The following is a 288358-nucleotide window of genomic DNA, read 5'->3' as shown; positions in this document are numbered from 1 at the left end:
ATATATAAACCTCTTTTAGCAAGCCCAAGGTGCTCACAGGTAGTCTGGCTCCGTAGACAAAAGTTTGAGTCAGCACCTTGAAACAAAAAGTTAGGTGGAAAGAAATACATGAAAGTTCAGCTGTGTAGGGCATATTTAAAGCTATTTAATATTTTTGTATCCCTTTAATAGAACACTTCATAAGAAACAAACATGTAAGGAGACAAATCAGCAAGGAAAGTTGCTACGTCTTGATTTCTTAGAACTAGGTATATAATAAAATGTCCACAAAATTATCAAATTCTCTTGACTACAAGTAATGCTTTTCTTAATCAGAGACTGTGGGTTTTTTCTACCTTGATTTAAAATTGTGATTTCCCAGTATAGATAGCAGTTTTGGTCAGTAAGAACATAACATATTTGGTTCAAATACCACTGCAACTTCTCCTTCTATCACCTATTTACAAAAAAATAGGCAATATTACAGTATATGTACACACATGGAAGGAAACCTTTAGCTTTTTTCGAACTTTGTTAACAACCTGATTTTCCTCAGTACAGTTCTTTTAAACTTATATCCATATAAGAGAGCAAAATGGGACAAACAGGCTTTGCTTGCCTAAAATTGACAAAAGTGAGAGAAAAATGAGGTCTATCACCTTTAACTGGCACAAACTGATTTATGCTGCTGGCACTGAAATCAGAACCAGGTTTACCAGATTTATTTTTAATACCTGTTGGGGAAAAAAAGAAAATTACAAATTGCTCAAAACACACTGCTCTAACTGGGTACCAGCAAAGGAAGATAATACTTCAAGAAGAAAAAAAGTCAAGATCTTCCATAATAAATGGAGGCTTGTGTCTGTACTGATAGCAATTCTTTTAAAAGGTTACCTGTGAAGCTTCCTGAGCAGGTAACTGGCCCACGTTATACCCTTGGGGCACTTCAGCCACTAATTGGTTGATGAGTCATTCTTTGTTTCTCTCCTGGTTTGTTGCTGCAAATGCAGTATATGCCAAAAAGATATATTTGTTGGAATTCCTTGTTGAGAGGACATATGTCAGCATATAGGGAGAGGAACTAGTGAGAAGGCCCTTTTCTTTCAAACAGTGCACTTTAAGGAGAGTGTGCACCAAAATAAACACATACATTTCCTTTTGTGTTTATTCTGAAGTTCTTCTAACAACTTTTATGGAGCCCATTTGAAAAAAAAAAAAAATAACACAGAAAAAACAGAAGGGGGGGGGAAAGGGTTAATGAGGAAAACCTCAGAGATTGAGAAGAATGAAAAAATAAAGAAAAATCTGCTAACTACCATATCCTGGAGGCTACTCATGAGAGGAACTATTTCAGGTGTTCAAAGATAACAGGCTCCAACAATAAGTGAAATGCAAACAGAAGTGAATGACAAAGTCTGTCTCTTTTGTGCTAAGGAAGAACATTTAGAAAGGCAATATAAGCAGCTGACATAAATTGTCACAGCACACTTGACATCAACTAAAATGCAATAGTTTTCCCACATTTATAACCTCATCAATTGCTATAATTTAGGTGCAAAAGTGCTCCACTACACTTGAAGTTTGTCAACCACATTAACATTTTCCCCATAACAGGCCAATGTCAGTGGAAGAGTTGTTGCAATGCAAGATCAATTGGTATCACCTGGATACTTACATCTTCAAATCCAGGAAGATGAGAAATCAAAAAGAATTGCCAAATTCTACTCCTCACCAACCAGCATCAGTCCTGATTTCTGCTCCTCTACACAACGTGGGTAATGTTTTGCATTGGCCATGGCAGGAGTCTGAAGCAGCTCTACTGAAGGCATTAGAAGCTGCTGAGTGGTATTCAGCAAGTCAACAAACATTGCCATCCTTCCCCATCTTGGAAAATGAAGATTCCCATGACCGATCCTCAAGATGAAGTTCTCTTTGAAAAAAAAATTACAATTGCTTGCTATTTTGTAAACAAGTTATTCATGTGTAAAAGCAGGGTGGTAGAGTCCATCACTGCCACATATCCCACATGTGACTAGTAAACAGAGAGGGTACTGTTGCCTTCAGACATTACAGAAGTGGCTTTACGTCTCTCCTCCATTCAACCTTTTCAAAAAGAGAAGCCCTTAAATGATAATGAGACCCCTCACACTCAACTGACAGAAGGAACATTTAGAAACAGCAAATTTTCACAGATTGCAAACGGATCAAAAATCTACTGAGATACCAGCTCTGTCAATGTGGGTTTTCTAAATCACATTAAACCAAAGAGATTTGAAATTTAGTAGTTTTTCAGCACCTTCACTGCCACAATTGGGACGTATACAAATACATGTCATGATGCATTTATGACCAGTTTATTCTGCAAAAACAAAAAACCAACATTATTAACTGTGATTTTGTTATGCACACTTAGATTGATATCTGTGCTTCTTCCTGTTTGGTGACCAACATGATTGACAATGAGCATGAACCTGAGAACACCTGCAATTTATATACCCACTTAAAGAGGCTAAAAATGCTCATGTTATAACCAGTCATATCTTTTCTTCCAATTTCTGCATTAATTTGCCAGACTAACTCCTTACTGACCATAATAACCTTCATATTTAATACCTTTAAAACAGAAAATATTATTGAAATATTTTTCTTTATTTTTGTCATTCCAGTGTCCAAACTTTCAGCATAATTTGGTTTAAAAAAAAAAAAAAATGAATTGTGACTATTTACACCTGCCAAAATGTGGTCATTTTTCATTTTTATGGAAACCCTAAAACCTGACAAAGCAGGAGGTGTTTATAGTATATAGAATACAAAACAAATATACACTGTTTTGCATATGACACTTCTTAACACCTCCCTGGACGTTTTGCCTAAAGTGATTAGGGCTCTGTAGTCAAAAAGCAGTGTAAAAAAAAAGACATCTCCTCCAAAGATACTCAGACATGGGCTGTGTCACAAATGAGTGTTTTAAAATCACTTAAAGAATCACCAGCAAAGTTATTGGCAAAAGCAGATGAAATATAGAAGCGAAAGCATGACAAAGTTGTTGGCAAGGTTCACTCTACTGTGTATAAATGGTTAAAGCATGCAGAGAAAGGAGAATAAAATCTAAAATCAATCAATCTAAACCCAGAGTCAACTCAAAAAACTTCTATGGGGCAGGGGTGCACAGTGAGAAAAGGATAAGGGTAGGAAAAAGTAAGGATAAAAAGGAATAAGGAAGATCCTCTGAGTCACAAAGTTCAGAGCACACTCCCTTGCTAAACTGAGCCCTGGACTTGTCAACAGCCACTAGGTTGGTCAGACAGGATTTTCCCTTGATGAAAGCCAAGCTGGCTGTCCCAAATCATCTCTCTGTCTTCCATGTGCCTCAGCAGAGCTGCCAGGAGCATCTGTTCCATGATCTTCCCAGACACAGAGGTGAGGCTGACAGGTCGATAGTTCCCAGGACCACTTTCTTTGAAAGTTTGATGACAAAATTCTTATTCCACTTGGGTTGTTATTCAGGCAAGAAAAATAAGTTTCCAAGGCTGTTTGTTAAAAAATACGGTTCGTTATCCAGCACTGTTTCCTGGGAACAGACAGTGCTTCCCATGAGCTCAAGAGAAGCTTAGTTCAGGTGCTGTTCATCAAGGCCAGGGCCTAACAAACCTTTCTCAGATCATAGCGTGGCCTGGAGATGGGGATGCACCACCACAGGCTGTAATCCAAATAAAACATCCAGTAAATAAAATGAAACCATTGTATATACAACAGCAAATGTGCCCCCAGAACTTTTTATTCTCTTATATTTAGAAAAGTTACAAATCCCATTTTCCAAGCAGTCTGATTACGGGGAAACATGATTTCCATAATCTTACAGCAGATATGTAATGTGACAGTAGCCATCTAAGAGATATCAGGGCTTGGAATGTTACCACACCTGTGCCTTCATGAAGAATATGTTTAGGAACATCAAGTTAGAAGAACTAAAAGAAAATATATGAATAATAAATGGATCGCTGATCCACCACGCAGCTAAGCCTTTTTGTGAATAACCTCAGAGAAACTTGAGGAAAACTGCAGGCAGCAACATGAGTAACTGTGGAGTGATACCAATGCAGAGTAATATTACACTTGCCTTGAAAACATAATTAAGAGAATAGAACAGAATTAGAAGAATAAAATAAACCGAGGGCACCTAAAGAAGTCAAACAGAAAAGGATTGAGACATGCGAACATTCATTGAACATACCAAAATGCAAGCCTACACCTGGAAAAGATGTACTTATCCTCAACAGATGAGGAGACTTGAAAGCAAACAAGTGGCTAGAGATTGTGATATTCCAGGCAGAGGGAAAGAAGCTGATTTCAAAGAGAATTTTATTTGAGAATTGATATGGGAGTCATTCTCCATGAATGAAAACAGAAAACCTCACTATAGAGCTCCCCTACAACTTCATGGGAAATAATATATTCTAGTCTGGGTGTGTAATTTAACACACATATGAAGGTGTCAAGGGAAATAGTGAGAGTGAAACAAATAGAAGAGAAAGAAAAAAAAGAGGAGGAGTCTCTATCCTACTGCAATAAACTAAAATTTCATTATAGTTTCCAAAGGAAAAGATGGAAGTCAGTAATGATATTCAACCTACTTAGGATGCTGCCATCAGCTATTCTTTAGGAGGAAACTTGGAGATGTAGAATAGCATTGATGTTTGAGAGACATTATAGAACACACTACAGATAGAACCTCATAAATGAAAAAAAATGGAATAAAGCTTGCTGTCCACCATCTAGTTTTATGGGGTCATTTTTGTAATTCATCTAGTGTAGCATGGTGATCCATTTCACTTGAGCATATCTATACAGGGATAAACAATCTGCAATCTCGTGAAGGCTTTTAAACTCTTATTTTTAGCATCAAAGACTTTGGCTCAACATGAGCAGAAAAGCTTTAAAATCCTTGTCCTTTATCCCAGAAGTATTTGCAGCTCTAGAGTTATACTTTATTTAGCCCACCCCATTGATATTAATTTTCAGTGCTGCAGGTTGGAATGTCAGTGTACATTAACACCTGATCTATAAAGGGAATGCTGAGATCTCACTGGAAGTATTAGTCACCATGCCCTGGGAATGCAGGGTGGGTTTGTTTGTGTTCTTGGCTCAAATATCTGAGCTAGACATGTCTCGATTCTTAATAAAACATGCACACACCATCGTATTCATTGTCTAGAAACACTTCAGCATTAGAAACTTTCTCCAACTTATTTAGCTATTACTAGCCTCCATGATATGTTAATTCTTTTTGAGGGGCAAGAGGTCAGACCAGTCTAACATGCCTGGAGCATGTATTCTTCACCTATATGTGAGTAACCTGTTTTCCCTTTCTCTCTCTTTATTTTTTAAGGAAATCCTTTGCTATTTTTGCTTTTAACAGGTAAGAAGGTAGCTCAAGATTTCCACTGTCACTAAGCCCACAGTTCACTTGAGATCTCATAGAGAAATCAGTCTCATCTTGGATTTATTTTTTGGTTTAGGTTCATAATTACTGCATATCACAACAAGGTGATTTCTCAGTCTTACTGATAGTCACCTGGCTACTCCAGAGGGCATTTATAACTATTTGCCTTCTAGATACAGCCCTAGGTATCATTTCATTACACAAACTGCTTTATTCCATCTGCTCTCACCCACCAGCAATATGGAACTCTCAATTATAATACAACCATCAGAGTTACCCACAGTTTCCCCTTTTCATCCCATGTTGCAATTTTACAACTTTACATCCAACTTGCTCAAAAGTTATTTGTCTTTGTTTTACAGTGAAAGCTTTTACTTTTCTTGGGATTTCCACTCCCAGAATACATTTCTTCACAAATTCTGTAGGTCTGCCTACACTGACATCCTTTTTCGTGCCCCCAACCCTTTTTGTGGTGTTGTTTCTTTGAAGCAGTGCTCAAGTGGTGTTGGTTTGTTGAAGCCATGGTCAAGTACCATGTCCTCTACTTCCAAAGAGAGGTTTTATTGAAATGGAAAAAAAAATAATAGAGCTGGTGTTTTCTGTATTGCTGCAACTAGACAAGTGCCACAGTTAACTAGTCACTAACCCTTTAATCATAAAGAGAATTTGTATTTATTTGCTGATGTTTTATATATAGTATTAATTGCATAATAAGTTGTTGTATGCTTACACATGATCATAATGAAAACCAGGAAGAAAAGGAGAAGAAACACGGTGTAATTAAAGCCAAGGGAAAGGAATAATATAACATCAGATGCAGTTTCCATGGAAATAAAAAGCTATGAAACCTTTTCTTTAGTGTTTTCAAACAATTCTCTCTATTTAGACACCTGAACCAGGACTTCAGTTACTATACAATTAAAACAACTAAGCCGATTTTTACCATGAAAACATATTCCATTATGTCATGCAGACTTTCTGACCATGAAATGTATGAAAGTTCTCCAAGTGAAAAGCACCTACCCATTGTATAAGCTCCTGAATATCAGAAAATTTTGGAAAATATCAGGACCTTTCAGGAAAAAAATAAAGAAAATTGAAATTTGCCATAAATGTACTTCTAATATTCTATTTCAAAAAGGTACAAAATTCCAGGTATCCACTATCATCTAAAAGAGGAGATTCATAACAGACCAGGAAAAATGCCTCTGAAACGATAAACTATCATAAGAACACTAGTCCCAACCAGCTTCTTGTTTGATGATATAATCTACATCTGTTGCTTATTGAACATGCATTTTTTTGGGAATGTAAGAAAGGCCCGGGTACTGTTAGAAGAGACTCTGTGTTTCATTAGCTCATTTGATAGGCTGAAGGTTTTATCCATCTCCATGCTCCCCCAAGTGCTAGGAAAAAGTTTTCATAATAGTACTAGAAAACCGCAAACACACATTCTAAATTATTAAATCTCACTTAAATTATTCTATGTCAACATACACAGGAAAATATTTCACTTTCATGTAGTTAGTCTGGAGTGCATTACATATCATTCCTAGAAATTAGCTCTGGATTTCATAGTAAGACTCCTGGTAGCTGCAAGTTTAAATATGCAATTCCCCAGCCACAACAGCACAAACTTAACATTCCCTCCTTTTGCCTTGTTCAAGTAACACTGCAAGTATATACAAATATATATACATATATCCACATAACCCCACCCATTTCATAAACAGTTCAATTTTTATAAATTCAGATGCATACACGCAATTGTCATATAGATAACTTTAAAGCACTGAGCTTCTCTCATTTTACATCTATGTTAGTATTCTGTGTGAAATGATGGAATAGCAGTCTCCCTCTTCAACCAGATTCCAAAGCTTAGGCTCCAACAGGCAAAAGGAAAAGAAAAAGAAACACACACAATATTTACTTTGTGACTGACTTAAAATATTTTGGGGGTTTTTTTTGTTTTGTTTTGTTTTTTTCTTTTAGAATATATGATTCTTTCCATTATCTGACATTCCTGTTTTTTTTTTTAATGCAGATAGTTTTCAGAAATTAAAAAAAAAAGAAAAAATAAAAACCATTATAAAACAGGACTTAGGGAGTATAAAGACTCATAGGCCTCCACATTTGCAGCATTTTGAAAGAAGCACGTACATTTTCAGGTTCAGAGTACAACTTGGAGAGAGCAGTGAAAGAAATCAGTCTTTCATTCATTAATTTGATGTGAGTACCTTACATGAGATTGTTCATGACTACGAGATGTGAGATGCATATTTTCTGTACTAACAGACCACCACAATGGATTTCAGCCTGTATTACAAGCTACAGAGATTTTGTGTGGCAGTCACAATTAATGACTTATAAAACTATAACCAGAAGTCTTAACTTGCATTGCAAAATTTTCCCTGGGTATTTGTCAATCCTTGGTGCTTTAGACATCTACAGCTAAACCTCTGCAGTTTCAAAGCAATTCTAGGTCCTCATCCCTTGGTTCCCAGACCAACACATCCCCCACCAAAAACTCTCTAACATGGTCTCTGCCATACTTGTGAAGAATCTGTTACACAGTATTCAAACTAAAAACTTCATCTCTGTTGATGCCATAGCAGTGCTAAGAATACAACCTACCACAGAATGTCTTATATATCTAAAGTCACAGCAATGCCTTTATCCCTTTTCCAACATGTTGCCTGCACATCTCTCTGTCTCCTGCATAACTCAGCTCAGGGAAACAAGGCAATATATCTGGTCAGTGACAGTCACACACAAACTACAAGCAACTTTGTAATCCTTCAGAAGTATAATGAGACAGACCTGGAAATTCTTGAATAGCAATAGACAATTTACCATTTATCTAGGAGCCATAAATAAAACTGGAAGAAGAAATATATATTAAGGGACACCTGGCTGGACTGTTCAGGAAGAGTTTGGAGCAGCAACATAGATGGAAAGGTGTGGACATGCAACACTAGAAATGCATTTGGAACTGTTCTTGGTGAGCATGTTACACAAAGCCAAGGAAGAAGTATGGGATGCATCATTTACATTCGCGCGCACAAGTTGTAAAATAATTGCTTCTTTATTAAATTGAAGCCTCATGGGAAAGACTTTTCTGCTTCAAATATAATTAATCTCAACAGTCTTTTAAGAGCAAATGAGTGAGCAAAATGAAAAGCAATGTTTCTCACTTGTCAACAGGTTGAAAATCAAAGGGGCCTTGGATATTCTCTGATCAACAGCCTGACAGATAAAACAGAAGTAGAATGTTAATTGGCATTTAATTTGCTTTTGCGGTAAAGAACAAAATGATTGTTTCCATTTAGCTAAAAGATATTGGGGGAGGGAATCCATTATTACAAAAAAGTCTATTCAATTGATGCTGTGTGTGTATTAGGATGTCCAAAATAGGTAAATCCTTATTTCAAGAAGTACTGTGTTTAACCAATTTTGCATTTAGAAAAAATGATTTGTTGACAGTTGCAGAATTTTGTTAACAGTTACAGAATAATCATCAGATTACATATTGCTTTTGTTTGTTTTATTTCCACAAGCACCACGTGCTTGGATCTTTTCCAAGAATGTAACCCATTAAGTGACTAGATATTTTCCTCAACCATCACTGCAGTTTGTGCCTTAAGTGAGGGGAGAATGAGAAGAGCAAAAGGTGCAAGTGGACAATCCATCACAGCAAAACAATTCTCACAAATGAGCAGATTTGACAAGAATGTAAATTTTGAGTCTCTTTTTGAAGGCTAGAGGTACAACACAGAACAGAGCTAAACAACTGGCAAGGTATTAACTTGTGCTAAAGGACGTACAGAGAGTACTGCAGTCTTTGGCACGATTAAAATTCTGTGAGATCTCATATTTTTTTATGATAAGTGATGGAAGAGAATTTTGTAAAACCTCTATTAGATACTGCTGCTTTGAAAATCTTGTGGACTTGGACAGGTTATAATAAAATGGAGATCAGAGACATAAGTCTGTAAAAAAGACACTTGTGACATCCAGAATTAAAGCGAGAAATAGCAACAAGCCTGAGATCCAGCAGGGCTAAAACAAAAGTGTCAAAAGATACAACAAAAAAAATGATAGTTAGAGGAACTGGCACTATCAGATTCCTCCCCCTCCCATTTTATGTTTCATCAGGATTTGGAATAGTCCTCTGAAAACAAACAGTACACAGCACGGTTATAAAACACCTTTTGGAAGCAACTGTTACTTCAGCTACCTTTTTTGAGTAATGCAGTCCCTAAATTTCTGTACTGTAAAAAAACCAAAATCACCAAAGCAATCAACTGCTGAAGCAGTCACTGCAGCAAAAATTCTATGAAAATATAACAATTGTAAGAGTCCTGCAGTATATGCTTTCATTGTAGACTCCATTCCAGGAGTATATAGCACATGCTTCAAGGCAATAACAGACCCAGACCCACAAATATACTTCCAAGATCTTAACTAAAGCTGAGGTTGTCATTAAAAAAAAAAAAAAAAAAAGGCAAATTTTTTTTATGAAAGCATAAACAATTGCAACATTGGTGCTTTATAAAATGATAAACCCCAACAAAACACAATTCTATAGGAAACAGAAAGAAAATAATAGTTACATCTTTCTTCAAAAGAAAGAGAAAATGAATCTTTTCTCTTGAACCATGAAGAGCTAAATGCATGCTCACCACATCCCCATCCATCTCACCAAGATCACGTATCTTCTGTGACACGAGAAACTCACACAAAGGCAGAATTTGCTAAACTGTCTGCACCCCCCTCACCCAGACTTCTTCCTTGCCCACTGCAGGTTCAGCCCTTCTGCTCCCAGCACAAATAGCACAGCCTGGGGTGGAGGTCTCTCCCAGAAGTCAGTTGTTCAGGAGTGAACTGCTCTTTCAATCCCCATTTCACATGTGGTTTCTACGGCACAGCTCAAAGTCAAGTAGAATCTCAGATAGATAACCAAGGCCTACAGAGTTTCCTAAAGTTTTAGCTCTTGGAATACTCTGGCTTTTTTACTGTAGGTCTGCATCTACTGCTGGGTGAAACAGGTGTCTGTCTAATTCCAGCAAGGTCATCTCAAATGATCATGATTACATATGAAAAGAAAAAGAACAGTGATCTTTTAAAATGCTTGTAGAAGTCTGTTTGCAAATTCCCATGTTTTAGCTTATGGTTTACACTGCTTTTTGGGCACCATTCACATACCAAAACCCTCATTTTATTTAGTCTGAAATCCTGTTTCAAAAGAAGGATTATTAATGATCCATAACTAAAAATAATGTTATTATAATAACCTTATTTGTATGACAGATATTAAAGGACCCTAGGAAAGATCTGAGTCCAAAAGAATCCTTATCTGTTGAAAAAGTCATGTAAGCTTGTACACATCACCAGACTCAGAAAAAAATGTAGGATAGATTTTTCTCCTCCTAAATCTATGCGTTGTTAAACTAATTTTGAGTAGGAAGTAGCAAAACTTCAGAAATAACAAGCACATGCTACAACTCATGAAGCTCCTGAATTAATAATACTAAACTGTATTAGAAGGTATACTATTGCTTTTCTTCCTTTGCAAGTGAACATGATTTGGTCCTCTTGTTAAAGGAATTAAAAAAAAAAAAAAGAATAAGGTGATCTATAAAGAGGAAACTTACAGTAAAAAATAAGCATAAAAAATAACCTCTAGCATATTGAATTTATGTTTTCTGATAAAACACAATGATTTTTCTTGAAGGAGATAAAACTGTTTTCTAGGGAAAAGATTCTAATGAACAAAACAATAAGAAGCTCTGATCCTTCTTCACATATTCTCCTCTTAAATACTGAAGAAACCAAATCTTACTTGAGAATTTAGACAGGACATGCAAGAAAAATATTTGTTAGAAGTTATTAGGTACTAAGAAAAATTTCTCAATGGATCAAATGGCTTTATTCAGTACAGATGTAACTGATAAAAGGAAAAAAATCAGGCAACAAAAAAGGATAAAGGGAAACGAGGGGATTCACTGGGAGAAAAAGAACCATTAATATCCTAATTATGTCTTTGTAATGCGGACTTTTGTTAATTCTCTGAAGTCATACAGTCATCAACCTCTGACATTTTGCAAAAGACACCTGTATATTCATAATGAGGATTTGTGACATGAGATACTTCGGTATTTCTTTCCTACATTTCAGGATTTATTTTGAGGATTTCCTTTTAACCTTTTACTTATAAGCAATTCTTGACCCTCCCCCCTTGCACAAAATGACTCTCCCACAATGTCACATTACTGTGTACAGCTTCATTCTCTTCCTTTATTCAGTAAAAAGAAAAAAAAATTAAAAAAAAAAAAAGAACACACTATTTCAAGCAGATCGTTATAAAACATCATTTTTCCAAACAGCCAATGAATTTCCAGACAGAGAGGAGAGACTACATCAGTGAAATGCTCTTCCTCTCCCTGTCTGAGCACTGAGCACAGTTTTGAACACCTTAAGTATCCGAGTAGTCGTGAACAAATGAGATCTCTGTGAATAAAAGCACTTCTATATGATTTCTCAAAATGAGGAAAAACCTGTTGATGACTGTGTGCTGTTTTACAGATGTATATGCAAACACCACAAAAAGGCAACAAATCTGAGAAATAATGTGGAGAGCTTTCACTAAGGTCATGCTGAATAATATGATGTGTGAATTTTTCTGATAGCACATGAGGAGAATTTTAAATGAAGAAATGTCACATACTGTCTGCTGCAGAGAAAAGCACTGTTTATTGCTTCCTCATTAAAATTTTACCAGACAACTAATGCTTTCAACGTTTAAGAAAGTTTAATAAGGATAAGGTTTTAAATAGAGAAAATTCAAAAGGGTGTTTTAAGAGTCACGTGAATATTTTGGGGGTGGGGTAAAAAATCACTATAATTTATATTTAATTTTCTTATATTAATAATTATGTGCTATATCACAATGCAAATGTTATGATGAAAATACTAGCCAGTTGATCTCAAAATCCAGCCCAGTAGTTCTTATGTATTCAGAACAATATATAAATATATACAGAAATGTCTTTTGTGTCAACAGGAAACTAAGCACGTGCTAAAGTGCTCTGCTATGTTACTTGGCATAGTATTTTATTTGAATTGCTTATTCCTATTCTAAATCTAAATAACAAAGGGGAAAAATAACAACCAGAAGTTCAAGAATAATGCAAAGATCCTAACTGATATAAATATGCTCTTACTGCAGTCCTCTAAGTGGGCTAACTTGGACCTTGGATGCAAAAGCTCGGAAGCATCAAGTAGGAGTAGGGAAATGATTTAATGGCAACATCTGGCATTAGTGAGGCTTCTACTGATTCATTTCTCCATGATTCAGAAAGGTTTCTGACAAACTAGGAAGGGTTCAGAAGGAAGTAACAAAAATAGTCTTAAGTCAAGAAAATTATGTGCTGCATAAAATTAAAAGTTAAATCCATATATTTTAGAGCTCAAAAGGTAATGGAATGGTTATAGTATCACAGAAAGATATACATACAGAGAGATTGGGTAGCATTGTAATTTTGTTTTGCCCTCCCCACTGTTGTGAACCAAAGATATGAAGTCAACTGTAGATATATTTAGAATAAAATAAGCTGCAAAATTTTAAACAACAGGACAGCTAAACACAACTGAGACATTTTCTATTACTGAAGGTTCTAATATAATTACTAAAAGAAACATACATTAAAAAAATTCTAAGAATTTCACAATGCTTCTCTTGGTGAAATCTTCACAGCTTGTGAAACAAAGATATCATGCTAAGTCTGAATCTAAAATTGACTGTGAGAAAGGGTCTAAACATCTCTTCATGAATGATTTTACTACTTATTGGATCTCATTGGATTTGAGCAGAGATTGTATAGCATTAGACTGAAGTTCAACTTTACATTCTAAAATTTCAAAGCTAACATTTTTCACTATAAAACAGTTACAATACTTTCAGGTTTTTTTATACTTCCTGTGATACAGTGAATGAGACCTGACTTGGAGACATCTACAGTCTTTAAACATTCTTACATGCATTTATTATCTGCTACTTTACCACTTATATTTCTTTTTATATGACTTCAGAAACACACTTGCTAATTTGATTAAATCACATTTTTCTTTGTGTCTTTGAAATAAACTTAGATAAGAACTACACAGTGCCATACGTACCATTCTCCTTTGCTAAGTATTTCATCTCTGCCAGCATTCATGGCTATTTTGAAAAAATATCACACCAACATCTGCTGCCAAGAGGGGAAAAAATAAAAGCACCAAATAGCCCTTCAGGTTTGAAATCAAGTTGTTATCTTCTGTATGTCTCTCTTCCTGTAATAAATTATGCCTCAGAAATTTCTCTACCATAGTTCTGTTAGTCTTAATATGCCTATGTTAGGAGTGCATTACTCCACTGTAGTTTGCTTGTATAATGATGGTTTTTATTATTGCTGGATCCATTAACTAAAAAAAAATTGAAAATATTAATAATCTCTTACATATCTCTGCTGCCACAGCTTCATCCTGATACATTCATGTGTCATCTGCAACACACTCCAAAAATAAAGGCACAACCAGTCAAAATATTTGCATACTTCCTCATGAAATATTTCACACAAAGACTTAACAGGCACAAGTAAGCCACGATGAGTATGTTCACTTATCTACATGAAAGTACTTTAAGAATTTCCTGGCATGCAGAAATAAGAAAACCAAGCCAGACACCAATCTCTGGAATGCAATGTAACCCATCAGCCTTCCTTTTCCCCTGTCCCTCAGAAAGGATAATCGCAGAGTTCCACATGAAGTGGCACAACCCACATTATCAAATAAGCACATACCTCAACAGGATAGAAAAGTTTGGGGTTCTTTTATTTTGATGGACAATGTCAGTTCACGCAGGTCTTTCCTTCATTCCACTCCCTAGACAGGGAAATGAAAAAAATCTGACATCCATGTTAGCTATTTTAATTTAGATTCACTGCAGGGAACTAATGGGAGAGAGAGGAACCATGTTTCTCTCAGTTGTTTGATATTCCCATCTTCCAGCCATATAAGAAACAATATGTTTCTTGCAAAATGAAAAAAAAAATCCATACAGAAAGATCCATACTATTAACCTACTAAATTAATTTCTCCTGCAAGTAAAGTAGATAGACTGGTACCAGCATGAATATGCAGACTTCTGTTTAAAAAATAAGCCCTTGTTTAATGATGCTTAACTTAGTGGAAAAGTTCAAACAGGAATATTTATTTCCTAATTGCCTTGTTCTGTTAAGTGCTCAGCACTCATTACACAGCAAAAAATTAGAAGCATTCAGGCACCTTTAAGGATCGAGTTCCATCCCAGAATCTAGATATCGGCTAGTGTTACAGATGGAGGGCATAAAGCAAACAAATGAATTCATGTACCATCAGAATTGGTGTACAGAGGTTAAAGAAAAATCGATTACTAACAAGTGATACATATGACAAAGGCAGAGGAAAACAACCAACACAGAAAATTAATCAGCATATAAATTAATCTTCTTACCTAACAACAAATTGGAGTCTGAAGTATTGCTTTCAATATACCAGACTGTCAAAACTTTCTGCTGGAAGAATACTGACGTGGTATAGCAGAATTCCTAAACTCCTGAGGTAGGCAGATACTGAAATAAGAAGAAGGAAAAAATTTTACAATTTCCCCTAATTCTACTTACATAGTTCTACAGGTTTTATTTAGCTCATTAGAGACAGTAACACCTTCGACTGCATCTTGTTTGGCTTGCTCAGAGGGTTAAGACTGAACTTAGCTATAAACTTTATAGCCATTTATGCACCAAATCTATTGCTTCCATAATGCTATAAAAGGAGATTTAAAAGGAGGAGATGCTTGATTACAGAAAGAGGGTGGCAATGTGTATGAATTAATATCATTAATTGCCTGTATTTATTCACTTGCCTTCTGTCTAGAAAGTTCTAGATTTTAGACATTTACTTACACATATTAAAATGCTTCCTCCTCGTAACTCATCCTGCATTCTATGGGTTTAGGAGTCGTAACTTGGAAACAACCTGTTCAGACATTCATTTGGGTGAGAAAAACCCTGTCATTCCCACAGCCAAACACTTGAAGAATGCGATTTTTTTTTCCGTTTCTCTCACTGCCTAATGGACAACTTACTGCACAACCATTTACCTGGCTGCTATGGGAATTACCATGTTGCACCCTACCTTATTTAATCTACTGTTAGTAACAACTGGGGGAGCAGTTCTTTCCTAGGCTCGACCAGATGAACTGTTTTGCAAGCAGGTCATTTCCAAGCTGTGAATTAGGGATCATTCCAAAGACTTGCAGAGATCCAGCACAGTGAATTTAAACAGTGCAGCACAGTACTGGGTTATTGGCAGAGGGTGTGCAGTCATACCATGAGTTCTATGGCAAAACATAGCAAACCCTAAATCAGGTGAAGCACTGATGGAACTGTACAGCAGTGGGACAAAATATGTTCACTTTCCAGCCAACTTCAAATCTCTGTGTCATGCTGGCTACTTTGCAATTGTTTTCACAATTTCCACCTACCTGGGAGAATAGGTCATCTCTATTTCTTAATTTTTATCAGTAAAATAACAATGAATATTTTGCCACCTCATGGATAGAGCTGAAGTACTGAGCTTCCTTGTGGCCCTTGTGGCCTCCCACTACAAAGAGAGACAATATCTATATTCCCTTGCATATCCTTGTCTTCAAATACTTCTACAAATCTCAAATAAATTGGAAAACATCTTCAGGAAGAGTTTTAAATTACTTTAAATCCCTCATAAATTTTATAAAATAATCCATCGTGGAGATTTACAGTGATGTACTTTTATTTGTATTTTATAGGCAGGGAAATGGAAGCAAAACATACTCTATAAAGCTATAAAGTAATTCACCTACAAACTAAATTTATAGGTAATCCTGTTGTGTCAACATCTAAAACAAAATGTCCTCTCGAATGGATAGAGCTTAACAAAGATTATCCATGATTGACTAAAATAAAGTCATGTTGAGTTTTAAAGTTTTAAACCAAACAAAGATAGTTAAAACACAATACAAAGATGCTTGGGTTTGTTTTTTGCTTATGTTTTTCTATCTATGAATGGTTTCTGGGAAAGATTAGCAAATAGAAAGTTTCCATTTCACCCTTTCCATCATGCAAGTGGAAGTTTGAAATTAAAATCTTTCTGAAATTTTTCCAAACACTTCATCTAGAAAAGTCTGTGAATAGGCACTGATAACATGTAGTATCTTACCAGGTAAAGAAAAGAGAAGGATATCTATATATGTGCATTAAACTACATTGAGCACAGCTATTTTCACATCCTTTTGTAATTTCTAATTTGCCTTTTGTTCCTCATTTGAATATGTCCTTCATTTTACTTCTTGTGGAAATTCAGACAGTGACCACTAGTACTCCTTTGTGTCTTTTAAATCAGGATAATTTGAGTTTTCCATTTACAATCACAAGTTCATAAAAGTACTTTGATACAAGTAAGTGGGAGCAAGCATTTAGTTCAGGCACGGTTTTTTTTATTGCTCTTCCATCAGTGATTTCCCACTACTTTTAATTCTTCACCTAAGAAAATTTCTACAGGACACAAAAGTGACAATAATTACATTTTGAACTGCTTTGCGTGAAATAACTGAAAAAAGAGTTACAGCAGCTGGTACTGAACATGTTACACTCTTCCTAGAAGTCTTTATAGCCCTTCTAATTATATAATAATATGAAGATATTTTTATAGGCCAACCTGAGAGGTACCCCAACAATATGTAAAGCACAGTGCTTCCTTCCCAAATTGGGCCTGGGGGAAGGAAGTCTGCGTTGTTTAAAGCTTCATGGGAAATTGTTTCTCAGTGAGAACAGTCAGTATAAAGGGCTTCTCTCTCCTGGTTGACCACTTCACTCTTTTGGCCGATGTGCAGGTGGGACAGATTTACATGGCAATTCTTTTTCAATACCTTTTCCTTCTAATCTAATTCTCTACTGGTACAACAGCAGCAGAGGTGGCACTAGAACGTTGAGGCCAAGACAGAAAGGTGGGGCTTGGTTTATGTACAGTGGTCAGGAGATGAGAAGTGATGGGAAGTCTTCTTTCTCCCCCAAGCTAGCCCAAATATTACACACCATAATAGGTAATAAAACCTATCGGAATAATTTCATGTGATCCAAATCCCGTGCAACCTATGTGACTAGCAGCTCTGAGGAATGCAGTGAAAATGCTATATCCTTAGGGCTTCCCTGGAATGGCTTAACTTTAGAAGCATCAGAGAGTTCCATAAGTCTATTAAGATTTACTAAGATATTTACTCTTCTTTAGCTGTTAAAAGGAAAGATCTCCCTTTGACCTTTCCTTTTATTTGCCTGACATTCTCTTACAATAAAACACCTCTGAGCCATTCAAAAATAAATGCCTACTTAATGTTTTCTGCTGCCAAACCTTATGATTTACTATACTTACTTTACATTTACTGTATATATTTACTATACTTCACTATACTTAACATGTTACTTAAAAATTTCCTCTTTCAAAAGTACCAACATGTAACCTTGGAGATAAAAAGAATAGGCTTTAAGAAACTACGTTTTGCGTAACTCTACAGACATGAAAAAGGCTTCATGAAATCAAATTAGAACATTGGTAAACCTATTTAGTGTTGAACATATTTTCAGATCAATGGATTAGTGCTTTACAGCCCCTGTTTTATTCAAAGAGAAGAAACTGGATGTAACTGTATAAATTCCTTCTTCTTTAGCTATGTTTGTCAGACACGCCTAGCCTTGACAAGCTTAATGTAGAATATAAAAACTATGTGCCAAGTCTGGCCAAAAATTTGTGTAGTGACTTTGGCCACAGAAGTTCATAACAAAATATATATATATGTACAGAGCAAGGCATAGGGGTATTCTTTCTACCAACCTCCCAGCCTCCAACCACTTCGATGGGACTTCACAGATCACATGTGCTTTCTAGGGGTATAAGAAAAATGAGGTTCTGAACAAAAAGTAACTCTCTTTAAAATTAGGATTCTTTCACACTGTCTGTATATCTTGTACAGTTAAATTTTATGAAGATGTCAATCACCAACGTTGTGTTTTGTTACTACATCATGTACTCCTACAGGAACAAATATATTTTTTTTAAATTCCTTTCATATATTATAGATAAAGTTTTTATCAAAGTTTTGTGTTAGTCTTATTCATTCCATCTGATAATATTACCTGGATTAGAGTAATAAAAAAAATAAATAAGCAAAAGAAAGAAATGTGATTTTTTACTTCTTTACGTAAGCTTTTGGCAGATTTTATTGTACAGTATAAATCAACATTTTATATGTTGCCATAGCTCACGGAAAATTTAATTTCGTTTGGAGATTTCTGGAAGGAATCTAACCCTGTTTATAACCATATGGAAAACCTAGAGGATGCTCACTTTAGATTTTGAATTAGTCATTATTCTTACATTTGGCTATTACCATCATTTGTCTGGGTGTGATGACAAAATTGCCAGAAATAGGCAGCCTCACACATGGTACGAGATGTCTCGCTAGGATATATTCCTCCTTCTGAGTCGACAGTTACTATTTGTGGGGTTTTAGATCTTGTTTTTGCCATTCAACGCAAACGTTTAAAAACGTGCTTGTAGGAGTCCTTTAGGACACAGTTCTTCTCTCACAGAAATTAATAGAAAAACTCCTACTGATTTTCAGCCCTGTTACAAGAAGGAACTAACCAAAATAACTCCCTTGCAATTCCCCTTTCTCTTTTTTTCTTTTTTTCCTTTTCTTTTGGCTGTCGGGTACAGAAAAAAAATCTATCAAAGAGCAGACACAGACTTCCTGAATCACTCTTTAAAGTTCATACTCTACATCATTCTCATCTTCCTCCCTTCCACCTCCCCTTCCATCATGAGCATACTAAAGAACCACTTTCATGCCTTGAAATGTTTTCAAATACTGAGTCTGATCATAATTTTCTCTTTGATGTGAAACCCACATCTTTTCCACAGTCGTTCCCCTAACCACCAATTTTTTCTTATCAAATCTCCTTTACATGGAAAGTGGGCTTCCTTTCTCTCAGCCCATCTGAAAACGCTGTTACACATCTGGCAACATCAGCAACGACTTAAGAGACAGAAAGAAAAAAGTACATTCCTGCTCAAAGAAACTTAATTTCAAGGCAGGTTCCTAATTCAAGGCAGGCATGGGCACCAGTTAAATACAACAGGATATAAGAAGAAACACAAAGCATTAATAATTAGTTTGGATTACAGTGTGACTAGACACATTATCCTTCTGGCTCAGAAAGGCCATGAAAGGAGGTTGAAGGTTGACACCTTCGAGAGGGTTCAAATTTGTCTAGACATTTGGAGAAACAGATGGTGAAAACAGAGTCATAGAATGAATTCAGTTGGAAGGGACCCCAGGAGGTCATCTGGTTCAAAGCCCTGCTTGATGCACAACCAGCTTGTTGCATAGTGAATTCTATTGCTGTACAATGAGTTGTACAATAAATACCCAGCTGAAGTTGATGGCATTAGATTCCAGTTCTACTGCAGAGAAATAGAAGCTGTTTCCTCAGGATAAGGCACACTAAGGAAGTAGAGAGCACTATAATTCTGGGGAGATTTCATTTCAAGAAGAGGAATTATTCTTACTACCAGAAAGAGAAAGAAATATTTTTTTGATCCTTGCATTTGCAGAGTTGAAACCATTTTATGATCTGTTAAAATGAGACCTAAACTATTCCTACCTTCATTTGATATAACATTAATTTTCAGAATGGAAAGAGATTTTCTGAATGTTTGATTAAGTTTAGACAGCTCACGTTTACACAAGACCCTTCAATGCAATGGACTTTTACACTGAAATTCTCTTATTTCTTTATCTATATTAAGACAGGCTTTGCCAGGAAAAGGGGGGGAATTTGTATGATAGAGGAGGAAGAGAAGGTAAGGGAGGCAATATTCCTCAAAGTTTAGTCTGTGAATATATTCAATAGTTTAGAGCTAGGCTATGTGTTCTTGTGCACCACCAAGCACTTAACCCAGACTCTGAGGTAATTTATAGCTTTAGTCTTTCCATATCCAGCTAGTAAGTCCTGGCCACCTTACTCCTGGAGAAGAGGAGACTGAGGGATGACCTCACATAGTGTACAACTCCCTCACAAGGAGAAGGGGAAGGCACTGATTTGCTTCCTGATAATCAGTGGCAGGACATGAGGAAATAGCATGAAACTGTGTCAGGAGAAGTTTAGGTTAGTTGTTAGGAAATAGGTTCTTCCCCCAGAGGGTGGTTGGGCACTGGAACAGGCTCCCCAGGGCAGTGGTCACAGCACCAAGCCCGACAGAGTTCAAGAAACATTTGCACAATACTCTAAGGCTCATGGTGTGATTCCTGGGGCTGGCCTTTGCAGGGCCAGGAGCTGGACTTTGATGATCCTTGTGGGTCCCTTCCAACTCAAAATATTCTGTGACTCTCTGATCCTGCCAGTTAGCACAGCCTAATCATCGAGTACACAAAGGTGTAGGCAGACCTGAGAAGAAGCTGAAATAACTTAATCAGACTTACAAAAATTTTCTCCTTTGTGTTTGGGAAACAACTCTGTCTCCTTCAGTAGTGTTACATGACAAATACAGCTATCCTTGTATGCAAGAGAGCCTGAACCTGCTACTTTTGTGTCTTCCCAGTGTGAATCCATGGGGCTGGAATCCAATCCCTGTCCAGAGTGCTGAAATACAGCAGCTGTGGAAATCTTAAAAGTGTGCTTCTACCTTACCACTTGTTTCTGGTTTAAGTATGCAGGGTATAATAATTAACACAAATTTAAATGTCCAATAAAAAGGTGGGATAAAAATCTTAGTTTCACAGGTGAAAGATTTGGGGTAATTTCTATCTCCATTTTCTTCCCTTATGTGGTCTCCCAGCCATTGAAGCTCTTTGTCTTTTCCTTACAGCTGGTTCTGAACACTTTCTGTAATTTCTCTTCAATTTCAACTGTAGAATTACCTTCAAATACATCTCAAGAAATTTGGGATCCACATACCTACTAAACTTTTGTACAAAACTCTTACAGTTTCAGATCTGCACAGAACTAAGAATAAAATTGAATGTACTATGCGAGATGCATAATTCATAAGCTGCCCAGGTGGGGAGGTTCAAGAGTGACAGGCATCTTGCTCTAAAGTAATCCCATTCTGGGTGAACTACCTATCTACAGGAACTGAAGATCCAGATCTTCACTAACAGAACCCAGCATCTTTTGCTCTTCCTGCTTCCAGCTGGAACAAAAAAAGTGCAAGAAACCTTTGTTTCATGAAATGTTTTCAGCTAGCTTAGTACTTTGTGGTTTTCAAGCAGAACTAAAAATTCAGTTCTCAAGATCTGTAACAGAATAATCAAGGCTTTTCTTGCACATTATCTTAGTGTTAGTGATGAGTTACTTAACATAAGTATTAATGTGCTCTGTTATGATGACTAATGTTTTCAGTATATATTGCATTCCTGTGAAAGAATTATTGGTACAAGTACTATCTAAGTAAGATCTATAACAGAAGATTTATCATACAAGAGCCAGTAGAATTTACTGGTATAGCAATTTTAATACTCCATTCCCTCCCCCTGTTGGGTATACATTAACATCAAGAGAAGGGAACTGATTCATCTTTTATGCTCCTCTGTTTCTAACATAATACATTAATGAGAACTTACTAGCTTTTTGTTTTTCCCTCTTAACATTTTGTTAACACTTTCTTGTCACATTTTTTTGATTTGTGCTGACGTATCAAAAGAATATTAAAAAAATATAAAAGCAAACTTAAAAGTCTCTCATCAATTAAACTGTGAATCACAGAATCATTCAGGCTGGAAGGGATCTCTTGAGATCCTCTAGTCCAACTTCCCTGCTTAAGCAAGATCAGCTGCAGCAGCTTTGCCAGGCCTGTGCCTGGTTGGGTTTTGAATATCTCCAGAAATTTCTAGAGCACAAAGCACAAGAGTGCTATACCCATTTACTCATTTTCTTCAAAATTTCATAGACATCAAAGAAGAGAAAAGAAAGAATTTGGCCTTCATCTCTGGCATCTATAGAATACCCTTTCCTGACATTGTGCAAACACTATCTCAATTTTTAAAAAACATAGCATGAATCATTCCAGAGGTTATGTAACTCTTCCTTGAAATCTAAAAGCAACTTTGTGGAGCTTTTCTGATTGTTTTGTGGTTGTTTTGTTCATTTATTAGGGGTTTTTTTGGTGTGCTTTGTTTTTGGGGGGCAGTGGTGGGTAAGGTACAGGCTTGCTTTTGCCAGACTTAGGCTACTTCTTATATAAACAAAACATTTTCAAAACAATCAGAAAGCAAGCACCAACCATTCAGGACTTCTCTTAAGCAGTTCCCACCATAAACGTTTATCTTCTAAGAAACCTTGATAAAAACCTAAATTTTAATTCAACAACAGCTAAGAACATGAGTAAAAGGCATCAGTTTTGCTGGTCCCATCTCTAAAGATTTTCTATACTTGATGAGCTGGAAATTATATCAAAATAAGACCTATGTCATTCCTATTTCCTGTCCTAAAGAAAAATGGCCAAAAAATACATCCTTTTCTACATTTAAGTTTTTCTTTTTGAAATGTTTAACCTGGGACTTTTAGGCTACCACAGAACTTTGAATTTAATCCCATCCAAAAAAAAAAAAAAAGGAAATCTGTATATAAACTCACCGATTACTTGTTGACAGCATTTCCATGTACTCATATGGAAAAAAAAAAAATTGAAAAAAAAAAAGGACTAAAGAAATTGGGTACTGCAGCACCTAAAATATAGTTTGAAAAGTATGCAAGAGAAAGTGACACCAAATGCCTGGTATTAGCTGGATAATGCAATAGGTGATAATGACATTCCTGGCAAAAGGTCAGCTCATCTCAAACATCTGTTAGGAATGAAGGCATTAAAAACAAAGCAGTTTCATATTGTGGGGGTTTGTGAAGACATTTGCTTCTGTTTTGATCTGCCATGGTTTAGACTCCTTGTACTTTATCCTTCAGTTGCTTTGCTTCCTGTTTTTTTCTTTACAGAACTTTAGAGTGTCTAACATGCAAAACCACTGTGACTGGCACTTTTGTGAATGTTGACCAGTTTTCTTTAATTTAAAAGATGTGCTGAATTTGTCTGATTATTGATTAAAAACAAGCCTGGTCTGTGTTTCAAGACTGTAACAATATCCTACCAGAGAATTACATTGTTTCTTATTTTGTGAATATTTTGCACAGTTTAATTCACAATTCCTGTCTTCCTGACCAGTGTTTTCTGTTGCCTTGCTCTCATCTTCCACAGCACCAATTTTCAATTCAGTTCAAGATTCATAATAAATTGGTACCCAGAAGCAATTACCCTACTGTAATGTTTAAGTGGAATATATAAAAGATATTTTTATAGTTTAGGCAATAATTTTAGAAATATTTCAGTAAGAAAACTCATCAGATGAATTCTAGGCTTCAAAAGGCCTAAATTTACCTTTTCCTAAAGATCTCATGAAACTTTTACAAGTTGCTAAATGTCCAGTTCTGAGGGCAGTACAGGGGTTGGAAGTCATCAGAAAACCAGTTTATGGACTGAACCTTAAAATTAATTGACTTCATTGAGGTAAGAAGGCTTTTTCTAAAACACCTCACTCCAGATATTCATTAAAGGCAAAATAAACAAAATTACATGCTTCCAATTCCCCCAGAAAGAGTGCCCTTGGATTCCCATAATCAAGAGAGGGACGGTAACTGCACTTATGCAAATAGTTATCAGTTAAAATATGTTAGCAGTGCTGGAAGTACGAATTGTGGTGCAGAACTCCATCACACACCTTTGGCCTTCTTTTTTTTTTGCTGAAATCTCAATTCAACTATAGGGGCCAAGTCTAGCTCCACACCAACCTGATGTATAGTCTGATCACTGAAATATTCCTGGGCTGCAAGAGCTCCAGCCATGAAAAGTGTCAGTGTGATGGTGGCCAAGAACTCAGGTCTCCTCTGAAATTAATATGATGATTATAAAATTATAACCACTCTTCTTAAATACTTACCCTCTTTCAGAAGCAGACGTTCACTCTTAATCTTTAATGACTACAAGTGGATGGCATGTAGCCATGATTTAAGTATCTCTATAGTCCAGAGAGAACATTCCCTTATCAGTCACACAGAAATCCTTATTCTGTAAGACATTGCAAAATCCAGATTTTTCTCCAAAATCCAGCTTTTTCTTCACTAAATACATAAGGACCATAAGCCCTTAGCTGAGAAAGCTGGCATACACACAATCAATCTGTTAAGGGGAGAGACAAGCCTGGAAAAAATCAGGAAGGCTGAGGTGCCTCATGATGCCACATGATCAGAACAGACATAAATGGGCACCACACACTCCCATATCTTTAGTGCTGTTTGTTTCTCCACCATGGCTTTTCAAGGAGTACCAATAACCTGAAAATGAGCTGGAAACAAAGGTAAGTGGCAGGAATTACCACCCCAACCCATGCCTCCTCCAAGTGATGCTGGGCCTTTAAGACAGCCCAGCATTCACAGAATGTGGGGGACTATCTATCTCGAAATTTTAGTCACATGATCTTCCTACTACCCTTTAATGTAAATTAATTCATCAAAATCAGATGAACAATGCACTTATTGTTAAGCCCCCTGCCCTGCCATTAGGGGTCTTGTCAGTAAGGACAGTGGGAAAATGTTCTTACTTACAATGAAATTAAAGACTTCTTTATACAGTTTTGTCACATTCTAGACTTTCTAATGAAAAAAACTAAAATAATATCCTTTTTAGCAAAATGTAATTTGTGTACAAACCTGATCTAGTGGAACATATCCTTGCCCAAGGCAGAGAGCTTGAAACTAGGTGATCTTTAAGGTTCCTTTCAACTCAAACTATTGTCTGATTCTATGTACAGGGCTTTCAGATCTTCTTAAAGTCATCAGGTCTTAGCTGATAGTCAGTTCCTTACAAGAAATACACTATGGCAAACAAAAGAGGCAAATCTACAGAGCCTGAAGACATTACCAAAATGATGTAAATGAACTGCTGTTTTGAAAAAAAAAAAAAAAAAAAAGACCCTTTAGTAGCAAGAAGAAAAAAAATTTTACAGGTGTAGCTTTCAGTAAGGGTCAGAATAAATTCATTCATTAGAGTTACGGGAGGTAAAATTTTCTTATAAATATTACAGGGCCATTAAAAAGTGTCATCATTTTAAAATGGACTTAAATCATATTCATTAATTATTAAGCATTACTCTAGTTCTTCGCTGACGTTTTTTAATGGAATTAAGTTTCCTCAACTGCAGTAATGTAACATCCCTGCTATCTATTTATAAACAACTTTTCCTTAGGTATAAAAGTGCCTTTGCATGGTGGTGTCAAAGAAGGTTTTCACTTTGTAGCAACACTTTTAATCTTAAATGAAAGTAATCCATTACTTGGTGAATGAAAGAGACAGATCTGAGGATACTTATGAGTTTAATAGCATCCTAGATGTTCATTCACAATACTACCGATAAAACAAAGTCAGATTTATAGCTGCCTTTTTTTTTAAAGGCAGAATACAGTGTCTTTATTTACATTTTAAAAGGCCCAGAAGATCTGAACAAATGATGTCAAAAAAGCAACCTGTTGCTAACTGTTGATCTTCTTTCTTGATTCCTCTAAGCTATTAATATTAAACATTTCCAAGGTCAAGTAGAGTCCAGCTTCATGAATTTATTAAATTTTTACCTTAAATAAAGAACTATACTACCTGTCCATCTTAATCTATCTTATTACTGCAGATTTGTATCCTTACAGAGAACAGTCCATGATATTCCTGTTCTCCCCAAACATGAAAATGCTGGTAATGAAAAAAAAAAAAAAAAGGAATAAAATTAGACTGAAAGGTTTGCCTGTTTAAAAGTCTGCAACAAGGACTATGAGCCAATCTGTGGATAGTTTATACCAGTAGATACTAGATGTTAAATAGAAGTGCCATCTGTCTGAGCAAATTATATGTTCTATATCTCACTATTTCTATGTGTGCAAGAGCAGGAATTGCATCCTCATCTACCCCACTGGTATGTATTCACAGGAGCTCCAATACAGCTTAAAAATGCTAATCTTGGAAAGTGTGGAAAGCCTTCAAAAGGAAATTCCTATCCCAGCATTGCAATTAAAATTGTGTTTGCTTAAAAGGATCTCAAAGTTACTGCATCATACTGCCTAAGGTTCTCCTCAATCCCTGAAATGTTATTACTTTCCAGAAAAATCTACTATTAAAAAAGTTGCCACGATGAAAGGAGATAAAATTTAAAAGAAAGTCTCCAAGATAATGCATTTACCTCAAAACCCTAGCAGAATATATCTGTGGTCCTAGACTGAACAGTTCATTCTTCAGGGAGAATAAATACAGAGCTATTATGTAAGAAAGTACATTAGAACAATTCCTCTGGATTACGTGCATATCTAGAGGCTGAACTCTTTTTTACTCAATACAACACCACAAACAGCAACCTAAAAATGAAAAAAAAAGAAAAAAAAAACAAAACACAGCCACTGCAACACAAGAAGGCGACCACAGCTTCAAAAAAGCTGCCGGAGGTAAAGTCTCAGTTCCTTCAGCTTTATGCCATCTTCAGACAAACAGGTTTTCATTCTGACCTCAACATTTGTGTGCGTCAGCTCTTCCAGTCCTATTTTTGCTTCACTTCTCTCATCTAACAATATCAATGTCCTAGAGAGTTCTGCACTGTTCCCTCAGTGCCTTAGCTTTTTGTGGTGAAGAATTCTCTATATTATGTACAGGTTACATACAGATCTGGAGTGTAACCACGTGTGTTGAATTGCAATTGGTCGAGTTTTTAATTAAATGGCTGCTTTAATATTGTTATTTACACCATTTAAAAATAAAATTCCCATAGGATAAAAGTTTCATTGTCTTTTTGTTGATCGGAACAGCCCATTGCCCTGAGAGCCAAACCAGGCATTATGTACTTTTGTGAGCCTCAACCAGCTACTTTTGGGGTGGGGGTTTTGTAGGTGTTTGACATTACAGTCCAATTTAGGATAACAGCACAAAAGTCTGGCAAGTCTTTAAGCTAAAATAGAATAGTAGTGAAAACTCATGCCCAGACTTACAGTTATTACCAAAACCCCATAGAAGACCAACTTTTTGCCCCAAGAAAAGAAATAGAAGTAGATTGTCTGCTGTCTGCAAAGCAACAAAATCACCCTAGATTCACCATTTATTAATGCAGAAATCTTACTATCAATTACAAGACCCCCTGTCCCTTGTATGTATAGTGGCTGTAGTTTGCCTCCTACTCCCTCAGGTCAGTTCTTGCAGGAGGTGACAGAGCTTCCCAAAGGTCTCCTTCACAAGTACATTCAGTTTGTCTGCTAGAGACCCTAATTCTTCCACTGGTGAATATATACACACACACACTCCCTTTTTAAGTCTTCTACTGCCAAGAAAATATTTCTGCTAGTCAAATAGAAGTATGTTTGGACAACAAAGCCTTAGGCAGAAGGAGGACAGCAATATACTTCAACTTCTTAGCCACCACATTCTTCTCTTAGGCCATTCCTAGCTTTCAGTCTGCAGATTGCTGCAGACTATCAGTGCCCTAAATGGTCTCTACCTGCTTGCAAAATGTTGCAGGTCTGACTCAATCCCATCTTCTTTCAAAGAAGGGAACCGTGTCAATCAAGTTTGACCTGATTCTAGGACGACTCCTGATCATACAGCTTCTGTATGATTACAGATGGCACTTACACTGAAGTCCTGCCATTTGGACTCAGAAACAAATATTTTCCAGTCTGTTACCAGGCCGATGAGAAGACATCAGGAGACACCCTGGAAATAGCCTCCCAACACACATACAGGAAGAGCCCTTTCAGGGTCAAAAAGGGATAGCTTTCCTGCTCTAGAGTAAACACTGATGCTGCAGCTGCACTTTTATGTGTATTTCAGGGAAGAAAATGACCCTTTAAAAATAAGCATTTCTCGCTTTTCCTTTTAATTCTGATTCCCTTTGAAAAAAAAGGTGATGCGGACATTTTCTTTTAAACCAAAGGAAAGATATGAATCTTAATTCATCCTTTTAGCCTTTCAATGCAAGTCATATTGCTTAATAGAAGAATCAAGTTCAAGGCACTGTATTTTAACCCTTTAACTGTCTTTGTCATTAAACTCTTATAAATACCAGTATTTTGTGACATCAACTACCAATAGATTGTGTTGAAGTAAAGAACAAAGTAAACTTTTCTAATAACAATGATTATTGTGATTTTTTTGCTATCTCCGAAAAAAGCATGAAAGATAGAAGCAATTTATACATATATACAAACAAAAAAAAATAGTTTATAACAAATATTTCACTTGACAAAGAACTGAGAGATGTTAAATCGTTTAACTTACCAGTCACTGGGTTATCTTGAACTCTTGTCTGATGAATCATTAGAGCAGTTTGTGTTGAAAGGGACCTAAAAGTTCATAGTGTTCCAACCCCCTGCCATTGGCAGGGACATCTTTCACTAGAGCAGGTTGCTCAGAGCCCAGATCAACCTGGCCTGGAACAATTCCAGGGATGGGGCATCCACAGCTTCTCTGGACAACCTGTTCCAGTGTCTCACCACCCTCACAGCAAAGGATCTCTTCCTAGTGTCTAAACTAACCCTACTCTCTTTTGAGTTTAAAGCCATTTCCCCTCGTTCTGTCACTACACCCCTTGTAAAATATCCATCTCCAGTTCTCTTGTAGCCCTTTAGCTACTGGAAGGTGCTAGAAGTTTCCCCCAGAGCCTTCTCTTCTCCAGGATGAAAAATAAAACCCAGCTCTCTTAGCCTGTCTTTATAGGAGAGGTGCTCCAGCACCCTGAGTATCTTTGTGGCCCTCCTCTGGATTTGCTCCAACAGGTCCCACATGAAATACATTGCAAAAAGTTCATGAAATCTGAAGGAAGAGAACCTTTCCATGGTGTTGGCATCATGAGCAAATGGCACTTCCCAACCCTTGGAGTAAGCAGTACCTATCTTCTGGAACTAGCCCTGCTTGAATGGTCCAAGTACAGCAAAACTGAGCATGGGCCTAAAAACACCCAATACTGAACATTCCCAAAGCTCTTAAACAAAGCAGAATTAAACTCTGCAAAATAAGTTTTAGTATCCTGCCACAATGTTGTTCTTTTTCAAGATAACTCTATTTCTATCTAGCCAGAAGTCAACTTTATTCTTAGTAAACTTTTCTGTAGAAAAGTAAACCAGGCCACTTTCCACATGTCAGTGTAGAATTACACCTGCATGGCAACAGCACATATAAATAAGGGAGTGCAAAACATTATGCTGAAATCTCTGACTAAATTAATCAAGTCACTCTTTTCGACTGGAATAAACTCACAAGTCAAAACATTTTAAGCACCTACTATATAACATTTGATAGGGTAAACATCAGTTCAGTTTCAAGTAAATTTTGGCTATACCAAGGCGTAAGGTCACCAAAAACTCCCAACTTTCTAAGTTAGTAGCTTCTGAAACCTGTTTTTACATCTTATTGAACTTCAATATGAAGCCTTAAGATTGAAAATGTACAGTTTTCAAACATATATTACCACGTATTTTTGCATAGATTCTGAGTTTTGTTCGCAGTGACATCCACCCATGAATCTCATCCTTAGCATTACACAGTTCACAAGTCACAAGTTTTAAACACTACACAAATTTGTCAGAGTCCAATACTCTCTTGACCAGGTGGGTTGGCTTGGGGTGGGATACAGTTAATTTTCTTCATAGTAGCAGCTATGGGTCTATGTTTGGGCTCTGTGCTGCAAAGAGTACTCTTTTAAATATTTCACACAAGAAAGTTATACAGATATAGCCTATATGCTAATATAGAATTTACCCATTTGAAGAAATCTAGTGCTACATGGGTTTTCTGTGTTTCTGCTGGTCTAATTAACTCAGGGAGACATTTACACTCTTTAAATGAACTTTTAGTGGAAGAAGTATTTCAACTACCAGTTGATCCACTCAACTGTTTAACATTGGTTTATCTAAACCAAAGGCCAGTCTCTGGTCCCCTTTCCAGGGAGATAAGTCAGCTTTTTTGCAACAACTGTGGTCAGTCACACCCCTCATTTTGAGTTTCTGAGCTTTACCCTTGCCCATCTCCTCTGAACCTTCTTCCATTTTAGGGGTTTATTGGTCGGTCACATGACTTCAACAAGGTATTGATAAAAATCATTGAAATTGTGCTAAAATTGACAACCCAAAGTGACATCACTGTTTCAATACAACTATGGATAAAGCTATAAAGTTGGTGCAACAAACAAAATATCAGCAATGGAAGAGAAAGGGTAAATTAGAGTTTGATGAAGCAAGTGAAACTTGCCATTCTAAACTGTAGATATTTCCGTTTGTAAGTTGAATGTATGTTTACATGGCCTGTCCCAATAAAAGCAACTGGAAAAGCTCCTGGTGGCTCTATGTTATCTCAACCCAACTGCACTACAAAAGTAGAATATCACAGTACAGAATGAAAACAGAATTAAACATACTTAAGGGATTAAAATCTCATAATCTCTTCCCAACAAGATTAAAAATCCCAATTTATCCATAACCTGTGCATGTTCTAGGTAACATACAAAATGCTAGAATTATTCCTTACCAATTAAATTCTATTTGAAAATTTGCTCAATACAAAATTCACCATGCCATTTGGATAACTGTGAAATTGTCATAATTAAGATAACAATAGGCTTCATGATACATTTTTTTTTTCAGAATTTCCAGTTCAACAGTTTTTCATAATTATTGTGCATTTTTGCTAGGATTACAACACACTGCAACATGAAGTCATTTGTCATAAAATGAACGTAGGGTTTTCTTCACTGATTTTAGCATCATGAAAGGAGCTCAGGTACTTAAATTTTTGCCTTATTTTTGTTTTCCATCCCCCATCTCCACCAGTTTTTGTCATTACATTTCATTTTTAATTGGATATATGAAAATTGTTATAGAACATATGAACATAAAGCCTTTAGAAGCTGATTTTCCATCGTACTTCCAGAAATGAAACACACAGAGGAAATCCTGAGACAGAAGCTACAAACATGCTGGCACTTCTAGAAACATGCATGAAGCAGGTAGGACTGAATTTGAAAGGACACATTTATGAGTCTTTAGGGGTGAACACCATTTCATACCCCTATAATCTATTTTGAAACAAGCAAGTTTGTTTTAAGACAGCATTAATATGTGAATAACAATAGTATCTTGGATTTTCCTCTTAAAAGTCACTTGGAAAAAGCCAAGGTGATTATGCCTTTGCCTGCAGCTACAAATGTTAGTGTGCTGCATCCAGCTCTTAATCCCTCTTTGAGTGCAGACAGATCACAAACACCACACCACGCCTGTGGTACAGTGCTTGCTTCTCTGATTGATGACATCTATTAAGCTATCTGCTGTTCCTCTATTGCCTCTCTACACTTATTCAATTCTTTCTGCTCAATCAGACTGCATATTTAGCTCTTTCAGGACATCAACTATTTTGCTTTTAACTACATCAACTGCCAGACTACAAAGGATGGACTTCTTACTAAATTCATCATTAAAACCATAATACGAGGGAAGGGAACACTCTAAAATGATGCAGGCTTCAAGTGATTAGGATAGTTAAATTCCCTGCTTTTAAGCAATGCTCTGCCTTTAGAAACACAGATCCTAAGAACACAGACTCTCAATTTACAGCTGTTTCTCTATAAATTTAATTAAGGACTGTTGAAGTCAAACTACAAAGAAAAGCAGTGACCTGAGAGAAAACAAAAAAAAATCTGTCCCTATCCTTAGCTCTTCAGCTACAGGCTTGCTGCTTACTCATTGCTAACAGGCCAGAAGTTTTTTCTTTTATAAACTAAATTCTTTAGACACTTGGTCATATTTTTCCAGGAACTCAGCATCACAGTTCACATCTCCTTGTGTTACGCTGACAAACCACAAGAATTGGATGAACTGCTGTGAAAAGGTGACAAAAACTCTTGAAGTGCTGAAGCTTGAGACTTGAAGAACACTTGAGTATGATAAACTTAATAACACAATGAGTAAGAAAAGTTATTCCAAAAGCTTTCCAATGCTCTGGGAGAATTAATATTCCGAGATGTGGAATTTTTTGACACATAATTAAAGTGGAAAATCTTGTATTGGTAATTAAAATTTACAACTTTCTAAAAATTACTGGCTAGTAATTCACTTCCTTCAAAGCTGACTAAAGAAGCCCCAATAGCACATGGTGTTTTCTCTCTAATGATTGTGTGGGTAATTATGCCCTTTTTTTCAGTATTTAGACTATAATGATTTTCATTATTTAGAAGCTACTCAGATGAAGATACTCATGCTTTTGCTATGCATAAATATTGAAGACTGTTTCCTTTATTTCATTCAAACTAGTATATGTTAAAGAAGACTTTTCCTACACTGAAATATGAAGATGTACAGAACCTATTAGTACTTTACTGATTTAATGACCAAGAATTTATTAAAAAAAACAATGATTGTTGGTCATGACTACCTATTTGACACTTGTCCTCTTGCTGTGGGAAGGTAAGAATCCTTTGCTGGGTACGTACCAGACCCTTCTATCTTCATTAACTCTTAAATTTTCATTGCTGCCACAATTAATGCTTTTCTCCACAGCCTAACAGTTACTCAACCCCATTTAAAATGTCAATTAATATTTCAATCCACCACCCACCTGTGGCCAGCATTCAATGCTGAACTTCCTATTTTTCAGACATTTTGAATAATAAACCACTGGAACCTCCTGGTTAGAGGATAAAGGGCATATTTGTGCAGCGTGTCCTGCGCCAGCTCCCCACACCTTGCTGGGGACTTTGGACAACCAAAGTCTTTTTTATATCTTCACATCTAATTAAGAACCTAATTTTCTGTCAGAGTGTGCTTAACTAAATGCCAGGCCTGAAACTACAGGTGGAAGCTCCAGCCAACGAAAATGAGCCTGAATAGAAAATATACCAATTAAATTTCTACTGAAATGAGGGATTACACACCAAGTATTGTAAGTTTTGCTGTGACCTTAAAGAGCACACTGTATATTCCATTATAATTACATCTTGTACCCTATGTGATAACTGTTCTAGTCATGGAGTTTGCAAGCAGCTGCTATATACTGTATTTGATATAATGATTCTTATAGTTTAGGAGTTCCTATAAACTTAAATATTATTGACTGCTGCTGAGATGATTAAAGTTGGTTAAAAAAAAAATCATGTGTTTCAACATTTCTTTTTAAATTCAAAAGTAAAGCAATATGGTGTTTTAATTTATTTTTCATCTTCTATTTGCAAAACTTACCAATTTCAGAAGCCTTAACTTTGGGGTTCTAAACTTTCAACATAAAAAGGAGATATTCCTTTTAGAAAAGAAAGAGTATTAACCAATATCCAACAGCTAGCCTTTGCCACTTAAGTTTTAAGAAAAATGAAACATAATTGTACAAAGAGTCATGGGAGGGGGGGGGGAAGCAAACCACTAACTGTTTAAAAAGTAAGAGAAAGAATAGCAAAGTTTCAAAAATGAGATGTTTCCCAAATATGTTTAGAGAAAGAGAGAAGCAGAGAGAGAGAGAGAGAGAGAGACAGAAATCAAGTCTATTCAGTCTTACACCAATTTCACTCAATGGCCACAGTCATGCTTAATCTTGCTCTGCTGTGTTTTGACACTTTAAATATTGAATTCTTTCCTAAAGAGTGGCATAACTTCAACAGTTGTAGACACAGCATCCAACACACTATTTCACTGCAGAGGACAGCCTGGACTTATTTATCTTTGGTCCTTTTCTAGAACCTGCACTGTAGCAACAAGAGGGAAACACTAGTTGCTTTTCACCCAGTGAAAAGCACCTCCATGCCCATTCACCTTCAGCTGATCTCTCACCAATCACAGCCTCCAGGTAGGATTTTTTTTTTCCTGCAGTTTGATGAGAATTTAGGATTAATTGGCACGTTGCCCTTCAATAGTATAACATAGTCACAGTCTAGAGACCGTTTCTAATGTACAGAACAATAGGGGATATTTACAGGTCTCGTTACGTGATCGCCAAGCAAAAGTTAAGAAAATCCACTGTGTCATAAATAAATCCCAAGGAGAAAAAACATGGAGTAAAACTCTTGAATTTGAGCTACTAAATATTTGTTTCAATTTGGAAACATGTTTGGCCGAAGGCCAAAATTTAAAAGGCTCTTCAGGATTCTCTCTCACTAGAATCAAAAAGAAAAGTCAGCCTCAGAAACTTGCTTAAAATCTCAGTGAAGTAGAACCTCAACTAACCCTTTCTATTACAAGGCATAACTTCTTACCCTCCGACGAAGTGCAGTGATTGTTATAGCAGAGATTTCATTTTAAATACTCTTTTTATGAAGTCTCAGGGGTTTTTCTTCTTTTTTTTTCCCTTCGAGTAGTGAACCACTACTAAACTAAATTGCAGCTTTGCTAGAAAATCACTTCTCCAGCAGCTCAACACTACGTTGAGAAAATCTACACCATACCCTGTACTACAACACAGTTCTAAAAATACACACACACACAAAAAAAAGTCCTATTCACCATAAAATTGTAATCTGCTTACTTATCTCCATTTTGCTGCTGGGTTTTTTTGCAGTAAACTACCATTGTGTGCACACAGAGCAACATCCCAATTTCTGTCTTTCACTGGAGATTTCAACCAGGTGCAAAAAATCAATGATGTTTCATGAAAAACATGTGCATGCTGTAGATCAGCACTGGGACTTGCAGGCTGCTAAAATCCATTGCAACACGGTAATAAAAAGAATCACATGCAAAATTAAACCAATAGTTTCTGTCCTCTTATTATGGTCAATTAATATAAACTCTCCACATAACAGCAAAATTTTATTCTCACTGTCAAGATACATTTTTTTTCAAAGTATTGTTCACAATGCATAGAACAACCGTTAAAATATTTATATTTTTTAAGTGGTAATACTGTCTATGAAATTTTCCAGATATGCATGTATACACACACAGAGTTCTAAAAACATACAAAAACTTCCTTTTCACAAGAAAGCACCACAAACAGATAATAAAAAATCTAAAACTAAATATGTGTTTGAAAAAAGGAATTTAGAGCTTCTGATTTGCATTTAATAAAGACTTTGAAGCAACTCTATTATTAACATTCTTTATCTGATTCCACAAATAAAGGTTCTTTTGTGTTAGCATATTTTGCTAGACTTTAACATGTCAAAGCAGACCAATTTGTGAATTAAGTTCTTGAAACAGATACTTTTCATGTCTAGGAATAGAACAAAATGAAGAACTGAAGTACCCAACTGCAAAAGATCTGTCAACAATTCTTTTATAAAGGCCCATTCTCAAGAGGTTACAATTATCACAGCATGACATTTTTTCAGGAAAATAATTTTACCCTAAATAGCTTTTTGGCTTATTGTTTTGGGGTTGGTTTTTTTCCCCTCTCTTTAAGTGAATAATGACAGTCCCCGAATCTATAAGAGGAAAATTACACATTATTTACCACTCACACTTCTCTCAACAACCTTAAAAGAAAGGACCATACAATAGGTCTAGATTTCATTCATTTCAGCTTCTCTGATATTTGAACTGAAAGTTTCACATTAACACAGCATCAGAAAATCTAATAATAAAATTTAGAGGTAGACTCCAATATCATTCTCTGCTTTGAAGATTTATCTGTGCTTTAGATCACACAAAAAAAATCTGGCTTTAGAGTAACTCTTACAGGCTAATTAAATGAACCTTTTTCTTCCATGCATATACTCCCTTAAAATATGTCAATAATGCAAAACATCCACTGTTTGGGGACGAAACAAATGCTGGTTCACCCTCTTGTTCATGGCTTGACTCAAAATTCTCTCAAGACAAAGGCAAGTCATTTGCATTCTAAATCACCAGGGGGAGCATGGCAAGGTTCTCCTGTTGCATGTTGTGAAAACTATTTTTATGGAACTCTGCAAGGAGCAGAAATAATAATAAGTGATTTTAAGTTGCTTGCTATTTTTGGAAATTGAAACGAACTGACATATTAACCATAGAATCACAAACTATTCTGAGTTGGAAGGGACCCACACGGATCATCAAGTCCAACTGCTGGCCCTGCACAGGACAGCCCTGAGAGTCACACCCTGTGCCTGAGAGTGTCATCCAAATGCTTCTCGAACTCTGTCAGGCTTGGTGCTGTGCCCACTGCCCTGGGGAGCCTGTTCAGTGCCCAACCACCCTCTGGGGAAGAACCTCTTCCTAATATCCAGCATAGACTCCCCCTGACACAACTTCAGGCTATTCCCTCAGATCCTGGTCACCACAGAGAAGAAGGGATACGAAACATATTCCATTTTTCTGAAAGTTCATATTTTTTAATTTTATATTATCCTCAGAGTTCTGTCACATATTCTTTAGAAAAAATAGAGTTTCGAAAGGATGGCACATAACAAATGCTGGAAATACTCTTACTCAGCTACATTTTTCTTCACATTAGAAAGAAAAAAAGAATTCCAAACATTAATTGTTTACATTGCTGAACTGTTGTACTTCCTTTGCAACAACAGTCTTCAGACAATGTGAGGCTGGAACACATGACAGGTTTAAAGAACTACCATTTCTAGTACCTTATTTAACTCAGGCTTTTTTCTCTACACTGCAGGCAACTTAATCCTTCCCATACAAAATTCTCAAGGTCTTTTTAATATGCAACAGCCATGAAGCCATTTCTCCTTGCTATTTTCTCCTGAATCATAAGTGCACTTGGCAAGAACTCAAAGCATACATGGCTGCTGACGCTTCGTACACTGGCAGAGAAGGTGAAGGTTGAATCACTCTAACACTTAGGAATTGATTTGGAATAGCTTTTACAGGTTTGGAAAAAGCTGCTCGCTCTCCCAGCCACAGAAATGTTATACTATACCCTTATAGGCTGAAAGGGATAGAAACACACAATTTACGAAGCCAGCTATTGTACTTCACCGTACACTCCATTCCCTGAGCCTTGGCAACAAAGAAGGGGTTGAGCTGCCTTTGTGGGAGGCTGGTTATTGAATTGTGCACCTGGCATGCACAAGACCTTTCTGTCCTTCATTGATTGCTGTGGGCATCAGGAATGAATGAAGCAGGGGAAGACAGATTGTTCTAATACTTTGTTTCCCAGCAGATAAGCACCAAAGACCGGGCACTCCTTCCTGGCTTCAGATAGACCTTCAGGTATCTTTTGAATTCTGGAAGGAGTTTATTTATACTCAAACCTCCTAAAATAAATACTGCCTCACTTTCAACTGTCTCAGAGTAACAACATCTCCCTCTCGATGTAACAAAGCAGAACGTTCATTGTCTTGCCAAGGGCCATAAACTCCCTCTTGCTTGGGGGCTTTACAAAGATCCCGCTTTAAGTACTATCTTGAATTACTTCCTCCTCCTCCTCCCCTCTTCACAGCTGCCGCAGACCGGTCTGCAGTCCCCTGCTGAGCCCCCACCTCCCTCCTCCTTCCACTGCTCATATCTTTCATCTTTCCCAGGGGCATCTCCTAACACCAAACACCTGGGTCTCTGCCAGCTGGGAGAAGAGCTCTGCCCATCCCGCTCCTTAGGCTCCCAGTCACAGTCCTGAAAGAAACAAGCAGTTGGGAATGCTTCCCATTACCTATGGCAATATTCATCAGCTATATCTAAAGATTAAGCAGCTAAGAAACAAAAACCTCTAGGGATCCATGAACAATTCAGAATACTAAAAAAAAAAAAAAGGCCTTCAGCCACAGAGAAAAGAAGCTCAGCAAGCAAATAGAATTTATAAATGTGTTTTCTCAGACTATAGAAAAAATGGTATTTAACTCAGGGTAACTACTGCAGGGAACTGGTTGGTAGACATGGAGGTTTTTTGGTTTATTCTTGATTTTAAAATGGTCTTCCTTCAGAACATGAACTACAAAAACATGTTATATCTTGGAGAGTTTTCCCCCTTTTTATGTAAAATACATTTTAGAATTGTTTTAAAGAATGGGTTTCAGATTTATTTTCCCCAAGTAACCAGTTTTTTTTTCTCTGACTTCTTTCATCTAGTTGTTTTTTAGTAATTTATCCTCTAAATATAATGTGGAAAAGGAACCCTTTCCAGGCATTGCATTTTTCTTTTCTTTTACAGGTTTGGACATCAAATCCTGGGGAGGATTTCTTTTTTCCCAAACCACATCAGAGTGCTCCGTGTCAGTTTTATTAAGTCATGCCTAGCAACTTTTATCTGACCTAAGCACCAAAGAAGATGTCTCCAGAGCATCTCCTTCCATCACAAGATCCATTTGTGAGGCAAGTCCTCATGTGGCATAATTCTGTAAATTAAAAAAAAAAGGGAGAAACAAGCCTGTATTCCAGAGCTCCCAAGCCAAACTCAATATTTTAACTGACACAATTACTTTTTCCAGCTAGTCAGTTTTTACATCATCATAGGAAAATAGGAGTGTAGTAACAATATTAATTCACTTTTCTTATTTAGATATGGGCTTTTAAACTAAAATGTTGGGCTTTGCTCTTCATGGTTCAGAACTGGGCAGCTGAGTTACAGTTAACAGACAGGTAGTTATAAAAAAAATTTAAAGACAGCCTTATCTACATATGATTCCTTTAGTTCATGTGCCTAACTACGAATGTCTGAAGAAAATCCACTTCTCATACTTAAGCAAAAAAAAAAAAACCACTGTGAGGAGAGATACATGCTATTACTATGGTGAGAACACTTAAACTACTCATACAGTGTCTTTGTAAAGTACCTGTCATCATCCTCTATTAGCACCTCCACGAAAGGGTTGCCACAAATCTACTTTATAACTAGAATCACCGTAATCTTTCTGTAGAGGGTGGTGATTTTCAGCTACAATACAGACTGACTCACTACTCAGAATTGTCTTAAATGTTTCTCATTTTCTTCAAATATTACCTACCTTGGCTGTGAAAACCATATCAAAACATGCTTTTCAACAATTACATTTAAGCACACATCTGTTGAGTTTTACTACCACTATGGTTATGATGATGGTAAAGAATACTTTCTAGAAAAAAAATGTTCTGCAATGACTCACATGGAGTTGCTAATAATATGGAAGTCAAAATGCAGTCAATTGTCCTCTCACAGCCTAATATTTTTTCAATTCATGAAGTCTCACTTTAAAGGCATTTAGCCTTCCTTTCGAATGGAGTTTTTTTTAAATGAAAATTCAAATAAGATAACGTTTTTTCAAGACATAATTTTGAACAAACTGGTCCTGGTACAACACTCCTTTCCAGAGGGCAGGAGAAATCTGGTTGACAAGAATGCTTCCTTGCAATCTAGGATAACGAACACAGAAGAAATTCACTTGTACTCTTTTGTTATGGGCTTTTTCAACTGCTCCTAGCATGTAACATAGCAAAACTAAATTTGTTGAAATGGCCAAGGATCCAAGTAATAGTAATACCTTTACCTGGTTTGTTAATCATGTCTCAATCATCCAACGGCTATTAATTTATTTTTATATTTCTTCAATGTTCATAAGCTCTACAGATTTACACAATAAAAAGAAAAAAGGGCTTGTTGCCACTGTGCTTTCTTCTCTAGCTAGATTTTAGATTATGGCTGTATTGTTGAGCAACTGCCAAATATTTCCTCTGCATCCCCCCAAAAATGAGAAGAAAATTAATAAACAAATAAACGAATAAATAAGTACCGCTTTCCCTCAAAATTATTGCCTAAATTATTTCACTGCATTCCATAAAGATCTTTGTATGCAGCACGTCTTGCACAGCATTAATAAAAGTATAGAGTTGATTTACTCCCTCGTGTTCAGCCTCAGAAAAGAGGTGGAGTGTCTGGGCAGCTCTGTCAGTGGGTCACAGTACTACTTCAGCCCCCCTTTGTTTGACCCAGACTATCGAGCCCAAAAAAATTTTTGAGAGCCTTACTTTGAACAAATGAACTTTCCTTGGAGTCTCCCCTTTTCCTTCTGGTAATCAAAGACATTCTCTGGCATGCCACTGTTGCTTGTTGTTCATAATTTGTATTTTGGAAGTCTTAATTATAATAACGTACACTTGAGATCTAATCAGTTTTCATCAGCACAACACGCAAACATACCTGCTTATATAGTAAATATATCTTATGCAATTACAGAAATTAGAAGCTGTTAATAAATTCCTATAAATGGTAATTGATGCTGTCATAATTTTACCATCTTTCATAAAAATAATCTGCATCAAAAAATATGGAAAAGAATTTAATTTAGACAGGATATGGGAACGATACTGTGAGGGTCTTCAAACTAACTTCTGTTAAACAGAAAAAATACTAATCTTTTAGAAGTATATTGGGCATTCCCCCTCCCTTGTGCTTAAAGCATGAACCTTATTCAAACCTCACAAAAACTTAATCTGTTATCATTTCCAACATTTTAGTTGACTATTCTGCAACAGCACATAAAACGGACTAGGTCAGTGAATAATCCTAACAACAGAAGAATGGAAAGCACCTTTAAGTATTATTATAACATTTGACTAATAATGTTTCCATATGGAAAGTGTCTCTGCACCTAGAAAATATTTGAAGACAAATGCTGTCAGACAGACAGTACTTGAGAAGGGAATTCTGACATCTTCCGTGGTACCCCACAGAAAAGTCATGAAAAACTCATTCCTGAAAACCATTTCAACAGAGCACAAATGTGATACTGGTGCCAGCAGCAAAGAAAGCACAACAAAAACCTGGGTTGCTGAAAGGGCTTTGTGAGCCTGTATAACACCATGGATTTAACAGAGTTGTCTTGAAAAGGTGACGAATACAGAGCCTGTCACCATGCAAACTCTATGACATATGGCCAGTAGATTGTTGGTAAATATTTAATAAAATGAAACATTAGTCCCTGACGTAAAACCTCTACTATACAAAGAGGCAGAGGTACAGCAACAAAGCACGTGCTCTTTTTTGACAATGGTGCTGTGTTTCAGGTTGCTCATATCTACAGACTAAAATTAAAGCTCAGTCTGTTACCACAGTGTAATACAACTCAGCAGAAGAGGCCTCTGTAGATTTTCTTTTTAGTTAAACCTGGCTTCTGTGGTTCAACAGCTTGACAGCAGTATATTGCTTTTGCTGGAACATCTGTCCTTCAAGTCGTTACTATTCCTCCTTTAAAATCTTTACCGTAAAAGCCAGTAGAGTTTGGGTGTGGGGTTTTTTTGGTTTTTGCCTTTGTTAATATCTTATACTTTGTATAAGGTGTAAGATGCACATATAGCACAGGATTGGTGCTCAAAACCAGAAAATTATAAAACATATCCCAATTTGCTAGTCACCACCGCTTATGTGATAGAAGGCTAAATTTTATAGAGGACCAATTAACTTTTTCCTTTTGAGCTGTGATTTAAAATCAGAAATAGTAGTAAAATTAGTTGAAGAGCTTCAGTTCCAGGAGAACTCCAGAAAATTCAGCAGCTCCACTTACAACTGGAATGAATTGCCAGAATGCAAAATGAACACATTTAGATATAGCATGCCAGAATTATGTGCAAAATTGCCAATCCAAATTCTAAAATCACAGATGGTTTTAAAAATCTTTACTTTTATCAATAATGAACATTGAGGTCAGGGGTTTTTTTTTCCAAGTTTTCATATTTTTGCACACTTAGGGTCACACTTATTTAAGCATATTCTAATTTTAGACCCAAGCACTATCAATATAATTTCTTCAGTGAAAACAAAACCCACCAGTGTCATTTCCTGATTTCCACAGCTGAGCTTTTGAGATACCAAATTGCCCGAACAAAAAAACTTAAAAAGTGGTACAAGATAAAAAGATCTACAGTACAAGATCCATTATGAAGACTGACAATTGGCAACATTGTGCATGGAAAGCATAAACAGTGCTTGCCAAATTTCTGTGATGGAATTAATCAGCCATCAGACATATTTGTCTCGGCCCATTTGCTACAACTACATTATTATCCTCTAGAAGCAGTAACTTACTGCTATACAGATCTACTACAGACAAGTCAGCACTTGAATGGATAAATACGTGAATGGATATGCTGGAAAAAATGCCTGTCTCAAAAGCTGTTATCCACTAACATTTTTCTTTTTTTGGACAAATTCACACTTCACTATCAGCATTACAGATTAAACATTTGTGAAATGTTTGAATTCTCCTTGTGCAGCAAAGTAAAGACACAATATTTTTTTTTTCCATTAAAAAAAAAAAGGCAACATCTTTTTAAAAGTAAATTCACTCTGCAGGGCAACAATATTTCTTCAGGACAGTCAAATTCCAAAACTGCAATTATATTTCTTTGTATAACGTTATAATTCTTAAACACTCCACACAGTGCTATCTCATTGTAAGTTATTTCCTGGTCATCTTACTTATTTCAGCATCTCATTACTCATAGTCAAAATTTCAGTGAGACTAAGAACAAATACATATGTAACACTGAAAAAAAAAATCCTGGCATCAGTTCAAATTAGTAATAACATTTTGAACATTTGTTATTTAAGTTTGTTTAATTCTTTCCATCTTTAAATGTGTAACAAGGCAACTCGTCCTATTCATCATCATGAGATCTTCCATTATCCAATCATGTATCAAGAAAACATGAAAAAGTCACATTACAATAGCATCTGTTAATGTGTTTAGAGCTCTGCAGTTGCTCAAGCTGATACTGAATGCAGAGACCACTAGATGGCATAAAGTAATAAATATAATGAGAAAAAACATAATGAACCCCCTGATTTCTTTTATGGCATTTATTGATTTCCTTTATGATAAAAATCATGCACTGAGAGAACTAATTTCTGTTTACTGAAGCACTAACCAAAATTAATACTTTTTTTCTTCTACACACAAACACCTATAAAGGGTTGTGTTGAGGACACAAGCTTAACTAAGGAAGTCAGATAATGTTAATATGAAGGCTATAAATACAACCTCTACCCTTTAAGATTACCTATTCTGCTACAACATTACTACATATTCACACATTAATTCAAATATAACGCAAGACCATAGTTTAGGTTTTTATAAACAGATTTCTTCACCAAAAAAAAAGTGACTTTTTTCTTTTTTTTAATATTCAAAGTGCCTATGACTCACAGTCTGAAGAAAAGAAGACTCAGAGGAGACCTTATAGCTCTCTACAATTACCTGAAAGGAGGCTGTGGTGTGGTGAGGTTCTGCCTCTTCTCCCAGGCAGCCAGCAACAGGACGAGGGGAAACGGCCTCAAGTTTTGCCATGGGAGGTTCAGGTTGGATATTAGGAAAAATTTCTTCACTGAAAGAGTGGTTAGTCATTGGAAAAGGCTCCCCAGGTGGAGTTATAATCCCTGGAAGTTCAGAAAAAGAGTGGACATGACCCTTCACGACATGATTTAGCGGGTATGGTGGTATTTGATCGAAGGTGGACTTGATGATCTCGCAGGCCTTTTCCCACTTTACTGATTCTGTGATTTTTGCTAACGACTTAACAAGTTTGAGACCTGGTCTGTAAAATTTCTCAAGCCCTCATGAACCTCTCCCAGTCACCACAACCATTCAAAACCATCATGGCCTTGCCAGGGCATCAGCCTCCTCCCTCAACACGCAAGTAAATCCCACCAAGTACCACGGGCTTGCGTACATCCACTGTGTTTCAGAAGTCCCTTGATTTGATTGTTTTATACCAAGGTTTAATGGGTTGACCCTGGCTGGAGATGCACACATCAAAGCCACTCCATCACTCCCCTCCACAAGTGGACAGGTGAGAGAAAACCTAACAGAAGATCCATGAGTTGAGACAAGGACCAGGAGAGGTCACTCACTGAATACCATCAGGGTGAAAACACACTCAGCTTGGGGATATTAATTGAATTTATTACTAACAAAATCAGAGCAGAACAATGAGAAGCAAAATAAATCTTAAAAACACCTTCCCCCTACTCCTCCCCTCAAAAGGCACCGGGAGACAGGGAAGAGGGGTTACAGTCAGTTCATCACAGGTTGCTCCTGCCACTGCTCAAGAAGAAGAGTCCTTGCCCTGCTCTCCGTGGGGTCCCTCCCATGGGAGACAGTCTTCTACAAACTTCTCCAACGTGAGTCCACCCCACAGGCAACAGTTCCCCACGAACTTCTCCAGTGTGGATCATTTTTCCATGGGGTGCAGTCCTTCAGGCACAAACTGCTCCAGTGTGGGTCCCCCACAGGGTCACAAGTCCTACCAGGAAACCTGCTCCTGTGGGGGCTCCAGTGTGGGCTCCTCTCTCCCTAGGTCCACAGGTTCCTGCCAGGAGCCTGCTCCAGCACTACTTCCCATGGGTCCAAAGCCTTCTTTCAGGAATCCACCTGCTTCAGCATGGGTCTCCTCCATGGGCTGCAGGTGGCTCTCTGCACCACGGGCTGCAGGGAAACTTCAGCTCCAGTGCCTGGAGCACCTCCTCCCCCTCCTTCTCCACTGCAGAGTTGTTCCTCTCACATAACTCTCATTTTGCTCGTCCTCTGGCCACAATACTTCTGTGTAATAACTTTTTATTCCTTCTTAAATATGTTATCACAGAGGCACTACTATCGTTCCTGGGCTCAGCCTTGGCCAGTGGTGGGTCCATCCTGGAGCCAGCTGGCATTGACTCTGTGGGACTTGAGGAAAGCTTCTGGAAGCTTCTCACAGAAGCCACCCCTGTGGTCCCCTCGCTACCAAAATCTAGCTTTTTAAACTCAAAACACAAGGGTGAATCTTCCTTGCTTAAGACTTTCCTGCTGGTCTCTGGGGCCCTGGGATTTCTGAGGGAAAAACCACAGCAATATAGGCCAAGGAGAGGGAAGCACTGAATACTTCAGCCTTTTCCATGTCCTCTGTTGCCAAGTCTTCTGTCCCATTCCACAGAGGATGCACATTTTCCCTAGTTTTCCTTTCTCTGATAATATATCTAAAGAAGCCCTCCTAGAGAATCTCTCACCGGATTAAATTCCAAGTGAGGTTTGGCTTTCTTAACTCTGTCCCTGCACACTCAGGGGAAGAAGAAAAAGAAAACTAATTATTTATGTAATTAGTTTAAACATTGAGTAATGTGTTGAGTGTTGGTGTTGGGTTTTTTATTTTATTTATTTTGTACTTTCTTATAAAATTGTAACTTTGTTTATTCTGAACGTTATGAACAAATGGTTTTATGTGCATTTAAGCTCATCCAGGCTCAGTCTAACGAGATTTAAGATAACTAAGCAACATCATCCCTCACCTCAGGTCTATAAAGCAAGACCCTTGGGGCATTTTAGCAGTATATATGTTTATACATATATATATATATTTTCATATCCTGGTGCACTCGAAGAACCAAAGATCAGGAAATAAACATGAGAATGTCCTTTGCAGACAGTAGGAAAAAGACTTTTGCATAAAGCAATAATAAGAAGCAGACTATTTCTCCTCAGCAAAGTGTTTCCCAGTAGTTACAAGTTCTTCAGCTTTTCAATTAGACTGTTCCACAACGTGGAGCTTATTTCTAGGTGATGACCAACAGACCCCAACACTAGATGTAGTTACTGGTAGCAGCCAAATTGTTGCATGATTTCAGACATAAAGTAGAATGGTCTCATAAAACATCTTCTATGTCTGTTTCTCTTGCTGTCCTGTCTCTAGCTGTGTAAATGCACGAAGCTTTTGGTACATTTACACAACTCTTGGTCATCTTTCTGTGGTGTTTAATTAGTTCTTTCCACTTCCCTGCAAAGCTATTTCCTGTATGCTTTCCCTGCGTGCTTCCCTGTATGCTGCCTGCGTTCATTCCCTCCCCTGTTTGTATACATTCCCCTTGTGCTTTCACAAGCTTGCTCCTCACTTACCTTGTGTTGAAGTGTTCTTTTAGATACTACTTAAAACGTTTCAGCAAAGAGACACTGAAGATGTGGCAACAACACGATTCTTCCTGTGAGGAATAAGCCAGATTCGGTACCTTCATGTTAGTTGTTCAGACTCAGTTTTTATAAATGCCCCAATTATCATAATAGATTATGGTTTTTAATATCTTCTTGATCTCTACTTACAGAGCTTCAAAATTAATTTAGGCTTGAGAAGTGTCAATCTCTTTGACTAATTAAATTAAAGCCTATTTGAAATTGGACCATTTGGGGCCATTAACTTTTTAATAATAGTTATTACCATTAAAAAATAAGACATGGCTGAGCTGTCATCGTTCTGCCTCTGATGTGCTGTCCTCAAAGATTGTGCCTATCCAAGCAAATTATTATATCATGAAACATGGCTTTTCATAACTGTGTGTCCATAGGCCAGTCCAGTTATGAGCAGCTATGAGGCATCTACTTATGAGACATAAAAATGTTAGTGTGTATAATTTTTGCCTTCTAATATAATTTAAAAAACAAAAGCTGCTTCAAAGCTAATTGAATGCCAAGGAAAAAACAGATGCTACTTTATTTAATTACCTGTTTTAATCTTTACTGAGAAATGCGTTACCTTATTAAAAACTTACTGGAATACTAGATCTTCCCGCCCTGTCTGTAATGATACCCCACAATAGCCTGAAGTTGTTTCAAGGTTTTGTTTCCACTTGATTGTATATTTTAACGCTTCAGCAGCAGGTTCACTTGTTCAGAAAAAAACATGATTTGCATTTCAACATTAAAATTAAAATTCACTCTGATGCAACTAGAATGTCGAGTTTGCAGCACAAGAAGGCTGTAAATAATTTTTAAGTGTTTCTATAAAAGATAGGGTACGTGGGGAACCCAAAACTTAAGTGGTGTCATTTATATGCTATGCCAACTGGAAACATGGGCAACACAAGGATGAGAGAGAGTGAATGTCTTTCTGCATCTCCTTATAAAAATAAGAATCAATACAATGAAAAAGGCCCCTAGAAAAGTCACCTATCCACTGTGCAGTCATGGCCTTTAGTAAATTAGGTCGTAACTGTCAAATAGGCCATAAAATAGAATTCTAATTCTATTCGAAATTCTGAAATCTGTCTAAAATTCCTCAAAGAGAATTGAAGGGTTTTTTAAAAAATTTAATCTGAAAAGACTATTAACAAATGTTCCTAAAGCTCCTGGAAGATGCAGGAGAGCTGTTAGAGAGCTTGCATATTGAGAAGATTGTAAATCCTGGAATCTGAGAAAGCTGAAGACAACATAGTCTACAGGCTTCCTTGAAACTTCATTATCATATGGCAAGTTTTGTGAGGTGTTTCATATAAAGATGGATCAGGCTCAATACTGAATGTACAAAGGTTACCATAAGACTTTTCTATCTTTTTTAATTAAGTGGTAAATCATCCACCCCTTAAGTTACTCTAATAAAACAAAACTAAAATAGCTCTAAGTTCATGTAGATAGTAGAGAAAGTGCAAGAATTAATATTCCAAACGGAAAAAACCCTCCTATATCTTCATGATAAACCTGGATCCTTACACACCACTCAAAATATTCCACTTTACAAAGGCCTGCACTTGCCCTGCCATACCAGCCTTCACACATGTGCTGGTTTGTGTGGGGTGCAGTTCATTTTTTTCACGTTAACTAGCATGGGGCTGTGTTTTGCTTTTGTACTGAAAATGGTGTTGAAGAAGGAATGGGGGATCATTTAGAGTAATGGCATCTGTCTTCCCAAGTCACTCTCACACATGACGGAGCCCTGCTTTCCTTGAGACAGCTGAAGACCCACCAGCCCCTGGGAAGCAGCGAATTAACATCTTGTTTTGCTTTGCATTTGGTTTTTACTTTACCTATTAAACTGTCTTTATCTCAACCCAGGAGTTTTCTCACTTTTACTCGTCTGATTGTCTCCCCCATCCCGCTGGGGGAAGGAGCAGCGTGGGGATTAGTCGCCGGCTGGGCTTAAACCACGACAAGGCAAAATTGTTCCGTTCCATCCCCAGCCACAGGACTGGCAGTAGACACCGAGTCCTTGCTTCTGGGATATGTTTGGAAACCGAAACACAAAACTACAAAGCATGCAGGACCTCCTTATTCTCTCTGCTCTGCATTCTTCCTCTTTAGTCTCTCTACCGTACGAAGCTTGAAGGCTCCGTGTGCTGTGGTTCGTGGGGCTCGGGACATGACAGGATGACTGAGGAGCAAGTAGAAAGACCCAGAAGCTTCTGGGGCTGCTCCTGAAATATGTTTTAAATCTTTTAAGGATAAACAAAAGTTATCACAAAAAGTCTAGACAAGGTGATAATATGGAACCATCCTGAACTCTCCAACTTACTCACCTGCTTTCTGGAATTCTCAAATATAAAATTTCTCTATTCCTGTAATACAATAACTAATACTACTTTCAACAGATTGGCACAAGCCAAAATTTTTGATTTCTCTCAGTTTTGGCTTTGGGATTAAAAATTATTGATAAAAAGTAGAAAAATATCAGAAATCCTCAATAACAATTCCAGGTCACCAAAGAACAGCAGCAAATGGGCAGCAAATAGACCATTATTATGGAATTGTATTCACTTTTCTTGTTGTCAAAGCACATTTGATCAAAATGTTGTTTCTTAAAACCAAAATCTCAAGACATGAAAATATCACGCATCACCAGTCTAGCTTCATTTGATTCATTCCTATCAGCAAATCTATACATCCTGGAACAGCTTTGAGTAAAGACTTTCTCTTCAGGATATTGATATTGAGTCCCACAACCCTACTTATATCTTTCAGGTACATATGCCTTATAAGCACTGCTGAGGTTAAATAAGCCATGTCTGCTCCATTAAATTAATAACAGTAATTTTAGCTTTTTTGCAACTTTCCTAAGCTGGAAACAGAAAGAATAGTGGAGAATTGCTTTACGTTTCATATTTTAAATTTTATAAACCTTTTTCTGCACAAAAACCAGAACATCTGCATATGGCACATTAACACAACTTAATGCTGTACAGTAAACTATTTTGAAAAATCGAAAAATCAACAGACAAACAGAATGTAGCACAGAAAAAATATATGAATATACAACTCCAATATATAATGGATTATAGGACTTTAAAATACATGTCATAGCTATCAGGGTAGTTTGCTTTACATTTTGCTTATTTACGAGGGCTGAAACTTTGTGTTCACAAATTATGAAATCTACTAAAAGAAATAGACTCTTGAAAAACATCTCTTTTTCCACAGTGGGACATACTTGACAGATGTCAGAATGACATAATCAAATTTTAATATGCTGTAGGAACTGATCAATTAAGAGAGCTTGACTTATATATCACAATGCATTACCAAACTGACGCCACAACAAACAGGGTGATTTTTTGGCACTACAACAATTTTCTGGTAGATTTGTTGAACAGCACGAATGTAAGAGCATAAATATTTTTCCTATAAAATAGGCAAAACAGTTATTTGACCTTCTCAGTGATGCTGGCCAAAGGTAAAGCATTACAAAAGACTGCTGGGAAGAAGATTCAGTACAGCTGTTTAGCAGTGCCCATTTATATATCTCACATGTATGAACCACTTTCATACCACTTAGTCAGGGACTAAGTTGAACACCAAGCTACTGCAGAAGTTGAAGACAGTAATGGAGTGCTGAGTCATCTCAAAATCAAAACTCAGAGAATTCAGTCATGTTTATGGCAAAAATTATTCTATTCTGAATACACAACAGATTTCATTTTCAAGGGTATCCTTGTTGAAGTCTCCCTTCCTTTTAGTATCCATCAGCTGTGTTTGAAATATCTCACTGTATAAGTATTTAGTAAGTTCTTGGGATAGAAGACTGCTCCCTAAAATGGGGAATTGTGCTATGGAAACAGAATAGCATTTGTTTACACTTGTTACAAACAATTTTGTTAATCTTGAGCAAACATTGTTCCTAATGTGATCACAGTTTGCCAAACGAAACACTACATCCAGCTTCATTAGGTAAAACCCAGTTTCTTCTTCAGGCAGTACAATGAACAACTTCATTTGTTGCCAGATTACTCCATCTCTAATTTCTTTTGCCAAAGGAAGTTGGAATTGGCATTCAACTGAAGATTCCACAATGAAAGTGGGTTGGCACGATTTTGTTGAGAAATTACTTCTCTTTTACGATGAATTTCCAAGTCAACACAGTGAGTAGTGGCTTGAAACAGATATGTTCCTGGTGTGTTCCTGCCTATAACTGGATACTCCAGGGTATCAGGATACTCCCTGAAATATCCTAGCCACATTGACATGCATGCCTTAAGAACGGAGGGGAATACAGAAAATCTTCTGAGACTTAAATTAAATTCCTTCTACTAAACTGATAGGATTAATTAAAAGCCACAGTCGCCATCAGAACAATACTGTGGTAAGGTCATAAAAGATCCAGTCCATTCCAGTGGAATTAGTGGTACCATAAAAGCGCCTTTGAAAACTGTTACTTTCAAGAAATCTTTTAACTCTAGGGAAACATGTAAAACTTCTGGACTGAGAGGCAATCTTTGGCAAAAATGTTGCATTTTATTCTGACTTTATTTTTCTAATGACACTATTTTTGGCACAAAGAGTTCTTTCTATTGCAGAAGATATATCTCAGACCCTTTGACCTCACCAGAGAGTAACAGAGAAAACAGCCCCCCCCCTTTTTTTTAGGCTTAACAAACTGGAGCATACAGCAAGGAAATGAGTAAGCAGGCAACAAAGGTATGTTTCCAACTTCCTAAAGATACAGCAACTAAATCTACTTCATTAAAAGCTAGTTGTTCCTTTATATTCTTCCTCCCTATCCTGGCCACTGGCAAAGTTGCATTATTATCCTATGAGTCATTCTTTCTTCAAAATATCTCTCTGGGTAGTACTTGTTAATTAAACTTTCTCATCCTCTCTTACTCTCTCTCTCTTACAGTTGTTAGCAATAGTCTTGTATCCTCTTTTCTGAATAGACATCTATATGTAACCTCCCATTATTAGAGTAGTAGGAAGAAACTGACTATCTTTTACTCTGTGTGCCCATTGAACATAAAATTACTAATTATATCAAGCGTGCCTCGTGAGTGCCACTGGTGATTTAAATAGTACATTTTCTTCATCTCTTTAGGACAATGTTATCTATTGTGCAATGCTTCTTTGGTGGCATTTTAGCTAGAGAATTTGAAAGGTTCTCCGGTTTCATAAAGAAAAATGTGGAACATCTGTCCCTTTTCCGTGGATGTGACTCTGCAGTAGTTAAAACAGCCTGCTGTTCAGAAATGCAGAGTAGGAAATAAAATGTCATTTGAATACACGTGGTAATAATAGCCTGGTTGGCAGCGCCCTAGCCAGAACAAATACCCATCAGAAGTATACCTAGCAAAATCATAGGTACTGATTTCTTAATTTCATTTTTATGAAATGATAAAGAAACGTTTTTCACAGAAACTAGGTTTGATTCCCAACCATACAAACAGACATATATATTATATGATGAGTTTGTCCTACAAAATACAGAGAAAACTAACAGAACATGAATGAAATACCTGAGTACAAATGAAAAGATTATAGAGCTGCTATTTATGCTTAGTGAAACAAATTCACAGAGCGGCTCTGTAGACGGCCAAGAAGTTTCAGCTTATGTCTTTATCCATATTCATTTAATGCCTAGTTCTGTACAGAGTAACAGCTCTGGCTTTAAGCATGAGGTAGGACAGCAAAGGCAAAATATGACTGAAGAGTAGCTGATGTATTGGAAGAGCAAGGTAAGCAGGGAGAAAACCAGAGCTGAGTAACACCTAAAGCTCTTCATCTAAAGTCAGACCTTCACCATGGAGGCTACTGCAGAAATGAATAATCAGAAAGAACCAGAAGTCTACAAGGGGTGGAATGGGAAGGTAGAAAAATTCAGCAACTGATTTAACCTAGGCCAAGGAAATCTTGGAGCAAAACCAGGAAAAGAATCTACCTCTCAAAAAAAAAAAAAAAAAAAAAAAAATCAATCCAGACCTCATCTAGAAAGTACCTTTTGTAAGCAGAGACAAACCAACACAGGCTGCTGTGCTCTGGGCTGCCTTAGAGCTGACTCGGTACATCCCCCAAAGTCCCTTCAAGACCTACATTTCAGCAACAAGATAAAGATAAGGAGGATGGGACATTATATGTGTGATTCTTGATCTTTTTATTTCTGTCATGTATGAACATCAAAAACGTTTGTTGGGACTGCAGTTGTCAAATTGTAAGCCAGCATGTGAAAACAGCTGTCTATCCTCAGCACCAACAAACACGAATAGATCTGTCATCACAATTACAGCTCAGAGCTGGACTGTCTTCAAATACCAACAACAGTCTGCACTGCGAGCAATGTCAAATAAGCCTGACTCAACTGGTTTAGGATCCATTTCTGTGGAGAACATAATGACAGCCTTTCTCTTCTATGAAAGGTTGCAAGACTTTCTGTGGAAGGAAGTCTGTTATCTCGCATGTTAAATATTTCGCGACTTGCTAAAAGCAGTCACTCTAGAAATCAAAAAAATTATTTACACATTTAATAAAATAAATATACCATTTATTTATGTGCATATAATTTTAACTTGATTACTCTCTGATAGCCTTATTTCTTTATTACAGCAGTAACTGCCTTCTGATATTTTTTTTACGGATCTCTCACAAGTGTTTACTTAGATACATACAGTGGTTCAAGGGGTTGTAATGAAACACTGATATTTTCATCCCAGAACAGCTATATATTGGCAAGAAGTGACCAAGAGACATCTGAAAGTACCTCTTGATTTAGCAGCTGTTTAGGCAAAGTTGATTTGGGAATCTTATTAAGAATGCAATTCTACAATGTAATTATCACTATCAGCATATCTAGTCAGCAGATTTAAAATGAATATTACATTTCTCTGTATATCATTGACAATATGAAAAAGAAATGAGAGGAAAAGAGGTAGAGACAATCATTTCCCTTGGAACACGGAAGAAGCAAGAACCAAAAATATGACTACTTGAATCAATTCCCAGCCTCTTTTCTGAAACAAACCTGTGTACTGACTTCCCCCAGGAAAGTAGATTGAAGTCTTCAGATGTGCAGATTGCCATTTTGAAATTACAACTTCTAATATTTGCTCTCTAAGGATATAGTTTCTCTCAAGTCAGGATATTGTTACATAGCCAATATACTCTGCTTCCTACCAATGCATTACTTCTACATTTCTGAATTTTTTAATTATCATAATAGTCTACCAGACAATAAAGTACAAAAACATTCCAGTAAAGTAAAACCATTAAGCAACTGGAATTACAGGCCACCAATACCAGTATCCATATAAACCAAACTGGCTGTATAGAGGCAAAGACTTTTGCCTCTCAAAACCTTACAGCCTGAGGGTTTGCACATATTTGACATGAAGTTTTGCTAAATGTGCACTTTCATGGCAAATGGAGGTATTTTTAAAGTGGAAAGTGTACTACTTTTTAATTACTATACTATTATGCTATATTACTATAAAAAAAGTAGCCATAATTATAAAGAAGCAAGCAGGAGAAAAGGAGAAGAATGTAAGAAAGTGAAAGGGAGGGAGACCAATTTAGGAAAAGAATAAACAAAAAGAGGAGTTTAAAGTCCATTGTCACAGGACCAACAAAAATCTTTTAGTTTGATTTGATTTTTATGTAAGTACATGCTCCTGAAAACTTGTAGTATGTTCTGCTGAAATTTTTAATTAGGAAATGCATTGTCATTATATTCGGATTTTTTTTTGTGCACTTAAAATCATCTGAAACATCTCACTGAAGGAATCTGTAAAGTTTTTAAAAGACTGACACTGTGCAGTAACAAACTTTAATTGAAAAGTACTGGCGATGAACTGATAGTTACCAATGGATTAAATGAGGGACTGAAATAAAATCTGATGATGATTCCTCTCCTAGCTCCAGGTTGCAGAGTATAAGTTCAAGCCTAAATTCAATATTATTGTCATTACCCTTTCCATCCCCCTCCTGTGATCCCAGCTGTATATGCATTCTTGGTCCCTGGATACAGGAACAAAAGACAGGTAGAAAGCTGTTGGCCACTTCATTTTGCACGTGTGATACAAGTAGTTTCTCCCTCTGACCCCCAGCTCTCAGGAAAGGATGAGCACAGTTTGGTGTTTATAAATACAGATATAACTGTGCACACACAGACACACACATACAAGTTATGTTGTGTAATGTAACCTAGTAAACATAGTATAAGTTGTTATCTTAAATTCATCTGAGTGTTAAAGATGCAAGTGATCGTAAAGGGAAGATGCAAATTTAAATATGGCTCTTCAGGAGTGGTTTTCATAGTGTATACCTGTCCTGTAGATTCTATCAAGGAATTACCTGGAGCTTCTAACCATCATGAAAACAATGTAATCGTGGTATATAAAAAGCTATAGAAGCAGTGTGAGAACCTGCACATTAGCTGGCAATTGCAATCTTGAAAGAATTAGCTGTCATTAATTGTTACTAATTCTTGCTTAAGCTGCCACCATTCCACTCCACACTAAATAAATAAATAAATAAATAAATAAATAAATCAGTGAGATGACAGGAGTTAATTCACATTTCTAAAGGCCATTTTTTGTTTCTGGTAAATCTGGGATCTCAGAAACATAAATGAAAAATTAACCTCAGTGTGGTTTACACAAGGTTTTTTGTTCTTTTTTTTATTATTATTTTGTCTTTTTTCAAGGGGTCTTCATAATTTACGGATCAGAAACAGAGAATCAATTTGTATCCCTTCAGGATCTACTTCCAACTGATGATGCAAAGATGTTTTTTATAAGCATCTGATGAGTTTGGTTTTTTTTGAAATATTAAGTCTCTGTTTACCTTTAGTGTACTCTAGAACCACACTGATTGAGGGATTAATTTTTAGGCTTGCTTTCCAGAATAAAGAACTTGCATTTCAAAGAGGCATTATTGTACATTATGCTTCCCCATGACTAAGGTTTGCAGAATCTCTTTCAAATTTCACACAGACATATGTGAGGAATGTGCAAGGAACAGAGAATAAAATACACTATCACAGATCTACCAATGATGACCTCAAAGGCAAAAAGTATCATGTTATTTGTAGGCTTGAAGCTGAGGTAAGGGAAGACCTTTGGGATTCAAAAAAAGCTATTATTTGAGATATAATAGGCCACAATCTCCACTTCTGATTATGCAACCCAGCAAGAATAGATAGATATCCTCAAGAAAGAATCCCTGAAACCCACTCATCTTTTATGTCAGCCTGTAGAGAGAAAGGAAGAGAGAGGATATGTTTCAATTCCATTCTGACTAGATGGTGAATAAGTCTGTAACAGTCAGTAACATTTCTTAGATATTCCATTTAATCACACACACAATAATGTAATTAAAGGTGCAAAAACACCCAAAAAATTAAAGGCCTGTCTAAAGAACTGGTGATTCACAAGGAATTGAATACACGAAACTTGGTTTGGGTCTGAGTCATGTGGAGCTCAGTATACGACTGATTTTTGCCAAAGGCAACTGTAATAATGTTGAAAAAGATTAAAATTTTAAATATGATTAAACTCATTAAGAACTTGTTTTGAAGCTTAAGTGGATGTGGCAGTAGAGAATAGGCTGGGATGCAACTGTGAATCATGCCACTTTCACTCCAAACCCTGGAGTTGTGCTCTGTGTGAGGAAAAAGAGCTGAACGGGTCCCAGGGCAGCTTGCCTGGAAAGGGAGGAAGTTCACTGACCCAGAAATGCTGTTTTTGCTGCAGTGCCTGTGCAAGTCCTGTCTCCTGCCAACCGTGTAATAACCCGAGACTCTATCTGGAACTGATAAGGAATGAAACCGGGGAGGAATGGTTGAACAAATTAAACATGAAGCACTTCAGTTTAGAAAGTTGTCAGAAGCTTGTCAATAGTGATTTAAATATGTGGGATGAGCCACATCCTGCAAACGTCATTTTCTCATCACTCTCTATACAGCTTATTTAGATTATACAACAACTTCTAAGAGTTTATATATAGATGTGAGGAATCCCACTTCCAGAAAATAGAAGATAATTAGAAAATGAGAGAAAAGCATCACTTCTTTTTTGTAAGAAACACCATTGTGACTTTCTAATACTTCCCCTGATAGATCTCATGAGCTCTGGTCTTCAACCAAACAATTCTAGTCCTGCTTTTTGGTAGAAAGTTTGTGAGTTTTTCAGAATTATTCTTTTCCCTACTGTTGCTGAAAGAGAAGAAGCTACAAGTTCTCCTCAACTAAAATGGTCTGCACTTGCCTGTAGTATATACAATAACGTCTTTGAGGCTTCCACCTATAAAGCTGGTCACTGTCATTTATCTCCAAAAAAATTTAAAATAAGATATTTATTCATACAATTGACAAAGGAAACCTTTCCTAAACAAAAGTTAGAAAGAACCAGTTACTTTCCTAAGCCAAACACAGTAAAAGAGGTAATATCATAAAAGAACTCTTTTTTCCCCTATAAAGTCCATGGACATGTATTTTAGCAAGAGGTCTTTGGTTTTTGAAGGCATTTGTTTTCTCAGGGAACTGAACAACAGGTTTCTCTGGAACACTTATTATTTTCTCAATAGTTAAGAATGAAGGAAAATATATAAATTAGCAAACTTATCAAATCAACAAAAAGATCAGTTTGATTTAAAAACATCAGTATAATTACTTCTAGAAAGAAAATCAGGAGATATACAGTGGTTCTCACATTTCATACTTCAAACATCTGCAAATTTTTTGTTCTGACCTTTTGAGTCTGACCTTAATAATTATTACTAAGAGGATAGCCTTCATTTTCACTGTCTTAGTGAATCCCTCAACAGGTGAAATCTCCCCTTTCAAAAGCCTAGCCTCAGTTATATGAATCATTTAATTACTGCATATGTTCACGGGGTTGTTATTTTTTTTAAAAATAACCCTAAATTAACGGAGCGACAGTTCCCAACCTATTTATAGGACCAGCATTGAACTAAAACACCAACTTACAACCCGTTTTTCTTTCAAGGCAGTATTAATTTAAATTTTTAGCCCTGAAACTTCTCAAACTCTAAATACTTTATACTTATACATTTTTTAGTTTAAGTAACATTATACCATCCCTAAAAAGTTCTGACTTAACAAAATGTGGTGAAAAAAAGCATGGTAAACAATTAACAGTTTTGTATAACACTAGGGAAAGTTTTTGCATGAAACTGGGTATCCTTTCATTGTTCTCATTGGAAATCAGAGGAACACAGAGCATATCCAGCAATCACATATCCAATTGATTTTAAGTGACAAGACCAGGTGTAAGACAGAATATTATCAGCATTTTAGTCAATTTTTTTCTAGTTCAGTTCATTTCTGTCTGTAGTTAAAGTGTCTCATGAGTTTCAGTTTTTTAGAATGGACTTTCAGTGAAGAAATGAAATATGATTAACTTTAAGCAGGTATTGCTGAATTGAGCCTGCAAATACAAACACAAAGCAAAGATTAGTAGTTCTGTCCAATTCTCTCTAGGACTGTACTTTTGAGGAAGATGTTTAAAATAGTATACTAAATAAACTAAATAACTATTTAGCATCCAATAAATAACATTTTTTTATATAGAATAGGCATCAAAATGGAATGTTGTACAGATGTCAGTTTTTTACTTTCATTCAGTCCTAATATCTTATAATTGACCTGGTGGAAATAAGCATCTTTTAAACTGCTTCATTCAGTTCTAGGTTTCCTAAATATCTTAAAGACAAAAACACACCATCTTGCCAATAGATATTAAAAAAAAAAAAAGGCTCTTTTTTTTTCTTTTCGATGGGATAAATCAATATTAAGATGGAAGATTTTTCCTGAATGACAACATATTATATTAACAACATGCTCATGGAAAATACATGAGTATTTATTGTCCCCTCTGGAATTTTCTCTATTGACAGCAAGTCTTGGAAAGAAAGTATTTTCTTTACCTTTCTAAATCTACCTGCAGCTCTCATATCAAAATTACTTAGGATAAGTGCATCAAAGCAGAGATGGCACAGTCTCTTCTCTCCAAGTGAATCCTCCAGACACTGCGCTAGGCAGATCATCACCTTTTTGAATATTTACTTTCTGTCATTTTCCCTCACAACAAAACAGATCTTCGATTATAGGTCATTAGCAAGGTGCTGGAGAGTGCTGAGAGCCAAGTTCTGGCTGCCTGCTTTCCAGGAGCTGGATATCTGGATCTGAAGTAAAAATTACACTCTACAACTTTCTACCTGAATGAGTGTACCAAAAACCAGACCCAAGGATCACCTGCTGAAGAGAAAGGAAAAGCTGTGATAAGAGCTCAGTTCTTTGATAGAAAATGACTACCATTGTACTGCTTGTACAATTGTACACTGCATAATCCTCCTTGAAGCCCTGACAGAAACGTCACTAAAAGGAAGGAGGTTTCAGAACCACCTCTGTCCTTCATGTTTCCTTTGCTAGTGGAGAAGGTCCCACACTGTGATGCAGCCTGATCTCCTTGTGTTATGATGTAAAATATAGCATTATATAGCTAAAGGTTAGAGGCTGCAGTCTTCAAATGCTTAAATACTTCTCTATTTTGGTTGCTCTTCTGTAAATAATTGTGTCTTTCTTTTACTTTATGTCTCTTCCGATGCCACCTACATAATTTCTCTTCGTATTGGCCAGTACTACATGCTCATAGCAACGCATTTGTAGGCACAGCTGCAATACAGATAATAAAATAACAAATAATAAACAATTATCAGTGAATTAATGATGTTCTGTAATGATGCCAAAGTCCACCTGATCAGGCACAAAGCCTGAATCATCTTCATATTAAATCTAATATTCTCTTGCCCATTGTAAGTGAAGGATTCCTTTTCCTTTCCTGCTCTCCAGTCCAACAGGGAGCTTGGGAAGGGTATGCAGCACACGATACTGTGATAAAAATAAGAAAGTGGAATACATCAATGGAACCAGAAGCAAAAGTAACTCAAGGTGCTGATTCACGTCACAGATGCCAGCAACTCAAAAAGTTGCAGTTCATGAGTTTGTAAAATTAAAAAAAAAAAAAAAAAAAGGCAGTTTTGGCCCCTACCTCATGGTTGCATGACAGTAATTTAGTAATTCTTGATGTGAAAGTTTGTCAGATGCATATTCCAGGCAATACCTCCTCCCCCTCGTTGAATCATACAGGCTGTGTCCTAATCAAATTATATTTTTGAAGTGTTTCCTCACTGAATCCCACAAGATTGTTTCTCATATTTTCCCCCACACATGCTTTTGAAACTAACTATCCTGAGGCTGCCAGCAGAGCCTTCTTTCTTCTCTCTCTTCCCCCTACCCCCCACTTTCCTTTTTTTTGAGGGGGGGAGGAAGAGAGTCATAGTTACATTCGTCATTTTTCAGTCCTTCACAATCTGCCCTGTCAGCTGATAATATCTAAAAATATCAGGAAGATCAATATTTATTTCTGTCATTTCAGGACTATGCCTACTATTTTTTTTTCATAGAAGGAGTCACCATCTATTAACGTCAGGAAAACCCTTGCGTTCAGATCCGTTGTGTCCTGTTAGTTGGACTGTCAGGGACCTTCCCTAATATTAATGAGAAGGCCCATTGATCTCTTCCAGCAAATACAATTGGAAACTCCCCCTTAAAGCCAGGAACAGAAGGTTTGCTGGAGAGCAGCACAGCAGAGACATGGAATCTCTCACCTAAGCTGCTGCCATTTGCTGCCACATAATTACTCAGTGATTAATACAAAAGAACAAAACATGATGTCCTTGGCTGCCCACTGGTTACCCCTGCTTATCACAAGCCAGTTACATCATACCCTGTTTTTTATTTACAATGGACTCACTGTTGTCTTTTGAGTTCTTTCCAGTTGTATTCCAAGAGTTGTTCTCTTGTAATAACCATGTACCACCTGTTTCCTCTCAAACTGGCTTGCAAGAGGACATTTATGTCACCCCTGCCCAATCATTTGCTAAAACAGGCCTCATTGCTGGGCTACAGCCTAGTGCTTTCCAGAACTTTTTCTGATGTTCTAGCAGTATAAAGCAGCTGACAGCAGCTGGTTACCCAGCTCTGCATCCTCAGTACTCCCACAGTTTCTGGTGCAAAAAGACGAGGGGAGACAAGGTCTCAGGAAGAGATGACATGGGAAGGCTGAAATGCAGCTGTAGAGCTAACAGCCTTGTGGGATTCAGTATGGAAACGTGTAATTTGAGTGGAACACACTCACCATGTTGAGCTCAGTGGGGAGAAGCTATTGCCTGGCCTCTGGAGTCATGCAGCAAAGGATACAGGTGACCCACATACAAGTGAAGGCAAAATTGGGATTGCTTTTATTAATACGTGAGCTTAAACTATTTTCCACCAGGTCTCATGTCCTGGGTAAAATCAAAGACAGTCTCCATGGAGTCCTTCCCTAGCACAGCACTGATCACAACCAGTCCCTCAGTAAACATCCCTAGAAACACCTATTACTACAGAGGGCTGGATTGCAGCTGCCACTTCAGCTCGAGCTCGTTCCACCTCAGCTTCCTTCTCCTCACAAATGAGTATTGCCTGGGAAAGACCTACCACACAAATGATAGACCCTTCTGTGGTGAGGAAGCATGAAGCCTTAGCTCTTACAGTCATACTCTTAGCAGTTATGGGATGCCAGAAATGAGCTGAAAAGCATTTATTTCCTAAGCAGAAATGCCAACAAGTTTTCTGAAAACCCTGAGTGTCATAGATCACACGAAAACAATCCCTTTCTATTGGCACAAGCAAACTGTCACTCTGTGACAGTGCAAATGAAGCAAGATAGATATACATTTCAGGAGGACACTGAAGAGGGGCTGGAAGTTTCACTGAAAACTTTGCACAGCTTTTTTAAAAGTAACTGGTAAAGAGTACACAAACTGAAGTAGCCTGGGGATTTAATTGCCACATTTATTTTTTAAAGGATCTCCATCTAAGATGATGTATGAGACACAACACAGTGTCAATCATTATTTCAAGCCAAAGGATCTAGATTTTAACAGGAGTTGGTCGGAGGAAGATGGAAAGCACTTTTGAACACGTTTGAAGCACTTTTTGCAATATATACAAGGCAAAAGGCACATGAAAAATCTGAAGCAAACAGGTACATACATTACCATTCGGAATCTTGACTAAGAGTCAAAACCTGCAGTGGCCTTCTCTTGATGCACTCTGCTTCCTCAGTGCACTTCTCTTTCCTTATGTTCTGTAAGGGTACACTGTGAGTTTAGGCCTGAGCAATGCAATAATACAAGGATAATAAAACCTTCTTCAAGGGATGGGAGAGAGTTGGGGCACAGCCTGATGTTAGACCCCTAGTTTTTTTTGATTAAGAAGTCTTTAGTAGGATGGGTCCTTGTGAGGACAATGCAAGTATCAGAAAGAAGCAAAGTGTGCATGTTTCACATAAGTTTTAAGCTTTGCACCTTCAGAGTTAGGCCCACTGCTAGAGTTCATTTGGAAACTATGCTTTCAAGAAAAGGGCTTATGGGCTTTCTGAGTGTTGAAGTTCAGCTGCTAGAACTGCTAGAGACTCTACTTTCTGATCTAGCAGTTAGTCCAGACCCCAGGTGTGCTGTCCCAATTGCTGGTAAGCAACTAAGTAAACAGGTCAATGAAAATTTATCATATCAAATGTTTGTCTGGACATCATGGATCTTACTTGGGAAAGCTTACTTGTGGGCTGCCATAAAGCCTTGGCAAGAAATTTAGTTATCCAGGGCACTACCTGAATCTATCTGTACAAGACAATAACAGCATTTTTCTCCTCTGGAGTCTTTTAGAGACGGAATCCAAGAGTGATACCAAGGTGTTTCCATGCTAAGAGAGCAGTTACTTAACACTGTGTATATGATAACAATAGATACATATACACTGAACTTTTACACTATTTCAGCAGCCTAAACTGAGCTTAAATTTTCCATTTAATTTATCATATTTTCAGAATCCACAACTGCCCTGGTTCCAGGGGTGTTTCAGTGGGAACACTAAATTGAGGAACACCATTCCTAAACCATGACAACCCTGTATCTCAGTTTGTTGGGCAATAAGAATTACAGTGCACAGCTTCCCAGCCTTCTCTATGGCCTGTCACAGATGTACACTTTATCCTCACACCAGTAATAGTTGTGTATCCTTTGATCTCGTTCAGTTTTTCTACATCTCACCCACAGGACGTGACTACACTAGGCCTAAATCCTACCAGTGGCATCTTTTTTCCAGTCAAACCCAGGGCAGGATGAGTCCTCCCAAGAATTCCAAACAAATTCTCCGTTACCACTACTAATATCAGGAAAACTGCAGACACTCTGGGTCTTTGGTTATCAAACTGAAAATGAAGACAAAGGAAAGTTAGTGAGACCAATCAGTTTGCCAGCTAGATTCCATTAGAACTTGAGCAGCTGAAATAGGGACAGGCAAGGAAGCTGTGTCAGTGATATTGGGCAGATGTTAAAGATGCAGTTGGGCATATCCAGCCTGGATATACAGTCTATGAGAGGATCCAATGGCAGGGACAGAAGCAGAGAAGTACTAAGCAGGTTAGACAGGGATGGAAAACTAGCTGTTTAAATTGCTGTACATTGTCAGGATTAGGAAACATGATCTGGCCCCTCAAAGTTGCACAGTGACTAACAGACGGAGATAATTTGGAGAGATATTGACAATGTGTGTGCAGGTCAACTTGGAGACAAATCTGTGCACACTCTAAAAAAGAAAATAAAAGTAATATTATGATTAAAATAATCTTAGGCCTAATTTAATTAACACATATTAAGTGAGAAAGTCTGTGAAGACCGCATGAGTGTACCCAATAACAGAAATTAATGAGTGGAACATCAACTTGAGCAAGAGAATAGGAAAAAAATCTAAGATAAAGCAAATTGCATCAAATCCTTCTACAGGGGGCATTTTTTCTTCCACTGCTACTGCCCACATCTCTACATCACTAACCACTACGGATGTCATCATTTTTCCTTAACCATGCCACAAGTATAAATGAAATACAATACATATGCCCTACCTAAGCATATATGTCCAGCCAAAGCTCTTATAGAGTACATGGGGAAGAACACGTGAGAAGGTACTACTGTGCAGCTATCAGGACTAAAAACTGCATTTTCACATGCTCAGTCCACTCTACTATGCTGCCTCACTCTGAGTTATTGCATCATTCTATCCACCCTTGAGGCAAGCTATCTCATCAATTTAACATTTGTAATATTTATATCTCATCTAAAAATACCTGTAAACATATGTGTATAAATACTGTATCCAACCTGCCCATCAGCCCCAGTCACCTCCCACCTCCTGCTCACTAATAGCACAGTCCTGCATCACCTCCCACTCAGCCAAGTGATCCTGTGCTAGCTGCTTTCGACATACTCACAGCTATATATACTTGTGAGCACGATAAAACCCTTCTGCAAAGCGAAGACAACATCTCTTTTGCAAGAGTTACAATGCATTTTAGAGTCACTCTGATGCTCCGGGGTTTTTTTTTTTTTACGCTGGTTTTTGTGCTAAATTTGCGCATACATGCGTGTCTGCAACTCATCTAGTTTGAAAAAGCACATACCACTAAGACCAAAAAAAGAAAAGTAAAAAAAAAAAAAATCCCGAACAAAGAAACAAACAAACCCCCCCTAAACAAAACAAACCAAAAACAAAGCCACAAACAAAAACCCCAAACTGGTCACCATTAGGTAGGTAAAAATATTTTTTTCTAACATAATAATTAAATCTTACCAAAAAAAGTGAATGCAATTATGATTTTTTTCCATAAGGGAATATTTCTCAGAGTAACTGTATTCTACAGTCTTAATTACTTGTATTCTATATGTTCTGTGTTAGTGGCTAAATGCAATCATGGTTAGGGATTCCCACTGTTACTATGCCATTTATCCATTCCTAATACAGTGCAGATACATTCCAAATCTATCATAAAATGATTTTCACATAATGCAAATTTTCAGTTTTCTCTTACTTTTCTCGTGAGGCTTTTCCATTGTTTAGTATTTCATCTCACTGCAAAGAGTAGTTCATGATTCAAGCTGATTTTTCTTGCTTAATTTCATCCAACTATTCTAAAATAAGAATTCCCTTATCTCAGTATTTGCCCTTTTCGAGTACATGTTAACAAATATCATAACCTTTTTGCTCAATACTTTTTATTTGGCCAAGTTATACACAGAAATTTCTTTTCATGGTCAGCCAATTGCCTTAATCTCTAACTTGTCTCTAGTGGGTTAAATTAGAGCTTAATGCATTTAGGGTATTGCTTCAATTTAAAGAGTTTGGCATTCCTATTCTTGGGGATTTAAAAGGTGTTCATGCAAATATGAAAAATTTTATAGAACTCTCAGTGCAAATTAGGCTTGAGATCCTTTGACAAGAGTTTGCAAATGCATGTGGGCTACAACACTTCCATGTTACATGGATTTACCTGGTCCAGAATGGTGCTGTTTATAGGAAGTTTAACAAACTCCCTATGATTGATGGAATGGCAACTGCTCACTGTGTGATTGACTTTCACATGAACACTATGATCAAGAGATGGTCCCTCACTCAAGTCTATAATACCATTTTTGTAACCCCACAGCACACAAGGAGTACCCGGAATGTTTCTGGACGGACAACATTCAAACTCTGGAATTAAATTTTCAGAGAATTGGACCTTTATGTATACCTGCTAAGTGGTACTCCGAGGTTTTTTTGGCAGAGGCAGGGAGGAACTTCCTCCTGTGGCCATTCCCCTGCAGCAGTCTTACTGTCAGTTTAGGATGTGATATATACAGTATGTTCTAGACAGGAATGACTCCTTACAAGACAAAAACTCTCTTGGCAAGCAGAAGAAAAATATACCCAAACTTTTAACACTCTATACCTAATAAATTTAAAATATTTAAATATTTTCTGAGAACGAGACTGGGGTTATACCAATATATATTGGTATATCAGTCAGCTATTATGCTCAACTGAACATTGGACAGCTATTTTAAAAGCATCAATTAGTTGTGGTATTATATTACTCATCAAAAACTTGTTTCCAACCAGAGAGTTGTTTCATTGGGATTTTTAGGTGTCAAGTTTCTAAGTATCAGAAATTACCAAGAAAACTAACAAAAGTATATTATGAGTCAAAAAAATACCATAGCTATCTCCATTAAAGAAAAAAAAAATCCATTGAGGTCCTTATTTTAATCTTGTTTCCCTCTTCTCCTTGGAGCTCAGTTAATTAGCTGCCATTTACAGGTGTCCAAGTACAGGCCTGCAGGATACCAGACTTGATAAAACCAAGATATTTTCTGAAGATCTGAGCATGAATCTTAATACAGATTGTCATCTGAAGTGGCACAAAAACAAAGTACACATCCCGATATAGGAGGCAAAAAAATCTAAGAAAGCATTTTAATTACATTTATGCTTTCAGTGAACATAATAATAAGTACAGACAAGCAAGTAGGCAGCAACAAAACTCATGGGGATTATTTGTAAACTACTGTAAAGTTAAACTAATTAATTAAGTGCAATTGATATTCAGATGCATTATCCTCAATAGGATAGAGGCAAGATATATTTAACATGGACATTTGTTTGAACTGTATTTCTACATCAAAGGATCAAGACCTGTGTAAAAAATGAAAAGAAGTAGTTTCTCCAGACAAAAAAATTATTCCTATGAAAATAGCAACTAATGAGCCTTTGTTAATTTTAGGGGGGGAAAAAAAGTTTGTTCAGTTTTAAGCAGAGTGTTTGTTCTAACTTAAACAAATTTCTATATTCTACTGGATATAATTGTGAAAGGCAGATAAGGTAGGTTTCAGAAATTATAGGTGAATACAAAACCAAAGAAGTCATTTTGTTACAGAGGAGATTGACTTTTACCACATTGCAAAACAGGTAATTTTCTGTTTATACCATCTTGCACTTTCTCTTGGTACCACAAAGTTCTCATACATCTCAGAACATTTCCACTGCTTAGAAACAATCATTACTTAGCCAGAAATGATGGCTGCAGTGCTCAGTGATCCTTTCCCTGATGTTATTACAGAATGTTGCAGAACACAGTGTACCAGATGACTATAAGAACTCAATCCTTGAGGTTCATCAACAGTGGAATTTAACATTAACTAATTCCCCTAGCTCAGGTAGAGATCCAAACTCACCACTCTGCTCTGCAAGAAGCAAAGGTATCGTACTGGCACTCAGAAGTCAGCCAGGAAATTAATGGAAGCCTATGGGTACCAACTGACAACAACTCTGCAGTCATTCTCATCTCTCCTTTATGCCTGCTGTTCCAGTTTCCACACTTTTGCATTTCTCAGTTGCCATCCTTTAAAAGATGCATGGAATGCCAAGCTAAATCTTATACACATCAAGAAGTTCTGTCCATAAAGGATAGTGGGAGTTCCATCTGTAAGACTTCGCAAACTACTGTGATAATCATTGCTAATCACCCATGTTTCCAATGTAGTCAATATAAATAATTCCACAAACAACATTTGCAAAGTTCTGGCATGTGGCAAATGTTCGGTAGCTATGTTTAGCACATGCTGGATAATCCAAGTTCTTCATACACACTAAATTAGTAATTTTGACTCACGATAAAAAGGGAAAGGAAAAAAAAAAAAAAGGTTTTTAGAATCTATTTCAACTATAAGAGGAAAGATGTGTGTCATGCAAGAGTGCTAAAAACTTTAGAGGAAGAGGTGCTTCCTTAATATAACAAGTAAGGTACTTTGTCTAGTTTTGTACTAATTGTTACTAAAGCTTTTCTGTCGTTCAGCATGGAGGAATCTTTGGGTAGTGTATCAGTGCTACAGTTGCTCCTACATCATCCTCACTGAAGGTGTAGAAAGGAAACATGTTATTTGATATACAACTGTAAGAATAGCCCCTTGGGGAAAGAGCAGACCTGCTTAATGCTGTTCCTTATGAAGACCTCTCTATTTTTCCCAAACGTCTGTAGCTTTTATTAGCAGAAATTCTGGTATTCACTCCCTTTGGGGAGGAAATGCTCAGTTGTTTCTCCCAGAGAAAGTATCGTGGTTATATTTATGTTCTTTGGAGAAAGTAGAGTGACAGGAAAATGAAATATCTTCCTACTAAAAACTCAGATTTATGTTGCATAAATTTGAATATTTTATCCGCTAATGCTACTACAGTGCCTTATGCTTTCCAGCTATGATGTTTTCTCCTTTTATGCACCACAGCCACTCTTATACATCAGACAAGTGAGGAGAATGTTCACCTGCCATGGATTATGGGAATTGTAATCCAAAGAAAGCTTAGCAGCAAACTTATCTCCTCGAGGTGCCGCAACATGAGACTCATATTAAAATTAGAAGTGCCCACAAATGCTGCGGGTACTCCTTCTCTTTTTTTTTTTTTTTCTCCCCCAAAAAGAAAACTAAAAACTGCAGATGGAAGTCTGAAACTTTCTGTAAAAAGCTAAGTGTCAAGATACAGGTGAATACTAGTCGTGTTATTACCATGATTACTAGCATGGCATTTGGTAAAAGAAGAAACTGAGTCATCGAGGAGAGTATTTGCCCAGGGTCAACCACTGAAGTGGTGACAAAATGGAAAGCAGAGCCAAACAGTCAGAAGCACTGACGAAGGACAGACGGCTGGGGAGAGGAACGGGCTGTACGAGCCACAGCTGTGATCAACTTCGGCAGCTCCGGGACCACGTCACAAACTTTGCCTCTTGAAACAGCCACCTAAACTCTGCTCACTGCCAGCTTTTGTTGCTGTGTTGTGATTTCCCCACACCCCCGCCCCAAGGAATAGCTTTCTTTTGAATGAGGACAAAGCATTACCTCAAAAGGGTCTCTGACTTTATTCCTCTGAAAAGCTTTTGGCTTGATCTTTCCTTTGTCCAGCTTCTAGGCAGCTATTTAGACGAACACAAATGCTTGACAGAGATACAAAACACAGAAGATTAGCATTCCCCATCAGTATACACACACATATTATCACAAGAGTTCTACTAGATGACAAGTAGGCAGAAGCAGCTACGTAATACTACATCAAGATAACTTTTTCTTATGCAGTGTGACAAATGTTCTATAAAAGATTTGCTTTCACGTGCACGTTTATTTGGATACCCTTTTGCTCCTTGTGTCTAACATAAAAAGCGGATTCAATCCAGAGGTATTGAGCCATGGTAGAAATTCCACAGATTCCCCTCTCCTGCAGGATCTCAGAGTGTTAGTAAACATAACAGACAACCAATCAGTCAGGCTACAGTAACACACACGTCTCCAGAAGGCAGTGAGAAAGCCTTAAATAAAACATAGTACCAGCCTTCAGTGGAGTGCATTGAGACAAATGCCAGGGATGTGAAAGGTGTCGCTGGGATTACCAATGACGTGCTAATGGTTGTTCAAGCAATCTCTGTGCCTCCTTCTCTCTGACTCACTGTCTCTCTTTGGAGGCTTCTCTCACGTCATTAAGGGACTGAGGGTTATTCACAGATCACTGACTAAACGCAAGCTTTAGCTTCCCGCCTGCATTCCCCTGGTCGTATGAACAGGACTGAGGTCACTGCCAAGCAGCCTTTGAGCTTTTTATCAATAGATTCAATGAAAAAAACCAAACCAAACAAACAACAAAAACTTGAGTACCTTCTGCTCTCCCGTTTCTATCTCCCACTCCATTCTCCACTTCCTCCCCCCCCCCCCCCCAACTCAGTTCTGTTTTTTCCCGTTTTCCCCAATGGGTTAAAAATTCCCCTGTTCACAGCAAGAACTGTTTTGTGGTTTCCAACTCTTTCCAGAGGCTTCTGACTAATAATGCAAGATTAAGTACGTACATAAAGCTCCTAAGTTTTACACAAGAATCCAGCTTCAGGAGAGTTACTAAAGAAATTTTTGGTTACTACTAGAAACAAATGAGCCACAAGTCAACCCAACCATTTTCTTATACACCTGCTTCTAATTACATTTTACAGTGTGCTGTGGTGCTCTCTCACATGCTTTTAAAGCCATCACTTTGGTAGGAAGTGCTGCAGGCACTGAAGCCCCTTCCAAGTTGCCATTATCACTCGCTGAAGTGCTACACTGTTGGTGGTTTTTTAAACTGGATTCCATGAGTTATTCATCTTTTCATTGTAACTATGAGTTTAAGGCAATATACTCCCAAATGAGACATGCACAAGATACTACTGTTGCATTGCTTTGGCAGTGCCTTCAACCGACCACAGAGAGTGTTTTCCCCTTTCCACGTGGAAATAACCTGTACTGCAAAAAACACATTTATACTAAGGTGACTGCAACAGTACTATGGGACTGTAATGAGTATAATTAGAATCTACACAACAAAGTAGTATAATATTTCTGTGCAGCTTAAAAAATTCAATAAGAAAGGATTATTTTAGACAAGATGACAAAAATGAAGGACTAAGATCCTATGTCTCCAATGAGCACAATAAGCTATTAATCTGGCTTCAGCACACCCAAGCAAATATGTCACAAATGCATTCATAGGACTTTTACACATCATTTTTTCTCACAACATAATGTGTAATTGTCACTATATTGCCTTGTCCCCATCTTACTTATTCTCCTTCTATTCTTTTTATCCAGGTGCCAGTTCTTCATCTGCAATCCTCATCAGATGTTGCAATATTCCAACAGTCAAGTTGGCACCTTTTTGCACTTACAGCCCTCTTAAACAGAAGCAAAGTAGCAGACTTACTTCAACACACTCTGGTATTCCCAGGTTGCTCAGCTAGTTCATCATAAAAGCCTATTTTTCTTCACAGTCGATGTCACAAAACAAGATTATTATCTTCCTCCACAGATAACAATTTCCGTTCTTTTCCAAGAACTTTTGTTTCAGGAGGCAAGTTCATGACATGATAACTGTAAAAAGGGTTGGAATCAGGCTATACAGACTCAAAAATGAGGGAGGGCCTGGAAAATGAGAAGGGTATGATAGTAATAGACTTCATCTGCTTAAGCCTGTTTGTCTGCTAACACTGAAATGTTCCACTGAACATGTCTGCTCCACTGAAACAGAGGAGATAATCCAGAGGTGAGCTGGTCAGCAGAAAAAACACTCAGGACATCAACATGTTAAACCACTAAAGAAAGAATTTCCAGATTGTATTTCTTAGCACCCCAGCACAGCCTATTAAATGTGGCAATGAAGCAGACTGGGAAGGATTCTATTTTTCATCTCCTACAAAGCACTCTGCAGAAGAAAAATACTGTGCCAAGTTCTCAGTTTACATTTTGTGACAGGGTGATGCTCTTAAAAATTAGTTGTACCCTCCACTGAAAGTATAGTTTTCTGCTGTCATGACTAAATCTCCTGAAATAACAAGTCAGTTTATTTTCACACCCTACAGTTCTCTGTGGTAAAGAAATTCCAATATATTTTTGTCTTTCTTCTTCCTATTTTCAACATTTGTGACACTTCTACTTCATAAGATAAACATTTGAAAAGGAAGATGTCTCCACACTACAGAAACACACTTTTACCACGCTGGCTTTTAAAAGCAAAGTTCAGTTCTGAAAAGGGGAAGAAATCACATCATCAAAAAATGATTTTGGATAGTCCTGTACATGAATTATTCATGTTCTATTTTATAGTCCCCTTTATTCTCCAAGAAATATCAAATGATTCAGCAAGCCTATGATTTTCTGTGTTAATCAGATGTCTGACACTATACTCAGGCCTGATGATGGGCCAAAAGAGAAAGAACTTCTTTATGTGAGTTAACTGCAAAAACTCTTGACAAATCCCACTCAGTTGCATGTCTTCTTGTAATAGGATGTTCAAATGCAACACAATTACATTAGTGAAAATGGAAAATTGCATCTAATGATTTATAGCCCAAACACTAAGACATTAAGGAAATTTCCACCAGAACCATCATGTGCAAAATGAACTACAGTTTTCAATTATTTTTGAAAAAAATAGATGGTCTCTCTATTTTATTTCTTTCTTTCAGGTCCATCAGTACATCTATCATAGCCTGTGGTTCATTTCACACATCCTCACTATCTATAGTCAAGGACAAGATTACACATATATGCCTTATAATGACATATTTAAATATCTAACAGTCAGGTTATTTTTTATATCAATTCAGAAAAAAAAAGAAAAAAATCAAGACAACCTTCTGCTTTGTTTGATTATTATTATCTAACCTGCTAAGGGTCCCATTATGTTATGTTTTACAAATCCACCAGAAAGACAGAAAAACACAGCATGTTTGTCCAGAACAACAGAGAAAACTGCAGCATGGCCTATGTAGTTATATAGATCTGTATATTATTTATACAGCCAACAATGAGTCAGAATCTTCCAAGTCCCTCATCTTGTGGGTGACTGTATAATCCCCTTTCTCTCTCGTTTTGATGATTACAAGAGCCCTTATTACCACATCTGCCAGTACTTGGTACAAATTCTTTAGTTCTGTTAGTAACAACATACAGGTAATAGTAGGGCTTAACCACCTAAGGAAAAATTGTTATTCTTTACCAACAGAGGTATCAAATCAGCTATAAACAATATTTTTTCCACAGATTTTTTTTTTCCTGTACCACAAAGGAAGATTTTTGAATAACAAACACAAAAGGAAAACACTCCCAGAATAAGCAAAAAGTTCAAAGTTACAGCTCAACTAATCTAAATCTCACCATGGTCATGGAAAGATGTTCTGCCACAGCCCAGCTCACACCATACTCTTCTGTCTGCTTTCTTTACACTTGATCAAGCAGCAGCCAGCTGAACCCAATCACCATTTTGATAACAGCATGATTTTATATCAGATCAGCTGTAACACAAAGCTGTTACCCTGAGTATGTCTACATAGGAGGGCTAGTAAACCTTCACAATCAGCTTAAAACTCATGGTCTAGGTTTCATGAAAATCAAAATATGTCCTTGAGTAAGCGAGGTTCTTTTCTAATGCTGATGTTTAAATTAACATTTTTATGTGGTATAACTTCTGAGATAGATATGACAGATCATGCAGATTTTGAAATCCCATTGAAAAAAAAAATACCTCCCTTTCATCTGATTTTAAACCATGTTACAATATTTGCAATTTCCTATAACCTATGTGAGGTAAAATAGTAGTATAAGGGCCTAGCTATATTTGAAAAATAGTAAATAACTAACAAGGAATAACAGGTTACTGCAAGAAAAAAAAATGGCCCAGTATGATTATCAGTGAGGGCTTCACGGTTGTTGCAGTATCTGCTGCTTACTGAAAATAACTGCTGGGATTAGACAATGTTTTCACATAAAATTTAAAAAATATTAGGCTATAAAATACAAGAATAAAAAAAGAAATAAAACATTTTACATTATTTTTAATAACACAGGCTAGTCAACTCTCCAAGGCCTCAGAGCAGATTCAGTATTATTTCTTCATTATGGCCTATATGCACCATCAAAACGTGCTTAGGAAAATAAAAAGAATCAAAAAGTCAGTTAACATTGAATTTTGAACTAACCCTACAAATCTGACTAACCTATGATTAGACATACGTGACATATGATAGACACAGAGTGTCTGAACCAAGCAGTTTATACACACACACCCACACACAAGGGGTGGAAGAGAAAGACATGGAATGCAATGTGACAAGAGTAAGCCTTGGTACACTAGACTCAACTGTGCATGCCTCAAGTGTAGCTTTCTTGTTTTGCATCTGAAGCACTGCTCCAGGAAGGAGAAGAGCAGGAAAAAAAAGGCACTCTAAGAATAAAAGCCAACCCATACACACAATAAATATTTTATGTTCATTTTTGACTGTGCCCTTGTTTCCTGTTCAGTGGTTGAGCTGCGCACGGCAGCTACTCCAGGACCATCCTAAATTGTAAACCCTCTACTGCAGGCAGAGCAAAGAGTAGGAGGAACTGAAATACGGTCAAAAGCAGCCCCTTCCTTGCTCAGTTTGCGCAGTTGGTGCAACAGTTGTGTTGCGTTAGTTACAGATTCATCCTTGGCTGGAGGGCACCGCGGGCTTGGCTGACGCTGAGTGATCAGCAAACAAGTGTGCTGTGGAACAAAAGTTTGCATCAGTGGCTGGTGAGCAGGCCTGACAGCGCTAATTGCCTCTCAGTGGCTGGTTACAGATGAAGAAGATGCACAGCGCGGCGTCCTTGAAGCGTCATCAGTTCTGAGAAAAACAAACAAACGATTAAATAAGTGAGTGGTGGCAATCATGAAGAAGAATAATGAAAATTAGCAGAGTGAGTAACATCACGAGAAAGGACACAAAATATTCATACAACATGTATTTTCTTTAATCTTTTAAAGCCCCCACTTCAATACTAGCTATGTTATGTTAATTAATGATACTAGAGCTCACGGCTATGGCATTTCTTGGCATATTGTATGAAACAGATGTCTGAGCCTGAAGACACTGGCTTCTATTTTTCCCCAAAATAGTGAGCTGTTAGCATTCTTTCTGCTGCTAACATATTGAAATCTGCTGCCATTTTCTCTTCTGTTGTCTCAGTATTAAATCACAAAATACATTGTTGGCTGGCTGAGAGGGGGTAGAAAAATATTAATTGAGACGTGAAAAGACTCCCTTTTACAGCAATTCTGCCCCTCAAGGAATGCTATACCAAAGGAGAGGTTGCTAGAAATATTTTCAGCAACTGAGTAGCAAAAAAGGATGGTGTGTGGAAAGCATGTGTAATAGAGTTAGGAATACCCCAGAAGGGATGTTGAGTTCTATGATTTGTTACTTTCTTTTGTTACTCTAAAGCTACTTGGAAATTGAAAGCCTGTTTTCCAAAATGACATATAGTTGGACTTCAGTGATCCTTGTGGGTCACTTCCAGCACAGGGTTTTCTACAATTTTGTGATCTCTCCATCAGATATCACAGAAAGAGCATGAATAACACGTCCCTTTTGTTATTGAAATGATGTTCTTCGAGTATTCAGGGAGGAACTTTTTAGATGTGTCTCCAAATCCACTGTCAGACAAGCAATGATGCAGATCACCACAGCCCAGAGTATGCTATCCTCCTGTATTTTGAATTTCAGTATTATTATTTGTGTTAATAGCACAGAGATGTTTTCATTTTTGGTGAGCAGTCATTTCACAGAGTGAGGGCCTTTTCTGACTGCCACCCTCCCAGTGAGGAGGCTGGGAGTGCACAGGGTCCATACACCTCCAAGGACAAGAGGAGACACAGCCAGGACAGCTGACCCCAGCTGACCCAAGGGATATCCCAGACCATGGGGTCATCCTCAGCCTATAAAGCTGGGGGAAGAAGGAGGAAAGGGCAGACATTCAGTGATGGCATTTGTCTTCTCAAGTTACACGTTATGGAGCCATTTGTTCCTAGGGATGGCTGAACTCCTCCTTGCCCATGGGAAGGGAGGAATTGATTCCTCGGGGCTTTTTGCTTGCCTGTGCAGTTTTGGCTTTACCAAACTGTCTCAATCTGTGAGTTTTCTTACTTTTACCCTTCCATCTCTCTCCCCCATCCCACTGTTGGGGGGAGTGAGTGAGCAGCTGTGTTGGCCTTGGTTGACATCCAGGGTTAAACCACAACAGTTTGTTTCTAAAAGTCTGCAAATTTGACATGGTAACTTCATAACACTAAGCTGTTTAGAACCATGCTGTATTGTTTCAGCTTAGATTTGCCATGCTGATCTTTACAAAGCAGAGAAATATTTGCTAGGAGAAATATTCCCACTTATAGAATATGCCAGGCAATGATTACATGGAAAAACTAAAGCCAGCTTCTCTGTTTTGTAGAACTTTGGCAAAACCGTTCAGTGATACAGCATTCAATCCTGGGAATTTTGAATTATAAAGCTAAAGAAAGATATAATGAACTCAGAGAAGAGTTAGAAAGGAGCTGGCAGAGAAAGAGGAAAAAAAATTTAAAAACTCAAGGAGTTGTTTGGTGAACAATTGAGGGAGTTCTAAAAAAGGTGGGTTATATGTTAAGTTTCTTCAGGTATTTGAGTGGTATAGTTAATGAGCAGGACCATTTAACATTGAAAATTGCATAATTCAAAGTGATTTGGTGGACTTTATAAATCAGAAAAGAGGCAAGAGATTAGAGAAGCAAAAAAATATTTAGTGGTCAAAAACTTGAAGGGCTCTGACTTCAAATGCAAAAACCTGTTTCTAGGTAATGCACAAGGCTGGAATGCAGCAGATCTGGACTCACTTATCAGGTCTGTTATGTATATTATCAGCAAGCCCAGGAGCAGCTCTTTGCTTCAGTTGTGCTTTGCTAAAATGGGGATATTGGTATGGTCACTTTCTCAATCTTTGTTTTATCTATTTAGACTGTAAACCCTCCAGGGGAAAAATTACTTTATGCTATGTGTTCATAGAATACCTTGCACAGTGGGATCCTAATTTCACTTGAGCTCTCCAATTGTTGCCATAATACAAATAATAAATGATAATGTATTAAGACCACCAAAGAACAGCCCTCCAGTTCAATAAATGTAAATCCTCACTGGAGATAGTTAAATCTACTCTGGACTTAGAAATAGAAAATATATTTCAGGGAATAATCCTGTACCAGTAGGGGCACAGCTGACCTATTTTTATCTCCAGCTCCATGAATCACGGAAGTTAAAATGGACGTATTACAGTATCAAATGTCTATTTTGAATGATATAATAGAAGGAGAAATCTTTTGAAGCTCCTTTTCTTTCAGGCACAGCACTCTCCATATTAAGCCCAATGTAAGGTGCTTATCTTTGAGATATGGAATAAAAGCTGTTGACCTTTTAAACATAAAATCTTGGTGAGCTTTGGTATGGCTTGATCTAATTATATTATAATGGATATAAGGTAATCTCTTATGTACGCTGTCTAGACACATCATCTCTTATCAGAAATCTCAGGGAAAAAATTGGACCTATAGCAAAGCAGTGATATAGCAATCTTTGTTGAAAGACCAGGATGCCATGGCTTCACAACAGACAACAAGAGATGCATGACATTGCTAAGCAACGCTATGAGCTAGTGAGGTTTTCTCTGGCTTCATATGGTGTGGTAGTTAAGGAAGTAAGAGCAAGAAAAGAAAGACAAAAAAACAGCCAAATGAACTGAAGAGCGTAATAAAGAAAGCAAAGTGGAAAAGCAGGAAAAGTAAGTGTGAGCTACTCAAGTAATTGTGGCATATCAAAACTGCTGTTCCACGAAAGCCAAAAAATTAGAATTTTGTAATTAAAAAGTAGTAAAAATCAAAATGTTTGCCAATTGATTTCCCCAGCTGAACTTGCATCATCCTATACTCCTTTAAAGTTTGCAATCACATATGGATTGGAACGTGCATCCTAAAGTAAATTATGCTTTAAAGGAAATCACCGTTTGTTAAAGCTCTTCTCTTGCAGGTAGGCTAGAGAATGTATGAAAACTAAACAAGTGGGTTCAAATGTGGTTGACAGAAGGTTTAAGCATTTCAAAGAATAAAACAATCTGATAAATGGTAAAAAGGTTCTCTTTGACAGCTTGACAAGTTATTTGCACTCTAGAAAGCAGAGCTGCTTATTTGTCTCCATCTTTTCTCTCCATGAGATTAATTCTCAGATGATAATAGGTTTGTCTCTATGAGTAGATGCTCCCATGTTTTCTTCTTTTTTAACAGAAGTATCCACTACCACTCATTTAGTCTCCATACAGCCAGTGTTGTTAAAAGTCTTCCAACCAAAAGAACCTCAGCAGATAACTTTTGAAAGTATGACCCGAATTGTTCCTGAATATAATCAAATCCACGCTCACGTGCAAGCAAATCTAGTCTAGAACAAAGGTATCGTAGCAGAAGGCTTTCCATCTAATTATAAAAGGGCATAAACTACTCATCTGATTCTTTTTCCCACTCAGATTATTCTTCAGTTCTTTGTAAGGTCTCTGACTCTTGTGTAACTTTTGTCTTCTGTCAAAGAAAGGATATTTGGTAAAAGATTAATGAGCACTCCCAATCCATCTCTCATTCAACACTGAGGAGGTGTATTGTCACCTTGTCTACACATAACTCTTTTCAGGGAATACCTTCTGACCTTGTTTTTCCTGGAGTGCTTCCCAGACAAACTAAAGCTATCACACAGATGACAACAGGATTGCTATCTCTTAACTCTTCAAGGAGAGTAGGAGAGATCCTTTGCAACACTTGATCATCTGATGCAAAAGCTGATGTTCAGTATTTCTCATGGTGACCTAAAATAGTTAAAAGGACCATCCAAAATAAACTATTTAAGATGTCATTATAACAATGACTAGGTGTCCGTAACCACTGCAGCAGTCAAAACAAAGTCACTTCCTGCTGGTTCTCCAGTTGACAAACATTTTTATGAAAACAAACAACTTAGTTACTGAAAAATTAAAATCACAGATTGGAAAATGATGTATCTATTTGACACAGGAATCTGTATCTCTGTATGCTCTTTGAAATAGAGTAAGTCTGAGTTTCTAGTTTTCAATTGTTTTGTAAACGTGCAGCAAGAACCACATGACATTAACTCCCTCAAAAAAGAGCATGAAGTACAGACTAAAAAAAGCCACAATTTCAATGCCATTAAACTCTTGTTTTCTGTCTGATTCATTAACAGGAGCAAAAGTAATCTTGGAAAACAAGGAGTAATTATAAGCAGACTCTGGGCTGCAAACCTGTAAAATAGCACCACTGATGAAGCTGTCACTTCCTGAATTATTTTTGTGTGAGAAGAACTCTCTTTCTCCACAGTTTTCTAAGAATTTTCAGTCTTTAAATGCCTACGAGTATCTTATTTTGCAGTGTCTGTCAGCCCAGAAGCTGTAAAATTATTCTTTCCATCTTAATGAGAACATGCTTCTTATCTCTATGTTAATGGCTAAAAAATATGTTCTATTAGACTAAGAACTCTCCACTTCCATATCTGACATGATTATTCAGGATTTTAAGCATGATTTATTTAGAGAAGCTTTTACTTTCTGGTTAGAAAGACCCCAGTCCTATCCTTTTTTTTTTTTTTTGCTGTTTTTGTGCCACGCTTTTAAATCTCTCACTAATACTGAGTGACATCAGAGAGTTATCCTTTAATGAAGTCCAGGAATTACACAAGAAACTTGAAATATTTTAGCCGCTTGGTTCAGTCTGGGGAATGAGAGGTGTTTTGTGACCACAAGAGGGAGCTCAGATTGTTCTGTTCCGTGCACAGCAACGTGTGTGGGCACACGGGAGAATTCACTTTAAATCAATTTGCTACAGAAATGAGAAAGGTCATCAGATATATTTTAATAAGCAAGATGGATACAGATGCAAGTTTGAATTCATATCAATCTTAATTAGAGACTTTTTCAATGAAACCAGAATTGTTCCAGGTTTTGTTCAACAACAAAAAATGACACATTTTTCACTGTTTTCTGATAGTAAAAAGATTTAGGATTTATGTTAATACTCTTTTGTGAGTAATTCTCTAGTTTCAATGAGACCATTTATGGGATGGCAGATCTCTACCATGATGAATGATGGCTGCAAAATTCATCCTAGCTCTATACATAATAACAATATACAAATGTTAACATTCCTAGAACAAATCTCACATTTCCCATCAAGACCTACCATGTATAAATTGAAGCAGCAGTAACAGAATTCTTAGAAGTCTTGGAATGCTCTTGAACCTCTTATCATCAAAATGTAATTATTATCAAAAGAGAAATGTGAAGAAAGAAAACGACTTTGGACCAAAACCTGTCCTCCTCCATGGCTGGACTGTTTTCTGAAAACCATATTCTAATCTTTAGGCCTGTTGAATTCTAAATGTCTGGAACTAAGAGATTCTATCAGTTCCCATGTTCTCCAAATTTCATACTTAAAAAATTTTGGGATATTTTCTGGCACTCAGTCTTCCCTTTTCGCCTTCTATTTTCATCTCATTCCTCATAGGCCTACACATCTTGACAAACAATCCCACTCCCTTCTTATTGCTTGAAACAGTCAGGTCTTGCTCGTTTATCCACACACAAACACACTCATAGGCTTGAAGGGCCCTGGAGCTGTTGATGATACAAGGTGGGAATCATAACTGTGAAGCATCAAGACACTGATTCGAGCACAGAATTAAGTAGGGGATGTTTGAATATATATTTATATATATATGTGAATATATATATATATATATACACAGTGAAAGAATTTCATGTATGGCTTGAGATGAAAGCTCAAATGTTTTCTGTGACCTCAAGCACAGCTTGTTCTTCCCTGACAATATTTCCCCATGCAATCTAACCAACTGCATATGTGTCCAGAACAAAAGTGAACATGTGCATCCTTTAGATCAGTGTATTTTGGAGATTTGCCTGTAAGTGCTCCTTCCCATAGCCCATTCAATTATCATTAGAGTTTTCAACCAGGATTATTTATAATGACGAAAAACATCTGAGAAATATCATTTTTGTGCAGACCTGTTTCAATGTCATTTAAACATTTACATATTGGTGTATGCTCTACTTTGAAAAACAGAAAAATAACAAGTCTTCTGTGCTGACAGGCTTAGCCACGAGTTGTTCCAATATCTCACTAAAACATAACAAACTTGTAATTCACAAAACATGTATGTAGATCATTAGTGGTTTAAACTAAGTGATGTTTATTGATTTGGAAAGGTCACTCCTTTCTTCATGTAGCACTTGGAAGGTTCACCCACAACCCATTTTACCCTCCATAACTTCCTTTAAAAAACGTAGACCACCTCCACATTTGTACTATTATCAATACCCAATTAAAAAAAAATTATAAAAGACTTGCAGATCCACGCAGATGGCACTGAACGCATCTTATACATGCACAATGTTTTGCTGCATTGCAAATCTATACATAATATTTGGTTCTATTGTGACATAAGTCACAATAAAATCACCATATTTTTCAGTGTTCTATGCTAATTTACATTTCAATTCTGTTCACGTGCCCTCAGTAAACCGCATAAAATCAGATTTTCCATTATTACAATGTAAAATAGCATTTGTGGCTTAATAAAAGTGACGCACATACTTAAAAAAAACCCCAAAAAAACAAACAAGAAAAAACCCACAAGGAATAAAATAGCAGAAAGTTCTCTGCACTTTCCTCACTGAAAATTAAAACAGCAGTTGAGGAGGAAAAAGAAAAGAGAAAAATTTTATTAAGGGTAATGCTATACACATTTATGTAATAAACATATGTCTGACCTTTCTGCAGTCCCCAAAATTGCCAGCTACTGTGAGCCTTTCCATAAACTGCCTGCCAAATTGACAGAAACACTGGCCACTTTCCTACAGTTCACATCTGTGTTCAGTTTGCACAAAGAAAGGACGTTGAGAATGTTTGACTTGCTCCAGTCTGTAACATTATTTCTGATGAGAAAGCCACTTCATCACAGGAAAGCAGAGAAACTGGTGACCAGTACTCTTGATAAGGAATAATTTGTTAATAATAGATCACTTGAAGACAGAGATTACTTCTCCATATTTAAGTCAGTTAATTCACTTCACGATGTCCAACACAAACTTTTCCACCTCAGTGACATGAGAGAGAAAGCACCATCCCTAGTTTTGTACTGTCCAGAGGCTTGGATCCCAGTCTAAACGTGGGAAACACTTGCAAGGCTTGGTTTCACTATTAATGACCATTTAATGACACCAGCAAACCACGACGTGAGCCAAAAAAAGAAGCAGCCTTTTCTAAGGAAGGGAACAATACTCTGGTGGTCTACATTGGAGCCTGAACTTTGCAATTTGTATATGTGTGAGATCTTCATGACACAATAGGATATTGCAAAATGAATGTATTTTTGTTAGCTCACCAGACCTTTTTATATATCTACCCAGCAGCAAATAGCTCAACTCATCCTCTGAGGCTGCTGTGATATTTTTCATTTCCTCTGGGACACAGCTGCTTAAAACAACCACCACCACAGACTTTTATGCCCTCTCAGTTCTCAACTCAAATTTAACTGCTTGAGCAGTGTGGTGATTCCCTAATCATCAGCACATCTAACATTAAATGTAACCCCATGATCTCATGCAAGTAAAAATACTTGCTAAATTTTGGTAATTGCTGACTCAGAATTAAGAAGTCTTGTATATGGGTATTGCAAAGATGTAAACTGCCTATACATGATTCTAAAACCTCCACAAAACAAAAAGAGTCATGTAAAAGTGTTCAAAACATTAATGTTTTACCTCATGATCTTAACCATTGATATTACTACAAACACTGTATCTACTCTAAAATATCTTTCAAAACTAGCATGATGCTCAAAGATGGACCAACAGTAATACAAATTTACAGCGTAGAGCTGCACTGCAAAGTACTGGCTCATGAATGTTTTGCATAGCAATATGCAACCTGATGTTTCCTGAGGTCAAAATTGTCAATTATATTTAAGATATGAAGAATAAATTAGGGGTCAAAAAGGGCACATGAAGCCTTTACCTCCCCTGCTCTCCAGAGGTGTCTCTCTGTACCGCGTGTGAGTAAAGCCTCCTCTCCCAGATCTCTTTGGCAAAGCTGAGAAATTTGGACTCCTGTTCTTGGGTCTCCTCTGCCACTTGCAGAGGTGGGCACAAACCAAAAGAAAAGTATTTGTGATCCTGGGCATTCCACTTGTGACATCCCAAACAGAACTTCCTATTAAGTGTAGGAAATCACCACTTTCTGAAACGTGCACTTCTTTTTCTATTTACTAAACTGAATAATTTACAAGCACAAATTCCATTTAGACACCACCATCAATGCTAGTGTTTAAATAACAATACCAAAATTGAAGTTGATTGTGAGAATTAGTTTTTTAATTTTTAGCAAAGTGGAAATATATAAGGTGCAACTGCATTAAACATACAAACATGAAATCAAACACAAGTCTATCTTGAGACAAGCCCAGAAAAATGAGAACATGAAAGATTTCTTTCAGTGATAATTCCTAGCATTTTACTCACAAAACGAGAATAGAACTCCTTCTTGTTTTCTTTTGCCCAGCATTACTTTAATGCTGTTTCAGGCTAGCATTTAATTTAGGATAGAGTATATGATATATGAGCACGATCAGGATAACACTAGAAGATATTCAAGCTTTTCTGTGTGTCTTTAATGGAGAAAATATAAGAATCATAGTTAGAATTTACAGTTTGAGGATTTTATGCTCAACATGTGTGCTAGGCAACAAACCTTTTCATAGCAATTTAAATATTCCAAGGTAGGAATAATTTCCATACCTTGTTTATTTTCCATAAGGTTAGCCACTAGTTTACTTTTATTCTGACAATCTTTTTTCTCCTTCCTCTCCATAAAAGGAAAAGCATCAACCAATTATTCTGAAAGAGAAGTGGGAATACCATTTGTGGACTTGCAATTAGGCAGGGGATGGAATTCAATCAAGTTAGTGACAGCAAATTTAATGCACCACACCAAGAAGCCAGACATGAAGAGCTGGCCACACATCTAAAGAAAGGGAAGGGAACTGTCACAGTTATTTTATCAGTTAAGCAAAAACACATATTTTCCAACTTATATTGCTTGAATGGAATGGTTCTGTTCCCACAATGAACCTAATTAACTACCTGGGAAACACGAATCAGCTCACATTTTCTGTGAGCCTCAAATATACTTCAATACTAAACTGTTTGACTGTCAACTTTTTTCCTCTCAGTGGTGTACATCTCTACATATCCTCGTCCTGTTCCAGTGCTGGAGCACAAGTGGTGTGAAAAAATCAAAATAAGTTCACTTCTGGCTCAGTAATTTTAGTCTGTACTTGCGGGAAGTTTGAGGCTTTTTGCTTTGTCTGGTTGGGTTGTCTCTATAAAGAAAAAGCTGCTACCAATTAATAACCAGGACAAAACTTCACAAAAGCAGTTGGGTCAAAGAAAAAATTTTCATTTCATGACAATTATTCTCATCTCCTTCAGCTAAATCTAATATCTTATAGGACACTCCAGACTCAAATATTTGGCACAGAGGGACAAAGAATTGAATTTGACCTACTAGCATTTTCCAGACTCTCTCCTGTCCTTACTTTTGACTCATTGTTCTCCCTATATTACAGTATTCTCATCTAGTTTTCACAAAAACTGTTGCACATAACTGCACCTGAAAGCTGGTCAGCAAGGAATTTAGAAAGCCACAGAGAAGGAGACCAGTGCCAACATCTGTCATAGTTTTTAAAAGGACAGATTGCTATGTTAGGCAGGAAAGTAAATAAATCTCAGGGTAGTATTTGACAAATATTAACCCTGGCAAATTGGACTACTGAAATGTACTTTTTAAGATATCAGTTGTTTCACTGGACACTTGCATTTATTATACGTATATTTTATTATACATAACTTAGTTCATACCTAACCCAAGTAAATAATTAGCAAGATTATGATCAATAAATAAAAATATAAATTAAATTTAAAGTGACTCCTGGCATGTGAACAAGCAATGTAAAAGGCTGGTACAGTAGAAGCACCAGCACTGACTTCTCAAGACAGCCAGCAAACATGCTCTGGGTTTTTTTGCTCTTAGTATGGGACAGGATCTGTCTTTGCATTTGCACACGCTGTAGTCCTCTGAAATGTCTCCTTTAAATATCTGCCATGTCAGCTAAATTGTCTGATGCCACACCCAGCTGAACTTCACATCTCAGATGTTGCCTTGTCTGCCCTTTAAAACGTCTTCTAAGGTATTACACACAGCTGACATCAGCCTGTCTCGTCTGTCGTTCCTGAGTCTGTCTCAAGCCCATGCTGATAAACATTACATTCATTTTTCCTGGCCCTCAGGTGGTTTGTTTTGACCCACTACAAACCACAGAAAGGCTGACAAAAATCTCTTCATTTTCTAATTTCTTTCATTTTACTATGCACACTAGACTACGCAAAATTTGGGTTGCAAACATGTCTGCTCAATGAATTGACTCCTCCTCCTATGATCACCTGAAGGATTTTTTGTAAAGCCTCATTTCATCCCCTTCTGAAAGTGATAACTTGCTTCTTAAATTGGGTAAAATACCCAGCTTCATAAAAACAGCACTCACATTGATTTTCTGCCTCTCACTCATTTCACATTTTGTTTTCAAATTCATGATGTGGGCACATAACCTTCTTCTTAGCCTACATTAAAAATAATCACACATCAGTAAAACCCAATGATGCCATTTTGACAGTAGTTCCTTCTCTTTACTTCAATTTCTTCAAAGACATACAATGAAGCAGCTTCTATTATATAGCAACTGGATTCAGTCTCTTCCACATCATTTCACGTGTTCATAGACATATAGCTGTTTAGAGTCTTTATACTCAGGAAAATCGCTGTAATCAACATGCCAGGGTCAAAAATAAATATGTAGAATTTGAATTAAGATGTGTAACATGGGTACTTTTCCATTGACCAGTGATTTTATCCTTACCTCTTAAATGGGGTCACTCCAGTCACCTGCTCTCCATCCACATTCAGCTTACAGCACGATAGAATCTTAGTTTCAGAAAGACTACTAGTGACCACCTCAGTTCTTCCAAGTTTGTACTGCTTAGGTCAACCAAGAAACTCAGTTCCTCTAGCACAGAAGAGTATTAATTCCAGAAAAGAGCACAGGTCATACAGACAGCAAAAAATAATCACTATGAAGAGGTGTTTTGTTTTTTTTTTTCCCTAAGAAGATCCTTTTTGCCTGATAGGAAAGTCTGTTCTGGGGGAATACAAATGACATTTCCAAAATTCACCTCACTCTACATATTATACCTGCAGATTTGTGCAACATGAATGCTCCAGCTTCTCTACTCCAGGTCTCTGTGACATTGATGACAGCATGAAGCAGTAAGCTCTGGAGTCAACTCTCTGAGCTCAATAGACCTATATAAATATAACACTAAAGTGGCATGGGGATGAGTGACTAAAGGACCAAATCTCATACTCTTACTAAATCAACTTTTATGTTTATTTTAGTCTAGGCATATATGAAATATAGCATATACTGTGCAATTATATATGAGGTTTGATGACAGCTGCCACATATTTAAATGTGATATTAATGTCAGATGAAGATTATGAAACTTGATGTTTTCTCTTGATGGTCTTCATCACCCTGAGCTTCCATCAAACTATTTCACAGTACTCTTTGAAAGCTCTGTAGTATTGTAGGCTGCAACAGGAGAGAGGAATTCATAACTAGCAAAACCTCCCCCTCGCCCACACTTCCTCACAACAATCTCCAGAGCAAGGCCCAGAAAAAACTTTCAGATGCAAATGTTCTCCAACAGGAAATCCAAAAAAAAAAAAAAAATAGTTAGCCATTTGCAGAACAGACTTTTAAATGAGAAAAAAAAAAAAAAAAAAAAAAGAAGAACAATTTAGGAAATGTAAAACAAAGCCTTATAACATTAAAATCTAACATTTACATCACCCATTTAATACCAAGACCTGACACGGTTTTCAGCGGCTCTCTTCTGTTTTTCAGATAGCAGTCATTAAATGAGATCTTATGTTCACAAAAGTTTAGGAAGAGGAAATATGGTGCACATGTATATGTTTGAGAGCAACTACTTTTTATTAAAAAAAAGCCATGGATAGACACTTTTTTTGGCAATTTGGTAAATAAAGAAAATTAGGCAGTTTTCATTAGCATACAACATAAAAACAGGTTCAGCTGGATTGATTAGGAGGAAGCCAATGTTGGCTTTGAAAATGCATCTTAACAAAGATTGTATCTATTTTGGAAGCCTTGTGCATCTTCACAGAACCCAAGACTAGACACTGAGAAGACTGGTGGGTAGACTGAGCTTTAGTGATGGTGCCACAAATCCAAGAACATGCACTCACCAAAACTCACTTTAAAAACCTGAACTCTGAAGAATTAGGGTGAAAACAGAAGGTTAAAACTCTCAACACACTTTCTCTCTGCTTCTCTACCCGCACTTCATAACAAGCTTAAGAAAATGTACACTGGAAAATAAGTATTACCTCAAAGAGAAGGTACTGAATGAAGATTCTGGAGACCTTCAGTCAATTCCCAGGTGTGCCACAAAATTCTCTGTGTCCCTTACTTAGTCACTTCCTCTCCATGGACTTCAGGTAAAAGCATTGATCTATTTTTGGCTCACTAGTTTATATATAAATCGGAAGGACTTCCATTTTCATTTTTTTTGCTTTTTCTCTGGTTCAGAGAACCAAAATTATGGATGGTTCCAATATTTCCCTTTAGGATGTTTTCTCATAATAAAGCATTATGTACAAACACTTACTGGTATTGCTGATTAGTGTTGTCACAGTATAACCCAAGGCCCCAGTTGCCACGAAATCCTGTTATTGTAAGCACTGCACACACTGCAAAATGGTGTTTAACACACTGTAAAACATCAACAAAAAGGCTTTAAATATGTCAAAGGACAACAGAAGTTTTTCATATTAACAACAAGTGCACTCTAAAGACATTACAATGACACGTGTCTTACACACAAGGTGGCACATGCCAGCAAGGGACTGCTCATCTTTATCAAAATTTCTGCTGCTGCTGACTGCTCATCAAAATTTCCTTTGAAAAAGTAATGACCTGACTTTGCTGGGGGTGTTTTAGGAAGTTCTCAAGGCTTTAGTTGTTCTAATCTGGCACTTCACTCCCGCTCATGTTTCACCCACAGGTTTATCGGCCAGAGACCATCCCTGAAACAAGTCACAGTCTTACCACAAGGTATCATGATCTTTGCATATTTGCATCACACTGATGTTTTAGCCTTATCCTAACACACTCATTTTAAATCTGCAATCTCTTCAAGCATAATGATATTCAAGTACATAATTGTTTAGAGGATCAGGTCCCTGGAGTCCTCAATGTATTTCTCATCAACTTGCAAAAGGTTTGGTTTGCTGTTTTGCAAATTATTATATTTTATATGGACTTAAACGTGTAGAGAATTTTTTTGAGAAACCAAGCTTTTTTTGATGAATATTCATTGCTTTTGTAGTGAAAAATATCTCTTACTGGAGAAACTCTCCCTTAGCCAAATTCACTGTATGCTAATTTATTATAAGAGAGTACTTTGCTTCATTTCCTTTATGTATTTACATACATATTGGTCAGAAAGGTCATAGACAAATGAACAATTATCTATTTACAGGATGAATAAGTGACATATGATAAAATTGACTTATTTAGTATGAATTGCCTTAGAAGAAATACTCAAACACATTTAGATGGACTGGAATCTTTAACAACACCAAAGTGGAGAAATGAGTGCTTAGGTAATTATTTTAACAATTATACTCTAGCATAAACATTTTTCAGAAAAAAAATCCATTAACATGTTATTTCATTCTATTTAAGCTTAGTGCAATAGCTACTTAAAGGAGCTAAATGGAAGGTGGCTCAAGGAAGTCATGTTAGGTCCGAGACTAAACTTTGGACAAAAGCTTTTGCAAAAATTATTCTGTATGACTAAATGTGGACTACTATGAGGCTTCTAGGAGATTGCAAACTCTTTTTGTTTGTTGGGGTTGACAGCATTTTCCAGCCAGTTGAAACTGGATGTTGCACAAGAGGTTTGGGTTGCAAGCACCTGTTTAATTCGTTCCGTATAAACCACACACAGTCTTGCATTTCCATTACAAATGTACCTACTATAGGCACTGTATCTAGTACATATTGGTCCCTCACATGGGAATAAGGCTTTATACCCAAGCTCCTCCCTAAAGCAACCCACTTCTTTTGGTCACTTAAGTTTTAGAAATACTTTTGGCATAAACGTTCGTGAGAGGTAGGGAAGTATTTTTGCAGTGCAGTGCATTTCAGCAGGCCTGTTTGCTGAAGTTTCAAAAGGTGTCTGCATTTAAATAGTCTGTAATGTTAGATGCATCAAAAGCATGCATCTGATTGCTGTTGCTTCACAAACAGTCTGTTACAAACCCAGCACAGCAAGCATTGTCTCCAGTCTATTAATCTACCACTTACCACAATATTTTTGTGCAATACCCTGGGGTAGAATTTATAAACATGGGTCTAGCTCCCTCATAATTTTAAGATTTAGCTTTTCAGATACCTGTCAAGAGAGATATTGCTTAGCCAGTGAAGTATACCCATTCTGAAAAACTATGATGTTCCAGTGGGGACTTTTAGCCAAGAGTTCCATTCTTTTTTCTTTTAATTCAAATAGTTCTTATCACTAGACATGCAGGATGCACCCAAATGAGTAGAAACAGAAGCCAGATATGAGAAAAATATATCAGAAATCAGATAAGATTATTTTCTTGATAAGTATTGAATATTTAGTTAGGTCCTTGGTTCCATCTTACTCTCCTGTGTAACCCTAGATGCAGAGCTTGAGTAACTCGTGTAAAATAGAACAATATGTCCCTGTCTCGGCACTTCAGCAGTGTATGCCCTTCACTTCAAAGGAGGAACTGTCTTCTATTCAAAGCCCTCTCCTCCCTGAATTCATCCTGAACTCACAGTCTTAAAGAAAGTATGTCAACAACATTCACTAGGCATATTGCATTACACAGCACCAAAGTGAGGTTCAAAACTCAATCACTGATGCATTTATTTAATGAGCTTTTCTTCAGTGGGTCAGTAATATTCTCCTCATGTCACAGATAGAAAACCAAGATGAAGAAAGGAAATATCATCTCCCTCATAAGGTCACTCCATGTGTCACTGGCAAGCTTGGATACAAACATGGATAGCACTCGCTACTCTACTGCAGGCAGTACTGGTTCTAATCACAAGAATAGCCTTAACCAAACTCACCAAAACTCAGTGCTTCCCCAACACAGAATTCCAGGAAGGAGCACTTACGTCACCAGATAAGAGTGACTAATAATGAAAATACTGAAATTACAAAAATAGGCTCTGTAGTAATAAAGAAAGTCGATATTTTAACATTCATGCATTCTACTTGAGATATTTCTAAAAATAGTCTTACTGTTGTTTCTTTTCTTGACTCATGGGGTGCCAAGATGGAAATATAGATAACTAACTGAAGCTTCAGCTGGGATGGTGCCTTTAATTATTGACGCATGTTTGTTACTTCTCAAAGATCATGGACAAAATTAACCACGACAGGATATATCTTTAACTGTAGATAAAGCACCAACTAATGTGCCACTGGCACATTAAGATTCTTTTATAGCCAGAGGACTCAAACTCAAAATGCTTAAAATTAAGGACTTCACAGTCACAATATTTGTTTGTTTATGGATATTCCTCTTACAGATCAGAATATTCACGATTTCCCAATTCTACCATCGAATGCTTTGCAGAGACCTTTGACTATAAAATTGTGTGGGAGTAAACTGAGGAGTTACTTAAATAGCAATACTAAACTTAACAGCTCAGCAATGTGTGAACATTCTTTAATCTTTATCCAGTAGTCAAATCACGGCCCAGATAATAGCACCACGGGTATATTTTGTATTCATTTAAGGTTTTACACCAGTACTGGAACAAAGCCACTTACAGTGCTCCACCATCAGCGTATTCTTTCTCCCTTAGTCTCAATGTTCACCTGTCCCAGCTCTCTAAATTTCCAGACAGAAATTTCATTAGATGCCAAGGATAAGGCCCCAGGAACCTCCATCTAGTCCACTGTGCTGTTGTAAACAGCAATGCTAAAGAGCTGAGCCACAGAATAATGTATTGAGAAGGAAAGCAAGGGGGAAAAAAACGGAAGAAAGCAAAAACCTTCTTTACTCAGGTTCCTGAGTGCTCACTGTCATGGCGTGCAAACAGTAAAAACAGCTTTTCTCTGAAGTCAAGCCTGCTACTTTATAGTGGCTGTCCATGAACTGTCATTTCACAGCAGGATTCCAGGCACAAAACCACTAAGCATGTGCCACATGGTAAACTATAAACACGTATTTGTGCACAGCACAAACAGGGATTTGGAGCACAGCATCATTGAATGTACTCAGCTGAACACTGATAGGCTACTCTAGAGCCTTCCCCAGGAGAAAATGGTGAAAATTCAAAGTGGTTTCACATTTTTTGTAGTCATAACTCAGCGCTTTTCTGTACTATTCCGTTACATAACAGTTTGCTTTATCAGTATCAGGTTGTCCAGCCTTATGAAAAAGAAAATACATTCCCTTATAGGACAGTGGAAATGCCAATGATTGATTCATATCAAAACCAAAAGACAAGATGTGGGTAAAAAGCACGTGATTTTGTGTTGCGTATACACAAGACTACAGTAGATATAAAAAAATAATAATTAAAAAAAAAAGCTTCATTTGCTAAGAATGTACTACTCCAGCTCTATTTAATGAACTAGAAATGTAAAATTCTTAGCTAAACTGCAGTGCTCTGTTTTACTGCTTCAGACTGGATAATCAATATTTCAAGTGTATACAAGACATGATGTAATACTACAATACAAACATCTTGAATCTTAAATAAGAAATACACATTCATTCTTACATTGTTTGCTTCTATTCCTTCACATGTTTTTCTACACTTTACTGGAATAGTATCAGAACTATGTTCTAGTTTTTTGTACACAAAATATAAGCATTTATGGGACCTAATTCTTTCCGTGGCAACCAACTTTCATGTGAGAGATTAAGGATATATGACTTTAATACAGGTAAAGAGGCAGGGGAAATGTTAGTGGTGTTGAGACAGAGAGAATGGTCTAAATCTGTCTAGCCTCTAATCAAGAATTGTCATGAAATTCTGTAAAATAATGGCTTTGTTAAACCAAGAAATAAAAGTTGCTTTTCTCACGTTCATTGTTCATGTAAGTCAAAGCACGATACATGAAAACAGAAAGTGTTGCCCAGTTTATATAAACAATATAAAGAGACTTGACATCTCACGTGCTTTTGTGTGCTATCATTTTAGTCAGCATTAAAAATCAGCTCCCCCATAAAACCACTTTACAGCAGTGGAAATGACTTTCAGGTGAAGCCCCACGCAGCAAGCACAGCTGCCTCTGTGTGCACAGCCCCCTGGCCAGCACAGGACGCCCACCCACCCCTCATGGACCACACCAAAACCAGGGAAAACTGGGGTATTTCAGCTGCTTCTGAAACCCACACTTGTCCTTTGATCACTTCTCTTTATCCAGGGCTTGGCTGGGTATGGAAGGAGAAGCCAAGTGCAGACCCTCAGCAGTGCCAACCACACTTGAAGCACAAAGGAGCTCCTCCAAAAGAACAGTAATGCTACAGACTAAAATAAACCTGTGGAAAGCTGCTGAATCAGTACCCCAAAGGAGATAGATGTCTAAAATGTGGGTATAAATAGTCAATAAATAGAAAGGCGAATGCTAAACTGTAAAATATTTAGAGAAATTCACTTGGAAAAGAGAAGGCTCCAGATAGACATTCTAGCACCTTCCAGTACCTAAAGGAGTCTACAGGAAAACTGGAGAGGGGCTTTGAACAAGGCATGTAGTGACAGGACAAGGAGGAATGTTTTAAACTGAAAGAAGGCAGGTTTATATTAAATATTAGGAAGAAATTCTTTACTGTGACAGTGATTAGACAGTCTGGTCACAGGTTGCCCACAGAATTTGAGGATGCCCCATCCCTGGAAGTGTTCAAGACCAGGTTGGATGAGGGTCTGAGAAGCCTGGTCTAGCAGGATGTGTCTCTGCCCATGACAGGGTTGTTGGAACAGGATGGTCTTTAAGGTCCCTTCTAAAGCAAACCATTCTGTAATTCTGTAAATTCGATTACCCTTCACACACCTGTCCCGGTGCACGATTGTGGCTCCACGCGGCAATGAGCGTTTCCAAAGGAAAAAATAAAAAGAAAAGGAAAAAAAAAAAAAGGAAGAAGAAAGAAAAATTATAATAAAATAATTTAAAAACCGTGCCTTGAATTTTTCTCACAATGTCACCACCAAAGCACTGTAACAGATCCCCTGTCCAAATCCTCCTCAGCAGCAGTGGCACCGACCTTCGCTGTGTGCAGCCGGTGACAAGGCCACTCCAAGGTGATGCCCAGCAGCCACCCCCCAGCACCCAGCCCTGCTCAAGGACCATCCTGCAGCACCCTGTAGTGGTTTGGTTTAGGCCTCTTCCCGGCAACCAGGTCTAAACTAAGGAAGTACCCGTATCCCAATATTCCATTCTATTCTTTACGTAAGCAGAAATATAAAGAGAAGCGGGGAAGGAAGTTGAATGGGAGATCTCTTCTGGGGGAGTTGGAGAGAGCAGGGCTGGGTTCCTCGTGTGGGAGTGTAGGCCTGTAAGTTTTTGAGAGGCTGTTGCTTCTTCTCGATTCAAGAGGAGAGATCCAGTGGTGTGGCCTCCGCTTTCTTAAGGAAAGTATTAAGATTTTGTTTGCTAGTTCTTTACTGGCTGTGTAAATCTGTTTTTTTCTGGGTTTTTTGGGGTGTTGGGTTCTCTTTCTTATATGTATATAGTTTTTGTAACTGTATATAAATGTAAAGTATATATATATACTGCTTTGGTTCTGTTATTTTGGTCTTTTGGTAATTTTTTCCTCCATTTCCTTCCCTGCGTTCATAAAAAGGGGGGGGGGGGAAGAGAAGCCCTTTGCTGCGATCTTGAGCACTTGGTGGGGGAGCCAAGTCCAAACTACCACACAACCCCAGGTGCTGACTGGTTTTGTCTGGGGTAGGGGCTGCCCTTCTCAACACCCTGCTGAGCTGGGAGTAACTGAGCGGGGTCTGGAGCACAGAGCCTGACACACAGGACAGTCGCCCCACGTGCCCTACAACCATCGTGTTTGGGGCGGAATATTCCCCAGAACTTCAGAAGACAGGCATAAATGAGCAAATGAGAAGAAACTAAAATAATTTCAAAAGTTTGTGGCTCTTTTGTCTTGCGTGTAGCAGCAACAGAAATACAGAGGTCCTGACGCACGCCTGCAAGGGCAGCACCTCGGCAACCAGCCCTCGGGTCAGTACTTGTCACACACAGCAAAAGACCTTCAGCAAGCACTGAAAACCAGAATTTTTTAGGTGGCCGTACACATGTCAAGGACTTCGAAACAGGAACTGGAGGAAGAAAAGAATGTTATTTTAAAAGAGCATATGCATTAAAAAATGAGCAAAAATTTTTAGGTTTTTTTTTTTATTATTATTTTGTCATCAGTGAAGAGCATGATCCTGTAAGACCATGTGGCTGCTGAAGAGAAATGTTATTTTAACCATTATGTGTTTTGTCTTCAGAACCAGAAGCCTAGGATAAGCATCATAAAGCAGGGAAACTGTTTCAAGGGCTAAATGTTGAACTGAACTATTAGACTTTTGCAATTGTCCTTGTTCTTTGCAATGGACTGAAAACCAAACAAGCCCTGACACAAACAGCCCCAGTCTCAGTTGAGTTGCTAACAGTGCCCCATATATTGAACAGTCTTATGAGAAGCTGAGAGAAGTTGAGCTTAATTTATAGCACCTTGGTTTAGTAAAGATTAAGTTTTCAAAACCCTACTCTCAAATTGGACAGTATCAACTGTTATGGAGTGTGAAAGTTGTGCCACAAACCTGTTGCCAAATATTCATTAAATTTCCCCAAGTATACAAATACAATTTTAATTCAAAAGCATTCACTTTCCATAATGCATAAATAAAAGGGGGAGAAAACCTTATAATCATTCCCTTTAAATAAGCGACTAAACTCTACAAGGAAATTACTATTTTCCTTCAGCATTTTCCATCCAACCATAGGCCCTGCTACCAACACATTTCCTTACACAAAAGTCGAAGGGGATAAAGATACAGATAAAACCAGATGAAGAGTTTTCAAACTTTTTAAAAAATGTTGCTCTTCTCATGCCTGAACAAGGTGAAAATAAAAGATATGTTAAAAGAAAGAACCTGTTTAGCATCCTCCCTGACAATATGGGAAAATTATATGTTTCTTCTGGAAGTGGTATTTTAGCACAGTGGGATGTTCTTATGTTGTGACAAGATAATGTGTGTGTAAAGCACTCCTATAATTTAGCTGTCACACAGACACAGCTACTCAAGTGCATGTGTGTCGATGGAGAATTAGCTTTGATCTGTAAAATACATCAGATGGTTTCCATTCCTTATGCTCAATCAATTCAGTTTGGTAAGAAATTAATCTGACCATCTTTCATACAACCATTGTCAGAGTGTTTAATCTCTGGAACTGATGCTGTGACTGCATGGAGCTGTTTACAGGATAAAAAAACTAATGTCAACATGGATAAAAATCACTTTTAATGATTTTTAGCTTAGCACTTCCATTTTAGAGCATCCTGAATATTTAAGGCCATGAGGGTAATACGTTATCCAGCAAATTTTTCTGAGAAGTAAAAAAATAATGCATATTTAATCCTGGATAGACACTAAACTTTGGAACTCAGAAATACATTTTCTGTAGCTTTTGTAACTTCAACATTAGAGATCCAGATGTGAAAACAGAATTCTTTTTTACAACTATGCCTGCCAACACTATATCAACTGACTTAAACTTGCTGTAGTTTAAGCTGTTAAATAGCACAGCTGGTACAAAGTTTTTTTCACTATAATAATTCTTCCAAATACAACCTAGTTGATCAAGGGAAGCCAGCTGATGGAATCTTTTTGGATTTCAGCAAAGCTTTCGATATCGTCTCTCACAGGATCCTTCTGGACAAAATGTCCAGCTCACAGCTGGATAAACACATCAGGGGGTGGGGGAGCAATTGGCTCACAGGTTGAGCACAGAGGGTAACAGTGACTGGGGCAACATCAGACTGGTGACCTGTCACTAGTGGGGTTCTGCAGGGCTCCATCTCAGGCCCTGAGCTCCTCAACATCCTCATAAATGACTTGGGTGCAGACTGGAAGGGACACTGAGCAAGTTTGCACATGACACAGAACTGGGAGGAGCTGTTGACTCCCTGGCAGGCAGAGAGGCCCTCAGAGAGACCTGGACAAATGAGAGGGCTGAGCAATCAGCAACTGTGTGAAGTTCAACAAGGGGAAGTGCTGGATTCTGCACCTGGGATGGATGTATGGACAGACTGGGGAACGAGATGCTGGAGAGCAGTGCTGTGGAAAGGGCCCTGGGGGTCCTGGTCAATGACAAGTTGAACATGAATCACCAGTGCCCTGGCAGCCAGGGGGGCCAACCATGTCAGGGGAGATTTATGCTCGATGTTAGAAGAACGTTCTCCCCCCAGAGGGTGGTTGGGCACTGAACAGGCTCCCCAGGGCAGTGGTCACAGCACCAAGGCTGACAGAGTTCAAGAAACATTTGGACCATACTCTCAGGCACGGGGTGTGACTCTTGGGCTGTCCTATGCAGGGCCAGGAGCCGGACTGGAAGATCCTTGTGGGTCCCTTACAACTCAGTATAGTCTGTGATTCTGTGATTAACTTAAGACTGGACTCTGAGTTTTTCAGTACATGGTTCTTCAGGCAAAAAGAAAGCAAAAGTAACTCCAATTTCCAGGAATCAGATCACAAGAAAGGAAAAAAAAAATATATTCACATTGTAACTAGAATGAAATGCTTTGAAGCTAATGCCTGCTTTGAGGGACTGGGATCTGGGAGCTGTCTCATACATTCCTCATTTACCTCCTGCACATGCTCACCTGAAACCACAAAATATTTCTGAGAAATTCCAGTGTTCTTTATACACTAAGCATGCTTCAGTCTTTAAAGTTTAGCTGCTGTAACAATTCTTCATTCGGCATGTGGGAAAAAAAGGCTAAACCTTAGATCAGAAAAAAAATAGTAGCTTAAATAAGGCCCTTCTCTTCAGCATTCCTCTCTGCTGTATACATCATAGTTCTCTAAAGTCTTACCTCTAGGCACAGACAAGTCCTTAATTAAGAACTAGTGGCAGAGACTGCCTACAGTCATTTAATGCAGCACAAAAAATGGGACCCAGCACGACAAATGAAAATCACGCCCATACTTGTTCTTGAGTTAAGCACATTACAAGTTTGGCTCTTTCAGTTTCTGACCATTTTACTGTTTCTAAAGACTACTTTTATGGAGCGAAAACATCTATTTTGAGGAACGTAGTCTTTACTGCCAGCACTCCATTTCCATAAATAAGTATGCTTTAGTTAGTGAAGGAAAATAAACAAAGAGAACACACAGATAAGCTATTTCAGTATTCAGTGCAACTCAGGCAGTAGGGCAGAGAAAGGTGAAGTGGTGCTAGTATTTGTTAAACCTTGCAACTGATAGAGTAGGAGTGTAGAGAAGAATGAGGGCTGTGATGAACAACTCCGAGATCAGCTCAGTTGGTTGGAGCCTGGGGCTAACAACGGTAAGGGTGTGGGTTTGATCCCTGTAGGGGCCACTCACTTAAGAGCTGGACTTGATGATCCTTGTGGGTCCCTTCTAACTCAGAATATTCTGTGATTCTGTGAACCAGAATCATGTAATTTGGACAGGAGACAGGCAAGAGAACAACCACCCCCTCTCCATCTATCTATATGTGTGTGGCTATTAGTACTGCTAAACACCAGTTACACCTCTGAACATCGAAATAAATCTACTTCCCATATTCACACTACCTTCTAAATTTCTTAGATGTGAAGAGAACACACATTAATTAGGCAGCTACACACACGTTACTTACGTTTGTTGTTTCAATCAGACCAGGGAAGGCAGAGCAGTATTTCACAACATAAGACATTTTTGCAAAGCCACAAGAATCAACAGCTTTGTCACCAACCCTTCACTCAGCAAATCAGCTCTTCTCAAGGCAACTCACTTCTATTTTTCCAGTGATACTTTTTTTTTTTAATGCTTATGAGTGTCCCTTCAAGCACATGTATACTTTCTTCTTCACTGTGCAGTAAGAACACCCTCTTTCCCTGCAGAAAAAAAACAAAATATCACCTCTTTGGCCTCTTTCAAGTACCCCTTCACCACTAAGTCCCACTTTGAAGTCAGTACTGTCGGCTCATGATGATCAGGCAGCTGGCAAAGTGCAGAGCTGTTGATGGCTGTTAGTTGACCGTGGTTCTCTCCTTCCTTGGGGAAAATATCCATTTCACTTTTCTCTTTCCCTTCTCTTTCCCATCCCCTTGCCTTGCAACTGTGAGGGAGGAAATAACAAACCAGAATAAAAATCCTGACCTCCTTTATTCCTCCCCAAATTCCAGAGAAACCATTCCTTCCCTTACTCAAACATTTGAGGGATTTTTGTGGGTTTTGCTGTGTATCTATTTTTTATCATCATCATGCTTCAATGGTCCATCTTCACTGCCTCCTCAAATGATTCTTGTCAGAAATATTGTGATTTTACTATGATCTCATTTAAAATACAGTAGATTGGATTTCATCTTGATCTGTATTCTTGGCTACAATTGTTGGACTGCAAAAGGACAAGTAGTAACAGGTGTACATAGAGCTAAAGTTGAGTAGGATGTGATTTGTTGTGAGAAAGGAAGTACAGAAGTGGAATGCAAGCCTGGTAAAGACAGCATTTATTTTCTTAGTCCTAAACAAAACCAAACAAAACAAACAAACAAACAAAAGTGGGTATGCAGTTTTGGGCCACTTAAAATTGTAGTATTTATGCTTCTACAAGTTTGTTCTATATTCTGTCTTGAAAAACAGAAAATTGCCAAGTCAGAATCTGAGTAGGTAGAAAAACCTCAATAAATCTGTAGACATTCAGAAAGAAACTTGTATACCTTGTTGTAAAAAGAGTTTAATGGCTTTGAGATACACGGCACTGTCCAATAATCAAAGAGAATTAAAGTGCAATTAATTACACAGTTTGAAATTAATATATTAGTTTCTCAATGGTACAATTTCTACCCCTAATAGACTTCAAGCTGGGAAACCGAAATAGAAATTGTAACCACAGCACAACTTGTTCTGTGCACACATAACAGACAGTGGCCATTAACTGCCTTTAATGGTTTGCACACCAACAACTCACTGGAGAAAGGGCTACAAGTATTCAAATAATATACTGCAATGAAGATGAAAACAAGCATTCCCTACTCCCTGATGGAAAGGTAACTGCAGGAACTGAAGAAAAATAATAACTTATAGGGCAAGAAAACCTGGGCTAACTAAAAAAGTACGGAAAACATAGAATAACCTTCAATGCTTATTTAATGAAGGTTCGAAGTGATCATCCACAAAAGGAACCAGCCATTGTGCTACTCCAGAACGTAAATTTTGTTTATTTTTTAAAGTAAAATAACACACACACACACACACAACTGTTTTAGAGTCAGTAGTGAGTAAAGAACTGTGTTGAAATTTCCAAATGTTTCACAGAATCTGAAGGGCAGAGAAATAATGTAGTGTCTCCCTCGAGCTTCCTTAAAGTAACACATACAGACTACACAGAAAAGCTCTGCAGGACAAGGGAAAGTTATGAACTTCTGGCCCCCATTTTGGGACTTTGCAATAGGCAGCCACTTCTGTGTCACCAGGAAGGGACATTCTGTTAGTCATCACTCAATTTATCTGTTACTGTCATAAAACAGGATTCAAAGGGTTTAGGATTTGATGAAAAAACATACCACAAATCTGTTACAGGCAGCAGCGTGGTCTATAAATTTGCTTTACTTATGCATTTTTTCTAAATATAACACACAAACATCATTTTAATATAACTTCTTGAACCTGACACTTGTCTTCACCTCAAGAACAGAATTTTTGTGGACAATAAGGGCACTAGAAATACTAATTCACTGTTTTTGAAAAAGGGTAGACCTGTGTCAAATGAGCCAAAAAAGTGAATCAACTACATCAAAGTATATTTGTACTACTTAAATTTACATAGACAACAATACAGACATCACAATATTGTCGCAATACCACAAATTATATGTAAATGAATGACAACACAGCCATCCATTCCACAAAATTGATATCTGGAAATGCACAGGATAATCTTCAGTAATCTTCTAGGCAAACTATCAAGGAATCAGTTAGGCAGTTTGAAGCTGTTCTTCATTAAACATAATTAATTGCAAATTCTGTGACACTCAAAAGCAACCTTATCTAGTAAAATAAAACTGCTGTGAAATAAACTTCTCTTCAGTGTCTAGTGCTATGCTAGACATACTTATAGTGCCAGCTACCTTAATAACCATAATTTGACCTTAATTCATCACATCATTATAGAATTTTTGCTCTAAAATTAAAAGCTAGAGGTTTCCTTCTGAGAACTACCTTAATAAAATACCTACATATGGTTTTTATCCACTATATATACCACTTACAAACATTGTATCATACACACAGCTTTTACCCATGTCTTTATGTCATATTTCTGTGTAAATAAGCTTTACTTACAGCAGTTATCACTAGAAAAATCAATTATTTGGTTGAAAAAAAAAAAAAAAAGAATAATCATTCAACAAAGCCAAGCTGCTGGAAAACACAAGATGGAGAACCAAGGACTGCCATTCTCCCCACTAAGCCTCTGCTTGGCAGCAGTGCAGGCTGTCCTGTGGGAGCTACTGCTTGGATTTGATTATACAACCAAAGAAAATTGCAACCACCTCAGTTTTAAGATTTATAGATTTAAGACACAGGCCCACCTTGGTATGATCTGCCATTTCTGTGCCTTTGTGTGAGGCAAATGCAGCTTGCTTGCCTCTCCCCTCAGCATGGAGATACAGAATTGGCTCATGGCAGTGTTGCTCTGCTGATCAGAGCAACTCTGGTTGCCCCGTTAGAAAGGGATTTCCCAAATGACCTTTGTGACTGCTTTGGTTTGAGGGCTGACCTATGAAAAGTAAAGTTTTGTAAAGGCCTACTGGCAATTCAACACAAAAGAGTCTCTGTAGGAACACAGTGAGCTCTTGATACACAGCTTCAGCTCCTGCCTATCAGCCGTACATAAAATTCGATCATAAATTAAATACCAGTAGAACCGTTGACACTGGAGTTTGTATTAACACTTTTGTATTAGATTTTTGTATGAGCATGGAGTAAAAAGCTGAAATTACAAAGCATTTTCCAATTTCACAAAAAAAAGTAATTAGAGCATCATTTATCTGTATGTCTGTATGTGTGCATCTAGAGGACTCAGAGCTCTCCAGAAAATAAAAAGAGAGGGAAAAAACCCCACCAAAACAAGCAAACAAACCCCAAGCCATTTTGCCCACAAAACCCTTTCAAATTGACAGCATATTTTACTTATTCTTCAATAGCTCTTTTAAAATAAAAGACTGGCAACTCCCCATTCAGACCCCATATATACAGATCTACTTCTGTCATTTATTTCTACAAAAAGACAGAATAATGTACACAGGTAATGCCTCTTTGTCACACCAAGATAACATCAAGGGAGTGAGAATACTCTTAGAAACACCTGGGAAGGAGAAAAGAGAACTGCAGCCTCACTCACTAGAGCCACAAGGTGGTCATGGTTGCCTCTAAGAAGTTCACATAGCACAGGATTACTCTGTGGTTCTTTGTGATGGAGGAAGGACAAAATTAGACTGACAAATTAATATAGCCACTGTAGTTCTAATAATTTGAATTTACTACAATTATTCTCTTCAAGTTTTAAAATCAGACTGAAAAAAACCAAAAAACAAAAAACATTTAGCTCAATCATGTGCAAATAAGACAGACCTGAAGTCAGAAATACAGATTCCAAAATATCAGTAGAATATTGTTTTAGTAATTTACAGCTGAGGCACTAAGAAAGAATGGCTTTTAAGCAAAACAGATACGGTCAGTGTCCCCCTTACCATGTTAAATTTCAGTGTCTACTGAAGTCAGCAATGCCTTGTCTTTGAATTTCAGTTGGCACCAATAGGTTCTTCACAGCTCCGTGACTTCGTTCCCATATGGCAACTGTTAATTTTTAATAAAACAGTAAGCTGTAACAAAATGAATCACAGCGACAGTGAAATGCAAGAAATAAGTAGCTCCCCACTTCAAATGTACGATGAAAGCAATGAAGTATAAATTTACAACTAATTCTATTACCCTTTTATTCATTGCACCATTTTAAATTACAGAATCACTGCATAGTGAGGTTGGAAGGGACCACAGCGGTCCAACAACCCTGGTCAAGCAGAGGTACTCCTTCCCTGGAGTACCTGGACTTTAAAATGTTCACATTTTGTCAATGTGTTTATGGTGAGTCAGTAAATAGCAGAATTCCCAGCTGGACTCTCGCTTCTGCTCTTCAGCTGGATTTGATCTGACTCTCATGAGCTCAGTCTTGCATCATTCAGAAAAATTTTTCAAGTAACTCTAGCCTCAAAGTTGTTCCTTGAAAAGGTGAAGTTTTTTTCCTCTTTACGCAGAGAATGAGCTCTGTTCTTACCAGCACAGTGTTCAGCTGGATTCCCACCCTCCCCCCTCTCCTTTAAATTGAGGGCCAAGGTCATTTTTACATTATCTCCTACAGACAGATTTTAAACACACCAGCCAGATGTTACTTCCATTTTAAAAATATAGCTGTGGAAAGTGTTTTAAGTCATAACAAAAGAAATCTGAGGGATTTGGAGTTGTTTTGGAGTGACTCGAATGAGGAAGAAAGTGCACGTGATGTCGCAAAGAAGCAGTTCCAATATAACATGGAAAGCACAGACCACTAGAGATCAGCACCCCTGAAAATTCTGTAAAAGTAAATAAAATCTTGGGAATAAAAGAAATATGATGTTCATATATTAGCAATGTTGTTATTAAATTCCAAAACTCCTGTCCAAGCGACTTCAGAAGCAGCACCCACTCTTACTTGCAAGAAAAGTTTTACCACTAGTTGGTAGCAAAACCTATCTCAGTACAGTGAAAACATTTTATTGCTCAGCAATGAGGGCTTGATGTTCACTTAGGAGATCACTACATATTTACAGCTGTCTTGAACTACCTAGGAGATTCTGGGAAGCTAATCACAAATGCCATCTCATTTAACCAACAACTTATATGAGGAATTGAGTAATGTCCTGTAAGAGGGGGTATTGACCTGTAAGAGGGGCAATTTTTTCATTTCTTCCTTCCTATCACTTATCCTCCCTCCCCTTTTAATATAACAATATTTCAGTGCGTACATATATATATAAATTTAATCTTAATATCTTTTCCACAGTAGGAACAGGAAATCTTTGCAACTCTGCACTTTGTAAACAGTGCCAACTCTAAAACACTTGTATTTCCTATTTGACAAAATTGTCCAATCCTAGGAAGATCTGAGAGCATAACACCACTGAAAAAGGGGATTTACATAAAAGATTTCCATAACTAAACTAAATATTATCCGGGCTTGGTTTCTCTCCCCGTGGCCACTGAAAAAGTCTTTCTGCTCTTATAAGCTTAAATTATCTTTCTCTAAAAAAAAAAATAAAAATAAATAAAAAATGGATTGCTTTCAGCTGCCAGTTGGGAGAGATCCCTGATCCATGCCAGCTACTTCATGCCCAGGAAACTATCAGGGAAAACACGGTCTGACCAGGCCAAACAAAAGAGGCCAGGAATACTTTAACAGGAAATAGCATAGGCAGCTGAGTTTGAGTGCTGGGAAATATTCCCTGTTACTGTTGGACAGGATTTACATATTGGCACTGCCTCTTAAACTGTAAACCCCCCACTCTGAGCAATGCTGGATTTACACTAAATTTTTGAGGCCCAGATCAAAGCTTTTGTAAAAGTGACACATGGAATGCTCGCTTCTTTTATTAACATAGCAATAAACTAATAAAGAGGAAAAATATTATTACCTTCTTTTTAAATTGGCTTTTGTCTTGAATGAAAGATCTGAAATAACTCCAGCTGTGCTGTTTGGAGCTTTACATTATTCTTGGAGATGATTTAGCAGAGCAGATTGTTCCACCTCATTCTTCAGTTCCCAGTTCTCTAAAAGGACCAAAACAATTGTGTTTCGTGATGGAACCACTGGGGACTGAATGTCAACTCTACCAGATCCTTCAGTATAGTAGCAGTGTGAGTTCCTTTAACTAAAGAAATGAAAGATATATATATATATATATATATATATACACACACGCACATATATAAATACAACCTGTAAAACCATATCTTAACACCAATGAGAATTTTTTAACACATTGAGCAGGTATGCACCTGTTTGCAAGGCCCACATTGCATGTTCAACATTTGGGATCTCCATTATTCCAGCATATAACCTAACCCAAATTTCACTTATGAAAGCCCTAATAAAAAGTCAGGAGGCTGCTCCTCTGAGTCTGCTGTGCTACCTTTTATCCTTTCCTTATTCCTTTCACTGTAATCCAAATAAAGAGCCATGATTTCATACCTGCCTGCCCCTGGTGGGTTACCACCTGTTTTGCAGCTGGTGGGTCTCTTTCTTTACGTGAAACAGTTTTCAAACCAGCCCTTCCTTCTGGCACTATGAGGCAAATTTTAGTCCCACTAAAACTTAGTGTCCAATTGCTTTCACATAATCACAGCCACAACCCCAAGCACTGCTGTAATGGTTCCAAAATGACAAAAATCTGCGGCAGTTTGAAAACCTGCTTTATTCATCCAAGATTTAATGGTCTGTTTGCTCCTTCCGGAGACTACATATTGTGACATTTTGCTCAGTCTAACAGATGCCACAAACAACTCTTCTTAAAGCTGTGACCCTTATTCTTGTTTGCTGCTTTTGCATAATGTGAAAAGACATATTAACAGTCCGTCCAGTAACTGAGAATTACTGCAAGGGATTTATTATTTACCCAAGTATTTTTTCCACATACATAAATTTCCAACGGATCTCAACCCTTTTGTAATGAAAACTCAGACTTATGCCCTCATATTCCTCTTGATTGTTGTTTGATTTCACTTTTATTTTTATTACTGTCCTCTAACAGCAAATGTATTTTATTTAAGAACCTGAGAAGGAAGTGAGTGTCTTTTCAGGACAAAACAATACGGGCATTTTAGAGATGATTTTATTGGAGAAACTGTTGTTACTATGATTTAACTTTCATTTAAGAATTAACTGGTATGCCAGCAGGCCAAGTTGAGGTATGATGACATATACTGAGACATTAGATTTCAGTGTAGTAAGAAAATCTATATAATACTGGTTTCTTGTTCAGCCAAGTATGGAGGTAATTGATGCATATTTTCATATGTGATTTCTAAATTTTGCTGATAAGATTTCTAAAGTTTGCTGTTAATCTTTTATTCTTTGAAACAAAACTCATTATCACCCTTTGGATTTCCCCACCAAATACATTTTTGCTTAGGATGGCAAATCTTGCTCCTTGCACGAATGCCCTATATTATGATGTGCAAGTTGTAATTGTTAAAAAATGCTTTGTAACAGTTATATATTCTGCCATGTTCATCATATTTCATACTTGTTACAACTTAGGTGCTTTAACAAATGTCTTCAGGGTTTTGTTGCCACGGTGTGCTGATAAACGAAGAGATGCTCACACAATCTGCATAGCTGGTCATCTTCCTCTCTACTGCAACCTGCATGCACCAGGTAGCAATTACACCAGCTGTGGTCATGTTTATGTGACAAGAAACAACAGCCTGGACAGAAGCAGTGAAGTGAAAGAAGCGTTCAATCTGCACTGAGAGAACAGAGCAAACAGCAAAACCCAGCACCAGCGCTTTTCTTGAAGAGTGGGTGCTCTCTATAGTTATGAATTTACCCCTTTTCCCTCTTTTTCTTTCAGTTTCTTTCTTCTGACAGTTCAATTTCTAAAAAGCATTGTTTTGGAGTGCAATCTGTGTGAAAAGTTGCACTGTGCTCAGAGGAATAGATCACTGACCCACAAAAGCCTTTGTACGGTTACCAATCTGCCTTCTGTGCACACTTAGGGATTCTCCAAAGTTATCTAGGCTGAAGAGATCTTATCAAAGTCTTTTGTATTATACCAACTGCAGGAGCTTCAAGGGGAATTTTATGCTAATGATTCTCTTTAATCTCCATATAATTCAGGCCAACTAAAAATAGATCTTTTACAAACAATGAATCATCATGACTTTAAGTGGATGCAGTTCTGCCACAATAAAGTCAAAATCTCTGTTCCAGAGCACCTTTCTTTCCTCTCTTCACGTAACAACCACCCAACAAGCCACCAACAAAAATCAATATTATTGATTTTTCTTCTCCCCTCTTACTTCAGGTGTCAGTACTACAACCAGAGTCAAATAAAGAAACAATTCCAAGTACCATATTAATTTGAGGGATAATTCTGGAAATTAAACAGAATTTACCAATTTTTTTAAAATTAAGAAAATTAGGCATGAGATTGTCAAATCTCACAACAATAGCAATAGCCATGGTCATTTGTATTTTGAAAGAGAAGAAAAAAGTACCTAGTCCCAGAGCAGGCTGTAGACCTACTTTTACTGCTGTTCCATCCTCCTGGAATGTGTGAGAACTCAGAGATACATACAGCAACTAAACAGATTATCTATGATTAATTAGCATCTATGTTACTTTGCAGATCAGATCTGTCTCACAAATTTGCACACAGTGGTATTCTACAAGCAAAGATATCACCCAGTATCTCACTGCCAGGAGACAAATAGCTTTGCAAATGCATCTCTAAGGCAAAGCAGGTGTGTGCAGTAAGGAGCTAGTTTTGTATTTGTCCTTAGCCCATTTTACTCTAAAATACTATCAAGTAAAGGAAGCAGAAACAGTCATGTTGAAATACTAAACAGTAATTCATATGGTAGCTGAAAGAAAAATGACAATACAATTGGTTTCCTAACATAATTCTTGTAGATTCTTTGAATTTTACCAACACCCTTATGGAATTCTCTTAAGACTAGTACATAAGATAAAGGACTGTATGCATTTTTCTTAGACAGAAGGTGGAATAAATGAACAACTAGAGAGCAAAGGCCAACTATTAATATCACAGAGGTTTAAAGCTAAGGGAGATCCAGGTGTTGGCTGATGAAAAGTAAGCATAAAATAAGCTGAAAGATTGTTTCCTGGACTTTTAAAAGCCTTCTTGTGTGAACTTCTCTGACATTTGCTTTTGGATCTCATCACATTTTATTTTATTCTTTTTCAATGGAAGTTAACAGTATGATCCCTGGGTTAAGTTATGTACCTTACTGACAGTGAGGCATATCTCTCAATTTACCCAAATTTCAACCCATGGAACTTCGTGAATCGGATGTGGCAAGGTCCTATAAATGAATGCACATGTCAGTATTGGGTGGCACAAGGAAAACAAATCCCCAGCAGTGCCCCAGCTGCTATGCAATGCCATTAGACCTCTTTTACACAGTGCACAATGAGGAATTACAGACATTTCTAAGACCATTCCATTTTAAAAAGCGTTGTTTAAAATTATTGCAATACATATGCCAACTAAACCAATGGGTACAGATGCAAATCACCAACCAGGAGACAACAGAGCAATTGGATGCCTGTAACTAAGCAGGCAAAGAAACAGATTCTGCAGGACACCTGGAACAGAGAACCCCCCCAGACAGTGGCCTTTGCTGAGCTCTCCATAATCCTTCATAATCAAACTAAAGGAGGACAGGTTTACATTAGATGATAGGAAGAAATTCTCCCCTGTGAGGGTGGTGAGGCCCTGGCACAGGTTGCCCCGAGAAGCTTTGGCTACCCCATCCCTGGAAGTGTTCAAGGCCAGGTTGGATGGGGCCCTGAGCAACCTGGGCTAGTGGGTGGCATCCCTGCCCACGGCAGGGGGGTTGGAACAGGATGATCTTTAAGGTCTATTCCAACTCAAACCTTTCTATGATTCTGTGATTCCTGGTCAGCAGAAGAGCCTGCTAGTCAAAAATAGCCCATTCTCTGATCTGCCATCTTTCCCAGTCCAGAGCACAAAGAGGTCAGCGAGAGTGTCAGCATTTTGCATTAGGATGGGAAGAGTACTTTTTCAGAGATAGTATTTCTCTAGGATTCAGAATTATGCCTGAGCAAAGCTTAAATTTAACATTTTATTATTTATCTCCCAAGTGAATATCTAAATATCTGTCTTGCTGATTTTTTAAAAAAATATGACTAAAAAAATTGCTTTATCCTGTAGAAACGTAGTTCTGAGTTTGCAGATGCTCACAGTTTTGGAGGTGTAACAAATTGGAACTCCACGCTTATTAGGATTCAGATTTTTATCTTTTCTGCAAGAAAACATTGGCTCTTCTTTCTGGGCTAGTAGTAGTAGTAGTAGATCCAGATATACTGAAATCAGTACAGTGCTTTTAGATCTGAAGGAACATTTTCTGTAATATGGTATAAACAGAGATCCACATTTCCAGGTGAGAATGAAGTATGAATGTAACACACACTGATACAGTAATTCACTTTGTGGTCAAAGACCACAGCGATGAAGGTGGAAGAGAATTCAGCCAACAAGGAGACTGTTAAATTCAAAGTTTCCTACCATCAGTGAAAGGAAACGAAAGCATTACAAAGTTAAGCAAAATCAGGACTCTGAGAAAGCCGTAAACACAAACCAAAATAGTGTAGATTTTTGAAAGTACTTAGTATTGCTCAGTGTTGATCCTTGGGTAAGTTACTTGGGTAACTACTACATAATAAGTAAAATAATCCAGCTCCAAACACAAAATATTTGAAAGGTCTTACCTGTCTTTCCTCTTTATAGCTATTTTGGCTTTTATCTTTAATTGCTTCCTCTTTTCACTCCTTCCAGCTTTCCCTTTCTGCCTATAGTAGTCACCTTCTCACTACCAAGCACTACTCTCCCTCTGTGCTAAAATTACCAAACTATTACATTCATCGAAAATTTCACATTAAAGTTTGACTCTACTTTTTGAGTTACCCTAGAAATTACTGAACAGGACATCCAAGGAACTGCAATTACATAATGTGCCCTAGAGGCAATTAATAGACATGAAGCAATCTGGCCTGGAGAAGACCCACTAAAGAATATTTACTGGAGCTTACTAAGCCTTGGCATAGCCTGTTTAGAAAGGCTGCTCTTGCATGAAGTGGTACACAACGTACACATTCAGATCGAGTTTCAACTGCAGGCAAAGAAGAGTGACAGTGAGATCCTTCCATATTTTTGAAGAGGCCCTTAATGAGCGCAAACACATCAGGGGTTTACTCTGCTCAGCAGCAACTGAAATAAGTATTCTATGAATTGTGAAAGAATTTAAGGGCCACCCAGTGCATTATGCCTCCCTGTTTCTGATTTTCTGTGCAATTTCTGAGGATAAAGAAATCCTCAGACAGGTAGAAATTTTGATGATTTGTTATTGTGTAAGAAATCAGAATAACCACTTACAGAGCATGGTCATAGGAATTACTCTTTAGACATCCTTGGCTCAGACTAATTATGATATATTTTAAACCTTCAGGTCTTTTTGTCCAAATGAGCCAGAAATAGTTCATGTCAGGTGGGTTAAGTTACCTGGCATGTGTGGCACATCAAGCATATCAGCATGGGGAACTAGCACAGAAAATTCTGGTGAGCTGCCATTTGACTTTACTTCAGGTTCCTGCATACAAATTGTTATTCCTTGGAGTTTTCTTTCTCAGCATTATAACATACAAATTATTCCCTTGCATTACTTAAGCCTGCTTAAACTTATGCCAGGAAAGTCTTTCCTTAGATTTTGCCAAAAACTTTCCAGATTTGTATACCCCATTATACTCATACCAAGATGTCCACTTTGACTGTCCATGGAACATGACCATAAAGATGAGGGGTTTGTATTTACTGACTACTTTCTAGAAAAATGAACACCATCTTCACCATAGCCCTTTAGTAAATGATGTTCCACGGGATTTTTTCAGTAGCAGACATATCCCAGAAAAATACTAGAAGGCAAAAGCTGTCTGGTTCCTTCTTGCCTTGCGTTCTACTTTTCCTTCATAGCATTTCTTCAGTGCTGTAGAAAATAGGATGCATTTTTCAGATTAAAAGCTGTTTTTCAATTTGTTTTCCATGAATGTTCCATTGTGCAATGTGCTGCATAAAATCTTACTGCCATCCCAGAAGAGAAAGTGTGTGTGGGGAAATCCTACGGTACCTTTGTCTAGAGTTGATTATTTGTAATCGTGAAACCTGCGAATAAACTACCTTAGAAAAAAAGGAAAAAATTGAATCACTTAGGTAAATTACTATTAATGTTTTCATCTAAATTTCATTAAAGAAAATTGTCATATTTGTACATTGCTTGCCTGATGGGCAGGTAATAACAACAACATCCTGACTTTGTTGACATCTTCATTTTTCCGTCGCTGTAACCACTCCACTCTAGATGGTAAGAAATGCTGAAAAGTCAGAAGAAAAAGAATTAGCCTGCACCATAGTGCTTTGATTCATCCCTGCTTTGCCTTATTGTTCTTTGTTGCAGCGTATACTGGATAAAGTTCCTTAAATTGAAGGAACAGCATGTTCCTTTCCCTCCCTCTACAGAGGGACTGTGCTGAAGAAGGGACCATCTTGTGTTCTATCACCAATATGCAGGTCATTTCTAACTTTCTTTGAATCAGCTGAAGTGCCTGTGGGAGTTTCTTTGTCTCTTTAAACAAATGGCCCTAGCACTTAATACTTTGGAAAATATTTACCACTACATTTTTCTATTTATACATTTCTCAGAAAAAAAAAAAAAAAAAAAAAAAAAAGTTACCAAACTCAAACAGGTCTTCCCACTGAAATTTTTGCCAGACATTGTCATTGATTTCATATTTTGTAGAATACCATCTTGCCCAAATAAATCATATAAAATCTGCTATTAAGGCATTTTTTATATGGATGCTGTGAATCAGTCAGTCGATGGGCTGTAAAGAATATACTCAAATGCACATTTCCTAGACCTGACCAGAAATGAGGGATATAATAACTCTGTGATAATACAAGTTGACTCCCTCAGTATAGATGCACCAATTTAAAATAGATCCCTGAAATATCACTTGTGTGCATCCATGTAGCTCATATCTATGTGAAATTATCAAGTTTGGAGTTTTTACTTTTTCCCTCAAAAGCATATTCCTAATTTTTTATTACTGAGGAATAACACATTTTGAAACAATTAGACAGCAATATTTAAAACTGTAGGCTTCAGAAATCTGTAGCATAAAATCAACTTACATAACATGAATAGAGTTTTTAAGCACCTGATGAAATTTTAATAACTCGTTTCTTTTTTGGAAGTGTTCTTACTATGTGCACAAATTAATATTGACAGTTTGATTAAAAATGAGAAATACTTTTTTTCAAAGCATTCTGCTCTTAACAACCCAGGCTCTGGATTATATTCCTTGAGGAGGTGGTCAAAAATCACTTTCTTCCTTCTCTCCCCACCAAAATGGTAATTTCAGCTTGTCCATTATGAGGTTATTTTAATGATACATTTAGTACACCAGTGTGGGGAACAAAGGCACACAACTTACTAGTATTATTTCATATCAAGGTACTACTGCTGAAAGTTTCAGATGGCCCCACTACAATGGGTTCTGTACATCAACCTATCTTTATCTCAGTGGCCTGCTAGAACAATGCTTTTTTTTGGGGGGGGAGGGGAAAAAAAAAAAGCAATCTATTTTTCAAGTAACAGATGGATAAACAGATGGGTGGAAAAGTCCACTGAATAGTGTGTTGGCTGCCTGTCATTGCTGTATGACAGCCAATAAATATCATATGGATTAAACCTGTAAACTAACATGTCCCTATTTAATGAGTTCTTTCAGAATGGTAGATGTTTGCTTGCCAATACCTGTACAAATGAAATGCCACTTTGGATAAGGTAAATTTTTGCAAGGAGAATAAACACCTAAGAATAGTTTGTTCTAAGATTAATGACCAAAAAGCAAACAGGGAAGGGAGCCACATGGTAAAGTGCATTTTTTACAGACTGTCTATGAGGAGGTACCTTTTGCACATCTGGAATGAATTCCTGCAAAGAACTTAATCTTCAGTATGTTTACACTTAGGATAATGTTTTCATACTCCTTACACTTCTTCTTCTGAGAATTTAATTCTTTTTTTTTTTCCAGTGCTTAATTCAGTAGCCACTCATGGACATACCTACCCACACCAGACCAACAGCAGAACATATATTTCATCCTCTTTTGAGAGATTCTCTCTACTTTGGGCAAACATAAAATTAATGAAAATAATACTGACATGACATAAAATTCCATATTTACTGGTACTTAGGCCTTTCAGTGACACATGCATCTTGCATTACAGGTGATGACAATTTGCCTGTCTGACAGTGCCAGCATGGCTGTGAGGAATGGAAGGCTCCTGCTCACTTTAGAATGTTCATCAGCACACAGATCGTTGTGTGTAAGAGTAGTTCCTTTACTTTTCTTCCAGCCTATTGTCTAATATTCACTGAGTAGTTTCTACTGAGACAGAGTAGATAATTTTTTCCTTATTCAACAGACCATCCCTGATTTTACAAACACAGGTAAAACTCTTACAGGTTCAGTTCCACAGGCTGCAAAACGAGATGAAGAGAGATTAAAAGTTTACCCATGGTGCGTTGAAAAATCTGCCTTGAAAAGAAGTTCAGTTCTCCAGAGCAGTGCTCCAATGCTTTCACCCCATGGGAATCTTATTCCTGAATTTTTGAAGAAGATACAAAAGCAAATATTCAGGCACAATAATGACATGTGAATTTAACTATTAACATTGCCTCATTTTTAATAATTTTTCACAGGTAGTAGAAATTGATTTTCTGATTTTCAAAAAGAAAAATCCTTAAAAACAGTATTCCTGAAAAGAAAATGCAGGAATGGTTGATGTCATGAAACATAAAATATTTAGTTGTGCCAAGATGGAAAATAATAGAGAAAGAAAATGCAAAATAATTTCATTATGAAAATATAATCCATAAACTCACTACCAATAGGTGGGGTGAATGTCAGTAAAAATTTCTGAAAATGTAAAGACATTTGGAACACGGTGAGAACAATATTTTGCAACACTATCAGACAAAAAACTATGGATGCACCCAGCAGAATGTTGTATTACAAAAGAAAATTGATGATATTTTAAAAGCAAATAAAAAATGAGTAGAAAAACTCATGAATTGCTCAGTAAAAAGATTTGACCTAAAAAAGAAATGGTGAAGATTCACTTTGAAATTCAAAAATACATTCTACCATACGAAAGTATCCGTATGAAGAGATCTTTGCCTTCATACAACACCTTTTCCCTGAGAAGCCCCAAATCCTGTGAAGAGGTTAACAGCTTCCTCATGAGGGGCAGAGCAGGGGCAAGCATTGATCCCTTCTCTGTGCTGACCAGTGACAGAACTCAAGGGAATGGCTTGAAGTTGTGCCAGGGGAGGTTTAGGGTGGATATTAGAAGAAGGTTCTTACCCCAGAGGGTGGCTGGGCACTGAACAGGCTCCCCAGGGCAGTGGGCACAACACCAAGGCTGACAGAGCTCAAGAAGGTTTTGGATGATCCTCTCAGGCACAGGGTGTGACTCTTGGGGATGGTTCTATGGAGGACCAGGAGCTGGACTTGATGACCCTTGTCAGACCCTTCCAACTCGGATTGTTCTGTGATTCTATGTAAGAAAACACAAAACCCTGAGGTGACATCAGGAGAAAACATATGCCAGGGATTTCTGGTTAGCAAGGGTTGTACTCTGCTATGGGAGCTGGTCCTAAGCAGAGACAGGAGACAGGACAGAACTGGCAACCTGTTGGTGCAGGATCACACACACATATGTGGCTCTGAGTTTTTAGTGTAACACAATCAGGTGGTGCCTTCTTTAAAAGCATCACAGAACCCTGTGAATATCCTTCAAACTCCTTCAGAGCCTTTACAAGGCTCCAGTACAGCCAGCAAGACCACAGCCTTGAGAAGCCCTCAATCCATGCTGACAGTGCTCCAGTGTACTTAGAAACAGGTAACTTCAGTTTTTTAAAAAACAGCTATCATTTTTCCAGCCTCTTTGGGCATATGAGGCACATGTTTGTGCAGACATTACCTGGATTCAGTCTTGCCTGGGGCTGGAGAGTTCCTGAATGGTTGGTTCAATTTTCTTACACACTACAGCAGCCTTTTGAGTGACTGCACACCTCTAGGTCTGATTGAAGGGGTGAATTAAAAGTAGAATATTCTCTTTTAGCGTAATGTAACATGTCCATGCATCTTGCTGTACACTTAGTCATCCCTCTGTGTGTGAATAAGCCCTCCTGCGAAAGAGCTGCTCTACTCTGGGTATATTACTATGATTGACAGAATCTGTCAGAAACCTTAGTGAGATTTTTGCCCTCTTTTCCTTAACTTACACATAGCAGAAAATAATTTTTTTGAAGTAGTAGGAAAGTTAATAAAACCACTAGAAAGATAACTGGCATAAAGAAACACAGGTATTTTATTTTTACCTCTCAAAACTGGAGAGTTTCAAATTTTGCCAAGTGAATCTTTGTCCAACTCTTTCTTTCTTTTTTAAACACAGAAGCCTTACATCCTCGAAATAACTAAATAATTCCATAGAAGTTTAGATTAAATGAGGCTTAGATGTATTTCTGAACTAATTTTTTCTCCTTAGCTGGTGAGTCTCTGGAGTCTTAGGAATGCCTATGTCCCAGTTATTTAAGGCAATTCTAAGTCCCCAAAGTCTGACAGGATCCAAGATTTCAAAATACCATCATGGAGTATGAATTTACTCTCAACACAAAACAACCAAGTGTTTTCAGCCTCCTGGATACATACAGATTTAAAGCTACTTCTGTATTGTTATTTTTGCATCCCAGCAGGGATGGGTTATTCCATGGAACATAAGCCAAAGCAATGCATGAAGTCATTGTTCACACGAAAGTACACACAGAGAGTGAAGATTATTGCTAGACTTTACACACCTTTCTCCTTCTATTCACCTTTTTGACTGATTTGTTCTCAATATCCATGTCACAGGCAAACTTAGCTTTCTCCATCATCCAGAGGATTTTTGTCACTATATACTTGACTACTTCAGTCTTGCCTTTTCAACATTCAGTGCAGTTGGGTGCATTCTGTGTCTTCACCTCCTCACCTTTCAGCCTTATGCAGCTGCCTCCAGAAGATTAGACTGAGATCTCCAGCAACTCCACTGACAGGTGATATTAGATTATTGCACAGGTTGATGCCACCTTCAGCTGAATTGACCCGTGAAATTATTTAACCAGACAGGAGTCCCTCTGAAACTAAGCCTAGAAAATATAGCTAAAGCACAATTCACAGAATCAGAGAACCATAGAACATTCTGAGTTGGAAGGAACTTCAAAGGATCATCAAGTCCAGGTCCTGGCCCTGCACAGGACAGCCCCAAGAGTCACACCATGTCCCTGAGAGTATCATCCAAATGCTTCTTGAACTGTGTCAGGCCTGGTGCTGTGACCACTGCCCTGGGGAGCCTGTTCAGTGCCCAACCACCCTCTGGGGTAAGAACCCTCTTCTAATATCCAACCTAAACCTCCCGTGAGACAGCTTCAGGCCATTCCCTTGAGTTCTGTCACTGGTCAGCACAGAGAAAAGATCAGTGCCTGCCCCTGCTCTGCCCCTCACAAGGAAGTTGTAACTGCAGTGAAATCTCCCCTCAGTCTCCTCCAGGCTGAACACACCAAGTGCCCTCAGCTGCTCCTCACACGGCTTCCCCTCAAGGCCCTTCACCATCCTCATTGCCCTCCTTTGGGCGCTCCCTAATAGCTTAATATCTTCTTTATACTGCAGACACCAAAACTACCACAATAATTGAGGTGAGGCTGGCCCAGGTCAGAGCAGATCAGGACAATCCCCTCCCTTGCCCCGCTGGCGATGCTTTGCCTGATGCCCCCCAGGACACGGTTGGCCCTCCTGGCTGCCAGGGCACTGATGATTCGTATTCAACTTGCCATCAAACAGGACCCTCAGGTCCCTTTCCTGGCACTGCTCTCCAGCATCTCATTCCCCAGTCTGTCCATACATCCAGGGTTCCCCCATCCCAGGTGCAGAATTTGGCACTTCCCCTTGTTGAACTTCACACAGTTGGTGATTACTCAGCCCTCTCATTTGTCCAGGTCTCTCTGAGGGCTTCTCTGCCTGCCAGGGAGTCAACAGCTCCTTCCAATTCTGTCGTCTGCAAACTCGCTCAGTGTCCCTTCCACTTGCATCCAATTCCCCCCAACACTGCCAACAGGGGATCATCTCCAGGGGCTCCACATCCATTGTTACTCCCCAGGTGGATGCTCTTTATATCCATTTATCGACACTGGACTAGTTATGGAAGCAGTCTGGAGGACACCCAGGATGATTTACGTGCCAGTGGCCACACTGCTATCACACACAACTCCAAACTGCCCATATTGTCCAGGAAGGACTCCGGGCCAACTTCTGTGGAGACACAAACAGGCAGGTTACAAAGCAGAAGCTCGATGATGTACAACCTCATCATGTACAGCCTTATCATAGACTGTCAAAAATATAGTCTGCTCATGTGTTTGACCCTGAAACATCAAATGTGAGCTGCTACAGAGATGATCTTGACAGGATACAGGTTTTGTAACCCAGAAACCTGGAATATTTGATTTTTAAGGTCTACTTTAAACACAATAAGTGCTAGCTCTATCAGCTCCTTGCGAAGATACAAGAAGCTCTTACAATTCGAATTATCATAGAAAATCCCTTTAGAAGTGTGTGGTATAATTTTGAAAAACCTTAAAAAAAAGACAGATGAATGAGGTTGTGTGCACACTGTTACTAAAGTTGTGACATTAATGTTGTTTTTAGACACCGAAGCTTTGAGTCTCTTACTGGAGAATTTCTTTGTTAAAGATTCAGCATCTAAAGTGACAGTTACCCCCAATATTGCTGGTTTTCATTCCTTCATCTTTTTTTTCCCCTTCCTTATATTAAGCCATTGAAATTTTCTAGGACAAGAGGAGAAGAACCTTCAGGAAAATACTTTGTAACATATGAGCAGTGTAGGCTATGTGGGCTGATACAAATTTCATATATCTTATTTAAAAGTCTTGGTGATTCATATTAAATTACCTTCTAAATTTATTTGTTGATAGAAGAAAACAAAAACTAACAAAACTCCAGAAAAGGGCCTGCTATTCGAGTACCCAAAAATGATGATAAGAGCATGTGGGGACTTTTAGGGTATTTAATTCTTACTATTTTACTAAACTTTTATGAATAAAATGTTAAAAAAATATGTTCCTTTATTACACTTCAACTTACCGGCTCTAATCAGAAATGATGAAAAAACCACAACCGGAAGGCCTAATGCATAGTGTTTCTGGATTCAGTCAAATTAACTAATGAAGAAAAGGTCCCATATAATTCTAAAACTTATTTTGGGGTTACAAGGGGTTCAACAGAAAATTTGAACTTTGATGAGGTTTTTTTTTCAAGTTGAACCCCTAAAAATTGATTAATCTTTCAATGTATTATTAAAAAGCTGTTTAAACAAAAGAGCCATTTTAAGAATTGAACCTAATATTTCAAGTACGGTGAAATCTGGTCTTCTCCAACATCTCCCCTAATAAGTCCTTTCCAAGACTCCAAGCTGTGATTCAGAAAGAGAAGAATAGTTCAGGGGCAACAGCACAGTGAAGCCCTGAGTCATGCACACTTTGTGGAAAGAGTTGGTGTGTCATTAAGTAATACAGGAGGGAAGAATAATTGATACAAGCCTAGTCAGCCATGGGAGGACAAAGCCTACATCTGTGATGTGTGACTCAACGTGCTCTTCAGCAGCAGCACTACAGACAAACAGCTCTCTGCAGGCCCAAAAGAAGTGGGGTCTTTCGAGAGGAGAACGGGGAACTTTTCTTTGGCAATTTGCTACAGCCCAGAACATCTCACTGCAGTATCAGTCACATGTAAACATGAGTTGTGCACTATAAGAGAGAATTTAAAATACCTAGTGCCTGCTTGTGACTTCTGCTATGGTATACAGACTATAAAAATGGCACTATATGTGCCAAAAATCACCTCACAAAGATAAAAGAAACATATTTTAAGCACCACAGATGAAAAAACTGTAGTTCAGTAATACCATTTTCCATCTCAGTTCTGTCATTTCAGTTGCAGAAGTCCATCTGTTTTCTCTACATCCCTGTTTATACAAGACCCTTTCAAACAATGGCCCCATCACACAGCGGTGCAAACACTGCCATTAACTCATGTTGGTTTTAATTAAGCATTAACATAGATGGGAAATACTCCTTGGCTTTCTGGGAAGAAAATGTGTATGGTAGTTATCAGCATTGTGAGAAGAAAACCCCAACCGAACAGAACTGGGAAAAAGTAGGTGACTACCAACATTTTCCATTTCCAGTTACTCATATATCTAACATAAATACCAACATAATCTAGTGGCCTAAAATAAGAAGTGGTCTTCTTTCAGTTCATCCCCTTGCAGTACAGAATAATTCCTTACATGATAGTTGTCATTTCTTTGTCAAGTCTGATTGGCAAAACCACCTCCACACCTTCTTTGGAAAAATCTGTGTGTTGCCATAAAGTTTGCCACGAAATTCACTTATCTTAACATCTATGTATTCTATTTTTTTTCCCCCCTTCAAACCACGCCAAATTCTCTTCTCTCTTGCTCTTTCCACATCCCAAGTACTTATACTCAATTATCACAATTCTTTGCAAAGGTGGCCTGTGAGCCAGTCACTCAGATGTCACATGGGTACAGATGCAAGGCAATATTCCATAAATGGATTAGCAAGTGCAGTCCATCATTGTTGTTCACATTTAAGGGCTTACAACCTACTGCCATAGGAACTTCCCTCCATCAGCCTGGCTTCTTCCTCTTGAAGGAGAGGCCTTATTTTCTCAAATACCCAAAGGATGGCCATGTTAATTAATGAAGAGAGACTTATTTATGGTGTGTCTATGTATACACATATATATATATGCATACCTAGATATACACCTGCATACACAGACAATTAATTTGGTTAAAACAGTGCAGAAACATAAGCTTTGTGCTCAGGTAAACAGTAAGTATAGACCTCACCCAGAATCCTACAGTGTGAGGCTTTGATGTAAACAAATTCATAGCTCAGGAGACATTTGCCATTGTAGCACTCTTTATATTGTCATAACTACCTCTGTAAAATGGAAGTTTGATATAAAATTCCTGCAGGGCTGCTCTGAATTTTAAAGAAAAATAAAAGAGAGGTGAAAAAAAATGGCCGAAAATTCCTTCACTTATTTTTTTCTGTATCTTCATTTTGGGGTACAGAAAGAAGAGCAGAATTTTCTTCACTTCTACTTAAAATCTGGGGAAAAAAAAAATGCTTGTTTTCAGATACACAAGCAATTCTATTTCCTTCAGCATTTTGACTGAAAATACTCTTCATTTTCCAATGTCCATAATTTTGAAGAGGTGTAATATTCTCAGTAGGAGTAAGGTAGTTTCCAACAAGCTCTGCATTATTTCAGTAACACGAAGAGAAGAGAGGAATAGGATTTACGCAGGGAAAGGGGAGAATTAGAGAAGAAATGCCCTGGCTCTTGGTGAGCAGTAACTGAATGGTACTACCATGTGAAAGCTGATCTGTGTAACATGAGGTGTTTATCCCCTCAGTCTACATCTAAAGACTTCAGCATCAATAAAGACCTTAACAGTGGTAATTAGCACCATTTCAAACAAATTACATGAGTTTGCAACTCATTGCTTAATTGACACTTTACTCAACAGAAGGTATTTAATACTCACATAAACCAGAATTTTATTAGAAATGTGGTGAAAGTTTTATTTTATAGACAAAGTACCATGTTAATAAAGATGGAGTTGAAACTATGCTGCTGCCATGACAATTTTGCAGCAGGAACTATATAAAAGCTTTGTTGTCAGCTCTCTATAAGCATGCCATTTGTAAATAGCTACATAAATATGTAAATCTATCCATATTTCTGATCACTACATATTTATGACATTTACACTTTTTCCCTGGTCAGAAATGACTAAAAACTATGACTTTAATTTAATTAAGAAGACGAATTGCAACAGAAGAGCTTCCTTGTCACCTGGAAGGTGAGGGAATTTAAAAATACTCTAGTTGCTATTTCAGATAGCTTCCCCCCTGTGGAACAACCTGTACCACTTTTAGCAACAGCTCACCTTTCTATAGATTTTTTTCTCGATTTGAGAACTGTACTTCCCTTTTGAAAAGAGGAAGAGCCCCATTACAGTGTACTGGAAATATCTACAGCAGATGGATTGTCATTAATGGGAAGGCCAGAATGTGTTCATATAGGCAGGAGAACCAAACTCTATTTTTAAATACAGACTTAATTCATTTAAAAAAGAATACCTGGAACTTTACTGACTGCTGAAAGAAGTGATAACACTGTTAGTTTTAAGTCTTGGAAAAGTTTAAATAAAGAAAGTAAGATCTAATTAATGAAACTCCAAGATTATAAAAGAAAACAACAATAAATTTCTGCAAGAACATATTAAACCCACTCATGAACTATTCTTCAAGGAAAGGAATCTTTCCCAAAACAGCCACTTAGGTTAAATGGGAGGAAATTATGAAACTGAATCACAAAGCTGTAGGGTTCACGTTCATATTAAAAAGAAAAATAACAGGAACCAATCTCCCACTCTTTGTCTTCTGTGGTTTCTACTGCTTCTTATTTATTCTCTTTTAAAAGCAACTAAGCAGGCAAAATTAAACTTTTCTATTAATGAGTATGTGTTGACTCTTGTGAAAACAACAGTGAGGACTTCCCCACAACTGTTCACATCAGCTATTTTTAATTTATTGCATAGGCTTAAACATCCTTAATGACCAGCTGAAGGATCAATGAAAACATTTATTCTGAAAATATTTTTTAAAAGTTTAAAATTTTGAGCATTTTTAATTCTCAGGTGAGTAAAGTTTGTTAATAAATAAACTTTTTTTATTTTCTAATTTTTTGTTTTCTAATTTGTTCTTTACAAGATCCATTGTTGTGGACTGTGAGAAATACTGTAGCCAGCTGCATACTGGCAGCTACATTAAACCACCCACAGTGTTGGGCTGTACTTGAATACGAGCACCTATAACAAAAATACACTTGGAGATACCAGTACTTAACTTCATTTATTAATTTGTGCAGAGATAGAGAAAAATGAGGACTTTTTCGTAGGTTCTTTTCAAAGACCTATGTTGACCACAGCAAAGGTTTTTAATTGATTCCCTGCAGATAACCAAAATTAGGAACGAAACACCCACCAGAGTTCAGCTTGAGTTTTGCGAGCAGAACTGGTTACTCCCAGTAGAATGTTGCTTTGAGTGTGGCAGAAAACTCAGAACATCCCCTCCCCCAGCAGTTATGTCAGCAAAGGAGCTCAGTGGTGATGGACAAGGAGGAGGAGAGGACGCCTGGGTGAGCAGAGCGGCCTGCAACGCAGAAAAGAGAGGTCATAAAAATAAAACGCGGTAAAATGCATTAAATAACTTGTTAAAATATTAAATAACGTGCTCATTCCTGCATGCAGACACACACATCTCATAAGCTGCTGTTTGAACATCAGAAAGAATCTCCTATGGGCATCCAATTAGATTTTGAATATCTTTTCATATGCATCCTGATGATCTGGAACATTTCCAAAATATTAGGAGTATGATTAAATACATACATATGAAAATGTGAATATTTTTGCAAATAGGATTTTCATCTTATGTTTTCTGCATAATAGGCCTTTCCATGGCCCAGTGGCTGAACAGCTTCTGGCGGGGAGACCTACTCTTCATTTGTTATTGCAACTTGTGCAGCTCATTATAATGATAGAAACCAGCAAAGCTGAGGGCTTTCATCCATCCATAACCCTGTGTATTTCTTTAGGCCAGTGGCTAAATCTTTTACTGAGGCTTTGATAGGTCTTAAGAATCTATACTTTGTCCCTTAGAAACAGCTTCTTAATTAACTTATTTATTTATTGATGAGTGTAGATGAGAGGAAAGAAGCAAGGGTAATAAGAAAAGCACACACTCCCGGTCTATTAACTCTTGCTATTCAGAAATGCTTCAAAACCTGCTTAACTTTCATATTTTCTCTCTCTAGACAGATAAGGCAACATGTTTTACATTCAGTATGGAGGAGAAATAAACATCCTTGCCAGCTACATTTCTGCAGAAATTGAGCCCTAGATCAACAGGTTTGTGTATTTACAGACATCTGTCACAGATGATGAATCCTCCAGAAGATTAAACCCAGAAGAAGTGACAAATAGTTGTTGGAATTCTGATGGAGATGGGCTACATTGCCATTTCCCACGAAAGAGTATAGGCTTCTAATGGTCTTTAAACCTCTTGGACAAAAAATCCCCACAAACTATAGTATTTGCCAAAACTCTACCTGTCAACCTTTTTCTGCATTACTTTAATATTGCTTTACTGGTGTGCTCCACTGCTGCTCACCCTACACTACTTTAAATAATTTTAGAAAGAAGGATAGCTACTGTAATTGCTTCAAAAAGATAATTGCAGACGTTGCAAAGAAAACAGTTAAAGATACAACATGAATTGGCATTTAATGAGTTGGACATGCTTGAAAGTCAGCCAACATGCTGTTAAAGCAGAACATCACTGATAGAAACCCAAGTTGCTACAGAGTCAGGTTAGCATATTCAAGAAAAAGGTAGTGTGACAGACATTTTTCTTTGTCCCAAATGCAACACTGCCACTTGTCAAGCTGACAAATTTTTGTTCAACAAGGTTTAATGGCTCTGCTTTAACTAAACTGCTTTCATTTCCAGGAGAAACATCCATCGGCACAGGTTTCACTAAATCGATTACTAAAACAAATTCACATCAAGAAGTTACAGGTTGTGTGCATTCAAGATATTATTTAATTATTTTAAGTGAAATCACAGCTTTTCATGTCACATTCAGGCATCTCAAACTACATACAACTTACCTCTGCATTTTGCTGAGATAAGGGAAACTCTGCCATTGCCTCCTCTTGCCATGAAAAGCTGTCAGGGCACATAATGGGCTTACAATTTCCTTTTCCTTGGATTTTGGAAAGGAAGCAGTGAATGCAAATAGAGCTAATAATAATAATTAAAGGCAGAAACTGGGTACTAGTCACACATTCTATCATTTCTCAACTTTTCTCCTGATGACACTTTAAAATCTTCGAGCATTTCAAGCTGCTGGATTTAACACTGGGACAGATCCCATACAATTGCTAACTGCCCACCAGTGTAGCATAATTTGGGGACAAAAAGGGAAGCATGACTCAGGCAATTTGAATTATATCTCGACTTTAATCACCGAAAGTGATATTCCCAAAGAACCATCCTTCAAATTAAACACTTCTCCCCATCGCGGAAGATATACCCCTCCAATTTAACCTGCCCAAGAAAAGTCATGTGCATTATTCTTTTTCAGCATGATAAAATGAATCTCCTTACCCAATAATAACCCTCAGCCTTTATCATTACCCAAGGCAACTTTAAATTACACAATCACCGCTTACACCGTGCACCGCTAGAGGTATCCTCCAGCTCTTAATATCACTGAACAGTCCTTGCAGGCTTCTGTCGACAGTCAGACCCAGCCACATCCAAACATCTTGCTGCTTTGTCATGCAGGATTGCTTTAGGGGCAGCATGAGCAGCCAGTAAGCTGTGGACCCCAAATCTCCAGGCCCCTTGAAGCACTGTCAGTCCTGTTCTGGCAAGGTGCCTCCTGTCGCTCAGGAATCTCCTCTGGAAATATGTTGACCTGGCTAAAAAGTCTAAGGAAATTGCTCATTGGGAAAAACTGTGATTACAAAGCTGTATTTATAAACATTTTCATTCATGAGTTTAATTCAAGAATCTATCACCTTACTAGGATATAAAGTGTAAGAAATACTTTTAAGGACTCATTTGTAAAGGTTCACGTTTGAGAGGCTTTTATGCTTCAGAGAGCAAAAATTTGTGTGTTGAAGATGATCTGAGTAGCTGATAAATCACACACAACCAGGAAGCAGCAAAAAGCCTCCTTTTCTTCCACTTCAAACCAGTGTCAGTGCATCTTCATTCCAGTGTCATGACTGGGATTCATAGACACTAAAGATACAAGCCAATTAATACAAATGACTTGGCTCAAATTTGGAAAAGAGTTAGGAGAAGCCCTAAATAATACAGTATGTTCCTAAATTCTACGCATTAATTTAAAAACAAAGAGATCTGATACTCCTGTACTCCTAAGACAGCAACTAGAATTGCCGCTTTTCAGCAGACAGGACTCAACAAAAGATAATTACGCAAAGAGACGAAGAACAAAGAGGATCTCAAACAGACCAGAGGCAGTAACCTGTGCAGGGAACAGGCACCCACATGGCAGCAAGGCAGGCAATTGCACAGGGCCAGTCCCGTAGGCTTTTCCATGCTCCGCTGCGTCTGTGCCTTCTGGAGTGGCAAATGGAGGGCAGGGGAGAAGGGAAAGGACTGAAAAGGTTCAAAAATCAGAAGCAAGGCTCCAAAAATGACATGGTTAACCTGGCAGGGAGGGGGGAGGGCGGGGGTGGAAAAGAAAGAGGAAAACTGAAAGGAGGGAAGCAGAAAGGGGGAAAAGAAAAAGATGGAAAACGGGGAGATTACACTTGACTATCATAAATACTTGTGGAAAAGATAAGGGACTCCAATTTGCATGGTCTTCTGTGCAGCCAGAATTCAACTGGAATTTAATGTTTCAGGAAAGCTGATATTCTTGTGCCCATGGGAAAACCTGGAGCATCATTAATTACAAAAGCAATGAGCGTTGTCAGCGCTGAATCTGATGCAGTGACTTGAACATGGAAATATTTCATAATTTTCACATGCAAAAATAAGGAAAATTACAAGGGTGGAGTTTGCTTAGAGAAAAGAAAACCCAAGTTAAGCACAGTTATTGTTAATTAAATTAAGAGGAACAAAGTGTGAATGCATGCTGAGGAATGCCTGCTACTCTGCAGGCTATAGGAAGGGACTGGGAGTAAGGCCAGTTCAGGTAAGACCCTGTGTAGGAGGGAACATGATAATCTATTCAGTAGCCAATATTAATTCTGTATCCCTAATAAAAATAATTAATTATTTCAAAGGAGAAATTATGGCAGAAGTGATTAGATCTTTATTTCCTCATCAAAGTTAAAAACTAAAAAAAAAAAAAAAAAAAAAAGGGCAAAAAGTGCCACGTTTTCTTAGCTCAGTACTTTATTATTTTTTTTTTTTATATACAGAGAGTGCTCAAATGAAGCAGAATCCTGAAAACTAAGCTATAACTTGAATAGGTCAGGTAAAATATTTGCCAACTATAACTATGGGAGTGGCTAAACTGTGAAAGAGTATTTCCAATATGCTTCTGAATTACTGAACTATTGGGAAATGCGGTATTTATGGCAGGCTGTGCTCCCACTGGGATACAATTAGATCTAATGGTCACTGCAATTAAATTCATTAATTATTTTTTGTCTAAGAGACAAATGTTGACTGCTGCCGAATCCAGGAAAGTTTCACTTAATTTTAAAAGAGCAACAGCCACCTTGCCTGGAGGAAAAAAAGATCAAGTTCAAGCAGCAAATACCCCCCGTGCTCAGCTTGTGATATGTTCTTTTCCAAAAAAACTAGAGATCTATTAATAAAGCATTAAGTCAGTGCTCTAAAAAGTAAGATATTGGAACATTTTAAGGGGAGGCTGAGATTTTAATCTCCGTGTCAGTCATCACAGTATCGGCTGCAGCAGCTCCTGCCCAGGTGTGTGGGGTGCAGCCCAACGCTGCTGTTTACTGAGGATGTGCACACAAAAAATTGGCAGGGTCCTGGTGTGAAGGGTAGCATGACAAATCCCTAATCATGCCTCAATTGCCTTAGTTTTGGAATACTATTAGGTGCAGTACAACTACATGGCAGGGCATTTGCTGGGCTTATTTAATTAATCTGTTGTACCGTTTTATAATTTCACCTCACCTGCTGGTTTTTAATAGCCTAATTAACCGTGATAACTATAGTATGTGTGCTGTTTAGATCTTGAGCCTACATTTTTTAAAACAGTGGAAACTTTTTATTACCTTTAATAGGGGTAGCAACACTAGAGACTAAATACCCTTTCCTCGCAGATATTTTTCTGTTACCCTCCTGCCCTCCCAAACAGAGGCAGTAAAAAAAAAAAAAAAAAAAGATATACGAGCTTCAATTCCAGGGATTTTTATTATTATTTTCCTAACTTTAGTCTTCTGAAACCCACTGCCACCATTATCAAGGCATTTGTGGAATGCAGTGTACTACACAGCGGTGAACCTGCCTCCACATCGAGCACCACTTTAATTCCACATCATCGTGTTTAGTTCCTATTGTACAAGTGCTGGCAGTCAGCCTGGACTGCCCCATACTCAGGGGACCTTGTTCTGCAGAGTGTCAAGCCCTTTCTGCTTCCACAGAGACCCAAGATCAGCCTACTGAACTTACCTCTGCTCTGTCAGTTCTCATTGCCTACCGAGATTTCAATTTTAATCTCTATCAAAACTATGAAAACCAGGACATTTTACAAATAAAGTGCACATATTGTCAAGCACTGGAACAGGCTGCCCAGGAAAAGTGTTTGAATCACCATCCCTGGAGGTATTTAAAGACGTGTAAAGATGTGGCACTTCGGGACATGGTTTAGTGGTGGGCCTGGCAGTGCTGGGTTAGACCTGAAAGGTCTTTTCCAACCTCAGTGATTATACATTTCCATAACAAATCTGGACCCATAAGTAAAGGCTGCAAGATCAGGCTCTCAGACTGTGCATGTATTAACAGGCATGCATGTGTCATTACTCTTGACAATGTAATTTTTGCCCTATATTACAAAACAGTTTTTATGATATCTTCATTTTCAGATACTTATCAGCCAGGACTGTCAATACTCCTTATTTCAGTTCTTTGCAAAGTCTACAAGAGATGTTCTTACATGTGAAACTACTTCTGATTACAAAAAAATAATATATATACATATATATATATATATATATATATATACAATTTACAGGAAAGATGTGGAGAAATGATCTTAAAATAGAGTTCAAATTAAAAAAGAAGCTTTGCTAGCCTGAATTGTTGATGACTAAGTGATTACTAAGCTTCCACACATTGTAGTGTACAAGTTATATCATGATGCTTCAAGATTTTTTTTATAGTTACTAACTTGTGATATAACCTTGTTAATGCTATGTTGCTGTGTTAATGGTATTAGTATAATTACAGCTAATATGAAATTCTAATAACATCATAAATCTAGTAGAAACTTATTCTGAGCTCTAGTAAACGTTCAATGCAAATATAAACCACAGACAGCCTACATTTTCTTTACCAGAATCACATCCACAGACTCAAAGTGATGTGGCACATAAAGAGATGACAGTGGAGTACACTAAAATCTAAGTTTTTACTAAGGTATTCCAGCATGTGTGAGCTTTCAGGTGTGATTTATATATCGTCATTTATTTTCATTCCACTTTCTGTCATATTCCCTAATGTTTAGGCAGATTTTTCCACCAGCAGAGATAATTTTTTTTGTTTAAACGGAGGACAGAAACATGAAGTGTATTTGCCACTGTTGTGTCTGTTAAATTGTATGTGCACTAAAGAATAGCTAGAATTTTTATACATTTATATTTTATTCTAATAATAAATTTTATGTTTGAGAAACCCACTGAGCAAGTTTGTTTCTCTGTCTTTTGAATTAGGTATCTTCACTGAAATATTTTCAGACAAGAGCATGATTTGTCCTTTGTTCTTTTAAAATCCCAGTTAGCCTAATTTAAAACAACCACTGACCTGTAAAACAAATTATTCCCATGTTTTTATTTTGTGTCTTCGTGTTGACAATAAACCTGCTGTTCCTATGATCGTTTGCAGGTGCACTCCAGAGACCAGAGCAGAGGTACTCCCAGGACAGACAGAGGGAGCTGTATCTCCAGTTTTCCTCTTTAAAAAAGACACCTATAAACAAGCTGTCAGGTTTTAAATTTGCAACCATACAAATAAATTTTAAAAACCCTCCAGCTTGTTTTTTCACCATTACAATCAATCAAATTAGGCTTGTAAAAGCAACAGGGAGAATATGATTTGCCTAAAGATCAAGGTACAATGAAAAAGTTTTAGTTTTTATAAATACAGCTATGTTGGTACAGTAAGAGATTCAGGTTAACTGACCACTTGCTCTGTTTTTTAGCTTTGGTTTCCCATGAGCAAATGTTCACCTGTTTTCCTGTCTTAGGGATGTAATGGCAATACTGAAAAACACGACACGTCATCAGTGAAATATGTCAAGCAGAGAAGTATTAAACAGCATTAATTTTAATAAAGTTCTAAGGACAGGTATTACACTTCTCCAAAAAGGAAAAGCCCTTCTCTTTCCTTCACCTGGGATAACGTTACAGAGGAGCCAGAAAGATAAATACAATTCTAACTGCAAAGGAGACAGAGGGAAAAATATACAGAGCTGGACTTAGAAGCATATATACCTTCCCACTATTACCTCTGATTATGCACTAGAAACCACGTTCTCCACCCAGTACACAGACTGAGCTCTCTCACGGCTACTGCTTATCCCCAAACAGGCAAAATTAAACAATGAATGGAAAAAGTAATAGAACACTGCATATATGAATTTTTAAAAAATTGGATGTCAACCTCATAAATTACATTTCTTTCTAAACTGTTCAACTTTACTGCTTATTTCTTGCCTTTTAATTAAACATAATTTTTTCTTCCATCTTCTGCAGAGGCTGGGGAAGGTAAGAAGGTAAAAGAAGTTGCTCTACATTCATTTAAATTGTTTGAAAGATTCACTGTAGCACTGCACTCTTAATTAATCCTCAAAATCCTGCTTTAATTCCAGTATAACTCCAGTGTAAAAAGGCCTCCCCATTTGATTATATTTCTGAAAGACTTATAAATATAATCTCATATTTTTATAACTTCCATATTAGTTTTAAGCAAGTGCTTTATGAAAAAATAAATCTATGGATATAAAGACTGACTCACATACTCTGCTGAATGTTGTTTTTAATCCTGGTATAAATGGTCCTAAACCTATTGAAGGGCTCTTTCTGGAGAAATTTTGAGGCATAAGAAAATCGGGCCTGAACCCCTTCCCTAGTCTTGCTAGAGGTTAAGTAAGATGGGCAGCAACAAATTAACTTATGAGTTCATTACTTCTCTGTTTATTCATATTTGTCTCATTTTTCACCAGTACTTTTGTACAGTGATACTCAAAACAGTGAGTCACAACCGATTATTTAAAACAACTAAGTTATTTTAAAATTTAATCAAATCATCAACAATCTGCGTCTAGGGCTGCTTATTGAAATCATCCCACCCCTGCACATCACCTTTCCCCAGGGCAGAGCTCCTCTCACTGTGCTGTTACACTCTTTAGGAGCATAAACTATCCAATTAAAACCGTGCCTTCTCCAGTACAAAAAAATGACATTAGAGCAATTATATGAATCATTTATCATCACAGAAATGCTGCTCTCGAAAGCAGAACGCAAAACATCTGACACAACACTTGCTACTAGAAGAGCCACTTGCTCCTGCTGTTCCCTGAAGTCAGCATTTTCCCCGTTCGTGCTACGTTAGGAATCCCCTCCTTCCAACTTCCATCCATCAAAACCTCCACACGTCTTTACAAAGACTGATGTTTCAGACTGGGATTTCTTTCAAGTCACGCGGCAATCCCAGCAGCTGTGGCTGTGAAAGACTACTGAGAAAATACTCAACTGTAAAAGTTAAAAACAACAACACAAAAAAACCCAAACCAAAACTGAAGGGATATTAATTCCTTATATTACTTGCACTCTGAAACAATGAAACTGATTATTTTTCTTGAGGAAGCATTAGGGAAGTAATACTTGTTGGTAGGTCCTTGTGGGCTATAAATGCAGATAATTGTGCCTAAACTGTAAAATTATGTTTTAAAAAAGTACTCTATCTTTACCATAAACACTTTATTCACGGGATAACTGGGCCTAGTTTTCAAATAATTATTCCATGCAAATCTCTTTACCAGGCAGGTACTTCTGACAGCATATCAACTTTCTACTTCACACGGATTAACTCATTAAATCCCACTGTCTAGTAATTTCAATAGAAAGTATGTCTAAAATGCATACAAATAGTCCCGTAGCTGGTTTTTATCCTTCTTAAAATTTTCCCACACCCTTCTAAACTAGTAACATGAAAAGATACACTCTTTAGCAACACGCCCTCATGCGCATATTGTTTGGCAACACCACTGTCTCACCATAATTACCACTTGACATTCTCTACAATTATTTCACATATTGGATGTTTCTACTCATCCCATTGTGTATAGCACCATATTATTGCCATATTCCCTGCAAACACGGTCTACAATCTTTTTTTTTTTCTTTCTTGACAGATAATCTTGCATTTGGCTGTATTAAAACATGCATTGCTCAGGTTGAATGGAAGTTTTCAGAAATTACACACAACCTGTACCTTGACAGCATGATTTGGTTAATTTTCTACCAGATACCATCTCTTTCATAAATATAGTTTTCTATTATGGAAAACAAAATGTTTAGTTTTAGTAATATTTCATATATACCACATTGGGAAAATTTAAGATGCACTATGTAGACATGTGTCCTGGTAAGAAGATAAAGACCTAATACCCTTCACATAACATGTCACTTACTAAATCATAGAATCATGGAAGGATTTGGGTTGGAATAGTTCCCAAACTCCTTGACATGGGCAGGGATACCTTCCACTAGACCAGGTTGCTCCAACCCCCATCCAACCTGGCCTTGAACACTTCCAAGGATGGGGCATCCACAGCTTCTCTGGGCAACCTGTTCCAGTGCCTCTGAGTAAAGAATTCCTAACATCTAATTTAAATCTCTGTTCTTTTAGTTTAAAACCGTTCCCCCTTGTCCTATCACTGCATGTCTCTGTAAAAAGTCCCTCTTTTTTTATTAAATGAAATGAAATGTTTAAAGAGAAAAGAATACTTTGACCAAGTACAACCAGAGGTTTTTCTGGGAAATGATAATTTTTTTTTTCTCAGGCAAGCAGAGGTTAAAATTCCATCCTTTCCATAGCTCAGGTTTAAAGCTGAAGGTGAGGAGAAGCTGAGAGGAGAGCAACAGACTCTCCAAAGAGGGAAGCTCAACAAAGGATACGCTGCCATGGCTGTGCAACTCCGAGCTAAAGGCAAACTCCCGAACTGAGGGAGTGCATCTACACAACCTGGTAATACAGCAGTTCAACTACCATAAGCAACTGTGCTTTTGAATTTAGATGTGAGAAGTGTGGGTTTTAAACATTGTTTTAAGCATAAGGAATTTTAATACTTTCAATATAATGTCTGAGATACTAATACTCAACTTCTGCTACAACTGGATGGTCTTTTCCTGGGGCGTGTTCCTGAACAACGCACAGCATGGCACTACAACTCTTCTAAGCCTGTGTTGGAGGCACAATTTTTCAAATCTACAATTGAGATACCTCTCAGTATGAAATCTCAGCTAAAAATAACATTAGCTATTTATATTTAATGTTTGGATGAAAAAATGTCTATTTAGGGTACAGGCTGTTGTCTCAAAGATGACAACAGTAAGTAATATTATTTGAAGTGGAATGTTTTATTAATATTTAATAGCATGTATAATGAAACTAGTGGGAAAATATTGAGATTTCAGAAGAGTATGAAATGCCTATCATCATTTGACTTCTATTTCAGATTAGTGATAGATGTTATCAGCTAAGAATACATTATAGGACTTAGCTTTACCAAGGAATTAAACAATATCCAGCTATTTCAATATATCGTATATTACAGACAGTGAACCTAAATTTCAACTTGTTTGTGTCAATATGACCCAAAAAACTCCTGTGAAGTAATAATTTACACCGATATAAAGAGGATGCTTGATGAAAATCAAGTCCAAAATGATCCAGTCAGTTATCTTTCAGAAGCTGGTGTGTAGTAGTCATTTAGCTGAGTCAGAAATTGCACTTTTTTATTCTACCAACCAAGTTGCAGACTCACCACAAATAAATCCTGGTACCAATCTGATTATTCAAATTAAGACTTTTTCCTGAAGAAGTCAGAGGTCAAAGAATTTGCAACTTATACAATTTTCCATTTATTTTTTTAGCATATAAAATAAGCAAACCAGTGGTCTTATAAGAAAATATAAAAGCTAAATTTAATTCATATTAACTTAATAAAAAAGAAATTATGTTACATGTTCTACTACCTAGTGTAGCACCCAAGTTGAAAGCTGGTGTTAGAGTGGGCCTTGTCTAAAATAATTCAATACTTACCTCAGTAGAACCTCTTAAAAAATGATCAACAGCAAAGAAGAATACTTCATAAGACCACAATACCCCCCTTTTTTTGAAAAGTTAATTATAATTCTATCAGCACCTAAAAGTTGTACTGGATCTATGCACAGAATTTATGGTTACAGGAAGAAATTCAGATGATCAAGTACAAATTTGACTGCTTGACTGAGTGTCCAAGTGCCAACAAGTGGTCTTCTAAGTATCTTTTCTTCCATCAAGATATATTTATTATTTAGAATTCTTAATCATTAAACAATCAGGCTATCTCTCAGAAAAGCCCATTTACAAACTCCTGGATAGAACACGACATCCTGATGTCACTTTATTTCAGAACTAGCCCTTTTCCCATAGGCATTCATGCAACAAGTCAGTTGGGATACAGAGACATATATATCATGAATTCTTAGCTTGCTTTAAACTTGCTCTAGACTGGACCAGACATCTGAATTAGGTGTGTGAAATCCACCCCCATTAAAAATGTGTCTGTCTCAATTAGGTACTGAATTTAGACAGTTAATGTCGGGGTTTTGAATGCAATCTAAAGGGAGTACTACAAATACATCAAACCTGCAATTTTTACAACCTTCACATTTTATGCTCTTTTAAAAAAAGATGTTTATTTTTTTATGATTAGTGAAACCCACTGATACCCATTTGTTTTGCATTTTGATGCTCTATACTACATTCTAATTAAAAAGAACACAAAGGTAAGAAAGAAATGTTTTCTAACAGCCTTCATTTTATTTTTTCAGTTTGATACTACCTGTCCAGTTAGCCTTCTAGAAAAAAAAATTAAAGGAAATTATACAATTATCTAATCCTATATTTTGGTTTAGACTTTAATAGCAGCTCTTAGCTTGGCCGACCTTCCTCTTGGGTTTGTTTGAACATCCTTGGCCTGGGGTGTGAGAACTTTTTTCTGTATAAAAATCCACTTGGAGTTGGATTTTCCGTGGGGAGATTCTTGTGTGTCTTCTTTTTTGGAGGGATTTTTCAGAGCCTCCCTTATCTTCTGCCTTGAGCTAAGATTGTACTTTTCTGTCATGTCTATCCCACGAAGAAAACGTTTGATAATACGATCTTCCAGCGAATGAAAGGAGAGGGCTACAAGGCGACCTCCAGGTTTTAGAAACTTCTCAGCTGTCTTCAGTCCTATAAAGAGTTCGTGGAGCTCATCATTGACAAATATTCGCAGGCCTTGGAAAGTTTTGGTAGCAACGTGTGTGGGTCTCTGAAGCAAATCCTTCCGTGCGTACAGTGCTGATGCTGGAAAAGCACCTGCCACAAATTTTAAAAGGTAGATGTTAGTACCTTATTATTTCTACATCTGGACATCTATGCACTTGATATTAATCCACTCATGCATGATGACTTTAAAGAAAAGCATACTTAAAAACTCTGAGTAGTGAGCTCCCTTGTTTGTAATATACATTACTGTTTTCTACTTAGAATTCACATCTCTGAATGCAAACCCTATTAAAACATGCTGGCTTATGGTTAAGTGTCGAGGTTTTTTCCCTAGAATCTTTTATAGAAATTGCTTCTCCAAATGCATCACAACTTTAAAATACAAAATGATGGCTGAAATCAAGATAAGGGAAAAAAAGAAGACGGGCTAGACAAGTCTCACCTTACAGCTCAGTGTAATCAATGTCAGTTCAGTATTTGTGGTTGTGTTATGCTTTTAAGGAAAAGAAATTAATATACAATGGACACAATTTTAACTGTTGCTTTCTAGATAAGCATGCATATCTTCACAGGCAGAGATAAGTGAAGACAATGTCTACCTGGCAATAACTATCTTTCAATGAATTACTTAAAGCTTAAAAGAGGTATCCTTTCTTGGAAATAATAATTGTTGACCACTACTCTTGTGTTTCTTCAAATGTTCACAAAAATACTTTGAGAACTTTAGCAAATGTTGCAGATACTGCTGCGTTTTCACATGCAGAATGTGTCAAGGTATGGATTTCTCAGATGAAAAATCACCAGATTAAATACTTTTTTATTAGATGCACAAAACTCTGTCTTCCTTTCCCCAAAATTCTTATGAGTTAACCAAGTCTCTGTAGATACTGAAATTTTGATAGAAACTTTAATATATCAATATTTAATATATTTTAGGCTTGAACTTTCATTACATGAGTACAGAGCAAAAAGCTTGAAAAACATGATTTGATGGATCAGAGGGTCTAAAGTGCAAGAATTTTACAAGATCTGCAAAAGCCAAGTAAATTTATAATCTATTATGTAAGTGAGCACAGGAGTCTGGTAGAGATAAATTGAATGAATAATGCTGGTACATAACGGAAAGAATTATTTTTCCAAACAAGAGGGCCCATTAAAGACAAGACAATACAGCTGGTATATATGTATTAAATTTCATGTCAGTGCTAAGCTGACATAGTGAAGCAAGTAAATGCAGTTCATAATCAAGTAATTGATATTCTACATGGTGGAGTAAAAGAAGGGAACATTGTACCTCTGCAACTAGCTGTCTAAATTCACATTTACACAGGTGATTGAAAAAAATTAATAGAGATATCATAATCCAATATGTTGGCACAAAATAATTTATTAGTGGAATTCCTGAGAGTTTTAAAGGCAAGATTTTACTGATGTCAGAAAGCATAAGTGCCTGGTATCACAAACACACAAGTGATCTTAGTGTTCAGCAAAGGGACAGGATAATAATGGGATTTAAAAGTTTGATCATTAACAAAGTTGTTATCATGCTGGCAATGTATCTAAGATATGTTTCTGCACACTTGATTTTCCCAACTACATTCCCAACCCCCTCTGACTTCAACACTAACAGCTCCTAAATTCACTGAAGAGATTCATTGTAGCTGTGGCTGCTTCCTATTCTTATAGTCTGAATCCTTTGAGATAGAAAGTGGCAACAGGATCAACTTCTCCCAACAAACTACTGCATGGGAATTTGTGGCTTTAAACTGTTTCACAAAACAGAGTAAATAGATGTTACCTGTGGGAGATAGGCTTCTCCATCATTTACGAACTCTGGAAAAGTTGCACTAGCTAGTTAATGTGTAATTTCTGTCTTTGAGAACATAACCTTCTATATTTACTATAAATCATAAAAATGAATACATACTCTTCTTGTAGGAGTCACAAAGCCCATTTTGACAAGAGAGCTAAACTCAAAAGAGGACTCAAAATCACAGAAAGTGAGGTGTCCCAAGAAACGCCCTGACACCAAGCTTGCACGAACACGCACAGTATCTGTTTTCGTATTTCTTACAAACCTATAAAGAGATTCTTTGAAAATGGAACCCTTAAAACATCCGTTGACTGCCAGTTGTGTGTGACGAAAACTGTCTCTTAATGCATAACATAAAGGAATGCTGTGCTAAGCAAAATAAACACAACTTTCTTTATAGGGTCAAATAACAGCTACAAACACCAGTAGTACCCTCAGAACTCTCTGAACAACTATTAAATGAAACAACAAGGTTTAAAAGACCACTCCTGTCACGTTCAGTCTACAAAAACAGTTTTAACTGCAACGAAAAAGTATTGTTACCTTTACAAAATATTGGCTACTACCAAGCTAGTGGGTTAGAAAACAAGGTGCGTTTTTTTATTCTGCCTGTATTGATCCTGCCCCTTCCCAACCAATTTACAGCTGTGACTCAAAGAGCATCGGTTTTATACATTCAATTTTGGACTCTTACTATCCAGAGCTGGTGTTCACCTCTCAAAGCAGATCCAGAATTTTTAACCACCATATTTTAGCAGTCTAAGTATTTTCTAAAAATACTGCTGGTTTTCTGGGGATGATCCATTTCTGATATTCTAAGAGTATTTTAGCTTCCAAAAGTATCACAGATAAAAATGGAGCTAATCCACAAGAGTACAGCATGTAATTTAGGTACAAAACTGACAGTGCTTCTTGATTGGGACCCAACTATAAAAACAGAAACCTGGAATGAGATCCTCTGTTTAAACTCCACAGCCAATCTCTCAGGAATTTTAGTAAAATACTGAGAGTTTTACCTCCTATGTCAGTAAAGCATCTTTTACTCATCTGAAAAAAACAAGAATGATACGAAGATCTATGACATCCTTGTCTCTAAACTGGAGAGACACAGATTTGATGGATAGACCACTTGGTGCACATGAAACTGGCTGGATGGTCGCACTGAGAACAGTTGCAGTCAATGTCTCCGTACCCAAGTGGAGACTGGTGATAAGAGGCATCCCTCAGCAGGTCAGTGCAGGGACTGGCACTTTAACATCTGTGGTGGCCACATGGACAGTGGCATTGAGTGGAGCCTCAGCAAGTCTGACAACACCACTGAGCTGTGTGCAGGGGTTGACACGCTGGAGTGAAGGAATGACACCTGGATGGACCTTGACAAGCTTGAGATGGGCCCGTGAGAGCCTCATGAAGTTCAACAAGGCCAAGAGCAAGGCCCTGCCCTTGGGTTGGAGCCAACCCAAGCACAAATGAAGGCTGGGCAGCGAATGGATTGAGAGCAGTCCTGAGGAGAAAGACTTGGACATGTTGGTGGATGAGAAGCTTGACATGACCTGGCAATGTGCACTCACAGCCCAAAAAGTCAAATGTGCCCTGGGCTGCATCCAAAGCACCATGGGCAGCAGGTGGAGGGAGGGAATTCTGCCCCTCTACTCTGCTCTGGTGAGATCCCACCTGGAGCACTGCATCCAGCTCTGGGGACAGGGGCCTGCTGGAGCATGTCCAGAGGAGGCCATGAAGATGCTCGGAGGGCTGAGCATCCTATGAAGACAGACAGAAAGAGTTGGGGTTGTTCAACTTGGAGAAGGCTCCAGGGTGACCTTCCAGCAGCTTTCCAGTACCTAAAGGGGGTTACATGAGAGCTGGAGAGGGACTTTTTACAAGGGCGTGCAGTGACAGGACAAGGGGGAGTGGCTTCAAATTGAAAGAGAGTAGGTTTAGATTAGATATCAAGAAGAAATTCTTCACTGAGAGCATGGTGAAGCACTGGAACAGGTTGCTCAGAGAAGCTGTGGAAGCCCCACTCCCGGAAATGTTAAGGCCAGGCTGGATGGGGCTTTAAGCAACCTGCTGCAGTGAAAGGCGTCCCTGCACACGGCATGGGGGCTGAAACTTGATGACCTTTAAGGTCCCTTCCAACCCAAAGCATTCTATGATTCTATGATCTACTTCAAAGGGTTTTGTAAAAACATAAATGGACACAGCAATGCTGATATCTGGGCAGATTTCCATCAGTCTGATCACAAACACCATTATTTTGCAATTGAAACATTGCATAGATAGACAAAAGAACAACGATACAGAGGCTACCAGCACGACTAGGACACCAACAGGTCTTTGGGAAGTTCTTCCATTTATCTTGCCATGGCTGTTGAGTGCGCTGTCTTCCTGCAATAATCTTCCATGACAATTAACTGTGACATTAATTTATTACTGCGAGTTAATTTATCAGAAACTGAAAAAAAGTAAATTAAACCCCAGATATATTCAGTAAGTATCATACAACCTTACATGCCTCAGTTGGACATGCACAAAGAGCACTGCAGGTCATATTTAACAGTACAGAATATCAATATTCAGGAAATTTGTAAAGAAATGCAGTCACTTTTTGAAGCTTTATGCAAGTAAATCCTCTAAACTAAAAATCAAACTATTTACAAGTTCAAAGATTTACTAGTCTGTGGTCAGAGACTGGGATTAACTAATAAATGTAATCTGTGGTAGTTATTCCTGTCACTCTGGCCTTCATCATTTTAGTAAAGGCAGTGGATTTTGATCTATGATCCACGGGTGAAAAATTTTCCTATCACTCTTACTCCTCTGGTATAGTCAAATAAAAAGCTATTTATGCTTTCTGCTAAGGCATAATATCTCTCACCTAGCCCTCTCCAATTACCAAGACACTAAAAGAAAATCCTTCCTGGTAACTGGCTGTAAAATGTACAAAAACATTCAAAAAAAAAAAATCTGTATGGGAAGTTTGTAAAATGAATTTCATTCATAAAAACATCACGCTTCTGGCTAGATGACTGGCTTGAAATTCCAGTGAGAGAAATTATCATTTTTAGTTTTAGGATGCCTTGATGATACTTACACTTCTAAAAATCTAATAGATTCACATGTTGAAATGTATTGAAATTTTAAAAGCTTGTGAATGAAATTAGCAACATGCTGTGCCTGTCAATATGAACTATTAAAGTCCCCAGAGTGTATGAGAGTGGGAGAGTTTAAAAATTAATTCAGACCCTGCACCTGTTTGCAGGAATTCGTCTGTTGAATTAGCATTGCATTTAATAAGTTTCTGTGACGCAACTAATGTCCTTTTGTCTGGGCTCCCTCAGTACAGTGTTAATTCTCACCCATCTGAAATCCAGGCAATATTACAAATTCCAAACTGATAATTAAAGTCTATAAATGTGAACCAGTCTGAATGAGACTGACTTTAAACATTAAAGTTCTTTTTAAACTTTATAAATTTCTTTAGTATCTCATCGTGAACTCCTTTCAAGCTAAGGTCAAATGATGACATGATCTCAAAATGATCTGTTAATAGATTAGGTATCTAAATAATGCTCAGAAAAATTAATTTTTGGACAAAAGTTAATAGATAACAAAGTACATTGCTCACTGAAAAGAAATCAAAATAGATCATCAGTTGTACACGAAAAGCATATCAAAATTACATTTGAAAAATTTTACTATTTTTAAAGTTTTTCTGCACACGGAGTTAAACCTATTGTTTTCAAATAACTCAATGAGGTACAACGAAAGACCTCAGCAAGCCCTTCATAATCAACTTCCACACATCAATTCGCTGCCCTTCAGTGGAGAACTGCTGCTCTTTAGTATTTACAGAGCGTTCAGCATTGCAGAGAGCTTTGTGGAAATTATAAACAGCCAGCGGAGCTCCACTGTGCTGCAGAAGAGATGCTGTTCACGTGAGTGAACAGAAAACTCCTCCTTTCTCACACGTAAACTGCAGACTCCACAGCTCGCAGAGATCTTATTTAAATGGATCAGAAGCCTTCTGGAGAGCATTTGGAAAAATTAAAAAAAAAAAAAGCCAAATTTTAATTTTTTTTTTTCAGGACCTTATGCACTGGCATAGGGTGTAGACAGAGAGAGAATCTTCAGGCGCTATGTCAAGATATAGAAAGAATTACTTTCTTGAATTGGAACAAAGGAGAGCAAGAAATCACTTGGATACCTGAGTTAGCCCCAAATTGTTGTAGTCAATCTTGACATACAAATCTATTTATATATTTTTCACAGCTATACCTTACAAGTAGAACTCTTGCTAATACAAACTTTAGAAATATCTGATTGCTCTGTGAATGTTGTGCAGCTGATTTGTATGGCTGTTTTGTGGATTTTTTTAACTACATCCTCCACTTTTATCTCCCAATCAATTAGCAACAGCAACACACGTTCTAACCTCTTGGGGGGTGGTAGGAAAGACCAGAAGTCTAGCATTCTATAAAAAGAAATTAAATTTTTCAATTTTGGGTTAGTCCAAATCTAGATTCACTGTGATTCTGGTTATCGGCTGGACCTTAAGACAAAAACTGGGGAGTTCTAGAAAATCTGAAGCCACATGTGAAAGAAATATGCACAATACATAAATATCAGATTCTGACACCACCAGAGAAGAAGACATAAATAGCCAGCTTCACTGGATAGATTTTTTGCTTGTTTTCCGATTCCTATATAGGCAAAAATAATGACCCTGTTCTGGAAGATGATCAGGCTTGCATAGAATCTGCAAAATCTAAAATGCAAGATTTTATTATTCTAATTAATATCTTATTTTTTAAAGGACGTGACATTTAACTAATAGGTCATAAATTTTATTCTGGTTAAGTCCTGAATTAGTCAGGGTTTTTTTGGGCTGTGCCACTGAGAGGTTCCTGTAGCTGTGGTCTCTGGCACTTCAGCTCTTGTTTATGTCAATAATTTCACATAAGCATATATATGGATGATAGATGGAATTAATCAAAATACATTACAGTTATCAAAAATTTTGTTAAGGTATAATCAGTTCAAAATCAGATACAATCACCATTGTTCTCCTTTGCTGGATGAATCAAAGTAAATTTGGAAGAAGTTCTATGCAAACAGGGACCAGTGTAACAACCCTAAAATTACTATAATGACTTGCATGCTCCAAAAAAAGCAGACAAAACATATATATTTATTGTCTTGGCAGATGTGTGCTGGATTCACTGTTTCTGGCATGTACCCTACCTGATGCATACATGACTAATGTATCAGGAAGCTCTTCAAATATAGCAGAGAATTTAAAATGAGAACAAAAAAATCCTTCTCATTGTCACAGAAAGTGACCATTAAGTGATGACTCACATGCACCACATTAAACATGAAGGGATCTTTAATCACTGTCTTTTATACACTAGTTTCAGAAGTTACTGAGTTGCTTGTTTACAATGTATAACACATGACATCTTTAACACAGCGATGTGGTTGCTTCAATCTCAATAGCGGTATGCTGTCTTAATCAACAGTTTTTCAAAAAGCATAAGTTACACATGATAAAGCCTGAAATTATTATTTTGTGAGGTTGATAATGATGATGTTAAAAACGTAAGCTTTATAAAAGACTCGTAGTGTTTTATCTCTTTGATTTTTTTTAAATTATTCGCTCCTCATATTTACTGTATTTACAGTAGGGGCTTCCAACAGCAAGCACTGTCTTCAGGTCCTTTTATCATATCAGCCAAACTTTGGGACTCAGTTGACTGGACATTTTGTTAAAGTGTCCTGACTTCTACAAATCCAAATCTTTTAATTTGTTGGTCATTAAAAGTAAGTGCCTTAAACTTCCAGTTTAAGTAACACTAATTTTTAAGAATACAATAAATTTTTTAGGACTCTTCAGGATACTTATAAAATATTTTACACTGTTCTTAAGCAAATGTTAAATTTGGATTATCATTTTAAAGGTCTATATTGAAAGTCAGCAATTTAGACTTACTTGTGATGAGATCCAGTGATTTTCATTAATTGGTTAAAAAGAAACAAACATCCTGACATTATGCATTAGAGTGTTAATGAGCAGGATTTGTGTCTTACATTTTTCCTTGAAAATTTTCACTTGACAACACAAACGTGAAGGTTCTTGATGCCAGCACTGTTCCTGCCTAACTGCATTTTGTTCAGGTTGTTTACAGTGAGGAGCAAGTAAGATGGAGTGTTTCAATAGTCGCTTCAGGTTGATTTAGTTGACATGCACAAGGTGAAGCAAGCCATGTATTGCTTTGCTTTGTGCTTCTGATCCTTTAAAAAGACAGAAATCACTTGATTTCACTCATAATTGGAAACTGCTTTGGTACCTCCCCTCAAAATATTAAAATGCAGAAATTTAAAGCTAAATGAGGTATGACATATCTGATATTTGAAGGTTTGTCAACAGCCAGGATAAAGAATACCCTAGGCTGCTGTCATTCGGTGGTTCAACTTTGTTGGCAAAATGATAAATCACTTCATGTAAAATCTATTATTAAACTAATTGTCAAACCACAATACAAAAAATGGGAGCTAAAAAAAAAAAAAAAAAGAAAAGAAAAAGAGAAAAAGAGAGCTGACATCAGAGCAGAACAGGCAGGATTAGATCCTGCATGATTTCAAGTACAAATAGATCCCTCTGGGACTCGGGGATTAATATTTTTTTTTTTCCCCTCTCCTCGGCCGCTGCGGAGAATTAATGAGGGTACCTGCAACAATGCTTGCAAGCTGCTGGGTTCTGGTGATGGGGTATATGCTGCGTGCCTGAACGATGGCTGAGGCGATTTTCTTGGCGTGCCTCTCCTCCCCGTACGCTCTGAGGATGGACGCAAGCGCCTGTTGATCCAAAGCGTTCACAACATCGGCGGCAGTGGGCATGTCAGGGTACCTACGCACAAGAGCGGCCAATTAGCCCACTGACGTCAGCCTTCATTGACAAGGGGTGAAGCTTCACAGCGTTGGGACACAAAGTCAAACACACACACACACACACACACGGCACACAAGTGCCTTTGAGGTTTTTCGAATAGGAGGTGGCAACCCTGGGAAAACAGCTTGCACCTTTTAAATCCTTTTTTTCTCGCCGCTCCAAATGGAGTTTGTTCCTTAACTTCAATTAGAACGGCTTTAACTTCTAAGTATTATCATGAGCTATGTTTAATAAGGTGACAAGAATATTTCGGTATCGTGCTAAGATGGAAATGCTGTGTGACCTTTTTCTTCAGCCAGCTTTAGAATATAAACTGGCCTCTTACGGGTTCATTTTAGTCACCTTGCATCATATGTTGTTTTCTAGTTAGAACTGATTTCAAGGGCCTTTTCTTTCACATCTCCTGCTATGAAAACAATTGCTAATCAAAATAATTAAATCTTACTTTTCACTAAAAGGCATAAGAATTCATATCCACATACTGTTCTGACATAATAGAAATGACCTATACACATTACAAGAATTATTGCAATTTAAACAGTATAATCTTAACATCTATATATCGAAATCTCTTTAACTTTGCTATTGAAATAGTTCCAAGGTATTTTATGAACATCATCTATGGGTTTACTAATCAGACAAAACATATAAACCACTTAATAAATTCTCTTCTAAAAAGACACGATTTAGCAGAAAATTTTTCAGGCATTTTTTACTCCCCTGCAGTATCTTACAAAAGATAACAAAACTTAGAGGCAAGTAGTATCATAGCAACAACCATAGTGTAAGGCTTTTGTTATGCCTCAGGTACCCTTTGTTTTTATGCTCTTGTTCAATGTATGTTTTCTCATGATGCATCAGGCTTATATTTAAGCCTGGAGTTCAGATTCTTGAAATCTGAGGACTGAATCCCAGGAGGATCACGGGAGCATTTTGCACAAAACCAGAAAAAGCAAGTATCGTGAAATTTGCTGCGTTAAGACATAACATAAATGTGGTAAGCCAATTCCTTAGAAATTGGGGCTTCCCATTGGCTCTCTGTGAGCAATGAAAAAAGCAAACGGCACTTCTTAAGACTCCAGGTCCATTAAAACACCAAGGAAAAAAACTGTCATTCTCCCAGTATTGCATCATGCAATAACAGCCAGCATCTATACAAGAGAGATCTTGGGTTGCTCATGTAAAAAGCAAAATGCTTCAGAAATACATCGGCTTGTTTGAAAATGATAACCACTGCATAAGCAGAAATTATCATTCCACCACTGATTTTCATGCTCTTGAAAGTACTTAATACCAATCCAAATAGTTTAAACACAGGTGGTTTATTCAGTAATCGTTAATTTGACAATTAAGTAAACCTGATGTGCCTCCCACACAATGTGAAAGGAAGCTTATGATTTTGCTAAGGGAAGCTTACAATAAATCTGTGGGCAGGGAAAACAACATTATACTAGCATGCTAAAAGCAATGTAGCAATCTGATTTAAAATGGCAGATATAATAGATAGGGGTTTGTTTATTTATTTATTTTAGATTGCATTCCTTTTAGAGAGAAGCAACTGGGTCAGATAGTCATTGCACAAAAGAAAGACACTGCCCCTTTCCTGAGGAAGCAACTGAAACTGCTCCAGTGAAGTTTCCACAAACAGTAAGCGTGGCAGGAAAGGGACTGCAGTAAGAAGTTGTGTGCCTGCAGATCAAGTACAGGCTGAGAAACTGTGGAAATAACAGGCCTCTGAAAGGGAGATGTCCCTGTGACTGTATATCATACACTCCAAAAATGTTAAAATTCAATGGCAGAGGTACACAAAAATGTTACTGGTTTAATTACTCATCACGGGAACTTTCCTCTTATTTCAAAGGAGGCAAAGATGATAACCAGGGCTCAGCACTGAGACGGAAAAAAGCTTTTTGGGAAAAGAAAAAAAGTATACTTGTGCAAAATTGGATGTGGTTTGATGATGGGAATTCTTCAGTTTAAAGGGAAATGAAATGCACAGGGGTTGCTGAGCAGACAGTTTTTGAGTTTCAAGAAGAAATATTATCAGGTACCTGTCACTATCCATCCTCATGTCCAAAGGTCCATCCTTCTGCAGGGAAAAACCTCTTTCGGGTGTATCAAACTGCATGGAAGAACAGCCAGCATCCAGGAGAACTCCATCCAGAGTCCCTGGCTCAACCCCAGACGAGAGTAACAAAGCCTCTGACTGGCTAAACTGTCCTAGAAGAGGTTGAATCTGTTTCCTGTAAGAAAGTAACAAAGAAATAGCTTCAAGTTTAATTATAACAACACATCTCTCCCCCTTACATAGCAGGAATTAGATAATAGCACTCAACCTGCCTCAGAAGCAATAGGGCTATTCTCAAAGTAATAGTTCATGTACTTTTCATATGCCAACATTGAAAACTGGTCCAAACCACCCCTCAGTGACTACTGGAGCTGCTTTAACTCTTTACTCCCTTCCTGCTTGATCTCAAAAAAAATGGAAATCTGACTAAAATTTAATTTTTTCAGTATGCAGGAACTCAAAGGACACCTTTCAGCAGGAATGCCCTGACCACCAAGGTACCTGCCCTGCTAAACAAGGCCCTCAGTCAAGTGAGGACAAAGTCCAAAAAAAGGAGGAACAGTTATTGGACCTAGAGAAGCAGATAAGATGGAACAGAACCGCACAACCTTGTGGTTAATATGTACCTACCAGGGAAAACATCCCAAGTTCCTGCCATGGGACAAACACTTTCTTAGTGGTATTTGCCATTTTAAAAATGAATGGGCAAATGAGGTGCACTGGATCATAAGCAGGGAAAAACACTTCAGTGTAGTTTGCATTCAGGCACCTAATCACTGGGGAGAGTTTTACATGCCCTTTTGTGCTTAGTGTTCTTTCTTAGATTTAAAATGGTTCTTGCTTAATATTCCCATAATGAGACAGAAAAGTGGCGTGGCAAGGGAGAAGATGACAAATCTGCTTCCCCACATGTTGCAGTGTCCAACTGCACTGAGGGTGGTTGGGCACTGAACAGGCTCCCCAGGGAAGTGGTCACAGCACCAAGGCTGACAGGGCTCAAGAAGCATTTGGACAATGCTCTCAGGCACATGGGGGGACACTTGGGGCTGTTCTGTGCAGGGTCAGGAGTTGGACTTTGATGATCCTTGTGGGTCCCTTCCAACTCAGGATATTCTGTGATTCTATGATCTCTGAGGTGTCCAATGACTTCTTGAGTGTCTAAACCTGGATTTTTGATTTTTGCTTACATATAAGGTGACTTACAATTATGTATTTTATCTGCCTCTCAAAATCTCAATGGATTTTACAGATTTGAAAAGATTAGCCAATGTGTTGCTGCATTTTTAAGTAGTACCTGCAAAATACAACATATTTCTGTCTCTACCAAGAAGCCACTGCTTCCAGTGGAGAGAAATAGCTCCTTTAAAAAGAAGACATTATAAGCCCAACCATATGGAAGAACGTTCAGCCCCACAATGTTCTCCTCGTTAGAGCAGAACTATTGAACGTAGCACAAAACCCAGGAAACAGTGTGAATGAACAAATTCCATGAGGGATATCATGATCACACACACAATTTTGAATTGATTACTGTCCAGCACATAACTGAATACATCTACTCAGCTTAACAAGAACTGACAGTTCCTGAAAAGCACAATGATCCACTTAACATATTTAAACCAATTTCAGCTACATAGTTATAGTTTTGAGATTGTATTTCCCCTCAATATAATCAGAGGAATTTTCTTGAAAATCTGTAGCACTTTTTCCAGCTGGGCAGTGTTTCTAACTTTATGGCTCATGCAAATGAATGAACTTTAAAATTCCATATGTGGGACATGAAAATAAACGAGACCTAGGATAAAAGGTAAATTGCCATTGTCTGGTTGCCCAGTAGACAGTAATCTATGTCAGCAGCTCTGAACTAGTGCTCTACTGTGTTACCAACATATCTGAAAAATTATTCTGAAAAATATTTATTTATTGTGAGACGTTTTATTACATTTCTTTAAAACGGTCACAAGTATGTGGATAACTAAGATGTTTGGGACAGCTTTTGATCTGTGGCCTGCCAAACCTTTGTGATTAGAAAAACCTAATTAAAAAAGAAGAATATTTGAAGTAAGTTGAAATTTACTCTTCGGTAGAGAGATGCTTCAGCTGGAAAATATTTTGGAGTTTGCAAATGTTTTGGAGATTGAAAGATAATTAGGCTGACATTTTGATTTCATACTTTCAGCTGTGTGAAATTATAGCTTCTGTACATAAGGTGTTTTGTTATACACTGCCTTGTGTGTACCAATAGTGCATATAGGCATCTTGGTGAATATAATTCCTTACTAAAACCAGATGGTTTTTATGAGTTTATAATGACTATATCGCAATGGTCAGGCCAGTTCTCTGAATTCCTGTTTCTCTGTGGAACAGAAGACACAATTTTAAGCATCTTGGCTATCTCATACACTTCAATTAATCAAACCAAGTACACAACTATGAAAGATTTATTACCTTATGAAAGGAAATACAAATACCAACTCTTTTTTACACAGGATAGTAACAATGATGATAATGATGACAAGGACTAATCTATTAGATTATAAGAATGACACATTTATTTAAAGTAAAATATTTTACCAAGCATTCAGAACACATATTAGAACATAATAAAACTCTTTTCTAGCCTACCACTCTTTATGCCTATGTCCGAATAAAAACTGCCTCTTACACACATGATTTCCTCTAAAAATTCCTACTTTAGCCTCAACTTCCTTTTCCCTTCAGGTTTTTATTTACATCATCTGTAAATTTGCTTTACAGAATAACCTCAAATAAATAATAAATGATAAACTGTTAAATAATAAACTACGTTGAAAAAAAAAAATTCTATTTCCTAGAGTCACATGCCTTCTGCTCTACCCAGGTATGCAGAATTCATTCCACCTTCTTTTTCCACTGTTTTCTTTGGGCAAAAGAAGATTTATGTTCTATGACCACACTTACCGAGGGTGAAAATCTGTTATAGAGAGCACTGTAATCATTTTAGGCAATCTTTGAAGGTTACAATCTAACTAAATCCAATTGTCTTGCTTAGGAGAAAATATTTAAACTTAGTACTTGAACAGCACTTCACATATTCAGAATATTTTAGAAACGTAAAACAACTGCGAAGAGCTTTTAGCTTCTCTCTTATAAATGGAGAAACAAAATTTGCAGGGTTTAATATTTAATGACTTGAAGATACCGATGCAGAAGTCTAAGACAATTTTAGAGATTATGGTCTGAGGATGTAAAAAAGCAGAAAATTCCTGTCATGTTAGCTCTCATTTGGGGTGTGTCTGTACGGGGTAATAGCATGGTAATTGTTTGATAAATTCCCAACTGCTACAGACAAGCAATCTCTAACTTCTCAATATATTCAACATGCTCACTCCCTCTTTATTAATCTTGACATTCTACAAGAAAACATTATCTAAGGTTTTAAAAGAACACTGGGAACATGGACAATACAGCCCATTTTATGAAGAACAAAAAGTTATTTCAGCTGCTACATACGTTGTTGGGGCCTTAATACATTTTCTTGCACAGCAACTTCAAAAGCTTGCAGAATCCTTGGAAAATAACACAGTTGGAAAACAAACAGAATGTTGGGTTCAGGGCCCTTTGTTCAGGTCATAACACAGTATTTTATTATATTTTACTATGACACATAGCACAGTAATTCTGCTAGACAGCACTCCATCCACACTTCTCAACTATATGAAAGAGCAGAATGACAAAGAGTTCAAAGTCTCCTAAAGTATTTCAGGCTCTACAGATTTCAGTTAATCTCTGGTTTTTACATCCCTTTATAAAAATATTTATTTTTTATTTTACTAAGTTGAGAGGGATAAACACAGGAAAAAATTAAAGCTGAACATAGCTTCTACAAAACAAACAAAATCTTTTCTCTCATCTAATTTTTCTCCATTGTCACAGAGACTGATGTGACATCAATCATTCCGGTAATTTCACAGAAATGTGTGATTATGCTTGGATGGTGCTTTAGCATTTTTTTATGTTTATATAATAATACTTGCTCTTGATCTTTCACTGTTGCTCCACTTACAAATTCTATGTATGAATACATAGAAAGTCATGATGACGACGTGTCAACAGTGAAAACCACCTCCTACTCAACCAGAATTAATGGTTTCTTTGAGAGAACCAAAAAAAAGTTTTTCAGCTAACTCTTGCCACTGCACATCAAACAAGGAGACCAACCTGGTGCTTTGATTCTCTGCTGAGACTCCATCAGGGGTGCCAAGTAGCACCAGCTGCAAAGAGGATATTGGTGCAGACTGGGTTTGATGTCACTGACTCACCTCACCCGGGTCATTCTGCAGCTGTCAGAGAGCTGCGACTTTCACTCACGGCTGCACTGCTTCAGGCACACCCAGGAGCAAAACACCAAGGACTCTGGTTGTAAATCCCTGGAACTTTCAGCATCCTACCTGGAAACTGTTGTGAGTGTTATCCTGCCTCAGTGTAACACCCATCTCAGAAAACGTACCTGGGTGTTCTGTAAAAAGTTCTGAATTACCTTTGTAAAATGGAAAACTGGCATGGGCTTCGGGCTTGCAAAGGGAAAAAGTAAAATCAAAAACTGTAACGTCTATCAACTTATAAATGAACCCTGTCATTACATTCCTAGATTTATAAAAAAAATTAATGACAGATCTAAAAAAAGCCCAATTCAGTCTAGGCTGGGTTTTGTGCTACGAAACTACAAACTCGAATCTCAGCCAGTGATTAACAAAGACCTGAAAAAAGGAAGAAGAACACGTAAAAAGCAATTTCCATAGAACCAAGTTAATATTTTCAAATTTGAGGGCTATAATAATAATTTTACTCTGTGTGTTGGGATCACAGAAACGTGATTATAGGTATTTTTAAATTGGTAAACATTTACTTACCATGTGTTCCCACTCAAGAGCAGGGAACACTTAAAAGGTATGCATACATTTGAAGGCTCAAATACTTCTCTGCATATAACTTGAAGACATCACAACACAAAAACCCCCAACAAACCCCCCTTTTTGTATTGACCTGTAGAACACTAAACACCTTACACTGTCAGAACTGCTGTCCCAAAAGTGAAAATGCTTGCCTTTCTCTGTCTCCTCCTGTCAACTGTCTACCTCTCTCACACAAACCCTTATGAAACTAGTTACTTCCTGCTTCAGTTGTTCTTCTCTAGCTCCCAGGAAAACTTCCTCTCCTCATTACTCTATAAAACGATGCAATCCTTTACTGCTCACGTGTCATTGACTCCAAACCCCCCAAACTGTTTCTAACAACCTTTCAAGTGTACCTGTGAGATATGTCAGGATGGCTCAAAACAGATTGCTCATTATTTTAATGTTCATTTTTACTTCTGTATGAAATATGCACTCCACTATTCTGTCCACTAACACAATTTCTATGTTAAAAACTGCTGCAGGAACTATAAACACCGTTTCAGCTGAAGGAAAAGATACAATTTTTTAACCAATAGCACAAGTATCACAGATGACTTCCACTGAGCACCTCCAAAATCTTACCGTATTAGACACCTTCCACAGCAGGTATGTTAAATCCCATCAAAAACAAATACGAAAATTTAAGTTTCTAACGAACAACGTTTTCCGCTAAATTACAGATTAAGAATGCAGTTGTTTTCCCTTTGGTGGGAAAACAGAACACTAACAGAGTAAGACTAGCGATCGTTGAGGCAAATTTCAAAATTACACGCCCCACCAAAATTTTGAGCAAATGTATTTTGAAGTTTTGTAAGTCACACAAAGCTTTGCTCCATAGTAAGAGCAACTGATATTATTTTATGCAATTGCGACTAGCCAGAGTTCAAATCCTTGTTATAAAATATGTAATATTGTTAGGCATGCCATCTTTATTACATAATATATGCAGAATATGTGATATGCTGTCATCGTCCAGACGTGCAAAAAACCCAAGTGATCAGAAGGATTTGCTTGTTGTTCATAAGACATAACAGTTCAGAGGGTAAGACACCATCCTCAGAAGAGTCATAGATATTTCTCTGACTTTACCTTGGCCCATCTGTGGATTTCACTTTAAGGTACATGTTAGTTTAGCCTTCACAGCAATAGGACAGCCCAGTCTTACAAGGATCAGCAGGCACAAGCAAGAATAGCTGAATACACGTGTTGTTACCTCAGCACTACCAAACATCCATTGTGACCCTCAGCTTCACTACCACTGATTTTCACTGCCCTGTCAGAACCAGGATGTATGTATTACATACACCAATGAATCTGCCTGTTATTTCACCTCTATTACTTTAACAATTAGTGCAAGAAGTTTTGTTGGACTTGTGGTATTTCCACTGATGGTTTGCACCATCACGGTGAATGTTCAACTCATCATTCAAGTTCTAAGATTATTTTTCACTGTAAGAAAAGATAGCAAAGCAACTTTTCTTAGAGTTCATAAATCTTAATAATTATATGCTTATTCTTCCTCTATTAACACCTTAACAGATATGTTTATCAAAACTGCCCCTCCATTCCCCAACAACCCACATAAAAATTGATACTTTCACTAAAGACATAATGGTATTTCACTGAACTCAAGAGAAGTGTTGCTACTGGCCTTAGAAGGAAGAAAGGTTCTGTCTAAATCAGTTGCCAAAACCCAGGAGATTTCAGAAAGAAATTCTGGATATACACCAGCAAGTCAAAAACTACAAATTGATATCAGGAACACAACAGTTGTGTATAAACATGTTTCAGCCCATGAATATAAGAATACTAAAATCTGTAGCAACAATCATCATAGATTTTTTTTCAACATGAAGGGAAGAAGCAGATCACAACAGTTTTTCCCAGTATTAACACCCAGTCTCAGAGGAATCTGAAATTATATTGAGGGTTGCAAACCGGGGACGAGGCACACAAACAGATTTGTCATGCAATCAGCTTTACTAATCAATTACTGATTGGTTGTGATCAGCTATGTATAACGACCAAAATACCATATATGGAATATTACAGTTTAAAAAGACAAGAACTTGTCTCTCCTGTATATTAAACAAACAGAACAGCATACTTTCTCTAATAACTGCTTTCCCACCCTGCAACATTTTGGTTTCTGCTGTCTGAATATATTTCTACCTTACCTAAATGAGTAATTATTCTTCCTTTGACTAACTATTTCCTTGTTTGAAACAGTAGTTAAATCTTAGAACACTGAGGGTAAATATATCGAGCATCAAGAATTTATTACAAATTAAACAAGGATCTTTTTCTTCCTTTCTGTCATTCTTATCTAAGCTCTGTCATTGAAGAACATGCCTACGTTCTTAATTGACTCCCACCTTAAGCATTAAACTGTCTGCCCATCACTGGCACAGCATCACATCTCCCAGTTACATGCTCCCAATTGTGGGAAGGAGAAATAGGAGAAGCAGAACACAAGAGGAATGCAAATAAGGGCAGAAATTAAGTAGGGGCATCACTCAGCTAAAAATTACAAAAGCCACAAAATTTTGCTCGCTCTTCTGTATCTTTGCTTGTACCAGGTCTTACCCTTTTTGAGACAAGGAAACAAGAACTGTGTATAAAATTAAAAAAGCTTTTAAATTAAAAATGCTTTTAAATGACGGGCTAACACTCATTATTTTGTTCTCTATTTCTTTCCTGGTAGTTTTTAGCATGCTCTTCTAACTACCAGTGAACACCAAGCATTAAGTTTTCAAAGAACAAGCCCACTATTTCATTACTCACTAGTCAGCTCATAGCCTACATAAGTAAACTTAACATCTTTTTTGCCATTTCACTTTATACTTAACTATATGACTTTTCATCTGCTGCTTTGTAAGGTTCTACAGTTCTTCAGAATAAATCTTCATTTTCGCTGTATTAGGTAACATAGCCTAATCAACAACCAGCAGCAATTATGCCAGCAATTTACTGTCTTATTTAGATCATTTATGAATAAATAAGTTGCATGCCCTACTCACATATCCTTGTGGTACTTCACTGGTGAGCTCATTGATTTGAAATGAGATCAGTGGCCCCAAAAACCAGGCAGAAAAACCTACACCAGAAGACTGTTTTGCTTCTACTACCCATTCTTTACACAACTTTACCCTGTTAAATCCCACTTGACACTTCTGTATTTACAAACTGCAAAAATTTGTTTGACATTAAAAAGCACTTATAATCGAAATTAAATCTATATTTGTTTCTCATAACATTGCAATCCATTCCTGGAAAGAAAGTAATGTGCTTAATCCTACTAAAGATTATAACATTTATACACATATTTAAAATGGAGTATTTTACTGGTTCATCAAATCAAAACCTCAAGAAAGTCATGATTTTCAAATACTGCAGATGAAAAGTTAGGCATATCCCTTAAGATAACAGACCTTAGTTACACTGGTAAGCATTAAACTCTGAAAAACTACTAAAGTTCCACAAAGGAATAGAATATTAACAACTGTAAGAATGCTGATGATTTAAAATGCTGTCTTAAAACACAGTTCAGCAGCAATTCACTTTCCCAGCGACCTTGACCTTTTTTCTAGTTTAAAAATTTCAATTTCAGAAAGCAATCATAAAAATAAAGCTAGTTTGTTTAGGAACCATTAACATCTTGCTGCTCTGTAGACACCACCTTGTTAAGCATCCATGTAGAATCATACGGACAATTCTACATTAAATTCTAATTTCGTTACCTCACCTTGTAATAAAATTGGAGAAATTTAAATTAATTTCACCACTGACAATCTTTCCTGACAATCAGTGTTTTCTGTACTGACATTTTTACTTCATACAAGTCATGAGATGCTGCATTCAAATGGACTTCCCTCTGACGCAATGAACATCCAGAAATTATGCAAATTATCTTTTAAGTATAAGAAATAATAATTAATGGTTTTAGTGAAATACTCTAGTTTCAACAATGTATTTTTAAATGCATAGAGACTACATGCACAGTCTAATTATTTGCCACTGCAGATGACAACACAAGGTCTGAAGTTGTATTTGGAGAAGTAAGAGAACATTTAACTGAATAATGTTTGGTCCTGAAAGCATACACTCAGTTTTAAATTACTGCTCTGGTTCTCTCTACTGGGATAATATATACAATTGAGATAAATAAAAAATTAAAAAAAAAAAATCAAACAAACAGAAAACTGCCCCATTTGTGAAACAAGACAACATCCAGAGGTAAAATTATAAAAAGCAGTGAGTTGGCTCCACCAAATATGAAAGTTAACCAAACTGGTACATAATCAACAGTTAAAAAAATATCATATAGAAGAAATAATATGGAAGTGTACAAATGTGACTGGCAGGCTATGAGAACAGAAGCTGTTGCAAAGCTCCCTTTAAACTATGATGAAACATGATCCTTACAAACCCACAAGCAAAAAAATATTTGCAGTCAAGTTTCTAAGCTAGAAGAGGCAATGTCAATCAAGTCAAATTTGTTACATGTCCTCCAGGAAAGGATGACAAAGTTCCTACAAAAAGGACCCAAGAGAAATGGGATGAGTTCAACAGCATCACGTGTGAAATTATGTACTGAAGGTCTGAATAAAAACCTTGCACAAGCTGGATCTCATCATCTGGGAACAACCATGAAGAAAGGGAACATGAACTTTTACTTGACCACAAAATGAACAGTGAACAGTAGCAGGAACACAGCTGTGGAAAGAGAAACAAAACCCTACAATAAATCAGAAGTCCAAACTGGAACAGAAAAGTATGAATGGTAAGATGTTATCCAGAGCATGGTGTGCCATTATGGGAGCCTCATCTAAAAGAGAACAACTCAAAGGGGAACTGGCACAGAGAAGCTCAAATAGGATGAGTAGAAGTGAGAGTTATTATTATGAGATGAGAGCATAAAAAAAAACACCCAGACTTGTTTTGCATACAAAAAAGAAGGCCAGGAATAGATGTTAATATTCTGCAGCAAGTATTTTAAATGCCAAGGAGAGAAAAGAGCTAATAGATATTAATAAACTATTAGTTAATTTTAGTCAACTAAAATTAAATTAGGTAACTACTTTAACTGGAAATTTAAAGAAAGTTTCATATAATGAAAGATTAGACTCTGGAATAGCTTGAACACTGCATATAGAACTCCTAATTACTTTTAAGATAGAGCACAGTGAGGGAGATTAAATTATCCAGTGGCTTGTAATACCATGCAATTGGATTCAGTGATATAGAAGTCTCTCATAGCATGTTTATATTTGAACAGTGATTGTAATTCTCCATTGAAAAGTTCACCCTGAAAATGTTTACATAAACTTATCAAGACATATACACATTACACATTTTACATGTGTATAAACATACTCCAACCTAAGAATAACTTACCCCTTAGGTATAAACTATTCATTTTATTTTTAGAAAACCCTAAACTGAATGCATAAATACAACATTGGCACTGAAAAAGCTTCTTTCTTTTAATTTTTCCCAAAGTGCTTGCTGGGGATTTTTTAACCAAGTATAACTGGTATTGACTAGGAACTGCTATTTTTCTGATAGCAAACTTAAAAAAGACACTGCTCTCAGATAAAATTATTCTTAGATTTTTTTTTTTATTTTTTTTTAAATTCAGAAGATGAGAAAGCAACTCCCAAAACTTTTGCTGCCACAAAAGGATGATTAGGATCCCGAGGTCAACAACTTTTGATCACTACTGAAGGAGAAGTTCAGAGTCTGTGTTTCCACAGAGAGCAATAAAATAGTCTAAAGGCATTAAATTAATGCAATATAAAAGGAGAGTTTTGCAATACACTAAAAAGAAACCCCCAAACAAATCCAACTTACTCCAGTGGTATTTTAAGTATATTTCTATCCATCTAGAAAAAAGGAGAATGAGCATATCTAAAAAGAACATTTTAACCTTTTGCTCCACGGCTTGGAACTTTGTAGGTTGTATTTCTCTATGTTTATGAGCAGTTTTTCATCTGTTTAGCAGCTGATTCCTCAATCAGACAAGTACTTTCTTTTGTATTACCAGCTTTATTAAAGGCTAAGATCTTATAAGTGAAATAATTACAGGTACTTTCCACATCAAGAAGAACCCTTTGAGAGGCCAGAAAATACACAACACGATCTTGACAGCCTTCAGAAAACAAGTACAGTCTACTTAGGCATTTATTGAAACTGAAGTTTCCCAGAACTGGAATTAGGCAAGAGCCCATTTGATCCACAAATCTTCAGACTGTTATGGAGAATGTTTTTTTTTTGAAGTGCCAGGAATCACAGAACCAGACAATAATTTGCAAAAGAGACCTCCAGAGATCTAGTCCTGCCCCCTGCTCAGTGCAGGTCCAATCAGATGGGTTGCTCAAGGCCAGGTCCAGTTGAGCCTTGAACACCTCCAAAGATGTTCCACAAGCTCTCCAGGCAACCTGTTCCAGTACTACCACCCATATGGCAATTTTTTTCCCTACAACATCTAATTGGAATTTCCTGCCTTTTAACTTGTGTCTCAGAAACTCCAAAAGACTCCAGATCTTTGGCAGCCCTTCAGGCAGGTGAAAAGCTTTAGTGCAAATTCTTCGTAAAGTTGGTAAAGGGTTTTAAATTATTAAAGTCTTCAAGAATAGTATAGATCACTGATGCAGTTTTTAATTTTTTTTCCCCCCAGAATTATCAGGACAAACTTGAAATTAAGACATAGCAACTGTGCATATAATCCAATTATAAAACAAGTGTAGTTTGACACACCTCTGAAGATTCATTCTTGGTTAAGTTTTGTCACACAGAAAACTAAACAATTACTCCTTAGTTATTTACATATTTACTACAAGCAGGCTCATTTTCTATATCAGGCTAGTAACATATGACTTCGAGTTTTTAATGCTGGATTCTTGGCAGGATATAAAATAATTGCTCATCGTTACCTGATGACATGAAAAATGTAAGAATCAAGCTGTAAACACAAGCTGGTTTACAGTTCAGTATTTTTGCACATTCTCAAAATTGCTGATTTTTCAGTTATAATATGGCTTCCCTTTGGAAGTGTCAGTAAATGGAATTTCATTGCTCTCCATTTCCTGCAGTACTTTGTTAGTAGAAAAATTCATTATTGAGTAGAATAATCCTCATTGGAAGAAAGTCTAATTTTTGTTACTATACAAATATATTTGTGTTCCCATTCACAAGCTGGACTACTTAAATCATTGCAAATATGAATACCAGCACTCCAAGTGAAAAAAAATAATCTTTTATTTTGAATAAATGTCTCTTTGCCATGGCAAAAACATAGACAATTCATTAAATTCTTCAAAATACACTAGATGGCTCCACTGGTGTTCCTACAGCGTGCTCTGGTAACATTTCAAATCTCCCACAGGAGTTACTAAAGAAACACCTTCCTATTTCATTTCAGCAGGATAATGTCTTACCTAGAGTATACTCTTCCCTAAGGTGGCATACCACAACATTAACTCCATTTGAAAAACTTCTATAAAAGCAACTTAAAAGACACCATGTTTCCAATAACGAAACATCAAATAAAATCAAACAGAATTCAACTGAACCATGCACCAGAACTCATTAACGTCAGGACACGCAAACCTTTGGTTTCGCTCTGCAAAGCACTGCCATGAACCTGGTGCAGTAAATTCCATCCCCACACACCACCTGCAATATCAATGACTTTCCTGTTATATTCACAGTATGGTTATTAGATTTGTTAGAAAGTATATAGCTCAATTTGATTTCTAAAAGTAATCCTCAAGTGATCCCAGAGCTATTGTTCCACCTTACAAAAGAATCTAGAAACTATTGCCCAGAGAACTTCCTCTGTGAGTCTGACTGTTCAGCATTCACACATCTGGGCTGACTTCTCCATGTAAAGCAGTTCTGATATCATAGTCCTTTGGTCCATAAAATGAGTGAGTTATCTGATATACGGAATAACACCTTACAGACAACACCATCTGTTGGAAAGATTATCAGAGAGTTCTGGTTTTTAGATGTGGGGATAAAAGACATGTTCACTTCACTACAGCTGGTTTGCATCATGCTTCTTACAGAGAAGGAGCTGAGCAAAACAATACAGGCAAAGGCTTAAATCATGTCAAAAACATATTGGGGTCTCTTCAAAATATGTTCCTCATCATCTATCTTTATTGCTTGTTTACCTGATACCACCTCTCTGTGGATCACTCTGACAAACACCAAGGTCTGTCCAAAGTGAAGAAAAGAGTAGAAGCACATTGTGCACAAAAGGGTCTGGCATGGCATCTTTATAGATGGATCCACTAGGAAAAAAGGCAAATCTTTTTACAGTATAGTTAGCAAAAGTCTGATAAACAAAATTAAGAGTCAAGTGTTCCATGAGTCACAGAACTAATCAGGTATCACCTGAAGTACTGGGCCAAATTTTACAGCAAGTGCTTTAAAACAAGTAGTCAACAAGCTGAAGGAGATCTAGAGACCAACAAAAAAGTGTTTAGAAAACATGACTCATATGGAAACACTGAAAGTTGTGCTTTGGTTTGTTTTTCTTTCTGGATAAGAAGGCTGGAGGGGATCTGATGGTTATCTCTATAAGAAGTTATTAAAAAGATGTCAGTCTTCAGACATTCTCCATGCCAAGCCAGTGCAAGTCAAGGAATACTTGACTGAAGTGGCAGCAAAGCAGCTCTGAGCTAGACATTAGGAAAAATTCGTTATGTATAAACCACAAGAAATCACCAAGACATATTATTTATGCAATTCCTGTTATTTAAGAAGATTTCTAAGAAAAGGAAAGGAAAACACTGTTTTGGAATTCCAGAAGTATATTAGATTTTGGGTCAGTTTTACGATTTATTGACACTGTTTAAACCTCACATTTCTAACATCCATGATTTATTTTATTTGAATTCCCTTTTGAAAATCATTCAGGGTTGAAGTTGTTTCATTCCTAAGTTTGAGCAGGAAATCTGCAGTTAAATTTAAAGTTGCTAACATCACGTCTCAGAAAAAGTGGCTGATCAAATTTTTTCCTATATCATTCCATTCTTTCTTCTGTCTTATCTCCTGATACTTCCAAGACTGCATCAGGGGTTCTTTATCACGGATTTATTTCTTTGTACTAGAAATACAGGCAGAAGGGCCCCCTTCACACCCTTTTCCCTGCAGTCAACAGTTTCCCAAGTATGACTTCTGAAAGGCAGAGACCGTAATGCCTACTCTTTTCTGTCTGTTCTAAAGTGGTGTTCTGCATTGACTAAGCAGATTTTGGATATACAGAAACCTTTCTTCTTGAGTCTGCAAAAGTCATCTTTGACTCTTCATCCTTCAGTATCAGGAATGCCAAAGTATCTCTCTAATCAACTGAAGTTTATATAAAACATATACATATATATATATACATATATATAAAACCTCCTCAGAAACACTACAAGAAGGATGTAGATAGCTGGTATCCTTGCCCATGGGGAGGGGTTGGAATTAGACAATCTTTAAGGGTCCCTCCCAACCCAAACCATTCTATGAGTTATTATTTGTTTTCTTTTTTTAAAAAAGGTACAACATACAGAACCCATACTTTTTCTTAAAATTGAAAATTTTAGCTCAAAGTTGAACACATGAACATAGATGTTACAAATAAAAAAAAAAAAAAAGGGTAATTTCCAGGAGGCTCTGGACAGCACAGAACTGTCTGAAGGGACCAGCACACACTTAAATGCATTTTCACTAATTGATTTCATGCTGAAGTGGACAGAGAGGTGCAAAGCCATGGTACTTTCCTTGGCAACTGCAAGAGATGCCATATATATACTTTTGCTGTAGAGCAAAAGGTGAAGCAAGACTGAAATGCAGAGCCATGCACAGGTTTGGTATTTTTCCCCTCTATACAAAGGACCAAAATCTGTCTTTCACTCAATACATTCACCTTGAACTAGATAGCCTGATGACACATCCTGAAACTAAAGCTCTTTCTAGGCTACCCCTCATTTTCCCACAAGTTTTAACGAGACTGTTGAATGGCCAACCAATGTTTAATTTCTGTTCTTTGCCATTTTGCCTGGCACATTCCACATTTGCATCTCTTCCATTCATTTCACCTCTGACTCATATTATTCCCCTTTAAAATGCCCTACTCCCTTCAATCATGAATTATTCAAATCACTTGTCCTTTTGGCATTTTTCTGATGCTCCATTTTTCTCAGCATAACTTACATACAACTCTTGTCTTCTAGATTTGCTTTTTACCCTTCGATTGCTATATTTTTCAATTGTCCATGTTTTCATTAATTTCCTGCTCTCTTCCATATTCTTCCTCACTGCTTCTCTACAAAGTAGCAATGCAATCCTACAGGTATTCTTGAGACATAATAATTGCCATGGTCTCTGAACAACGAATAGGTGTTTACCTCAGGAAATATCACTTAAAAAACTTCTCCTATTTCCTAGGGAAAGAAATTCTCATTTACCAATGTACAATCCAAGTAGTTATGAGCCAGGCTTCTTCTCCACTATATTGATAGAGATCAAATTGAATATATTCACGTTCATTACAAACAAATCCCACCTAAGTGATAGGAAATCACTGAAACTTTACAATTCTGCACAAATGAACGTTAACCTCTTTTCAGCTCATTACACTTAACCCACAGTTTTACCAACCAGCAATTGAAGTTAGAGGGCTGAAACACTGACTTGTATGTACAATTCAGTTCTTCCCAAAAAGCTTTCCACTACAGTACCTCACCAACTGGACTTTAAATAATCACATGTGTATCTTGCATGCCTAATTTAATCTAGTTTCTGGTGAAATGGCAAATGTAAAAAAAATACAATCCATCTGAAATTAATTTGTGGATCATCACTGTTATATACTGTTCTTCTCTTACATCCTTTGTTGATTCCTGTGACAATTAGAATATACTGTGTCTGACTTACAGATACTCAGTTTTAAAGGTTTATGCAGTGTATTGAAGGAGATTTATATTCTCAAGGAGATTAATCTAAAAAGCTAGCATTTGTGATAAAGGTACCTGATTTTGGGGGGTAAGGGAATGCTGAGAAAAAAAAAGGAATTAAAACCATGGTGAAATCGTGCAACTACTGCCTGTATTGTAACAACATATGAGTAAGGAAATTACTGGTTTAGGTCTTTCACAAATCCATATTGGCCTTACAAGTAGTTCCTGCAGTGAAAATTTCTTCATTCAAGAAGTTTAGCTCCTGATTAGAAAAACCCTACATATCAGGGATGTCTGCATTGTAGCTATACAGATTTTGGAGACTGTAAGAGCCCAAATAAAAATTCATTTTGAACAATTACTTCAAAACTTTACAAAACATTAATTTCATTTTTTACAGGATGTTCTCCAACAGATCTTTTCCCTGATTCTTGCATGTGAAGTAGCAAGAGAAAGTCTACAATCACTATTCAGATATCCAAAAATGACTGTTCCAAGTATTGCCTAAATATCTGTAAACTACCAGCACTCAAAAAAGGCAGGTAAAATATTTAATTGTAATTTTAAAAATGGATAATGTTTAATTTTAATATTAGACTGTAATTCTTAAATTTGAGATTTAAAATAGCTTTTCATTTTTCAGAAGTAGTCAGCCTTGTATTCACATTCCCAGTTAGGCACCTGTACAGAAGGAACTAACTAACAGATAGCTTCAAAAGATGTATATTCCAAGAAGAGAACACTGCTAATGATCTCCCTCATGAAGCTCAAAAGCATAAACAAGTGGTCTCTCCACCACAGAATTTCTTTAAAGAGAATATTGAAAGGATCTTACAGGAAGGCAACGGCATTTTTTGATGTTTTAGACTTTGCTTTCTCATGTCATGGCAGCAACTCCACAGTTCAGAGTGAAGATTCAGACAGATGCAAAAAAAATGTGCACACAGGAGTAACCAACAAGGCTACTCACTCTCTGAAAGACTTCATGTCTCCTTCATGCAGCTACTTAGGCAATAAAATCCTTTCTCCCTCTCTAGTTGCCTTCTTGCCTTTCCCGAAGAAACTGGACACATTTAATGCAGTTTTCCTTCTCTTCCAGAATCAAGTGTAGCTTTTCTCCTCTTTGTTTTAATGGTCTCCAAATTCTGTCACTTCCTAGGCAGTCTTTCTGTTCAGTCCCTTGGGCAAACAACCCCCTTATTTGTCAGGCCTCACAATTACTTTTTTTTTTTACCCCATATGTTTCAACACTTTTCTAAGTCACTACCCTGCAAGAAGAAAATGTTTACATCCATTAACTCGGTAAGGTCACTAAAACAGAGGCTGGTAAAAGACAGCAGAGCCTCTGATGTGCTGTGTCTGCTGTCAGATTCTGCAGCACCTAGAACAAATATCCAAATTACAGGAGATAGCAGTGAGGGCTGTTGAAGGTTCCACACACACACAAAATACAAGAACTAGAAACAGAATATCCAAAAGTTTCCCTCTCAAAGATGACTGGAAATCACATTATAACTATATTACGCATAAATGCAGATACCTGATGCTTTACGATCAAGCAGCTTCTACTTACTTGGAAAATTAGGATGTAGCTGCCAAATTTAGATTGCAACCATGACCATTTATGCAACATACTAATGCTGCCCTATTATAATAAAGATCAGAGACTTCAAGAGAAGCACTTTTCGCAGGAAATTTTCACTACTGATCTAAAGAACACAAAATCATTAAGAAACTGCAGGAATGGAAAAACAATCTTATATAAAAGAGCATTCCTTTCAAAACAAATCCAGAGTACCGTAGTAAAGCAACGTGTACAAACAAGCGTTTTGTAACTTTTGTTGACAGGCAACTCCAACTTCATGCCTGGATACACAGTGCACATCACTGAGCCCTCTGGAGAAGATCAACACATCTTCCAGAGAAGGAAAACATATCTGTTGTGGGTTCTGTTTGCACACGCTGGCATTTCTTATTGCCAGAACACAGAGAGTGGACCAACAGCTAGAAATGAGATCCTGTAGCACCCTCTCACGCAGCTGCTCCATCCCACTCCGTACACGGTGCCTACAAACACACACTCTGAAGTCTGGTGCCGCTTTAAGTTCAGCTTTTTGAGGAAAAAGCCAGCAACAGACACCTCTATTGTACTTCTCTACGTTTGTTTTTGACAAGCTCACTCCCTCCACCTGATTTTTCCTCCACACCTCCTGTATCTCCCGAATTCTCTCTACCTTAAGTCTTTGGCCCCTTTCACATCCTACTGAAGCTCTGGACTGACCTGCAAGGATGACTCAGCTGTAATTACATTAAATTCTAATAAAAGGCTCATGCATTTGACAAGGCAGCCTAGCTTAACCCCTGCCTCTCAAATACACGTGTACAGCAAGCAGGCGAGCTGAAGTGTGGCTCAATAGTATGTTTTGGGAACTCTGAGTGCAATAATTTATATTTTTATTCTGTTGTTTCTGGAAAGCTACATTTAGTACGTTATAAAAAAGATCTCTTCCCTTATTTCTATCTTGAGAAAGAATCCTAATTGGCCAGAACCAGTCATAAAAATTTAACCATGTTTCTGAAAACACGAGTGCCAAAGGGTAATGCATCGCTAATGGTTGCCAGTGGAATAAATAGCAGTTCTGACGTCAAAACTTTGTTACACTCCAATAACTGGCTCACTTGGGGTTTCAGGTACAGCAAGTTACATGTCAGTTTTAAATAAAGATATAAAAATAGAATACACAGTGAACCATATTGTCACTATGCAGCCCGAAACTACATGATTTATGTCTAATAAAATGTTAACAAAGGTGATAGAGGGTATAAAAATAGTACTTTCTACCTCATAATATCCTCTTACTTAGATTTGCGAGGGCAAAACAAGGCAGATATTATTTCCCTTTCGTTTTTCAAAACATATGGCCAAAACCAGAGTAAGCAATTTTGAGTGGAAGTGACATTTTTTAAACATTTATAGTACCTTTACCCAAAAGACAGTATAGTCAAATTCAAGTCATAAAAACCTGCATTGCAATGGATCTCTGAGTCCCACTCCGATAAACACATTTAGAAGTAAGAAGCTTTTTCCCTTTTCTTTCAATTTGTTCTGTAGAGCAACCATTAAACAAAACATTGTAAAAGATTTTTGTAAAGATTTTGTAAAAGATGCAAACAGTGGGTCAGGCTTGTATAACCAATAGCTTAATTGGTTCAGTGATTCAGCCAAACAGATGATGGGCAAAACTATGGTGCATGTATGGAGCTGAATACTTGAATCTAGGATCTTTCTTGAATACTTAACACTTGAATGGTGCACTTGGCAGTGCCGGATTAACAGTCGGACTTGACTTTAGAGGTCTTTTCTCACCTAAATAATCCCCTAATTCTTCCAGCTATGCCTACAAACAAACAGAGGTTTAGACGTGCAAACTATGGTTGCATCCATAGGGAAGGGAGTGGACAATACTCCTAAGGTAATATAGAAGGCTAGAGATAGAAAGACTGACCTCAGGTTCCTCAGACTTTTATCTGGTGTCCCACATAGATAAGACTACACCATCCTGATCAAACAGCATTAAGCATTACTAATCTTTTCCTTTCTAAACCTAAGTATGATCATATAATGTTGCCAAAATATAACCAAAAGCAACAGTATTTTCCACTTCAGGACAGCTGAAATACTGAAGGACTTCCACAAAAGAGGTTATATCATGTACAAAAATAAGGTTAGAAGAAATATGCTGTGTTGTCAAAATGTTATCACCATTTAATTGAGCACATCCAGCAGCTCACAGTCCATCTCCTATTTGTGGAGACAGTTCAGTTATAGCTTAAAAAGGGCTTCAACTGGGGGAAGGGGTGGGAGAACTAAGCTCCCCCAAGAAAATTCTGAACTAGAATTGAAAAGGATTTTTCCTGCCATGACTCCTCACAGAGGTTGGGGGTCCGTGGTGCCACCCAAATGGAACAAGGAGGCTGGTCCTTTAGAGAAGAAATTCCCCTGAGATGGTGCTCCCCCTCTTGCTTTCAGCAGGTAGCTTGGACAGAGCCTGTCAATTGTTCATGCAGTCACTAACAAATCTCTTTCTCTTGATGAGCAAGTCTTATTCATCTCAAATCATTTCTGTCTTGAGCACCTTTTTAAGTATTCCTGGGAGAACAGGCATTATTTACATTTCAGCAATCCAAATGTGATCTACATAATTTAAATATTTGTACCATGCTCTGCATGTCTGCAAATATCCACTAAAACTTTTGTTCACAATTAAAAAACCGCTCTTGTTGCTCCTAGAAAACATGCAGCCAAAATAAATCCAGTTTGTCTACAGCCCCTGTAGAGTTTACCAATCTATTGTTCAAAGTTCGAGACACTGAGTTTTAGACTCAGCATATGTTATCATTTAAACACTGATTCAGATGATACTAAATAGTGATGAAAAATCATAACAATGTTAGTATTTAACACCTGCTCCCTTGCAGAGCAAAAAGCATTAGGACAGTTAGTACAAATCTGAAGTAAAAAAAAAGTAACGGGGGAAAAAAACCTGCCAAAACAAATTCTTACATACTCATTATCATGAGTAGCTCAGGTATGGCAAAAAATAGCTTACTACATAGACTTCAACATTTTCAGTGCTGAGGTGTCACTGCATTTTCAGTACTTGATCCTAAGTAGAAAAAATATACTGAAAGCAAAAATTGTCTACAGTTACCTTTCAAAATAGTAAATTATACCCTATTATATATTGTGAGATTTTTTTTTCAGCTGCAGAACAGCTCTACTTTTCCAGTAGATTTTTCTCTCCAGTGAGTACCAGAAAATCATTTTAAAAAACCCAATAACAAATAGCAATGTGTAATAACTGCGATTTCAAAATACAATCTACTACAAACAGTAGATTCCTTTTATAAAGACAGGGCAGCTTTTAATCTCCTCAATAAAGGTGACTATTTTACTTGATGCATTTATTTAAATTGCAGCACATATAACTTCCTAATTAGTTCTGACACTGCAGAATAACCATCACATTTTAAACACATTGTTGTTCAAAAACACTGCCCCAGTTTTCTTTGGTTTGCTTTGGCTATTTTTTTTTTCTCCCCTAATAACAGCTGGTGCATTTGTCTAAGCTGGAAGAAAGAATTCACCTCAAGAGGGAACAAGTGTTTCAGCCACAGGTTTTTATGAAGAACAAACAGTCAGAGTGGTGACAGGAATATCTAAGTCTGAGCTTGCCAGGGGCAATGGTGAAGCAACACACATTTGCTGCCTTGGCTATGTCCCCATTTTTAATCAGTAACTCTAGTCTTGTGTTGCACTGAAATCTCTACCTTTTGTCTTCCCACTGGGGACTTTCTTATATGACAGAAGCAGCAAAATATCCCATTGCTATGAATAACATTCCAAATTCTTCATTTGTTTAAAAGCCATTAAACAACTACCATTAGAGAGCACAGAGGAAGGAGCCCTGGAGCAGCACATGGGCAGAAAGGCACTGATGGCTCCCCTTCCTTGCACAGCTCCTCACAGTGCTCATCCTTTCACTGCCCAGCGATGCCCTCCTGCCATCACCTGATGCAGCCCAGAAAGGAAGCTGTACTTTCACTTCTTGCAAACACCACTTGCCTCGAGAGTCAGAGTTGAGCAATTTCAATAAATTCTTTCAGCTATCCATGAGTAGTTTCCAACAAAAGCCAAAGAAATGTGTAACCCGGAACAACCTTTGATTCATTAGTAAATGTATCTTAAATCCATAAACCAGACTATAAACCAAAATAAGCAGTATGAAAGTTGACTGAACATCAACATTCCCTCTCCAAGCTGCTCCACTTCAGTCCAAGTTTAAGCAAAGACCTTGTGCAACTAATCCAGTTTATGGGCATTACACCAACTTCTTCAAAATAAGGCAGGTTTACTTTGTAGTTATTAAATAAGCAAACCTTCCCAGTAGTATCTGCATGAGGTTACAAAATTCTGTCTACAACTTGCAGACTTTACCAGGCAATTCCATGCTTAGCCTTCTACCACAAATATAAGAGTTCTTTCACTTAGGATAGTGGTTCATCTCAGATGTACACCCACTTTTAACTACAATTAACAACTATAGTACAGTTTTATGGATGGGAGGTATTCCTCCTATCATTTCCTTTCTCTTAAATGGAACTCAAAATTTAAGTGAGCATCACAGGTGCCAATCATAAAATTGTCAAGAAGAAACCAAAAATGCTATTTATCAGTTTTGACACTTTCACTTTTCTTTCAGTTATTTATTTTTTTTAATACTTACAATACTGAAGATTAATTTCAATATTTTTTTAAAAAATTAAGAGAATTTTTCCTAAATAGGGGAAAAAACCCATTCATTTTGTTAATAAGGTATCGATATCTCACTATACTACTTTATCACAGTAGCTTTAAAAGTCCTTACATTTTACAAAGTACACCCCACATCAAGGATTCCCTTGAAGTTTCTAATGCTTTTTTTCTTTAAAGAAAATATTAACCACTTGTTCAACACATCAACACACTGCCTCTGTCAATTTAGACGTTTAACTATAAACATATTCTAATCTTAAAAGTCAGAAATAATAGAGATGTACAAACTTTGTATGTATTTTAGTCATAGCTTTTAGGATGAAGTAAGAAAAAATAGTATTGTATGCTCATAAATACCAGAGCTTTGGCAATATATAAAAATACAAATTATAGCCCACATCACTGTAACACTTCAGGATAGGTGATGACCATCGTTAGACTGTGGAAGTTCATATGCTCAGTTCCTCCAAACTCAAGACCAATGTATCCCCATGATCAGGAAACGAAGCAGAGGGGGCAGGAGAGCTGCATGGATGAGCAGGGAGCTCCTTGTAAATCTCAAATGAAAGAGAGAAATGTATGGGATGTGGAAAGAGGGACAGGCCACGGGGGAGGACTATAGGAACATTATCAGGGTATGCAGAGATGCAACAAGGAAGGTCAAGGTCCACTTGGAATTGAATCTGGCAAGGGATATGAAGGACAGCAAGAAGGGCTTCTACAAGTACCTCAGCGGCAAAGGGAAGATTAGGGAAAATGTGGGGCCGCTACTGATTCAGATGGGTGTCCTGGTAATGCAAGACACAGAAGAGATGGAATTACTGAATGCCTTCTTTGCCTTAGGTTTTACTGCTGAGAATGACCCTCAGGAGTCTCAGAACTCGGAGATAAAAGAGGAAGGCTGGAGAAAGGAAGACTTCCCTTTGTCATAGAGGGTTGGGTTAGAGATAGGCAGAAATAACACCCGTAAATCCATGAGTCCTGATGGGATCCACCCACCGGTGCTGAGGGAGTTGGCAGATGTTCTTGCTGTGCCACTCCCCATCATCTTTGAAAAATCATGGAGAACAGCAGAGGTGCCAAATGATTGCAGGAAGGCCAATGTTACTCCCACCTTCAAAAAGGGTAAGAAAGAGCACCTGGGAAACTACCAACCAGTCAGCCTCACCTCCATCCCAGGAAAGGTGGTGGAACACATCATTCTGAAGGTCATCACAAAGCATGTAGAAGAAAGGAAGGTCTACAGGAGTAGTCAACATGGATTCACCCAGGGGAAATCATGCTTGACCTGCCTTTTATGATGGCATGGTACGATAGGTTGGCAAAGGGAGAGCACTGGATGTTATCTACCTTGAGTTCAGCAAGGCTTTTGACACTGTCTCCCATAACATCCTCAAAGATCAGCTCAGGAAATGTGGGTTAGATGAATGGACAGTGAGGTGGATCAAGAACTGGCTGAATGGCAGAGCTCAGAGGGTGGTGATCAGTGGAGTAGAATCCAGCTGGAGGCCTGCAGTCAGTGGTGTTCCCCAGGGATCAATCCTGGGTCCAGCCTTGTTCAGCTTGTTCATCAAGGACCTGGATGAAGGGACAGAATGCACCCTGAGCAAGTTTGCTGATGATACAAAACTGGGGGGAGTGGCTGATACACCTGAAGGCTCTGCTCCCTTTTGGGGGGGACCTCGATAGGCTGGAGAGTTGGGCAGAGAAAACCTTGCTGAGGTTCAACCAAGGCAAGTGTAGGGTCGTGCACTTGGGGAGGAATAACCCCAAGTACCAGTAGAGGTTGGGGGCTGAGCCAGTTGAGAGCAGCTCTGCTGAAAAGGCCCTGGATGTTGGTGGTTGACAAGCTGACTGTGAGCTGGCAGTGTGCCCCTGTGGCCAGGAGGGCCGATGGTATCCGGGGGTGCATTGGGAAGAGTGTGGCCAGCAGGCTGAGGGAAGGGAAAGACAAGGAGCTACTGGAGAGGCCACAAAGATGATGAGGAGTCTGAAGCAACTCTCTTATGAGGAGAGACTGTGGGACCTGGGCCTGAGGGGATCTCGTCATCACACACAAATATCTCAAAGGAAGGTGTCAAGAGGATGATTCCAGACTCTTTTCAGTAGTGCCCAGAGACAGGACAAGAAGAAATGGCCACAGGAAGTTCCACCTCAACGTGAGGAAGAACTTTCCATTGAGGGTGGCAGAGCACTGGAAGAGACTGTCCAAGGAGGTCATGGAATCTCCTCCTCTGGAGACTTTCAAAACCATCTCAACATGTTCCTGTGTCACCTGCTCTAGGTGACCCTGCCTTGGCAGAGGGGCTGGACTGAATAATCTCCAAAGGTCCCAACCTTCAATAAATGCAAAGTTTAACAGTACTGTGCAAGTTTATCTGAGGGATAAAGACAATGCAAGAGTGAAAGCTCCTAGAACAAACTGCTGGAAAGCACTCACTTTTATAATTATGAGCCACAGCATAAGCAAAGAATAGAACAAAACTTCTGAGGAAAGTTCCTGTTAACTTCTCTCAAACAGAAACAGGATGAGCTAATCTAGCTAAGAGAAAATAAACTATTTGAAATGTATTTTTACAAGAAAATCACATAATGTATCATCATGATGTGTTTAGAAGATGGTGTGGCATGATCATATTAACTGCATATCCAAACTCTTTTAAATACTAATTGTAGCATGCAAACTTTAATAGACATTTTCAATTTATTTACTATACTGCAGAACATTTATCACATCAACAATTTATGCACCTTTTGTTTGAGCCACAAGGGCAACTTCAGACAAAGAATGATTGCAATCAGAGGACATTTAACTGCTATAGTTTCAGCTTCTTTCGTTCTCTTCACTAAAATATAAAACCAAAATACCTACTTGTTTAGCATTTAAATCATATAGTCTTGCAATAACTGCACAGCATTCAAAGCCCCTTAAAAATATTCATACTAGAATATACGTTTCCAGAAAGAACTGTGAAGAAATCACATCAACTTCAGTCTAGTTTAGGAATAGCAAGAGCTGTCATTTTGACCTGTAGGTTTTCCAATGCTTAATTCAAGAATATTTAGACATTCATACCACTGCATGCAGCTCCCAAAGCAAAGGAAACTCAAGTGTCTTCCAGCACTGTGGATCAAAACTCCCATACATGAAATCCCACCCTTATGAAAAGCTGGTGACAGACTTAAAAGTTACTAGATTAAGTCTAAACTTTCACCAGACTTAAGAATTATAGGAGCCTGCAGAAGCAGGGGAGTAAACTGTGCCACCAACGGCAATAATCTATATCTGTAATCAAATTATGTAAGTACTACTACATGAAATCTATGATGAAAATTTTGGAGTGAGAAAGGAAAGTTTGCCAAAGTTTTGTTCATAAAAACAAGAATTGCTTATGTGTAAGTGAATGCAGTCAAGTAACCTGGAGAGAAGAAGAGAAGTGTGGTCAAAAGAAAAAAAAAAAAGAAAATAATATATCCCATTGTTTCACATTCAGCGAAGTTTTGCCTCTTTGGAAGGCACCAGCTATCGTTAGTCAAATGTTTATTAAAGATTTAATCTTATTTGAAAGGATCCTGAGGTTTAAAAAAAAACGTAAGAACACTAGAAGAAACTATACCCTTGAGACAGAAACCTTTAATATGGTCATAGAGATGGCCAAGCTCTTCTAGTCCTGTAATATCTGAAGATAAAGTGCCTTCCTCCTCTAATGGCAACCTCCAAAGTGACTCAGGAATTAGAGAAAGAAAAAAAGAAAAAAAAAAAAGAAAAAATTATATAATACTGACATCTATTTGAGTGAATGTTCTTGAGAAAAAGCCATGCAGCAACACTTGATTAACTGAATAATCACTGTATTAAATATAAAGAGGAAGGTTTAGGTTCCACATAAAAGTACAACAGAAAAATCATTATTTGAATTGGTTCTTTGTATTCCTTACAATAAAACAAACTTTTGTAGTATCAGGTGCAACCAATAATACTTACTTTGACTTCTATAATTTATTTTCTTTGTTCATCAGCATCAACTGCACCACAGGCTCCTGCTGCTTATTGTCCTGGTCGATTTTAAGCCCTTAGGTGACTTGTTAGCAAATGATTCGGAAATAAAAAGTGACGCAAAAAGCCACGTAAATCCTTATTAATTATTAACTCACTCTACCTCTAAGCCACCTGCAGTACCTCTTAAAGTTGATTATGGGACAGAAAGACGTCAGAAAGCCAAAACATTGAGAACATTCTGGTTCTAGTTAAAGGGTGCACATTTCTTTTCATATAAAGTTCTATTAAAATATCCAAACAGTTTGACTAAAATGCTTTACAGATGTGTTAAACCTATAACAGGTGGTGACTGGATTGAGCATTGCAGATGAACCTTGCTGACTTAGGGTATGATCTAAACCAATAAATTATACTTTCCTATTTTCTTTAAAACATGTAATTGTAGAAAAAAGTCAAATGTAAGTATCAAGTCCCCTCTGATGTTCCAAGGTAAGAGTACATGCCAAGGCCACATGCCACCTTAGAGAGAAGCTTTGCTTCCCCATACAACAATGCTTCCTAAGAAGCTCTGAACCTTGAACCACAATTCTTTTTTTCCAAATCTTATCACAGGTAGTAAAGAAAACAAAGTTCCTAGATGACATTCACTTGCTGCTTTACTTTTTACACAGGAACCTTAAAAAAATCCCCCCAAAAGCTTCCAAGCAAAAAACCTTTTAATTTGCTGTTTGAAAAAAATAATTTTCAGCTTATCATAAAGTTGCTCAATATTTACAGCACAGATTTTGGTTTTCATTGGTTTGGTTTGTGGTTTGTTTTTTTTTAAAGGACATATTCAAAACAGCTTCAAGTCAGTCATAATTATTTGGGGATTTGCCAGCATTTAAGTTCACAGTACAACCAATATTTTTAAAAGAAATAGAAGAATTCAGCTGAGTCCAGCTTCATCTCTAACAAGTATAATGCTGTCTGCTGAGTTTAAGCAAAGTTATCAATGACACAACTGACTTAAACTAATCTTAAGAGATCATATTATGCAGGTTACAATGTTTCTCCTCTGCAATAGCTTTCAAAGACAGAAAAATAAATTATAACATATTTCTCAAATGCAATTGAAACTTTTCAGTACTAAGAGTATCAGAAATTACATTCATTTTGTAACTGAAAAATGGGACTGAACACTTCATGCAATAATCAGAAATGTTCTTCCACATATTTATTAACAGACAATCTGCATTCTCACAGTGATGCTGATGAAGGTTCTGGAGCACAGACATTATTGCTCTCTACAACTACCCAAAAGGAGGTTGTAGTAGGGTGGGGGTTGGTCTTTTCTCCCAGCCGCCAAGCAATAGGACAGGAGGAAATGATCTCAAGTTGTGCCAAAGAAGGTTTAGATTGGATATCAGGAAAAACTTCTTCACCAAAGGGGTTGTCAAGCACTGGAACAGGCTGCCCAGGGAGGTGATTGAGTAACCAACCCTGAAGGTACTTAGAAGACAAGTAGGTGGGACATAATTTAGTGGTGAATTTGGCAATGTTTGGGTTAATGGTTGGACTCCACGATCTTAGAAATCTTTTGCAACCTAAATGATTCTATGCTTTCTGAGAATCAGTAAACTTTCCAGAAAGGAAACAAATATAGAAGTACATTAAAACTGGACTAAGGATGTATGTTTAAGTAGTAAGAAAGTCCTGGGCCAGTTCAATATAACACCAGAGGGAATATTTGTAGTAAACTCTGCAATACCCATAGCAACAAAACAAAGGAATTGGTAAAAACCTTCTGGTATAAGAAGCAAGCAGTCCACAAATATTTGACTTCAAGTGTGTCAGCTCCAGAGACAGCCTCAAACAGATTTTGGAGGAATGACACTGAAGGGTGCATTAACAGATTATTCCTCATGGAAGGAACAGAACAGTCTAAAAATATTTTGTAACATTGACATCCTAGATCAAAGCTAGACAGTGTCACTCTGCGTCTAAGTCTTTAGGCAAAATTGCTGATGATGACGATGGCAGTGAAGGAGACAAGCAGCAAACTAGAAACCCCAGGATTCAGGAAGAGCTCAGCCTTTTAGGTAAATAAGAGGCCTCATGAGGCTCTCCTGACATGCAAAGGAACTGAGGATAGTGGGTCAAACCCCGTGAACAATTTTTGCAAAGTGCAAGGGAATCCATACCCATATGAAACAAAAAGTCATAGCAGCCACAGTAAGACGGTTTAACAAGGAAATCCTGACAATGTCAAAAAAAGGAGGGCCAAAAGGAAGAAGCAGGACAAGCTACCAGAGCAATCCTGAGCTGGTTTGCACAGGGCTGAAATTAGGAATACCCAAATCTGTCTGAAGATAAAACTGGCAAGGAATATGCAATGAAGACAAGGACAACTGGAGAACGGCGCAGGTGACCTTCTCTAAAAAAGGTAAACTTCTCTAAAAAGGCTGAGGCAGTTTAAGCCTTTGCCTATGCATTTGCTGGCAAAATCTGCCCCAAGTATTCACTATCAAAGACTAGGAGGGAAACGTGCTAACAGCACAGCACAGGAGGACCAGGCAAGATGGTCACATACAGCAGTTGGACATGGACAAGGATATGGGATCAGAATGTGTCAAGAGAGCTGGCTGATGTTATCATGAAGCTCCTCTGTCAGCTTTAGGACAGCTCCTTGATCACTTTGACAAGGTCAGTGCCAGGATAACTTCAAAAAAATGTCAGGAAGGATTTTCCAGAGAATTACAGACTGGCAGATCTCACCTTCATCACTGTGGAAATTACACAGTAAGTCCTCATGGAAACTAGTCCCCACCACAGCAAGAGCAAGTCAACATAGATTTATTTAAGGTAAAACACTCCTGGATCAACCTCACTGCTTGCTAAGACAAATTACTGGCTCTGTGGATTACAGGTAAACAGTAGATTTAGTAGATTTTAATACAGCTTTTGATTTTTCTCCTCTATAACCTCGGTAGCCAACATTAGAGCAACAAAAAATGTATGGGCAAAAAACTGGATTTAAAGGCTATTAGTACAATGGATCAATGTGTGACTTGCACCTGGAAGTTTAACAGGAAAGGAGAGCTTCCTTCCACAGAGAAAGCCCTGTCAGATCTACCAGGAGATCTAATTTTGAGTTGAAAACTTGAAAAAACTCAAAAGCAAGGTTCAGTAATTAAAGGGTTTACACTGCATATGTGAATGCAGAATTAAGGGATAAACATTCTTGTGTACCATAATTTTACTAAATATTTATCTATTCCTATTAAATGTGCAACACTGACCCACTGAGAAACTTCATGTTTGGCACCCAAATACTGACATTTCTTTCTGTAGCAATGGTTAGAGAGAGGGGAGAACAAGGCATTTTTAGTACTGCACACTTCTATTTTTCAATATTCAATATCTTATTTATTATGAGAATTAAAAATGGAAACATATTCTTTTGAAAACAAGAAATTCCCCTGATTATACAATGAGATTCAGTTCTTGTTTCTAGCCTTGGTAAGATAAAGGTCTTCAAGCCATGAAGTCATTGCACAGAAAGAGAAGTACAGAATTTTAAAAAGTTTTTAAAATTCAATAAAATTTTGTTTTATTCATATTTCTTGCTGCAATGTATCTGAATTTATAATAAGCTAGTGTCTCAACCAAACAGCTATGAAAAAGGACATCAAATTAATATCAAAAGCCTACAGAGGCTTCTTTTTCAGTCCATTTTTTATCTGCAAAATATTCAAGGAAACAGAATTCAAGGTTTCCTTCAGACATAGCTTTGGTGCCCTCTCCATCAGGTATGTGACAATGCAAAACAAAGGAACAGATGAGACCAAGAAAACCAGTGTCTTCCATGTCTTCTGCTCAGTTCTGCTAAGTTCCCCTCAAACCCTTAATATTCCAAACACCCAGGAACAGCAATACGGAAATAAGCATGTCTACCTCAACTTCAGCAAGGATTTCAACACTGTGTCACACAACATCCTCACAGGTAAACTCAGGAATTGTGGACTAAATGAGTGGACAGTGAGGCGGACTGAGAACTGGCTGAACAGCAGATCCCAGAGGGTCAAAATCAGTGGCTCAGGGCCTGTCACTAGCAGTGTCCCCCGAGGTTCACAGCTGGTCCCAGAATTGTTTAACTTATTCATCAGTGACTTGGATGAAGGGGCAAAAGCTCCCTCAGCAAGTTTGCTGAGGACACGAAGGTGGGAGGAGTGGCTGATACCCCAGAGAGCTGTGCAGCTCTTCAGAAGGACCTCGACAGGTTGGAGAGATGGGCAGAGAACTGTCTCAAATTCAGCCAAGGTCCTGCACCTGGGGAAGAATAACCCCATGCACCAGTACAGGTTGGGGGCTGACCTGCTGGGAAGCAGCTCTGTGGAGAAGGACCTGGGGGTCCTGGTGGATAACAAGCTGTCCATGAGCCAGCAGTACCCTTGTGGCCAAGGCCAAAGGTATCCTGGGTCCGTGAGGAAGAGCATTGCCAGCAGGGAGGTGATCCTGCCCCTCTGCTCAGCCCTGGTGAGGCCACATCTGGAGTGCTGTGTCCAGCTCTGGGCTCCTCAGTACAAGGGAGACTTGGAGCTGCTGAGTAGGTCCAGTGGAGAGCCACAAAGATGATTAAGGGACTGGAGCATCTCTCTTATGAGGAAAGGCTGAGAGAGTTTGGTCTGTTCATCCTCAAGAAGAGATGACTGAGAGGGAACCTCATCAGGATATCCAAGTATCTGAAGGGAGGGTGTCAGAGGATGGACCAGGCTCTGCTCAGTGGTGCCAAACAACAGGACCAGAGGCAATGGGCAGAAACTGATGCACAGAAGTTTCACCTGAATATGAGGAAGAACTTTCCTGTGCAGTGACTGAGCACTGGAACAGGTTATCCAGAGAGGGTGTGGGGTCTCCCTCAGTGAAGATATTCAAGAACTGTATGGATGCAGTCCTGTGCCATGTGCTCTGGGATGACCCTGCTTGAGCAGGGAGGTTGGACCAGATGACCCACTGTGGTCCCTCCCAACCTGATCCATCCTGTGATTCTGTGAAATTTTCTATTACAAGAGAGGTCTCATCTACTTTGTACTATAAAGCAAATATTAAAACCAGACTAAAGTCTAGTCAACAGTTTCATGATTGGTCATATATCTTATTATTACCAGCCATTTTAACTATTATTGTTAATCACTTGGAATGTTTATAACAGGTTCTTTTGAAGGCAAAAGAGAAAAATATTTTAATTACGCATTTTATTTTCAGACAACTAAATTTTTTTCATGGTGCAGTGTGCTTTCTGAACACACAGAAATAAGATCATTCACACTACACAAGTCATATACCACAGTAGAAAAACCCTATCTTAAGCATACTGTAAAAATAAACCTGTTTGTGGTGTTCCCCTCATTACCATGATAAAGAACACCACACTAGCATTAACCTTCTTACTCAGTCTTTCCTTAGCTGCAGGTTTTGACATATATAATAGACTGACCTTGAGAACAATAAGTCTCTGCCTGAGAAAATTTCATCTTATATACACAAATTTTTGTTAGCTTGAAAGTAAGAAGCTGCCCTTTATGCAGTATCCAAGATGGTCAATTCACTCTAAGTGAAATGAGCTTTGTTGTAATGTAAAGTTTAGCCAAGTGACAGTACTGATTATTCAAAAGGCACACACATTTCTGGTCCTGCTAGCTGGAAAAGTAACAAACTGAACATTCAATTCTGCTGTCACACAGCATTTTTACTTATTTATAGAAGATTATTTTTAATTATTTATTTTTTGAATATGAAAATGTACTACCATAATTTCATACATTATCAGTTCTTGGCTTAAATATTACCAAATGCCAGAAAGTTATATCTTAATATGCTCACCAAGGATACTTAATGTACTCACCAAGTGCTAACATCCACTTCTTTTGACAAAGGCAGACTGGGATGGGTTGAATCCAGTTAAGTGTTGGGTGTCACACATTACTCCACCTTAGTCTAGACTGTACTGCAAGGGATCAAAACTCATTCTAATACTGAGATGAGATTTTTGCCTTGTTTTTTGCTGCAAATCACTCTGTTCATTAGGAACAGCAGGTAGTCATGAAAGAGATGGAGGATGAACTACTACCTGATAGAAGATAATATGTGGTACATGTCTTCAGAAAGGGCAGGCAGAGACACTGCAGCAGTGGACTAAACCTCTCCTGGTCACAGAAAAGTTGTAGGTTTTAGCAGCTAGTCTCCAATTTTTGCACGAAGTAATTTCTAGGGGTTTTTGAGGGCCAAAAGGTGCAAGTTTTCAGGAATTAAAAAAAAAAAAAAAAGTGCTTTCCCAGAGAAGGCTTGGAGAAAGGGAGTGCTCCTTATCCTCCTCTTTCCTTTCCCACCCAGGCAGGTGGCACAGATCAGCTTGAAGATGAATGGTCAACCTGGATATCATTATCAGGAAGAATTTGGTTGTTTTTCTGACTTGTATTTAAAAATTGAAGTTCCAGCAGCCCCTAACTTCTCACGACCAGAGTAAGACTGACAGTATAAACAATATCAATATTACACATTGTTTCTGCTGTGAGACATGACTCTTGTATTACTTCTTAGAGATCTGTGTGTGTCAAGACCACTTACTAGACAATATTGGTCTCAAACACTTGCATCATTCAGCAGCGACAAGGCCACAGGGAACTTCCATTCCAAGTTACATATTTTCTGCACTGATGTTTCATACAGAAAGTCCGAAAACCTCTCTATATAAATCTTTGTTGCTTGATGTATTTTTCAGGCATCCAAATACAAAGCCAGCAATTAACTGTCTGATTTTACTTTCAGTTCTTTCAATACTCTGTACAACACTTGGCACAGCTGAGTCACAAAGACCAAAATGAAATTAAAATGCAAATGATGTTTATTATTATGACAGGAAAAAAATAGAATTATGTAGTCAAACTCAAAGTAATTCATTTTTATGATCTATGTCACTTATATGTACAATCCTAATGCATCTAAGAATAACAGTATTTGAAGTACAATGACTCAATCAGAAAAAGTAATCTGAACTTCTCTATACATTTGTGTATTTCATAGTTAAGTTTGAAGTTCAATACTGATACAAAAATGTATTTACAAATATTTTCATTTAGTTACCTGTTTTCCTTTTTATCACTGTAGGAGAAATAAAATCATGAATCAGAGGCTATCAGCTCTTTTTTTGTTTGATTTAGCTACTTAGTAAATTATATGTTTAGCTTAAATACCGACAGTCTTGACCTTCTCTTAGAAAGTGACAAGTACCTTTTTGTCAATACATTTCCACCTTCACAGGAAAATGCTGGTATTTTCTGCTCTCAAAAATTATAATCTATCTACTGATGAAATAAACTTTTGCCTGTATTGTTTGATACTAAGGAGTATTTCAATACAGTTGATGTCCTCTTGATTTGCACAGACTGCCTCAACACCTCCTACTGTAAATGTGAGCAAATATACAAGCTAAATATACAGCTCTTGACAAACAAAATAAAATACAAAATGATGCTGAAGAATGTGAAGATACCATCTTTTCATTAGAACTAAAATATCTGTAGACAACCAGCTACCAGGTGCAAAAACCTTCTGATTAAAACCTATGTTCTCTTTGCCTCCTTCTTCTCATCATGAAGGAGTTTTGCTATTATGAAAAACTAATTTTTTTAAAAAAAATTAAAGCAGTCCTGTATCAGTTTCCTTTAAAAACACTGATTATTTTCATAAACACCAAACTGGCTTGTTATTGTATGAAAATATGCCCAGAACTCAATTGTTTGGCTACGAAAAAATTGCTTTAAATGTTTATAAAAGGTATTTCTAAGTATTATTGAAACATACATTTTTAAATGTTCTTAATTAGAATTTAAGTTCAACAAGGAATCTTTTACATGTATTTTAGTAATGAAGTGGTTATAAAAGTAATATAAAAGTCCTCAAGTCATCTAAACACCTATAAGAAATTTTTTCATCAAAACCAAGAAGATGGAAAACTGATTGAAAGAAAAAGTCGATGTCTCCTTTACGGATCATAGAAGTTCAAAGAATATTTCAGCTTCGTAATTATTTACTTTGGGGGGGGTTAAGAAATTTTTTCCTTTTAGAAAAAAAAAAAAACTACAATCCAAATTAAGCATCACAGAACTGTCCTCAGAAACACTCTGCATTTAAGAGCTACAACATTAAACTTTAAAGATATTCTGAGCACTTTTATACCACACTGATATAGATGAATTAAAAAAAGAACAAGAAGAACGTAATGAACAAGTCTGAAACTACTGCTGATTAAAGTAACACTTAGCATTGCATTCTATGAAGTTGAGCAAACAGGTGTATATATAACATCCCTAAAAATAAATTAAGGATCTGGACATTTATACTGAAAAAGTATTCAAATCACCCACATTCAGCTCCATGACCTTAACCAATACCTAGAGGGGTTTTGTTTGTTTTAAATTATTTCAGAAGCTTCTTATCCCTCTCCATCAACTTCAACAAGTCCTCTAATTCTGTAAGAACAATTAGCATTTTACAGTATTCCTAGAAACACTGATGAAAAACTGTGATGGAAGAAAACAAACATTCCATTGAATGTTTCTTGGTCAACATCTGTGGTCTAAAAGCTGTAGCTTCTCAGGCTAGAAAGCAATTAAGCTGCTTGGCCTATACTTCCCTTGCCTAAAGATGTCTAAGATGATTCAGACCATACTGACTGCCTGAAGGATGAGGCTGGACTAGATGACATCCTAAGATCCCTTCCAATGGGAATGGTTTTGGCATTGTGTCATGGTTTAGCGATGGTATTCCCCAATTTACCGTTCCCACTGAAACACTCCAAACCACACGCCGCTCGCTCCCTCCTCCTTCCACCTCCCTCTCCCCCTGTGGGGAATGAAATAAGAAAACAAACAGTAAAAGCAACAATATTATAACAGAGTGTACAAGAGAGGTGAACGATTCGCAATAACAGCAACAGAAAAAAGCATGGACATAAAACAGTTCATTATTTTAAACCTAATGCTTGCAGACCTTCCTTCAGAGCTTCAAATTGACCAAAATTTCTTCTAAGGTTTTCCCACTAAAATAATATGATGATTCAGCTTCTTCAAGACTACTCAGATCAAAATTATAGCACTTTGTTTTCCTCAACCAGTAACTTGTAACCCTGACTCATTTGACTGGAAATTATATTAAATCTAATAAGTGACATATGGGATGTTATGTATGAAAACAAAGACAAAAGTCCAGTTTTATGATATGAAATTGAAAATAATTTTAATAATATAACTATCTGTTAATTCTGTCAAAATAAAATATATAAATATAACATTAAAAAGATTAATAGAATCTTGTAAATAGAATGAGTCTTGATAGACTCATTAGTATTTAATCATTGTCCAAGCGTATCTATTGCTAAAGAAAAGCTTTAGTAGGAATGTCAACATAACCACATGCCTTGAATTAATGCTATTGTGTATATGAAGGCAGTATTTTGCCATAGCTATGGTCTTAAAACACACTTTACTACTTCGAGATGTAAACAGTGCTGTTAGAACCCACCACTGAGATGGGTAACAGAGGTTCTCATTAATAGAGGCCTTGGGGTGGATTAGAGTGAAATGACACTGAATGATCAGTGTGTATATATATACATATATATGTAGGGTTTATTTTAGAACAATTTGGTTGCAATGGAAAGGAGGTACGTAGCTGTTCTGGTTGTTATTATTATCTATAGTAATATAACAATATAAAAGCATAAAAATGTCACTTAAGAAAATATATAAGGAAAAGAAAGACAGAGAAAGAAAGGATGAGAGTAGATAGTGGAGAGGAAAGATAGACAGTGGACAGGAAAGTCATCACCACTCGTGGATCCAGCGACAAGACTTGGTTGTTGCACATCAGATGGCTGGTTGGTCCAAGTGATGGTTGAAGTCTTGATCTGTGGGGTGTGGGGGAAGCCCATAAAATAAAGAGTTCAACAGGTTAATATGCATCCAGGTTCAGGTGGGAACAGCCAGGTACCTCCCCTGGGGGGGAGTTTTAACACTGTTGATCAGGAGCAGTCTGATGGTGGAAGTGATGGAAGGCCCCAGAAATGTGCCTGCATTTGAGAGGCAGCCAGATGTTGACATATATGGAGAATTCTTTAGAAAGAAATAACCCTATAGGTAACCAGTTAAGTATATTTATATATAGTCAAGGCACCATTATAATGAATATGCCCTGATTGCACATTAATTGTATCCCTTATGCACTACAGTCAAAAGTTAAATACTAGCTTGTAAAAATAACATATAGCAACAGGAAGCACCAATATATAATACTCAGCTAGAATTCATAAGCACTTAAAATAAGCTTATTGCAACTGAAAAAAAGAAAAAGAAGTTCTGCTTTCCCTAGAACCAAAAATAAATTCTATTTTCCCCAGAGCATACAATGCACAGCTGATGTTTCTATCTCACTTTCTCTGTAAACTTAGTGTAACCCTGAAAGCAAAATCCACAAGTGCCCTCACACCTCAAAATCACTTTAGAACTACAATAAAATGATAGTCAAATTGTATAAGGAATTTTTATATCATTTTTCCATACTTTGGGGGCACAATTTCTTATTCTGCTCAGAGAATTACAAAGCACATATTTTCTCCTCTGCGTAGGCTTTGCATGAGTTTCTCATACTTGGAAGCTTTCAGTGATATTGGTTAATTGCCAGATTTCAGCCACCTCTCTAACCTCTCCCTTTCAGTGGGCGTGAAAGGGTTTACTTGTAATGTATATTGCCCCTGACTGAATTTTATCTTGTTCTCCTGAATTCTCATCAGCAATTCCCAAGTTAGAGGCTTCCCCAGAAAGTACGTCAAAGGATTCCCACCCACACACTGAATATCTAACAGACCCTGACCCATTTTCTCCTTATTAAAGCAGCACTACATATTTTAAAGAATAAAAATAATAAACAGAGACACTAAATGAATGCAAGAATTGCAGTGGGAACTCTACCCTTTTCAGATTTTAGTTCTGACAAAATTGTTATCAAAAAGCAAAGAGACACAATTAAAATACAAACATCAAAAGTGTTTTTCCTGTGTTTTCATTCTGTGACTTATTACTCCACCCACCTTTCACCTAAGTACAAGGAGGACTTCATTTATAAATTCTGAACATAGAAAAATCCCCCAATTTAGCCACACTTATCTCCTCTTGCAGCAATATCTATGGGCATATTTCACAGATCATAGAACCGTTAGGGTTGGAAGGGACCTCTGGAGATCATTCAGTCCAGCTCCCTGCCAAGGCAGGGTCACCTAGAACAGGTTAACCAAGAATGTGTCCAGGTGGGGTTTGAAAGTCTCCAGAGGGGGAGACTCCACGACCTCCCTGGGCAACCTCTCCCAGTGCTCTGCCACCCTCAATGGAAAGGAATTCTTCCCGGAGGTTGAGGTGGAACTTTCTGTGTTTTAGTTTATGGCCACTGCACCTTGTCCTGTCTCTGGGCACCACTGAAAAGAGTCTGGAACCATCCTCTTGACAACTGCCTTTCAGATACTTGTATGTGTTGATGAGATCCCCTCAGGTCGATATCTTCCATTTTGTCCTTGTAAGAGAGATGCTTCACACTCCTCATCATCTTTGTGGCTTCTACTGGATCCTCTCCAGTAGCTCCTTGTCTTTCTTGAACCGTGGACACAAGAATTGGACACAACACTCCAGATGTGGCCTCACTAGGAATGAGTAGAGGAGGAGGATCCCCTCCCTCAGCCTGCTGGCCACACTCTTCCCAATGCACCCCCGGATACCATTGGCCCTCCTGGCCACAAGGGCACACTGCCAGCTCACAGTCAGCTTGTCACCCACCAACATCCCAGGGCCTTCTCAGCAGAGCTGCTCTCAACTGGCTCAGCCCCCAACCTCTACTGGTACTTGGGGTTATTCCTCCCCAAGTGCACGACCCTACACTTGCCTTGGTTGAACCTCAGCAAGGTTTTCTCTGCCCAACTCTCCAGCCTATCGAGGTCCCCCCCAAAAGGGAGCAGAGCCTTCAGGTGTATCAGCCACTCCCCCCAGTTTTGTATCATCAGCAAACTTGCTCAGGGTGCATTCTGTCCCTTCGTCCAGGTCCTTGATGAACAAGCTGAACAAGGCTGGACCCAGGATTGATCCCTGGGGAACACCACTGACTGCAGGCCTCCAGCTGGATTCTACTCCACTGATCACGGCCCTCTGAGCTCTGCCATTCAGCCAGTTCGTGATCCACCTCACTGTCCATTCATCTAACCCACATTTCCTGAGCTGATCTTTGAGGATGTTATGGGAGACAGTGTCAAAAGTCTTGCTGAACTCAAGGTAGATAGTGCCCTCCCTTTGCCAACCCATCGTACCATGCCATCATAAAAGGCAGGTCAAGCATGATTTCCCCTTGGTGAATCCATGTTGACTATTCCAGCATGGATTAGTCCAGCTGGACCAATGACTCCTGTAGACCTTCCTTCTTTGTGATGACCTTCAGAATGATGTGTTCCACCACCTTTCCTGGGATGGAGGTGAGGCTGACTGGTTGGTAGTTTCCCAGGTGCTCCTTCTTGCCCTTTTTGAAGATGGGAGTAACATTGGCCTTCCTCCAGTCATCGGGCACCTCTGCTGTTCTCCATGATTTTTCAGAGATAATGGAGAGTGGCATAGCAAGAACATCTGCCAGCTCCCTCAGCACCAGTGGGTGCATCCAATCAGGACCCATGGATTTATGGGTGTTAAATCTGCCTAGCCAATATCACAGAATCACAGAAGCAACTCAGTTGGAAAAGTCCTCTGAGATCAGTCAGTCCCAACACTTCCCTATGACCCAACACTACCATGGCAATTAGACCATGGCATTAAGACCAATATTTTCTTAAACACCTTCAGGGACTTTGGCTCCAGCAGCTCCCTGGGGAGCCCATTCCAATGCCCAATCACTCTCTCTGTGAAGAACTTCTTCCTAATGTCCAGTCTAAACTACTGCAAAAACTAGTGCAAGACTCAAGATCCGTCCTGTAGTTGATGTGCTGGAATTTATTAACATCCTCAGTTAACACATGCAATATTCTGTTTTAAGTAGAAAAAAAAAGGCAACAGAAAATTCAATTGAGGTATGACTTTCAGTGTGCCCATTGCATTCAGAGTTTGAGACACTGGGAATCAGATTTTGCTGGTTACACTTACATAACAGCCTCTTCCTCCACCGTGTGCTGTCACCTCTGAAGGATGGGAAGCACTTCAGCAAGTCAAAAAACCTCTGCCAAAACAGCAGTATTTAAAAAAAGAGGTGAAAAAAAGTCTAGAGCAGAAAAACAATGAAGGAGGTTTATACTTCTGTGCTGTAGTTATTCAGTCAGGTACATCTACAGTTGTGCTTCTTACAGAAGGGACAGCCCTACATCACCCTTAGATTGCATCTGCATGCTACCATGGCCTTTTTTAAGCTAGCACAACTGTTTCTGTGGCTCCCTGGTGAACCAAGGAACTACTTAATCTGAGAATGGACCTGACCAGATACAGATGTCAACTGCATGAATTCCCTGAGCTTTTGATGCCCACACAGACTTGAATTGAACCGATACGAGGTTTATTTCTAACACAGTGCAGAAAATAGACACTAAAATCCCATAATATTAGATCAACCATCTTTTAATGAATATTGAAAAAAAAAATCCATTTATAAAAGCTCCAAATCTCATAGGTCAATCCCTTATACCCAACTGATTTGTAATCAAACACTAACTTTACCTGTTATTTATAAATTATATACTTATACCTCCTCTCCCCTTGCAACTGACTTCCCAGGGATAGCAGATTAATAATTAGCACATATACCATACATGAACATTCTTTTATCCTAGTTTTCAACACAAACTATTATGAAAAAAGATATATTTACCTTCTGGAAAAGGATCTACCTGTTCTTTCTAATAAGACAGACAGAAAATGAGGGAAAACACCAGAGCAAATAAGAGCACTGCTGTATCTTACAATACGTATTCAGGTGGCATGCAGTCATCTTTCAGTGATCAAGACTCTTCATCAACAACACTATGCTATTTAAGAATCCACTTCATTCTAAGGATAACTTGAATCTCTACAGGTGGACAACAACATGTCTAGAGTCCAAGAACCAGAGTTTTACAAACAAAAATAAGAACTAGGAGACCTCCTTTGTCTAATAAACCACAATAAGTTACATCAACTATAATATTATATTAAATTAAAGTTCACCCTTTCACAAATTTAAGCAAGGAGAAAATTAACAATGTCAATCATTGGCAGAACAGCACCCAACACCTGTAAAATACATCTGAAAAATAAACTTTTTTCGCATCCAGGTTTTCATAGGATGCTTTACAGATAAACACATATTGAGTCAGAGACTGCACGTTGTTGTCTTACGTTGTGTGACTGTTTCTAAAAGACTGGGTTTTTTCTATGACACAAAGAACAGAAGATTTTACAACTCCCATGACATTTGGCAGAACGTGTTTGCAGACTTAGATTAAAAGAAAACGGACTTTCCTTGATAATATTCTCCACAGTATTCTTTCAAAAAGAGCATTCTCTGAAGAAATAACAGTTGAGAGGAATTCCACAAATTTGTAAGTTTATACTGCATGTCACTTCAACCCACAAAGAACTGAGAATTAAAAGAAATATATTGAAGTGTTTTCACAGAGTGGGATGACTAGAAACTGAGCCATGCTGTCTTGTCACATGTTTGCATTTCTCCCACTGGACCTCTGTCAAACACACTTGAAGAAAGGAATGCACAATTTAGCCTTTTATCTTAGAAAAGATGAGGAATACCTTCTGCATTGCTTAATATTACTGCTGACTTAGAACTCCTTTTTATGTGGGAAAATTTCACTGAACAACCAAGTGTTTCTTCAGCCACCTCTTCCAGTATTCTTCTTCTTGGAAATATTTGTTTTTCCTCATGTAAAAGCTATTTTGAAATAAATACTCTAATGTTTTCAATCTGACAGTGGGCGTCCTCTCCTCGCTCCTTGACCTAAATGTCTTAAGTCTTAATTATTTCATATGATTTAGTTTTGTATCTACATACTCTTACTTCTTGGTCAAATCTGAAAAATATCACTTTCTGAAAAGCTCATATTCAACTCTACAATGCACACTTTTGCATGAATGCAATGATGCTCTGACTGGGCTCTTTCTTGAACAAAATAAAGGAACAAGAACTTTGCATAACTAAAAAATTGCATTTAGCAATTGTTCATTTAGCAAATTCAGCACTCTATTTAAAAAGAAAATTGAAACATAAGCTATACACAGAAATAGTACCTTATTAAATTGTTCAGTAGTTTCTGAAGCCAGTGGCAGAATACTTAGCAAACCTAATACTGAATTACAATTATTTTGGGGGGTTTTAATTAAAATATTCATAAGACATATTTAAATGACCTCATTATTTAAATTCTATTATTCCATTGTTTTTTGTGAAATATTTACCACAAAGGTATGTTTTTGTACCATTCTGCCATCAGAACCATCTCAAGGCAAACGGAACCCACGAATCTTTTTTAAATCCATTTTTAAACGTAAAATTGGCCACTTGATGCACGCTCAGAATTAAGAGTACTGAATATGCATTTAACTCCAAAAATCTGCATGCAAATATCTCCCACTTAACAGGGTACACGCAGCATATAATGCTATTCTACAGTAAGCCATTAAAAACTATAAAAATATATTAAATTATGTATAAAATACCAAAGTATCAACCTTATCCCAACCATATTTAAGAGAGGAGAAGACAACTTACGGGTAGGATTCCGAGAGCTGCTGAGCTATGCTGTAAGCTGTGGGGTCCCTGTCCAGGGCATACACGGTGATGTCGTTGGCTCTCTCCAGAAGAGCTGTCGTGTGACCTCCGGCCCCAAACGTCATATCAAGGAAACGCTGTGCAGTGAAGAAGACACCACCTTTACCTCAGAGCAGGGATAAACTGACTGCTGATTTAAAGCTCCTTTTGCTAATCTCCCTTATGTACTGGAGGAAAACATACCAATGCCTTTCTGGAAATATTTTTGTGTTTTGTCCAGAATTGCAACCACGTCAGAGTAACCTTTTCAGGGGTTGTGAACTCCCTCCTAGCAGTCCTTCCAGAACAAAAGGTCAGTCTTTTGGGACACCAACTGCAGCTTCCTACTGTTCCCATTTATTTTTATTGTGTGTTCAAAGGAAAGCCACTTATTGGACTGCTTTATTTGGCCTTGCTCAAATTGATGGATACAAAGATGTATAGGATATGGGATTATAGGCAGTAATTGCACCATTTATTTTCTAAGAACATGTCTAAAAGGACGGCTGATGTATTGTGTAGCAATTAAAAAAATGACACTATCATAGTTTTATACCAGAGATCAAAATGTGGTGGTACATATATTATCCTGACTGGCACTAATCTAAGTAGCCTAGAAAATGGAAGTTTTCAAGACAGTACCATAGATTTTGGGTTCACTGTGCTTTGTATTTAGCTATGTATTTAGGTTATTAATATACACTGATGCTCAGTCCTGATATATCTTCTCTACCATCATAACATGTTAATGTTAATTAGATGCAGAATAGCACAGGAAAACCCACCTCAACAGCAATCCCACTTCAACTGCTGATGTGACATACTCTGTGGGCTGGAGTTATACCTTTTGATAAGCAATAAATATTTCCTTGCTTCTGAGGAATACTTACTGCCTATGAATATATACCAGGCCTGTTTTTCTTTTTCTTTACAGAGACTAAGACTGGAAGTTTTTTAGTAATACCAGGTAAACACAGCCACTCTCTCCAGTCTTCTAGACTAAAACTGACAACACTTTCGAGGAACTCTGAATGTACTCTAAAACATATGTAGGTACAAATTCAGCACCAACTGAGTAACACTGGGCTTTGCTGTGTGCTGGACATTTTGTCCAAAAGGATCCTATGAGAGACGATATTGAAAGCTTTACTGAAATCCAAAAAGATTCCATCAGCTGGCTTCCCTTGATCAACTAGGTGGGTTACCTTGCCATGAAAGGAAATCAGGTTTGAAAAGCAAGACTTTCCTCTCAAGAAGCTGTGCTGGCTGTGACCAATGACTGTGTCATCAGGTGTTTTTCAATAGTCCCCAGAATAACCTTCTCCATAACTTTACCAGGCACTGAAATGAGTCTGTCGTTTCTGGGATCCTCCTTCTTGCCCTCTTGAAAACTGGGACAACATTCCCCAGCTTCCAGTCAGCTGGGATTCCCCTCCAGACTCCCAAGACCGCTCAAAAATCATCGGGAGAGGTTTTGCTGTGACATCGGCCAGCTTTTTGAGGATTCTTGGATGAATCTCATCAGGCTTCACAGGTTTGTAGGGATCCAGCTAGAGCAGCAGATCCTGCACAATTTCAGGGTCTACTGGGAGTTGATCATTCTCACAGTCATGGTCCTCCAGCTGAGGGCACTGAGTCCCCTTTGGTTCATGATCCATGTTGAAGACAGAGGGAAAGAAAGCCTTAAACACCTCTGCCTTGTCTCTGTCCATGTTTTTGAGGTAACCATCCTCATCCTCAGCAGGATGATGATATTTCTCTACTGCCTATTGCCATTAATGTTTTTGAAAAAACTGTTTTTACTGTCCCTCACATTTCTGTCCAGGTTCAACTCCAGTTGAGCTTTGGTTGCATGAATTTTCTCCCTACAGTGGCAAGCAGCATCTCTGTATTCTTCCCATGTCACTTGATCTTGCTTCTACTGGGCATACACCTTCCTTTTTTTGCCTTATCTCCAAGAGAAGATTCCTGTTCAGCCAAGCTGGCCTTCTGCCTCGTCTGCTTGAGTTCCAATACTTGGGAATTGCCTGCTCCTGTGCTCTTTGCAGGTGTTTTTTGATGCTACTGTTTTTATGGCAATGTATCTAAACCAAAGTAGAAATGTGACCTAGTTTCTGCACCTTGGAATTCCCATAACTCTTTCCTCTCAGTTGATTGAACTGACCTCTGTTGACTGGGGGGAAACTCAGACTACACACAAGCTAAACTAGAACAACAAATTCGCCATATATTTCAACATTAGTACCTGCAGGCCTTTCTTCCCACTTCTGAAATTACTTTTTATGTGAAACACTTTTGAAGATCACTTATCAGCCACAATCATATTAAACAGAAATTGATGCCAACTAAACTTATTTACAAAAATTACACACCACAAGGGTAAGCACCTTTTAAGGGAAATTTTCTAACTTATCTCTTGAAAGACTTCAGATTCAATCACAAAATCCCTTTGGAACAGAACAGAAATTCAAAGGCAATGAAGAAAGACAGAAATACTTTTTCAGAAACAGTTTTTAGAAAACATAAATAAAGGTTTATTTATGGAAATTCCATAATAATAAAGCTGAATACTTAAGAGAATAATAATATAACACTACTGTTCCTAAAAGTTGGTGCAATTTATGATCTTTTAAGTTCTTTAGGCTGCATTATTTAATTTTTTTGTGTTCTGCCATCATGTTTCCTAAGCTGAGGCTCTAGAAACAAATCTCTCCTATAATATTTTACAAAGTTCATGAAGGAAATAAAATTTAGTTGGGTGATCACCCAATATTAAATGGCATCATTCGTATGAAAAGAAATAAAGCACTGACACAGAATTTTTTTGTAAGTGGTATGTATAAAACAAAACTATGTTACAGAGAACAGAACATCCATACTGTATAAATGCTCCCACTGATCTATTTAAGCATTCTGATTTATCTTCTGCCATAAAAAAAAAACAAAAGTATACTCATTGAAACCAATTTACAAGCACAAAACTGAAACGGTCAGAAAAGTGTGGCTGTTTCTTTAACACAACTAACCATAAGAATTTAGCTACATTTTGAAAATACTTGCAATATGTTAAAAATTCCAAGCATTTTCTCTGTAAGTTCTCACATGTCACTGTTGAGAAGATTCAGAGAAGGACTCTCATGGCAGAGGGTCCAATCTGTACTGTACTGTTACTTCTACTAAGCCCATAAAAATCCAATACTGGCTATTGAGTTGGATATTAAACCAATTAGCTAATTTTTTATTATCTTCCTTTTATGAAAATTACTAATATAAAAATGTAATTGTTAACTCTTCATTTAGCTTAGAAAATTGCAAAAATGAACATGAAGTTTAGAAAATATATAAATCCTCTTAAATTGCTTTTAAAATTTCCAAGATATGCCTGATATCTTTGATTTCCACTCAAATTATTGCCATTTAATCCTTACCAGAAGTAATGTACATAAGCAATAAACAGACCTTTCTACTTTTATCTTCTAGTTCTGTAGAGAAATCCATTTAGAAAAATCCCTTTAGAAAAATGTGAAGGAACAACAGAAAATTAAAACCACCTTTTTATTCCTTGCATAGGATTAACCCACTCAGAAATGCACTCAAAAAACTTAGTCACAACAGTCCCAAGTGTCATTTAGGATTGCACTTATTCTGCAGCAACACATAACAATCAAAACCAATCTAAATTACATCATAATTCCTCTTGAAAACAAAAAAAGTTTAATCAGCATGAGTCACGTCTTCATGACTGGGTTTGGTTGTTCTGTTTTAAAAAAAAACAAATAAGTGCTCTTATTCAATATCATAGCTAGAAATCTAGCATTAAAATTTTCAAAAACCTCAACATTGCCTTTCCTAAAAGAGACCTACAGTGCTGGCAGGAAGAGTCAAGGAAGGCGTAGGAAATGCCCTATAAGTGGCTATATTTTCTTTTAAAAAAAAAAAAAAAATTTGGGAAAAATAATTTTATTCCACTTAAACTCACTAGTAACATGAATTTCCAGAAAATAGTCTTTCCCCACTAATAAGTTTAGCAATTTGCCTATTTGTTGCATGACTATATGTTTTCTAAACATCTGACTCCTTTTTGGTCATGCTTAGAAAGTATTGTACCCTTCTTTCACCAACACTTTCAAGTGTTTCATCAAGTTTGAATAGCAGAATACGAAAAAAACCTTTTTGGCCAAATCTCCAGACAATTTTACTTATTTAATAACAATATTTATTATTGCCTTGTTTTTTAGATGAGTTTTTGAAGACATTATAGCTTGTTCAAGAATACTTATATTTTGCTTAATAGTTTCACCTTTGCTCACAGACATCTGCTTCTGCTGTCATTCATTTTAAATGGGATAAACTTTAAGATTGATAAACCCCTTATACATGTTGAATGCTAATGAACCATACAGATGATCTTGTAAATAAACCACAGATAAATACTAGCAATGCAAAGGAGAGAAGAGAAACGACAGGGGTTATTGTACCATGACATAATGACAAACTCTCAATACTGTGAGAGCACTGAAAAGCTTTAGTTAAGAACCCATGCAAGCATTTACTGTGACTGAACACATGCTCCTGAATTCCATTGCCCTTCCTGAAAGAACCAACACAAGGCAACTGAATCTTTAAGGAACAGCAGACAACTGTAACGTGATCTTTAACCTGGGAGTACCGAATACGAGAGGATACAGTTCTGATTCAACCCACATCAAATACTGCCTCACCAGAACTAATGGAATTGGTGTCCTGGAAAACCTAATTAAGGCTACATTAAGTGCATTCTGTCATAACTTTTTAAGGTAAAGACCTTCCATGGGTAATCTTTGAACTGCATTGATACATATACCTAAAGGTGCAAGCAAGAACTCCTACAGATGCCTCATACTCCAGATTTTCCACTCAAAAGCCACACTTAGCATCTAGAACCTAAAAAAAAAATAAATATCACTTCAAGTTATCAAATAAAATAATTCTGTTTTTAACACAACCATTTTGGAGCATTGATCAGATTTTAAATTAATCACTGTAATATACTGCTTCATTATATGCTTCTTATACATTCCATTCATCTTTCACGCCTGAAATAAAAGATGCTTCATTTTTTCTTCCTCTTTCTCTCTTGCCTAGTAGTTTTTAATCAAATAAAATTAAATGACATTTTATCCTCCTGGTCCTATAAATACTGGAAAAGATTATTACATGAATTCCTACTGCAGTGACTCATCGTTCCACTGTTAAGTTATGATAGTCCCATCAGAGTCCCCTCAGGAATTTTATAATCAGTTTGTGACTATATGTTTTAGAAACCACTTGGTTCTTTCACGACATACAGATAGCAACAAACAAAAACTTCATAGTTTTCATTTTACAACTAGCTCTAGTACAGTTATAGAGATACAAAGAGTTTATCTTCGCCATTTTTGTATACAAGACCTTTCAATGAAAAGCTCTCACAGCAAATATCTTTTAAGCACTTCATTTCACTATGACTCAAGTAACCTGTAATTCCACTTATGATTATGTTCCACATGTAATAAAGTTTACTCCACTGTATCTAACAGCCTTTGTGATTATTTTCCTTTGCTGTGTAACAAAATGAGATTGCAGAACTTAGACAAAATTGAAACCCAACCATGACAAACTGAAACTACATAATACTTACTTAAAAAAAAAATCTCACTAGTTCCAGTATTTTCCAGTGTCTTCTTTCTTGATTTTAAAGGCAAGAAGAACCTTAACCTCTTTTTAAAGCAAGTTGATCCTTTAGAAGTACAACTTTATATCCCTCTACTAACCTTAATTATTTCAAGCACCCCATCAGATGATCTTTCACAAAATGCTTTTTCTTCCTCTCGCAACCCTGACATAGCTTCAAAGGGGACTTCACAAATTACACACCACCTCAAAAAGACTTTGGCATATTGTACAAAACATCCAAGACATACTGAGTTGGAATATGGAACATAAAGGACATGATGCCCTATGCCAAACAGTCTTCCACCCCAGGATGAGTACTTCATGAGCAGGCTCTCTCTTTTCCATCACTGACCATGTGACAGACTTCTGTTACCTTTTGGTCTGGACAAACTGTATCTCACCTTGTTCACACTTACACTATACCAAAAGATCACTAATATGCTATGATTAACTAGCACACATAAGGCATTTACCATGCCTCTTTCCAACAGATAACACTAATTTCTTCTGAAAATAGAGAGCCTGTTATTCCCCAAAAAGTGACCTTGCACTGCATAATTATTTATTCAATCCCCAGCCCTGTTTATCCACTTTTTTCTATTATAAAAACTATACTGACAATGGCAATCCCACCTGCCTTTAGCAAGCGTAATCACCTGAACCATCTTAACCTCAAGTTCCCTGATTAAAATAAAATAAATAAAAACCAGCCTTCCTGGGAAAATGTAGTTCCTTCCTCCAACCCTGTTTTGCACCTCCTCCAATGACTTAACACTCACTCACTGAAGAGACAACCATACAGTTATTCCCCTCTTATGCTCTTGTATCCTGCTCTTGGCATTTGTCCCCTTCTTGTCTAAAAAAAAATGTTTCCCTGAGTGGCAGCCATTCACATTTAGTGAGCAGAACGTTTTGCAGCACCCTTGGAGTACATTTATTGGAGTATCCTGCCCCAAATGAAATGCTCACAAGACCCATCAAACATGGCATGAGCGAATCACTTAGGAGGTGACGAAGACAGAGATCATGTCAGTCAAATGGAATGGTAGCCCAGTCATGGAAAGACAAACTGACACTACATAACTCAGAGTGCATGACCTCTATATAATGTAAAACTCATTCAACTTTGCCCTTTGCAAGATATATATCAAAAATGGTTCAGACGCCGTTTTCAGAGGAAAACATTGCTCACTAGTAAGTCCAAAAAAGGAAAAAGAATCCTACCTAATCAGTCACCTCTTTTACCTAATGGGAAAGATATACTTCCTGAGGTGCAGAAAAAACAAGTAATGTTGTTTTCAGAACAGAAAACAATATGAATGCAAAGTTTTAAATACAAGCAGAAGAAAAACTAACTTGTAAAAACTACACCCTTTGCCAGTACTGTATCAATATTATATGTGAATATAATATTGATACAGTCATACATGCCCGATGGAGGGCTTTCCACCCAAAATCAGACTTCACAAATGATAAACTAGAATCACAGAACTTTCCAGTGGGAAAAAGGAAATCCATCCACAAACCCTGCTGCCACAGCTGAGAACACAGCCCCAGTCCAAACAGTCCCTCACCACTCCATCTTCCAGAAGAAAAATGAGGATTTAGGAAGAATGACAATTATGATATTAGTATCTTTTCAGTGCTTGCATAACATATTTGTTTTGAAAATTGCACTCTTTCCACTTTTTACAGGCTTGAAACAAAAAAATACTAGAAGACTGATTTATTTAAAACATACTACAAAGAAAAGGTGAAAAACAGCTATGCAGCACCCAAGCTATGCAGTCTAACTTTTTAGCCCATTAGAAGAAAAGGCAATGCCTGGAAACTGCTGCCTGGAGAAAGAAAAATAAAAGGGAGAAAGACCCTTCCATGCAACTGAGACATCAAATGTCAAAGTAACAATATTTTTTCTTGATGTATCGCTATACTGAATAATCTAACAAAAATAACTTCACAAAAATGAGTGGTTACATGATGAGAGCAATGATATATTTCTACAATATTAAAGCCACCATCCAGTAGTGTATTCCAAGCCAATCAAAGCTAGGTCACAGTGCTTCCCTCTGCTTTTACTGATCTTTCTCAGTGGTCTGACAAGCCAACATTTTTCACAAGAACAGGATTTTCATACTTGAAATGAGTGCTACTGGTTGCTTGTAAATGCAAAGAAGGTCAAACTACTAAGGATGTTTGTTAAGACTAACAATAAATATTTATTACTGCATCACCAGGCACTGCTGGTAGGTATCAAAGTACTTACTCTTATTTTATTTGTATCTATTCCATCTCTTTGTAGGGAAAAAAAATATCCCTGGAACAGAAAAGTAATATCATAAAAAATAAAAAAAAAAATCAACACATTGCAAGATGCTTTTCACTACTTCATTCTCCTGGTGTTTCTATGATGAGTCATGTTCTCTAAACTTGTTGTCTGAACTTCCTTGTTATTCACAACAGAAATTGTTCATTGTCAACACAGCTTGTTTTCCACTCTGCTTTATTTTTCAAATACCAGCTCTAAGTGGATTAAAGTATAAACATATCTAACCTCTTGTTCAAACTATCATAAACATATCAAACCTCCTGAATTTGCCACATCTTCTCACTTTAATACACTTAACTATTTAATACATACTAAGTAGAACAACAAACTGAAGTGGGGAGCAGTGACAAGGAATCCTTTCTAGCACTGATTTTTTTTTTCCCCAAGGAATAGTTGATCTGCTGTATGCTTTTATTACCACATCTTTCACAACAAATCATTACAAAGGTATGAATATAGACATTTTAAAAATAGTTACTGGAGTAAATGCTTCTTGAACAAAGTACACAGACTATTGTTTGGGCATACATTTTAAAGTCAACAGTGAGAAAAAGCAGTCTCTGCTCAGTTCCTTAGTATTTGACTTTCCTCCTGCAAAGCTCAGAATTGAAAATTAATGTTCAATGCTGGCCTGTGTTTATACCAACCTCACTGAACCCATATTTTTAACAAACACAGACAGAAAATTAATCAGGACAAATCAAAATCAATCAAATCTATCTATGAATCAAATCTTAGAATCTTTGCCTTCTAAAAGGAAGGAAAAACATACCCAAACCTCAACTTATTTTCCTCCAATCTTCTAAATACAGGAATTCTGTTAAACCACAACATGAAACAGAACTTAAACTACAGGGAACCACCAAAGATACTTCCAATCCTACTCCAGCCTGGACTTAGAACACACAAGATCCTAAATAGGCTTCTGGTAAGAGGTTGCTTTAAGAAGGCCACCTTCCCAAAACCACAGCTCACTCCTCATCCAGTCCCTACACAGAATTACAAATGTTAAGACATGATATGCATGGAGGATGAAGGGGAAGCTCTGGATGCAAATACACCAGTTCTGACCCCCCCAGACTATCAGTAAGAACACAGCCAGTGTGTGCAGAAACACACATGCATATACAAAATCCTAATAGCAGGAACATCCACCATTTGAAAGAATGAGTGTTCAATGAAACAAACTTATCAACCTAGAACTCCTCTGATTTGCAGCCTCCTTCTTTCCACCTAGTAGTAGTAATTAATGAGAATAAATAATACGTCTCAGGCTACTCCAACTATTTCAATAAAAGACCAATGACAACTTCAGCACAAGAGCAAAGATTTTTCAACCTAAAATGGATCTGGTCAATATGGCAGAAGACAGGAAAAAAGGTTCTGTTGCTTTGAAATCCATAATACTTACCCAATTTAAGTTACTAACATTTCATTCAGGCCTTTCTAACAGCTATTCTGACATTCTTTGAGATACACCAAAGAAAGTACCAGGACTTGTATATTGTTGAGGTTTTTCTTTGATTCCACTTCTTTATTACTTCATCAAAATGCTTTAAGTATGAGTTTGCCATGATGCACCTTAGAAAACCAGGAATCTATGAAGGTATCCAACTGCCTTAATTTTAATATAATTGCCCAACTAGACGAGAAACAAAAATATCTTCAGAAAAAAAAAATCTGTGCTAACTGAAATAAACTTCCCATCTTGCAACATGCAGCAATATACTACATGATACTTTTAGGAACAGAAAAATATTATTTGATTTTTTAATACTATTTTTAATGTACAGAAGATATAGATATATAGATATGGATAAAATTCAGAGAGCCTTTACAGATTACCTTTCACATTGGTATATGCATAACCAATGAACACTAAAAAAATGCTGTTCAGTAACTTTATATACTAGGTAATGATAAAACCAGCATTCTATATCAAGAAAGAAAGACTAGACTAAGCCATTTTGTTACAATTAATTTACAGTCTCCAAAACCTGAAGTTAACACTTGTGTTTCATGAACATGAAACTGTACATATATGCATCATATGCTGAACAATGAAAACAGAAGCTGGGCAACAATTACCACGAAGCTCTAAAAGTTATTCTGCCCCGGTACCTTAACATGGGGCAGGGTGTTAGTTCTATATAAGCCAGTTAAGCTATTTCTGGGACCAACATGACTTAAAGCATTCTCACACTACCAAAACCACATACCTGTTACAGGAAACGGTTTTTAATTTACGGAAAATATCATTATTCTGAGATAACGTCCTGCTCTAACGCAGATGTTTTCATAAGAAACTGAATTAAAGGAAAAAACCCTGTTCTGTAGCAAAGTATTTTAAAAGAAAGCAAAAGTCTCAGGTTTGTGTTTTGCCACGCCAACACCTGATCTAAACCTCATTTGCTGCTGAAGTTATTCACCAAAAGAAGGACATAAACTCCATTTCTCCTACCCTCTTTCTCCAGGTCACCTCCTAGGCATGCACAACTCAAGCCTAAGATCAAGATTTCCACAAACTGTTGATTTTTAATCAAATTATGCCAGTACAGATTATCCCCTAGAGCTCTCACAAGACAAGCATATTAAAAGTATTGTTTAGATATGCTGAAAAGAGTAATTGAGAAGGCAAGTTAACCATATTTTGTATTCTTTTGTAATTTTTTCACACCACAGAAAAAACCCCCACATTTCTCCTAAACGTTTATCATGTATTCAACATTTGCATTTCTCACAGCACTTGTCTTTAATGCACTACATAAATATTTTTCACACTACACCAGACAATCATCGTTTCATCTTTCCTAGATGGACTGTGATCTTTTTCAAAGAAATTTTAGGACCAGTTTTTGCAGAGTATAGCAAAATGTAAGATGAGCCTACAAGATGTTATGTGAGATATATGCAGAAAATCTTTGTTCTGAAGCTCATCACCTTTGAAGCCCCCTGTCAACATCTATTGGAGTGGTTTTGACAGATCATGTTTATGACCAAATGTAACAGAAAAGAAAAATTAAATTTAGGACTGTTTTTTCTTAACACATGTTCTGAACAACACAGGGCTAAAAAATTACAATAGCCAACAGGAAGATAAACTTTATTGTGTAATAATTTCAAAGGTACAACATTGCCAGAGGTAAAAAGGAAGTAATTCCAAATCTCTTTACATAGAGTTTATTTCAGGTATCATTTTGCATTTTAAGTTACTCAGAATTATTTCTGAACAAACTATGATGGTCGTTGTGTGCAGCAAAGAAGATTCTATAGGACACAAGGAACTTGGAACCACGCCCCTTAGGTCACTGTGAACATATTTATGTAAGAATAAAAATGAAAAGCACTTCCTTAAAAACTTACGAAAATTAACATTTGCAAACAAACAAACTCCCAAACCTATTAATTGCAGTGCCAGTGCAAAGTCACACACAGGTAAAGTCACTTACACCAGCTCAGTTACACAGAACAATCCAAAAGGTCGGTGTTGACTTTGCAACATCTTATTATGGAAACAAACAATCTATTTAAAAGAGACTAATGGAAGTGGGATCACTTTTCGTCTGAAAGACATATGGAGTCTTTTTCCTGTCAACTGAAGTTCATGGCTGGACTCAATTTACAACTCTGATCAGACTAACATGCTTAAAACTCCACAGCGTGTAGAAATCTCACAAATGTTGTCCTGTCATTAGCTAAAAATTATCTAACTTTGTAACCCTATAAATGATAATTATTGATAACAGTCCTTCTGCGAATTAGACCATTATAGGAAAATAACAATGCAAATATATGCTCAATTTTTTTTGAGCATACCAGAGTAATAAATAAAAAAAATTCAACCAACCAATAAAAAAAAAAAAAAAAAAAAAAAACAAAACAAAAACCAAAAAACCAAAACCCATGGCACTGTCCAGAAGAATAAAGTCTCTTTGAAAAATTATGTATTTTTATTTTTCATCTTTTGCTGAAGTGTAAATCCAAGATAACAAGTTGTACAAAGTTACCAATTCAACTACATTATGAATGAAAGCTGTTGTTAAGAGTAACTTATCCTCAACATCAAAAAATCTACTCATCCAAGCACCTTAAATAATTTCCTCTTGGTAGTATTATTTCATATAACAATCCCTATTGATTAAGTAATGGTTATTTAAAAAAAAAAAAAAAAAAAAAGAAAACCACACAATACATTTTCAAATAAATTTCAAATATATTATTTTTCTACAAGAGGAAGTCAAAAGGCAGTCATCTGAGAATAATCTCCCATTTAGTTTTAACATTATTCATGCAATAAGCTTATTAACTTTTTTCCAGTAACCAACTCAGCAAATTCTGTTCTCTCCTTCTCTCTTTACTCCTTAATTTCATTCTTTGTAACTCATATGTGAGCATATTAAAAATAGTCTTCTGAATCTCACCGTCCAAAGGTGAAAGTTTTAATTATACATGCGGAAGCCCAAGGTAACACGGCATTTGTGATCTTTTTGGAAAGGTTAGCCCCCAAATATCATGAAGCACTATGTTTTCTTTGAAGTATGAAAAAGCAGTTCCATTTCATAAAAAAGTTAGCATGTAATTGGAGTCTCTGTCATAGTATGAATCCTGAAAAGACCACAATGTTTGTCCTGCCACCTTGGCCCTTTCATTTTGCACTTCCAATTATTTTAGTTGTGCAAAATTTAAGTGCTTTAGGCTGTCTTTATTTTTTAAAACACACACACACACACACACACACACACACTCACTCACTCACTCACTCACTCTCACTCTCACTCTCCATGGAACTCGGCTGAAGAAAATCCATACGATTAACAGAATTAATTCTATTCTTTAGGATACTGAAGCTCAGCTGGCTCGTAAATAAAACATATTATATATTCTATGCTATTTCTCTTCACTTTTTAAAAAATAAAAATGCTTGTAAAGCAAAATTACACTATGTGTTTTTCTTACTCAGCAGACTGAACGCACAACACTGCACTCCAGCTCTGCTGTGTTACCTGCCTTTTGTCTCAAGCACAGCAGCGTTTCAGAACTGTGGGCTTGGGGCACCCTCAGTACAACACAGCATATTACCAGCTCTCCTTCTGGTATTAGTGAGCTCAGGCTACTTTATTTCAGCTCTAGGATCAGTATTCCTTTGAAAAGGTCACACCTGCCAGCTATCTGCTTCCTGCTCAGGACAGGAATGGTTCAGTATAACACTGGAATGGGATGTGGAGCACAGGGTTGCCAAAGGGAGCCTGTAATTTGGATACTTTTCACTTTGCAGGTGGTTGAACGCCAGTTCACGTTAATCTTTCTAGGGGCATTTCCTTCCCTAACACAGACATGTCAAACTGGCAATGCCTCCTCTGGATACTGAAAGAAGGTAGAATAAATATTACAAATAAAGGAGGTTCTACTCAGAGGGACAGACCACTGAGGGACTGTCTCCAGTGAAACAACACTGTGCTGCAGAACATCACACCCCAAAAGGCCAAATGAATTCTGGTATGATGCCCCATATCTTGCACTGGATGCTAATTATGCCTGCTAATATTGTGAATTATTAAAAGAGTTGTCGTGCCATGTTGGACTCGATGACCTTAAAGGTCTTTTCCAACCTAAACGATTCTCATTCTACTATTTTTGCATATGTCATGTTTTTGTACTGTGTTAATCAAGCAGACCTTGTTTCAGTCATTTGAACATTTACAAGTATCCAAACAAAACCCATCAATGGATATATGAACAGAGAGCTAAGTTAAAATATCACCAGAAATCATGTTTCAGGATTAGACCACCAGCCTTGTTTACAATGCTTTTTAGAAAGGAAGTCAATTGTGCTGGATCAAACTTATATCAGAGCAATGTTTGCAGTATGGCAACAACAGTATTAGTAAAGTTTATTCTTGCAATTCATAAATTCAATTATTGTTAAACTGTGGTAAACTTATGTACGCTGAAGTCTTATGACTGACAGCCTAAATAAAATAAAAATATTTGATCCCAACATATTTCTGCATTCCTTTCTAGAAATTTTACATTGCATTTAGTGGAAATTATCGCTGCCTGAAGAGGGATGAGGTCAAGTGTAAAATGGCAAGGGAAGAAGAGACACTGCTACCAAGAATGCAGGTTACATTAGTCCTCTTTTCATAAAATTAATATGGTATTTTTGGACCATGGTAGCATTCAGCCATGTATTTATGAAATACTAAAATATACTTTCAAATAATTGATTTTTTTAATTTTACATTAAAATACCTCAACATTACCTACAATGACTCAAAAAACCCCACTTTTGTAACTTTATAGTACATTTTACAGCAACTATTTTCCATATTGTCAAAAATCCCTATGGCTTTACTTATACAGCAAGTGACTGACTAACTGTAGCTAAAAACAGTCACTCTAAAACAAACAGCAAATAGATAGTACATTTTTCAGTATTTAGAAATGCAGTGCTACTAAACTTCATCGAGCAGAGAAGATTTAATGACCTCCAATACACCGTAACTGGAGATGCTCATTTTCTCATCTAGCATGCAGATACAATACACTAATACATAATTAAAGAACAGACAGTTACTGATTTATATTTATGTGAGATCAGCTTTACAAAAAGGAACATACTTCAGACTCACAGGCAATTAAAACCAGATTGATTTCCTACCACAACTATGAGTTCGAACTCCTAGTGAGAACAGCATGACTTACACTTTACTTCTATACTCTTTATTACATTAATACAGCAATCAAAACATAATACAGACCCTCAGAAAAATCCTGTCATTCACCACTGACAAAAATAATGAGCATAGAAACCTTACAGGTTTTCATATAACCCACTGATTACAGAAGGCACCCAACTCTGCCCTTCAGAGCATAAACTGAACACCAGGAATTCCCAGCCTCAGACTCTGCAGTAGTATAAGAAATCTTAATCAGCAGCATGTAATTATAGTAATAGTATAGTAATAAAATATGTTTAAGGTGTCTGCAGTGTTGACACAAGTCACTGAAAAACAACATGTATGCACAATCTGCAGTATGAACGAGCGTCCCTTCCTTTTTAAGGCAAAAACATTCTCAGCTCTGTCACCCATGTACTTTAATAAAGAATGCCATGGTGTGGAAATCACAGACTACAATGGCATGACTAAGTGAAGCAATTTTTGGAGGGGAGGTCTTTTTTTTTTTTTTTTTTTTTAAATAAGATGTTCTGCTGTTAATTACAAAGAGAACAAACAAGTAGATTAAGAACATAATAAACTACATTTTACACAGAAGCTGTTAAACTAATTGGTTGCCTTTCAACACGACAGCACAGATACTATCATCAGCCAAAAGCTGGAAAGAGGCAACATACCAAACTTCCCTTTCTGATAATGCTCTTTGTTTACCAACTAAGTACTACCTGTGGCAGCATGTTCCAAAAGGAGGAGCTGGTTTGGCTCACCTCTGTTAGATCTTATTGGCTGAAACAAGAAGCATAGAGCAACTACATCTAACTTAATTACACAGATTAGATATACACAGGAGTTTAATCAACCAGTTCTAACACTGCATTAGTTGAAAACAACAAACAGGACCAATGCTGCTTAACATCCTACTGTCTGTGTAAAAAACTGCTTTAAAAATCCCTACAAATACACGGAAAATAAGAAAGCTTTTATTATGAGAAGAAAAGAATATAAATACAGTCAACTTTCTTGCTCCCCTTTGTCTTTATTCATTGCCTGCAAACGAATTGTTTTACTCAGTTTTGTGTAGTGATGCTTGCATGCCATGATCCTTCATTAGAGACCAAAGGAATTACCATTAGCAAAACTAACTTGCTTTATGAACTGTAAAGACATACAACACAGTTCTTTTCAAATGAACTTGTTATCTAACTCAAGATAACAGTAACAATTCCATGTAATTACAGATCAGCAGTCATCTCCCTCAGAGCAAAGCAATTAAACACATGTTTATCTTCAGACCTACAGTGCTTAGCTGTCTTGGAATCAACATGCACAACTAGATGTGAGTTTTGTAATTGTTAGCTTTATCCTGTATTTCCATCCAAAAGCTACTTGCACAAGAAAAGAAAAATTAAAAAGCAATTATAATTTTGAATCCTCTCTTCCACAGGAAGAATCTGAGCCATCAAGGGTGGTCTGATACATGTTAGACTCTCAATAGTTCAAACAGGATAGAGGACTAAAAATAAAAGGTTATCTTACTGGTATAAGACATTTTTTCCAATGAACTCTTACATAATGCCTTATGTTATTAAGCTTATTATTATATGTTTTGAATACTCATTACATTATCCACACAGCATCCTCATCCAGGTTGTTACTCAGTTACTCTGCCTATACAAACAAGGTACAAAGGAGAGCACAAAAGAGGTGTTGCAGACCAATCTGAATTGTCTTCCATTTTCTTCCAATGAGTGGAATCATTCAAGAATAGTAATATCTACTCTAAATATCATAGGTTTGTCATTGTCCTAAAATCACTATATGGAAGAGTTAAATACCTTAATGCAAACTCTAGCACCATTACTCCCTTTCTGTCCAAATCTATGATAAATAATTCACCATCTTATACACGTTATTCAGTGGCAAGTAATAAAATGACAACGTACAGGGGAGGGCGACAGCACAACCTGGAATGACCAACAGCTCAAAAATTGTACCAAAATTCATGCAAAAAATGGCAAAGTCAACTACTACTGATGAAACAGAGAGGAGGGGCAGGGAGATCACAAAAATCATTTAAGTGCAGTTGAACAAGTGTAAAAGCAAATTAGAACTGTAATAAAGATTCATTGAATAAAAACATCCAAATCAGCTGTGCAAGCTTTTGTAAAAGCAATGCAAAAGACAGGCATGTCTGTCACTACAGCAGTCATGACCTTAAATTTACACATGAAACTTATTTTCCATAAAAATAATGTACACGTCCACTTTTCCTGGAAGTATTATATTTTATATCTGTTTTCTGTACGTCACTGAGGAATGGAATAATGTCCAAAAGGATCTCAAATATATGCTTCATTGAGTCCATTTTGACAAACTCTTACATACTGAAACTTCAGCTGACCACGTTAATCAGCATTTTCTGTCACGAGCATTTGGGAAAAAATGGCTGTGCAAGACTTTAAAATTCCATTAAAAACAACCTACTTCAAAAAGAGCAGGTTTTTTCCTGTGCTCCAATCCCATTCCGGTTCCTAAAAAAAAGCTGAAGGATAAATTTAACAACAGAAAATAGTCTGAAGGTTAATTTTAATGCGATGCCTCCTCTACAGACATTTTCTCCAGAAAGCACTAAATAACATTTAATTTCAAAATAGTCAAAAATACTAAAGGACCTGCTTCCTGTTGCTATGTTTAATGGTCTTCAGGTTTAAAATTAAACAAACTAGAGGATATCATGTCAAAATGCAGGACATGAAAATACAAAGATCCTCTAGAAAATCCAGGCAATTTGATACAGCTTCTGTTGAAAAAACCAGGGAAAATAACTAATTTTGAAACTTATATAAGAACAAAGAGTGCAAATTTTCATATTACAGTAACACAGAGAACAGGTCCTGTTTGATGAAGAGACAGCACTGACACAGGCACCGAAAATTTAAGTATCACGTGTGGAACAGACCAGTAACTAACAGGGAAGCACAAATACATTCCCCAAGTATTCTGGTCAAGATGTTTAGGCATTTTATATTCCTTAAACTAAGAATATAAACATAAGTAAAAGGAAACAAATATAAAAGTAAAAAAGGGACATCTCTAAACATAACAATGTCAACTCCTAAAATATCATCGCATACAGGATCACAAAAAACCCCACACACTACACAAAAGCTAATTATCAACCAATTATGAATAAAATTCAGACATTGAAAGCACTGAATTCAACAGGTATTTGCACCAAAACTTTTCAGTGGAGCAATGTGTTGAATGTGACCAATAAAATTAAGAAACAAAGGACAGCAAAATACATTTACCAAGCAAATTTGTTTGAAAAGGAACATTATTTTTAGCATTTCTGCTCTTTCAGCATTAACATTTGCTCTAATTTAACCTCAGCCACGAAAACCTAGTAGGTTCCAGGAATGAGATTTCATGGTTGCTTCCAAAAGGAATCAAAAAGAACATGTTCTGTGAACGCCACAGAGGCCACCAGGACTGCAAAGGAATCAGAGAGACTCCTAAGCTTTCAAAACCCCCAAAAATTTCAATTTTCATGGATTCGAATTTAAAAAAAAATTCCAGTTTTCATTTTCATTCTCCATTTCCATGTTCATTGATGTAAACATAAGAGTATGAACCCATGGTTGGAGGTGATCAGTAATTTCTTAGTACACACACTACAGGAATCCAGTTTGCATTCAATAAGTCAGGGGTACCTTTGTCCCCAGTAATGCAGAATGCCTGAGCAAAACAACTGACATTACAAAAATTTATAATTATTGGCATACTTTTCCTCAAAATGTATTTAATCAGTATCATCATATAAATATTTGCCATGCTTTAGGAATGGTACTCCCCAGTTCAGTGCCCTCACCAAGACCCTCCAAAATCACACCATTCTCTCTCACTCCTCCTTCCTGCTGTGGCAGGATGGGGTGGAGAACTGGAGGCAAAAAAGGCAAAGATCACAGGTTGAGATAAGAACAATTTACTGGAAATAGCAAAGAGATATGAAAACAAACAGTAACAGCAACAATATTAATAACAAAAGGAATAAGGAAAGATATTATTCACGTGGACAAACGGCCCTGCCCATAGACAACACAGGATGGCTTCTCCCCACCACACTTTCTCCACCCAAAGGAAGAGAGAGTCCCTTCCCCCAGTCAGGTGGGATGGAATAACCTCTGGATCCTGGCCACACCCTCTCCCAGCTACTGCAAAAATGAATCCTGTCCTGGCTGGAACCGGGACAATGTTTTTAAACTTAGTTTGATATGGTAACCAGTAACTGTGAGCTCTTTCTGCTAAAATAACACTAGGGGTATAGATTTCTTTTGGTAAGAATCACTGTTTTACACAATTTTAAAACTCGCTTACAAATAATTGCCTGGTTATTTTTGATAACTTGACCCTTGTATTCCACATTTTTGTTCTTAGTATTATATATTTTAATATACTAATCAAATAGAAAACCCTAAGGCAAGTAACCTGCTGAGGAAAAAATATATTCCTAAACTGCACAGGTAAATTCTGTACAGAACCATAAAAAGCACAGGACTAAGAATATGTTTCAAAGTGTACTTATTGAACTGTTTGTTAAATTATTTTAACTATTACAGCCTCTGAAACTATTTCAGAGACAGGCCAACAAGACAGAATTTTTATATAACGTTTGCTGAAATGAAGTCTTAAGTTTCTAATTATTCCCTTTACTAGCAGATAAGAGACTAAGACTTCGAAGACTGGTGTTACTGATGCCATTTAATGATTTTAACTTGTTTCCTTACCTGCCTGGAAGAACGAACTAATCTGGTAGAAATTTTGTGCAACATTTGTACAAGCAATTCATCTCCATCCACAGCGAGGCAAAACCATTGGCTGTAACACATCAGTGTACACAGAACACAACTTCCAAATATTTCATTTAAGTGAAATGTTCACTAAGTATATTATCACCATTATTTGCTTGTGTTAGGAAGAAAGCATTGTCCCACACAATTCAAAAGGGATTATTTAGTGTATCTTAACAGTCCTGAATAGTTCCTCTACATAAAGCAAATGAAAAATCCCACTACAGGTGAGATTTTCCAGACTTTCGTACTGAGATCCTATTAACAGGCGAAAAATCTCATTTCTTCATCTTCAGTTTTCCAACTTAGAATGGGCTGATTGTGTCCAGCAATAACCTAATCCAAAGAATCTGAAGTGCTAGAAACCAAAAAATGTATGTGAAATGATGTGTGAAACACGGGATGAGAAAACACAGGAAACTATCACCACTTTTAACTCTATAACCAGGATTATATGATTAATATTTTACAAAGTAGTTAGATCACACAACTTTATCACCAAAGCTACTGCTGCTGTTACTGAACACAACAGTTCCCAAATTACTAAGTTTAAAATCCAAGTTACAGGTCTCTCCCACAGAAATCGTTTCTTAAATCTTCTGCATAGAACAAGAAAAGTTTAGAAGAAATGGAAGATGTTTATCTGATTTTATTTCATCTAGGAACTGGATACCTCCAAGTAGAAGTTTATTCTCCTTGGTGACTGTAAGGCAGGTGAAAGCTTTGCTTTAAATTTTAACTGCTTCTTTCAAACTGAGAGAGATGCTTTGAAATATGCTGCATTTTACTCTTCAAGAATTAATTTTATTGCTAGTTCCTAGCATAAATATTATGTTGTTGACCATATTGAAAACATCTGAGCATCACCACAAACTAATGAAATAGAACAAATGCCTACATGAAAAAGTTATAGCCAAAAACCTATAAAAAATGTAGGTTTTTAGTTTTAAATAAAATGCAAAATCAAGTCAATAGAAACTTTGATGGAGAAAAAGACTACAAGTGGGGATAAAGGAAGAACTCTTAGAAAAGGAGAGGAGCTGGATAAAACCAAGATAAAGACAACAAAGAAAATATGCATGAAGGAGGAAATCCTTTAGAAAGGAAGGAGGCTGAAAATTAACTGCATCAGTAAGCCTTGCATTCCAAGGAGAAAGTTTGATGTGCGGGAAATCTACAGTCCAGAAAAACAATAAAATCACATTCAAAGAACAAATTTCAGAGCTAACTGAGTGATCACTTCAGGAGGGAACAGAACACATTCCATCACTGCTGCTTTATATGAGACTGGGCTTAGATGAGGACAAGGAAATAGGAAATGTGGGAAAGGAGTCCCTTAGGACACATCTCCCTGGTCCAATAAAACATCCAAAGGCTCCAGCAGTTTTCTATGGAGGACTATTAACATTGCTTTTATACAGCTGTAGCAGATGGTATGATTCACTTATCTCAAAATACAAGAGCTCAGGGAACTTGATGATATTATCAAGCATCAAGTGAGAACAAATAAAAAAGTGCCTTTCATGCAAATATTGAAACTATGGCTATCATGTTGTGGGGAGAGGTCTAACATTTAACACAAATTTTAGAGAGGTAACACTTGAAAAAACAGAATGCCAGTGATACTGCAGGAATACAACCCTCAACTTTCCCCCTGCAAGGATGTCCTTAAACTACAGTTGTCAGGTACAGGTAATACAAGGTAGAAAAGAATTCTCTCCCTTCCCCTTCTTTTAGGCTTCCATTAGCACCTCTGTTGGGCACTGCCAGAGGTGGGACAACTGGTCAGATATACTTGTGATGTGAACCAGTGCTGTATTACTGATGGCCTCATGATTTAGCAATATTTTTATATCTAAAGAGCTTTATCGAGAAGAAAAACTGTCCAAGAGAAAAACAATGCATAATCAAAAAATCTTCTACTTCCCCTAATCTGTAGAAAGACATTTGTCCAGCATCCCACCTTCAGTATTCATCACATAAGGAAGTAGCCTAGACCTTTCTCCAAGTTCAAAAATACTGTCTCAAAGATTTTTAGAAATAAGATTTAGAAATAAGAAACTCACAGTTGCAACCATCCATTCATGTTTTCACTCCTCTGTTCTCAGTGGGAGCAAGCAGGACTCCTGCACAAAGCCAGCAATGGTTTTTTTTTTTAATAATGCAAATGACAAAAAAACCCTGAAACCCTGCTTTTCTCCCAATACCTTAAGGTTGTTTCATTTTCCTTAATGAAAGAGACAGCTTCAAGACATGTCCTGCTCTCCCATCTCTCCTGTATAGCTCTTTGCCTCCTCAAGCTGCATCATGGAAAGAAACACATGCACAAAGGAACTGAAGAACAGGAAAAGAAAGGTTTCCAGTGATACTGGAAACAGCTGCCATCATCTGGAGATGGTGGGCAGGCACTGGGATAAAGAAAAGCCATTTAGTGTTATACAACAGGCCACAACACAAACTGAACATTAGAAGTGAAAACTAGCAAAACTGAAAATGTAATCTGCAAGTCAACACCAAAAAATGTATTTAAGTTCAATTTTTAAGAAGTTCTGAATAACACTTTAAAAAGTATTGGAACAGTGAAAAAACATTCATCAGTACTAATAGGAAGTTCTTAATGAAGAAAACTTTAAAAAAAAATCCTCAAAGGACTCTAAACACTTGTAAATGCACAGGCATGGTAAAAAGCATAATTACTGAATATGTGACCTAACATGGGGAAAAAATTCAAACTGAGTACTATAAAAATCATAAAGAGGATAGTAAAAGATAATAGCAATGGCAGGTCTATTCAACAGAAACAAGATCTTAAACCACACAAATTTTAACAGCAAAGAACAATTAATCTAAGTTGCTAAAAACAAAATACTTCAGTGGGATGTCAAGCAGTAACACAAAGCTGACAACTGTGCTTTAATTAAATTTGAGACTGTTACCAATTAGTTAGTCTACAGCACTACAGGCTTCATGCTGCCTATGACTCAGTGCACTGACTCATCCAGTAAAACTTTTCTTACAGAAGAACTATCCAGGCACCCACAAGGATGCAAGATCAAAAGGGAAGCAGTTACATTGACCTTCTTAGCAAAAGTCTTGTTTTAAATTTAGATGACCAAAAGTATATACTGACACAACTGCTCAAATAGTTTTTTTGAAGGAGAGAATTTCAGGAGTGCTGTCTTAACTCCATTTCAGATAAACATCTCAAAAAATCAAAATGCAAGTAATGTTTTGTACAGTTTGAAACTGAAGGAGCAGCTTTTAAATCTGCTTTTTTATAAGCTGCTCAAGTAGCATTATTTATTATTAATAAAAATATCTACAATTTTTCATTGAAAAATCCTGTTTTCTTCCACTTAAGAGTCCAGGCTGATTTTAACAATTGGAGGCTGAAATTATTTCTGTGTTAGAAATAAGGTCTTCAGCTGATGGGAAGAGCTGGGACAGCGTGACAAAATGTCTTCAGCCATTTCCCTCTTTTGAGAAAAAGCATGTTTTGTTAGATTTTTAAATGATAACAATTCTACATTGCACTAAGCAGTAATGGCATTTTCAAGTTCTGAAATGATGATAAGAGGAGGGTAACCCTGGGTGAAAGACTCTTTTATTGCTAGTCTGATGGACCTCCAAAAACATGTTAGTCCTAAAAGTAAGACTTCTCTCTCCGTTGTTCTTTCTGAATGCCCAGGCTATGATGCCCAAGCTGCCAAGCCCAGAATCTTGGAGAAGGAAAGTTCTCTCTTGCTCTCTCAGCCTGATGGTGCCAACACAGAGAGAGCAATCAGAGATGAGTGGGCAGAGATGATGTTCAGACTCAAGACAGGCAACCCGTTGTGAAGCCCTTCAGTTCATCTGTACCAGCTGATGTAAACAGCTCATTGTTTCCCAAAACAACTGTCTGCTCACTACATCTGGTCCTGTACTCACAGGTTCCTTCAGCTTGCTTATTCACCTGAAAACAAACTGAAGTAAATTGACTGTTTTGGTGTGAGCTCACGCTATGGCTGCACAACCAGAAGAGCAACAGGAAGCAAGAACGTAAATCCAGAGAGAAGCACATGCAGTGCAGCTGGAGATCTGTTAAGTGTTAACAGATAAGAACTCAAGAGTTGTATTTTAGGCCTGTAGGAAAGGGTGGAACAGGTAATGCTCCTGAGGGTTAACACGAGCATGAATGCTGCAGTTAAGAGTTATTCTTAAATTAAAGCAAGTTTTCCCCAGAACTTACACTAGGATCTACAAATCTCTGTATAAACATTAATTTTTACCAACTGAAAAAGCTGTAACTTCACTGGGAACAGGCACAAGTCATCTCCTTCACACAGCAAAGTCACAGAATGACAATCTATCAAAAGCTGGTAGCAAGACTATGGTTGCACAAGATGTTTAGTGTAGGAGGAACTAGGCACTATTTTCTCATGAGTGTTTTCCTTCTTGCAGTTCATTTCTCTCAGCACAGGGGCTTACTGGGTACTTCATAAGCCACTTAAACTTAGCAGCATGGCACAGAAAACTAATACAGGAAAAGAAACTGTAGTTTTCTGCCATATTAGTGTTTGACTGATTTTCAGAAGTCAGGGAGGGATGGGAGCTTACACAGATGGTGATATGTGGGGGGCAGGGAAGGTGGACTTGCCCCTTCACTGGCTTACCTGTTCAGCTTGGCTCTTCCAGCAAAATCCTGAAGGAATGAATCAATCACTTCCATTTCCTTTCCAGAAGTGAAGCGACACCCGAAATTGCAATATCCAACACTAACTGAGAAATGCACTCAGCTGAAAGAGGGTCACTGGAACCTCTGCCACCCAGCTCCTGGGAGCCTCGGGAGGTCCCTGCACCAAGCAGGTAAGGTCACTCACAGTATTGGTTTTTCTGTCTGTAAGACTCTGGAACTCTAGATCTGCTTCCCAGACACGCTGTGACTTCAACAGCTGCAAGTGGACGTCACTCCAATGTGTTGCAAAGCTCTAAACCAAAATGCTAACCTCTTCAAAAAAGCAGGAAAAGGGGTACTTCTGCTTGGGCATCCAAAGCATAATTTCGGTATTGTTGCCCCTAAGTTCTGCAAATGCTTTTCTACTGCTTTATAACAGACTGTAAAGATCAACTCTGTGTAATGCTTTTGAATTAACTAATCTCTGAAGGTAATCTGTGAAGAATTCAAATGTTGAAAGGATATAATTCAAGAGACAAAAATCTGAATTCAAAGCAGAGTCTGAATAGTGAACAGTGGATAAGACATGCCCATGCACAAGAATAAAACAAAATATTTAGCTCACTTCCCCAGCACTCTCTGGCTGTGTCTACCTGAACAGGCCAGTGGAAGACTCTCAAAGGGCAGACCCACCATTTTGTCCAAGCCCCTGCCCACATGCTATCAGGATTTACTTCAGACCATTTCCAAAGGTAATTTTCTCTTTTTAGGAGCTCCCCTAGATAACAGTTTGCTTATAAATTCAACGCCAGCAGAGGTCTGCTGACCAATTACACATGTACAAAATTCTTCAGTTTAAAAAAGATAAATCCTCTCTATTCAAACAAAATATGCACTATGTACACTCACTTCTAAATTTGCAATAGCAATATTGCTGGTTTTAGAGAATGGCATCTATCAAAACTTAAACTACTTAATCAGATCATATTTATGGAACTATTCTAAATCTATTTTTCCTAAAACAACAATACTGATTAGAAGATTTATCCATTGGAGATCTTTTTTGTCCATGCTATTAGCATTTCAGTCTCCAAAAGGAGAAAAAGTTTCTATGAAACTTTCTCCTCTTCTGCTCTGCTAGAAGTGACATCTGTTGAAAGAACATAACTGACAGCTGAAAGATGTGGAGCTTCTCAATTGTTTATTGCACCTACTACTATGTCCTATCTAATGCAGAGAAAGGATTATATTTTAATCTTTATACAACCACATAAGAATTTGTCCTCAATTCCTGTTAAATATACAAAAATTAAAATAGCATACGTGTTTTACATGCCTGGCAAAAGGCGGGACGTTTAAAATTATTTTAAATAAACAAGGTTTTTAAAAAACATTGGCACAGTGAGACAAGCTACGTAAGTTACTTGTGAGCTCGCAAAAAAGATTTGTTGGTAGAGAAATCTACTTTTATAGAAATGTTGGAAAGGGTTCTAATATTTCTCTAAATGAATTAAGAAATTATACACGCTCAAAGTCAAGCTGAAAACATCATTAAAATGTACTCTTTGCTGCTATTCACATGCAAATAAGAAAAATTATCCCAGAACTAAGAAATTAAGAGGTCAAAGAGACCAAGGGATTCTTGCATTTTTATGCTATTGCAATCTAGTAGGAAGCAATATTTAGTCTTTAGCATGCTAATAACCTTTGCTCCCTCTTATGAGAATTCAAAATATTTTGCAAATATGTTCAGTTTCATAAGGTAAATCAGACATATCTGGTTTTAAACTAGAGTATTTTTATTTTTAATATTTTTTTTGAAATTATTGCCTCGCAGAAGGGAAAATATTATTACAAATCCAGCAAACCACACACTGTACACAGACACCTAGACACTCTAGAGTCCCTGCCTCCCATCCTGAAAAAGTTGCAATTTCATTTGCATTCTGTTACTTCTGTGAGAAACTCCAAAAATGAAAGATGACTTCCTCTGCGACTAGATGTTCTAATGCCATCTCAACTTCAATCACCAACAAAATCCTGCCATGTTGCAACATAAATTAACAACAACAAAAGAAATAAAAAAGTAACTTCTGGAAAATAAAAAACATCCGTGGCAAGTAGTAGTCAAGGTTACCCAGCAGAGCAAAGCAGTTCCTCCAGCTTTCCCTGCAGTAAACTTGAAAACATTGAAAACATACACAAGGTAAACCAGCTTTACAAATCTCTGGACCTAAGTACCAATAAGGTGATGCTGATGACACCACTGTGAAACATTTATGAGCAGCTACTGATCTACAGAGGCACAATTCCCATCCAAATCTTGCTCAGGTATCCAAGAGCAGAACTTGTCAGTGAAAATATTATATAGGGATTAAAAGGTATTATGCCTGATGACATGACCTGCCAGAAAATAAAGACGACCAAGAAAGCCAAAACTCACAGCTCTACAGTTCACATTCCACCTATGTAATAAGCTGTCACACATAATTAAAAAAAATAAGGACTAATAGGTAAAACCTAACTGGACTAATTTTTTCCAAAAGTACTTTTGACAGCATATTAAATGATAAAAAAGTTGTTTACACAAAGACTAACAATCTACATCACAAAGAGAAACATAAATAAATAGTTAGCATTTCGTAGGAAAATAACCTTCTCAGATCATGTATTAAGCACAATATAAAAAGATTTTCCAGGACTGGTCTATTCAACAATTCAACGTAATTCAACCATTATTACCCATTTTTCACATTCATCTCATTGGTACACTAACAGGATGCTACTAAAGTATACTACTATACAGCTGAAATATCTGTAAAATCACTAAGTCTGCATATTCAAGAATTTCATTAACTTGTACTTTCTATCAACCATCTCTGCATCCTTTCACACAGAGGAGAAAAAAGGTTGCTACGAATATATTTTGAAGAATCCATCAGTCACAATCACTTAATGCCTCCAAATAATTTCCAATATATTTTCTTCACAAGGGTTCAATTTTCTGATTACAGCTAAGTATGAAACTGCATATGAACACTTATGAACAGTTTTTGTATTAAAACATAAAAAAAAAGGCGTTTTACCTCTAATTCGTTATTGTTCCCTTCTTCACTCATTTTCTAAAGCCTCATACCTTAATTTGTGGTCCTAATTCCACAGAACATATTGGAATACTCCACCTGTAGACATCTACAGTGTATCTTAAAGCACACGACATCCTTCTCAGTCATCAACTGCAGCTCCTCCACAGAAGCCTGGCAAAAGTCCATTTGCTGGCAAACCACTCTAATCCTCACACATCCAAAGGCAAGCCATGTCCCAGACCCTTTCATGTATCCCAAGTGTCATTCCTTGCCTCGTGTGAAACCTGCCAGCCAAACACTGCACTTCGTGGAGCTGAGTGAAAACATCCAGAAAGATCTCTGGGAGCAATTTTTTTCAATGCAAGAGAACACAGATGAGCCCCTTCCCTCTTGGACAAGTGGTAAGAAAAGCAAACAAAAACCACCACCACCTGCTTTTAGACAGCTCTGGCAGGCCTTGCTTCAGTATGCATTATTTACTTTACTCATTTTCCTAAGAGTAATGTTGTCTGGAATTAGATTTAATGACGTTATGACTCAAGCACACCATTATTAACATTTCCTTAGGAAATTAAAATTTCAGTGTCTGAATGACTTCAGCTAATCACCAGACTTTGCAAGACAGAGACGGTTTCCTCAGCTACCTCAGAAGAAACTTCTTCCTTCAATTATAACTAAGATATTTAAGATGCAATGAAAATTTTACAAAGGCTCAACTGAAAATCTAATCCAGTTTTTAATATTTATGGTTACCCAACCCAAAAAAAGCCACGGACATGGTTTTGATAAGTCTTGGCTGCCAGGTGCCTACAGCAATTTGACACCAGATAACACGGTTTTTGATAAAGAGGGAGCCTGAAACAATATTAATTCATTTCAGTGCTTAAAACACAATTATTAGAAAAGTATTTTCCCAAGCTGCTGAACACTAGCAAACACCCCTGGAAGGAAGATGACATGCTCAGAAAATCTGGGAAAAAGAAAAAATATTAGGAAAAAAATCAGATCATGCACTTGCATAACTTCAGAAACCCCTTTAAACACTAAATTTGGTAGTTTAAACTTTTAATTGCCTCTTCATTCAGAAAAAGTCTGTGCAAAACTACTCACTACAGGATTAAACAAAAAACAAGAAAACAAAAAGCACAAACCTGCAGATATTTTCCATACTCCAATTGCAATCTTCAATTGCTAGTAATACTTTTTGTGATCGAAAAAGTCTGTATTCCTGTTTGCAAACTCAAATTCAAATATTTAATAAGAAAGCTTAGCCAAAAGGCTGACTAAAGACACACAGTACTAGATGAGGAGGAAATGAGTAGCTACATATATTAATTATCACCCTTTCTGAGATCACAGGCTTGATCAAGTTAAAATTTAAAGGGCTTAGATTACTTTCTGGTGAATTTTATTAGTTTTCCCCAAGAGGTGCAAAGACTAATGCTGTCACAACAGAAAAGGAGAGCATATACAGCGTCATTACAAGCTGAGTCACCCGAAAGCACTGAATCTTGCTTTATTATAACACAGCATCTTAAATAGTCTCCTGAAGCACTATCATTTGTTATGCAACAGAGTGACAAGAGCAAGCGAGCCCAGTATCACCATAAAACCAAATCTGGCGCATCTGCAGAGTCCTCAGTGGGCAGACCCTGTTCCCTTGCTGGTCTCTTTGGATATAGCAGCTGCAGGCTTCCCTTCCTCTGCTGCAATAGGGAAGGATGCAGATCAAGGTTGGTGAGAGCTCTTCTTCTTGTGGCTGCTGGTGACATTTAGATACACCTGCAGAGAGCCACGGTGCAGGTGGGAGATGAGGAGGTCAGGCAGATGTCCAAGAACCACCACCAGAAGGTTCTTCCCTGTGCAGCTGTAGCCATCAACTTACTCCTCCCCCCCGTCCAAGTATTTCAGTTATTTTCTCTCGAGAGACTAAAATCTTGAAGGATAAAAAAGTAAAATCTGAAGGGACTTCTTCACCATGCCTTGTTCATATCCTGCCATCATTCAGATGCAAGACACGGATATTTTTCATTTCCTGGTACCACGGTCTAATCACTCAGCAATACCAGCTTCAAAACAGAACACAGTTATGCAGTGCTCTCAAACAAATCACACGTGTTTTAAGTCTTCTGTCGTTAAGGAATTTAAGATCCCTGTATTTTTGGAAGACCCACTACAGAAGACAGCAAAACAAAAAGATAATTGACAAGCGTGACTGACTTTCTCCGCCTCCTCAACTGGCTGTTCAAGAACAGGCTCCTGTCTTGTTTTCTTCCCAGTCCCCTCCTTTTCTCTCTCATCTTGTGATGGAACTCACCCAGATGCAGATACTGTAGAACATATACGACATTTGTGGGCATTGCACTGTTAAATAATACTCCTTCTACCTTGTTACTTTTTGTTTAGACTGAATGTCACAGCACAGAGCAATCAGTCATAATTTAAGGAACTTAAGCCAATGGGGTCTGATTTTCCAAATCCACATGTAGACACTACCATCATAAAACAAGACAATATTACTATTTTAAATAATAATAAATATTTGAGGTACTATCTTTTGCATATCTTAGTCAAAACTATTTTGAAAATATTTTCCATTTTTGTGCACTAACTTCAAATGCTAACTTCACCAAAAAAAATTCCCTCTTAAAGTATGACTTTAGCCAAATGTTTTAATCAGCATTATCTGATGAGATTCCATTTAACTAGTTTCCTACTACACACCACCAAAAATGAATATACTTTGCATACATATGCACTCCACACACATTTATTAAACATTTCCATACCCAGCTGTGATCTGGAGCATGACTAGTCTCTTCCATAAATTCACAATATATGCAACCAGATAAGAGTGACTGAAAGAATACACAGGAACTACATGATCAGCTGCAATAACTCTCAATATACCCCAGTAACACTCAAGTATCATGGGAAAAAAGTGTGTTCTGTAAATCCCAGAATATTGTCAGAATTTCTCTGTATTAGTTTACTGCTTCTTGCAAGTTCCTACATCTTTCTTTCTGTTTCACAACAATGGTTTATCTTTATCAATCACCATATAAATCACTGTGCTGCTGACACATCAAAATTAGCCATAAAATTTGCACAGGGAAAGATATTTTCAGCATGCTTCCCACAAAAAAACCATAGCTGTTTCTACAACAAAGAACACTTACAAATCACTTGCTTTATGTCACCTAATTAATTTTACAAGTCCAGTGAAAATAAGCTAAAACAATAAAAACTTTCACTATGTCCATGTGTGTCTTGTGCTTTTTCAAAACAAGTATTTCAGCATTTATCTCATGATGTAATTAATATTCCATTCCAAACTTGGTATTTTGGTTGCATCCTACCAAAAAAAAAAACAAACTCATACAGCTTGAGAACTCAGAACTAATTTTTCCAGATCCCTTTTCAATTCCTGTTTATTTTGGATACCCTGCAGAAAACTTCAATTTTGAGAGCCTCTAGTGTAAATGGGTCGTTCCAGTTATAAATTATTTGCAGATGGCTTTGGAGGTACTATGATAAGAACACTGGTCACCAGCATAGACCCGTAACTATTTATACACCACGATAATTGGAAACCTTTCTCACAAAACAGAAGTCCACTCTGCAGGATGCTGTACAGAGAAAGGTTATTTTTGCCTTAAAGAGCTTACACTCAGTATAAGGCAGAAAGAGAATACTGACGCATGCACAGGAATATAAAGAAACTAAGACAGCAAGTTCTGAACAACAGACCCCACTTTTGCACACCAGCAGTCTTCCTCAGCTTCCTCCAAGTGTCATCTGGGACTTGACCCAATAGCTCTGCAGAGAAGGAAGGAAACAATCATGATCCAGCCCAACAACATCCGACAGAACCTTCAGGAGGTGAAAAGCCACTGTCTTCAGACTTCAACTGCAGAGCTCAAGCATCACTTCCCTCCCAACAGAACGATGTTTGACCATCAGCAGTGTCATACATCTCCTCCTGTTACTTTAGAAGGCCATGCTCATGATTTCAGCTGAAAAAGAATCATTGGATGTTTGGGTGGGTGAAAATAGTAACTATCCTGAAAACAAAGCAATACAGACCTGAAAGACTGAAAGGAGAGCTCATGGCAAAGCTGGATGTTTTCAAGAAATACCTGTCTCTTTCTAGAAACTAGATATCACACATTACTTCCAAGACAAGGATTGTCATTCCTTCAATGAATGCTGGGTAGCAAAAATAATCTGAATAATTTTAGGGAGAATCAAAAACAAAATCTCCACAATAAGTCCCAGCTAACTCAAGATGTCAGACAAGATCTCTTTGGGGAAAATTAACTGCCTTATTTTTGTTTACACAAATTAACTTAATGAGAAAAAGAAATCACCTGATACTGTTTCTGATTAATAACTTAAACACTGGAGAAAAGGGAAAGGTCTCATTCATTCTTTCTCACCTCAAGTTTGACCACCTATTATTACAGATACCTATAATTTACAGACACTAAAAAAAAAAAAAAGACCTCTAGAACTATCATAAACCAAATAGTACTAGCAGAGTTTATGGTATCTCCATTCTAGTCTATTCTAGATCATATTTAATGCAAAACCATAGATGTCATCTGATTACATATAATCTGAGCAGGGCACAATTTGCTTTTGTTCTAGTTGGAGTTTAAATATTATGCATCAAAGTGTTTGTTGTGCTGGAGCACTGTCATTTCCTACAGCTTTGCAACTCATAAGAACCTTTAAGGTCCTCCTAAGAATAGTTAAAATTTCAGAGTTTCAGCCTCTGGCATTCATACTAGAAGTCACTGCTAATGAACCTCTTTTACATATCACTACAGCCATAATATATGGAGGAGATCCACATGTCTAGTTAAAATGCCAGTGACTATGGCAAAAGAAAAAAAAATGGGAAAAAGTAGGGTGAAAACTGGGAAACATGCCTCTGGATATCTAAAGACACTGATTCTGAAAATACTTGGTTCTTTAAGAGAACAGAGAAAACTCAATTGCCCAGAGAGCTGCAAAAAACATCGGTTGGGTATTTGCAAAGAACACCATTGGACTGAAAAGATTAAAATGTAGTTTAATCAATACAGTAAACTTAAAGAGGAAATTACTTGCATGTGGATTTACTGCAACAGACTTTTCATTGAGAAGTGAGGTAGATCGGTAAAAACTAATTTGTAGCCTTTGCTTTAAAGACAGGACTACTACAGGGACTTTGTGAAACAAGGCAATAAAAGAAGATTCAGAGATAAGTGGAAATATTATTGCTAAAACCCCTGACAAACAGACTTCCCAAAGGAGACAATCAACAAGAATATTCAGTAGGAGGGTACTAACATCTTTATCTCAGCTGTGACTCACTCTTAAGTAACATTTATTTTCTTAAGAACCCCTATAAGTAAAATGAAAACCCCATTCACTGACCATAACTATAGGGAGAACATCATCTTTCTGATTAAATTTTCTTTATATTGGCAACTCCTTGTATTAGCACACAACAAGAAACAGAGGCCCAAATCAGCTATTTTATAACAAAGAATATAACTGTATCAAAGATGAGTAAAGGAAATTTTTATGTGTAGGAGAGAAGAAAGCAGAAAAACTAAATCCAAGATCAGAGCATTTCCTTCCCCACCCACAATAAAGTGTTTATGGACTTCCCTGTCATGACTATAACGTTAAAAATGTAAATTTATACGACAGTCCCAGTTGAGAACCATATTAATACCAACTGGTTACCACCACTCACGTCAGCGAGAAACTGTCTCAATCTGTGTTCAAAATTTCACTTATTCCAGCAAAATTCAGTTGACACATTGCATTCTTTTGCAGAAAGTGCTGAAAATATATATATCAAAAGAAAAACAAGAGTGCTGAACAGTTTCCAGTTTCCTTTAATCTGAACAGGATAACAGTATTATAAATGCTTCTGTTTGAGGTAAACACACTTAGACTCTTTTACAGCAGTCATTAGTTGTTCACTACTAGCTTAGAAACCTGCAAAACCATGGATACACAGACCTGAAAAAAACCCACCCCAATAATAAGCTATTCATAAATATTTAAATTACCAAAACCTCTTCAGGGGCAATAATAGTTACTCTCCACAGCTTATAACCTCAAATAGTTTCTTTTGCAAGTTCTGTTGCCAAGAAAGTTGGTTTGGTTTTTTTTATTTATATCAAAGACAGTTTAATGAACAGTCACTTCATCAGCCTCTTCTTATCTAAATAGAAACTTACACAACTGAAAAAAATACTTTACATACAGTGTCACAATTTCTGTGTCCATTTAATGTGTGAAAATTTCACCATAGCTCTGACATAAAAATCTGAACTTGAAGTTCTTTATGTATTTTACTGATTTAAGTGTCTTCAGCAGCAGGACACATGCAAGAGCAATTTGTATGCTAATGTGTGTGTACACTATTTGCATTCTCACTGCTTCTTCAAACACTTAAAATACAAGGCAACACAACAAGACTTGACTGCAAATTTTTGATCACTGAATCCATCTCAAAATTGCTACATCACTTCGCCACTGTTGGACGAGGCTGTTTTCAAATGAAAACAAGAACATACACTCTCTTTAAGCTTTCTACTTATTTATGTATTGTTTCAGCCTTTGTAGGCTTATCACACATTGATAAGCCTAAGTTATAAGATCCTGTGAAGCTAACATAAGCACTAATATCACAGATAAAAGCATCCGAAATGTGAAAATTATTTAAGCATTTACATTGCATAAGAAATCCTTTCAACTTAATATTCTATTTATGATCACTCAGACAAAAAAAAAACATTTCACTGTATCATTTTTCTCAAGGAACCATGTAACAATATACCTAGACTACACACAGTGTACATATATCAACACAGCAGTGTAGAGACTTGAGCTAAGCCAGGTACCAAAAGCAAACTACTTACAGTACCATACCCAAATAAGATAGCTTGTAAAAGTTCCACACTAATGAGGCAAAACCATTTCTGGTACCATACAGCCATTTTATAACTACAGTATCTCTACAGTGCTCCTCATGCAGTGTAAGCATTTCCTAAGGAAACACCTCCAACCATGGAAATAAGTATCTCAGAACAAGGGATGATGATGATGATTTTTAAAACCCCAATACTACCTCTTGTACAAGAAGAAGAGAGCTTTACACAAACTCATGACACGACCATCCATGAGAATTCCCCACTACTATGAGTAATGAACAGGACTCCAGGAATACACATGTGCAATTCAGAAAGACAAGTACAAAAGCAAGAGAGTATTCAAACGCAATAGTTTTATTAGTTTTGAATGCAGAGTCTTAATTTGAATTGCAAAACAATTTTGAACCTTTAAAAGATGCAATTGATCCTTAAAGAGCACCCCTTTATTCCTCTAAACAAAAGTTATGCCTACGCTGCACAAATTTTTCTGCTGGAGTGTTAGTGAATCACAAACATTAATTAATCATTTAACTCACCTGACCTGGCTGGGGGGATAAACAACTAAGAACCTCCTCCAGCATCACTGGTATATGCAATCTTCCAAAGTTACTGTTTTCCGTACTTTGAGGCAACTCTTCAGTTTCGCATTTCTGGACGGTTTGTTCCTTTAACTCACAGTCAGAAAGCTTTTTTGATGAAATATGGATCCTTCTGGCCAGACTAGCCACGCTTACCGAATTCAGTTTTAAGTCGTGGAGAAACAAACACTTGTAAACTTGGCAGAGATACCGAGATAACATTTTGGAGTTGATCAAACTGGAAGAACAGTAGATGCTGGGAATTACTTTCAAACAAATACTTGAAACAGTGTATCTGTTTAAAAAACAAAGTGGAACTGCTATAAGTAAAGCAATCAACACACATTCCAAGATGGGCAGTTTTATAGATATGTCATGTCAGCAAAATATGTTTTCAGAACTTTCAATGCTATTTACCAATCAAGCATATTCGAGCAACCAGTAGATTATTTTCACTATCAAATTTTTATTATGTGTTTTGCTTGCATTTACCTTGCCGGAGGCCTCAGATATTTTGCCTGCACAGATAAGAACATGCTGAGTAATCGCCTCTGGAAAGTTATTCTCTCAATAATTTAAGCCTCAGCTGGGTAGTATTTCCACTTACCTTAAATTCATTAGTGCACATCCCTCTAACTTTGCACAGACACCCAGAACTGAGGTTTCACAACAAAACACAGCGCCCCTACAGCAAACACACACATCGCCACGGGATGCTGTGCTGGTTTTGGCTGGGGCAGAGTTAATTTTCTTCACATGGGGCTGTGCTTTGGATTTGTGCTGAACACAGCAGGGAGGAGACACAGCTGGTGCAGATGACCCAAACTGGCCAAGGGGATATTCCAGACCATATGATATCATGCTGAATTTATACAGTGCGGGGGGAGAAGGAGGTTTGAAGTGATGGTTTGTCTTCTCAAGTCACTGTTGCGCGTGAAGGGGCGCTGCTCTCCTGGAGAGGACTGAGCACCTGCCTGCCCTTGGTGAATTGATTCCTCTCGTTGCTTTGCTTGTGTGCGCAGCTTTCTCGTTCCCTATTAAACTGCCTTTATCCCAACCCACGAATTTCCCAGTTTTCACCCTTCCCCCGCTCTCCCCGATCCCGTGGGTGGGGCAGCGAGCGCCTGCCGGGGCTTGGTTAAAGCAGGACAGGTGCGGCCACCAGCCTCATCCTCCTCCTCCTCACACCGACCCACGGGGTGCGAGCCCAGCCGGGGACACGCTTTGCCTACAGCCAACCCTATTCTGTCAGACCACGGGGATTTTGTTTCGTAGAAGCGAGCAGAGAGCGTACTTTATTACGGTCTAAAGCGGCACTCGGGCACAACCGGAGGCAGAGCGGGGCTCGCACTGAGCCAGAAGGTGAAGGCAGAGGCGGCCGGAAAGCGTCAGTAGCCCGCAGCCCGGCCCACGCCAGCTCCGCGGCCGAAGGCTGCTCCCCCGCTCCCCGCCCGGGCCGGGCCAGCGTGACACGCGGAGCGAGGCCCCCCGCCCGTTGGTGGCCCCGTTGGTGGCCCCGTTGGTGGCCCCGTTGGTGGCCCCGTTGGTGGCCCCGTTGGTGGCCCCGGCACTGTCCCCGCTCTCCCGGGCCGCTCCCCCCGGGCCGCGGGGCACGCGCCGACCTCGGCCCCGCGCACTTACCGTGAGCGCCGTCGCTCTGCTGACGTCACGGGCAGGCGGCCAATGAGGAGGCGCGGAGGGCGGCCTGCTTGTGTTTGAATTGGGCGGCCGGAGCGTGGCGGTTGGAGCGGCCGCGGAGGTGAGAGCGGGAGTAGACACGGGCCGGGAGACCGGGAATGGGCGTGGGCCGGGGGTGAGTGCATGGGCCGAGGGGTGAGAGAGCGGGCGGACAGGGGCCGGGGGGTGAGACCGGGGATGGACACGGTCCGTGGGTGAGTCCCGGGGATAGGCGCTGCCCGGGGGGCGAGTGCCGGCGGCGGACACGGCCCGGGGGGCGAGTCCCGAGGCGGGCGCTGAGCGTTGTCTCGCCGCTTTGCCGATCCCGGCGGCGTGCCCCGAGCAGAGTGTGTGCGGTGGGGTACGGAGGGGAGCCCCCCGCTCCTCTGCCCCAGGTGTTCCCTTGCTCCGTGGCCGTGTCTCGGTTATGGCTCAGCTGAGCTTGCCCTGAAGCGGCAAAAGCGTCGCCGAGAGCCTTCAGCGTGCAAGTCGCTGTCCGCTCTTAGAGGCACGAACAAGCAAGGATGAGCCCTTTAAAGGAAATTCCAGGTTGTTATCGGTCGCTGTATCCCATGCAAGTTACGTTAACGTAAATCCCGCTGTAACTCCCTTTAAACCCACGTGCAGCGTGGGTAAATCAATAACCCAGGGAATAGAGGTCCCTATAACTACAGCATAGGCGGCTGCTCTGCCTTCTGCTGTAGGACAAGAAAACTGCCCACATTAGTCTGTAGGAACCTGGAAGCTCATCTTCAGGCTTGCCCTGACACAAAGGACAGCCAGTAGGTTATTTAGTAGTTTGAATTGTTATAATAAACTTAGGAATTTACCGGGGAAGTGCTAGCTGGGTTCCTTAAAGCTGCGCTGGATTAAGTCATGTTTTCAGGCCGGTTACAGTGCTTCCCTAAGTTGCACTGCATTGTAGCTAACTGGCAAGCGCTGGGGGGACCCAGCTGAGATGCCGGGTGTTAGTCCTTTTCAAAAGCGTGAACTACCTGAAAGGTTTTATCTGAAATATAATGCCTTTCACTCTGTGTTGTCAACTGCAGAGGAGATTCAGCTGTGCAACCTGAAAGAGTCTTGGAAGCGAAGCTGGGGGCCGGAGGGGATGACTCCCGCTAAGGAAGAAGATGTTTGCAATCACGTGAAAGTGGTGGTCCGTGTCCGTCCACAGACCCAGAAGGAGAAACAGGACAACTTTAGCAGGGTTGTCCATGTTATTGACCAGCATGTGTTGGTCTTTGATCCAAAGGAGGAAGAAGTTAGCTTCTTTAACGGGAAGAGACTGACCCATAGGGATATTAACAAAAGACAAAGGAAAGATCTTAAATTTATGTTTGATGCTATTTTTGATGAAATGTCATCCCAGTTGGAAGTTTTTGAGCATACTACCAAAACTCTGATTGATGGCTTCTTAAATGGATATAACTGCACAGGTAACTTCGCTGTTTATTTTCTTTAATTAAAAAGCTTCAAAGTTTCTACCATCGTATGCAGCTGCTGCAGGGGCATTAAAAAAGCCTGAGATAGAAATAAAGCCCTGTGTTTTAATTAATATGTATGAGAGGCTGGTTTTTTCACATATGGAAGTTAGAATAGCTCTACTATTTTGGAAGTAAGTTTGTGTTAGGGTTATATAAGACTTCAGAATTTTATCTGAAATATGTGTGCTAATGACATAATAACTCCTCTGGAGTTATTCATGCAGAAGCAGTTGTGTCACTAAATGTGTGGTAGCCTGCTTTATGAACTCTTTAAGAGGCTTTTTTAATTGGCAAATGAAATGTGATGAGGAAATTAAATGTCTTTTAGCAATAAGTTGATGGTGTAGGGTTATGAGAGTAAGTAAATAATATTTTCATGTAAATTTTGAACTGAAAATTCAAAAATGTTACTTTGAAATAGGTCTGATTACAGCTGTTAAAGTCTAAGTAAGGAACTTGATCAGTTTATGAAAACAGCTGTTCAGAATGACAGGACTCTGAATGTTTATTTGACTTATGTGTTTCTGATTAGCTTACTGGTATAATTTCCATGTTCTTACTTTGTTTTTTTTGTGTAAATTCAGTGCTTGCATATGGTGCAACAGGAGCTGGAAAGACTCATACCATGTTAGGTTCTCCTGAAGATCCTGGAGTGATGTATTTAACCATGATGACACTTTATGACCGCATGGATCAAATAAAAGAAGATAAAATATGTGATGTTGCTGTCTCTTATTTAGAGGTGAGTTCCTGCATTTGCTATGTTGCTTTTAATAATTCATATTTAATACATAAAGACAAGCTGGTTTTGCCTTTCCTTGGTCCTTTCTGGGGCTTGACAAAATGCATCCTTACAGGAGTGGAACTGAACTGTGCTCTGCCAAATTTGCTGCTCAAAGGCACTTGTCACTGTTTTACAGAAAGCTGCCTAAAAAGAACAATCACTTCTAATATACTCACTGAACATTCTTGTGTTTTTTGTCTTGCTGATCAATTACATCCCTCTGAATATCTGTTGATGTGTACCAAAAAATACCAGGGTTATATCTCAGGAATTCACAACAACATTCTATAAGCACTGTGAAATTACACAACAAAATGATGTTCTGTTTTTACAAGTCAGTGTCTTGGCACTGCTGTTGAGTACTAGTAGTGAAATTGTTTATCTTCTAGCTCCCTCAAATTCTTAATGGAAGAATAGTTGGTGTTTGGGAGGGGGGAGAAGGAGAGGAGAGAAAAAAGAAAAATAAATGCTTTGGACTCATGCTGCTTGCAAAAACTTTTTTTTTTGTTAAAAAAAAAGTTCTTTTTTTTTTAATAAGGAAAACAGTTATTTACTAGAAAAAATGATGCACCTTAATGGCTTAAAAGAAATCATGCACATTGAATATTTTAAGCTCAGTATAATAAAGCTGTTTGGAAAAAAATCTACAGTGTGAATTTGTTACTTTGCCTTAAAGAAATACTAAAAAAGATGAGTGATTTCTGTTTATTTAAGTTTAATTCAGTCAAGTATGGAAGATTTTAATAAAATACTTTAAATTCCCTTTCAAAGATTTACAATGAGCAGATCCGTGATCTGCTGGTCAGCTCTGGACCTCTGGCTGTTCGTGAAGATGCCCAGCAAGGGGTGATAGTTCAAGGTCTGACATTACATCAGGTATGTAAATACATATGGAAACTCACAACGTGCTTGAGAAATTTGAGAAAGGTCCCGTAGTTCTGTGAGAGTTGTATGGAACTTGGTAATTTCCTAGTGGGCTGTTTTCTGGCCAGTAACTTGCAATCTTAACTGATTAGTCAAAAGCACATCGGGGAATAAACTGGTAATATTGTTGAATGCAACTAAATAAAGCATTCAGTCCTTATTGTCATCCAGCAGGTTTTTCAGCTAAAACATCTTGGCATCTTTGCCAAAGAGTTGCTATGCTGGCCTGGAAAAGTAGTTTAACATGAAACTTTTCAAACGTGGTTATTATAAAAACAGAAACAACCCTGAGACTTCACATTGGTGTAGAACACTCCAAGATAGCAATGAAGGCAAAGTCAGTTTTGCAATCTGACAGTCAATTCTTGTGGACCTATTTTTTATTTTTTTTTTGTAGCCTTTTAGTGTATGTTACATGCTATGGAGCTTCCAGATTTTGTGTTCATGGAATGAATTGACAGGAAACAGTGTTCTTAGTTTGGCTTGCTTCCAATATCTCCAGTCTTGTGAAGGGGCAAAAAAAATTAGTATATCACTGTTTAATGCATTAGTACAAGAAGAATTAAGTCAGGCATTCTTAAATGAGGCTTCTTCTATGGAGGACCTTTTCAGATTTGTTTAAATTCTTTACTAAAAATATTCTCTGATCTAAATTTCTGCAGTTAAATGCTTTTCATACATGACTGCTTTTTAGTGGAGAATATTTGTTTGAAGTGCCTCAATTTCAAAACAGGAAATTTCTCTTATTTCTGGGTAGATAAAATGTTAAGTTCCTTTCTTTTTTTAAAGGTGTCTGTTAATGTATTGTAGAATCTCCTATAGTTGATGGAAAAGGAAAAAAAGTGTATTTATCTTGTTCTCTACCATTAAAGCCTAAATCAGCAGAGGAAATCCTTCAGATGTTGGATTATGGAAATAAAAATAGAACTCAGCATCCCACAGATGTGAATGCCTCCTCTTCCCGGTCCCATGCTGTCTTTCAGGTAAGATAACACAGCAGATGTACAGTGGTCATTACTGTGAGTTGCAGGTTTTGTTTAAAGTTGGATACACAGGAAGCTTTTATTTTTGAACTGTGTTGAACCTTCGTTTGGGTCAGAGGGGATTGAAGTTTTCCAGTTTTCTCGTTGACTCCTTATTCCTTAGAAGTATGTAAAGGATCATAATGTTTATATTTGAAAAAATGAATTCAATGAAAAGGTCTCTAATTCCAATAGTTTGAACATATAACTTATATTTATGACAACTTGTGTACCTTAGAAGAAATATCTCTTCTGAAAAATGGTAATTTTGAGCTTGGAATATACTTCCATATTGTAATCTTATAAACTGAAAGTTATTGGTGGGTTTTTCATTGGTTTATGGTTTCATTATGTTGCTCAGCATTTCTGTAAGAAAAATAATTTACAGAATGAGGTTACATGTCTGACTATAAGCTGAGAATGTCAAGTAGTACTTTCCTACTGTATTTATTTTGGTTAATGTTAATTTTTACGCTAAAGTGATTTCTTAATGTTGTGGTATGTGCCAAGTTTTAGAAAATGAAATGATGATTCTTAGTTTCCATAAATGAGTTTTGAATGCGTTGTGTAAGTCCACTGGAACTTACAACTTCCCCCAAGATTATTGCTGCGTGCTACCCCCTGACTCCTCCTTAAATACAACCTCTGATATTTAAAAACTAGTCCCATTAACTAAAATGTATTTTCTTTTCTTTTCTGTTTGTTATCACCTACTGCAAAGCAGTATCTTGAATTATTTATATGATGCCCCTCAGGGTTGAAAAATATTAAATTTGATTCTAGTCCTTGCATTACATCATTCAACTGTTGGGCAGTTCTTAACTGTATCTGCAGACTTTGGCAATGCTTAATGAAAGCAGCCAAAAGTTTTGGGATTTTTTTAAAGAAACTTCTAAATATGTAACACAGCAAAAGTCACTGCCACTCTAAAAGCTTCTATGTTTTCTTATATACCTTAAACTTCTGTTTGCAATTGCCCTCCCTGTTTTTAATTTCCCCTGAAGTCCTGCCCATGGTTGTACACTGTATGTGATCATACCGAGACTTCTTCTGAAGTTGTTCAGGTTGAGAAGTTGTTCATTGTTGTGTGTGTGTTCTGCCTTTAAAAAGGCACAGGGTACAGTGCTACAGAGTTAACTGCTGATTTCTGTTTGTTTACTTGCTGGGCTGGGGTGTCTTATCTCCCTCACCTTGACTCAGGAATAAAGCTCTGGATTGTATGATCTGGCAGTCTTTGCATTCTTCTCAGTACATCTCTAAAAGTGGCAAGCAATTACATAAATCACTTCAGTTTCTCATGTATTTCCACACATCTGTGACGTTCCGCTCAACAGATTTGTGTCTTTGGTTCCAGAGATGTGAGTGTTGAGAAATCCCCAGTGCTGTCTCGATTGAACTTTTTTCTATTATTTTAAGAACTGTTTGTTTGTAGAGATATGTTATCTTTGGCTTTGCTTGTTAACTTTATTGGAGCAGGATGTTGTCTGAAACTCACTCAGAAACTGATAAAAGTCTTAGCCCGGGACATTCTGAGCTGATTTTAGAGATGCAAGTTTTGCCTTCCCGTACCATCTGTCTTTGGTTTGAAACATCTATCTAGGTCAGGCAATTACTGCATCTGAAAGTAAAATCCAAATTGCCACACTGTTCTATTGAAAGTGTTCTGCTGACTGACAAAGAAATATAAAAGTTTCTGCTTTGGGGCATTTCCTGTATCTTTTGAATTTTTACAAAAGCTTGAGTCGTACAACATAGTTTGGCTGTCACTCCAGCATTCCCTGCTTCACTAATGATAGTTACTGGGTTGTTCTGATTGAATGTTCCCAGTCTGAGGTTGGATTCTTTTTGTCTATTGTACTAGAAATAGTACAACTGAAGTTAGTTGTACTGTTTGATATAGAAATATATCTATTTGGAATAGATACATTTCATGGCAAGTCATAAGTATTTGATTCACTCAGAATACTTGTCAAATTATTCCCAGTTACAAAGTGCTGTGAAGACTTCATTTCTCATGCACAAAGCTTAAAGCTACAGAACTAGTGAGATATTGTCTTTATTGCCTCATGCATGGCAGCTCTTTTCTAATTGTCTAAAAGTCTGTTCATGAAAGGGTCAGTAACCAATAGCCTTATTAACAAATGGCAAGGCACTCAACACAAAAGAAGGGAAAATTTATAGAGAATTCTGGAAAAGTAAAAGCCATCTAAGGATAACTTTAATTCTCCTTACTGACTGTATAATCACACTCTGCCTACTTCCTTATAAACCTGAGGAAAGAATACCTTCAGCAGCAGAAGGAAGCAAAAGTGTTTAGTTCCTTGTACATCTCCTGTACCGTGAAAATTTCAGGAAAAATGGGATGAGGAGGAACAAGTGGCTTCAGTGGGCACCACATTCCAAAAGATGTTGGAGTGTGTTTTCACAGCAGTAATTAAGTGTTGTTTCCTATTAATGGTAGATACAATTAAGTCTAAGTCCCTGAAAATCCAGCCTTTTTTCTGGTTTATCCCTATACGTGTCTTTATTGCACATTCCTAAAATGTGCATTTAAAAAACGAACACGTCTTTCAATTTATAGCACAATAGTGTGATATACATCTTAAGTAATGAAGAATCAAGAGCTATTTTAGCTGTGAAATTCATTTTTCCCTGTAAAGAGTAAAAAAAAACCTCACTAATCTTTGCTGCTGTTGTAAGCCCAGGACCAGTTGGTCACTTAATCCTCTGCAGCAGGATGGGGGAGAGAATCAGAAGTGCAAAAGCGAGGGAGTTGGGAAACTTGTGGTTCACTTAACTAAAGGGGAAGTAGGGGAGGGACCAATCACTTGGCACCATCAGATTAATGCTCAGCCATTCCTCAAGCAAGGGCTGCTTCAGAGAAACTTCCAATCAGTTGGGGTCAGCTGATTTCTTGCAGCCTCTTGCCGACTGCCTTGGTGACCGCAGAGCCGCTGTGCAGCAGCAGCTGATCACCAGTGTGTCACCAGCACTGCCTGGGTCACAGCTCTGAAAGCACCACATAGGCTGCTATGCATAAATTTAACTCCACCCAGTCAAACTCCGTGCAACTACACTCTGCTTCTTTTTCCTTACCGATACCTGGCACAAGTTGAGTTTAAGAGGTGTCAGAAATGGGTTTGCTCTTTTCCATTAGGCCAAGGTGCCTGTTGGTGTTAGATATTTACAAAAAGGTTTATCTTGGATTTCGAGAAGGATTCCAATAAGGATTTCTGAAAACAGTTTTTAATTTAATTGTGTAACTTACTGCTTAAAATGGTTAGTGGCTACCTTTTATTTTCTTTTTTTTTTTTTAATCGTAGATTTACCTACGGCAGCAAGATAAAACAGCCAGTATTAATCAAAATGTTCGTGTCGCCAAAATGTCCCTCATTGACCTGGCAGGATCTGAACGTGCCAGTGCAACAAATGCCAGGGGGGCTCGTTTTGTAGAAGGAACAAACATTAACCGCTCCCTGCTTGCTCTTGGAAATGTCATTAATGCATTGGCAGATCCAAAGGTTTGTAAGTGCTGCTTTCCTGTGCAGTCTTCACCTCCTAGTGTTCTGAATTTTTATTTTTTTTTTGAATGCTAAGCTGGTTGAGTAATGGGAATTACATTGTTGATGCTACTCCTTTAAGATTGTTTTCAGGGTTTCCACCATCATTTCTGTGATAGCTGAAAGACAATCCCAATGAGAAAGAGTTCTCAAAAATAATGTGCAGCTACCTAAGGATAGTGTCAAAGATGAATGTAATTGCTTTTCTTACTACCTTTTTCAAAATCAAGCATACGTAGAGAACCTTGTATGAGTAAACAAATAGCCTTACAAATAATCTTTATTCTCTGTGGAAGAGACTTTTAAAGGATAAAACAGCACCTATCCCCAGTTGTTCTTTTATGATCTTACATACATACACACATGTCCCCTGCTCAAAGCAGTCTCCTGATCTGGCTCACCAGCTCAAGGGAAGGAGGGGGTACAGTTGTGTGGGATAATGACAAAACTTTTGCCTAAGTCAAGACCATTGTTTACCATGACACTTTACCTTCTGGGCAACTAGCAAATTCTCCCTTCAGATATGCCAGGAGAAAAGGATCAGAGCTTTTATTTCTCTTCCTGGTGATGCACATTCTCGTCACCATCTTGTTGGAGTGGAAGGAGGAGTTTAAAACCCGTACTGTGGGCATAAGGAAGATTCTTCATGTTGATTTATTTGGTGCAGGATTGGGTTCCTAGTGACCTAACTTGGCACCATGAGACAAATGAGACAGAAAGTTTGTAGATGTGCTTGAAAGAAAGCTTCACACGGCCGAGTTGGGTTGCCTGGAAATGTTGTGGAATCTCTATCCTTGGAGATAATGAAAACCCAGCTGGGCATAGTCCTTGGCATCTTGCTCTAGCTGCCCCTGCTTGAGCAGAGGGATTGAACTAGAGGGATCTTAGAGGTCCTTCCCAAAGTGAACTGAAAGTAGTTTAATGTATCTTGCCTTTTCTGTTGGTTGCCCCATGACAAAAATAAAAGTTATATATCCAGACATCAGAAAGTAACCTAGCTAATACACATGATGTAAAGGTATTAAACAGCTTCAAGAGACTTAAACTGTTTGAGAGGTATAGGTAACTTCAAGAAAACTTAGTTAGGTCCAAGAAAAGTTTCATGACTGTCATGTCTTGTGGCATTGTTGAAATTCTAAGTGGACTTTTATTTAAAGTACAGTTGTCTAATCCATAGAAACGTGTACAACTCTTTTCAGCGCAAGAAACACATTCCTTATCGGAACAGCAAACTCACTCGTCTGCTGAAAGATTCCCTTGGAGGAAACTGCCGGACAATAATGATAGCTGCTGTCAGTCCCTCCTCCTTGTTCTATGATGATACCTATAACACTCTGAGGTATGCAAACCGAGCCAAGGATATCAAGTCTTCTGTGAGTATATTTGTATTTATTGATCTCTTGTCGAAGTATAATAATACAGTATTAAGAGAAGGATAATTATTTCTTTTGGAATATTATATTTTCCTTTACTTTTGTCTCAGTTCTGTTCAGTTATCTCTTCCTTCTTACAGACACCTCTTCCTTATATGAGTGATAGATGTAGTAGGTACAGACTAGATACTAGATCTGGCCTAAAAGCAACATAGCTTCATTAATGAGAAGATGTTGCCAGTTTGAAATAGTTTGTTTGGGGAGCATGAGATTTAGGAATAATCCTCAGCTGGTAGAATTCACATCTGTTTTCAGTATCTTCTTGTTACTTTCTTGAAGAACTGTGAAGTATATTAAAGATGTGTCTGACCAGTTGTACAAGAACCAGTCCAGGTTTGTTACAAGTAGAATTCAGCTGCAGCCAAGAAGTTCAATGAGATTATATTGACAATGAGATTATATTAATTATATTGATAAAGGAAAAGCCACCAGAATGTCCTGTCTTCCGATCTCTATTGTTTTGATTTTTTTCATAATCTTTTTTATTGCAGCTCCTAATTGCTTTTATGTAATATGGGGTTCACTGTAGTTTCCATTTGTTGCATAATAAAGATAGTTTTTATAGTAAAAGCTATAAGATATACGTTAAATGGTCAAACTAGTCTGAATAAATGCAAAATGTGCTTGCACATGTAAATGTAATTACTTTTTATTGTTCTGCTGAGCAAAATTACCTGGCCATGGGTGTACAACAGATGACAGCAAAAGCTGTGAGTTATATTTTTGTTGTGCAAGTCAGGATTGTATTCATCCCTTTCCTCATAATACAGTGTATGTCTAACTATGTAGTAATTATACATGGTGTATTTATTATGCATGAAAACATGAAGGAGCCACCTTAAATTCTAACTTATTTCTTTACAGTTGAAGAGCAATGTTGTTAGTTTGGACAGTCACATAAGCCAGTATGTTAAAATTTGCAATGAACAAAAGAAAGAGGTATGTAAAAAAAGATCTGTTGTTTAAAAGTTTGAAAGATTAACTCTGAATACAAAAAAAAAAAGTATATAGGATTGAACCTTAAAGGCAGTATTGTCCTAATTCTCCCATATAGTATTTTAAAGTAAGAAAATTTTATCTTCTGAGAGGAATATTACCTACTGCCATTTATAAAGCTGTTCAACATATCAGCACAGAATGCTGGGTTTGAAAAAAATCAAAAAAGCCTATATCCCAACTAAAAGGTGCCTCTTTTGGTTTAGATCCTAATGTTGAAGGAGAAACTGAGAGAATATGAAGAAAAGCAAGTAAGCATTCCTGAAAACTATGATGCTGCAGAACTTTCAAACAACCAGCAAGTGGAAATAGAAAGGTAAATGAATCGCATCTCAATCTTGCTTCCCAAACGGAGCTTGCCTAGCTTGGAAACGCATTTGTAAAACAAACTTGCTCTTTTCAATATTGGTTTCCTCATTTTAACATTGCTTTACTTAGACTGGGTATGGCTTTGCATAATGTGCTGCTTCTTTTTCTAGAGGAACTTGGTGGTGGATTTAAAACGAAAGGGGGGGATGCAGGAAATGAGATGTGACAGGAAGGAGCATATGAATGCTGGCTTCCAGCAAAGCTGCTTAACAGGTTGTGTTTGTGGGTAGGCAGAATGGAGTTTGCATAAATGACAGCAGCTCTTGCTACTGTTGGCAGACACGACTTCAAGTAGTATCTTTCCTGCAAGGTTTGAGAGACAAAAACCTTGAAGCTCTTCTCTCTACGAAGAGTTTAACGTATGTTTGTAGATTCCTTATTTTCTGTGGCTTTTATATTTCTTGACCTCTCTCTCCTCTTGATATTCCTGTTGGTCTTCTCTCATGGGGCTGTCTCAAGAGAGCCCACAAAATGTAACAAACTAAGATGTGAAGTATCAGTTTGTTGAGGAAGTCAATCTATTCCATGAGAAAGTAAGATGTTGGTGCAAAAGTCTTTCTGGGTCTGTCTCTGCGTATCTCATCACGTATTTCTGAGAATTATTAACCTAGGTTGATTCACTTAGCTTTTTTTAATTGGCCCTTTGAATGTCTTGGTTTTCAACCTGGGAAACCTGCTGAGGTGAAGTAAAAACCCATTCAAAAGCAAAATGTTCTCTAACTATGCTTTGTTTTACTGGCATCCCAGGCATTTCAATAAACTTTCTCATTCAGGTTATTTAAATTTAATTTTCAAAATAAGTGTGGGCTTCTAAGTCATGTTGATAGTTCTGACAGTTTCCCTGCATATTTTTGCACTGTATGTCTTTTAAGATTGATTTAATTTCCTGTGATTTGCCCTTTATTTCATTCCTTGTGTGTGGGAAGAGTCAGTCAAGGGCGAGGTCTCTAAAATATCTTTTCAAAATGCTGGACATATTCTATGCCAAGATTAGTTGGTCAGGGAATGTTTGCATTTTAATGTTATGGCATATCCATAGAGCCACATATAAGCCTATCCTATTCCCTCTAAATATCAGAAATAAAGTGAGTATCTCATTCTGTTCTTCCTCATGAATATCCTGTCAGGTTCATCCTACTGATGGTGTGGGTGATGAGTTGATTTCTCCCACGTTCACTTACAGGTTTTGAAGGTATTGTGCTGCCTTCTCCCTCTTGTTTGGGGCAGGAAAGAGTCTTATCCATGAGCTTGTATTTCAGTCCAACTACCCATGGTTTTTGCTTCACTGTCACCTGAAAGAGACTCACTGAGTATTGCACTTGCTTCTTCAAACCCAGAAATCATTCCTTCTCCATCTGTCTGAAGCTTGGAGTCGTGTTGTCTGCCAGCCCTTCAAGTCTTAAGCCTGTTGAGGTAGACAGTGGATGCTGGCTTTGGAGCTACAACCAACAAGTCCATGAGCACTTTGAGACAAGGCAGTGTAGAGGGTTCTTACCCTGCAGGATAACTTTGTAATTTTTCAAGGGCAGAAGAGAGGGTGAAGCTAACTCCATAAGAATAGAAGTGTGCTTATTGAATGAGTGAATCCAGCTCAAGGCAGGAACTTTGCAAAGGCTTCTATACTTGATGCTGTATTTGGGGCACAGATGATTATAGGTACACATTTACTGGTAATAGTTCCTCATGAGGACTGTACGTAGAATCAGGATGTGCACCCTCTCCTAAATTATGCCCAAGTTTTTACTGTGAGGGAAACAGAGGGAGGATTCACTCGGATTCCTTATTGCTGTGTTTCCCAGGCAGCTGGGAGGAACTGTGTTTCTATGGATACTATGGAGGGCAAAAATTCTGCAAGCAATTGTGCAATAGATAGTATAGTAGTACAGATAGTAACAGTGTAGGGTAAGAACTCTGATACACTGCAGCTGACCTGCATTATTGTAGGATCTTTTAGGTTGGAAAAGACCTGGAAGATCATAGAGTCCAACCATTAACCTGTAATGGCTCCTTAAAGAAATAATACTTCTCTGTTTTAATATGCATTTTTACCTAGATATGATAGCATTCTCTGGACACTTAGGGAAAACTGCTTTATTTTTAAAACTGTGCAGAAGAATTCTTTTCTTAATTCTTTCTTTTTAAAAGGAGAATAGTGAAACCCTAGAATAAAGGGCTCAGTTACTCAAACTTTAGACTGTGAAATAGAATTGCTACTTCTGAAATACTGGCAAGAAGTCAGTTACATGGCAAGAATGTCTCTGCAACTTGCTCTGTAATTCAGCCTGTGTTATTTTTTAGCAATTTTACAATACTTAATTTTATGGTTTTTTTGTTTTTATTGCTAAACACTGTAGCAACCTCGAATGTTGCATGTCTTTAGAACATTTGCATGTTAAACTGTGTCTTTATTCTTATGTAGAGTTCTAACAACATAGGATGTTATGAAATGCTTTGTATACAAGTTGGTCATTATTGAGATATACTACAGTGTCTTTTGGGCTGTTCTGTACCGTTGCATTTTCAGTGCTCAGGAGTGAAGTGAACAGGTACCACCACTGAAACTTATGTTGCAACGTGGCAATGCTTCCAGAGTTTCTCCTTATCCTTGTTATGCTGATTTGTGTTGCAGAGTAGGGATAAACAGATAACTGGTTACTCAATAACTCTTTGAGTACCATCTACTAGTTTGGGGTTTCCCCACTGTTAGCCTGCTATGAGTTAAAATCAGAACATGGACCATGTTTTTGTTGTCCATTAGTGATTAAAATTGTACAACAACTTGAGGGAACGTGAGCAACTAAAGACTTTCTTGGTTCTCCTTTTTCGAGAGATAGCTGGCAGGTTTTTTGAAGACCTTTTGTGTCTATGGCAACAGTGGTCTGATCTGTTTAATAAATTGGTATAAAAAGTAGAGAACATAGCTATTTAGCATCTTTGGGAGGTACAGATAAGACTTATGTGAGAAGTTTCAGATGCTTTTCTTTTAAATCCCAGTGTCATCTTCATAAATACAACAAGATTTATTTTTAGTGACCCCTTAAAAATTTCACATCTCATTTTCAGTTCAAATACATAAAACCTTTTCTGATATATTGACACTTTATTTAGTGTTCATATATAACAGGCTTCACTTATTTCCTCTTAAGTTCTTTATATTTATTTTATTAACTTGGAATTGAAATATCTGCTTCTAAATGAGATGGCCATAAAAAGTGTTCAGTAAGTAATTAATTATTTATTCTTATCCTTTGGTTCTAGATACAAAGAAACCCTTAAAAATGTGTTTGCAAACCGTGAGGAAATCAGAAAAGAATACCTCAACATAGAAAAGAAACTAAAAGAAAACACACTGAAGAAATACTACCATAATCAATGTCATGAACAAATTCGACTGATGTGCTCTGAAGAAAAAGTAGAAAAGGTGGGTTTTCTATAATGTACTGCAAGGTATCATCTCTTCATTTTGCTATATTCACGTGTATATTTTGCTTAAGTAATTATGCAATGAGTTAATTTAATTAAAATGGGACACACTGATTATCACTTCTCTATGACTACTGCATTAGTAACCTAATTTTTGAGGTATTCAGCAGAGTGTAGTTGTCCTCTGAACAGAAAGAGTACCCTTTCCCTTTTGGTTGCCAGATTTCAGCAAAACATGGGAAGAACTTGATCCTTGCAGATAGAGGATTTTCCTGTTGCCCAATATTTTATTTATCAGGGTTTATCTAGGACACATTCAGGAAAACAAAGCAGATAAAATTGCTTCTTCACTTTCATACTTGAGTAACTAGGAATTATTTGTTTATGTTACATAAAAATAAGGAAAAGAAATCTTTACATAGAGAGAGGATTTGGTAAACATACTCTGAAGGTTTTCCCCTTAAATGCTAATTTCTTTTTTTTAATTCTTTTTTTTTTTTCAGGCCACTTGCAAGCGGGATCAAAGGCTTGCAGTCCTTAATATCCACTCTGTGCACATGCAGAAGAAAAAAGAAGAGGAGGTCAAACATTTTGAGGAAAACACCAAATGGCTGCACCGTGTTGAAAATGAAATGCGTCTTCTGGGTCGAGATGGGTGTATTCCAAAGGTAAAATGCCTTTCACTTTGTCAGGGTTGGGGATGGGGAGGAGAATTGGAGAAAGGGTAAAACCTATGAGTTAAGAACAGTTTAATAATTGATATAAAGTATGTGAGTATACAGGAAAAAAGGCGAAGATGTCTTTGGGCTTGCATAGGTAAGCATGTACCTGTTGGATTCTTAATGCTGATTGCAGCACACCCACCACTGGTCAAAGGAATCTACAAAGCAATACTTATGCATGTGAATAAAAATCAAACAGTTCATACTTTTCTACCATAAAACTTCCTTATCATAATACAGCTCCACTCCACATTTATTTTTCAATATTGGTTGAATTAATATTACTTTTTAGCTTAAATTTTAGTTTTTACCTATCAGTTCGATGTGCAGTTGTTTGATTTTGGTTTTTTTCTTCCCAATTCCCCAAAGGAACTTCGTCAAGATCTGCAGTATTGCCATTTAAACCTAGAAGTTCAGGACCTGAAAGCACAGATTAAGCACATGTTAGCTCTGATGTCCCTTCAAGACCAGTATTATAAGCAAACAGAAAAGTAAGTATGGTTTCATGGCAGGTGTGATAAGACTTTATGTTCTGACACTTATAACTTCAGAAGACCTATTCAGAGAATTTAGTTTAAATTGAAACAGAAACAAGATTTATTTTTGTTTTCTGGGTAAGAATTGTGTTTACTGAAGCAAACTTGTCTTGCCTCTTGCTGTTTTACAGAGTCCTAAATACTTTGCTTCCCGTTCTTCGCAAGCAACACCTGACTTTGAAAGAAGCTGGGTTGACAAATGATTTAACTGAGACTGAGTTTGGGGAGGTTGAGCAGCTTATTCAAAGACAAAAATCAGTAGCTTGGGCTGACCAGACTGAAGAAAAGGATCAAAATCAAAACCACGAAGTAGACATGTCAGCTATCTTTGCATTCCCACAGCTTGTGAGCAGACCAAACACCCCGTGCCGTAAGTGTATAATTAATTTGTTCTCTGTTGGAAAAACTTGTTAACGTGTTCTGCAGAAGCCAGATGTCATCCATAAAGGCCGTGGATGCACACTTGTGCAAGTATTGAAGCCAGATGTAAAATTGAGCCTCAGACTCTTTATAAATCATACACCATTCTTAATTGAACGTAGAAAAGAAGTTAACTTTTTCAATGACTTTTTCATTCATACTGCAACAGATGACTCCATCCTCTTCTTGTAACGTACCCCACGTATCAATGTTTGTAGATCCTGTGAGTGCTATTAAGAGTTCCATTTAGATCTTTCAGATTATATTGATGGAAAAGGAATCATAGTGTCAGTCAGTTATAATTTTGTTGGACTGATTTGAAATGTTAAGCAAGTACTAGAGCTTTGCACAATTTCTAGTGATAGCCTTGAGGGAGATGATATTTTGTATTAATTACAGGTTCACCTGCAATCAATTTAGTACAAAGTTTTATAGTATTTATTTTTCCAAGAATCAAAGCATTCACCATTTCTACCATGGAATTGACTGGTTTGCTGTATCCTGATGGCCCCATTTTTCCTCTATAACTCTACATAGCTGGCATTTTCTCCTTTAGATGTAAAGTGAGTTGCCCTGGAGCATAGTCTGGGTGAAAAAAGGGATGAAAAATCCTTATGCAAGGTGCTGTTCTGGTGGATGACAAGCAAAATCTCAGCCTTTAGTGCAACTGCTGTGGGCCAATGCTTGTCTTGTGCTCTGGATAGACAGCACACAACACACTGGGACTTTCTCATTAAAGCTACTAATCCATAACATTGACAGACATCCATAAGTAACCAGGGAAAAACAGATAAATATTACTTCAGCTTCTCAAAAGCTGGTAGTCATAAAAGAGCATTGACCCCTGGAGAACTGTGAAACTAGTTCCCTCCTTTCTTTAGCTTTCTTCCTCTATACAGCTTGAGACTTATTTTGTCAAAACCATTTATTGCCTCTGTTCTGATTAAGTGTATATGTGATTTTTGGCATGTGTTTGTGTCACTGTAGATGATGCTAGATAGTTGATACCCAGTGTCTCACTGTCTGCAATGTAAAGGTCAGATTGTGTTGAATGTCAGGCTGTTCTACAGTTTTTTGGGGGTTTTTGCATGAGTGGTGTTTTTGGTTGATTTTTAGTTTGGATTGGGTTTTCTTTTTAGTGTGTGTTTATTTTTGTGTTTTCAGAAAGAAGGGAAAGAAAGTTTGCAGACTTGCTTGCTTACATTTCTTATTCTGCCCATGCTAGTCAGGGATTCATTCAGCAGGGTTGAAAGTTGTTATTTATTTTATATCATAGGCATATATTTTTACATACTGGCTTTTTTTGCTTTTGGGGTACTTTTTTTTTTTTTTTTTTGGCAGAATAGGTAGGGAGATGTACCCAAAGGCTAATCCAGAAGCTCTGTAATATCCTTTGTAACTAAGTATTGATTGTAGTGGCTCTGTTTTGTTACATGTGGGTTACCATTGTGAATTTTAATTCCTGATGCTAGTAAGCTTTGTTAGAGTTCTTGATTAATCTGCTTCTTCTCCACCTTTCTTGAAGTCCTGTGTTGCAAGAGGCCTGATCTGTTCTTACTGAAATTAACACTAAAATGAGTATTTATTTAAATTCTACACAAACTGTTAAGACGTGAGCATTTCACTTCATTAAAATAATTAGACATTATTTGAGAGGTTGTCTTGAAAACCTTGTGTGCAGGTATTCCAATTATTCTCTCTTTCTAAATATTATTGAACTGTATGTTCCCCTAAGTAAATGGACACTGTAGTTTTCAGTTAAGATGGACTTTCTTTGGCTGTAAATTGTGTATTTGCCTGAAGATGTCCATGGAAATCTTTTTTTGGTACCACGGTGATTTTTTTGTTTGCGTCTTTTTATTTGGAAAAGGAAATAGGAGAGGTTACTTTCACTCCTTTCCCCCTAATTAGATGCAGTATAAAACATGGCAGAAACAACTCCCTGAAATTTTGTAACCTTTAAGGGAACGTTACCTAAAATTTTACTGGTGTTGATACAGTCGTATCAATGCATCTTGGAAGTTGTGGTGGAAAAAAGTAATCCACTTGTCAGTGCTTTAAATTTTTTTCTGTTCAGCACAAGACAAATGTAATTAAATAGCTCCTCTTCAATTGTGTGTTTGAATTTATATTTAAAATACGTTGAACTATTAAATGATATTGTCATGGAAATTAATTTCTTAAAAAAAACCCATAAGTCAGAAAAATTACATTAACATGGGGAAATACGAAGTAATACGAGGGCAGCATCCTGATCAGAAATAGGAAGGATGTAGTAATTTCTCTTTTCCTTTAAAATGAAATAAATTATTCAAGAATCCAATTCCTGCTTCCTAAAGTCATTTCAGAAGTATGCTTAGCAAATGTTAGCAAGAGCTGACCTAAGAACTTAATGAACAAATAAAAAGGAAGATTTATACGTATCCCCTTGCACCTCTGGTGCATTGATATTTTATTATTTATAATTTGTTCAAGATATTGGGAAGGAAGTAGTGTTTTGCTCCAAGATTGTTAAAAAAAAAAAAAAAGAAAATAATCAAAAAACCACAGTGGTCATTATTCCTTGTATAAAAATCCATATTTCAGATTTAACATTTTTGCACGGACCTTCATCTTATCAGCAGGAAAGAGCAATGCACTTCAGTTTTTGTGACTTGGTTCTTATTTTTCATGGTCTAAGTTGAGAGCAGTAATTTTTTTTTTAATCTCCCATTTAATATATGTTGCCTTGTGTTAGTGTCTCGAAGTTTCTTTTCTAAATTTTGGGGGAGAGGATACAAAAGTTAATTGGTGGCAATGTAATGTTTCATGTGAAACGTAAGTTGAGCATCTAGATTGAGGAAGAGAGTGTCTACTAGTAACAAATGTGATGTATTACTTTTGAACACATTTGAAAGACTATTTTTTTTTTTGAGGTAAAATCCCTCTGCAAAAATGAGATGGTACTCGTGTAGAAAATACTAAACCTTACAAGGAAAATATTTGTTCCTCTTCACTGTAAGCTTATGAAATAAATAATTACATCTCTTTTGTTAAACTTGGTAGTATCTAGGGATATATGTAGTACATGTGCCTTATTCATAATTGGAAGTTCCAGTCACTAACAAACTACAAGTTCCTGTTTAGTTGCTGTGTGTTTAAATTGGTAGTGATTCAGAAAACCATCTGTATTTAAATTCAGCCAGTGCTGAATTCTGGGTGTTGCAGAACATGGGGCAGTAATCATTGCAGGAACTTTTTTAATGACACTAAACTTTTTGCCTGCAGCTCGTTGAGAGAACCATGACAATGTCCAAATGCAAATGAATTGTCATTGAGTGTTTTCACATAAAATTTAAAATGCTTTAAGTCACATAAATAACTTTTGTGATTATAAGCACCACTTCCAAAAGGCCAAAGCTGCTAAATCATTTCTGCAGAGTAGGAAAAGCTGTGAAAGCAGGGCCTTAACTTCTTCTGTGTTCCTTTGGAATTAACTACATTGCACTAGCTGATTCTGAAGAAGGAAGTTAAACTAGTAGTTGATGTGGAAAAAGAACCTAAAAAGAGTAAAGAGAAGGATAGCAAAGGTAAAAGGTTTTTATTCTAGGTTTTGTTACAAGTCTTCAACAAAAATACGTTCTTGAAATATATTCTAAATGTTCTTACTTTATTGTATAAAGTGGTTTTGATATTACCTTATTAAGATCCTTCTATCTATTAGGAGTTTCAAAATAGCAAAGAATTTGAGCTGATTCACAGTAATGCCTAAATCTTTGTTTCTAATGAAGATTTCTTCATTGGAAAGAGTCTCCTATATATTAAATAATATAAAGTCACAGTGGGGGAGGAAAAGATCAAGGTGCTCTCTGACCATCATTCAATATCTGTTTCTATGTCCAAGATATCAAGATAGTCCCTCCTTGTGCTTAAAAACTCTTGATTTCAAGTGAAAGCTAATTAAAGTTCATATGCTTTGCCAAAGCACATGACAGGAGTTGACCACCTCCTATTTTTTTTTCCTTTAAACTTTAAAACCTTTAAACACCTTCTGTAAAATTCTGACCTTAATTATAAATTAGAATTATTTTTTTTTGTAGAGAAAATGTTAGTTTTCCCATATCTCTTTTTTTACAAATATGTCAAAAGTTTAATCTAAACTTGTGTATGCTTCATGTAACCATAAATGTGCAGTCTTATGAACAGTTTAACTGTTTGTATCAAGGAAAACACAGGCTATGAAAACAAGTTCATTTAAAAATGTATTCAGGTGCCCGTTCTTGAGTGTTTATTAATGGACAGCCATACAGTATTCAGAGTGTGGACTGATGGGTGGAAAGCTCTGACTGGTATTTGCAAGTATTTCTGTGAATGGGAAAGTTCTTGGCATTGTTTCAAGCATCCCATTTCCAGAAGCCTTACTGTACATTACCATTGAGAGAATGGAATTGATTTATAGGAAAGTGAAAAAGAAAAGACAAGGCATTCATTGCCTCCCCTTGTCACAAACATCCGAAAGTAAAGTCAATTTTCTACTTGGTATGGCAGGAAAAATTGAGGTGTAATTGTACATAGTAAAAGACTTGATTAAAAGTAGAAGTGTGTGTCTCGTATATAGGAAAGAGAAGCCTTTTCACACTGTCTTATGTGACTTCTAAGTATTTTTTTCTCATGCTGAGTAAAATAGTCCCAGATCACTGGGACTCACAAGAATGCAGCCTGCATTTTAGCCTTTTTCAGTTCACAGCTCTTGCCTGTGAACCTGTAGTGAAATTGGTCATCACAGTGATGCTTTTGAGTATGAACATTAAATAATTGAAATGCATTGACCAGACCTCATTTGCAATTTGGAATTCCATGAGTCAGTTGTTAAAAGAATGAAAATGTATGATTAGTATTGTAATTGGATCAATCAGTGGTAGCCTAGAAATGTTTATTGAAATGAATACATTAATATTTGATATCACTTTAGCAGAACGACCTGGTAGACTTAATTTAGCACAGTTTCCAGACATAATCCCCTTATGCATGTTATTAGCATGAGTTCTAGAAGAAGAGAAGTCTTGGCTGTTATTTTGTCCCTAATGTCAATTAGAACTAACTCAATTCATGAGTTGTTTTGTCATGAGCTCTGCTCACTTTTGCTGTGACTCATGTTTCACAGACAGCGCGTTCTGCTTTTTTTTTAACATACAGGGCTGTAGATATCTAATATTGCTGTGTTTCTGGTCCAATAAATCAGTACTTCTGAGCAGTCTTTTAGGACAGATGATGTGGCAAACTAAGGGCCAAAACCACCTCATATCATTTGGTGGGGGTGATTGGTTAGTGGAGGATGGCTTTTGCTTTTGATTTCTGAGTAAACCTCTTAAGAAAAATTATACTTTAAAGAATTCTGACAATTATCTTATGTAAACATCAGCCTGAAATTAAAGATCAGCAAATAACACGATCTATTACCTAAAATATATTTGGCATAATGCTTAGTTTTAAAGAGAAGCATTGTAGCTGAAAGCACTATCTAAGGAAATATAACTTCTAAATTTTTCTTTTAAGCAACTCCATCAGGTTAACTGCTGATGTTTTTTAAAGTATATGGTGATTCATTTTTGTGTATGAAATAAAAAATAATATTACTGAATCATGATGATCATTATGATGCAAAAGATTGAACTGGCTGTAAAACTGTGAAGCAAATATAAACCATAAATGTAATTATTTATATTATGGAACAGGTTTGGAGATTTTCTTTAGAGTTGGAGTGTGTTGTTTATCTATCAGTAGGAAAATAATGACAGCACTTAATGATTACCATTAGACATCCATTCAGGAACTATTTAGATTTGTTCTTTAAGGAAATACAAATAGCCCTACTTGGTCCACCACTGTATCATCTTCAGTACCATGTATTTAGCACTTTATGGGAGTAGTGCTTTTGTAGAACCTTTTGTTGTCTGAGCTCATTTTATTTAGGCTTCTCAATGGTAATTTTTAAAAGAATTTGCAAAAAAATTAGCAACTAGCTTCAAGATCTTGCTTCCTTCATAAGAAAACACTGGCAATCCTTTATATTCAAAATAAAGAAATGTTTTTCTAGCTGTATTTTGGTTTGCCTTTAGATCATAACTGTTTGGAGCCATATACTGTGTAACAAGAAGTTAAACAGGAGTTGGAATTTTGGGGTTGGTTTTGTCACATCGTATTTGGTTTATGTTGTTTAGTGAAACCAAGTTAAATATGAGGTTGCTGGTGATGTTTGTTTACTTGTTTACTGTGTTAGGAGTAACCTAATATTCTCACAAAAAGCAATGGGAAGGGACACTTCTTAAATATTTTTTATGCTTTCCAAATTTCTAGAAATAAAATGGCTTTAAAAATGGGTGTTGGTTCTTAGTAACAACTTATATTTGCCCTATACAGAATTGCTGTAACTAGTTATTAATTTACTTGTATTACAGTATGAAATGCCATTCACTGTGATGCAATTCATCAAATTATTTATATTGGCAGTACTTTTCTGTTCTTTACGTATTTAGTTCAGGATTTAAATGCTTGCATTTACAGTTAATTTAAAAATGCTTCCAATATTTAGGCCTGGAGAAGCTTCTAAGACTTGGCACTCCCACCAAAATGTTTCTCCATCAGACTTCCTTCTAGTAACTTTAGGACATTAGCAAAACCTCAGTGTCTTACAGTAAGCAAACTTTCTGAAACTGAAACCTCCCCGTCCTAATGTAACAACAGCCTAATAGAATTCTAACCATTATTTTTCCCGAAACACACATTCAGATGCATATAAGCAGGAGGAAAACCTAATAAATGAATATTTTAAATGTGTCCTGAGGCGTTTAATGGATAGTTATTTCGAACACTAGATCAGATGAAGCTTATTCTTGTATTTAAGACTATAAGCTGTCAAAAGTCTTTTTAAAAAAGGTTTTGCCTTCAATTTTTGGTTGTGATAACTAGAAATTATTTTTTTTTTCAAAGATGTTTTAGTCTTTTACACTGAAGAATGTATTGTACTCATTAAAACAAAAAGCAAGCACATGAATGAAGCACACCATTGTTGATAGTGTCAGAGAGCACATATTTTAAAATGTTTATAAATAAGTTTCTTGCTTGCTACTAACAAAGTCCTACCAAGTTTTGGAGAAATCTGTCTTCATCACAGTGGGCTTATGTTATTTTAGGGAGAGGTAAAGATTTATTGGGAAACACACAGGCCCTGTTTTACTACCCTTTCCATTCCGCTGCTCATGGAGAATATCCTGAATTAGCTTAGTGTTTAGATTACAGTCAAGCTACTGTGTCCCAGCAACCTTCTGCATTTCCCCTGGTAAATGCTGACCATGGATTAGACAAGGTATTAGAAAATAACGTATTTTGCATTTTATGAAAAAGAAACCTTGTACATATGTAAGGTGAATTGTACATGGGCACGCACATACACATTCACAATTCAGTTATTTCATGTCAGGTCGTCCTCTTGGGCCTGAGTCTTCCATGTGTGTCTTTCTTCAAAGTGAAAGTAGCATAATAGAATTGTAATTGTTCATGTAATTGTCCAGATGTCTTTTCTCATAAACAGTTTCTCTTGAATTAACCTGCCTTTCTTGCTTATGCACTGTTGGATAAGGTGTTACATATTTGTTGAACCATAGTGCTTTAAACGTTGTTCATTCTGAAACTGCGCCCTTGAGTGAGGAATAAATGTTTGCTTTTTTTTTTGCAATGGTGTTGTCATCGAATTAAGTTCTGGCAACACAGAATAGATTTGTGGCCTATATATTAGCATCTAATTTACTTGTTACTTGTACACACTTTGATACTACCTGTTCCCTCCTCCTAGAACAGGTCTGGGTCTCATTGTAATCTTTAAATCCTTAGCTCTCTCCTTATAACTCTATTTTGTATCTTCTGATTGAGCATAATCTCATAGCTGGGCATGAGGAATCCATCCTATGGCGTGTCTGGTACCAAAGGGTGTAGGTGCTGGGATCATCCTTCATCACCTTTCCTTCAAAGAGGATCTTTTTTGGGTCTTTTCCATAAGATATCTGATTTCTTGGGGAACTGGCATTCTTAAAGCATCTTGGCAAATTGAGTTGCAACTGAGCAATGAGGTTAAAATTAAATGGGGGCTGAGAAGTGGTAAACAGAGAAAAGACTACAATCATTTAAGCCTTGTTTTCTGTAAGAAATCAAACTTGTGGAGGTAGAATAATGCAATACATACGTGTTTCTAATCAATCTTCCTCCTCTTCAAAGGACTTTTTTGGAACAGCTAAAATGCCCTAAGTGCTAACACATGAGAGAGAACTATAGAAGCATTCAGACTGAGGAGTTCAAAATAACTTTCTTACTCTGAGGCAAAAATAAAATGAAATTTTAGAAGAAATAAATATTTATCATCACTGCTGTAGGAATACCATAGCTAATTCCTGAGTAACTTGCAGCAATTTAAAAAGCAGGAATTCTTTTTGCAGTTTAGTTGCTTATAGGCATGTAGTAGGCAATGCAGAAAAGAGAAGTATGAAGCTGTGGCTGCCAGCTGAAGTGGAGCCAATCCATAGGCATTTTAAGGATACTAGGCTTCACTTCTTAAATTTGCACTGGAAGTTAAATATAGAAGCACTTGGGGTTTTGACAACCCTCTCCTGCTCTTGATTTATTTTTTTAAAAAATTCCTTAATTTTTTGTTGTTAACTGTGTAAGTCACCACTTGCCTAACTGTATGAACAGTGAGCTGTGTCTTAAAATGACTCTCCTTTACTGAAAACTTGAATTAAAAAAGGCCATTTCTGTCTTACTTTGGACATTACCTTTACTACCACCTGCTTGAAAATAGAAATATTATAACATTTCAAGAAAAATTATTTAAATCAAGATGAATGAGAATGGCCAGTTACTGCTACATTGCTTGCTTTATTTTTGAGGGCATGGGGAGGTGTTAAAGAGCTTTGCTCCACACAATTGATGCATTAGGATGACAGAATCCAAGTGACTTCTTTGTTTTCCCTTTTCCAAAACCCTACATTCTCTTTTGCAATGTCAGAGAATTTTGTCCCTCTTAAGTGGTTCTATGTCCTTCCTTTTACAAGAACCTCTCATTATTCTGCATGGTACCTGCTGAGGAAAAAATGACTGTGATCAGAAGTCGGCTTAGATTACTGTGATTGTACCATCTTAAAATATGAGTTTTGTCATGATAATGTGAGCATTTTCAATACTCTTACTATTCCATTTCCTCTTGTCATGTGTCATATCTTCCTTGTGATTATTTATATTATCTCTGGAATTAACTACACCAACCTATGCATATTTATAATACTTTGAGTGTCACAGAACAAGCACCATCTAGACCATGCTGCAATAGAAATAATTTCATTTGTATGATCAAATATGTAAATGAAATAGTGTTTGTAATAATTTCAGCTAAGTTTTCTGATAACTTCTGTCTCAGTAGGGAAGAGGAGGGAAAAAGCAAGATCTGAGCAGTAGGTATAGGTCGGTGTGGTAACCATTGTTACTTGTGTTTCACAGGTACCTCTTGTACCTGTACACCATCGCAGGAAACGACTAAAAATGCACCAAAAGTATTAGAATATACAGAACCACCACAGAAAAGAACGAGGAGGAAGCTAATGGACTCTCCAGTAGCAGCTCAAAGTCCAGCTGCATCCAAGCCATCCAGTCTGCAGCACCTGGAGGATTCTCTCGCCAAGGAAGTCCACCCCATAGTGTACACCCCGGAATCTTGCCGAAAGCCAGCACAGAGCTGTTGCACAGAGGCTGTGATAAAGAAGGCTCTGCACCTTGCAGACCTCAAGGAGGTCAGTGCCCAAGGCACAGATACACCAGTGCCAAAGGCCAGTGTTATGGACACGACACAGGATGCGATCCCCGAGTGCAGCGAAGCCATCATGAACTCAACAATAATCCTCCACGAAGGCACAGACGAAGCAACTGAAACGCCCACGTACTCACCCGTGAAGGAGTCACAGCAAAGGTATTTTCCTCATATGTGGGCAAGAAATATTACCAAATAATTTAATCCCGTGCATCTTTACAGCTGGGTTTTTCCATTTATGTCCGTTTTATTTGTCAATGCAGCGTTTTGAAAATCAAACCCTCAGTTTTGACCAATATCCGATTCAATTCTGCCATTATTTGAAAACAGTGGTGTGTTAGTGACAACAGATAAAGTTGGAAGCTCATCCTATTTTATAAGATAGGTACTGAAAAGAAATAGAGCGCTTTTGAAATTGGTTGTGGTGCTCCAGGCGAGCTGCTTCCTCTCAGCCTTCTGTTTCTAGTCTGTAAAATGGACACTTAACCTCTCCACACTGAGAGATGCCATGCTTGTGTGAAGTCTGCAAAGCTGCCTCAAGTAATATCAGTGAAATGAATTTCCAGTTTTGGTTTCCAGCTCAGCATATATTTACGGTTAAGAACAAATTCACTTCAGTTTTACTAAGAATGTGTTCTACAAAAGCATAATTCTTTTATGGTCTCAAGTTGTGCCAGGGTGGGTTTAGGTTAGATATTAGAATTTCTTTACAGAGAGGGTGGTCAGACATTGGAATGGGCTGCCCAGGGAAGCAGTAGATTCTCCATGCCTGGAGATTTTTAAAAAGAGACTGGATGTGGCACTTAGTGCCATGGTCTAGTAACCACAGCGGTAGTGGATCAAGGGTTGGACTTGATGATCTCGGAAGTCCCTTCCAACCCAGCTGATTCTATGATTCTGTGATTTCAGGCTTGATCTTGCTTCCTTAAAAAACAAAAATTCTGCATCAGCATTTGAGAAGCCCTCATATATGGCAATGACTTCTGCTGCTCAGAGAAAAAGGAAGGTATTAAGGTAAGATTAAACGAACTCTTCTATACAAGATGAGTTTGTATTCATTTGTGTTCTTACTTCAGTTTCAGTATGACATTTCAAATCTGAAAACATCTTCTACAAGTCATCTGAACGTGCAGATGACGTGTTCTGATTCAAAGACATTTGAATTCAATTCAATTTTCTTTATTTTCCTGGCAAGTTCAGTACACTTTCTTTTCTTTTTATTTTTTTTTTTAACTCTTGATTTAGGAACTTCTGTTTTAATAGCGATAAACTACTATGTCTTGTGTACCTGCTGCCTACTCAAAATAGAAAGATGACACATAATTCTGAAAAGAGAAATTCCATCATCAATTAAATCTCTGATTTGTTTGAAAATGTTCTGCCTTTGCTGGAACATATTAGAAAATATCAAAAGGTCTTTATATGATCCAGCCATCATTGCACATTAAAACAAAATAAGCCTTTTTCTTTTTTTTTTACTATATATAATATGTATGCAACACTTGAAAAGTATAAAGAATGAACCTTACTATCAATTTGCACTGTTATTGTACTTTAACAACGTGTGAAAAGAAAAAGAATTATTACCATATAGGAAAAATTGATCCATGCAACAGAAAGCAGAGGAAAAAAAATATATGACAATACTTATTTGGTCAGCTTTTTTTTTTCCCAGTAATTAATTTTCAGTCTCAAATACTGTGGCTTTGTTCTTGTGGTCTGCTCTAGGAAAAACTTCCATATCATCACATCTGTTTTATGACCCTGAAAGAGGCTTGTTAGTAGGAACAGCAGAAAAGCTGAAACTGAATAGACACTAAGTAGAATTGTGTTTTTGTGGGTTTTCTGTTTGGTTTTTTTGTGGGTTTTTTTAATTTATTTAAAACCTGATTAGTACTGATGAAACAGCTTTTTGCATTTTTTTCTTTCCTATTTTCTATTTCCAAAAGCAAAATTTGACACAACCTTTTTTTAAAATCATTATATGAGTTGCCAGACAGTGAGTGGAGCTACCACCATATGAGTCTTCTGAAGAATATTTCAGGACTGTAGGAACAAGTTCTATAGAGAGGTCACAGGATGTGGAAGAAACTTAAGTACCTTTTTTTAAATTATCAACTTTGAGACAGAGAATCTTCCTAGAAGATCACAAATCCACCTGGTCCAGTTTCATGTTGCTGTTCTAATTGTTATCAAATACTGTTCTAAGCTGTTTTGCTTGGATGAGAAATAAACTGTATTGCTCTAGAATGAGAGAAGAGGCACTGTTCATACTTCCTATTTTTCAAATAACTCATTATGAATTTAGCAGAATAAATTATGTGCTCTCTGAAACCAAGCTAGTTTTTTCTAGATTCCTTTAGGGAGAGGTATTGGAACTTTTGGAGCCTGATTTCTCTAGTCCTAAGGTAAAAGTTCCAAGACAAACTTTTGGACTACTCTTTTTGTAATAACTATGTAATGATTTCAAGACATACAGATGCTTATTTCTTCCCAGAAGACTAGTTCTTTCTGTTCATCTTGTTTCTTCTGTGTCTCAAGCATGTATTTCCCAGTTCTGAAGTTAGAATACCACTACAGGAAAATCCCACAACTTTTTATTCCTTTTATAGGGATTATTTCTTCTGCCTCAGACTGTAAATCGTCTGTAAACCAAAATTATTTATGGTTTTGTCTAGTGGTTGGTGATGAAGCAAAGGAATGAAAACTTATTTGTGAAGGAGGGAAGGAATATGCTCTTATTTTTCAGATAGAGCCTCCTTTCCTTTCTCTTCTTTACTTTTTCCCCGTTTTCTCTCTAATGCTGTCCCTCTTTGAAGTGGTTCATGAAGTGGTTCACTCATTCAGCTCCTACTCACATTAGAATAAAAATGTAAATTTCAGACATATTGTCTACCTTAGAAATATAATTTCAAACAGTCATATTTTGAGGACAATGGATAAGAAAAAAGTCAGTCGTAATAGAGACTACTTTACCAAATCACATTAAATCCTTATTGGCATAAGTTCTCTTCAAGAAGTAAGCATGAATAGATTTTCAGGACTGGCACAAGGCAAATCTTAGTCTTTGCTGCTTGCTGTATATTTTCATTTAGGCAGGAAATTATTATTAAGAAAGTTAGTGTAACTTAGGGGACTATAAAGTGGTAACAATACAATATTTATTATGAGAACAGGAAAAGCATAGAAACTTGGGACGTAAATACAATTAGCTTGTTTATGAGGCTGTCTTGTAGAGTGGAACTGAGGAAGTTAGTGAGGCAATTGCAAAAGGGTGAGATCAGATAGGTTCATAATTTTCACTGTAGGCCTTAAGTCCATCACATAAAAGGCTTTAAAATATAGAGGTTTTGTCTTAATGAATTTGAAGCTATAACAGCTTTCTTGCAGCTTAGCTAAAAAGTATTGTCTGCCATGAAGCCTCCCCCTCCAACTGTGTTGGAGGCTATAGAAAAATTATTGTAGCAATAAAAAAATGTGATTTGTTTCATAAACACAGCTTGGTCATTTCAAGGATTTCGTAACACGCCTGAAGATTATTTCTTACTATCATTTATGTGTGGTGACCACCAAACTGGCTTCTGTGATTTCCCAAAAAAACTGTGGCATATTGTTCTGCATTTTGACATTTAATTGGCAACGTTAGTTCTTATTTTCACAGTTTAAAAATTTACAAGAATGTTTCAAAGAGGGAAAAGAGGAATAATATCCCTAGATATGCACAATAAATTAGTTTCTTCTTAGCGTTCTGTTACGATTGGATAATATCACTTAAAGTGTTTCTGCATAGCAAGGCCTAAACTGCTGTAATAGAGGTTAATGACTGGACTGAAAGGAAACTCTTTGCTGGCTCCTTTAGCAGTTCCACATCCAACACGGTGTCGGGCGGCCTGCAGGACCCCGTGGCTGCGAAACGCGTCCGGCAGGACATCCTGTTGGGCCAGGCAGCTCTGCGAGTGCCCCAGGGCTCTGGTAGGTGTCAAAACTCGAGTGTGTGACGCTGCACTGGTAGCTGTTTGTTTGTTTAGGAGGTGCAAAATCAGGGTGGCTGCTCAAGGGTTTGTTAATTCGATAGCACGTGTCGCTGTGTTAGCACGCGAAGCCATCAGTTTGAATAGTGTGTCCATTAAAAACAAGCATCTCAGTGTCTGACCCGGTTATCTAAGTTGATATCTCAGCAAAATTCAATATTGCTACGAGGTTGTTGGGGAAAACCAAACCTAAAATTGTTTGTGTACTTGTTGAGAAATTTGGTGAACTTTATTACTAATTTTGTCTTTGCACGAGTGTGGTTCATCAAGAAGTAAAATCCTCTAATAATTACCGTGCCTGTTTTTAATTGCTTGCTTTGTTTTACGACACCACACTGATTTGTTTTAACAGGTACAGGTTTCTTCAGAGGTCTGTTGCTTAAAATTTGGGGCTATTTTGGGCAAAAACAATAACTGAGGAAAAAATTATTTTAAAGCAGTATATAGGAATTATTTTACTTGTAATATATTGCTGATAAAAACACTAGCAGGTTGTATTCTATGGAAGTCTGCTACAATTACATGGCCTCTCTCTGGGAGAACTGTAACAAAATGTGGAAGTTACAAATACTTTTTTCAGACCACGTTCACAAATGTCTTTTGTTCACAATTTTATAAAAACCTCTGCCTTTCCTAGTGCATGGCACTAAGTTGCTTGGCACCTGCAGCAGATTTTAATGCACTAAATCCTTACAATTTTCATTTCATCTCTACCCAGTTGACTCCTGTCTCTATCTTCAGAAATACGCTTAATGATCTTATTGGGCTGTTAAGAGGAGATCCAAGACAGTTTAAAGTTTTTAGTCTGCTGTTCTTATGGAATAGCACAGGCAATACACTGGTTTTTACAGCACACACATGTTTTTAAACAAAAACTGATGTGAGGGAGCAAGTATATATGAAAATGTGTTATTTTGCATTCATGAGAGATGTTGAGGTTGTATTACAGTAAACTTTCTAGAAACTGAAAATATGATTCTAAACTTTGCCTAACAAATAGTTGTTATTTGGCAAAGTGCATACACAGTTACATCATTATCAATATCTACTACTAAAGACTGGTTTAGGAAGTTACCGAAGTCAGTCACTACTCAGGAATTAAGAAACTATGTAATGAAGCACCACAATCTGAAATAGGGAATAGATTTTTTGATTCTTCAAAGTTTAACTGAACAAAAAATACAATTTGTTTTCAAAAGAGAAGAATAAACCATAACTAAATTCCCAAGAGGAAGAGCTGTTTTCAGATTAAATAGACAAAACTTCCTCTAATGGCATAGTATTCATTTTTCAATACTATTCTATAATAGTAAGGATTAATAACATTTTTGCATACTTCTACGTCTTTGTGTAGACCACTGTGCCTTTTTAGTAGCATCTCATGTCAATTAAGAGTCTAATCATTGGACTTTCTAAGCAATTAACACACTGGATTACTGAGCTGAGAGTGATTATATTTTTGTGCATCAAAATTAGGCTTTCAATAAGGGCAAGAAATATGTGTAAAAATTCTTAGGCATATTCTGAAAAGGAGGTCCAGGTTAGCCAAATTCTACTTATGTTTATTGAATGAGTGTCTCCCTGTTTCTAATAGCATTTCTTTTTTCACTAGAAATGAAAATGAAGAGCAGGAAGCAAGAACAGGATATGCCAAGAAACTTCCTTAAAAGCTTTTCTCAAGGAAATGTCACATTGGGCCTTAAATCAAGGACATCAAAAGATCTTTTACTTCACGTTTCCAAGAAGAAAAATAGGATTTAGTTCTGAGCTCTTCCACATTTGAAGCAGGACTGATAGATAGCAAGTGAGAAGAGGGTGACTCTCGTTTTCCTCTTGTAAATAATTGAGAATTTTTTCGATGCACGTGTTAGAAAACTTGGTTTGACCCCCTAAATTATTTTTGTTGGAGCTTCCTTATGTTAAAATTGTTTTTCATTTGGAAGCAAATAACAGATGTTAATATTAGAACACATTCATGCTCAGCACTAAGATGCCAGTTTATCTTTAGATTTTTAGCATCTATTGATGATAACATATGTAGTGCCAAGAGACAGAAAAATATTTACAAAAATTGTTTTTAATTTTTTTTGTCTTTCTGGTTTTTAGTCTGTTACTTGGTTGTAAATGTTTCTGTTCTGTTTTTTCAATTTAATTCAGCTGTAAATAGGTGTGTTAATTACTTCAAATAAATTTTTACGTTCATTAAGAGCAGTATAATGTGAATTGTGTTTCTAACAAAAATGTATTTTTTTTCCTCTTCTCTTATGAAAAATGTCCAATTTTGACAAGTGCTGTTACATTATAAACTACATGTATTTGTATCTTCTAGTAAATTATTAATATTCAGAAACAGAGTAATTTATGTATAGTTGTACTGTAACCTTGACAGTCTTCCTGGCCTTAGGAGCATTGTTCTAGTGTGTTTGATCTGTGCAAATGTAAGCATATGAATTTCCCCAAACTAAGGAAAACCAGAGGAAGAAGTCCAGTAACCAGAGGCAGCTCTCTGAAGCAAGGAGCTTGCAGCCCAGCCATGAAGTACACTGCAGAATTTACTCTCAACACATTGGAGGGACATCTTTCAGGGGCTTCTGAAGAAGGAAATGGGAACTGCCTGTATAAGTTTTCAGGACCACTTCTGGGAGGAGCAGGCAATGTTGCAGAAGAAATCTTCCCTGGGGAAGTTCAAAGAGGAAGGACTAATTCCTTAAGAAATAGGCATTACAAGTTAAAAATACCAAGCGAGATGAGAGGAACTGAATCCTCCTGTGTGCATTTTAAAGGGATATAGGTGATATGGTTGTGGTGAGCATGGAATCTAACTGGTAGTGTAATGAGAACTGAGAAAATATTGGCTCTGGAAAAGGCTTCTATGAACGTAGTTCTAAACCTAAAAACTAGAATTTGGAACTTGCCTGCTTAGCAAGGTGATGTAATTTCAGTAGAATTAAGGGGGAGGGTCATTTTAATATTTCCCTATCATAATAAACAAAAAGATTTTGGAATGAATTTTATTATTTTGGTGCCTCATACAGCTAAAGTTGTAGAGACCATTTTTTATTTATGGGATCTCTTTCAAATTCTTAGTGTTTAATATAAAACGTGCACAGGGAGCTTGTTTTATTGGTACTGCTTCACATCTGCAAGAGACATGTTGGGTTTTGCTTGTAAATATAGTTGTGACATTTGTTGGTCTTGTGGTATGTAAGACTTGCACATAAATGTTCATAGCTATTTTGAAAGATTTTTAGACAGGCTCGTGCATGCACCATTTTGATAGTCACAACACAAAACTGATGGGATCTCATCCTTTCTTCATGTGTTCTGCATACCCTTGAGTGGAATTGGTTCAACTGACTTGCAACACTTTTCCAGGGACATAAAAAAAAATATATGTTGAGGAAATTACCACACTGACATGAGAAGTGATTCAGATGTTGATTATACATTTGATAGCTAGGTATACATAACTAGCATAAACAAAATGTTGCCAGAGATTATAGCAGATTGAAGCAGGATTTTTGTATTTTAGATTGCTGTTGAGTAATATTCTGCACTATTGTACATTTCTTTTGTTACATACTGTGAACACATCTAGACTTCATGAGCAGGAAGTGCTTCAGAGCACATTCAACACACAGTGCTGACGCAGAACTTTTCATAACTTTTCAGTGCCTGATAACTTCTTGTCAGATTGCCAGTTAGGTGGAAGGCAAAGAGTATTTGGGAAGCAGTGGAGGTATGATATAATTAATTTCATTTTCTTGCCAATCTGCTTTGACTGTTACCTGTTGGCCTGTCTTTACAAACTGATTTAAGTAATAGTATTTATCTGAAGTATACATTTCATTGATTTCACTCTGTCATGCCATGCAGGGTTAAATCATGTCGGGTGTTGCAAGTGTGAAAAGGATGTTAAGATCTCGTTCCACTGGGAAATTCTTAGGAAAACAGACAAAGGCTGTAGGGTATAGTTTGTACTGTGACTCATTTACTTGCTTATTGTCACTGCATGAAAGTGAATTTATAGGAGCTATGTGAAGCACAGGCTCGAGAGGCTGTCAATATTCCTTACTGGGGATGGAGCTGGATACAGGGGAAAGAACAATGCAGTTGTCATTGAGGCTGTAGGGACTGTGCCACTTATAAGGGACTCTGCATCTTCATACACATTTTGCAAGACATGATTTTCTTTACTAAGCACACAAATAGCAAATATTCTGGTTATTCCTTTGGAGAGGCTACCTCTAACTGCATGTATGCCTGCACAGCTGTGCTTCAGCGTGTTGGTGCTTCATGTATAGGCACGTTGAAAGGCAATTCAAAAATCACATGCGTTGCTTTTTGTAGAATTGTGACAAGCTATGTTACCCTCATAGTAAACAAAGACTTGTGCAAGCTCATATCCAGAGACACCTATAGATTTCTAGAGATTATACGAAATGGTGTGATTCTTGGGGCTGTCCTGTGCAGGGCAAAGAGTTGGATTCTGACGATCTTTGTGTGTCTCTTCCAACTTGGATTCTTCTGTGATTCTGTGATTAAGATCACACATGAAAATCATATCTGCTGTCCTGTCAAACTGACAAAGCACAAGAACTTAATTGGATTATTAGGAAAAGTCATTTTTTGGTGGTGGGAAAAGTTTCCATAGCAGTCTGAAGGTAATGAGGCATCTGCTCATTGGAACGAATGTTTTGGGATATCCTCTGCTGTGGCAGCTGAGTCTCTTGCAAGTTTTGGTACTTTGGCTGCAGAAGGTAGCAGGTACTATTTGGAAAGCTGACAACATAATGGAAAAAATAGATTTATGTTGGCAAAGTGGTGCACCATGGAAATCAGTTGGACTCCTCAGTAGTTTTCTTTAACTTTGATTGGCTTTTAAAAAATGTCAGTCTGTAAACAGGCATGAGGAAATTAGTTTTAGAGAAAGTAAACATTCTTAGAAAATTCATCCACTAGAATTGTAAAATATGTAGTGTTCCCTGCAGGAAATTGCAAGAGCTGCCTTAATAGAGAGTAGATGTAATTTACATTTACATGGCCCATTTCATTTTTCTACTCTGTAGTGCTCTTGGAAAAATCATTCCTGATTTCCCTGTTGTTTTAAGTTTAATTGTGGTATACCCATTAGGTCTTAAGATTTTATGTAGCATGACTGTTGTACATCTAAGATCTACAGGGGGGTGATTGAATCTAACATTTCTTGGAAGCTACAGTAGAATAAGTCACGCTTAAAAAGTGTTTAACTAAAATAATTTTTATTTTGTGATTTGAATGTCAGTCTGCTTCACAGCTGGCATTGTTTTTAACTGAATACTTGTAGTTGCATTTCATAAAGTATTACAGTAAGAGATGAAAACATTGCTTTCACAGCTAGCTAACAAATGCACTTAGAGGCTACTGTTGGTTCATTTACTTAGAGATGTTTTCAAAAAGAAAATATATTCTGATAGACTAACTGTAGATATTATAGCTGTTCAGTATTCTGAAGGAGACTGGAAAACCAGTGAATGAGTTAACCATATGATTAACATGAAACATATTTGCATTCAAATTCAATAGCTGAATTCCTGCACCGAGACAGGGACATGAGGGAAAAGAGTCTTTAAAAATCAGAAAACACCATAGTAATTAGTGGCTTAATTATGTGTAGGTCAAATAGTGTCAGGAGGGACTATGATGCAGATTACTCTTCTAGACACCAAAACCAATGCCTGAGCAGCACACAGATGATGCCTCAAAGTTCATACATCACTCTCTGATATGCTCACATTCAACAGCCTTTTTAAGCTGGGGAGGAAGCCCAGAAAAGTCACTACAGGATTTAACCTGGGAAGGGGAAACTAAAGTGAATGTTTAAAAATCATCTGTAAGGGACAGATAAGTGCTGAAGCTGTTCACCTGAGGTAGCTCTCAAATCAGCCTTTGTGGGGAAGAGCAGGGAGGGAAACAAATACCTAGAAAGCCAAATAAAGGAGGAGGTTAGACATCAAAATCTGTACCTTTCAATATGGAAAGTAAAAACTTGGAGGCTGTGTACACATGAGGAAAAACAAAGATAATTTTAAATATGAAAGTTTTAGAACCATTTGCTGGAAGTGGAAGTTAATAATTAAATACTTCTCCACCTGTGTAAGGGCTGACACAGAGTGGTCCAGTAAAAAAGTAGTCAAAGAGGCCATGATAGAGACCCTAAAGGAGGTAGAAATCTTAAAGGAACGTTAAATGAGACTCGTTGGGACTTTTCTTAGCAAGAAATAGGTAAATTTGTTATTTGAGGTGGAAGAGATCAAAAGCACCCTTACCAAGTTGGCCATGGCCAAGCTGGGGGAGGTGGGAGGTGCCACTGACACACCTGAGGGCAGGACGACCACCCGGAGCTAAAGGGGAAGGACCAGCAGGAACCTTTGCAACCTTGTGCTGTGGGGTTGGAGCACAGGGCAGAGGCTGAGGGAGCAGGGTTTGATTTTAGTTTGGCTGCCTAACAGCAGCCCTGCATTGATCAGGGATGCTGAGAAGGCAGGGCAAGGCTCTGCTGTGGTGCATGGTGGAAGATCAAGGAGCAGTGGTCCTGAGTTGAACTGGAGGTGCTTCTAATGGTGAGGATGGCTGAGTGTTGGAACAAGTTGCCTGCGTGGCTGTCAAATCTTTCTTGACACCTCCAAGGACAGAGAACTGAACAAAACCCTGCGTGACTTAATCAGCTTTGAGGATTGAACAACACTGCTTTGAGGGTTGAACAACAACTTTGAGGCTGAGCTAGATGAACCTTCCAAGCTTTATTCCAACTTGAATGATGCTATGATTCAAAGAATGGAGTGAATTATCTCAAACTGAAGACCAAATAGAAGATATTTTACAGACAATTTTTGTAAGGAATACTAATAGAAGTCTCTCACTAGCTGAAAGCACTAAAGGTCAGATATAGAACAGCTGAATAACCATGACATGAAACCCATTACTTCTGTTGCCCTTAGTATCAATGACTTATAAATAGGCAACATTGTTCTTTTGGTTTGGTTCGTTGGTTGGGGTTTTTTTTAAGAAGCTCTTGGCTTCTATGCAAGAAATTTAAAGAATGCATGACTCCAGCAGTCTGTTAGAAAATATGGTCAAGAGGTGGGACAAATAAACCTGTGGGCAGATCTAGTCTTTCTGTAGAGCCAAACCATGTCTCACAAATCTGTTAGATTACTTCACAGCCTCTGAGCTTATAATTAAGATAGGACTGCAGAATGTTGTCCACTTATATTTTCAAAAAACTGTCAGCATATAGCTCATGGTAATTATTAAGGAAATAAAGTTGCTTTGGGGCAAAGGTGGGGGGGATCCATGTAAGAGTTAATGCATGCTTTAGAAATCAAAACCAAAGGGTAGGAATACATGTTCAGATTTTAGAATAGAGGACAGATTACTGGTGCAGTCCAGGTAAGTGTGCTAAATCCAGAGAGTTTAATACATTCACAAATCATTTCAAAAAGGGGTTCTAATGTCAACTGAAAAAATTATTGAAATTGAATTATTCAGGTAGTCGAAACAAGAACTAGCTATGAAGAGGTGGAGGAGCATCTCAGCTACTGAGGGACTGGGCAAAAAAGTAAAAAATGAAACTGACTGTGAATGAATGCAAAATAATGCACAAGGAGAAAAATAGCCCAAAATGTACGTACATACACGACGATGGGCTCTCAAATAGACATTATTACGCAGGAAAGAGACCTTGGAGTTATTGTAAAAATGCCATGAAAACATCAGCTCTGTGGTCAAAATAGCACAAAAATGAAAAGAGAACAAATCATTGTGTAAATCCTTGGCATGCCTGCTTCTTGGTGTTGTCCTACACATTTCAAATAAATATAGTAGAACTACAAAGTTTATAAAGAAGGATAAGAGGAGCAATTAAAGTACTGAACAGCCTGAATACAAGGAATGTAGTTTTGGAACATTTCAACCTGAAAAGGAGGTGATTGAGGAGTTATGATTAAGGCATATGAAATAATGAGTCATGGAAAAAGGGACTAGGCAACAATTATTCACTGTTTCTTACTGTACAAGAGCGAAATGGCAGGTCCAAAACACATGAACATTCTACCCTGCACAGTGTATTTTATGGCAACGAGCTCTGTAATTTAAAATGTGATGGATGCCAAAAGCTTTGAGTTCGAAACTGATTAGGCAAACCTGTGGAAGAAGTGGTTATGGGGAGCTATTGAATACAGAGAGACTGGTTCTGCAGGTCCTCAGAGCAGTGAGCAAATAGGGAGGCAGGAGGATATGTTCAGTGTGATTCGCATCTTTGGTCCTGATATTTCCATTAGTGGGGCTAGTAGAGGGAGGAGACTGAGCTTACTGGACTTTTAACTCTAGTATGTCTATTCTGAATTTTTCCTTAATATCTTAAATGCTTAATGCTAAGAGAGTAGTTTTCCTGACACCATGTGTGGTCAACAGAGAAAAAGAGAGAGGCTGGAAGAGACTCCCTTCTTGAGGGCAGTTCAGAATGGTAAGCTGGCTTGGATTCCTTTGGCAATACACTCACCTGGCAGGTAAGTCTTGTTCCTAGAGGACCTTCAAGTTTGGCTTTCTGGATATCTCCTCCCAAATGACATTTGCATTTACTCTTCGTATTCTGTGTAAATTTACAATGCACAGTAATGAAGAACAGATCAAAGGTTCTGACCTTTTAGCCTAGTTTTGGCACCTCTCTGAGGTTTGAAATACTAGGAGAGAAACCACCCTACTCGAGCTGAAGAGGTCTGGGAGCCATAATGGGCACCAAGTGAGCTTGTTTCTGGCCTCAGCACTGTAATGGCTTCATGTAAATTAGGAATTCCTATTCTGGAGAGAGATGAGAAAAAAAACCTAAAACAAACAAAACCACCCCCCAAGCAAAACAAAACAAAAAACCAAACTGGAATCCATAAATATGCCAATATTGCTATAAAACCTGGAAATAGTGATTTTCATCTTGCATCATAGTCTTTTTGCATAGCCTGGCTTTGCTTTCTCGGAGTTCACCTTCCCTCCTGTTGGCCTTTAAATCACGCATTTCTTAGCCTTTGTAACATTCTGTGACACTCTCCTGCTCTTGTTCACATATTAGAGAAAGGGAGAAGAAAATGTGTATGTTGGACATTCTGAAAAATACAGGGAGATTAATTCTGTGATTGCTTTAGGATATTTCATCTGAGACTCGTTCAAACATTAAAGATTAAGAAATTAAGAAAGAATTAGACAGTAAATAGTTTTAAGCACTGAAGATTCCACTGGAAAGCTCTAAAAGTTGCATTGCCTTCACACAATTCTTACATCCAGAAATTGAAGATGCTAAGGAAATTCACTGAAATATATGCTGAATATGATAAAATATATTGAAATTATAAAATATTTTCCTAATAAACCAATTTCCACATGCAAGTGAACTGGCTTGCAGGTGGGGAAAGTTTTGTTTTGGAAATTAGTCTGAAATAATATTTACCTGAATACTCTCCCACAACTTCATATGCTTTAGATTTTTTCTCCCTTCTCAAAATGGGTCATTTTTACCATGTCTCAAGTTTTCCTTCAAATCCATTTAAAGGTGTTTCTGTCATTTAGGCTCTATTTAAGTTTCAAGTATTTATTTAAGTATTTAGCTATTCCTTTTTTTCTGCTAGTTCTTTCCTTAACTTTTTTTTCTCTTGACCCCCTTCCATCCTTCTCCTAATAACAGCCCCACACCACTGTGCCTTCTCAGTTCATTTTTAGAAATTGCAGAAGCTTGAGAAATCAGCAGAGGAAGCAAGATTTTATCACTTCAAATCAATACAGTATTGCTACTATACTAAACTTTATAATAAGCAAAATACTTTGTCACAATTAATAGAAGTTTAACAGTGAGTTTGTCAGAACATCATGGTATTGTGACTTGTTAAAAGCTCTTTAATGGCCTCCTACTTCACTGTATTCTGTACATTCATTTTTTGCTTAAAATACAGAATAACCTCATTTTGTTCTTCTGACTTCCCTGTTGGGCATTAACCCGTCTTGCTGTGTGAGCCCTTTCCAGAAGGCACATGCTGACTCCACACATTTGCTTTGCAGTAGTGGGGGAGAAAAGGATTTTCTGATTTTTCATAGTAATATAATTTTGGAAGACATTTTGTGGCTTGTTTTTTTTTTTTTTTTTAGAAAACACATATCTGTATTTTCTAAAAATGTTGTAACAGCATTGTGACTTTGCACTCTGGGTAACAGTAAATATTCTGTTTGATACAACTAACCATGGGCTTGGATTTAATGGTCACGGCTGTAGCTGGAGTGCAGAGAGTAACAATTGCAAATCTGAACAAAACACAACACTTTTGATGGTGAAGTGGGGAGAGGCTCTTTGAGTGTGATCTCTGAGAAAGCAAATTGTTCAACTCACCTTTGGGGCAGGGGATGGGAGAGAAAGGAGGGGAGAAACATGCTTTTTTTAAAACTTATTTTCTCACATTGTTACAGAAAATGCAGTACTGATTTAAGTTGAAATTTAGATCTCACTGAAGCCAACAGCAAAACTGCCATTTCTCAGGGACTAAAGTTTTTCACTCCCTGCTTTCAGATGGCTGCTTTTTCCTTTAACATTTTACTTCCATGACTTAATGAACGTGTCTATTAACTGTTGCTGATTGCTAAGATCATTCACAGTGGGCTATGCTGAAAAGTGTTTTCATTTGCACCAGGCAAAGGTATTTTGCCCTGTGCTTATGCATGTGGCATAAGCCTCCTGAGTGTGGTATCATTTTTTTTACTTCCTTTTCTCTTCCCACTTGGCACTGTAGCCTGGTTTCCTCCAGTGAGGTCTCTAAAGGCATTAGTGACAAAACACTGAAAGCAGACCTAAAAAGTTAGCTTGTAGAAAGATAAATGAATCTCACTTTAAATATTTTTAAACACATGCTGCTTCACAGTTTAATTGCAATAGACTGTCCAAAACTGTGGCCTGACTTTCTGAGGTTCCCCTTAATTCCTTCTCTCTGCATCTGAGGCTATATGAGATTTTGTCACATAGTTCTCATACTATATGTAGAAAGAGAATCACAAAAACGTTGGTGTTAATTTTAATGCTCATATGTTGATGTACTCATGTATATAGCAGTACTTACACGACTGAGTGGCCATAGTTCCCTTGCAAGATTTCCTGTGCCAGCAGAGAATGGAAGAGATGGAAGAGCCAAGATTGACATTTAGGCATCAGGGAAGCCTTTTACAGTGGAATAACTTTCCAAATTTGGTTATAATGAAAGAATTTAAGTAGAAAGATATCAGTAATCTGTTAAAAAAAAATTTTAAATATCAGTTGTTTGCAATTCAATCCATTTCTCCCCAAAGCACCTCTCTGACACTGCTCTATCTGTATCTTTTCCTCAGTCCCCAGACTAAGGCTTTTCAGTAGTGATCAGAATGCTCATGTATGATAATTTGTGTCACTGTAAGCCTTTGCATACAGTCATTTTACATATTGTTCAGTTTAAAGAGATAAGACCTATATTTTTTTTCCCAGCCCTTTTAGTGGAATTGCTTTAGTTACGATCTGGAGTCAGTCAGTGAAGAGAACAGAGCTCTACATGAAATCTCATTTCTTGTGTAAGATGGAAGTAATCTCATGAAAGACACAAAGGAAGAGAAAGAAAACTTGTTTGGTTTTTGGCCAGAGTGATGATTCCTTTAAGGCAGTGCACTCAACATTCACAACAAACTTTTTCGAATCCCTCTCTTTTGAGTGCTTGTTTTGAGACAACTGGAGGTTTGTATCGAGAAATGTTGGACATGTGCAAAATTTTGCATTTGCAGCAGCAAGTGGTGTAATCAGGGACTTTGCTCCCAACATATAAAAAGGCTTTAAAAAACCTTAGCTTTTGGAAAACTCAGATCCTTAGACTTTCAGAATTGGCAAACAAAATTAGCTGACACTCTGAACATTTTGGCTTTTATCTTAAATATTCCATCCCCCTTGTGTAAAATAGTGATAAAAATATCCTCTTACTTCAAAAGGGTGTTGGGAGGATCAGTTCATTAATGTTTTCAAAGAATTCGGATGCTGTAGTGAAATCACCATACAAAATCCCATAAGGAAATTAATAATTCCGTATTCTTTGTAGGCTTTGGGTTATGGTAAATCAATAACACATAAGATTATATACTTCATGAGAGGGGTATCAAAAGAATAGTTTTTCAGTAGTCTTCCCTTCTGTGAGTGCTGTCCACTCAAGGCACTCCGTGTGCTCAGAGCAGTATGGAAAGCAATGTTGAAGCTGTGGGGAAAGGTGTCTGTGCTGTAGGAATGGACACTTGGAGACACACTCATATCGTACAGACAGCCTTAAAAATGTAATTTTGATTTGACAGTCAAATGTTCTCTTAAAAGAAAATTTAGTTAGCGCTGTTAATGTGTGTTTTCAAGTAATTGAAACATATTTGTTTAAAGATCCGCTGAGAGAATCCTTTTGATATGGTTTAACTGCGGCCCTGTGCTTTTGGAATCTAACACTTCACAATTCAAGTACCTGGCAGAGCTTTGCACAGTGCACAGTGATTGTGGGGAACAAAGATTTCTGGAAACAACATGGCAAATGCATTATAATTGCTGTCATGAACCTGAGGATCCCATTAAATCAGCTAACCTGGGGATTTAGTGATTTGGCAAAACCAAATTTCGTTTCATGGAGTGAAAAAAAAAAAAAAAAAGGCCACTCAGAATTATTCAAACTATCTAGAGCTGTAAGAGCAGTAAATGTTTGAGCAGGAGCTCCAATTAACAACTGTATTGATTCCAGTCCAGCTGCTACAATGGAAGATGAAATCAGAAGGCTGATAGAAATCTAGAAGTGGAGGAACAGTTTCTGTAACTTTATTCAACATCTCCTCTGAAGGTGTACATTTAAACAAAGAAGAATGGAAGAAAACATCAGAATTAGTGGAAGCTGGCAGGTGTTGTTAATCCACGTGGTCAGTACATTCCCTGGCTGAAGGAGCAGGGCTAGAGAAGGAGATGCTGTGGGAGCTGAGTCTGGCACAAAGTAGAGGCAGGATGGGCAGGGGTGGGAACATAACCCTCTGTAGGAAGCAAGGCATGTTCAAGCCAGTGGTGACAACTGTGCAGCAAGTTGAGAGTGGTTAAGAAAGCATGTTTACTAGTGGGAAGTCAGATGACTAAATGTATTCCACAGTAACCAACACTTATGGGGACCCTCTGGAATATAGAGAGGTAAAAAGAGAATAAGACAACACAGGGACTGATAATCAATCTAAAACAAACAAACAAATAAACGAACTAAACAAATGAGCAAAAAAAACCCTCAAAACATCAAATCATTTGGCAATGAAATGAAGATATCAAAACAGTCATTTTAATAGAAATTTAAGGTCAATTTCTTGAACTATGGCATTTAGGTAATTCAGCCAATTAGATGCCTAAAACTGACCTGAGAATTTAGGAAATATGTATTTACAGGACACATTCTGAGAGATTCAAGGTCCGCTGTGCATTTGTGAACGCTGTCAGCTGCCAGAAGAAAGAAGAGAGGATCTTGGGTGGACAGTGCTAAGTTGTGGTAGAACAAATGGGGTTTTCATCTGTAAGGAAGGATTGTGAAGAATGCTACTTGCATCTGGGAATTTTCAGTAATAGAATTGTCAAAAATTAAAAAAGGAAGGGAAGAAAAAGGACAAACTGGGTCTAGGACTGAACGAGTAAAATTGATAGTCCAAGTGCCCTAACTTAAATTTCTCTCTGGGGACTTAAATTTTTATTTAAGTTTTGCTAAATCATGTTATGAAAAGCCCAGCCCAGAAAAAGCTCTCAACTTTTTCAGTTCCTGAGGGGAAACTGGATAAGAAAAGGGAACATGCATTCTAGACGTTTTTAGGAATAGAATGAGATCACTGCTCCTACAGATTCAGGCACAATTAGTCTTTTTGCTCTCATCATCATCACTGTCATTTCTAGAAGTTTTTTAGTGTTTGTTTTTCCACACTAGACAATCTCAGTTACCCAGAGAATATTTTTAAGATAGCTTTTACTTGAATTATGTAGTCTGACATGCAGTAATCAAAAGCACCAAAACATAACACCCAATAAATTAATTTTTAAAAGTTAATTAAATTGGTCGTAAAAGTTAACAATCAGAGAATTAAAACTGTGCTATAAATTAGTGACTATCCATAGCTAGGCACTTCTGGAAATGCTTAGGTATAACTTTAAGAGTAGACTTGGAACAATGACAATCTGTTTCTAAAATTTGTAAGGGAAAAAAGTAAATATATCGTCACTTGATTCAATTATATCCACAAGGTATTAAGCAAGCAAGAGATTAAAAAAGGCTGCCAGACTAACACTGGATTTTTTTTTATATTTTTTTTTTCCAACACATAATTTTTAAAAAGCCTGGGTGGTAAAACAAAGAACCAACACAAACAGTTGGATGGGGCTTCTGGGAAGAATGGAGGTGATAAACAGCACAACTGTTCCTGCAGCCGCACTGCGTGCACTGCCACTAACAATGTTACTGCTGCTGACAGATACTACTCTGAGAAGGTGTTAATGCTTTCAGGCATACACTAAGCTATTAACTCATGCTTCCTCCTCTTTATCCTTTCGAAATCCATAGGAAACCGGCATATTACAGCAGCAGAATCTGCTTTCTCCTTTAATTCGACTCGAATCTTTTTCTTGTTTGAAAACGTATCGATTGTCACCGAGAGAAAACATCTTAAATTCCTGCTCTTGCTTAATGCGAGAGTAAGCAAAGGCAATGCTGTCAAGTCTTCATTGAGGTCTTTGGGAGGAAGCTTGTTCATGCAAGCAACAAGGAGTCCTCAGCTGCTCTGCTGCTCTCCTGGTTCTCCCTGCAGACGGGAGCTGGCAGGGGTTAGTTCAGGCCGCTGTGCAGCTCTGCGCTTGTGGCCGTTGCGGTGTGTGTTGGACCATGAGCGGTGCTGTACTCTGATCTCCGCTGCGTCTAGACGGATATTCATAATGAAATAGATGTCTGGATAATGAAGTAGACTTTCACAGTCCTAATGGGATTGAAGCCTAGAGAGGCTGGAAAAAGAGCAACTTGCACTGCACCCTCCTGGGCTGCTGGATTTCACGGGTAAGATGAGCATGGGCAGCCAGGCTGGCTTTGCCTTTAACCTCACCTTCTCCCCACACACTCAGCCCCACTTGACCTGATTTGGGCTCTCAAGGCTCAACTCTCTGGAGGGATGCACAAGCACGTTGACTGAGACAATCAAGAGAAGCTTATACAATACTTAATCTCATCTAAAATTCTCCAGAACATAGGGTTCTTTTCAGAATCAAATTTCAGTTTTTAAATATTGTGCACAGCCACGGTCTTCTAATGAATGATGGAACATATGTTTACTTGTACATTTTTATGCTTCTTGGCACATGGAAATCCTTCCCAACTAAAATAAGAGTAACTGTAGCTCCCAAAGGCTAATCTCTTGTGTTTCAAGAGTTCCTTGAAACAGTAGATCAGACTGAAAGATGTTCATACGAGTGCTAGCAGTGGCAAGAAGCTGGAGGAGAGTATGGGTGCAGGCAATTGGTTTTTGTTCTTAACAAAGTTGGACAGCTAAAGAGAGTACATCCCTAATGTCAGAAACAAGCTACAAGGTGTTCTCTGTCTTGGAGCTTCTGAGAGTACAACAAAATCGCTGCAGAACAGTGACAGTGAGACAGCAGAAGTCGTGGGCTTTCATTCTCATTTGTATGCAAAACAGTTCCTTGGTTCTTTGTATATTAAGAAAACTTAGGAGTAGGGAGATTTTTGAAATAATCATGGAAATCTTCGGGCATTTCCCCAGTGGCCTTTTTAGGGTGTAGCCTCAGGATAGCTGGGTTTTATTTTCATGGGGTTTTCTGGAAAGAAGCCCAGATCCACACTGCACCTAACCCTGCCTGTGCTGTGAGTGACCTCCAACTCAACAGACCTCCAAGGAACTCCGTAAAGTTAAACAATATTTGTGGGTCACTCATGTTCAAAGTTTCTCTGTTTGGTGTTGCCCAAGTAGCTACAGTGTGTGAGTGTAGAAAACTTGCAAATGTATTCAGCAAGCATACATTATGCATTTTCCCTTGTAACTGATGACCTTTCATAACATACCTGTGTGGTGGGCATTCATCAGTTGTAATGTGATATAGAACTCATGTAAATGTATCTCTACAAAACCCATTAAATAATATATGGACCTATTGAAAAAAGTACAAACAAAAGGAGGGGGTACAGATTAATAGCCTCTTTTTCCATCTTTTTTATGAAGGTAAAATTCTAATTTGTCAATATTTCCCATATTCATTTCTAAAATTCTTTTTTTCAAATTAAAACAGTTTTTAAAATTAATTTGCCAAAAATTACATTTTCAGTACATCAAAGTTTATAAAAATATTTTATAATATTCACAAACGTAGGTATAGACTTGAAAGATGTAAAATTAAGGCCATGACAGAACAGAATGCAAAAATTTCAGATGTTCTGTATTTAACTAATTTTCCAGAATTTTTTTTTTTGGAGTTCTTTTGATCAGCCCTAAATAGATTCATGTAAAAGAACATGCACTATGCATTGCCCATAACATTTACCATAAACATATACCTAAAGACAGGTACCTTTTTGAAATGTGCAGCTATACTAAAAGTGTTTCAGTCAACAGAACTGCTTACACTAGATGAAATACTCCCTATCATTAATAGGGCATCGAGTGACATGAGTTTGCTGATAAGATATATCACTGAAAAAACATATGAAACAATATCTATGTTTTGGACTACTTTTAGAGGCAAGAAAATATTTTGTCTTGGACAGGCAGGCACAAATGAAGTGCATTCAGCTTTAGGAAAAAATGTTGCAGTAAAACTTAGATATTTGTATTAACAGTGGTTTAATCTTTTACTGAGAATTGTCCTGCTCTTTGGTGTGCTTATAGAATAACTGTTATGGGCTTCATGGTCTGATTTTTTCTGAAATTTTACATATGCTTGTATAATGAACAGAATTGTATGTATTTGGGCTTTAGTAAAGTGTAAATAGTTTGAAGGTATCGCACACCTGTAAAATTACGTACTGACATAATTGGCAGAATGTTAACTTATTATATATCATTAACACTTATCAAAAACAGGACTGCATTTAGTTCTTTTTGTGGAGAACAAAAGAACCTTGAAGGAAATGTTGGTTAAAAGTTCCAGTTCTTTTTGATTTCGGAACTGTGCTTTGTGATGCACAACAGAAGAACAAGGATAAGCTAAGCAGGAAGTATAACCTTTGGAAGAAGGGCAAACGTTCACTGCTGCATAGTGGTGCAGAGAGAAACCATGGCAAAATGAGCTGGCACAAGCTCAGCTCCAGCTGGACTGATGGTCCCTGTGTCATACTGGCAAAATTGGTTGTCTTTATGTTTCTACTTCTACAATGGGGTGTGCAGGCTTATCTTCTTGCAAATTAACTATTCAATAGCATTAATTCGTGACTCAGTAGCTCATCCTGCTCCAGAGACACTCCTCTGGCCTTATTTGTTTCATTATTTTAGCTCGAGAAAGTAGTATCCAGACTCAGCTGGGGCAGTTGTTTTAATTGTGTGGAATAACTGCAGTGAGTGGAGTTAAAGGAAACATGGAAAAATTTTCTGAAGTGCAACATGTGGATGGCCCCCCCCTTGGTTTTGTTCCCCTCCTGGATTTCTTTTAGTGAAAGTATTTCTCATCGTCATTAAGCAAAGCCATCATAAAACAAGAACAAAAATAGGTATCTCTTTTAAAATCTTCTTAAATGTCAAAATCTAATTTTTCTTTAGTACTGCGATCTCTTTATTTGACCATAATGAAAAAATGCTTTAGAAACCAGTTAAATTGTTATTTTGATGAAGTTAAATCTTTTTGGTGAGGACTGCTTAACCTCTGCCTTTCTTCTTGTTTGCTATGGGAGCAAACAAGAGGATTTACTTGCAGAGGATGCTCCAGTTTTCTAATCTTCAATCCATATGCAAACTCAGTTTATCATAAATCTTAATGTTTTAGTATACTGGATTTTTCGTTTCCTCTTAGAAGCAGAAAAAAAAGGGGCTAATTTCTTAATTTCTTGGCTGGGAACCTTGAAGCATATTGTTATGTATATATGTATCTGATGCTACTTAATTATGATGTTCCCAGGTGGTCTAACAGCATTTGTTGTCTACTTTAATCAGAATATTTGATAATCATCAGTAAATTCTTGATAATGTGTCAACAAAACTGATGCTCACCTGTATCTGTACTCTAATAAATACCCTTATAGATGAACTCTAACTTTTAACAGCATATTGAGTCAACCCTAGTTATTTTTAACTTGGGTGTGGGATTCCAGACTCAATTTAAGAACAAAAAGGGACTTATAATAACTGCTGTTTGCGCTGGGGCACGGGCAGTTGATGCAGTGATGTTGGACATAGGATTTGACCCTTTCTTCCTGTCAAAGGGATACAGCACATGCACTCCTTCAGTATTTTTACTTAGTGGAAATCAGTATAGCACAGACTGCCACAATCTGTGAACTGCTGTGGTTACACAAATGGTTCTATTTTGCATCTTGCTGAGAAACAAGCTTTTAAGTTTCTTCAGTCTCTCTGGCCAGTGGATGTGGCAGCAGCTGTGAACTCTCCTGATGGGATTTCTCTTTCTGACCCTTTTATTTGACTGTGATTTTGGGACAAATAACATCATTTTGCTGGACCCTCCCTAGCGACCCTCTGCCTTTGGGTTAGGGTTTTTTGTTGGTTTTTTTTTTTAGGAGGAAGAGGAGGAGAGCACTGCCTGCCTGTTTCTGAGGCTGATGTGTTCTAAGTAAGCCCTGAAGTACATTCTGTTCCATAAATTTCAAAAATAACTCTTTGCACTCCTCATGTGGAGACCTCTTTAATGTGAGTAATACTACATATGTATGTTATTTCTGGAGGTGAAACGTGGCTTGGCTAAGCTAACAAAAGTCCATAGAAGACCAGACCTTTCATGTATAAAGAATGCATTTTACTAATTTATTACGAGTACTGGTCCCCGTCTCCCAGCAGCAGGAAAAGCTCTAGATGAAGATCTTTACAAGTGGCCAAAATACAGGTAGGGCTTTCTATTACCTTTTACATGGGATATATTAAGGGAAAACAGATGCTTGATAGACAGAAAGTGAAATGTGCATCAAGAATTCTTGTATTTCAAAAGTTGTAATGAATCCTGGTAGGAGGAAAAGGCTTTCTAGACAATGCTTTTATTGTGCCTTTTACCACAGTATTAACTTTATTTGTACTCAAACTTAATATATGTTCCAGAATACCAAATGTATAAATTTGGATTTTAAACAATCTCTTAACTGGAAACAGTGCCAACTCTAATGGACAGATACCTGAAATACTTTTTTAAAAACTATACTGGCCATCATTGCAATTTAGTGCTCATCAGAATTCAATTTACTCTGCTTAGCTTTTGTAAGCTTATTTTTCTTTTTTTTCCCCCTTAGTTTGTCCAATATTATACATCCTTATTAACTGCCCATAATTCATTTCAGGATGAAAGTAAAAATTAGTGCATCTTTAAATTTACAATTAGGAGACAAAAAGGAGAGACATCTGAGTTGAGGAAAACTTGCTCTTTTCTTCTTAGGCTGCCTTTTTAATGCTGGGAAAGGTATACCTAGCTTTGGGTTCAGCCTTGAGATATAAATTCAGTCTTTCTAACCTGTGAAAGACAGCTAAGACAGGCCTGCTTACTCTCAAATTCATCATGCATCTTAGAGATGTGTAAAAACCCAAGTCTTTGTCTCAAAAATGCATAATACAGGTGAACCTTAATTTCCAGTATCCCAATTAATAATTAAGTAATTTGCTGAAGTGCTAATCCAGTATATTACGAGTTTACTGTTAACTTCAATTCAATAGACAAATAAAGACTCGTTCTTCACATGAAGGAAGATTTCTTGGCTCCCTCATTTGGACTTTGGAATGCTGGGACATTCATCTTATCTGCTGTCATTAAGTGGCCAAAGGAAGAACAGTTGCAGCATTTGAAGATCTTTGCTTGCCAGCAGAATGACCAACAGAAATTGAAAATACTGACGTGCCAATTGAAACAATGTACGAGTAATTAGCAGAGTCTGTGAAATAGAGAAAAAACAAATGCATAACAATTAGTAAAATAAATCCTTTGTGACTTTTAATTACTGAATACATTCCTACTACACTTTAATCAATGCATACCATCCCAGTCAACATTTCTATCCATAGGTGACATCTTTTGTTAAGACATTTACTTTCCTGGTTTCTCTTTGAGTAAGTCAATGAAAACCAGAGTAACTGCAGTAAATAAGCATAACTGAAGACTTTTTTTATTATTGCTGTTGTTATTTTGCAGTTGCAATTCTCAGATTGGCCCTGTGCTGTTGCAGAAATAGCTGGTACTTATTTTGGAGAGCTTACTTTTCCTAAGGCCTGAGGACAGGCATTTCTCCAGGAGGAGTGCAGGTGGTCACTGCTTCTCTGGGTGATGTCCAACACAGTCTGTTATTCAAACTTAGTCACAAGTTCAGATTTCTAATGCTACATGAAAGGTGTATTGGGTCACTATTGACACCTGAATATCTGGCCACAGTTATTCAAGTAGACATTAACCACTTCAGTGGCTTTCTAGTACAACTGTGTCCAAAGGTAGAAATCTGGTCCTTCCCCAAGTCACAGTTTGGTATTGCTAGAGGGCATAATATAATGACTGAATGATGGCAGTGAAAAGACTTTCTGGTCTTTATCTAACATCCTCCAGTGACTCAGTGGCCACCAGACTTGCCTCTTCCTGCCTTGCCAGGATATTTGACTGATTCTGCTGTTATCCAGATAAGAAGAAATAGAGTGAAGGGAAAACTTGTGATTGCTGAGTTGGCAGACAACTGCATAGCTATGGGTCTGAACTGACACCTGAACCAAAACCCAACTGCTTCATGATGATTGCAAGTGAATTTGCTAACATTTCATCTGTGAACAGGAAATCTAGTTTGTAGGGCTGTTCTTTTCAGAAAGCCATGGAGATGGGAGAGAGGCAAAAGGTTTTCACCAAGGACTCAATACCTAGACTTCTGAGGACAGCTTTACGATATTCAAGACAAAGTAAGATTTAGTGGGTTTTATTTTGCACAGAAAGCTGCCCTCCCACTTTGACTTTGGTTGTGCATTATTTTACGGGGAAAACATAACATCTCTGTAGATTTTGAGGGGTTTTTTGCATTCATTTAAAATATTTTCATGTCCTTCAGTTTGAATCTGCTTTGTCCCTCAAAGCTTTCCCCTACAGAATGATCAAGAAATACTGCATAAGTTAGGAATGTATTATTTCTCTTTTAAAAGATGAGAAAACATGCACAGTGACGAGGTGATGTATCAGATGCCTTGGTTAGACTCAGAGTAAACCTGGCAACACCCCAAATACAACTAGAAATATTTCAAAACACAAAACATTGTTTCTAACACCTATCTCACTGTTTTCTAGTGCTCTGACATGGATAATGAAAATATGCTCCTGAAAGATGTGGACTGTTTGAACAGACTTGCCAGAACTAATGAAGAGTGTATACATGTGTGTATATATATATATATATATATATATATAAAAATATATATATATGGGAGTTCATATCTCTCAGAAGTCGTCCAAGTTTTTGCCTTACTTTGTAAATGTATCTATTTTACAAAACCATTATTAAAAGAGCAATTGTTGATGTCTAACTGCCGTTCAGACTGTGCAAAGTTTGCTTTTTCTTAATTCATATTGAAAAATAATTGATCAGATTTAGGTTAGTGGATTTAGTTTCACTCTTATCAAATATCAGGCATTGGTTGCTAGTTACAACAGCTTAGCATCTGATACTCTCGAGGTGGCTAAAGAGGCACTATCTCATTTCTTTTAGGGCTAGTATTCAACAGCAAATTTACTTTCTATTTTAATGCAGACAAGGTGATGGTATGCTAACTTGCAGCAATTAATAAGGTACTAGAGCCAGGATCGAATGTTCAGAAGATGATGGGCAAAATAATATTTAAATAATGTTGGTGTGAAGGGTTTGTGCACTGAATCTCTCAGATAAACACTGAGTGACTACCCTCCCCCAGTGCAGACACCCTTTCCTTTGCAGTGCCAACAGATGGGCTCTGTGCTGGTATCAGGGCAGTGCCTGGGGGTACCTGCTGCACACTTGGCTGGCATCAGGAAAACTGTCTTCCTGCTGGCCTAAAAGAAGGTCTTTATTCCTAATCTTCATGAAGTGCAAGTGCTTCTGCCCAAATTATCCTTATTCTCCTGAAGAAAAACCATGAAAAGCAGCACTGGGGTAGCTTTGATTCAGTGTGTGTGGGCCAGGAGCTTCTGTACATCTTGGAAGCAAGCATAGGGTCCATGAGAGAGAGACCAGGGAGAAACATCAGGGAACTTCAGCCACTGACACTGAGTAACTGCTGTGCAAGGATGTGCTTTAAAAATGTTTGTTGTGTTTTGTTGATGATATGTCTGATTTTATGGCAAGGGTTTTGCTTCCAGTGCTGATCCATAACAGCAGAGCATCACTGATGGCAGAGCAAGAGCAGAAGGCAGAAATATTTCTTAGCATTAGACTCTTGTTTATATAAGACATTCGGTTCATGAAATAGTTTCAGGTGACCTGTAACCTGTCCATCTGCTTCACACCCTGAAAATTCCCTTCCTCCTCCTCCCGTTCCTGAGCTCAGATGTGTCTGTAACAGGAGCTTGGAGTCACCAGGACACAAGTGTTTTCAGGCTGTGCTGACCTTGGCAGTGGGTGAGAGCTGCACGTTTGGTTGGGCGATAGCTTTGCTCGCCAGCTTTCAGATGTCACCCTTGTCCAGTGTGGGAAAGTGAGCCAAGACCCCCATTATTGGGAAGAGGCTCTGGTTATCCATACAATGGCAGGCATGCCTGCCTCTTGGTGTCCTGTTTCAAAACAGCAAATGCTTTTTGCTGCTCTCAGCTCGGTGAGAGGAGACCTCCAAATGCTCCCACGATGTTTTTCTTTGCGCCGTATCCCGACACAATAAATCTGTCCTACAGGAGGTATGTGTTTACACTGCACCTGCTGCCATCCTTGCTGGACTGACACTGTGACAGCATTCCAGTGTATTAATGTCACTATATGTTGCCCTTCCCTGTGCTATCAAGAAAAGTCCTGGGCTGCAGTCCTGCTGCCGTTGTGCCATGTGCCATGGTTTGCTTAAATACCAAACATCAAAGGAATATTGAAATATTATCTATTTTCTGCCAGCATCTCTCTGTCTGTCTCTTAGAGTACTTTGTGGATGAGCTGAAAGGGATGCCAAGATGAGATGGGCCTCAGATTAGGTGCTACTTTGCCCTCTTCCAGACTCAGGCCTTGAATTCCTCAAATTTTATGTTGGGTTTTTTTTCCCTGTAGGTTGAACCTTTGTAAATAATGAAAGCAAGAGAAACCTGATCTGGTAAACTAATAATTGAATAAGTTAGGTAATATAACATGAAAGCAGCAGTACAAGACAAAAGATTCCTTGTAGAGCTCAATCGTTAAGTGATCATCCAGGGCAAATTGTGAATACACAAATGTGTTTCAAAGTTGGTTTGTGCTGGCAAAAGCATCATAAGAGACTGTTTCAATGGTCTAGGCAATGATTTGACATGTGCTCAGTGGCACTGAATAACTTTTTTGCAAAGCATTTTATCCTGTGGCAAATCCCTATGCCCATCAAATGGGAAATGAGGGAATATGACTGCACTAACACTTACTCGAGGGAAGTACAGTGTCTCTGCAAGTCTTATGTGTGTGAAAGAAAAGGTCTCTGTGCCAGTGGAACTGAGGCTATTGTGAGGAAAGAGAATATGACAAAGGAGAAGAGAAGCAGTTGTGGTCAAACACCTTCAACAGTGCCAATAAAATCTCTCTGGAAATGGAGATAAAGGATGGGATTTGACTAAAATGGCTTACTCTTGCCATTTAGAATTGTGATGCTGTAGAGTAGATGGGAGTGGGAACATAATTCTGTGCAGATGGAGGGGCTGAGTATCTGCATATGTGCACTAATATCTGCACATAGGGAAAGAGAGGAATGTAACTAAAACATGTGAGGAACCAAAATGATTGCTGGCCTTTATTTCCATTTCTGATAAATTACTTCATGCTGTGTTTTACACAGAGTATTCATTTTAAGGAACATTTGCAGTGAGTGACAGTTGTAGACACAGGAGTTGTAGATAGGCAATGTTATGTGTCTCTCATTCTGTGATTTATAAATTTGATAGAATAGATTAGAATATTTCACTTGGAAGAGACCTACAATGCTCATCTAGTGCAACTGCCTGACCATTTTAGGGCTGACCAAAAGTTAAAGCATGTTATGAAGGGCATTGTCCAAATGCCTCTTAAACACTGCCAGGCCTGGGGCATCACCCACCAATCTGGGAAGCCAATTCCATTGTTTGACCACCCTCTTGGTAAAGAAATGCTTCCTAATGTCAAGTCTGAAGTTTTCCTGCCATAACTTTGAACCCTTCCCACGTATCACTGGATCCCAGGGAGAAGAGATCAGCACCTCCCTCTCCTCTTACCCTCCTCAGGAAACTGTGGAGAGCAATGAGGTCGCCCCTCAACCTCCTTTTCTCCAATCTAGACAAGCCCAAAATCCTCATAGGCATTCCTTCCAACCCTTTCACCAGCTTTGTTACCCTTCTCTGGATGCATTCAAGGACCTTCACATCCAGATTGTGGGGCCCAGAACTGCACACAGCACTCGAGCCCACGCCAACACTGAACTCAGGGGGATAATCACCTCTTTTTCCTGGCTGGCTGAGCTGTGTTTGATGCCCCCCAGGATGAGGTTTGCCCTCCTGGCTGCCAGGGCACACTCTGGCTCCTATAGAGTTGCTGCTGACCAGCCCCTCAGATCCCTGTCTGCAGGGCTGCTCTCAAGCCACTCCTCTCCCAGTTTATACCTGTGCCCAGTGCTACCCCATCCCAGGTGCAGAATCCAGCAGTTGGACTTGTCAAATTCCATCCCATTAATCATGGCCCAATGCTCCAGTCTATCTAGATCCCTTTGCAAGTGATCTACACGATGCTCTCTTCATGAGAAAGTTCTATGTCTTATTTCCCAGCATGGGATTAACTTTTGTTCCTCAGCCGTAGGGGAGTATGGCTACACGTTTGGCTGCCTTTGTTAGAAATGGGATTGATTCATGGTTTTCAGCAGCTGTGGTCTTCCTCTGGCTTTCTGCCTAATGGGCACCTAATGGAGCTTGAAGCCACCAGTCAGGATTGTGTTTTCTCTGCTGGATACCAGGCAAGTGCTGGCACCCTCTGTAACTTGTCTGTGGGTTATCCCCGCTCCACACGCTTGTGATGTCCACATCCTCTCCATCTCAAACACCCAGGACTTCCATAAGCCCACATATTTCAGGTTTCTGTCACCTTGCATGCAGGTACAGGCTCCAAGCACTCCAATCTCATATCCATGAAGAGATTCTATTCTCTGACACAGGCATCAATTAGTGGGAGGAGGAAGTGGTTTAATGCAGGTGGGTACGTGCAGTGACGACTCCACTGCATGAAGTGAGTAAAGGTTATGGTTTCCTCAGCTTGCTCCCACCACAGCGTGCTCAATGGCCTTGTCCAAGGACAAGGGTAATTTTTTTTTGCAATAGCCAAGAGGAGACATTGTCAGACACTGATGTTATTTGATACCATCTCAGTCATTGTAGGCGACAAGGGCTTCTGGCTTCCAAGAAGAAGGAAGGGTCTTGTTTCTCTCCAGGTTTTGAAGTTTTGTTCAGCTAAATTTTGATCCCAGTGCTATGGAATTTTAAGAAATTTATGGGACACTTGCATTTAAATGGTTACAATGGAACTGCAGTGTGGCACAAGTGTTAGTATTTGGGAGGTAGTACATACAGAAAGGCTTAATATCTTGATGAATTTTGAATGCTTTAGAAGACTAGGTTTTATATTATTAACTTATTTGGCAGATTTAGGAGAATAAAAAGAATAACCCCAAATACAACAAGCAGCAAACAGCTGGGTACCTTTATCTCCAGGCTGTAAAAGTATGGCATGAAAAACTAAGGATCACTGAGAAAAGAACCAGCCTGCATTTTTAGGTTCTTTAGTAGTTATTTAATTTTTTTTTGTTTGAAATTAGTAACTGTGTAGCTGTTGATTTCAGCTAAGGACTAACTAGTTGTCAGGCTCATTGCTCTTAGAACCAGTGACATTCCACTGGTGCAGTCAGAGCTGTGCTGTGGGACACAAGAAGAAGGTTTGCAGGTGGAGAGCTTTCCTTCCAGAGACACCGGTCAGTCAGAAAGGATGGTGCTTTTCTTTACAAACCTCTCTTGCCTTTCATCTAGGGGAGCCTGCTTGAGCAGGGAGGCTGGACTAGATGACCTCCAGTGGTCCTTTCCAGCCTTACCCAATCTGCGATTCTGCGATTCTGCAATTCTGCTTGAGGAAGGGTGGAGGGAGGGCCAGAACCATCCACCATTTGTTCATTGTCTCGGGGTCTGTGGTGAGCATGTTGGCGTGGGAATAACCCTCTCTTTTGTACACTTTCGTTATTGGTATTGTTGCATTACTGTTCTTTTTCTTATCCCACTGCTGTTCCCAATAAATTGTTCTTATCTCAATGCACGATCTCTGCCTTTTGAGCCTCCCATGGGAGAGCTGCAGGGAGGGGAGAGCCTGTGGTCTTTTTAGTGGGAGCACTAAGTTTGGGAATTCCTTTCCTAAACCATGACACTGTTTTACCTGAGCATGCGGAGGACATAATGGCACATCCATGAAGACTATGCACATCCATTCAAAGATTAATATGCACCTGGTTTTAACAGGTGTTTCATTTACCTGCTCAGTACTTCGAGCAAATTACTTGGCGCAGCATCCTACACCTCTCTCCTTTCAAGTTTAATTTACCCTAACTAGATTTAAGTAAAGCATCATCTCAATATCATCATCTCAGCATTGCTCAAGTTCCAGTTTGGCAAGGCTGAAGAAAGAAGCTCAACAAGAAGTTCCATACAAGGAGAAATGACAGTCTGAGGTAAGTGTGTTTCCAAGGGAAATGATTTTCAGTCTTAGGCCCTGCAGGATCTTAACTCACACTGTAATCCCAAAGTTCAAATATCTAAGAAACATGGTGAATGTTTGAAGACTAAATGTAAGCCAAGAAGCTAAAGATGAGATTGAGTTCTCAGTCTTAAGAACTTTGTAACTTCAGCCTCTGCTTTTTGTAGCTATGCAGGGTGTGTTTTATTTCTTTTTTTTTTTTCCCAAATGAAGCAGTGGAGTCCATTTTATAAGCATCAGAGTCTCAAAAAAGAGTAAGGTGTTAAAGCAATATAAGATTATTTTCATCCCCTAGAAAGACAAGTAAATTTAAGACCAAAGGATTTTGCTGCAATTAAAACATTCAACTCTTTGGTGCCTGTTAACTTTGCTCTAATCACAAAAACATGCACTTCTCTATCAACGTAAAAGATTTTTTTATTGCTTTTTTAAGTTCTTCCTAATAATACTTATGAAAAATGCTCTGAGGAAGAAGTATCAGATGTGGCAGACAGATTTCAAGCATTGGAGGATATGCACTAAATATACATTTAGATAGTAATTTAGCATCGAAACCTCACTATGGATTTGTGGCCACAATTATGATTTTTAAAGTAGTCTATTTATGCATTTTGCAAAATTAGTATTTGCTGAACAGAAGCTACATCTGTGCAGAGTTTGGCTCTGTTTCAGGTGCATGCCTTTCCCAGGGAGACCCAATATGTTCTGCCTGGCCTTGCACTCTGAATGGATCGGTGTTTCGAGGTAGAAAACAGAAAGCACACAACTAATGAATTCCAACTGCTGCCTGTCCTTAAAAAGCACCAAGCATTTTGAGCTCCTACAGAACCCTCTGCAAGGGATTTTAAAAGGTTTACAGGCATTACTGCATAAAGCTGTTTATGCCCACTCTGGGTGAGAGTGATGGTGTTGGAGCTACCCTCTGCCCTGGTCTCCAGTAGAGGACAGAGCATTACCTATTATCACATTACTGCATCAGTTTGTGTTCTGGAAGTCTCCAGTTACTTAACGGTAGGCTCCCTTAAATAATTTATTGTTATTACATATATTTTCTGTGATGGCAGTGCTCAGCAGTTTTTAATGGGACAGGACCCAAAACCAGTATAATACACAACAGAGAGAAAAACCCTGCCCCAAAATGCTTGCAAGGTGAGATGGCGTGGTACATAATGATCTTGGAAGGCTCTTCCAACCTTAATATTTCTATGAATGCCTATAGCAAGATACAAGGCAGTGCTGGTCAGCAAAGCAGGCTGGAATTAGGCACATTGGCAGTCCACCTTCTGGTTTTGTAGGCAGCATGAAAAAAGAATATCCCCAGTGGTAAATGGCAGCAGATATTCTTCAATGAATAAAAGCTGATGGGCACACAGAGAGGCAAACAGAGCAGTCAGAGGGAGCAGCTTAGGTTTGACACTCTGGCTGGAAATAAGAGTTGTATCTAATATAACCAATGCAAAGGTGGAGCAACATGGGCAGTCAGGTCAGAAAAATTATCTTGGTAGATCATTCAGGGTAGAGATCAGTGGGGCAAGGCTGCATTCATCAGGGTAGGATGTTGCAATATTTGAGAGAGTGAAAGAGTTTGGATAAAAGCTCTGACTGTGAATAAAGCTCCAGTTTCAGGGTTCTTCTACAGAAAGAAATGAGAGATATTAGGACATAAACTGGGCATCAAAAGTTAGAATGAGGCTTCCTTTCCCTTTTCGGAGGGAACCATTAACATTTTATTTTATTTTATATTTTATTTTATTTTATTTTATTTTATTTTATTTTATTTTATTTTATTTTTATATCTGAGTGAGGTTATTTTGTTTTCTAACCTCAGGTTGGAAAAGCATGACTCCACAGTGTTAATATACACCTGTTGGTTTGACAGGGGTCAGTTTTAAGGCAAAACTCGGAATATTGATGCCTAAACTTTCAAATGAGGTGCCAGAATCAAGAAACTTCATGAGGATATCAGTTATAATTTTTTTTAGAAGTTTTGGCACTCGGGAATTCAGTAAAAGCTAAAAAACATTGCTTACATGTGCAGAAAATTAGAAGTGAATTAGAACTGAGCATTTATTCCTTGATAGAATGCTTGAATTTTTAAGTGACTTCTGTGATTTCCTTTACCATCTGATTAGAGATTTCTGAATACTTGAGACTAGCATAGTTTCTCATTGTCCATATTTGTTTAGACAGCCCTGTTATTTGCTGTAATTCCAGTTTTTAGTTTTACACAGCTCAGCATGCCAATATCAGTGCTTTCTAGCCAAGCGTTTCACCATTACTTCATAATATTTCTTGTAGATACCTGTTCCTAAAATAATGTTTGGCACCCTCATGCCATACTAGATGGCCACAGATGGTAGTAACAACATCTTTTGTCTCTATACTTACTAAATGCAGGCTGCTTCCCCGTTTTTACTATTTTACACCAGAAGAAATGTCTTTACTCGAAGTTAGCAGGTTAGGGGAACCTTAATCTCCAATGAACCATCAAGCTGTAAATGACTTGGTGATCTCACACTGAACTGTCAGCAAAACTGAAAGTAAAGCCTAGGTTTTTCCAAAGCTGGCTTTATGCAAAACTTATGTGCTTGTGTGGGCACTCACATCTGGTTAAGAATTTAAAAACTAGACCGATTAATACTTACCTCGATCCCTGCAGAAGCCACCTCTTTGTCTTTCACATGGAGCTTTGTCTTTTCTTTGTGAAAAGTTGGGGGGTTTAATTTCAGGTAGACGATGTACTGACAGTGAAGCATGATGTAATTTTTGTATGATTTGCCAGGTTGAGTCAAAAGCTCACAGCATAGGAAACCTCACTTCAGCTCGATGATTCACGGGGAAATTATAAACTGCCTCGTCTTTGCCAGGATATTTACTCAATTTAACTAACTCCAGTTAAGAGTTCACCTTTGCTGGACAGTATGGACGTGGCTTGAGTTGTGTAAACTAACTTCCTGACCTCTGGAAGCTGCTTGTGATTGTTTTATGCCCTCGGAGGTTATGAGTTTACTTTATCAAACATTAATTCTTTTTATTCACTTCACATTTCTTGCTCAAACCTCCTTCTAAACAAATTCAATATAATCTTAAGCCACTACCATTTCCATCTTCAATACCATGTCTCCATCTGACTCTGGATTCAATGTGTGCTCCCTAACCTCTCATGACATGGGCTCAAATTGCAGTCTATTGGTATATCTTTTTAATTATATTGTAAAACAACTTCACTATTGCATGTCTGACACTCCAGAGTGTCAGTAATTGGGTGAATTCTCCTCCTGCACTCTCCTAACTGTGCTATCTGCCAAAAGCTTTTTGAATACAATCTTCTACTCCATGGCAAACCCAGCCTTTGCCTTAAGAAAGACCCTTTAGAAACCATTTTACTTGTCTTGGTTAGCAAAGGAAGTGGTAGCAGGGGTGCAGGAATTTTCTCACTTTCCAAGAGAACTCAATAGGAACAATGTAGTTTTCCTCTTTTTCATTGGGCTTGCTTCAGTTCTCATCAGCCATGCTCCTGTTTAGTTATTTGTGTTCCTATAATTCAAAGTAAAATAAGAATCGTAGAATGGGTTGGGTTGGAAAAAACCTTGAAGATCATTCAGTTCCAACCTCCATGCCTTGGGCAGGGATACCTTTCACTAGACCAGGTTGCTCAAAGTGCAACAAATTGACCATGTATAAGCTAAAGCCTGTGGAAGAGAGCTTGATTTAGTTGTTCAGACAGTTCTCGCATGGAAACAATGGTGATTTATCTCCTGAAGTAATGGAAACTAATTCAGTGTTTCAACCTAACACCAACAGAGACTGCCTGTGAGCTGAGCCTCATTTGGTACTTAAGCAATTATGTAAGAGTTGTTGTGTTTGTCCAGCACTGCTTGGCAGTAGAGGTGCCAAGTTTTACAACAAGTAAAATGAAAGGTTAATCAGTTTCTTATTCACAAAGCAGAAATAAACTTGATCCCCTCACCCTGCCTCAGGTGGCTGACAGAGAGTCAGATACTTAAGAAGTGGCACTCAAGTATGTAATGGACTCATTCTTGGGGACTACAAGTGACCTTCAGTGCCTTACTAATGCAGGGAGTGGGGTAAATTCTGCCTGGCTAAGAAATAATATGTCTGCCACCGAAGAGCAACTGGAGCAGTAATTCTCACTACACTTTTTCTGGAAGATGCTTCATCACAGTCCTTCTAAATGGTCTGATTAGGCTACTGGTGCTTGCCAATAAATAAATGAGAGACTGATATTTCTCTGAACTCCCAAGCTACTTGTATGGGACTTTGCAAGAGGATGAGGTCCAGTGATTGCTGATGTGTCTGGGAAGAGTTTCCTGTGAATCCTGTGCCTCTTTTTTGGTGTTGGGTGTGAGCATGTAGGTTTGTAACCCAATTTCTTGGTTAGATCCAGATATTCTTATATAAATACAAGCCTTACTGGGTGTTTACAAGAAGAAGGAGCTGGGCTACGTCTAGATGAGCAAGTGAGTAGGAATTATAGGAGTAAAATAACCAAACATGGAGCTTGTTCTCCTGGTTTATCTACACTTCTCACCACGTGAGAGAGTTTGAGCCTGTTGCTGCAAAAGGTCACTGCTTTCTTTTGAGCATGTAGGCATCTATGCTGTATGCATAGATGTAGGTATCTGCTTTATCTCTTTGTATTGAGTGTCACTTTATAAAATGAGCAGACTGGGCTCCCAAGCTGCAGTTGCACTAACAACTACAAGTAGAAGTCCACGCTCTATATCGACCCCTGCCTGGGCCCTGTCTGGAAGAGTTCCACCTTCCTTTGTGTCAAACCACTGACAATCACTATGGTTGGGTAGCAGTTTGACAACATCAAACCCAGAACTGTGTGGTGTTTGCTAGTATACAGTCTCAAAATCTGTTACTGTCAATAACGCTCGCTTCAAGGGCCATCTGGTTAAAAGATCCTTCTTGATTACTGCATGATTAGGTAGTTATTGCATGATTAGTGTCCTAGTGGCAACATGTTGCAGTGTGTGAGTTTTATGCTGAGTCCATTACTCTTGGGTTTCTTTTTTCAACAATCTCTCTAGGTAAACCTTTTTCTGGCAAGTCTCTGTCAAAGCAAATGGGCTAAAAGGAGCTCTTGATATTATTTCATACCCAGTGATATTATTCCATACCCAGTGAGAAAGGGGAGTCTTTTCTTCTGCAAGTGCTACTGCATCCCAAATAACTGGATAAACAGAGATGGAAGAAGCTGAATATATCTTATATAGTTTTGTCAGGTTCAGAAACCTAATTATGTTGCTGCCCTTCCACATGTAACACGTAGCTGTCAGCTGTGCAGAGCAGCAGAATGTTAGGATGTTACTGGAAGATGGAGATACAGATGCAGTTACATCAACCAAATACTGTATCTGTGGAAAAATATTTAATGATTGGGTTAGTTTTGCATTAATGTAAATGTAATCTTCCAATGTAAACATTCATTCTCTCTTTAACAAGGAACACCCTCCTATCTGCACAATCAAGGCTCCTCTTAAGGAGGTTTCTAGAAGATGTTTTGTTATTATGAAAAGCTTTAGTCTTGCTCTGGAGTTCAGCCACACAGTGGGAGGGAGCAAAAGGCAATGTAGAAAGTGGACACAAGGAACTGAAAGGCAAAGGAAACCAGTCATTTAATATTTTATCTTTACGTTTCAAATCGTTGCTTTTGAATATCCTGAATCTTAATTTAAGAAGTCCCTTCAACACTATTTTGGCTGTAAATTATTTATACGTTTCCCCATCTCTTCTGGTACTCTGTTTCTGGGCTTCCTGTGAGACCTCATCAGCTTCTAGCAACATGCTGAGGCACTGCTGTAATCTGTCGAAAAGGAGGGGAGACAGGGCTAACAAAGTGATGCTCTGGGATTCGTACTAGCATGAATTGTCAAAGATGAAAAACTAATAATGTGCTTTCTCATTTCTGAAAAGCTGTGGAAAATCCCTGTTAATTTTGTTGCAATAATTCATTAACCAGCCTCTTTGTTGTTAAATCTTACGTATCTCTCTTTTTCCCATCAGTCTTAGTGAAGAACTCTCACATTTGTACATCTTCCTGCTTGAAGAAATCTACTTCCCAGAGCACCTTTGTTGATATTTTGTTCAATTCAATTTAAAATATCTCAAGTAAGACAGATGTTTCTGTATCCTTCAGAGCTGAGGGAGGATACAGTCCAGGGCATCTCACTGTGAGGTATATTTTCCCTGTGAAATTAGCCAAAATAGTCCTCTCTCCTTTGCATCTTATTACACCCAGCGCTGTATACAATTTAATTCTTCTACCTGCATTGTATTTCTCCTTTCAGGCACTCAGATAACAGAGATTGTTATTTGGCACCTGTAATTTTGCCAAAGTGCAGCCAAGATTAGATTGTGCAGCATCTGCACCAATGAGCAGAGGCTGAGCAAACCTCCATGGGAACTGCAGATGCCCAAAAGCTACGTGGAGCCCTTGGTCCGCTGCGGGAGGCCTTGGCAGGGGTGAGTACAAGCAGGGTTTCTTCATTTCCCTGGCCACGTTTCATCACAAACTCCCAATTTCATTAGACCTCCATATTTCTCTTAGGTTTGTTTCAAAATTTGAAATTTTGCTTTCAAATTTCCCTCCAGCATTCTGAGAAAAACGTCAGCACTTTGGATCCATTCATAGTCATGAAATCTGTTTAGGCTCTGCTTCAGTTTCTGTAGATCTTAATTTTTAAGTTAACTAAGGCAGAAGAACACATTGCCTTTTATGACCAAGAGGATATAAAATGTCACTGATGGAGCTGGAAAGCCTTTTGCAGTTCATGGGACAGTTTGGGATTTAGTTCTTCCAGAGCAAGGTATATATCCAGAGCCACACAGATATGAGTAACCCTATGGAAGTGCTTGTGAGTGGCCTATTGCATGTAAATTGTTGTTCTCACGGACTTCTTCAGGCCCACAGCTGCATTCTTCACAGCTGTGGGAGATACCAAGCTGAGTCTCAGATTTTCTGCGGTTGACTTGTAATCAGATTTATTGACTAGGGCAGGCTGACTTTCAGAAAGTGTAAAAGACAAAACAGCAACTGTGGGAATAAAAGGAATATTTTTTTCATTACTGGCAGCTTCCTTGCTCTGACTCTTTGACCTCTTCCCGAGGTCAATTAAACGCCTCAGAGGAACTGAAGTGGTTACGAATCAACTTCGTCATTGTCCATTAGGTGGATGGAGAACATTTCATAAAAATTAAAATAGGTTTTCAGGGAGACTTCTCAGTAAGTGACGTGTCCATGAATTGAAGATCAGACCTTTTCACAGGGCAATTTACTGGTTTGCTCAAGTGTTCTCACACAGACTTGGTGCCCCCAGATGTTCCTCTTCTGGCACAGTAGTGTCAAGTCAACCATCAACACGCTCAGCTGGAGTCCTTCTCCTTCCATGGTTTCCCATCCTCTGGTCCAGTACACTGTCTGTTTAAGTACCTTGTTCATTCTGTTCTGGAGAAATAAGTCATTATCAGGGAATAATACTTTTTGACTGGGGCGGATAAGAAATGGAAAAAGCAACAAAAATGAGCACTAAATGAAGATGATCCTGTTGACTGCAAGAACTATCTTTGAAGACTTCTAAACAATCAGAAACTTCAGTTTGTTTTCAGCATATGCTCCCAGGGGAAGGTCATCTGATTCATATCCGTCAAATGTTGAAGGGATGAGTCACAGTCAAACAAATCACACTTTTCTAACTGTCTTTACACATACGGGAAGGAATAATCTCTCTTCATTTAAAAGGACTTTTTCTTTTTCTTAGTAGACAACACTCAATAACTTAGCCCCATGTTATCTGTTTTCCTTGAATTATGAATATTTATTCCCCTCCATATCCATAAATAATACATAATCTACAGTTGCCTCATTTTTCTCTTATGACCTTTACACACATCCTGTAGTTTAAATCAAACTCTCTCATAGTTACAAAAAGCTCCAATTCCCACTTGAAACTTAATCCAACACCCACCAAAAAAATTCTTGTCTTCAAATAATAGCTAATATCAGATCTTATATTCTTTACTGCCAGTCAACCAACACTGGACATAAGAAGAAATACACTACTCCAGAAGTCACTGGTTTATGCCACAGCATTTAAGGTGTGATAAAATGTATTGTGATACTGATCCCGTGGCTGCAATATTCATGTGTGAGAAGTGCCCTCTGCATGCACAACTCTCATAAAGCTGACAGGATACTGTGCAGATTCAGCACCTGCTTTTTTGCTCTAGGAAAATCTCAGAAGCTCTGATTGCCCTTTTGTTTTTTCATAGGGGCTTTCTCCTTCATAGAATCATAGAACAGGTTGGAAAGTACCTTAAAGACCATTTAGTTCCAACTTTCCTGTCATGGGCAGGGACACCTTTCAATAGACCAGGTTACTCAAAACCCCATCCAGCCTGGCCTTGAATACTTCCAAGGACGAGGCATCCACAGCTTCTCTGGGCAACCTGGTCCAGTGCTTCACCACCCTCTGAGTAAAGTACTTCTTCCTACATTCTAATCTAAATCTCTTCTCTTTTAGGTTAAAACTCTCCCCCCCTTGCCCTATCGCTATTTGCCTGTGTAAAAAGTAATTTTCCTTCTTTTTTACAAACCCTTTTCAAGTCCTTCTCCTTGTGTGCCACTTGCCCCAGGCTGCAGAGCCCCCGGGTGAGGCTCTACTTTAGCATTTACATTTGCTTTGCTATGTAAGTGCTGGTGGTTGAGCGTGTTCCCCAAATGGCATTTGCCAGGGTGTTTTGTGGCAGTGTCGTGTATTCCAGCACGCAGAGGTGCTCATTCCTGCTCCTCGACACCTTCCAAAGTCTGTTGGCACAAGAGGTGTGTCCTGGCAGCTGCACCCAGGGTTACTGTCCTGCCCTGGGAGGACTAAGAGGGAGCGAAGTCCTTTGGAAAATTTGTAACTTGGAGAGAGAGAGAGAGAGAGAAGCCATGCTGAAGCAGTTTATTCTTGGTAGGACTTTGTAGCCCTGTGGGGAATCCACGCTGGTATAATACCCTCTGTCAGAGACTGTATTCCATGAAAAACCATAGAGACTGAGCTGCAACCCAGAACCTGCGGCCTGGGGGAGGGGTGGACCCAACTTAGAGAGGTCCCCTGAGAACTTATTCCCGTGGGAGGGACCCCACGGAGCAGGGGAAGGACTCAGAGCTTTGGTTCCCCTGTAATCCATGATGAAGATCGTGGTGAGGCAGGTTGTCCCCCTGCAGCCCATGAAGGACCATCGGGGTGCAGAGACCCCCCCACACCCCATAGAAGAGGGACCTTCAGGTGTGACAGATTTGGAAGAGCTGTTGCCCTGGAGATAATGGAAGAGGGGCTCTCAAGTGTGGTAGATTTGGAAGAGCTATCACCCTGAGAGTAAAGAGGGGACTTCTCCTCCTGCACTGATGCAGGGGGCCGAGCTGTGGTTAGAAAGTGTGTTTAAGACTGTTTATTTTATTACTCTTTAGTTTCTATCCTGTTAGCAATAAATTTAATATTATCCTCACATCGTGTCTCTCTTGCCTGTGTGACCTCTCCAAACTTTTAGCAATTTTGTGGGGGTTTGAGATCCAGCCAGAGTAAACCCACAACGAGGTGGAATTCCCATCGGGTGGGAAAGCTGTGTGAAATGGAACTCAGCAAAACAG

At 37.6% G+C, this 288358-nt stretch overlaps 2 protein-coding genes across 3 annotated transcripts; one reads left to right on the top strand and one right to left on the bottom strand.

The window, feature by feature from the left end:
* Positions 1-132170: 132170 nt before the first annotated feature.
* On the bottom strand, positions 132171-222080 carry METTL15 (methyltransferase 15, mitochondrial 12S rRNA N4-cytidine). 2 transcript variants are annotated; one of them, XM_064656980.1, is made up of 6 exons: positions 221986-222080; positions 220303-220582; positions 185497-185633; positions 143456-143647; positions 141184-141362; positions 132171-132729 (listed from the first exon to the last, which is right to left on the bottom strand). In XM_064656980.1, exons 2-6 carry the CDS (start codon positions 220564-220566, stop codon positions 132284-132286), a joined length of 1218 nt encoding a protein of 405 aa, XP_064513050.1. In that variant the 5' UTR covers positions 220567-220582; positions 221986-222080; the 3' UTR covers positions 132171-132283. The 2 variants fall into 2 exon arrangements, with proteins under 2 accessions (XP_064513050.1, XP_064513048.1); XM_064656978.1 differs by lacking the exon at positions 221986-222080 and adding an exon at positions 221639-221817.
* KIF18A (kinesin family member 18A) lies at positions 222012-253763 on the top strand. The gene is made up of 17 exons (XM_064656981.1): positions 222012-222103; positions 223071-223457; positions 224090-224247; positions 225061-225165; positions 226086-226196; positions 229559-229756; positions 230995-231168; positions 232093-232167; positions 232431-232540; positions 235852-236014; positions 236520-236684; positions 237108-237229; positions 237406-237644; positions 247220-247685; positions 248436-248540; positions 251389-251498; positions 253170-253763. Exons 2-17 carry the CDS (start codon positions 223130-223132, stop codon positions 253316-253318), a joined length of 2778 nt encoding a protein of 925 aa, XP_064513051.1. The 5' UTR covers positions 222012-222103; positions 223071-223129; the 3' UTR covers positions 253319-253763.
* The last annotated feature ends 34595 nt before the right edge of the window (positions 253764-288358 follow it).

Source organism: Pseudopipra pipra, chromosome 6, assembly GCF_036250125.1.
Source record: "Pseudopipra pipra isolate bDixPip1 chromosome 6, bDixPip1.hap1, whole genome shotgun sequence".
NCBI classification, from domain to species: Eukaryota; Metazoa; Chordata; class Aves; order Passeriformes; family Pipridae; genus Pseudopipra; species Pseudopipra pipra.
The sequence above is the reverse complement of the archived record's forward strand: the minus strand, read 5'-3'. Positions and strand labels throughout refer to the sequence as shown.

What these genes read in the sequence shown, in the direction of transcription:
- METTL15 (XM_064656980.1), bottom strand. Translation starts at nt 220,566, where the DNA reads ATGTTATCTCGGTATCTCTGCCAAGTTTACAAGTGTTTGTTTCTCCAC. An exon ending in TATCCCCCCAGCCAGGTCAG is followed by an intron (nt 185,634 to 220,302) that starts GTGAGTTAAATG and finishes TTCACTGCACAG; the next exon opens with CGTTTCCTTGATATGACGTT. An exon ending in ATGAGGATGGATAGTGACAG is followed by an intron (nt 141,363 to 143,455) that starts GTACCTGATAAT and finishes TCTTGTGCGTAG; the next exon opens with GTACCCTGACATGCCCACTG.
- KIF18A (XM_064656981.1), top strand. Translation starts at nt 223,130, where the DNA reads ATGACTCCCGCTAAGGAAGAAGATGTTTGCAATCACGTGAAAGTGGTG. An exon ending in GAGATGGGTGTATTCCAAAG is followed by an intron (nt 236,685 to 237,107) that starts GTAAAATGCCTT and finishes AATTCCCCAAAG; the next exon opens with GAACTTCGTCAAGATCTGCA. An exon ending in CAGACCAAACACCCCGTGCC is followed by an intron (nt 237,645 to 247,219) that starts GTAAGTGTATAA and finishes TGTGTTTCACAG; the next exon opens with GTACCTCTTGTACCTGTACA.